Source organism: Macaca fascicularis, chromosome 18, assembly GCF_037993035.2.
Source record: "Macaca fascicularis isolate 582-1 chromosome 18, T2T-MFA8v1.1".
In the NCBI taxonomy this organism is placed as follows: domain Eukaryota; kingdom Metazoa; phylum Chordata; class Mammalia; order Primates; family Cercopithecidae; genus Macaca; species Macaca fascicularis.
In genome coordinates, this window is record NC_088392.1 from 73832845 (window position 1) to 74121202 (window position 288358).

A 288358-nucleotide genomic window follows, 5' to 3' on the forward strand; every position below is an offset into this window, starting at 1 on the left:
GTAGGAGGTGTTGGATCACTGGGGCAGATCCTTCATGAAAGACTTGGTGCCATCCTCACAATAATTGGTGAGTTCATGTGAGATCTGGTTGTTTAAAAGAGTGTGGCACCTCCTCCCTGCTTGCTCCCACTCTTGCCATGTGACACACCTGGTCCCCCTTCACCTTCCACCATGATGGTAAGTTTCCAAGGCCCTCACCAGAAGCAGATGCTCCACCACGCTTCCTGTACAGCCTGCAGAACCATGAGCTAATTAAATCTCTTTTCTTTATAAATTACCCAGCCTTAAGTATTCCTTTATAGTGATACAAATGGACTAACACATGCTGCTATAGAGAAGTTTAAATGAAATAAAAAAAGGGTACAGTCAATACCTCTCATAAATATCAATGTACAAATTCTAAACAAAAAAGTAGTAAATCAAATCCAATTACGTAAAAATGACAATGCTTCACAAACAAGTTGGATTTATTCCAAGAATACAAAGTTGTTTTAACATTCAATAAGCAATGATTAGAATTTATTTCATTATTGTGATAAAGAAGAAAACCCATATCATTATATGAAAAGATGTAGAAATATGCATTTGATAAAATTCAACATCCAAGATAGTTTTTTTTTGTACATGAGTAATAGAAGGGAACTTCCTTTCTAACAAAAAGTCCCTCTAGTAAACATCATCCTTTGTGGGTGAAAGAAAACTTTCTTCCTGAAACTGGGGATGAGACAAGGACGCCCACTCTCACCCTGTATACTCAATATTGTAATGTGTCCTAGCCAGTGCAGTAAAGCAAAAAAAAAAAAAAAAAAAAGCAAACAAACAAATAAAGAAAAAGTATAATCATTAGAATACAAAACAAAAATGCTATTTGTAGATGACATAATTATACATGTTGAAAATCCAAAATAATATACAGATAAACTATTAGAACTTAGCAAAATCACCAGGTACCCAAAAGCATTCCTTTATACCTGCAGTAAACAGTTAGAAAATTTTATTTTAAATGATTTAACTTAAAACATTAAGCATATCAAATATTTAGAAATAAGTCAAATGAAAGATGTGCAACACCATTTCATCTAAAATTTAAAAAAAGTTATTGAGACCTAAATGAATGGTAAGGACATAACATAAAAATGAATTAAAAACTTGAATTAATAAATTTAAGCCTTAGAATCCATATTAATGGGTTAAAGAAGTCAATTCTTACCAAATTGATCTATAGATTCAATCCAATTCCAATAAAAAATGCTAGCAGAGTTCTTTTCTATGAAAATGTAAGAGTAATTTTAAATTATTTGAAAATACAAAGGGTCAAGCTTTTTTCTTGAAAAAAAGAAAAAAAACCAGTATGACTTACTCTAGTGGTCAACATGATTTATTATAAAGCTATGGTAATGAAGAGAGTATTGTCTGCAAGCATAGCCAAATATACCAGAAGAACAGAACAGAGAATCTGCAGTCAGCCCTGTAATGATATGGATAATTGATTTATGAAAAAGATGACGCTGCTGACCAGTGAGGGAAGAAGGCTCTTCAATGAAAGATGTTGGGACAATTGGATATCCAAATTCACGAATTAATCTTAACTCCTATACCACACCATATACAAAAATCAATTCTAGATGAATCGTAGACTTCAATATGAAAGGAAAATATAATAAAAATTATAATGTGATGTAGGAAAAGGCTTCTTAAAGAGGACAATAAAAATACTTATAAAAGTTGGATAAATTGGACTACATTTAAATTAGGAAATTTATTCATAAACATGCTCCACTGTGAGTTTAAAAATAAGCCACAGAGTGTGGATGTGTGCATGTGTGTATCTGTATGGTATATGTGTAACAATGAGCTTGAATCAGGAATACATATGTATATATTTAGTTTTGATACATTGTGGAAAAACGTCCCAAAAGAAAAACAGGAAAAATTAGGGATGTGAATGAGTACAAACCCAAATGGCCACTAGACACATGAAAATATTGAACACCATTAATAATTGGAAATGCAACCTAAAACCATAATAACTTTTTTTTCAGTCAAAGTCTCTTTCTGCAAGCAACTTGGAAAACCATATTTGAAAACATATCATCCATGAAAATTTCCCCCGCCTTGCTAGAAAGGCCAACATTCAATTTCAGGAAATGCAGACAACCCCTGCAAGACACTATACAAGATGACCATCCTCAAGACACATAGTCATCAGATTGTTCAAAGTAGAAATGAAAACAAAAATCCAAAGGCAACTAGAGAGAAGGGGCAGGTCATCTACAACAGGAACTCCATCAGGAAACAGCAGAGCTTTCAGCAGAAATTTTACAAGCCAGAAGAGATTGGGGGCCTATAGTCAGCATTCATAAAGAAAAGGAATTCCAGCCAAGAATTTCGTATCCAGCCAAACTAAGCTGCATAAGTGAAGGAGAAATAAGATCTTTTCAGACAAGCAAATGCTAAGGGAATTCATTACCACAAGACCTGCCTTAAAAGAGGTCCTTAAGGGAGTGCTAAGTATGGAAATAAAAGACCATTACTGGCCACCACAAAGACACATTTAAGCACATAGACCACTGACACTATAAAGCAACTACACAATAAAGTTTGCATAGTAATCAGCTAACAACATAACAGTTTCAAATTCATAGATATCAATATTAAGTTTGAATGAAGATGGGCTATATGTTCCAATTAAAAGGCAGAGTGTGGGCCAGGCACGGTGGCTCATTCCTATAATCTCAGCACTTTGGGAGGCTGAGGCACATAGATCATGAGGTCAGGAGTTTGAGACCAGCCTGACCAACATGGTGAAACCCTGTGTCTACTAAAAATACAAAAATTAGCCAGGCATGATGGCACACCTGTAATCTCAGCTACTCAGGAGGCTGAGGCAGGAGAATCACTTGAACCTGGGAGGCAGAGGTTGCAGTGAGCCGTGATCGCACCACTACACTCCAGCCTGGGCAACAGAGTGAGACTCAGTCTCAAAAACAAAACAAACAAACAAAAAAAGGCAGAGAGTGGGCCAGGCATGGTGGCTCACACCTGTAATCCCAGCACTTTGGGAGACCAAGCTGGGGAGATATATTGAGCCTGGAAGTTTGAGACCAGATGGGGCAACATGGCAAAACCCTGTCTCTACAAAAAGTGCAAAAATTAGCTGGGTGTGGTGGCACACACTTGTGGTCTTAGCTACTTGAGAGGGTGAGGCAACAGTATCGCTTGAGCTGGGGAGACAGGTTGCAGTGAGCTGAGATAGTACCACTGTACTCCAGCCTGGGCAAAAGAGTGAGACTGTTTCAAAAAAGAAAAAAACAAAACAAAACAAAAGGCAAAGAGTGGCAAGTTGAATAAAGAAGCAAGACCCAACTGTGTGCTGTCCTCAAGAGACCCATCTCACATGCAATGACACACATGGGCTCAAAGTAAAGGGATGGAGAAAAATCTACCAAGCAATGGAAAACAGAAAAAATCAGGGGTTGCTATTCTAATTTCAGACAAAACAGACTTTAAACCAACAACAACAACAACAACAGAAAGGCAAATAAGGACATTACATAATGGTAAAGGGTTCAATTCAAGAAGAAGACCTATCTATCTTAAATATATATGCACCCAACACAGGAGCCAGATTAATAAAGAAAGTTCTTAGAGACCTATGAAGAGACTTAGATAATCACAGAATAATAGGAGAAGACTTCAACACCACATTGATAGTATTAGACAGATCATCAAGGCTGAAAACTAACAAAGACACTTGGAACCCAAACTCAACACTTGACCAAATGGATCTAACAGATATCTCCAAAACTCTCTGCCCAAAAGCAATAGAATATATATTCTCATATTAATAGAATATATATTCTCATATATTCTCAGTTATTATGTTTTTAGTCTGCATTTTCCTGATTATTAATGGTGTTCATACATCTATACAGAATATATATGCTTCACATCTACATTGATTTTAGAGCACACACTCTAAAATCAACCACACAATTGTCCATAAAACAATTTTTAGCAAATTCAGAAAAACTGAAATCATACCAACCATACTTTTGGACCATAGTGCAATAAAAATAGAAGTCAATACTAAGAAGACTGCACAAAACCATACAATTACATGGAAATTAACCTGTTCCTGAATGGTAAACAATGAAATTCAGACAGAAACCAAGAAATTCCTTCAAACTAATGAGAACAAAGGCACAGCATAACAGAATCTGTGGGACACAGCTAAACCAGTGTTCAGAGAAAAGTTTATAGTGCTAAATGGCCACATCAAAACAGTAGAAAGATCTCAAATTAAGAACCTAACATCACACATACAGGAACTAGAAAAACAAGAGTAAACCAACACCAAAGCTAGCAGAAGACAAACAAAAAACAAAATCTAAACTGAAGGAAATTGAGTAATGAAACACCACATAAAAGAGCAATGAATACAGATATTTGTTACATGAAAGAATAAATAAGATTGATAGACTGCTACGTAGACTAATAAAGAAAAAAAGAAGACCCAAATAAATAAACCAATAACAAATGACAAAGGGAACACTGCCACTGACTCCACACAAATACAAATAAATAAATAAATAAATAACCTCTCAGAGACTACTGTGAACACCTCTGTGCACACAAGCTAGAAAACCTACAATAAATAAATAAATTCCTGGAAACATGCAACCTCCCAAGGTTAAAACAGGAAGAAACTGAAACCTTCAACAGACCAATGATGAGTTCCAAAGCTGAATCAATAATAAAAAGCCTACTAATCAGAAAGAGTCCAAGACCAGATGGATTCACAGCTAAATTCTACCAGATGTACAAAAAGGAGCTGGTACCATTTCTAATGAAATATTCCAAAAAGATGAGGAGGAGGGACTCCTCCATAACTCATTGTATAAAGACAGTATCATTCTGATATCAAAACCTGGCAGAGATACAACAAAAAAATCAAAACTTTGGGCCAATATTCTTGATGAACATTGATGCATAATCTTTAACAAAATACTAGCAAACCAAATCCAGCAGCACATCAAAAAGATAATTCACCACAATCAAGTAGGCTTTACCCTGGAATGCAAGCTGGGTTCACAAACACAAATCAACAAATGTGATCTATCACATAAACAGAACTGAAAACAAAAAGCACATGATTATCTCAATAGACGTAGAAAAGGCCTTTGATAAAATTAAACATTGCTTCATGTTAAAAACCCTCAATGATCTAGGCGCTGAAGGAACATGCCTAAAAATAATAAGGGACATTTATGATAAATGCACAGCCAACAACAACATGCTCAATGGGCAAAAGTTGAAAACAATCCTTTTGAGAACCAGAATAAGACAAGGATGCCTTCTCTTACCACTTCTATTCCACATAAGTACTAGAAATCCAACCCAGAGAAATCAGGCAAGAGAAAGAAATAAAAGTCATCCACATAGGAGGAGAGGAATTTAACCTATTTCTGTTTGCAGATGATACTATTCTATACCTAGAAAACCCCATAGTCTCTACCCAAAAGCTCCTAGGTCTGATAAACAACTTCAGCAAAGATTCAGGATACAAAGCCAATGTACAAAAATCAGTAACATTTCTATACACCAAAAACATCCAAGCCAAGAGCCAAATCAAGAATGTGATCCCATTCACAATAGGTACAAAAAAATAATCAAATTCCTAGGAAAACAGCTAACCAGGGAGTTGGAAGATGTCTACAACAAGAATTACAAAACACTGCTGAAAGAAATCAGAGCTGACCCAAACAAATGGGAAAACATTCTATGCCTATGGATAGGAAGAATCGATGTTGTTAAAATGGCTATGTTGCCCAAAGCAATTTACAGATTCAATGCTACTCCTATAAAACTACCAATGACATTCCTCACAGAATCTTTTTAAAAACTATTCTAAAATTCATGTGAAAAAGAGCCCGAATAGCCAAAAAATCTAATAGCCATAAAAAGAAAAAGATCACGTCCTTTGTAGCAGCATGGATGAAGCTGGAGGCCATTATCCTAAGTGAACTAACACAGGAATGGAAAACCAAATACCACATGTTCTCACTTGTAAGTGGGAGCTAAATACCGGTACATGTGGACACAAACAAGGGAACAATAGATACTACATGAGGGTGCAGTGTGGAAGGAGGGTGAGGATTGAAAAACTATCTACTGGGTACTATGCTTTTTACCTGTGACAAAATAATCCATACACCAATCCCCTGTGACACACAATTTACCTATATATCAAACCTGCACATGTACCCCGAACCTAAAATAAGAGTTTATAAGTAAATAATGAAATAAGTCGGGGGAAACAAGTTTGCTCTGTCTCCCAGGCTGGAGTGCAGTGGCGCTATCATAGCTCAATGCAGCCTCAAACTCCTGGGTTCAACTGATACTTCCACCTCAGCCTGCTAGAACTACAAGCACATGCCACCATGCCTGGCTAATTTGAAAAATATATAAAATATTTTAGAAATGGATGCTATCTATGTTGCCTAGGCTTGTCTTTAACTCCTGGACTCAAGTGATCCATCCTCCTGTTTCAGCCTCCCAAGTTGCTAGGATTTCAGGCAGGAGCCACTTTGTCTGGTTTCATAATAACATTATATACAATACACATCACAAGGGCAAATTTTTTTAGATAGAAGAGAAAAAATACTAGCAGAAAGTGCTGGCAAAAATGTGGAGCAACTGGAAATCTCATTAACTGCTGGAAGTGTAAAATGATATAACTTTGGAAATCTGTTTAGCAATTTTCATTATATTTGGAAGTTCACATTCACTATGTCTTGCCAATTCTATTCCTAGGTATATACCATACAGAAATGCATATATATGTTCAGAAATATAAACAGCATATAAATAAGAATGTTCATAGCAATATTATATGTAATAGTCTCACATTGAAAACAATTGTATTGATATTTAAAAGTGGAATGAACAAATTCTGGTAAATTATGGCATATTCATGCAGTGATAAACCAAAATACCAATGAAAATGAAAGAACTGTTACATGCAATAACATGGATAAATCTCACAAACACATTTAGTGAGAAGACCATATGCAAAAGAGTATATTTATATTTATATTGATTTCAAAGACAGGCAAAAGTCAGCTATGATGACAGACAGAGTAAAGATGACCTTTGGAAAAGAGGAGGTGGTTAATAATTGGGGGTTTTTATATAAAGGGCTTCTGGGGTATTCTACTTTTAAATTGGTTTACAACCATGAGTTTACTTTGTGATATTTCATTTGTTGGGACGTGTGTTTGTCTATGCTCTTTTCTTTATGCATGTTATATTTCAATAAAATTACTTGAATATATTTATGGGTTCATTCCATAAATATTTATTAAGCATTGAGTCACTGTGTTAGGCACTGGCGATACAACAAGGAATGAGATAGGCCATCTTTACGGTGTAAGCATAACAAGAGAGTAAAACTGTTTAAACAGAGTATTGTGGGAACTCATTTGAGTGACAACTAAGTAGGGAGGAGAAGGTTGAGAAAGGTTCCTAGCAAAAAGTAATGACTGAGCTAAAACTAGGGAAATGAATAGTAGCTGGAAATATCAAAGTTGGTGGGAGAGGGTGTAATAATGTTTCAGGCAGAAGAACCAGCATGTAAGAGAGTCTATAGGTAATCTATCACAGGATGGTAGTCAAAAAGATCAGGAAGAAGCTGATGTGGTCATATAGGATTTTAGACAGCAATGACCTGTCCTGTAATAGCGGCAGTAAGAACGGAGAGAAAATAGATGGATTTTGGAGACAATTCATAGGTAGAATGAAGAGGACTTTGCAATTGATCAGATGTGGTTGCTAAGGCACAAAGATGAGTTAAGGATGATTTCCAGATATGTGGTAAAGAATGTGTTTTACCTCCATAAGAAAGAGAGGGAAAGGAACAAGTGTGAGCTAGACAGAGGTGGTGATAATAATTTTGAGGTTTTTCCTATGTTTAGTTGAGATACCTATGGAATATCAAAGAGGAGATCAAGTAGGTAGTCTAACATATAGAAAGAAGATTCTGAAGACAGATCTTTCCTGGGAATACATATTTTGAGGTCCCTGGCATGAACATGGATATTAGAGACATGGAAACGAATGGGATTGCATGTAAATACGTAAGTAGAGAAAGAGGCCTAGGATAAACCCGAAGGAATTAGGCAGAGAAAAATGAGCTAATAAAAAATCATAAATGGCCCCCAAATAAAAGGGAAAGAAACCAATAGAGTGTGGTGTCATGGCTGCTAAGGAGAGAAAATATTTCTAGCAGGGAGATTTTCATGGTGTCAGATGCTTCAGGGAGGCAGCAGATAGTGAGGATGGATACCTTGGCAGAGCAGTTGGGAGGGAAGGGAAGCAGAGGAGCAGCTGTGGACAGAGTGGAAAGCATGAAAGCCAAATCAAATTTCCTGAGTTAACTTTGTAGTTCTTCCTCCACCCACTGGTTTCCAACTCCTTCCCCCCGACTACACTCTTGAATTCCATTCAAAATATGATTGGTTGCAGTGGCCTCTTATATCCTGAAAATTGGTGATATACTTCCTTGATGTCTTTCATAATTTATCTTCTCAGTTCCACCCCACAAACAGGCCTCCTTATCACTGAAATGGGTCACTGTGGTTAGTCTCCCAGTTGTCCTCCCTAATGCTAGTTTTGCTTGTTTCCACTTCATCTTTCACACACCACACCACCATCAACTTTTAAAATGCAAATATGATCATCTTTTCCACCTGCTCAAAAGGCTTGAATGGCTCTCCATCACATGTAAGATAAAGTACAAATGCCTTGGCGCAGTCTGCCAGACTTTCCAATTCTGGTTGCTTCCCCTTATCCCCAGAGGGCCTCCCCTTCTCCCTTCTTGGACTATTAAGCTTACGCTCCAACAACACAGAATTCCTCAGACTTTTCCAAACATGCTGTGTTTCCTTGTGGCTCTTCTTTTTTCAGGTGTTTGGAAAAATCTCTACTCATCTTTCAAGATCTACATCAAGCATGTCTTCCTTTATAATGTTTTTCCTGATCCCCTGTGTACCCATCCATGATCACTGCTGCACTTTATTCTTATACACTTCAATCATTATTCTTCTACTTTTTATCCATATTGTATTCTATGTTTAACTATATTGTATTCTATGTTTACCCCCCTCAGGAGATATGACCTTCTGGAACACAAAGCTATTGTACTCATCTTTGTATTTCTAGTACTTACGGCAGCGTTGGGTATGGAGTGCAAACCTTAAATTGCTGTATCAGCTAAGAAAGCCTTTCTGCTCTTCCTGATATTGGCATTATTGCTTTACCAATATCAGAGATGGGGCTGCAATGTGGTAAAGGATGCATGTCTGTGTAATTACATTATGTCTGCAGGGTGTCCCTGGGCTCCAATGAGGGAAAGAACACCTTCCACATTAGGCTTGGGTCTTTTGTTTAAATGCACCTTGGATATCAAACACCTTTCTTCTCAAGGACTTCTGGGGATTTAGTATCCACCAAAATTTCCATGAGAAATGATCTACATTATTGGAAAGCAAGCTAGGCTATACTCCAGGGCTTTTTAGTCCTAACGGCTCATTGAGGATTCTGCCCCAGAGACTCAGCAGTGTGAGGAAATCCACGGGTTGTATATTAAGGAGATGCTGGACAATACCGCCTATCTTAACAGAATACCTGAGATCAAGTAATTTGCAAATAGCAGAGATTTATTTCCTACAGTTCTAGAGGCTGGGAAGTCCAAAGTTGAGGGGCTGCATCTGGCAAGGGCCTTCTGGCTGTGTCATCCCATGGTAGAGGATGGAAGGGTAAGAGAGCATGCGAGAGAGAGCAAGAGGAAAGGGAGCTGAACTCATCCTTTTACCAGGAATCCACTCCCGCAATAACTAACCCAATTCCCTGAAAATGGCATTGATCTATTCATGAGAGCAGAGCCCACAGAACCTAATCATCTCTTAAATGTCCCACTTCTCAGTAGTGTTGAAATGGAGATTAAGTTTCCAACACATGCTCTTTGGAAGACACATTCACACAATCTCACTGCCTTTTTCACTCAATGACTAAATGTAATTTTTGCCTCTGGAAAAAGCTGCTATAGCAGTAGTGAGGCCAGTCTAGGTAGAACTCAAAAACAAGAATTCTTCCAAATTCACCTATCTTTTACCCTTTTCCAAGTTTGACTAGATTTTTTCCCATCATTACCTTGTACACACATGCTTTGTACATTTCTGCAATTACGAATAATTTTTTTGCTGGTCACTACTTCAAGCAAATTTTTTGTCTGTGTTGCTTTAAAAGTTCCCTCATTACTCACTATTACAGTTTAATTCTTGAATTCTGATAGCCAAAAAGAAAATAACTTTATGCAAGGATCCTCCTTTTGATCAGGTAAATATGGCTGAGTACTAATTGACTAAATCAATCCCAATATGAGTCACTGAAGACTAGTCTTAATAGACCTGATTGTGGTAATTGTTCTTGCTATAAAGTGATCTCCACTTCATTTTATATAGTATTTATAATATTTATGGGTTTTAAGGAATAATTCGGCAGGCTCTAATTTGATAGTTTCTGTATAGAAATTATTTTGAAACACAATAGCTTGCCTTGTAAAATAACTGTGGTTATCTTTACCTCTAGGTGGGCTTCTCAAAATCGTACTTCTGAATGAACCAGGAATATCTTCACGTACATGGGTCACGTATTCCACATTCTTGTGCCTCTTCTCCTCCCTCAGATGAGGCATCAGAGGAAGAAGGTGAAAAAACCAAACAAACAAATGAAAACCCACAAGCAACCACCAGTGAGAATCAAAGAGAGGGGTCACTCATCCAAGGCCAGGCCCCTTTCCTGTTGATAGCCAAAATGGAGTATAATTCACTGTCCCACTCTATCTAGCAAAGCTTCTCCCTCCCGGTGTGTGCAAGGATCAGAGACTTGAGGGCAGGACCAAACTCTGAGAATGTAAAGGGTGTGGTAATCTACTCATGTGCCTGGCTGATGTCACGCACTGTGCGGTGCAGGGCTCAGGGAGTACATTGCTATTTACCTGCCCACAATGCTGCCTTGTCATTCCCTTGTTTCCTGCATTCTGATTCTGACAAGCCATGCTTCCAAATCAAATATGTCATTTACTGAATTATCCAGATAAATTCTGCTTGTCATGCTCCTTCCTCAGTGGTAGTGCTGAATCTTGAAATAAAAGGTGGACTTCTTAAAATATGGGCTTCTCGAGAAACACATAAGAGCCTTCACCAAGGCCACAGGACACAGGAGGTCTTAGAGACTGTGACACCCAACTCAGCCCTCTGCAGCTGTGGCCAAGTAGTCTGTTGGAGAATATTGCTGTGGGACCTTGAAGCTTTCAAGTTTACTTTGGAGAATTCTCACTTAAGCTCTCAGACCAAATGATTTGTGAGATTTGAGGAAAATGAAAGTAATATAGTGCAGATTTGCAAGGCGATCTAAAACAAGTCAACCGAGTATTTCCTTACATCAGAAAAAGTAATGGCCACTGTGTTCTTAGGAAATCTAATTTTTCAATAACAAATCAAGCCAGAAAAATGACAACTCATGCTCAAAATGTCACAAGATTAGCTGAGCGATATTCCTGCATTGAATCATTATTTTACTAATACTGACTGTCACCTAGAGGTTATAGTCCAAATAAAAATATCAAATTATGCAAGATTTTATCTGTAGTACATATGTCAAGATTAAAAGAAAATCATATTAAAGTGAAAAAAGAAAAATGTATTTGAGAGCCTCTCTGGACTCTTGAAAATGAAAATCACTTCACATATTCAGGTGAGCATTCCAAGATAATGCCTCTTAGCTTGATCCCACAGGCAGTGCCACAACCACGTCCTTCGAAGACTTGCCTAGTCTTGGGCTGGAAGAACAGCTTATAATTTCCAATGACAGGTGTAAGTGAAAAATGTCATCCCTTGTTAAAGTTTCCAGTTAGGTAGAAACTGCACCTCCCCATCTTGCCTTCCCCCCACCCTCCACTAAACGAGTAAGCAGAATGCTTTTGATAGATGAAGAATCAGACACAGGGAGTGGAAATGATTTACTGGAGCTTAAATTCATATAAGAAATACCACTAAATAGTCATTTGTGTGTAGCCCAAGGATGGAATTAGAAAGGATCAGAGGGCTGCAGTGAGCTGTGATCACACCACTGCATTCCAGTCTGGCAGACAAAGCCAGACCCTGTCTCTTCATCCACCCCAACCTCCCTTCCCCCGCCAAAAAAAAAAAAAAACAAAAAAAAAACCAGAAAGGAAGAAATAAAGAAAAAAAGAAAAGCTCAAACCTGTATTTGTATGGGGTCTTTGCACCTATTTCTTCCAATAGCACAAAAAAGCATAACAGGAAGTGGGGGTTGGTAAAGAAAATAATCTGTAAAATATGACATAATTACATTAGAAATCACTTTCATATGAAGAACTACCTCTTCAACTGTGTGCTGTCTTTACAACCCAGAAGGAGTGGAGACACGGGGTAGGAGGTGGGAAGGTGAACTAACCTGCTTAAGACAATTTCTTTAAAACTTGCAGGTAAATAAGCTGCATTTCTGTACAATAACACTGAATGATCTAAAAGGAAACCAACAAAACAATTCCACTTATAATAATATCAAAAAGGATAAAATATTTAGGAATAAATATAACTTAGGAGGCAGAAGACTCGTATACTGAAAACTACAAAATATTGCTGAAATAAATTGAAGACAAAAATAAATAGAAAGACATTCAGAATTCATGGATTGGAATACTTAATATTGTCAAAATGTCCACACTACTCAAAGTGATCTACAGATTCAATGCAATTCCTGTCAGAAGTCTAATAAACAGTTTTACAGAAACAAAAAAAATCCATCCTAAAATTTACAAGGAATAACAGGGACCGTGAATAGCCAAAACAATATTGAAAAGGAAGAACAAAGTTGGAGGTCTAACACTTCCTGATTTCAAAACTTACTATAAAGCTACAGTAATCATAATAGTGTGGCAGTGGCATAAAGACACACATACAGATAAGTGGAATAGAATAAAGAGCCCAGAAATTAACTTTCATATATACAGTTAAATGAAGGATGCTAAGACCATTCAATTGGGAAAAAGTCTTTGTATTTGCTAACCATTTGTTAATAGTTTTGAGAAATTCAGATATCAATTTGTAAAAGAATGAAGTCACACCCTTACTTTACACCATGTACAAAAATTAACTCAAAATGGATTAAAGGCATAAACGTAAGAGCTAAAACTATAAAACTCTGAGAGGAAAACATAGGAGGAAAGCTTTATGACGTTGCATTTGGCAACAGTTCCTTGAATATGATACCAAAAGCACAGGCAATTACAACAAAAGAATAGATAAATTGGACTATATCAAAATTAAAAATTTGGTGCCTCAAAAGTCACTATCGATAAAATGAAAAGGCAACTGACAGAAAGAGAAAATATTTGCAAATCATGTATCTCTTAATGGGTTAATATCTAGAGTCTGTGAAGATCTCCTACAACTCAAAACAAACACAAAACCTGATTTAAAAACGGGCAAAGGACTTAAATATACGTTTCTTCAAAAAAGATATACAAATGGCCAATAAGCACATGAAAAGATACGCAACATCACTAACCATTAGGAAAATACAAATTCAAACCATAATAAGATATCATTTCACACCCATTAGGATAACTATCGTTTTCAAAAAACAGAAAATAACAAGTATTGGCGAGGATGCACAGAAGCTAGAACCCTTATGCACTGGTGGTGGGAAGGTAAAATGGTGTGGCCATTATGGAAAACAGTACAATAGTTCCTCAACAAATAAAAATTACAATTTTCATCAAAAGAATTGAAAGCAGGGTCTTGAAAAGATACTTGTACACTCATCTTCATAAGAGCATTATTCATAAACAGTGAAAAGTAGAAGCAATCCAAGTGTCCACTGATGGATGAATGGATAAACAAAATGTGTATACATACAACGGAATATTAACCAGCTTTGAAAAGGAAAGGAATTCTAACACATGCTACAACATGGATGAACCTTGAAGACACTAAGCTGAATAAGATAAGCCAGTCACAAAAGGACAAATACTATTTGATTCCACTTACGTGAAGTATCTAGAGAAGCCAAACTCAGAACAGTGCTTGCCAAGAACTGTGGGTAGGAGGGAATGGGAAGTTAGTGTTTAATGGGTATTATGTTTCAATTTGGGATGATGAAGAAGTTGTGGAGATGGATGGAGGTGATGGTTGCAGAGAAAGGGAGTGCATTTAATGCCACTGAACTTAAAAATGGTCAAAATGGCAAAATTTATGTTATGTGTATTTTACCACAATAAAACAATTGCAGAGAATCCTCATAAGGAGGGTTTAGGAAATAGTCATTTAAAGACCATAAGTCACTGTGCATCCTCTCGGATAAAGTAACACAAAAAGACCTGTAAGTAAGACATGACTCACATTTGCCTTAATTATAAAGGTATTATATAATCTAGATATGTTCTGGTATCTAAGATGTAATGTAGAAGAATAAAAACTGTAAGTCGTAAGTTATCAGCTTCTTATTTGATTCCCATACTTATATTGTAAAACCATTAGAAGTATGTCTGCAAATCATCCAGAATTACACATCTTTGAGAGTAATCAGTGGCTAAAAGGAAACAGCAATGGTAGGAAGTAGATTTGTTTTTAGAGCAAATGTCCAGATTTCTGAGCTTCAGCTTGTACTGAAATATTTCCAGGAACATGGTCTTCAAAGATTTATCTAAAAATGCTCTGGGACATTGAGGAAATGTGTTCAGAGATAGGAAAGACAGAAAACAATTGATCAATAAAACTTTGTATTTTAAATTTTAATATAAATTTCCTTCATAACAACATTTTATTTCATTTTACTTTAAGTTCTGGAATATATGTGCAGAATATGCAGGTTTGTTACACGGGTATACATGTGCCATGGTGGTTTGCTGCACCTGTCAACCCATTATCTAGGTTTTAAGCCCTGCATGCATTAGGTATTTGTCCTAATGCTCTGCCTTCCCTTGCCCCCAAACCCCTACTAGGCCCTGGTGTGTGTGGTCTCCCTCCCTGTGTCCATGTGTTCTCATTGTTCAATTCCTACTTATGAGTGAGAACATGCAGTGTTTGATTTTCTGTTTTGTGTCAGTTTTTCTTTCTTAAATTTTCATAAGATCATTGTTCATCCCACAGTCGAGGGTATCTTAAGTAAAATACAATACGTATTCCTTGAGGCACCAGTAAGTCTTATTTTGCCATTATAAACTTCTCACTCTCGTGTATTTCTTTTTAAATACACAATCAAGTCAACAACTATGTATTGAGCACCAACCAGCAACTAGAAATTTTCATACAGCGCTAAGGCAAACATTTGTGCATAGCATGATGGGAATGAAATACACAATCAAATCAACAGCTATGTATTGAGCACCAACCATGCGTAAGGCACTGGGTTAGTTACTACTGGAGATAAAACATCATTTATTCGTTCATTCAGCAGGCAAATATTCAGTATTTATTATATGACAGGTTTCGTTTCATACACGAGGTGCATAGTGATTTAGACAGATAACATCTCTGTCTTCATGGAGCTTATGTTCCAGTAAAACAGAGAGTAAAAAGCTACAAAACAGAAGTCTAACAAGGATGGATTGCAAATGTTGTTATGCCCACTTTTTGATGGATTATTTGTTTTTTATGGTAAATTTGCTTAGGTTCCTTGTAGATTCTGGATATTAGACCTTTGTCAAATGGGTAGATTGCAAAAAAATTTTTCTCATTCTGTAGGTTGCCCGTTCATTCTGATGTTAGTTTCTTTTGCTGTGCAGAAACTCTTTAGTTTAATTAGATCCCATTTGTCAATTTTGGCTTTTGTTGCAGTTGCTTTTGGTGTTTTGGTCATGAGGTCTTTACCTATGCCTGTGTCCTGAATGGTATTGGCTAGGGTTTCTTCTAGGGTTTTTATGGTTTTGGGTTTTACATTTAAGTCTTTAATCCATCTTGAGTTAATTTTTTGTGTGAGGTATAAGGAAGGGGTCCAGTTTCAGTTTTTTGCATATGGCTAGCCAGTTTTCTCAGCACCATTTGTTAAATAGGGAATCCTTTATGAACAGACATTTCTCAAAAGAAGACATTTATGCGGCCAACAAACTTATAAAAAAAACCTATACATCAATGATCATCAGATAAATGCAAATCAAAACCATTTTTTGCATTTGACACATTGAGTCATTCTCAGAATGACTCATTATTAAATGAGTCAGAATGACAATCATTAAATTGTCAGTCAGAATGACAGAATGACAATTATTAAAAAGTCAAGAAACAATAGATGCTGGTGAGACTATGGAGAAATAGAAATGCTTTTACACTGTTGGGGGGAATATAAATTTGTTCAACCATTATGGAAGACAGTGTGGTGATTCCTCAAGGATCTAGAACCCAGAGATACCATTTGACCCAGCAATCCCATTACTGGGTAAATACCCAAAGGAATATAAAACATTCTACTATAAATATACATGCACACGTATGTTTATTGCAGCACTATTTACAATAGCAAATACATGGAACCAACTCAAATGCCCATCAATGACAGACTGGATAAAGAAAATGTGGCACATATACACCATGGAATACTATGCAGCCATAAAAAAGAATGAGATCACGTCTTTTGCAGGGACATGGATGAAGATGGAAGCCATCATTCTCAGCAAACTAACACAGAAACAGAAGACCAAACACCACATGATCTCACTCACAAGTGGGAGTTGAAGAATGAGAACACATGGACACAGGGAGGGGAACAACACCCACCAGGGCCTATCGGGGGTGGGGAGCAAGGGGAGGGAGAGCATTAGGACAAATACCTAGTGCATGCAGGGCTTAAAATGGAGATGACGGGTTGGTAGGTGCAGCAAGCCACCATGGCACATGTATACCTATGTAACAACCCTGCACACTCTGCACATGTATCCTGGAACTTAAAGTAAAATAAAAATACATATATAGTTTGCTTGTTTATTTTAGTTAGCCAAAATAATAAGGTTTGTATATTTCTGAGCATATTTTACATTTAACTAATTTTTTTTTTTTTAAATAATAGACTTCTTAATACTAGAATGAGTTTCAGTGCGCGACTGGAGTAGGATAAAGACTCTTAGAAGGGCCTTGCCTCAGGGTGCATGAGAAGTTAAGGGAGAAGCACATTTGCACTCTCGAATCTGTGGTCAGCGCCAAGTCGGAGAAACTTCTGTACTGATCCATGCAGCCGATGATCACTTTGCTAACTGCGAATTATACATCTGCCTTTTTGACACTTCCGAAAACACTAATGTGGAAGAAATAACATATAGTTCCATGTCTAGAGCTCCTTTACCTTACTATTATAAAAGGCAGATGGAGGTAGCATGGAAGAAGGTGCCTGCCAGTTTCACCTCCATCCCCAGCTGCGTCTGCCTTTGCTCCTCTCTTGAGCATCATATGCTCTCCTATTGCATTTTCACCTAGATTCTGAATGGATATAAAGATCAAGGGAAAACTGAATAAAGAATAAAATTACATTTGTGCATCTGTAATTTAAGGAAAGGACTTTAAAGGAGAAAGAAAATTACCAGCACAGTTCCTATTGAGTATAAAATAATGTAGCAAGTTAAAAACAAGGGCAAATGGATATTTCATATTAATGTGTATTATAGTACTTAAATAGGAAGTGGGTTAGAGGCCAGCCATTCTTCTTTTTAATTTATTTTATTATTTTATTTTTTGAAACAGAGTTTCACTCTTGTCACCCAGCCTGGAGTGTAATGGCATGATCTCAGCTCACTGTAACCTCAGCCTGCTGGGTTCAAGTGATTCTCCTGCCTCAGCCGCCCAAGTAGCTGGGATTACAGGCACCCACCATCATGCCCAGATAATTTTTTTGTATTTTTAATAGAGATGGAGTTTCACCATATTGTCCAGGCTGCTCTCGAACTCCTGACCTCAGGTGATCTGCCCACCTTGGCCTCCCAAAGTGCTGGGATTGCAGGTATGAGGCACTGCATTCAGTCCATTCTACTTTATTTCCATTGCCTGTAACTTCAGTGACATCTGATGAAGGGGTGAACCTTATTTTATTTTGTCTTATTTTATTTTACTTTATTTTTATTTTACTTTATTTTATTTTATTTTATTTTATTTTTAAGAGACAGGGTCTCCCTATGTTGCCCAGGCTGGTCTCGAACTCCTGGGCTCACAGTATCCTCCTGCCTCAGCCTCCCAAAGTGCTAGGATTATAGGCATGAGCACCACACCTGGCCAAGGGGTGAACTTTCAAAGACATGCTAGAACTGAGTCCTGTAACTGAAGGCTCAAGTTGTAGGTGGAGAAGAAAGTGCGCAGTGAGTCCTCCACCTTCAGCTGGAGGATCATTCCACAGGAGACTTTATTAGAGACCCATATCACTGGGACAGCCTACAGCGGATTCTTTACTTTCTTTTCCTTAATTCTACACTAAGAGATTCAGAGTAAACATCTCTGAAGTTTCTGGCTTCTACCTCATTCCACTTTAGTTTCTCTCACTTAGTTTTTAATCTGTACTTTTTAAAGACTTTAAATATATTGGAACATTAAATTCTATTTGGGCTGCAGAAAGATTTTGTTGAAGATGATCATGCTTTTTGCTTTGCAACCATCTGAGTTAGGTAGGCTTTATTCAAGGGGGGCTACTACAATGGGGTTTCAGGACAGGGAAGAAAAATTGGACTTAACTCTGAATATAATAAAGTGGGAATTTACACCCAAGGAGCAGTTTGGGAGTCAGTGGATAAAAAATTACCAAGAGGTAGGGCAATTCTTTGTTAAACTGACCTACCAACATTCTTGCTGAAGGAGACCAACATGATCAACCATCACCTGGGGACGGCGGGGGATGAGGCCTCTGATCAGATATTGAGGGTGATCAATGGGCGTCTCCAGCTAAACTGACTAAGCAGGATTCTTGCTAAAACTGGACAAATTCAGAGACGATCACAGAAATCCAAAAGCCAAGGCCTACTTGAGAAGACAGTTCAGGGGAGTCTGGCTAGAATCTGATCAAGGAGAGAATCCTGTCCTTCCCTTTTGGGGATGCCCAGTGCCTGTGGATGTGACTTTGGATAGGGCAGGTACAGATGAAATTAGTTAAGGTGAGGTCGTCTGTAATAGGATCGACCCTTAATCCCATACGACTGGTGTCCTCATAAGAAGGGAAGACACACACACACACACACACACACACACACACACACACACACGGAGAGAAAGCCAAGTGACAAGGGACACAGAGAGAGGCATTGCAGCTGCACACCGCGGAGTACCAAGGATTGCCGGCCACCACCAGAAGCCAGGAGGAGACAGGGGAGATTCTTCACTCCAGGTTTCAAAGGGTGCACGATCCTGCCAATGGCTTCATTTCAGATGTTTAGTCTCTGTTTTAAGCCGTACATTGTATGGCACCTGTTAAGGCAGCATTAGTAAACTAGTACCTTATCCATTCACCTCTCTCCCTGTGCCTATTCATTCATTCAGCCAAATGACGCTTGTTTAGCACATACTGTGTACTGTGCACCGTGTACAGTATCCCTGAGGAGGCAAAGATGAGAAAGATACCATCTCTGGTGCTAAGGAGATTGTCATCTCAGGAGACAAGGCACTGTGGGACACGGAGAAAGAGGACGTGTCTTGGCATATGAAGATGTGGGTGCGCGGTGGTCACGGAGGACTTAGTGGAGAATAAACTGAAACAAGAGGAGATGGCTATGGTGAAAACAAGTGCCTTTCAGATATGAGTATAAAATGCAGTATTAAAAGGGAATTTAGAATTTCCTTAAACTAACCTTTTAGCAAATAAAGAAATGGACGCCTTTACAGGTTGTGACTAACATGGCATCTCAGAGCTCGCAACAGAGCCAGGACAAGCATCACTGAGAAGAGAACACGCTGTGCACACTCGCCATGCAAGTGCTTCGCTGGCTACTCTCCCTGAACCCTCCCCATAGCCCTCAATTCACAAATAAGGTTACTTAAGGTTTAGAGAGGGGATATGATTTGCCCAAGTACAGTGAATTGTTTGTCGAAAGGCAGAGCCCAGATCAAAGCCGATTTGGGGCTGCAGAGCCCGGCCACGGCATAATGCTACTCACCACAGGGTTTAACAAATCCTGATTCAGTTTTCTTTCCACTCCCACCTTGCCTTACAGTTTATAACATACCAAATTAAAACCAGACGGTTCCCAGACAAGAGCTGCCTTGTCTCCGGAGATGACAAACTTGTAATGTAAATGAAAATTCCTTGAAAGAAATTAGAATTAAAATGTAATTGTGCCTTTAAGCTCCACATTCTTTTAACCCCAATAGAATATACTATTCATAAATCATGTGACTAATATAAGAATATTCATGTATCCCTATAAATACGGAATTTAAACTACCATTTCTACTGTTGTTGCAATCACAACAGATATGGATAAGATTTATTTCTCTTTCACATTTTAAGGAAAGAAAAATCTAATGAAAATTATTGTTACCTGTTGATGTTATTTCTGATAACTAAGCTTATTTATTACAGGAATATTTTCAAACAAATTTATTTCAAATACAGTTTGATGGTCTTAGAATTCAGTGTAGCTGACTATATCAGGTTAAAGAGTAGGACAATATAAAAGGCTAAAGATAAGGGGGTTGAGAATGAGGTGAGGAATACTATATTTAAAAAGCTTAAACTACAACCACAACAATGCACAATTCAATACGAAAATATTATGTTGCGGATATATATGTGCATACATACTTATGTATATATGTGTACATACACTTGTTTTATACAGATCAAAAAGAACTCACCAAATATTTATCCATTAAATTTTGTCATCCTAGGGTAAGGGAGTATCCCTTGAAGCTTGAAGAAGCAAACTAAGGACAAATAAATGTAATCCTGCTTTAAATAGAAATAGTAAAATTATGGGTGTGTTATCCTAGGACACAGAGACAGTAGAAATGGAAACTACAAATAGCTTTACCAATGGACTGGATAAATTAATGGATCACAGATATATAGGCAATTATTGGGATTTTTTCAGAGGGATAAAGCATTAGGCTCCAGGTTGTTATTGCAAATTAATGGATCACAGATATATAGGCAATTATTGGGATTTTTTCAGAGGGATAAAGCATTAGGCTCCAGGTTGTTATTGCAAAGTATTATGAGGAAATTGCCACTTCTTTTCAATAATGGATCATTCACGTTTGGCCACCAGGGCAGATGCTCATCACCACATCCAGGCGTTCTCAGGATATGGTTCATAGTGGCTTTACCCAGCGGGGACAAGGCAGATGTTTACCAAAGGTTTGCAAAACAAATGGAAAGAAGGTACAGAGACCTGTGACACTGAAATATCTGTCTTAGTAAAGCCTGGTAAATATAGCTTATGCATCTTCTGTTGGTGGTTTAGTATTTAAGACCCTTTCAGGTCTATGATGTGAGACCATCTTATTATCTACCAAACAAGGGTCACTTCAAAGACATGTACACTCATTGGTATCTATAATCAAGAGAAGGAAACCTCAACAAAAGAAGAAAGAGGGAAAAAAGGAAGGAAGAAAGGAAACAGAAAAGAAAAGAAAAGAAAAAGAAAGAAAGAAAGAAAAGAAAGCAAAGAAAATGAAAGAAAAAAAAAAAAGAAAGAGAGCCTTTCCTGACCTACTTGAGGCCTGCCTTTGTAGACTTAATTTCTTGAGGACTAACTTCTTTCATGTATCCCTGAAATGGAAAATGACCTCATCTTCCAGGGCAAGATAAGACTTTCCCACAGGGCTTTGAAATTTCTAGCAGGCATCCGCAAGCATTCATTCTCCTGGGATACAATATAATGCAGAAATCCCATTATACATAAAAGAGTTACAATGCCAGGTGTGCCTGTGGAGGGAGAGCATTTCACTGCAGGACAGTCATATTTTTCCCCAACTTTCTGGTGTTCAACAGAATTGACAAGTGAAGAAAGTCAACACGGCTTTCCTCACAGATCATTTAAGATTTCAGTCCATCCAATATATCCCTATATATGCATTTCTTCACTGAACCCGCGTGGAAAATATAAACAGTAGATGTCCTATTTGGCTGTAAAACACATAACTGATTTTCATTCCTGGCTCATAGAAATCAACCTCTTTGTTACGGCTGTACAATATTGTAAGCCAGTTCTCTAAATGCTTGAATGATTTTTAATCAGTTAATCAGTTAAATGATTTTCCTGATTTGTCCCTGGTCTCATGCCTTTGTTTATGGTATCTTTTCTCAAGTAAAGTTTTGAATATTCTACAGTCCTTTTTTAAAATAGGTTCTGGGTTTCCAGCCTTGAGTGATTTATGGTCTTTACTGCTGGATTACATAGACAGAATTTCATAGTTTTCTGTAAGGTTTTTGTATTTTATTAATTATAGTTAAGTGTTTGGTGCATCTGGCATAAATTTTTGTCTATGGTTAAGATGGAGATATCCACTTTTATTTTCTTCCAAAAAGACAGGCATTTATGCCAGCACTATTTATCAAATAAACCTTTTTCTCCATTGAATTAAACTTTTTTTTTTTTTTAAGTAATTCTCATTTACTGACGCTAAAGTCATTTATTTGTTTATTTATTTTTGGCTCCTTATTCTATCTCATGATCTTTTTTCTTTTCTTATTCCAATACCAGGCTGTTTTGAAGACAGTAGCTTTATTCTGTGTGCTACTGTACAGCCTGGGGCCTCAGCACTGATCAGAAAAACTGGCCTTTCAGCTGCATGGAGCCCAGTGAGCTGACAGCCCTGCACAGTTGTAGCTGGGCAGCCCCCAGCAAATGACTGGCATGGCAGAAGCACTGGGGCCCGGCCATTTCTACCCAGGACGGAACTCCTCCAAAGGCAAAGTTTTTGCTCCAGGGCTCCTGACTGGGTTGGTCAGGACTTCATCAGAGGTGCATGGCCCTCGGGGACCCTTCCTCCCTCTCCTTTCACACGTGTGAGGTGTGATCAGGACTGAAGCTCTCCCTGCCCAGCCTCGCTTGAACCCTTTCATATTTTACAGGCACCACCCACTCCCCATCAAAGGACTCAAACTGACGCCTACGGTAAACTACCCACCCCCCACTGTACTCGTTCATCCCCTTTTCTTGGCTAATCTTGGTCTTTTACTCTTCCATATATACATTATCAGCACATTACAGAATTATCTAAAAAAATTGGAATTATCAATTGAATTACATTAAATTTATGTATTAATTTTGAGGAAATCAACACAATTGGTAACTATATATTTAATGATGTATTTGCTTACTGTTTACATCTCCTATTAAACTAGAAGCTCCACAAGGACAGGTATTTATTTTGTTTATTCGGTTCACTACTCTGTACCCAGTGCATATCACAGTGGCTGGTATATGACAGATACTCTATCAACATTTGCTGGATAAATGAAATAACCAACATCCAAGGCTCATCACTTTAAAAGATGAATAAAGACATTTTGGGAGGCTGAGGCAGGAGAATGGCGTAAACCCGGGAGGCGGAGCTTGCAGTGAGCTGAGATCCGGCCACTGCACTCCAGCCCAGGCGACAGAGCGAGACTCCGTCTCAAAAAAAAAAAAAAAGACATTTCAAGGCAGACATTATATAGTCAGTAGAGCAGTTGTTACTAATTACCTGCTACGCTAATCAAGCAAAATATGCAATGCTGATCCTGTTCTCCACAGCCTATTATCCAATAAAAATTGATTTAACTTTTAAAACTTGTTTTTACACATATTATTCAAACTTGGAATACATGTACTGATTGAAACAATATTTTTCAGTAGAAGTTACATTCCTAGCCTATTCTACAGTATATGCCATCTTAATACTAGGTTTTGGATTAAACAGGCTTTTGTGGAACTAATCACTGTGTGTGAAAGTATTATAATAAGGATAAAACATTAACAAATTCAATTTGGAGGCCAGGACATATCAATCTGCTCCCTCCCACCATCCCCAGCACTTAGAACAAGAGGAAGGGAAGCACAGCATGGGGAAAGAGCACAGGTCACACTTCGTCTCCCTCACGTAGCAGGCAAGTGGCTTTACAAAATTTAGCATTCTCTCTCGGACTCATTTCTATACTATCTGTAGTAACAGTGACAGTGTATTTCAGCACTGCTTCTTAGCCAGTTAGCATGCATTCAAAGCACCTGGAGAGATCTTGCGTTTTATTTTGTTTTGAACCAAAAATACTGGTGCCCAGCTCCCGACCTGGGATGGACTCTGGATATGTGGATTTAACAATCTGCTCAGGTGATTCTGATGTGGAATCTTATTAGCCAGGAAGGTCTAGGTTAGGCTGCAGTAATAGAGGAACCCTGAATTTCCTGTGGCTTGCCACACAGAAGTTTATTTCTTACTCACATTCATGTCCAGTGTAGGTTATAATGGAGTGAGTGGCTCTGTTCTACACTCATTCTGGACCAAGGATCACAGAGGCTCCATGGTCTGGAACATTCTCATTACCATGGCAGAATGAAAAAGGAGTGTCAAGTACTGCAGTTAAATATTTGCCTGGAAGGGAGCTGCATCACATGATCATAGTCACATGACCCTGCCTCCAGGCAAGAGAGCTGGGAAGTGTCCTCCTCTGTGTGCCCAGGAAATGGAAAAGACGCCTGTGCTGAAGAGCAGTACCAACGTCTACACAGTGACATCATTAACGATGACTTCACTTGATTCTCAGATTAAAGGAGCTATTTCAAGTAGAGTCTATGACTTTGTTGTCCAATATGACACCCACATAGAGCTATTTAAATTTAAGTGAATTAAAACTAAATAAAATTTAAAATGCAGTTCCTCAGCTACAGTAGCCACATTTCAAGTACACGATAGCCACTTGTGACTCATGGCTGCTCTCCTTGACAGCTCAAATATAAAAGATTTCCATCATGCAGAAGGTTCCACTGGACAGGGCTTGTGCAGTACAGTTGGTCTCCTTGCCCCTTTATACTATAATTCTAGTGTAGCCACATGCACAGCCTCTATGTTAATAGCAATGCTCTGACAATAGTGCTGGCCTTTGCTCAGAAGCTCTCCAGAGGAAAGGGTATTTGGAAGTTAGACATTCACAGGGCAGAGAATGTAGGTATCAGCTGAAGGAAGGTGTACGATGCATCTCAGGTTAGCAAAGCTAATGATAGAGGAACACACCAGAAACAAAGATATATGAATAAAAAAGGGCCAGTGGAAGACTTGTGCAACAGAGCAAGACCCTGTACTCCACAAAAAAAAATTATTGGTAGATACAACTGAAACAAGATCCCTCTCTTTGGGTCCTCAATTATTTTAAGAATGTGGAAAGATTCTGAAAGCAAAGTGTTTGGCTTAGGACATATTCTGAATCTTGTAACAGAACACCATGGACAGCTCCAGTAGCTGCTATAACAGGGCTAGAAATACCTAAGATCTAGCACCATATTCAGAATTCCAGAATTCCATGTACTCACTCTTCAGATCCTAAATCATTCCAGGCCATGAAAAAAAAAAAAATCTCAGAGCATTTTAAAATAATATTTTAGAACTGAACTTAGGAACTATTTATTTCTATTGATCTGTTCCTTAGGAGTAGATTTAAATAAATGGTTACTTAAAATATTTTATTAAAATAATCTAAAATAAACTGCCAGAATGACATATAGTTTGCAGTAACATAAGAGATTATTCAGAAGTGTGACTAAAACTTTTGTTTAAAAAGTATATTAACTTGCCCAGCACAGTGGCTCATGCCTGTAATCCCCGCATTTTGGGAGGCCAAGGTGAAAGGCTTGCTTGAGTCCAGCAGTTCAAGACCAGCTTGGACAACAAAGTGAGACCATGTCTCTACAATAAATAGCCAGGCAGAATATGTCCTAAGTCAAACACCTTGTCCTAAGCCAAACACTTCGTTTTCAGGACCTTTCACGGTCTTAAAATAATTGAGGACACAAAGTGTCTTGTCTCAGTTGTGGCTACCAATAATTTTTTTGTGGAGGACAGTGTCTCTCTGTTGCCCAGGCTGGAGTGCAGTGGCACAATCATGGTGCCACACACCTGTGGTCTTGGCTACATGGGAGGGTAGGTAGGAGAATCATTTGAGTCCAGGAGGCAGAGGCTGCATTGAGCAGAGATCGTGCCACTGCACTCCAGTCTGGGCAACAGAGCAAGACACTGTCTAAGAAAAACAAAAACAAAAAAAGTATAGTTACTTGGAAGGATGGTTTTACAAAAATATGCTAGAATTATGAGTAAATGCAATGATTGCCCTTTAGCCACTATAAAAGTGTTTCCAGGGTAAGTTGTCTTGTTATAAAACTCTTCTAAAATTGTTATTTTTGAATTTTTCAAGTTCATGATACTTTGTTAAGTATGTAAAATGAAACATGTATAGAGATTTGACAGGGCAGTTGTTAAATATAAATTTAGATATAGTAATAAAGCATCTAAAAATAGCTTCCTAAATGAGTCTTGTTTCAAATTCTACTGGGTGCTAAGAGTTTGCAGTTATCTCTAGATTAGAAAATGTATTGTTATCATTCTGATTCTATTTTTAAAAAGCAACAATAGGCAGGGCGTGGTGGCTCACGCCTGTAATCCTAGCACTTTGGGAGGCTGAGGCAGGTGGATCACCTGAGGTCAGGAGTTCAAGACCAGCCTGGCCAACATGGTGAAATCCCATCTCTACTAAAAACACACAAAAAATTAGCTGGGTGTGGTAGCAGTCACCTGTAATCCCAGCTACTTGGGAGGCTGACACAGGAGAATCACTTGAACCTGGGAGAAGGAGGTTACAGTGAGTCCAGATCACGCCATTGCACCTCAGCCTAGGCAACAAGAGAAAACCTCCACCAAAAAAAAAAAAAAAAAAAGGCAACAATATTTCATAACAATGAAATGTACTAAATCACATTGTAAGCATTTCCCCCATACTATATCATTAGGCATATGTTATGGACTGAATATTTTTGTATCCCCAAATTCATATGTTGAAATGCTAACGCTAAAGGTGATGGTATTAGGGGGTAGGGCCTTTGGGGGGTGATTAAGTCATTTATGGGATTCTTGACCTCATGAAAGGGATTAAGTGCCTATAAAAGAGGCCACAGAGAGCTTCCTCACTCCTTCCACCCTGTGAGCTTATAGAAAAAAGATGGCTACCTATGACACAGGAATGTGCCAGCACCTTGATCTTGGACTTCTCTGTCTCCAAAACTGAGAAATAAAGTTCTGTTGTTTATGAACCTCCCATTCTATAGTATTTTGTTATTGCAGCTCAAGTGAACTAAGATAATGTATATGATAAATTTCCAAATGTTGTTAGACAAGAACACCTGAAAAATGGAAGCTATTTCTCCTCTTTGAATTACTCTGTAAATTGATCTTTGTGCCCAAAACAAGAAAAGCAAAAAATAAAATATGGATAACATTAATTATATTATATATGATGCTTTCATATATTAACATGGAACATGTAAATATCTAAAAATTGACTTTTATAGCAATTCCAGCATTGAAGCTTCAAAGATTCATAGCCTTTAGAAAACTGTGATCAAACATATTGATCGCATTTCCTTTGGGATTCACTCTATATTATCTTTGTGGATTTCTCTTTACTTGTTGTAAAGAACATGAATATGATATGAATATGACATTTAAGAATATGATATTTAAGACTACAAAATCTCATTGTGATGTAAATCATATTTCATCCAAATAATTCAAATGTAGTCTTGAATATTTACTAAATGATGTTCATAATCACTCTCTGAGGCAGAGAAGCTAGTTAACTTTCCTCATTTAGTAGAATGAAAGTTAAAGTAGAGTTTGTGAAACAATCTATAGTTTTTTGCATTTATAGTATTGCTTATTGCTATCCCAGATGTACTTGAAACATTATATATTGAAATGCATGACATAGTCCCAATGTGCATGAAACTTAGATCTATTTGAGCAGCAGATGAAAAACACACAGAATAATTCAAACATTAGAGAATACTTAAATTTTAAGTTATTTGGTTCAGGTTAGAATTCAGACAAGGAGAAAATCAGTTTGGACTATTTGAAGTTGTTGAATAAGCTTTACAAAGTAGAGGAGGCTGAGTTCTGCAAACATTTATTGAGCTAAGTGCAAGAGGACTTAGGAATTTAGTAATAAGATATCTCTGCCCACAAAACCTTCAATTCTGGTAGGAAAGACAGTAATACTTTGAATATAATGTTGGATGTCTAACAGTACAGGAATGCACAGGGACATTTTGCCTGGGGAGGTCAGCCATGGACACTTGGCCAAGATGCCTGGGCTAAGCCCTGAAGAATGAGTGAAAGTCAATCTGTTGAAGAAAATGGGACAGAGGGTCCAGGCAGAGGGAGCAGATGAATAAGGTCACGGAGTTGTGGCACATCAATAGGTAGATAGAGAACACCTCATTTACTATAGCATAAATGCAGGCAAAGGATTGGGCCAGGTCCCAACCTTGTTCTGTGGATAGGTAGGCACGGGTGGTGGGTCATAGGAACTGAGGTCAAGCTGGAGATGAATTTGGGTCAGGGTTGGGGGACCAAGGATTTGGAGAATAACAGTGGACTCTTGGTGCCCCCATCTCTTTTTGACCCAGTCACATAGTGCAGTCATATCTTGATCATATTCTATTTATCTTAGGCTCTGGGCTGACAAAAAGGTAGACTAAAGGTCTTGCTCGTATGAATAGGGAGGACCACACAGAGGAGGATGCAGAAACAATTTTTTTCCAGGTGGGACAAGTGCAAATGCAGGGAGGGCAGAGAGAATGGCCAAGTCTCTGCTTTCCCAGGAAAGCAGCTGCATTTGACACAGCTGCGCCTGTGTCAGAGCCTAATGTTGTCACTTGCCCTTGAGAACAATCTAAGGCCATGAGGAAAGATAATCAGCAAATTTCAGTGACACTGGGCTCAAGAGTTCTAGTTTGGGTACTGGAACTGGGACACTTTGATTCAGGATCCTTGAGATACACGTAAATTACTTATAGGGCCCTAGGTACCTACCTTTAGCTCAGTCTTTGGACTTTGCAGAGCAGAAGTTCGCCACCGGTGTGGCGAGGCACCTGTGTGCTCCAGGTGTGTTTTGGAATACTGACCCAATTAGTCTATTGTCTCCAGCTTAAATGATTGTAAGAGCCTCCCAAGGGTTCTCTCTCCTGCAGCACTCGCCACACAGCAGTCTGTCCTCAACACAGCACAGAAGGCATCCTTGAAAATGTAAAAGCGTATTGTGGTTTATCACTCCTCTGCTATCAACCCTGTGTCAGCTTCCCATCTTGTTTAGAAAGTTCTCGCAATGGCTTTCAAAGCTCTGCATCATCTGACCTCTGTGATTTCTCTCACTGCATATCACACTAGTGCCCACCGTGGTGTCCTTCTGTCTAATGTACAATGGCCATGATGTTTCTTCTTCTTTTTTTTTTCTTTTAGATGGAGTCTCACTCGCTCTGTCACCCAGGCTGGAGTGCAATGGCGTGATCTCTGCTCACTGCAACCTCTGCCTCCCGGGTTCAAGCGATTCTCCTGCCTCAGCCTCCCGAGTAGCTAGTATTACAGGTGCCCGCCACCATGCCCAGCAAATTTTTTTGTACTTTTAGTAGAGATGGGGTTTCACCATCTTGGCCAGGCTGTTCTTGAACTCACGACCTCGTGGTCCGCCCTCCTCAGCCTCCCAAAGTGCTGGGATTGCAGGCGTGATCACTGCGCCCGGCAGCCATGATGTTTCCTAACAAGTGGGACACACCCCTGCCTTGGGCTATGCATAGGCTTCATACTTCCGCTGGGAACGTTCTTCTTCCATGTATCTACTTGGCTCATTGCCTCTTCTTTTTTAGGTCTTTGTTCAAATATCACTTTGGTAAGGTCTTCCCTGACCACACTATTCAAAATTGGCCAGCACTGCTATTGCTCAGTATCTCCTATCATTACTTTATTTTTCTCCATATCACTTACTTTACCGAGTATATTAAGTATATTTAAATAGTACTTAACATATTATTTAGTATATTGATTACTAAATATTTACTTATTTTGTTTATCATTTGTCTCCCCTGACTAGGAGTAAACTCCATGGGGGCAGGGCTGTGGCATTGTTTTGTATCCATAGGTTCTGTAATTACCTAGAGTAGAACTCGACAAATAATAAAAGGTCAATAACATTTTTTGTACAAATGAATAAATAAATTTTGAAATAACTGACATAGAAAGTTCAATTAAATTTAAAAACCCATTAACATTATCTCAAGCATTTAAAAAATCTATTCATTTATATGAGAGCTATTAGAATATTTAAATATAATAATCAGCTACATTATACATTTCGAATGATCACAAAATCAATGGTTTTTAAATTTTTATTACCTAGTTGTTTAAAGAAAAAGTTTCTCATCAGTGGAGACTATCAGAGTTTTAAGAAATAATCATTAAAATTTATTGTTCAGGAATAATATGGAAGCATGTCAAGTATTGAAAACAGATATTTTAAAAATACAAGCAAAAAAGAACCATATCAAATTGATCATTAATATTTTTAAAGATTCTATTTAAAAATATTGTAAAAATCAGAATTATATTCCGTGATATACTGTCTTTATATTTTAGCATAATTATATAATTTTTCACAAAAACCCACAGATATCTTAAAATGCTTTCATTTTATCCCTTTTGCCATGCAAAATTGTCATAATTATATATTTGCAATGTATAACAATATAATGACAAGAAAAAAATGTCTCTACATGTTCAGTTACAGACACGACCATCATAGGCCTAACTACATTTTGATCCATGGTTGGTTGGATCTGTAGATACAGAACCTATGGATACAAAAGGACCACTTTCATGGGCTATTAATTGTAAAAGGTCGGGGAAGCTCCAACACAGAGGGCTCATCCTGAACACATGCCCTAAAGTGTGAATATGGGCTTTGAATTGAGGGATGATGGCCCAATAGTGTCTACACTCCAGGCTAGGTGTTGAGTTGGGAAGTCTCTGGAATTGAATTGGAAAGGTAGATTCGACTGTGAGTGGCTTTGAATGCCACAACGAAAAGTTGGGACTTCACGGGGGTAGAACAAGTTGTGGCAAATGCTGCTCATAAAATAATTGACCACATTGAAGGCATTTCAAAGGCCCAATAATATCAACATATTTTCAGGGGCCATTATTTGTATAGATGTGATTTTCTATTCGTGATCCTTTAGGATTCAAGCCCAGAGTCATTCCCTGGCCCCCAATCCATAGTGTCCCACCTCCCATGCTAAAATCCACTTGATAGAGACGGGCCAAGATGTGGATGGATTTGAGGCTTCTCTAGAGCGTGGTAGCCAGGGTGGTTCTTCATAGTTCAGGTCTTGGGCTACGAGGCTGAAGCAGCCCATCGTCTAAAGTCAAGTCCTGGTGATTAGAATTTTGCGATTTGCTGATTAATAGCTTCTTGCTATTAATTATCAGAGTTGAGCCCCACATCTGGAGCAGCGTTCATCCAGCAGTTGAGGCTAATTTAAAAAGTCACCGTAAGTCATGAGCAGGGGGAATTTGAAAGTCAGCTTTAGGAAAGAACAGGCTTGGGTTGGAATGTGGGCAGCACCTTTTCAGTTAGTCGGGAGGCAGCTAGCTCAGTGTCCTTCTGGTCCCAAAATGCCTTGTATCATTTGGCTGCTCAACATTCGAGGACAACTCCTCTGAAATCAACCTAGTAGCACATCCCCAGAAGAATTCAAGCCTCCTTAAAAAACTGTTGAAAGCAGAGCAAAATGATCTCTGGAATACAGCGATGTCTTGCAACATTGCTGCAAATACACTGAGAAGTGAGATGTTATACAAATCTGGCAGCGTTTAAATTTAGCATGCATGTGATATTCGAGTGGGCTAAACCTGGGTTAGACGAGAAGGAACCTGAAGAGGCTCTACAATCCAGGACTTGTATCTTCTCTTCTTTGAGTTAGAAAAAGAAAATGTCACCACTCTTTGGATTACCTTATATATGCAAAATGATATATCCTTTAAATAGTATGCTAAGTTAGAATTCAGGATATAGTTTGAAAATATGCACAAACTTTCTCAGTGTAAAAATGAATCAAAATGTTAAATACGCAATTATCCAACTGTGTATGCAAAGTGAAGTTGATGGAGGGGCAACTGAGTTAATTTTAGTAGACACACACAGAAAGCTACTTGAGTGAGTTGTTTTATTAGCTTCTCATTTGTAGAACCAGCCAAATAACCCTGATCTTCAGCCTGAATCATATTTGCTGTTCCTCTCCTCCTTTCACCTAACCCTAGATGGGGTGGGTGGGTTTATACCCCTTAGCAACGGTGCAGAAAACGTTTCCGCTTTAAATTAATTTGCTACATAAATTGGGTGCTTTTCTGGTTGCGAGTTAATTCCTAATGTATTTTGCTGATGTGATAGGGAAGCCACGCATTCTGCCATGATAGCAAGACTGTAAAGGATGTTTGTGGCATGCAAACAAAAGCCTGCATCGTGTCCATGTCTGGAAACTTTTTTCTTTTGGCAATAGACTCAGGAAAAGCAGAGAAAGGTGGGCCTCATTAATACTATTCTTTTGATCATAGCTCACTATAGCCTTGAACTGGGCTCAAGTGGTCATCTTGCCTCAGCCTCCCAAATAGCTAGGACTAAAGGCGGCATCATCATGCACAGCTAATTTTTTTGGGGGGGGCGGTAAGAGGGTATCACTACCAGTTTCAACTGATCTTCCTGCCTTGGCCTCCCAATGTGCTGGGATTACAGATGCGAGCCGCCACACCCAGCCTATTTATTTATTTAGAGATGGAGCCTCAGTCTGTCACCCAGGCTGCAGCGCAGTGGTACAATCTTGGCTCACTGCAACCTCCAACTCCCAGGTTCAAATGAGTCTCCTGCCTCAGCCTCCCGAGTAACTGGGACTACAGGCCTGCACTACCTAGCCTGGCTAATTTTTGTATTTTTAGTAGAGATGGGGTTTTGCCATGTTGGCCAGGCTGTTCTCAAACTCCTGACCTCAGGTGATCTGCCCACCTCAGCCTCCCAAAGTGCTGGGATCACAGGTGTGAGCCACTGTGCCTGGCCATTGGCCTCATTTTTTAAAAAATAGTGTAGTTTGGGCCGGGTGCGGTGGCTCATGGCTGTAATCCCAGCACGGTGGGAGGCTGAGGAGGGTGGAACACAAGGTCAGGAGATCGAGACCATCCTGGCTAACACAGTGAAACCCCATCTCTACTAAACATACAAAAAAATTAGATAGGCGTGGTGGTGTAGAGAGTTTGAAATCCAGAACACATGTTCCAAAAAAACAGAATTACACAAAGGTTCTTGAATCACCAGGGAAGTCCACAAAACCTCACTTAACCCAAAGGTAACTGCAGCACCACTAAGCATTAACAGCGACCTAAGACCTTACCACCATGTAGAACATTTCCATGAAAACAATTCCACGGAAAAATGCCAGGAGCACACAGTGCCTTACTGCAAGAGAGAGGAGAGACCCTTTTGATAGACTGGCTGGGCAAGGGCATGGAAATTTATTGAGACCAGAAGAGTAGGACGTGAGGTTGGGAGACGGGGCCCCTCATCCTCAAAGGGTGTCAACTGGCCTGCGGGCTCAGTGAGAAAGAGCCCTACAATGAAGGAATAGTGGCTTCTTGGGAATGGGCGGAGGTGGAGGCAGCACAGGTCACACATTTGCTATCCTTGGGCAAAGACATAATTCATAGAGTCTGAATGTCATCAGTAGAAATGCATAATAGCTTACAACATGTCAGGTGCTACCTGAATTGCTTTACATTTAATTCTCACAGCATAGGAGGCTGATATTTTTGTAGGTCAGAGCTGGTCATATACCATCATTTTACATGGTTTAGATGACCATGTTACAAATTCTCCCACCTTGTGGATTTGAAAGAAGATATTAAATAACTTGCCTCACATCACAAAGCTAATAAGTGGCTATATAGGTTGAGTGTTCTTGCAGGAACAAATGGAACACTTTTGTGTTGGGGATGGCTGACAACGCTGAAGGAAACACTTTACAAATAGGGTTAAGGGAAACCAGCAAGGATGGAGGAGCTCCCTGAAAAGCCGTCGTAGAGAGGGGTGATGGCACTGGGGATGGGGCTGGAGCTATAAACCAAGGGGTGAAATGAGCAAAATATGAGAGGTTGGGAGGGGGAGAGGTTAAAAGTCACCACTATTGGCTAGGCATGGTGGCTCACACGTGTGATTTCAGCACTTTGGAAGGCCGAGGCGGGTGGATCACTTGAGGTCAGGAGTTCGAGATCAGCTTGGCCAACATGGTGAAACCCCGTCTCTATTAAAAATACAAAAATCAGCCAGGCATGATGGCATGCACCTGTCATCCTAGCTACTCGGGAGGCTGAGGCAGGAGAATCGCTTGAACCCGGGAGGCGGAGGTTGCAGTGAGCTGAGATCACGTCACTGCACTCCAGCCTGGGTGACAGAGCAAGACTCTAAAAAAAAAAAGAAAAGAAAAGAAAAGAAAAAGAAGTCACCACTACTCATGCATGGCCTTATAAGAGGCAGCAGCATTTTTCTTTTTTCATATCTAAAAGAACTGAAGTCAGGTATTTATTCTTTTTAACACATAGTGCTTGTCAAAAATTTCTGTGGGAGTCATTCTGGGCACAGCAGGCATTTCATAGCCTATTGAAACTGAATGACAGCCAGATATTAGTCATGAGTTCTTAAATAACATTCATTTATCACCAATCCTTAATTAATGGGTACCCAACTGACCAGCATGCTCAGCTAGATTTCTGTCTCCCCTTCATCTCCCACTCACTACTAGTTTATCTTTAGGAGGACGGGGAATGACAAAAAAACAAGTGCATACCAGATTTTTAAAAAGTCACCTATATCCAAAGCTGCAAGTTCTCGGTAAGCTCCTGGACTTGGCCAGTCAAGCCTGACATTGCTCTCGACCCTCCTGCCTCATGCTTGTCTGTATGCAAGCCTTTGTGCTGCTCTGACCTGAACTATGTATATGCGCTCACCTGTGACTGCCACCTGGTGCCTGGCATACTCTAACCTCTGCAATTCCCTCCAGGGAGCTCCAGGTGCAGACCCTGACTGTGCTTCTTGGTGTCTCCTGCTCCAGTTGCCCCTAGATCCCAATGTGGCCACCTTTCTCCACTGTCTACTACCCCTAGCCCTGAGAGGTAGAAAACTCTTTCCTAGAATGACTAGAAGCAGCCTGGGAAATCATTCCTACACAGAGAAGCAACACTTGCCTTCACTCCTCCTGCCCTGTCTTAGGACACCTTTGAGGCTAAGGAAAGTCTCATCATTTTAAGATCTGAGTGACAACATCTCAATCCGTACCAGTGACATCCCAGGCTGGCCAGCTCCCCAAGATGCGCCTGATAATCTGGGGACACAAGGGAGGCAATGTCCTGCTCAATCGGTCAACCCTGTTTCTTTTTGCAGGAAACTTCCCTTTGCCTTAAATCCAAGTTCTTAAAAATTCAAAGTACTTAATGTTTGTACAGGAACTGCATTTTGTTTATTTATTTTTGAGACAGATTCTTGTTCTGTCACTCAGGCTGGAGTGCAGCAACACAATCACAGCTCACTGCAGCCTCAACTTCCTGGGCTCAAGGGATTCTCCCACCTCAGTTCCCCAAGTAGCTGGGACTACAGTCGTGCCCTATCATGCCTGGCTAGTTTTTATATTTTTTGTAGAGACAAAGTTTCACCATGTTGCCCAGGCTGGTTTTGAACTCGTGACCTCAAGTGATCCACTTGCCTCGGCCTTCCAAAATGGTGGGATTACAAGTGTGAGCCACTGCACCCAGCCTGAACTGCATTTTATATTCCACTTTTATGAGAATGTCATATGATGAACAGGCTACTATAAGAAATTTATTCTAAAAAGCAACTTTCAAGCTCTGTCCTGTGATCAGTACTCAGTACTCATCCAAACCCATTTCCTTCCCTTCTGTATCCACAACACTGTGTGGTAAGAAGAGACCCTACATGAAGGCTGCCATACATGGAAAGATCCTGGCTGTTCTGAATCATCAAAGAAGAAATTATTTATAGTGTTATTGCACTTAGAATATGACATGGTATTGCCAGTCTTTAAACATTTGTAACTCATGTAGGAAATAATATGGTTTAAACTAATCAAAATACTCTATCCCAACCACTTCTGCTAATGGAGAGTTTTAATTAAAAAAAAAAAATCCATTTAATTATTAGTTCTATCTTTTCACATCGTTTCACTTATTATTCTATTGTACTTGAAGAAACAGCTCTTCTATTTTAAAACTCTCCTTACCTGAAAACATTGCCACTAATACGATATAAATCTAGAATGACACAATGGGGGGGACTACTAGTTAAGAAATCCAGTCCTTCTCCCAACCTTCTTGCAGAGTATCCTAAGCTACTCCCCAAGGGTGATTTGTGTTCTATGATTTGTTTTTCTGTTACCATCACTAGAGATAAGATCCCCCACTACCCCAATCACCTGTGCCAAGTCACAGAAATCCTGCCTTTGCCTCCAAGTCAATCTTCTCATTCAAGTGTTGACTTCAGACCGAAGGCTTTGCTCCTTCTGGCAGCAGGAGTTACCACCACAAGCTGGTGGTACCCAGCCATGTGCACTCGCGTTCTGACTCTTGGGACACTTCCCTTGCAGCCCTGCTTCTCTTCTTTCAATGCTCACGTAGGTTAAGGTTCCCAGTTATCGGAGTAGGGGACAAAGCCGGCAGTAGATGGCTGTTTGGAAGGCATAGGGCACCTGACCTACGGAGGAGATGCTTCTATTTTCTGAGTGTCCTGATCCCCACCCCGCCACCTCCTTTGGTGTCTGGTGAGCACTATACATCCTTCAAGTATCACTTCCAATGTCACGTCTTCCATCCCACCTAGGAGAGGCTCTTTCTCCTCCAGGCTCCCGTTTTCCGCTCACCATTATTATACCTCCTAGTTCATTACATTGCATGTTGATTTTTTTGTTCTCCCACATTCTTCTTTACAAACATCTTTATAAGTGGCCATGATTCATTCTTTTGCACATTAGTTTATTTTAAGGCTTTATGAAGAGCCTACATTTAAGGCCTATTTAGGGTGATTACAACAAATGAACACTGAAGCCCTTTTTTTGGCATCATTACAATATTTCTGATTATTACTGGCGCCTCCTTGGAAAATTCCGACTTTTTGTTACTTCAGTTACTCTTATCAATGTTTTCAAGTTGATGCCTAGTGTCTCTGTGAGGCACCACTTCTCTTACTGGAGCCATTATTCCCATCATTACTGATGGTAGACCCGTTGCTGCTTTCATCATTTTGTCATCCATGTTCTCTTAGTGCTTCTGGGATTCACCCCATTTGATCTCAGACTCCTGGTACATGGAGAGATCACGGAATGCAAGCCTTTGGCACTTGAAACATTCCTTATGGTGACTCAGAATATTGCCTCAATAAATCTCTACAGTAACTTGTATGTGGATGAGTTAATGAGTTCATCTTCTTTCAAAGATGAAACTGAATCACAGTAGATCAAGAAACTTGTCACTAAGCTCCTCTGGATCCTAAATCAGTGCTCTTTCCACTAGGACAGTGGTTCTCAAAGTGTAGTCTCAGGACCAGTGGTATCAGTAGCACCTGAGATCTTGCTAGAAATGATAACTCTCAGCCCTTGCCCAAGAATTCCTGAATCAGGAATCTGGGGCAGGAGGCAGGGCAGGATTTTGCCAAGCCCTCCAGGTGATTCGAATGCATGGTCAGGTTTGAGAACAACCAGATTCTCCACCTTTGCTGCACATTAGATTCATATGTGGGGCTTTTAAAAATAGTAATGCCTGGGCCCCACTCCCAGACCAACTACTTCAGAACTTCCAGAATGAAGCTTAGGCTTCAGAATTTTGAAGGAAATCCTCAGGCAATTCTAACATGCAGCTAGGCTTAAGACCTGCAGCTCTGAAGGCTGCAGCTCCTATGCAGCCTGTGACTCCCTTCTGTTTCAGTCCTCAATAAGCATTCCCAGAAAAGGTATCTGACATGAATCCAGCCAAGTACACAAATGTTCTGCATATTTTGGAATGTGATCACTTGTCAACTCTCTGTATAGTTATACAAAATGTGTTAAGGTAATTATACACCCTTATATAGAAAATCATTATTTCTAATCCACAAATATATGCAATCCCCTATATATATGCATTTTAATATGCAATGCAATAATCATAGGATCTTGCATATTTAGGTTTTGGATTTATAAACAGTGCACATTTACTACCTGTTTAATATGGCCAGGCATTGTGCCAGCCAACTCAGATTCACCATTTCACTGACAATATTAAACTCTCACCATAAAAAAGCATGAACCTAAAAAAGCATGAACCACCTACATATAAGTAATCATACATTTCTTTTCTGTCCCTGTATAAAGTGAACATTGACCCTGCTACAGGGAAGGATCCTAGATACAGTCATATCACTTGAATTACACCCCAAGAAAAGGATTTTGCAGCTTCTGAACGGAACTTCCTCAAGCTTAGGGCTACTTTTTCTTAAACAGAGGCAACTGCTATTCTTGAGATAAACCAGTTTGAGTTCTCATATACAGATATGTGATGCACAGTGTTGAGGAGAGAGAAGGAAAAATACTGTTATTACATCAAACTAGCATTCCACATTTTACAAAGAATTTCCTACTTGCTCACATACTTTCTCATATAGCTGAAGGGTTTCATTACATCTACAACCACCTGCGTAGCTGGCTATGCTTCCCTTTATAACTGTGGGTAAACTGAGGCTCAGAGTGTCTAGATAATTGGCCTAAGGTATCAGAGCTAGTAAGTGACAAAGCACAGGATTGCTGCCTTCAGAGTCTATGGTTTTTGTTTGCTTTTTTAAGGTCATGTTTGATCAAACGGAAACAGGGCCAGTGATAGCTTTATATAGAGGGAGGTAAACATTCAGCAAATGTAGAGAATCTTCAATTGTACTGCGGTGACACAAAATTACTTAAACGGTATATGAAATAACACCCTTAAAAAGTAAATGCACAGACTAAACTGCTAATGTGCATCCAAGGAGAAGCTCTATATCTGTAAAGATCTAGCATCAAGCATTACTATAAATAACTTCATTGTCTGTAATAGAAACTAATCTATCACCATTCTAACTAGAAGGTGACTACGGAAGTAAGCATTTAACAAAAGCATTTGTAATATCTGCAGATTGTAATAATGACTTTGAAGTTCTGGAAAAAGTCAATTTTCCAATTTTCTTCTCATTTACATATCTCTCACTCTCCATTATTCTCAGTTCTTAGATAAAATTATTGACATTATTTCTTAAACTATTTAAAAAAATATAATAATGGTGATAGACATTTGAAGAAACTTTGCCTAGAACAAGAGTTTACAAAAACAGAACAGCACAAAGAAGAAAAAAAATCACTATACACTCTCTCCTCAGAGAAAAATCACTGTTACCATTTTGGTATACATTCTCCCAGGCATTTTCTGTGCAGAGATAAGCTTTTGTACCTAATTAACACCATCATGAATAAACTCATTTATTCACCTTTTCATTGAACATATTAAGATGATTTTCTCTATCAGGCTGGTATTCTATTTTTTTTTGAGACAGAGTCTCACTTTGTCACCCAGACTGGAGTGCAGTGGCATGATCTCGGCTCACTGTAACTTCTGTATCCCAGGTTCAAGTGATTCCCCTGCCTCAGCCTCCCAATTAACTGGGATTACAGGTGCCCACCACTACGCCCGGCTAATTTTTGTATTTTTAGTAGAGACGGGGTTTTGCCATGTTGACCAGGCTGGTCTTGAACTGGCCTCAAGTGATCCACCCACCTTGGCCTCCCAAAGTGCTGAGATAACAGTCATGAGCCACCGTGCCTGGCCTATTGTATAATTTTTGGTTGTACTGTATTCTATTTTATGTAATGCCATGATTTATTTACAGATTTCCATTTTGGTATTTAGACCACTTAAAACTTTTTGGTTTTTATGAGCAACATTGAGCTATTCATCCTTGCACATTAACTGCCGTATACCTCTGTGTCTTTAGGAAAAATACCAGGAGTTGGATTTGCTGGGCTGAGAACTTTGCACAATTTAAGACTCTATATCGGTATCAATCTTACTCCAAATCACCAGCGTAGACTCTCCCCAGCAGTGTGCTCACGTGGCTTCTGCCTGGCATCCTCAGCACAGCTTAGAATTAGAATCATATTGGCCAATTTGATTGTTGAAAGTTACACCACATGGACATTTGTATTTCTTTGTCATTGCTTGTGTTCAAGGATCATTTAGATTTCAGTATCATTCAAGGAAAATGAGTAAGACTGGAATTCAGCTGGAAAATATTCTGGCTCCTCCTTATGGTATGGGGTGCTCTAGAAATCCATGCATTCTTTTGGCAGATAAACTTTTCCTTAAACTTGTCATATGGAAACAATATTCCTAAACTTGCAATATAGGCCAGTCTCTAACAGATTACATTGATCTCCAAGAAACTTGAGAGGCTATACTGTGTGTGTGTGTCTGTATTCAGAAACCCATTTCCATTCCATTGTAGGACTGTAACTTAGAATATTTCCATGGGACAAAGGCAATGTTAAAGGACTGCTTTTGTGAGCTGCTTGAACTCCATGGTCCTAAAGGTTCTTTTGAGCTTGAATCTTCTCTGATTTTTGAGCATCACTAATAGCCTTGTGGTGAGAGGCCTGGGACAGAAAGGGCCTACTTCCTAGGCCATCATTTTCAGTTACAGCTTAGCTGGCATCATCAAACGTGAAACTCGATGGAACATTTGGGGATCAGCTAGTACAACTTCTTCATTATGAATAAGTGAACTGAGACTCAGAGAAATGAAGTCAATTATTTTTTTAAGATCTCAAATCTAATCATTGATGCATTCATGCTTTTAACCAGGACTTGTTTCTTAGTCCATGTTTCTTTAGTCCTGGGATGTATTTCCTCTCATAAAAGTAAAAGAAGGCCAAGTGTAGTGGTTCACACCTGTAAACCCAGCACTTTGGGAGACTGAGGCTGGAGGATCGCTTGAGCCAGGGGGTTGAGACCAGCCTGGGCAACATGGCAAAATCCTGTCTCCGTGAAAAATGCAAAAACTATCCAGGTGTGGTGGCATGTTCCTGCAGTTCCAGCTACTCAGGAGGCTGAGATGGGAGGGTCACTTGAGCCCAGGAAATTGAGGCTGTAGTGAGCCATAACTGCGCTACTGCACTCCAGCCTGGGCGACAGTGAGACCCTGTCTCAACAACAGAAGATAACGAGGGCTTAAAAATATGTATTTTTGAAGTTAAACACAGGACAGAGAAAAAGGTTTGCATAGAGGTGAGAGAACAGTAAGTAACCTAAGGAATACTCCTGCCTAACACCCTCAGAAAGCCCAGTGGGAACCTCCCTTATCACAACCCTCCTTCCCTGATTTAGAAGTAATGACCATTCTGACTTTTGCATTAGTCATTTCTTTGCCTTTTAGTTTTTACCACCTATGTAGCTTCCCCTGAACAAGTATCTTTTGGGCAGCCAGCATGAACTTAGCAGTGGAAAGAAAGGGTACGTTCTATTGCCACTTGAAAACCAACCCACGACTTCAAAGCTGGGAACTCTGATAATGGTGATGACCATTTCACTGTCTGGAACTCCAGCTATTTGTATGCTTCTTCTAGAATGCTTTGCCTTTATCTTTTCTTCCATCTTTTTCTCAATTTTTTTTTTCTGCTGCATTTTTAGATTTCCCCAAATTCCCAAGCATTCTACTGAATTTTTCATTTCTGCCAGTATGTTTCAATTTGTAAAAGCTCTTTGTTCTCTGAATGCTCCTCTGTAGCTCTCTGATCTTTTTTCATGGATGTGGTGTCCTCTCTGATCTGAGGCTATTCGTAAGAGTTTTTCCTTTTTTTAAAAAATTCCATCTTGCATAGTCTTTTTTCTCTTGGTCATACCTTCCACGAAAGAGGCTTTTCTCTGATGCTCATAAGAACATCAAGCTGGATGAGACCATGGAGCACATGGTGGGGCTGGCCAGCACTGATCTTGATAGTAAGAACTTTTGGAAGGCTCTTTGTTGAGACGACAAATGTACTTTTTTTATTATGGTAAAATATCACATGAGGTTTTTCACTTTAACCATTTTTAAGTGTATACTTCAGTGGCATTAAGTACATTCACAATGTTGTATAACCATCACTACTATTTCCTAAACTTTTCCATCATCCAAGAGTCTTTATGCCCATTAAACAGTAACTCCCCATTCTTCCCTCCTGGAAGCCCCTGGCAACCACAACCTTTCTCTTTGAATTTGACTACTCTAGGCACCTCATATAAGTGGAACCATACAGTCATATAAGTGGAACCATACAGCATTTGTCCTTTTGTGTCTGGCTTATTTCACTTGGTGTAAGTTTTCAAGGGCAATCCTTGTTGTAGCACATATAAGAACTTCATTCTGGGCCAGAAGTGGTGACTTACACCTGTAATCCCAGCACTTGGGAGGCTCCCAGCACTTTGGGAGGCCGAGGCAGGTGGATCACCTGAGGTCAGGAGTTCGAGACCTGCCTGGCCAACATGATAAAACCCCGTGTCTACTAAAAATACAAAAATTAGCTGGTGTGGTGGTGCGCACCTGTAATCCCAGGTACTCAGGAGGCTGTGGCAGGAGAATCACTTGAACTCAGGAGGTGGAGGTTGCAGTGAGCCGAGATCATGCCACTGCACTCCAGCCTGGACAACAGTGATACTCCGTCTCAAAACAAATAAACAAACAAAACAGAAAAACCTTCATTCTCCATTATGGTTGAATAAGATTCCATTGTGTGTTTGTTTAGCCATTCATCTGTTGGGCTGTTTTCACCACTGACTGTAAATAATGCTGCTGTGACTGTTGGTGTATCTGTCATGTTAGTAGAAGTATAAACTTCATCTTGTATAATGCAGCAGAAAGAAAGGTGGGATACAGGATGATACGTAGTTTTAACTCAAGTTTAGGAGTTCAGAATTGAGCCTTAGGGAATGAGTGGGGGATATCCCCCAAAGGATTTTTTAGTTGTGTTATGATGGCACCTTTAAGAATGACAAATGAGCAGCCTAAAGAACTTGGGGCGCGGGGGGCGGGGGTCGGGGTGGGGTGGTGGTAGTAGATGAACGGAACCTAGAGACCAGTTAGCAGCCGATCAACAGCCCAGGTGAGAGATATGAGGGCTTAAAGTAGGATGGTAAAGGAAGGTTACATGTAACGCATCTTTCACATTGCAAAGGAAATAAAGGGGTCAAAACTAACCCCAGGGTTTTAAGCCTGTATTACTTACTCTGTTACCTCTGCTATGCCCAGACTGAAGAATTAATGACCTTGAGAAAGAAAGATATTATGAAGTGGTTAAGACTTCCATTATTCACAAATGGTGTATCTAGTGAAATTTACAATTTGACTCTTTGAAATAGGGCAATTCCAGCTTCCAAGACCACTTTCAAATATACTTAAAGTTTAGAGCTCAATAATAACAGATCTCAACCGGATGTCAACTGAACGGAGGAGGCTGACATCAGTACACGTGAACTAATGTGTAACCCCTTCTAATCAGAGTTGAACCCAACCCGTCCTGTCTAATGCCAGATCTCTGGGAGAGACCATATTTACTGAGGGGGTGACTCCTAGAGACTGACTCAGTGACAATGGCATAATCATGAGAGCTGCTGAGGGACCCGAAATAGGAACTGTTTCCATGGGGAGCCACTCCCCCACACTTGCTGGGCTTCAGAGAAAACTCAGAAAAAAACTGTTGTTTCAAATTTATCTTAGCAAAGTAACCTTTATCAATTTGTTCATTCATTCATACAAATATTGAGCACCACTTATGGAGGCACTATGTTTGGATGTGGGCCATCTGTGAGACCCATGGCATGCAGAAGAGATTCATTCAAAGAATTGGGCGGATAAATAAAAATTACAATCATGAAATTTTCTACTAAAAATGTTGCTTTGAAAGTATCCAATAGGGAAAGCTGATCTGTAAAGCCAGAAAGGGAACATTTGAGCTCAGATCTACAAAATTTGGGGCCCAGTAAAACAGGAATGAGAATAGTTCTAGCACTTCACCAGTGCAGTGGAGGGGACAGGGATCCCAGAGTAAGCGGACACACTGTTGCATCTGTGGCTGGAGAAGTAGGTGGGGAGCAGCCAGTCCATGCAAGGCTTCAGGCCAGTTTAGAAGAATTGAGGCCTTTCTTGGCAAAGAATTTATGGCTAAGTCCTCAAAAGCAATTGCCACAAAAACAAAAATTGGCAAGTAGGACCTAATTAAACTAAAGAGCTTCTGCACAGCAAAAGAAACTACCAACAGAGTAAACAGGCAACCTACAGAATGGGGGAAGTATTCACAGACTGTGCATCTGACAAAGGTCTAATGTCCAGAATCTACAAGGAACTTAAATAAATCCACGAGCAAAAAATAACCCCACTAAGAAGTAGGCAAAGGACATGAACAGACAATTCTCAAAAGAAGACATACAAGTGGCCAATAAACATATGAAAAAATGCTTAACATCACTAGTCATCAGAGAAACGCAAATCAAAACCATAATGAGATACCATGTCACACCATTCAGAATGGCTATTAAAAAGTAAAAAAAAAAAAAAAAAAAAAAAAAAAAGGTCACGTGCAGTGGCTCACTCCTGTAATCTCAGCACTTTGGGAGGTCAAGGCAGGCAGGTCACCTGAGGTCAGGAGTTCGAGACCAGCCTGGCCAACGTGATGGAACCCCGTCTCTACTAAAAATACAAAAATCAGTCGGGCGTGAGTGGTACGCACCTGTAATCCCAGCTACTCAGGAGGCTGAGGCAGGAGACTCACTTGAACCCGGGAGGCAGATGTTGCAGTGAGCTGAGATAGTGCCACTGCACTCCAGTCTGGGTGACAGAGCAAGACTCCATCTCAAAAAACAAACAAAAACAAAAAGAATGTTGGTGGGCTGCGGAGAAAAGGGAACCCTTATACACTGTGGGTGGGAAGGTAAATTAGTTCAGTCACTGTAGAAAGCAGTTTGCAGATTTCTCAAAGAACTAAAAACAGAACCACCATTCAACCCAACAATCCCATTCCTGGGGATATACCCAAAGGAATATAAACGATTCTACCATAAAGACACATGCATGCATATGTTCATCACAGCACTATTCACAATAGTCAAGACATGGAATCAGCCCAGGTGTGTCTATCCATGGTGGACTGGATAGAAAATGTGCTGCATACATACCACGGAATACTACACAGCCATAAAAAATGAACAAAATCACATCTTGTGCAGCAACATGGATGCAGCTGGAGGCCATTATTGTAAGTGAGCTAATGCAGAATCAGAAAACCAAATGCTGCATATTCTCATGTCTAAGTGGGAACTAAACATTGGGCACACATGGACACAAAGATGGGAATAACAGACACTGCAGACTACGAGATGGGGGAGGGAGGCAAGGGTTGAAAAACTACTTATTGGGTACTATGCTCATTACCTAGGTGATGGGTTAAATCATACCCCAAACCTCAGCATCATGCAACATATCCATGCAACGAACTTGCCCATGTGCTCTCTCAATCTAAAAGTTGAAGGAAAAAAAAAAAAGAATTGAGGCCTTTGTACTACGAGCAATAGAAAGCCAAAAACACATTTCAAGCACAAGGGTGACAAGATTACACTTGTATTTCTTGAAAGATTGCAAGCTACAGTGTAAGGGACTGGGATGATGTGGGTAAGAATGTGGGAACACGAGTCAGTGAGCTACTGGAATAATCTAGGTATAGTGTCCTGGCTAGATTTAAGAGACAGTGAAGAAATGTCATTGGCAGGCTGGGAAAACGATGGGCGAGAAAGACACTGGTGCCCAAGTCTCCCAGGTTTCTGGCTCATGTAACAGGATGAACAGAACACCCATATGAATGTTGTTTTTATTCACAGCAACTTCTTTGTAAGGTTTGCTCTTAGAAATGACCTCTTGTTATCAAGTTAGATGTCTTTTAATGTCCCTGAAATTTTGCGGTATTAAACCAAGTGGAAGGTGTTCTGTACCAGCAACAGTGGAGTGATGTCGAGATAGTGCATGTCAAAGCCCCTCGGAGCCAGTCTTTCTGCTGTCCCATCCCCATTTCCTGAGCAGAGCATATGCGTGCATGCATGCGTGTGTTAATAGCCACACTCATGGGGGAGGATCAGATCCTTCTGTCACCCTCCTTCAGAGCTACAAAGCTCTGATAAGAACTATTTGTCAAAATAAATGTCATTTCTGAGAACACAATTTTACATGCACTGATGGCCTGCCACAAAAATTTTTCTTTTAATCGAACAGTCCAATTTTACTACATGAGTAAACGCCCATATCAGTTAATCTGAAGCAGTAAGAAAGACAAAAAAAAAAAAAACAAAAAAAAAAGCATGGAAGGAACGTGTAACACTCATTTGCAAGTTAGAAGCAATTTCGAATTCGCATTCCAGACTCCATGTTGATTTTTTAAAATAACTAGGGTGGACATTGACTTAACAAAGCAATAGATATGCTGGGAAGAGGTGGATATAATGAAGGAAATGGGTAACAGAGGCAGTGATTGTTAAAATAGGTCATGAGATTGTAGGCTGAGCAACCCAGCAGCCCTGTTTTATAGCAGAGCCTTGTTTCTTATTTAAAAAAAAAAAAACCTAAAACTTCGAGGATGCGATTCAATGATGTATCTTTTAAAGCCTTGTCAGGCAACCAAATCTTTAAATATATGTATATTTTCCCATCTTCAATCCCTCAAAGGGTACAGACACTGCACACTGCATATTCTGTGTGGTTTTTTTTTTTTTTAAATCTTGTAAAGACAGGGTATCTCTACAGTGCAGACGATGAGGCCTTTGATGTCATGCAAATATTACTTCTGGACTAAACACACACAACACTGAAATTATTAAACATACAAACTTAGAGCTTTCAGTGCATTTGCCATTTTTATTTCGCTATGCAGAAACATACATTCACCATGGGCTGTGATGCAGGTGACCGTTTAATGGAGAATCTCTCTTTGTGAAGGCTATTTATAACTAACACTAAATAGTTTTAATTACAGTGGAAATTCTGTACAGTTTAAGGCTTGGCTCTGAACTAGAATGTAAATATGGACCAGATTTGAAAATAAAACACTTTCTTTTCAAGTAAAAGAAGAAAAATTAATTAAAAAATACACGGAAAAAGAAACTAAGAAAACAAAGCCACAGGAAGCCCAGCAGGTTCTCCTGAAGTGACATTTCATAATATTGTGAACTAACAAAAATACAGGTTTTTCTTCCCAAAAGAATGACAATTTACATATTTAGGACTTGTTAGGGAACTCTGAAAAGCTCTCCGGATTGAACACAGACCAAAGCAAACAACAAGGAAGAAATGGCATTAATATGCTAAAATCAGTACTACCTTATAACACATTAAATGAGATACACAAAGCAAGATTGGAAGCGTTAAATATTTCCAGAGGGTCAGAGAGTCATTAATGTTTATGGGTGAGAGTAATAAAACCAGATGAAACAAGTACAAGTTGTTTACTGAATAAACTTGGTTATTGGCACATCTAACCTGGGGAAAATCTGACACACCGGACGGACCTAGACAGCTTCTAGCATTTGAGGGTAATCTTCGCTAATTGTAAACAAAAGGTTTGTTACCTAAGAAATTGCAATTTTGTTTAGACTTTAATAATAATAAACTATGAAAGGCATGAATTGTGTATGTGTTACATGAGATCACGGTATATTGTTGGTTATGAACGTGCAGGTATAGCTGAAAACTGAGACATATTGTGAAAATTAAAAATGCTGCTGTTTTGTAATTTTGTCGTTGCTTCATGCATTATCAGTTTAGTGATGCGGAATCAGATTGCTTTATTATGGGAAGATCTCTCTGCCAGTGTCTTTATTAATGGTCAAGGTCAATTCTTCTGGACTGAAATTTTCCATGGACAGATACAAGTCAGTTGGGTTAGAAGAGGGAATTCCATATAGGCTCTGGTTTTCCTAACGGTTTGCATGACTGCATTCATGTGCAAGCTAAGTTATTCCTGCAAGAAAGAGATGGGATTAGTTACTCATTTGAAAACAACGGAAAGATTTTCTCAGATCAAGGGCACAAAAAAAGTATCTTGGAGGTTCGAATGCTCATTTGGACAAGAGGCCACGACATTCCAGCGTTAAGTCACTGCCAATTATATGCTTTCTCTTAAGTAATTACAACAATGCCCACGTGGCTGAAGCTCATGGAAGAAATTTTTTTTTTTTTTGCTATCTTCCAAAATATATTATTCATTTGAGTAAAATGAGTGGTTTTTGTATTTCTCTTTTAAGAGATGCCACACATCAATTTGTTTCTTAAACCAATGTTAGAGAACTTACTGATACATTAAATCTCTTAAACGTTTTATCACATCACCAAGTTGTGCAAGTCGCTCGACTGCTTCATTCAGCATTCAAAGCCCGCTCAGAAACGCTGACGGCCCCATGAGATCTTGCATGGCAGGTTAGTATGCATGACAAGTCTGTGTTCACACAGACGATACAGTCTGCTCATGGCGCTGGCCAAGCAACCACAGGAAAGGCATGTGTTTTCTAAAGGACCACAAGACTGCATTTTTTGCTTCCTCCTGAGACAGTGCTACACTAGGGAGAAAAATCATCCCAAAGAATACAGAAAATGTAAGACATCCAAAAAGAAAGTGAGTGCTCAGCTTTCAAATTAAAAAACAAAACCAAAGACCAAAGCATAAACAGGCTATAATCAAACATAGTTGAAGAGAAAGCTTACGATGGGATAATGTTGCCCTCGGAAGGAGAAAAGGGTATGTATTATTCCCCTAGTATTTGGAACACACAAATTGAGCCTCTCAGAGCAAAACTGCCTTAGCTCCAATTAGGCCACATGGCAAGTAAAATCAAATTTGACATTACAAATTTGGATAATGAAAGAGTGCAGGTCATGGAATCAAAGGGAATGCCAGGAAGACCACACAAGCATAGACTCTGCTCTTCCTTTATCCTCTGACTGGCAGTGCATGCAAAAACTCCACCTGAATGGAAGCTCTAAATGTGAGAGAAACCCATAAACCAATTCTCCATCCTCTTGGTAACCAGCCCGACAAATGCCAGTGAGAGAACAGAGGAAAGGAGGGATCAGGTGAAGGATGAGAGGGAAGTACCCCATGCCTCATGCCAGCCTAGGCAAGCCTAGAGAATCGGCGTCACCTCTTACCTCTGGTCAATCCTCTCCATCTTCTGGTGTGATCTCTGTCTCTTTATGGACCACTACTTTGGTCACTGACATGTCAGGGTGCTGCTCTTTGGCCTCTTTAATTGCCTGAGCCAGCGCCTATCCCCGGGAAATCACAGAAGGGCAGAAACAAAAAGGAGGTGGAACATGCATGATCAGTGGCGAGGTGGAGACTTACGAGCTAGATCTATATCCACAATTTACAAATGAGGTACAAGGATTACAAAAGGAATCATAAATCACATATTGGAAAGTTAATTCGGGATTTTTTTCAGAATACATGCTGGACTAGAGGAAGAGCATTGAGACTGTAGGGCCAACAGGTTTTTCTTTGTTTCTCTGCCAGGGTATTGACCATCTCACACATACTACCTGGTCATGGTCAATGTCTGCATCCCCTGTGATGACTATTCGCTTCTCGATTCTTGTCTCTGAAATGCCCCCTTTCACAGTCTAGAAGACACAAAGAGAAGCTTTATGAATTTACTCAATGGGAGAAACCATCGTGGTTCAGTGGGGGGACATGGCAGAAGATGCTGACAGGGCATTAAGTGACATCATTCATTCTTTGAGAATTGAAATTAGAGTTCTATGGCAGTTATTTAACATTTTTAATTCCAGAGGTGAGGACAGAGTGGAGGCCTTTGGGTCTGGATGGCCTGTGTTTCTGGAACACCTACCACACGCCAAGGGCCGGAGTAAGCGTTAAGCTTAGGATATCAGAATGTATACTCCTAAAGGGGAACTCGGCCATGAGGACAAGTGCATCAGAAATCTAGGGGTTGTAAAAGCTGCCCTTGCAGCTATCCCGGCATCCTGAGCGTCAAGCCACCTTGTGCTTGTGCAGCCCAACCTGTGAGGAGCTCTGAACAAGCACCTTCCTCCAGCTCACTCTCAAGGAATCCTCTTCCGGGTTCTCACTCCACTTACTTTGGTGATGTGCGTAGTGGTGGTGGTACTGGTGGTTTCAGATGTGATCGTCTGTGCACTCATCAGCACGCCCGGCTCCAGATCTGTGCCTGGATCGACCTAAGGCAGCAGAGGAACAGACCCCTCATCCAGGTGCTCACACCTGCTCTTCAGAAGTTGGCTACGTTCGTTAAGTCATTACGACAATTTCACTATCTCCTATTACATAATCAATGTGGTCTTCAGAGTCTGAGAGCTGCTCCCAAGAACAAGAACTAAGGGCAACCAGAGATCACTGTCATTAAAAAAACTAAGGTTTCAGAAATGTGAGTGGTGGATGGGTGAGTGAATATTTTTCTTTCTCTGCAGCTAGGGAAACAGGTTTTTGAGGCTTTTTCTACACTTCGAGACACATAAAGACTTGGTCAAGTCACCTGCTGCTCCCTGATCACTAATAAAATGACCATTATTGCATCACTTTTAATAGAGATGGTCTGGTTGCTGGATCCTCTAAGTATCATGAATTAAATATCGTGCAATTCTATGTAAACACACTAGGCCACAGAGGGGTGAAATGAGGAGCCAGGGCTCTGTCTTCACAGAACATCTAACCTGTGATGATTCATACGTGATGGTTTTGGTTTCGGTGTGAACTACTGGCACTTCCTTAGTAGAAATTTCTAGCTTGACTCCTCCTGGTGAAACACTGCCAAAACTGATGGTTTCCGTCTTCACTGTTGAGGACTGTGCCAAAGGGAAGTAAGCAGAGTGGCTGTTAGTTTGCATGAACACACTGTTTTCTTCCTTTTCCTCTCTGGTAGTTATAAGCACAGGTTAGTATGCAATAAATGTTTATGTGGAGAGTAAGCTGGGGAACAAGGCATACAACATGCACATGTCCAACAGTCTCCTGGACTCTTACAGCATTTTTATATGAAATGCTCTAAGAAAAACATTTTAAAGCCAATAAGAAAAAAGTAAGTTCTCTGTTTAATAACTTCTTAGAAAGAAAAAACTAAAAATGAGACATTAACTCCCCCAAATACTTCAGGAATCTCAATAAAAGAAGATAAAGAATAAAGTTCTGGCATTTAGGACCTGGGCAAGCATGGTTTTGGTGCTTCTGGAAAAGTGCACTGATCAGAAATAAATGTATCACATTTTCTAGTATCTTGGCCAACTTTGCATTTCCCAACTTTACTGCCAATTATAATAATTTCAGTGAGAGTAGAAACCGTTTCCTGGAGATATACTATTAATAATTAAGAGATATGTTTGCATGTGACCCCAAAGTTGGAAATCAGCATGGAGACTCCTAATAGGTATGAAAGAAGGAAATGAGAGGAGAAACACACTGCACCTGGGAGAGGCCGAAAATTAAACTTAGCTCCACCTTTATGCTGGTCTAAATTTCCAGGCATCCTATCTCAGTTTTATTTTAGTGATAAAAGTAACATTAACTACTAGTTACCTCAAAATGAGGTTTTTGTTCCAAAGTTTCTGAAACGTGGATGGCTGCACTCTGCTCCTCTTGTTGCTCACGGGAAGCAGCGGCTGTCTCTTCCTGTTCCAGGACAGCTTTAGCGACCTCCTCTCCTCCTTCCTCTTTAGCCCCCTCGGTCAAGGCAGAGCCTTCTTTCCCTTTAATGCCCGTGAATGCGGGCTGTGCTGCAGCATCCCCGCTGTCTCCCACCGAGTAAGAAGCATCCCCACTCGCATGCACCACATGCCGCTCCTCCACCAACACGGTCTCCTGCACCACCTTCTCAGTGCTAAGCGGCAGGCGGTGCACGGTGGGCTCCGTCTCTATTCCGCTGGACTCCGTCTTGGTTTCCATTTTCTGCATGGGAAGAGATTGTGGCATCAGTGTGACCTTCCATCAGCCGCAGGTCAGAAAATAACAAAAGCCGCTACTCGCCAGGATGTCTAAAGCCAGCATCAAGTGCTTATAACCAGAAACACTGACAAAAAATATCAATGAGCTTTCATTCCTCCCACCGGAATCTCTGATGCCTGCCCCTGCCACTGCTGCATGCACTGGAACCTGTGCAGTGGCTTCAGGATATCGCAAAACAAACGGAAGGCAGGATCAAGTGCAATTAACAAAACAAAAACCAAAGCATTGCTGCGCATTCACGTTGGTTTTGGCTGCTTTCTTAGATTCAACTGGTGAGATATAATGCCTTTAGAAATTAAATGCCATTAAAAAGTCTCAATATGATCGCCTTTTGAATATCCGAAGTACATTCTTGAGATGCAACTAAAGGCATGTGACAGATATGCCAAGCAGGCACAAAGGACAGTAAAGTGAACACACCTTTGAGATGCTGAAGGCAAAAGCCAGTTGGATGCAACACACACACACACGCCCAAAAAAGGGGAAGGAAAGGCACGTGGGCACATTCAGAAACACCAAGGACGAAAACAAATGGCCACCTGAACCCAGCTTTGAGAAGTAGAAGTAACCCCTCCTATGAATTCTGTTGGTTTTCGCGCAGACTCTAATAAACTGAAGATTTCAGAGCCATCCATGAGCTTTTCCCCAGAAGACTGCTTAGTCTGAGTGAACAAAGAAAGGCAGAGTCAAGCACAAGAGAGAGACACAAACTCAGGCACATAAACATTCACAGCTTGTTAGACAAAATCGTAGGCAGAGACAGGAAGGAGGAAGAATGAAGGAATCTCAGAGAGTTTGGAAACAGAAAAGAATGGGAAATAAAACAGAAAACTGGGGTGACCAGCTGCTCTTGTTTGCTAAAGCAGAGAGAGTTATTAGGATCAGGGTGGCACCGATCTAAGCAGATAATTTTTTTTCCCCCTTCATTGCAAGCCACAGCAGCACTATCACATCTTGGGGACGGGGAGCTGGAAATAAAATGGAAAGTGTTTTAATGCTGACTTTGCACTGCAGTATTGATTTAACCATGAAAAAAAATTAAAAAGCTGGGTTGGCTGCTGTCAACATAAAGCCAGGCAGCAAGAGAAACGGAAAGGTTTGGGGTGGAAGGGGACTGCCTCAAAAACTGTCATGCTGGAATTGCAAACTGTGGCCCCAATGAGCGACACTGGTTACCACTACTCGGGAGGCGGACGACTCAGTAACGTAATGAGCAGTAGCAACGGTAAAGGCTGGTTCCTGGGAATATCTCCATTCGGACAGGCTCTTCCTTCGGGGACCAAAGAGGCCCACTTTTAAGACCTCACTCTCAGGCACTTGCTCTGTTTTGCTGAAGCGTCTGCCTTCCAGGCCAGGAAGGACAGCCACGTCCTTCCCCTGCTGTGGAGGCTTCTCGAGGTCATCTTCTTCAGGACTCTGCCGGCGAGACTCAGCCTCCTTGATGGGCGCCAGGGATTCGGACAATTTCCGCTTTGTCGTCTGCACTTCGGGTCCTCTCTTGGATTTCTCATCGGCGAGGGCTTCCAGGACCTCATACTCCAGGCCGGGAATGATCTTCACGGACTCTGACATTTCTTTCTCCATTTTCTGAAGTGCTTCCATAGTGGAGGGCTGCCCCACTTGCTCGCCCTCTTTAGCTTTCCCAGTCATAGTAACAATTCTGCCGGAGACAGTGTCATAGGATTTTCCTAGAGTGTATATTTTCTGTTTGCTGTCTTCTTTCAGTTGCATTTCTCGAGCCAAGTCTTCGAAGCTATGCATTTTAATAGTGCCAGATTTTAATATGTCGGCTGGGAGGTCACCAGTTCTACTGCTCACGGTCACCACCTTGTAAGTCACAATCTTTTTCGAATCACCATCAACTACCTCAGTTGGTATTTTGTCTACAATAACCCAATCCTCTGTGCCCTATATTTGAAATATAAAAGCTAAATTAGAAATTCTGATGGTATCTCATTTCTAAAATAAGAACCCTTTAAGAAAACCAGGGCAAGTGCTACATGCAGGTCTGTGATGGAACTGTACAGTGTTCATGTTATTATCTAATAATTATGGCTGCAATCTCTTCTCCTCTGAAATGATAAACTAGAAACTTCAGCTCAGAATACATTCGGTAGGTAGAGCTGCAACTTACTTAAACTGGAACATACTTTGCAGTACATTTTTTGAAGAACAGATTTGTTCTTATGATAAATTTTGGATCTTTTATATTTCAAGATTAAATAACATTATTGATGTTGTTCTACAAGTTACTTAGCTTTACGTGTGTGGGGAAAAAAACTTTTCCTCGTTAAATATAATCTATACTTCATATACTATTGTTCTTACAAAGAACTTCCCGACATTCTACAAATTTATGTAAGTATTTTCCATATTTGTAAATTGTGTTTCCTTATATAGAGAATAGAATCCATGATAGCACTTATTATTCAATAAATATTGAGTGTGACTGTGTTCAAGGCATTGTAATGAAATACTTCCCACAAAAGGGACACTATTAGAGCCTCTTGTAGTGATCTGTACATTGTTCAAGTCTTACTGTTTTTTAAAGAGATGGGGTCTCCTTATGTTGCCCAGGTCAGCCTCGAACCCTGGGGCTCAAGTGATCCTCCCATCTCAGCCTCCCCAGGAGCTGGGACTACAGGCACATGCCACTGTGCCTGCTCCAATCTTATTTACAAGTGAAGTTCATTGTCTCAGAAGTTTCTCTCTCACTTTCTCTAGTGTTAGTTCCAGTAAGGCAAAAGAAATGAAAGCTAAGAAACTTGTATTCAGGGAGGCAGAACACAATGTGACCAGGTAGGTTAATAGCTTCACAGATAACAGAGGGAAGAGATAGCAAACCAGGAGCAGGTGAGTGCCTTGGTTTACGTTTTAAACTAGGATGTTTTCTAGAAACTTTTGTGTTTATTACAGCCTGAAAACTTAAATCTAGAAATACGTGTGCCTTCAAAAAAATCACTACAGGTTGATCTACATGTTATTGCTAGATTAAATGAAATGAATGGAAAGAATAACCTCTAGGGTTGACGGGACAGTTTTCTGGAAAATTATTTGACGAGAAGTAACCACAGAGTCAGCAGAGTCTCCTTCCTGCATTTTCTTTATCACACTTGGCTAGTGGGGAAACCAGTAAGAATTCAGAACTTTCACAATCAATCAACATCATCTAAATTAGCACCACTCTACAGGTAAAAACAGGCAAGAAAACAACATTTCAGCAAGATTATTATTCAAAAGTCAGTCAATGACAACACAAAGAGGAAAATCAGCTTGGATTAGAAGCCATAAAGAAATGATGCATAACTGCTAACTAAAATATTAAGAAAATTCAATTTTCCCTTCCCCAGAATCTAACCCAAAATTATGTACCTACCTTGATTTTAAACAAGATAAATTTAAAAGGGAAAATAAAAACTAAAAACATTTTAACGACACTGAAGTCTGAAGACCAATTTCTTCTGGAAAATCCTTTATGTTTGGTTTTTACCTGAGACTCAAGGAATGGAGCGCTTCCTTGCTGCAAAAATATAACTGTTTCAGAAATCTCTGTTTCTTCTTGGGTCTGTTTGAATAAAGGGGGTTGGGTTGGAGAAGAGGAAGTAGACAGTTTCCAAAAAGGCAAGTTAGGAAGGGAGTTCTTTCATTGTATTCTATCTATCTATCATCTCATATATCCTCATAATATTCATTCATTTTCTTCCCGAAGGAGTAAATTATTGTTTATGCATTTGAAAAATGATCTGAAACTACCTCAAAATTTAGTTTTTTCCAAAGAGTTCAGATTTTCTGAAACTTTGGGGTTAACTTCGGGGTTTATATAACTCAAATGTTCTTCATTTCTACAAACACAGAACATATAAGAATAATCATTTATTCTTGGCATTTAAACCATGTTTATGTTGGTATTAAAAAGTGAGTATTTAAAATAAAACATTAAGAAATTTTAAAAAAATTTAAGTTAGGAATTAAGCCTGACTTCTATTTCCGACAAGCATCTTACTGTATTCCCTATTTAGGTGCTGCCTGTTACAGAGTAGTGAAATGCACACAATGTCACCACATTAGCTGCTAATTTAAATAAACCCAGTTATACTTACATGGATTGATTTATTGTCCCACAAGAAAACAAAAAATACTCAATGGCTTTATTTGAACTTTTATAACATGGTTAATAATTTTTTAAAGTGAATTTCAAAATATCTTGCTGGAAAATTAAGTATATCAATTCATATTTTAACATAAAAAATTAAGAAATATTAAGTATTTCATGTTAGGAATTAGGTTTTTGCTTTTTAACTACTTTTTGTTTTTTTCTCTAGTATTAAATAGGCACAATTCAGGTGGCAACACATTAGCTACCAAGCGTTCAACTTCACAGAGCAAGGACAGAAAGGATATTTTGGAAGATTAACTTAAAAATAACGATGGAAAGCTCAAAGTTTCCAGACAAATGAAACTTTTAAAATACATCTTATCATTACAAACAATGTAATTTTATGAGAACTATTTAAAATTTCTTTTTGTCTAAATATCTACCAGTACTACATTTAATCATTTGTTTGCAAGAGATTGTAGGGGAACATCGGAATATTCTGCAGGACCTACTGACAGATTTTGATAGTATCATTCTCAAATGGCTCTTTCTAATGAGAAACAAATAAGCCATTTTCAGAGGAGGAAAACAAAAACAAAAAGAAAAACAAAAAAATCTCTGTCCCGCTGCATTTTGGAGGATGGTATTGGAAAAGATAAAATGTACCATGTGGAACCATTAAATGTGGATTTTGTTTCTTTTCTTTTCTTTTTTTTTTTTTTTTCTTTTAATCATAGCCTCTTTTGCAAACAGAAATGAGAAACAGCAAGGAAAGGTCAAAATTATAGGTAGTTTTCAGAATAACAGTGCTAGGTCTCTAATTATCATCACTGAGCTAAATATTATTCCTAAGATAAAAGCTTCACAAAACCCCCAGCAAAACAGTGGTTTTCAGCATATCCTGGTGTCTGAAACCAACTAATTTAAAAATGCCTATGTCTTATAATTGAAAATATTAACAGTGTCTACATTCCAAACTGTGTATGTCCAATAACATAAACAGGTAACATAGGGAGTAGATTTTAAAATGTAATTCTATATATGGTCAACCTCCCAATATAGTTAGTCTAGTTAAATAGAGAAGTGAAGAGGTACTGATAAAGAAAAGGTGATCTAAAGATTCACTTTTATTAGGGGTTAGGATATAGTCAGATATATAGCCCAACCATTTCATTTAGTTACTTAACCATTATAAGTTATTAATCTTAATATCATAATTGGAAAACAAGGCCCTATACTGGCACACAAAATTCATAACGGTGTCATTTCCTGTCGGGTGATTAAAGGTTTCTACAAATAAATTTTAGGGAATGGTCAAATTTGCAAATACAGAATTTGCAAATCATGGGAACTGACTATAGTAATCGTCTTGCTTAAGGAATTACTGTACAGTGAACACATCTGTAAAACTAGCACTCACATAAAAGAGAGGACAATATTGGCGCAGCATACATACCAGTAGGTACTGCTTTTTTATTGTGTTTTGGAAATTTTTGGTATTCAAGTAACCACTAAGGCATATAACTCTAACATGGACAAGGCTTAGATGCATCATGAAAGCCTGTCATGGGAAGGGTTTGTGGACAGAGGATGTACCTGGGCATGCTGCACATACCACATGCCTACCCTTCTACCCTTCCTATGTTTGGTGGGCCCTGTGTGTGGGTTTATTTGCCTATTTTCTAAAGCAAATGAGAATTAGATATTATTTGCTGCTTTGGGGCATCCTTGCTACTTGTCTGCTATTAACTCAAATATCTGAAACTTGAAACAATCGGCAATCAAATTTCCATTTTATATACGAAACAAACATAAAATTCTCAGGACATAATCATCATTATTAGCTTGCTGTATATAATTCTAACTATAATTTTCTTTGAATTGTTCATAAATTGGTAGCATTTTGTAGAAATAATTATTATAACAATTCAACTACTATAGATACAACAAAACAAAGAAAAAAGATGGTCACATTAAAACTCAAAAGATCTTTAGGTTTTTTTCTTCAAAATACCATTTTGTCACTGAGACAAAAAAAAACAAAAACACAACCAACTAAGCTTTGGGACGTCATAAGTTTGGGGTCACCAAATCTAAGTTTCTTTCTGATTCTGACACAAAATAACCACTACTTTATTAGAGATGTCAATTTTAAAAATTAAATATTTCCATTTAGAAGTAACTGGATTTCCTTCTAAACTGGTTGATCATTGTTTAATTGAAGTGGGCTTTATTACAAAATAGAGTAATATCAAATTAGTAACTTACTTTAAAAAATATCCCCTCCAAAATAAAAATCTTTTGGTTATATATTTATAAACCAGTATGTTTTCTACGTGCATAACATACAAAGGACTAAAAGAAGGATAAAATTATCTTTTGTGCTTTTCACACACAAAAATAACAGAAACTATGGTTTTAATATAGAAATTGGCAATAATTTAGAGCAAAAGAACTTTCTGGTTTGCTCTGAAGGCTATCTACAGGGCCCTCGATTGGAGTATAAACTCGGTATCATCGATGACTATGAGGTCCTGGAGAAGAGTAGAAGAGAGGACAGGTCACTCTGCCTGGCCCTGCTGCCACAGGGAGCACAGCACCCTGACACCTAAAGAGATCCCTTTTCCCCTGGGACTTGAAGCTCCTTTGAGATGCTTTTCTCAGGGCTCCTTTGATAAGCAGGGTTAATCAGCCCTGCTTCTAACGAGTTCTTTATATCTAGTCAAGCTCTTTCTGCTATGTCTCCATTCACAGTGTGACAGAGCACTGAGGGACTGCAAAACAACCCTGCGGACGCTGAAGGCAGTGAGGACACCAGCCTTTGCTCTTCTCCAGTTTAAATAACCAAACTACTTTGCCATTCTGCAGAGGGCATGTTTTTCTTCCTTAATGATGTTGAAAAAATCCTTTCTTGGCCTTCTCCAGTTTTTCTGCCTAACATAGAAAAAGCATTAATATCCAGGGAAAGTTCAATATATTCAAAACACTCCTTAAATTATTAACATCCTTGGGCTTATCAAATGTTAATTCTCTCACGTTTAGGGTTTTACAGATGTAAAAAAATTATCTTACTAGTCTAACGACCTAGACTTATGAAGTTCCCTTGTTTATTGGCACCACCCTTTAAATTCTCTAAGTTGTTCCCTAAACTTTCATTCAAAGTGGCCATTACTTAGCATTTAGCTTTGCTTTGCTTTGTTTTGTTTGGGGTGGCTAGTTTGTGTTTTTGTAATTTAATCCAGTATCTGATATCTTTACAGCCAGTAAATTATTTCCAAAAGATAGTAGAAATAGGGTAAGCCAAACTTAACCAATTATAATAAAATTTATGAGAGCATAACTTAATATTGTAAGGACTATTATTTAAATCAATCTGAATGTGAAATTTGTCCCTTGAAATGCAGTAGTTTGAATGGAACTGAAGTTTAATGGTACAAGAATATGTTGGTAATTGTACTTTTCATTTATTCTGCATAAAAGGGTCCTTTTTGAGTAATTCAAATGGATATAGACCTATTTTTTATTAGCTAGGTTTGGGATTGTCATGAACATAGTGAGAGTGAGTTCTTGATTACTTTTGATAAACAGCTTTAAAAGGTTTAGAACATGATCAACAATAAGTGTAATTTAATTCTTTTTATTGCAAGGACTTAAGCACTGCATATAGAACACTGTTTAAAGAATTTTTCTCTCACCAAAGCCTACGTTTTAATGTTCTACTCTGTGTCCGTTTCCTGAACAAATATTTCCCGATAAAGTGGTCTTACAGAAAAGGAGGTTAACCAATACAATGCTAAAAAAGATGCAGTTTTCAAAAACTACTTTTTTTGAAACAGATAAAGCAACATGGTGCCTAACAGTAGACAGTCAAATTAGCACTACAGTAACTTTTGGTTCCCACACAATGGGAGCCCTGAAGTAACACCAGCTGAATCCTCAGAGTCTTTGGCTGTACATTTAAAAAGAGCTTCCTTGGGAGGCTGAGGTGGCAGATCATTTGAGGTCAGGAGTTTGAGATCAGCCTGACCAACATGTTGAAATCTCACTTCTATTAAAAATACAAAAAAATTAGCCAGGCATGGTGGTGCATGCCTGTAGTCCCAGCTACTCTGGAGGCTGAGGCAGGAGAATCACTGAAACCCAGGGGGTGGAGGTCATGCCACCGCACTTCAGCATGGGCGACAGAGTGAAACTCCATCTCAAGAACAAACAAACAAACAAACACACACACACACACAAAAACTCTGTCTCAAAAAAAAATCTCTTTAAATGTACAGCCAAAGTGTGTGAAATAACCCTACTTAAAAAAAAAAAATTCTGGCCACTACTTTCCCCATAAAACATCTACTAGAAACTGATTATAAATTTGGCCAGATGCGATGGCTCATGCCTGTAATCCCAGCAGTTTGGGAGGTCAAGGTGGGTGGATCACTTAAGGCCTGGAGTTTGGTACCAGCCTGGCCAACATGGCGAAACCCCGTCTCTATTAAAAATACAAAAATTAGCCGAGTGTGGTGAAGGGCAGCTGTAGTCCCAGCTACTTGGGAGGCCAAGGCAGGAGAATCACTTGAACCTGGGAGGTGGAGGCTACAGTGAGATAAGATCGCCCCACTGCACTCCAGCCTGGGTGACAGAGCAAGATACCATCTCGAAAACAAAAAACAAAAAACTTAATATAAATCAATTAAAATCAGTTATAAATAAAAATCAAACAAAACTCTTACTATATCAATAAAATCCTGGTGTAATATCTCAGAGTAAAATTGTCCTGAAATGCTATCAACTTCATGTTATCATTTAGTCAAACGATCTCAATGGGCCTCATCTTAGAACTGATGAGAATAAGTATTCAGAGTGTTTGTCAATGCAAAAGTAGAAAGCATATGCGGAAAAAGTATCAATCATGAAGAGAATACCCTGATTTCTCTCAGTTATAAAATCTAGGTTTATGGTCAGAATCAGCTGATTTTTCATGATAGTCTCCCTGTGGCTTCCTGCCCTAAGAACCATCTGACGCTATTACTCACTCCTCAGCCACTTTAATCATTTTACTTTGCAGTTTTCTTTTGGAGCACCAAGCATCTCAGCTCAGGTTAAACATAGGTAGGAAAAGAGATTTTCTACCCAGAAGCTTGTCAAGTGCAATTCCACACCCTGTAGAGAAGGAAGGCAGGTAAACAGAATGTGAATCTGACCACAAGCCTGACTACTGACCTCTTCAGGGACAAGTGGTTCGATCATGGGGGCATCCTCCTGCCTGGCGGCCAGTCGCACCGGGGAGGTGGAAAGCCTCTTCTCCCATTCATTCGTTATGGCAGTGTCTGTTGAGGTTTCTAAGAAGGTTCTTTTTAGCTCGCTAATGTTGGTTTGATGTTTCATCAGGTCATCTTGAGTTTTTTCTAGCTCCTATATTCAGAACACAAAGTATTCAACAGTCAACGTTTCACATGTGTGTTCCTTTCAGCTCTTTTGTTTGCTTTTAAAGTAATGTCAATCTTATTAGTAGTCAAAATAAAACAAAATTTTGATCAAGGCTCATGGCACTACCACAAACACTCTGGTGAAAATGTGATTTTCCCATGGAAAGGAAACAGAAAAAAAAAAAAAAAAATCTAGTTCACACAAACATGAATACCAAAAGAATTTTGGAAGGTAAACTATAAAGAGTACCATTCACATGTATCCTGAGAGAATTAAAATAAATATACATACAGGAAAAGGGATCTATATCTAGGAGAGAGTAAGGAATCAGAAGCTGAGAAGTCATTCCCACTTATTAACAGATGAGCACACAGTTCATGCATCACAGTACAAGCCCAGAGGTATTACACTAAAAGAAAAACACCACACACAAACATGCACTGGTATATACCAATACCAACCTCTAACATAAGATTACTATGTTTGACATACACATTTTCACCCTTTATTCGTTTAATCAGACTATTCTGAAAAAAGTGGAGAAGAAAGGGAAAAGTAAGGGATACAGTCGTCAAGGGAACAAATGCCAACCTACACACTGCACCAACAACATGGTAACCAGCTACAGAGCATGCTGAAAGTTCTGAACGCTGTAGACAAACAACGACTTAACACACACTGGTTTTTTTTTTTTTTATTGTTGTTGTTGTTTTGTTTTTAATGTTCTACCTGTGCCTTGAGCTCTGCATCTTCCTCCTGGTCCGACTGCCAGCATCAAGAAAGAGCGGGAAATAAAGTCTTACATGCAATTTACTCTAAGATTGAAGAACTATGGTCTACACAGACTTGCTAAATGTGGGCACTCGTATGCTCTTGCATATGGATGCCACTCCTTTCTTATACACAAACCACAACATTCTCACACACAATTAGGAAGCTTAATAAGAATATAGGAACATAGGAGTGAAAGAGTTCTTGCCTGGTGGGTCTTTGGCATTTTGACCACCAGACACACATGGTTGAGAGGGTGACAGCAAGGGTGTGGCAGGTTTTCCTTGATGAACGTTAGAAATAGTTCAGGAAGCGAGGGGAGCCAGATTAAAATTAAAATTTGTAAGAATAGCTATGATGATACAATAATGAGAGCTCAAAATAGTGTATGAATCCCGTCCTATGAGGTTAGTGATTATGATTCCCAATTGGTAGACCAGAGAACCCATGCTCAAAGAATATGAAGAATTTTGCATGGACGTTCCCACAATTTAAAGTTTCTTGAGACCGTGATTTTCTTTTTTCTTTTTTTTTGTTTTTTGACAGAGTCTCGCTTTGTTGCCCAGGCTGGAGTGCAATGGTGCGATCTCGGCTCACTGCAACCCCCACCTCCTGGGTTCAAGCAATTCTCCTGCCTCGGCCTCCTGGGTAGCTGGGATTACAGGGGCCCGCCACCACGCCTGGCTAATTTTTTGTATGTTTAGTAGACACGGGGTTTCACCATGTTCACCAGGCTAGTCTTGAACTCCTAACCTCAAGTGATCCCAAAGTGCTGGGATTATAGGCGTGAGCCACCATGCCTGGCCAATTTTCTTGAATGTATATAGTTAAGAACAAACTTGGGAGGGGAGAAGACAAATATGGGGCAAGTAAGAAAGTTTTTTTTAAAAAGAGAAATCAACTACTATCAACAACAGCATGATTTCTTTTACAGGTTTTAGACGGGACAATTTTTGAGATTTGAAAAAATACAGTTATCCCAAAGCCACCTCATTCTCCTGGTTTTTCTAATTTCAAGGAGCAGTCTAATCCCTGGACTGCTGTCTGAGTATCAGTAATTAGTAAGCAGGCCAAGCCACATGTGTATGCAGCAGCAAAGCTGTGTCTCTCACTATGGCTCTTGGACTCAGGACTGGGTATTATGCCCTTGTGCTAGGAGAGGAGACCCAGAATGAAATTCGAGGGAGAAAAGGATCACACCAAGTCAGGGGCCTTAAGAAAATCATTTAGTCTACCTAGGTCTCCCTCTTCTTATTTGCCAATGGGGACAAGACTGCTTACTCTTCATATTCTATACTGACCACTGTTGTGTTGGCCACCTATAGAAGGGGAAGAGTTTCATCAGTATCACGGGGCAAACAGGAAATTGAAACACAGTGCTAATGTGCTGGTGACACGCCCATTCTTCAGTGCAGGGGGTTCACAGCTCTTCATTTTATTTTCAAACTTCATAATCTACCTATGTTACAGGTATTCCCTTGCATGCTTTAAATGTTATATAACAAATTTTAAAACTACTGTAGAAGTTTAAGGTATTATTATTAACATATTTTTCCTTTTAGCGCACTTGAAGATTCCAATGAAATTTACCGGATGTACTACCCTGTGGCTACATGTAACTAACTCTTACAAAATCAAGGTACAGCTTTGTGATAGTTGGCAAAGAAAATTACCAGCTTGTAATAGATTTATATACGATTGCTTAAAAGAATCTGCGTAATAGTTTTAACAATATCATCTTTAACATTAAATTATGATTTTCAAGTTTTGGATTGAACTCTGGCATTTTTAAAGAAAGAAACCTAATAAAATGCCATCATGAAAGATTTTTTCTGAAGATATTTTCAATTAAGTGATATACAGATACCACTTACAACATTTTTAGTTTTTTTCTAAATACTCAACTAGAAAACATTATTATAGTAGGATGATGCAAAAAATAACATAAAAGCAACCTAAAATAAACATTATTACAAAGTAAAAACTAAATTCTGCTAGTAAAAAGTAGCCGAATTAACATCGATAAACGTCTTCACTTCCATTAGTTCCCAGACATTATTTTTAAAGATATTTTAACTACTTAATGGTAGAGAAGATTTGAAAAACAATATAAGCCACACACACACACAGACACACACACATTTAATGTACCCTAAAGAAAAAAGGAGAAATAACAGTGTATCTTCTATCACTGTTTAATGTGATTACGTTTTTCAAAAATAAAGTACTAACAATAATTTGAAAATTCATTTCTTATGAGTGACCGAGGCTATGGTCAAAGGCTACAAAAATGAGTAAGTCTTATTTTAACAAGAATTATTTCACCATTGGGGAATTAAAAATATATCTGCATCAAGCCAAAATACTAGCTAATTGTGACCTTCTTCCCATTCATTCTATCATATATCTATAGCCTCTCATTTGAGATAGAATTTTTTCTTAAAAAAAATGTATTATCAGTCTAGGCAAGTAGTTCTCAAAATACATCCTAAGATATGCAGAGTCAGTATCGCCTGGGAACTTGTTAGACATATAAATTCTCAAGTCCACCCCCAGCCCTTCTGAATGAGAAATATGAGGCTGGAATCCTCCAGGTAATTGTGATGTAGGCCAGAGTTTAAGAACCACTGGTCTAGATGACAAAATACATATTTAACTCCTCCTGTTAAAAGTTAGAACTGATTTCCATTACAACAGCTCATATGTGGAGTTCTTAAACGCAGAGCCACCCCACAAGGCAATTTCGGTACGCCACTACCAGCCACTCTCAGCCACGATACCAACCTCAGTGGCGGTGGTCTCCCCGTCGGCTGCAGTGTCCGTGCGCTCACTGTCGGTCTGTTGACCACAGAAGGGATCAGGTTCCAGGAGGAAGGCAGGGACAGAAAGTAAACCATCTGGTCAAACACGGTCTGGCACAGGTCGGACAGATCATTTTCTTTCTCTGTGATTTCTCTGTGTCATACTACCTTCCCACAAGAACACACGTTCAAGCAAAGCAAGAGAAGGGCCAGAGCTAGGTGTCATCAGCAGAGCCAACTCATAGGAAGACCTGAGGCGCACTCAGCTGCAGGAGCTGGGGAGCCACGCTGACCTGTCCGGTTCTATGTCTCAGGGAAACCAATTTGTCTTCCCCACACCCCTCCTCCAACTTTTAACTAAAAACCTCAAGCAAGATCTCCTTAAAATGTATAATGCAAATAAAATGGATGTTTATATATATTTTATTCTAGTAATATTTCATATCTCAAAGGTAAATGAAAATGTCAATTTACAGAAAAAGCTACTGTAACAGTCACTGGACTTTCAGCCCCTCATTTATACCATTATGATAATTTACATCCATCTAAGGCCTTCGGGCTGTCCGCATTACCTGTCAATTATAAAAGGCACAATGCCAGTGACTCACAGGTATATATTTTTTATGGGAAAAAAATAACTCAATTTTCAAGGAGCGTTGCTAACTCGATATTTTTTAAGACTGCATGTTATTTTGCCCCACCCTCCAATATAAAGAAGTATACTGAAGTATGTATTTAAACAACTTGCTCCAAAAATACCATTCAAATGAAGCAAATGATAAGAAGAATTGTTGAAACAATAGACAGAGAGAGAGAAAGAGAGAAAAATCTACTTGGAAACAAATAAAACAAAGCACAGCATTTGACAGAGCCTAGGTTTTGAGGAGAATGAGAACAGTAATTTCAGGACTGGTTTTTAATCTGTTTCACAAGAGTTTATGGCTTACGAGCTGTTTTCTCTTGAGTAGAGGAGAGCCATGGACATCTAAATGTCCTAATATGAACTGACTTTCCCTACACAGATATCAACTAATCATTAATAAAGTTCCCTTCATCAAATATTTGTGATTAATATTTTGAAAACAAAAATCAAAATGGGAGGGGAGTCTATGGTGCTGAATCTGGTTCTGAAAATAACCTCCCACGACAAAGAACAAGCAATGTCAAGAAGGGACAACTGGGACAGTGCTGTTTCCACTGACAAAACTAAACTCCGGCTAGGCTGATTTCTTGGCACTAGCTGCATGTTTCATGTTGCATACTCCTAAAAGAAAGGGAGGCTCAACACACACTCAGCACATGTACCTCGGGACACCATTCTGGCACCTTTGCTACCAAGTCTAAGTGGAAAATAATTTTCCGGAGGTTGGTAAGGAAAGCATGTTGACACATTTTCGTGACCTGACCAGCTTGGTTAACAACTGGGGGCAGGAGGTGGCTGTTAAGTTTCTTATAAGGGTGATTGTTGCTATGGGATTAGTATGGCTGTACCGAGCGACAGCCCTGGGAAAGACCAGTTTGAATTAGTAAGAGAGACTGGTTATTTGTTTAGGTGTACAGAATAACTCAAAGATCTTAGGCTTTCAAGAATAAATAAGAATGCCTTGCACTTAGTGTTTTATTTTTTTAGACAGGGTCTCGCTTTGTCACCGAAGCTGGAGTGCAGTAGTGCAATCTTGGCTCACTGCAACCTCTGCCTCCTGGGTTCAAGCGATTCTCGTGCCTCAGCCTCCCTAGTAGCTGGGACTATAGGTGCATGCCACCATGCCTGGCTAATTTTTGTACTTTTAGTAGAGACAGGGTTTCACCATGTTGGCCAGGCTGGTCTCAAACTCCTGACCTCAAGTGATCCACCTGCCTTGGCCTCCCAAAGTGTTGGGATTACAGGGGTAAGCCACTGCACGCCCAGCTGGAATGACTTGCATTTAGTGTTCTAATTAGTTGTGTCAAATACTTATAAAACTCTTGAAAGTGTTTCTCCTCCAGTCTAGCTTATTTCCCTTATGGTTTTAAAATTTACTTCAGTAACTTGCAAGCATTTTAGCATCAGGGGGCAGTGGTCGTTAAGAGGGAAAGGTTTAATGTCAGATGAACATGAGCTCAAATCCTTTCTGTTCAAACCTGTGGCACATTGGGTACTTTTTATATTTTAGTCCCAGTTTCCTTCCCATAAAATGGGGAAAATAACAGCCGTAACTGTATTGGATAATGGATAGTAAATGCTTTATATAATGCCTGACACACCCAGAGCTAAAAAAATGCCTATAATAATTATATTATATAGTTATTCCTATTTTTCTTAGCCATATACAAATAGCATAGTCCATATACAAAATTTCTTGAATTCCTACTTAGCATCTAGTCAGTCCGTAGTATAGTGCCTTAGCATCTAGTCAGTCCGTAGTATAGTGCCTATCAATAGTAAATAAATGAATAAGGCTGAACAAAGCAGTTTTTATATCAACTGGTATTTCTATAATGTATGATGCCTACATAAAACTGCAAATGTATAGCATATCGTAAACTATTATATAATACTATGTTTATGTAATTTAAAATGTTATAAATCAGTTAATCAATTTTTCTTCCTCTTGATTTGAACTCATCTCTATTTTTCTTTGTATTATCAAAAAATTACTCAGAAATACACATGTAATAGCATTTTATGGTTTGGGGAGGTAAGTTCATCTCATGTTTCTTGATAGGATATTTTGATATCCTGCCCCTTCTTATTTTACCATTCTGAAAGTACAAAAGAAAACTCATGACTGGTCAATAGCTTTATAATGTGAAATGATGAAGCCTTTTTATACTGGATTTCACTCTTGAGAAAGGCTGGAAATAAGCCACTATAACATGTTAAAAATGTAAGCAATGATGATACAATATTTAAAAAGAATTAATTGCTAGTGACTTGGCAAAACGAAAGTGACAAGGCTGAATTGTATGTTAAGAAGTCACCCAGTGTAGCTGCCACAGTGCTTGAGGCCTAGAGATGAAATCAGGCCATGTAAGCAAATGGCAATTTAAATAAAACAATCCAGGATGACCTCAATATGAGTTCTCTAGCTCAGCCTGAACTAGAATGCACAGCTCTTAACACTTCAAGAGACAACACTGAACAGATGGCTAGTTACAGAGTCTGATGGCAGGAGAGCTATCATATGGGCTGACTAGGGCTGCGGAGAAGGGTGATGAAGACTCCAGTGGTCAGTGCTAATTCATGGTTTCGGAGGTTTGCAGTAACAAGGACAGTTATGACCGGGAAGCTCCAATCACATGTTCGCTAGCTTGTAACAAGTAACTGCTGTGATTTGTTTTGCCAATGTAATGCAGACATGCCCAAGTTTAACATTAATTCTCATGCACTGATTACAACAAGATGTATACCCTGGATTAGGCACAAGATCTGTGTGGTTTGCTATACAAAAGTTCAAACATTTATTTTGAATTTAGAAAAGCATAAAACAGCAATCTTTTTGCCTTATGTTAGCTTGATGACTAACTCCACTGTTAAAGGAAAAATATATCTCCATGTTAGAAATCAGCTAATAAATAATAAAATTGTCTTTGTAGACAATATTGTGTTCTTAACTGTAATATGTTCTAGTCCAACACTATTTGATAATATTACCAATATGAGAAATAGTGATATTAAAGCCTAGGATTTCAAGTAGTTCTCAAAATATTTTCCATGTGTAAAAAGTTATTTATATATCAGTTGGAGCAAATCGTTATATATAACTCAAGAACCTTGAAAATGTCTCTTATGCAAAATCTATTCAGTGTAGACTTTTACTTAAAACACCTGTGAGACCATTCACATTTTTTTTCCTTCCGCTGCAAAGAAATGGTCATAATTCCACTAACTAGAGATACTCGCACACCCTCAACATATAATACTACATACTCACAGGTGCTGCGGCTCAAATTATGACTTTCTAGCTGAGCACAGAATCAGACTTTCTTTCCTTTTTTAGCATTGCCTTGACTTTGTGACTTTTGAAAAAAATGGTAAGGTATTTTCCTTTTCTCCTGTCACAACAGCTCTTGTTCTGTGGGAACAGGAGGGCTGCAGGGAGCCTGCGGAGAGGTGTGGGCAGGGGCGTGCATGAGAGCAACCGGGGCTTCTGGTGGCAGCTTCTATTATTCTTCCCCGCACTCTGTTTGAAGCCTGGAGAAAGAGAAACTGCTGGGCTGTTCAAAGGGCTGTGGGGTGGTGGGAAAGGAGAGCAATTAACAGGAAAAACTACCGGCTACCATGTCAGCTTGCCCAATTGCTCCAGTGGGGGACAGTAGCCTGCCCTGCAGCAGCATGCCTTCAAGGACGGAGGCTGATAGTTCAGGGTCTTTCCCCCACTATGTCCATGTCCGGCTGGCAGCCACAGAGGCCCAGCCTTACCACACTGTGAAAACGGGGGGATTTTGAGGCTCATACTGCAGTTGAAAGAATTGCTGCCGTATTATCTGCATTGGCATGGCTAGCACTGGTGAAATTTCAGCCTGTCTTTGCATTGTTTGAAAACGTCAATTCAGTCCTTTTCTGATTGTGTTTGAACACTGCTGCACTGCATGCCGTTGCTTCTGGGCCTGTTTCTGCCCTTACCAATGGCTGATGTCATGTGGGTGCTTTCAACTGCTCTGACACAACACAATGCGGGATCTGACTGACAGACCTCTCTGTGAGTAACAGTGACTGTCCGTCGATGATGAGCAGAGGGCGGTGGGGACATTTCAGGATCTTCAGGGAGGAGATACCTTTGCAATTTTAGAAAGCTACCCAGGTGACAATGATACATCCCCTTTGGGGATGCGTTCTTCCACCTCTCCTTGACTATCATTTGAGTTGAAACAACTCATCATCGGTCTTATATGTGATTTACCTTACTAAACAATAACTGATCAGAACTTTCAGCTTAGCCCTGATCTTTTACATGGCTAATGGGTTACATAAAATTGACTTCTGGCTGAGTCTTTCATCCCACGTAGAACTCAGTGGGTAGCAGAACGATTCCGGGTTGGGCTCAGACTGCTACATCCACATGGTGTTGTGCCTAACCCTGGGGCCCAGGTTGGACTCCCCAACACACAGAAACCTCAACATATTGGCACAGACAATAAATGAGGCTCTGAAAGTAGGACCACTATGGCAGCAGCCGGCTAACACTGTTTCGGACTCAAGCACGGAACACGAAGGGGAAGCGTGTTCTATGCCGAGGTACACACCTCTTCCTCTGAACTGTCACTCGGGTCATTGTCTAGGGAGGCGCTCAAGGAGGCCGCCTTGGGCTCCAGGTAGCAGAGGCACAGAGCCAGAGGGAAGGAGAGAGTGAGAGCGTATGGCACTGAGAAGGAGGCAGACAGCAGAAAGAAAAAGATGAAGAGGAAACAGGGCACGAGGGACGGTGAGCGGATCGGGAGGTAATGCTGCAAGCTCTGGGGCAGGAGGTTGGTTTCAGAAAGGTTGGGGAAAGAGAGGTACCCATCGTCATCTAGGAGGGAGGGGAATGACTCGGGGAGCTGCAAGGAGAAGGAGAACAGGGTGGTCCCCTTGCCAGTTTGCTGTCTGTAGCTAAAAGCCACATCTTGATCCCCTAGGTAAGGCCTCCCTGGGCCATCAGAGTCCAAGGCGGGCTCTCCGGGCGTGTGCTCAGCTCTGGATGGCTCGTAACCTGGCAGTTTGCAGTCATTCTCCTTACACCTCCTACGGAGCTCTGTGGGAGATGTGGGGGCACAATGGGCGGATGGGGGTGACAAGGGACATGAGTCAGTGCCAAGCCCAGGTGACTGATGTGAAAGAGACAGAGAGAGACAGAAAGCAGCAAACAGAGGTGCAAAAGGACAAAAAGAAAACTGCAATTAGTTAATTTTCTTATGGGTATCAATATAAAATTGTAAAACAAAAATTTTAGCACTAGGGTTGCTCATGAATGTTAAAAGTATTCAAGCTGCATGCCAATGTTGCCACAAATGGCTACATTTCTCCCATTAGACCATCATATACAGGTGGAATTCTTTAAAAACTCAGAACAGAAGGTATTCGTGGGTAATCCCAAAGTCTACACATTTCACATGATCAAAAAATTTCATTTTAGACCAACACTCTAGAAAGTTTCAGGTTTTGGGGAACAAACATAAGTAAATCTGATAACTTAAAATCAAGACTTTCAATAACCTTCTTCTGATTTTCAGGTAGCAGAGCTGTTACTATAGTTCAGCTAGATTAAAAATAAAGATGAAATCCAATCCAGATTTTGATTTAAAAAAAAATCTCTAACATTAGTCCTTTCCTTGGTTATTCAGTTACATCCGAAACAGAGAGTTTACGTTCTAAATCAAGAAGTTTCTGGCCCCACTCCTATCTGATAAGTAGTTACAATCAGGGATTCGACACTTAGCACTTCTGAATATCTCACTCCTCAAAAAGAATTAAAGTTCCCTTGAAAACTCCATTTTGGCTCCTTTACTTAGGACATTAGTGGAACTTCAACTCAAGTGATTTCAACAAGCTAACTAGAAACAACAATGTGTTTTCTTGCAACACGCTTTGCCAGTATTTACTTTCTATTATTTATGATGCATAATAACAGAAAGATATAATTTCCCAGCCTTCTGATTTTTCTTAGCAGATAAAGGGCATGTTTAGATCTTTGGTTTGAGGCCTTAATATAATGATAACAGCAGGGTTTTCCACAAGTGCTCCCCTGGTGAGCGCAAACTTTAATGGGGTAGGTGAATCTACTTCCCCCTCTCTGGGTCCTGGAAGTCTCCACCACCAGTGCGTTTCCTCTGCAGGTGGTGGAGGGGTTGCTGGACAAGAAGGGGAGGAAGGAAAGCACACAAGTCCCAAGCCGGGAGGTACCTTCCTGTACCTGCCCCAAGCCCCTGGGCAGGTACCGGAGCTGCTGCAGGCCGGGAAGTCTAAGTTTGAAGGTAATGAGACTCCTGCTGATGTCTGTGTCACTGCATGTGTGTATGTGTGTGTTTTGTCCAGTGGCCTGACAGCATGGAAATTACCCAGCCTGCCTTGTGTGGTTATCCAATCCTGACTTGGGGAGAAGTGGTAAATATAGCGAAAGAAAGAAAATGCACAAATAAAGTTACATCTGAGGCATGAGGGAAAGAAAATGCACAAATAAAATCATAGCCCTTCGGCATTGGAAGGGTCTCTTTCTACTATGAGACAAGTATGTCTTTTCCCACACACTCGCATTTGACATTGAAGACGGCACTTTAAACAGGAACCTGCACAAATCTCATTCAACTAAAATAATGTAGGTGCTACACTCTAACTTCTGCATGAAGACAACTGTCCTCTAGCATGGAGGTGAGGCGGCCCCATGATCTGGGGGATCCCAGCCTGGGAAACGTGCCTCCTTGCCAGGCAACCTAGTGGACCAGCCTTTCAAGAACTATTTTCAGTAATACACTTTCATTTTGGTTGAAAAATAAGTACCCTCTCGGTTACTTTTTGAAGATGGAGTAAGATAAAATTAAGGTTTATTTTACCTTCCATGCTGATTATTGAAGTCATTTCTAAGACAGCTTTGCACTGGGGAAACCAAGCCAGCCCACACCTATACAAGCACCAGATTTCAGCTACAGGCTTCCTGAAGATGTTCTGCCCACAGTGCTGGCTTCTCAGAGACTCAGGCTATGAGGCTGGCAGTGTCCTTTGTCTTTCTATTTTCCCACATCACAAATGGCACCGAGTGAGGACAGCTTAGTGCTATGATTTACACAAACAAACTTGTGGTCTTCTAAAATCAAATAAAGCAAAAATGTCTGGCCTTATCTTGGGAGCAAAACTAAAAATCATTTACATTGATGTGTCACTTCTTCATACTTATACATCCACGGGAATCTTATGTTGGCATGGCGATTTTACAAAATGTTAGAATAAGAAGAAGAACCACGTATTGTTTTTTTGGGTGGATTATCTTTTTTTCTGTCCCCTTTAAAGCCTTCCTTGACTGAACAGACAGGAAGAGTGTAAAAACGAAATTTAGAACAAAGCACATTTTAACAGCAAAAGTTATTGAAACATCCCTGCCATTATTTCCTACTCTGTGCCTAATTTTGTGTTTGCCAAATAAATGATCTTATCCTAAAAAATCAAAGATGATGGATCGGGTCATTTGTAATATTTTAATATAACTACAAAAATGATTTGTCTATGTTAAGATGTCGCTGCTAAATTCTTGCCAAAAGGAACACTTTCCATAGAATCCGGGGTAGTGATTCTCCATCTCTATCTGAAGAGCCCATGTACAAAAGAGCACTCATGAATCAAATTTACTCAAATTTTAGGATAACCCATGAGTTATTACGAGCATTTTCATTCTGCTGTTTCCTCTTACTCTATGCTCTGTACAGGCCAGGAGGCACTCTGTTTTTCCATTATTATTAGGTATAAACCTCCTGAAGTGTATTTTGACTTTTAAAGTATTTTTCTGAAAAGTTGCTTTGTAGTGCTGATCACCAGAAAAAAACATACTGTTTAAAAATTATGTTAAAAAAGATACCTAATTTGGGGTGAAACGATGTCACAAAGTTGAATGAATTAAACACTGAAAGAAGAAACTGCTGCCAAACTCACTTTTTATCTTCTATTGCAACCTTCTGCCTTAACATCCCTTTTCAAAACACGGCCAGTCACTACTCTGCTGATTAGATTGTAAGTAAAAACACACAGGCTATGGTCACTCCATGTATTTATAGCCAGAAGAATGGTAATATGATAATTGCATATCTAGAAAAATATGCTGTACTTAGGTAGGAGAATGGGGCCAGAAACAAAGAAAACAGCTTTAGTGACAGTTCTGAAATGTGAGCCCAAACAGAAAAGTGTAATATGCCACCAAAAGTATTTTTAAGATACACATACAGGACAGCTATTGAAAGTCTTACATAGCACACAAGTTATTAAAATACAAATTTTCAAAGAGCTATGAATGAATCTTTCAGAGGAAAAATGTTGAAACAGGAATAATCTAAAAATTGTCATATGAATGTGACCAGTGCTGACACATGATTTACCCTAAATCTCAGCACATTCCTGGTTTACAGCCTCAGCATCATTTAGTCATTCTTAAAAGCTGCAGCAAGCTCTAGCAGGCAGTCTGGGAGCTATACCTTTCCCTCGTGCCGGATGGCCGAGACAGGTGTGACTTCCTCCCCCTTCCTCCGTCTTTCCTCTTCCTCGTCCCGCTCCTCCTCGGCCTTCTTCTCCGGAGTCACAGTGGTGATCAAGTTGGTCTGAGAGATGCCTTTTGTTGTGGCGTACTGGCCAGTACCAACCTCTGCAGCAGACACAGAATCCTTCATGTATATTTCATGGTTTTCATTCACTGACGCTAAAAGCAAATACAATTGAAGAAATAAAATCCAAAATAGTTAGGTCAGAAGACAGATGAACACCACCAATTATATCTTTACTGAAAATAAAGAATACCATCACAAAATACCAGGTTTGTCTTGAGAAAACAAATCAGTGCTGCAGGGACCTTCCTGTAAGCACGAGCTTCCTGTATTTCCTATACCAGCGCTTTAACATTCTTGAAATGCTCATGTCTTGGAATGTCCTCTCTCCTCAGGCTCTCTGGTGAGGATGTGTGTTAAGTGTGGACATGAGTGGAGGGCCACGAGACGAGGCTGCCGCTGGGCCTGTTATCACCTGGAGTCACCGGCTGGCACTGGCACCAGTCTCGTAGTGGCCAATTCCACACCTAACGGCAGTCTTTACAGTACACAATTGCTCTAACACACTTGGCTCTTTGGAAGTGCCATTCACCAAGAAGCACTGAACTGGTTTTCTTCTTATTATTAATGTTGAAAAGTCTGTCACTCTTACAATATAAAAGCTCCACGGGTAATAACAAAAATTAACCATCTTGGTGGAGATTATAAAATACAGATGGCAATTCTATTCGTCTAAAGCACAGAAATGTTTTCATTTCTACTGCATTTTAAATGGGCTACCATAATATGCATATACATTTACTCATCTCTAATATTTTGGGAAAACACAATGAATGTTGCTAAATGAAATTCATGCAAATACAAAACATGCAAACGCAAGAGAATAAGACATAGCCTTTCATCCCAGCTAAAACGTCTTAGTGAAAAGATGCTTAATTGAGTTAAATCTTAAAATTTGGTACTCATTATTTTAGGTTTCAGACATAAAATTTATTAAAACTTATAAATGTGGCTTTTCAAATACACAGTAACTAATCCCAGACAAAATATAATCTACATTATGATGTTAGGAATTTTAAAATGTAAATAAAAGGATTCTGAAATGAAATCCTCTCTGAAATCCTTTTGATAGTTAAACTATGCCACTAAAATATCTTCACTAAGACATTTTATATCTCTTTATACTATTGAAAAAGCTCATATGAGACAAAGCTTCCTAATAGACCAGTTAGGCCACCCTCTGTAAGATGCAACCTTGCAAAACAGCGGTTTGTGTTGCAACATGCAGCTGTGCCACCCAGCTCAACAGCAGCAGCAAACACACTAGAGCCGGCAGGACTGCGAAGAGCGAGAGCCTGCACATACTAACATCACTTTTGGGCAGGGAGAAAGAGACAGCATGACGTTAGTACACTGATTTCACAACTGTCTTCTGTCTTCTCAGCAGTCATTATCACACTAAAGGTCATAAGGAAAACAATATTCACAACCAATGTGTTCCCTGGGGTGCACACCACTGAACAAAGTGGATATTCAGGAAAAAAAGTGCAATTCTACAAAGTTCCTCAAATACTAATAACATACAGAAATAGGTAATAGAGACAACCTAAAGGAGAAAGAAGAGTCAATAGGATAAACCAAAAAGAAAAGCTTCAATGTTAACATGGATATTTCAATATCTTAATTCAGCTAGAAACAGTCCTGATAACTATGTTATTCAAAAGGGCTGGCTCTAAGTTTGGTATTCCGGAAACTCTTAGAAAACACACAACGGTAATGAACTTCCTAGGCTAGCTCACAAAAGCCTGTAGAAATAATTATCGATATAAAATGTGGTATATATATATACACCATGGAATACTACTCAGTCATAAACATGAATGAAATCATGTATTTTGCAGTGACTTGGATGGAGCTGAAGGTCATTATTCTACCTGAAGTAACTGAGGAATGAAAAACCAAATACCATACGTTCTCATGTATAAGTGGCAGCTAAGCTATGGGTATGCAAAGGCATGTAGAGTAATACAACGGACACTGGAGACTCAGAAGGCAGACAGTGGTGGGCGGAGGGTGAGGGATAAAAAACTACATATTGGGTACAATGTGCACTACTCAGGTGACAGGTGCACTAAAAGCTCAGACTACTATACAATTCATCCACGTAGCCAAAAACCGATTGCTTGTATACCAAAAGCTACTGAAATTTTTAAAAAAATGTGAAAAAGAGTAATTATCAATATGATGATTGAGATAATTGCCTATGTAACAAGAGTGCTTTCACATATATCTTGCTTTTCACAACAGCCCCATCAAAGTCTGAATATAACATTCCTATTATAACAGATGACTACAACAGACCTGAAGAACTGAAATCATTTGTCAACCACCGCAGAGACAGAGGGCAGCAGAGCCTGGACTTCAATCTGGATTTACCGATGCCACATGAGTACAGTTCCCACCTCATTAGTAACATACATAATACAGCACTAATAATGCCATTTTGATTTCTTCTGTAAACTGTTCACAAAGTATTCCATTAGAAAAAGACAGTTGTTTTTAGTTGGGAGATTCGGGGAGCACCTCTCCCCATCAATCACCCAGCTGGTGAAGTGGGGAAGGCAGAGCTGAAACTCTCAGGGGAACAGTGGCAAAAAAGGTAGGGAAGGAGATGGTCTCAGGCACTTGTAACTTTTGTTTATTTTTATTTATGTTTTTCCTTATTATTTAAACCACGACCTGCATACCAGAAACTCCTAATTCTTTTTACTTGCACAGGATAAGATCTTCTATTAAAAACAAACCTCCAGGTGCTCCAAATTAGAAGACAGAGACCCAGACATGATTCAGTTCCAGAGCATTGTTAAGCAGGCATGCCTTGCAGCAGAAAGCGTACCTCCATATTACTCCAGAGAGCAATCATGAAACTGTTCGATAAAACAAAACCCTACTAAAAATTCACTGTTGTGTTATCCCCTAAAAAGGTTGTTTGAGTGATCATCTCTCCATTTGACTAATTTGACTTGGCAGTACAGAACCCCTACACAGCCTGTTCTCCCAGTCCATCTGGGGTAGTAATTAGCACAACTAGGAGAATTTAACTTACAGCCCTTTGCTCCGTTATTTGCATGTCATCCTTTCTACCAGCTATTATCAACTAACTGATAAAGGCCACACTTCATTCATGAAGATTTTTTAGAAACAGAAATAAATGTAACTTACAGATTTATAAAACAAATAGTCTTAAACCTACCAATCCTTTAAGACTTGTTGGCAAGAGAATCAAATCACAGAGTATGTGACTACTATATTTAGAATGAGAGCATCTTTCTCCAAATTCGGGGTGTCAGTTTAAGAAAGCTATTTTCTTCATTCCCTGATGCCATTCTTTCATGTAATTTTACATAAACCTGCAGATGTTAGACTGACAAAGGGACTTTCATTTCACTGGGGGAGACTTAAAAATGTGCCATTCAGTCAATGAGCAACAAATGCTTTTCAACGTACAATATCCAGGAATATCTATGCTTACTGAAAGCTCATGACACTTTCATACTCTTTTTGGGGTAGGTACTAGGTTACTAAGGGCCAGTAAGTGACGCCTACCTCCATCCAAGCTGCGAGACATGGTATAACGTTTGCTGGAGGAGCGTTCAAAGTAAGGTGCCGGGCGATCTATCAACGCACTGGCTCTTCTCGTTTGCGCTTGTGTCCTGCCACTGTAACGAAACTTGGAACCCAAGGTTAAGAATTTCTTGGGAGGTGCTTCTGGTAACAACAGTCTAAAGAGAATAAAGAAAAACAGCAGAAAGACTATTAAGTACAATATTGAGAGTGCTTTTTAAACTTTTTACTCTGAGAGGTCGTGTGTGTTGCGTGCTAAACGTTTAACACACAAATTGCAGTTAAATAAATCTGATTTCATAAAAAAATGCACATAGTATATATCAACTAGGGATGTTGTAGAGAGGAGATATGCAAATGAGGGTTGTACTGAACTAGATGAACTTTTAACATTCCATGCAAAGTAGATAGTCTATGGTTCTATAAGCCCAAACAGCAACTAAATAGATTGATATTAGTTAAGAAGAAGAGTGATAATTTGTTGTTGGGTGCCTAATTTGATGGGTCTCATACCATGCATAGGTAGGTAAAGGGATTCAGGGATTAAGAAATCACTGAAATAGTAAGGAATAGATTGGATATTTGAAGTGGACACCTTAAAAATAATGTAAAGACACTAAATATACTAAAGAGGAGGAGGTTGGGACACGTAAGTACATGACAAATTACGGAAAATCCTTCAAATTTACTCTTTTCCTAGTTCTTTTAGGATTTCTTATCAAGAAATATGGTGACAATGAACTTGAAGGAATAGAAATAATAAAATTCCATATTTTTCTTATTGACAATCTTTTTCAGTATCAGTGATGATAATTATTCCTTAGAGAAAAAACAAAATAATCTCTTCCTACCTGAAAAATGTATGATGCTCAACACATACTTTCCATAAACGCTTGGCAGCTCGATGGTTTGGCAGCTTAAACCCAATGGTGCTTTCAAATTGTTCAAACTAAATAAAAAAAAAAAATACATTGAAGAGTAAAGTTTAAAATTATAAATAACAGAAGCCCTGTAAATAATTTATAAAATCATACTGCCACCAGAATTTAAAAACTTTACTTACTAGATCAATTGCTACATGCATAATTCATGCTATACACATTCATTTGTTAATTTCGAAAATGTGTCTTTAAAATGCTGCAGGTACAAGTAGCCACATTATGCATACAGTAAAATGTCTTCTGAATAAGTGTGTATCTTATGATACTACTGAAAACTAAACACAAAAGGGTTTTTTTTTAATTTATTCCAGAAATCAATTTGTCCTGATACCACTTTTAAATTTTATTTTCATGGTTTCTCAATGACACAATGACTTCAACTGCAAGGTACAGAAATGAACCAAATGTTTACAGATATAGTCTACAGCATTCTTAGAAATGACATTTTTCTCCTAATATCTGGTCAGGAAATATGTATATTTCTTAGGTAGTTGACAACTTGGTGTCGAGACTGCCGATTTTATTTGTGTGTTCCACTATGGATTATCGTGTTAAATGCTAATGTCTCTCTATATCATACATAAGATCAGAGATTGGGGGAACATATTTTCATATCTTTTAGCATGTACATTTCAGATGATGCTTTATCAGCCATTTGATTTTTCGAGGTGAAATACTCATCTCATTTCCTGCATAATATACTTTATTACTGCAGATGCACAGGTTTTCACATTGTGAAGAAAGTACACATCAGACCACCAGAGGGCAATCATCTTAAACAGTAAAGGCTTCCCCAAAGAGCAAACAACCAGTGCTACTGCTATAATCAATAGCAAAAATAATTTATGTGGCAAAGAACCGAGGTGAGGGGTCATATGCATGGCATGTGAGATACAATCATGTTTGACCTCTATTTCTTGCTTGCTGAGGATGATTAGGGGAAGTGGGAAATACATCACAATTGCTTCAACCGCAATTGCCTTTCCCAACTTCTTATTCACTCTGGATGTTCATGCGCAGTGGTGTTTGTAAAAATCACTGCTGTCCAAGGGACCCAGTCAAGACAGATACAGTGTAGCTGTGACTAAACCATCATCCATTTATTCATCCTGCAACTAATATGCACATACTATGCCAATGCCGGGGTTATATGGAAGAGTCAGCTTGCACTCTGCCGCAAGAAGCTGGGAAGAGTCTCTGCCAACCTCTGTAGGCAAGGAGGATGCAGGCTCCTAGACTACCTGAATAGGTATTAATAGTTTATTAGTATCTATTTCTCAGTGTTTTATATCAATTTCTTTCAACTTCTTCAGAGCCTGTGTGTTCCCAATAATTTCTTCTCACTCCTCTCAGGCTGTAAATAAGATTGTAAAAACAGAGAGAAGAGGAGTGAAACAACAGCTTTTTCTGAGCCTGTTTCTGCCAGCACCACAACCCCATCTCACGCCTCACTGCTAAACTTCAGGAAGCAGAAGCCACTACTTGCTGCCTCTGCTCCTCACTCCTGACCTCAACACGCCCTGGCAGGTGCTCCCCACACCTTTCTGAACTCTGAAATGTCATCATGGGGCCTGACTGTCAAGTTCAACATGCTTTTGTTAGTCCACACCCTGCGTGCCCCTTCTGTAACATATGGTACTACTAGCTAACCACTTTCCTCTGAAACTCATCTCCTGGTCATCCAGCAGCCTATGTTTCTTCTTTTATCTCTCTGGCTGTCATTTCTTCATCTCCTTGACCCTTTCTCAAATAGTAGTATTATCCAGAGTTCTAGTTTTAGGGCCTTTTCTTTCTCTAACTTGTCTTGCTCTTTGAGTAATTTATTCCATGTCTAAGGCCTTGAATAAAATATATAGTTGACAACTCTGTTCAACTCCTTCTTATGCAAGAATTACTCCCTGAAAATCTGTTCCAAAGGAATTTCAATTGTTTTTCTGAAAATTTTCCCCTTTTCCCTCCTGCCTAATGTCATCTCCATTGGCTTCAATCATGCAAACTGAAAACCTTTGATTATCCTGGACTCTTCCCTCTTTTAATTCCTTCCTCCACCCTGTCTCTAAGATCTGCTGCTTCTGCCTCTCAAACCTCTCTCTTGAATTTGTTCCCTCCAGTCTATTCCCAGAGCCTCTGCCCTAGTTTAGGTCTTATCACATCATATTTCTAAGTAGTTGAATTTCATTAAGAAATCTATCATTCCAAAATATTCACCTAGTTGTGTCACATCCTGATTTAAAACCTCCCATGACTCACTAGTGTCTGCTGATTCATTTCTCCAGCTCTCCCCTCTGGCCTCTTACAATACTATGCTCACCCCATGCCTACAGAATATCATCTCATTTGCATCATGCTGTTCCAATCAAAGTATATGAATCAATTTTTCTGCTAAACAGAAAATTCCTTAATAAGGAACAAGCTCATATTTCTCTTTCTATTTCTAATACCTGACAATAAATAGGTGCTCACTTAACAAATGTTCAATGAAGTCAAATGACTATCTATTGGCTATAAGTTAAACACATAATCTTTAGGAAATATTTTTAAAACACTATAATTTTAAGTATTTACATGAAAAGCTTACAGATTATTTCAGTCACCATAGATGGGTATGATGTTATACTCATATTAAACATCATTACATGCTTTATATTTCAATTTTTTGTTGTTTTTGAGACAGGGTCTTCGCTCAGTCACCCAGGCTGGGGTACAGTGGTACAATCATGCTCACTGCAGTCTTCAACCCTTGGGCCCAGGTGATTCTCCCACCCTTGGTCTCCCAAAGGGCTGGGATTACAGGCATGAGCCACCATGCCCAGCCGATATTCTAATTTTAAAAATTGCATTTTCCATCAAGAAACTCCAGTGGAGAAATAGATTTTGAAGATAAGAGGTAACTCTATATTATATCAGAAAACATTCAGAGATATAAGTATGCTAGAATCTTTGAGCTTTGACTGCCTCAATTATACTAACCACACCAATTAGAAATTCAAGGTATTTATTAACTATCTCTTAAGTAAATAAGAGTAGATATGTGTTACTATTATGTACAAACCACTAAGCAAAATATAAACACAAGTTGATCATGGAGGCTGTTGTCCAAGGAGTAAGGACTAGTTAACACTTTTGATTCTCTCATTAGCTTCTCTGACTCATTAAAAAAAGCATATATTGAGCTATAGAACATTGACATAATTCACACTCACTGTCCTTTGTTCTAATATTCCCTGTACCTTGAAGTACATGACCTCTAAGCTTTTCACTTTAAAGTACAACCCGATTTGTAGGACAAGTAGAAAGAGCATGAAGAAATAACAACAGGATATGGAGGAAGAGATTTATCCATTACTGTTTGAAATATACACAAAATTATTCATGAAACTGGATTTTATATTAAAATATGTTTTTAAAAACCCTTCAATTAATGTATGCAGTAGGAAATATTGGAACAATATAAAAAAGAAGAGAATATTTTCTTTATTACTGTTTATTGGGCAAATCTACAATAAATTTTCTCAGGCACTTAGATGTAATTCACTGTGTCCCAAAATGCTCAGAACTAATAAGCAGATAATTTAAATGTTTGCTTGCTATCAGGGATTTTCCTCCTAACACACATGCAAATGTGGGTATACTTACCTCTCCTGGCCGGATCTTAATGTAAAAGTTGTTCCGTTTGTATGAAATCTTTAGAACCTTGGGCCAGGCAAATCTGTTTATTCGCAGCCGGTCGCGATATATCAACAGACCACTTGCACAAACTCCTAACATAATTTCTACCCCTTCTGAGTCCTGGAAAAAACAGCAAGAAACAACATATCAGTATCTAACTTATTTCCATTTTCTGCTGGGTATAATATTTAAGCATCCACAACAGAAATATAAATGGCTGGTTTACATATGCAAAATGATGCAGCCATTTTTAAAATATTACTATTAAACACTAGCCTTTTGGTGAAGATGTTCATCACTATGGAGAGGTTTGTTAGAGTAAAATCTGCTCTCCCAGGTGTCTCAGACTTATAAAGTAAATACTGCACACCAAGAGGGCCCAGCCCATGAAGGTATGTTAATAACAGTCGTAATAGTAGCCATAGTTCTCACTTGTCAATTGCCAGGCACTGCTCTGCTTTACATATATTCCTTTAATCTTCACTGTGATTGAAATGGTTGCTATTATTATTCCCATTTTACAGATGAGAAAATAGGTACAGAGTCCCAGTTGAACACAGCCTGGTTCCAGAGGCGGCACCCTTAACCAGCAAATATGCCAACAAGATGGACCCTGACTTTTCCTATGAGGGTTTTGGTTGCTGTTCCTTTAAAAAGAGCCCAAATATTTTTTATATACCATTATTGTCAGAGTAAAATTTAAATATGAAATAGGTTTTTTTTAAGTATGAATGAATAAAAAAATATAAGAATGTATTTTCCCCAGCAACCACCATTCCCTCCACACAAACACACTGCCCAGTGGTAATCACACTTAGCAATATGGCTCACATATATAAATAATAAATATTTTTTAAATATGTGTATAGTTTTTTTAAGAAACAAATGTGAGATCATACTAGAACTACAACTTCCTTTTGCTACTTGCACATTTCATGTTCAGGTAATTTCCTAGGGATGTGTGATGTCCAGCAGTCATTAGAGATGTTGTGTCAAGCTTAGGAGATATACCACATACAGTCTTTCCCAATGTTGTATTCCATTTAAGTCAGGGTAAAATGAACATCTGTGGTGGCCATGAATGAAGGAAAAAGATAGGATGCAGGCAGGATTATATGTGAGGTCAGAGTCCATCCCTGGTCCCACTGATTGTTGGAATCAGGGGACAGAAAGGGTCATGAGCTGACCACCCATCGGAAGCGATGCCCAGATCTGCTGTCAATGCAAGGCAGAAGATGGAAATGTCCAGAATCAGAAATACATATACTGGTCCATCTCTGGGAAATGTAAGTTTGCCAACAAAGCATAATTGGTTTAAAATGAAATATTTTACTTTGGAAACGTAACATTCCATGACATACTGAATTACTCTGCAGGAGTGGAAATATTTGATGGCAGGATATTACAATATAATAAAATTTGAGGAGAACTCAAAGACCGGAAACTGCCCACCATTTATCTAGGACTTTAATTTGAAAGAGTGATTTAAAGAGCTATAACCTGATGCTGACACGCAGCTGGTATTACTGATCCTTTAGAACCAGTCAATCTGTCTGCACCACCACTCAGAGGTGACCACCTTACTCCATTGGCAGAGTGTAGGAATGAGGAAGGACTGCCAGAATCACTTCTCTTTGACTCACTTTCTTTTTGGTAACTATAGAACAGGACTTTAGAAAGTGTACCTTCAACCTACCAAGGGAAAGGACATTTGAAACCTTTTCCATTATTAGGTAACAATAAAACTTTTAATAAAAACCTTAATCACCTGTTACTTCTTTGAATTTTAAGAAAACAGTAGCTCCCTTCTTGAGGAAGATGAAGAAGGCTCTGATGCCTCCTCTTCCTGTCTCCTCCAAAAAACACCTCTCTGTGTCCCAAAATCAATCTGTTATCTCTAGTACACCCTTAGCAAATGGCACTGAAATAAACTATCACTTGTCTTCCTTATCCTGGAGACAAAAGCTGGTTGAGAGCAGGAGCTCTGTTTATCTTTGTAATCTCACGGCCAGCGCACTGCCTACCTTGCATGCACGAAGCCATTACATGTTTGTTGAAAGAAAAGTGAATGAAAAATGAAAATGACAGAAATGAGTGCAATTTTTAATTGGATGCAAGTCTCGATTTCATTAATTGCATGGCAAGAAAAATGATACTTTTCATCTCAAATTTTCTGCCACAGGCCACAGTACTGAGGTTAGTTTGAGAAATCTTTTTTTTTTTTTCTTTTTTTTTGAGAGGGTCTACCTCTGTTGCCCAGGATGGAGCGCAGTGGTGCCATCTTGGCTTACTGCACCCTCCACCTCTAGGGGCTCAAGCAATTCTCGTCCCTCAGCCTCCTGAGTAGCTGGAACCACGGGCAGGTGCCACCGCACTCGACTCATTTTTCTGTTTTTGTAGAGATGGGGTTGTGCTACATTTATTCAATCGGGTCTTGAACTCCTCACCTCAAGCAATCCGCCCGTCTCAGAGTGCTAGGATTACAGGTGTGAGCTACCTTGCTGGGCCTGAGAAATCTTTGGTTTTAAAAGTCATGACAACAGTATTTGTTGAGGACATGTGCATTTCACTATCAATAAATACATGTGCACTCCCTTTAGCAAGGAGCACTGGGGTGGACCTGAATAGTCTCAGTCATCATGAAAATAAAGGGGCATACGATTTCTTTAATTCGACATCAGTGTTCAAACTTTGCCATCCTTCAGCATCTACTGCTCTGCGGGATATCCTATATGGACTTATATCTACATTTCAGAATCTTACATAAAATAAATGACTCTGACAAAGCCCATCAAGATGCACATTAAATGACAAACAACCAGAGTCAGATGTACAAAGAAAAAACAAAACATTTAGAATAGGTTTTTCCAAAACATAGGACCTTTGTGTAATATGCGTGTTTATTCTTCATACAGGATTCCAGCTCAGAAGTTTTAAATGGATTGTAACGCTCAGGGTCTTTCATACCATCAACAGAAGCAAGGCATCTCGCTCATAACAGGAAATTAGCTCCAATTTGTTTCAGTAAATTTCCTTCTTCAAATGATGGAGTGTGGTGGCATGGGAAAATTGAATCTATAACTGAATTATCTGTTATACTTAATATTCAGAAAAATTTCTGTAACGCTACATTTGTACTTCCTTAATTTTCTTTTTAACTGGCATAATTTCAAATCACATTATTAAATGAAAAAGGCAGCCATCTATTTTAATTCTGTAGCGATAGCAATGTTAAGTGATTTTATATTTACTGATAGAAACACTGATACATCCTGAGGTGTACTTCCTGAAATGTACACCCTAATCTTTTATTTATTTATTTATTTCCGGGCAGTAAGAGAATCAAAGTGTGTGATGTAACTCAAAAATAGCTTCAGATTCACTCAAATTCTCAGGCTCCCTTCATTTCCTTCTTGTTTCCTTATCTTTTAGCCTCTTCGGGGGAAACACTAAGAGAAATTTAAAAATCTTAATGTCTGCTCTTATTTTCATTTTGAAATTCTCACTCTACCTTGTACCTAATATACAATAGAAACATCTTTGTTATCTGAGTGCAAAATAAGTGAAAAAGTGTAATAATGAACTGGCAAGTAAACAGAGCTACACCTGCTGTCATAATTATACGCAAATGTCAAAGAGCTTGGCATTCAACGTAACAGCACATCCCTGGTGTGAGCCTCCGCCAAGTCACAGAGATTTTGCTAGCACTCAGGCCTTGGAGAGCTCATCCTACGTGACGTGCAGAGTGATCCACAGCAAAACCAATCAAACCTGCAGAGATTCCAGGGCCCCCATTCTCCTCCCAAAATCCCTGGGGATTAGTCTGCTCTCCAAACGCTAACCAAAGCGCAGCCCAACTTCCAGTATCGACAGAACCTACAGACCACAGAGCTCCCTGCAATGGGTCCGCAGGGTTGCTGAGGCGTTTGCTTGAACAGAGCCAGCTGAAATTCTCTTCATTTCCAGGCCCCAAACCCGACTGTGTAAGACACTTGTTGGCCTGGAAACCTGTAACTGCACGTTCTGTGTGAGTCTCAGACCATGAAATTAATGACTAACCCTGTCCATCAAAGTCAAACACACATCCCTAAACAGGAACAATGTCATCCTGTTGGACCCAATCAGAAGAAACAACCTCTGACCTTTAACATTGACCTTTTAACCCTGCTAATGCCTCTGAATCCAAACCTAGGATCCTAACAAATTTTATATGTTTTGCTAATAAAAGTTTTCATAAAAATTTTCTTGTATTTCCACAGGACTTTTATTCTGGGCTGTTTAAAAAGACTAGTAGTCCTACATTCATTCTACCACTACTGAAAAGTACAGAGATTCCAGAAAAAGCATGACACGGAGTCAAAGCTGCTTTGTGTATCCTCACAATTGTAACCCTGCTACAGTCTCAACCCAAATTCTTTCTTCCCAAGACTCTGTTCCCAAGATACACCTTTAACATTTCATCGATCACCAGTCAACGAAGCAAACCTTAGCCTAGGTGAACTTTAAAACAATCTTATTTCAGAGTTCTGATTATTTGTCAGAGTACCTAAACTTTGGAGGTAGACTTCTTAAATTCAGTATGAATTTACTGACTGCCTGGTATGTATCCAGGTAGGGCCACAGACAGTGTCTGGCACTTAACAAGTGTGACGCTTGAGTCTTGGACAATTGGCTAAGTTTGGACAAACAGACAGGAAAGAGGAGGACAGTCCAGAGATGGACATAGTCAGGGAAAGCGTAGAAGCAGAGTCTGATGGGAGCAAAGGTCATGTGACAGCACAGAGTGGGAAATAAGACTGTGATGGAGAAGCAGGGTGAACTAAGAGCTTGTTAAGGGTCAAGGTAGGTTTCTAACTGCATCAAAAGGCCATCAGAGGCTTTGCCTATCATGGGCTTTCAGAAGGCCATGCCCAGGAGTAATACAAGTTTGAGACACAAAGAGCAAACCCCTCATTAAATATCAGAAAGCTACATTTGTTGTACCGTGGAGTAAGGCTTAAAAGACAAACAGAGATTTGAATTCTCAAAGGTTTCATTTACATGAACTGAAGTAAAAGTCACCAGTTTACAGTGATAACAACATCGAGTTAAATAACAATATATAGAAAGTTTGGGGTTTAAAAAAATGCATACCTTAGCATGATGTAAATCTACCCCGTACATGGACAATTTTTTGGCATTTTCCAAGAAATGCATCTCTGCCTCTGCTGGCGTCATTCCTCTGATGAGAAGAAAAATACGTTACAATGATGCTTTTCCCTTCCCTGGTAGGCTGCAATACTTCCCCCTTAGCTCCATGCTATCTCATAAGAAGAAGTCCTATGGAGGCACCAGCAGACACATGAGAAAAGAAGAAGAAGAAAAAGGGCTTTGCAAGAAAGCACTACAAATGAACACCTGGATGCTCCGAGTGAGAGCTTACCCATCTCAGAATTCTACCGCGCATGGACCCACACTACGCTCAACTCTCGCCGTTAATGGACGAAATCAGTACTGTGAAGAGGTGGGTTGTATGCGGGACACTCCCCCAACAAGGCACAACTTAAATGAATGCGCTCAGGGCTTCTGCCTCTAACCTGTGGCTCTTGTGCAGCTCGATCACTTTGTCTTCCAGTTCTTTAGTGTGGTTTGGTGCAAAGCGGAACTCACTAATGTAATCGCTCCCACATTCATCCGGGTCATAGTCTCCGAGCTCTGACTGGACAGTGTAGGAGCCCAGCAAGGCCAGAGTAACGAAGGAGCAGGGCAGCCTTCCGGACACGATGTCATCTCGCAACTGCAAGCAGAGGTAGTACCTTCCAGGAACCAAAAGCACAAGACAACGAAGGCCAGCATGAGGATACAGGAAAAGGAGGTCACTTGGTAAAAATTGTGGGTAAATAATTTCTCCCTGTAGAACAACCTCTCTAGGATAAATTTTCTAGCATCTATATATTTTGATATTTCCTTCATACATATTTGTTCTAGATAGAAGGGAAAGATACTTCGTTACAAAAGACAGTATTTAAAGGCATTTAGAAGCAAGTCAACGTTCATAATAGGGTTTTATTAATAAAGCACAGTCTAAAAGAAACTTAAAGACATATTCTTCTAACATCTTTTAAAATAACTTTTAAAGTCAAATGAACAGTCCCCAACACATTTTCTGAAATCCTTGGGTGGGGGAATTATAATGTAAAAATGCTCTTAAATACAGTTATGTGCCACAAAATGATGCTGCAGTCAATGATGGATCACATATATGATGGTGGTCTTATGAGACAAAAATGGAGCTAAAAAATTCCTATTGCTTAGTGATGTCATAGCTATCTTAATGTCATAGCATAACACAGTACTCACGCATTTGTGGTGGTGCTGGTGTAAACAAACGTACTCATATAAAAGACGAGCACATACAATCACGTGCAGAACTTAATACTTGATAAGGATAACAAGTGACTATGTTACTAGTTTATGTATTCACTATGCTATACTTTTTATCATTATTTTACAGTGTACTCTTTCTACCTGTAAAAATACAAAGTTAACCGTAAAACAGCCTCTGGCAGGTGCTTCAGGAGGTATCAGAAGAAGGCACTGTTATCCTAGGAGATGACAGCTTCATGTGTGTTATTGTCCCTGAAGACCTTCCAGTGGGACAGGATGTGTAGGTGGAGACACTGATACTGATGATCTTGACCCTGTGTAGGCCTAGGCTAATCATATATGTGTTTATGTCTTAAGTTTTTAACAAAAGAGTTTTAAAAGTAAAAACAAATTATAAATTTTAAAAATAGAAAACAACTCACAGAATAAGGATATAAAGAAAGAAAGTATTTTTGTGTAGCTGTACAATGTGTGTTTGAAGCTAAGTACTACTACAAAAGTCAATTAAAAAGTTTAAAAAGTAAAAACAATACAGTAAGCTAAGGTTAATTTATTATTGAAGAACGAAATTTTTAACAATAAATTTAACGTGGCCTAAGTATACAGTGTTTATAAAAGCCACAGTAGTGTACATAATGTCCTGGACCTTCCCATTCACTCATCACTCATCACTCACTCACTCAGAGCAACTTCCAGTCCTGCACGCTCCATTCATGGTAAGCGGCCTATACAGGTGTACCATTAAAAAAAATCTTTTATATTGTATTTTTCTTGTATCTTTTCCATGTTTAGATATACACATACTTGCCATTGTGTTATGATTTCCCACAGTATTCAGTACAGACACATGCTGTACAGGTTTCTAGACTAGGAGCAATGGGCTTTATCATAGAGCCCAGATGAATAGTAGGCTCCACCAGTTAGCTTTGTGCAAGTCCACTCTAGGATGTTCACACAACAACAAAATCATCTAAAGATGCCTTTCTCAGTACGTGTCCCCCATTGTTAAGTGATATGATTGTGTGATTATTAGGCCCCAATTAGCCTTATGGAAGTATTTTGATATTAAGGTGACCGGTCTTACTATATGAACAAAACAGATTGCAGGTAACTCAACAGCTATCTCATTATAAACTTCACTCTCAATTTCCTGCATTCTTAATGAGGTAGTCTCTTTATAATAACACAATTTCTCCTGTTTTCAGTTCTCATTTTTAAAATTTAGATAGCTTCTTAAAATCTATCTAAGATATAAAGATTTCCTACCTTAAAATTCGAGAATCTTGTCACCATAAGCAGTTTTAAACTGGAGAAATTAACATTTTCCATATAATTTTGCCATATCATAAAAATATGACCTACATAAAAACATGTTGATTTGTCTTCTCTGTTATTTTGCTTTTAAGACTTACAGATAAATTACTAACTGCCAAAGACCTCAAGGTAAGTGTTAACGTTGATGAGTTTTAATAATATCAAGCACAGCCTCACATATGGACAGAACAAAACACACCTGGTACCTTGTATATAAGAATGAACTGTTCATCTATGGAAGCAGAGGACTATGATAAGGTCTTAAGGTCCCCTCTAAATATGATTTTAGGCTGGTGACATAAATCCATGTAATTATGACAGAAAAAATCCTTAAACATTTAACAGGCTCTACAAGTATTACATGAGTCAACAGAAAGAAACCACGCACTATTTTCTCTCTCTCTTTTTTTTTTGTTTTGGAGATGGAGTCTCACCCTGTCACCCAGGCTGGAGTGCAGTGGCACAATCTCAGCTGACTGCAAGCTCCGCCTCCCAGGTTCACGCCATTCTCCTGCCTCAGCCTCCCAAGTAGCTGAGAATTCAGGCACCCATCACCACGCCCGGCTAATTTTTTTTGTATTTTTAGTGGAGATGGGGTTTCACCGTCTTAGCCAGGATGGTGCTGGGATTACAGGCGTGAGCCACCACACCCGGCCCACCATGCACTACGTTTTCAAATCCAGGTATATATGGGATCTATAACCACAAATTAGCCAAAATAAAACAGTTCTTCAACAGCAACTAAAAAGTATCTTTAAGTAAGAAATTATAAATTTTCTCTGATTTATTGCAAATATAAGAAATCCTCTGGAACTAATTTTTACCCTTCTCTTAATATGTCTGGTGAAATTATTTTTAACTGTAGCAAGTGATTGAAGTTGTTTTGAGTAATTTCCCTTTTCTGTAAAGCCCTCCAAAAAGAATGCAAAGCTTACACAGAAAATTCTGCACACACTGCACAAAATTGCTTTGACTGGTCATAAACTTACTACTGAGCTGAGCAAGAGAGTAGGAGTTCTAAGGTGAATGCAGAGAAGCCTAGAAGGTCAGAGCACACGAGGAACAATGAACTGAGTGTCCGTGTGCCCTCCCCTCCAAATCCATACGTTCGAATCCTACCCTCAAGATGATGGGATCATAAGGTGGGGGTCTCTGCGAAGTGATTAGGGTGGAGCCTTCATGAATGGGATTAGTGCTTTTATAAAAAAGACTGGAGAGAGACCCCCCTCACCCTTTCAATACATGAGGACACAGTAAGAAGTCAGCATCCTGCAATCCAGAAGCGGATCCTCACCAGGACCTCACCTGCGGGCACCCTGATCTCAAACCTCCAGTCTCCAGAATGGTGAGAAATAAGTTTCTATTGTTTATCAACCACCCACTTTATAGTATTTTGTTATAGCAGCCCAGATTAAGACATCCAGTACAGCTTTATAATGAGATCCCCTTTCACACTCAAAGCTGTTACTGAAATATTTTTGTTTTGATTTCTTTCTTAATATCTTCTTTCTAGAAAACAAATTAATCATTTTCCTTGTATAGGCAGGACACAGAAAGTAAACACTTAAATTTATGTGTGTGTGTATGTGTTGGTTATATAAAAAGCACAAGCATCCAAGGACATTTTTACTCTACGTATTAAAGCAGAAAAACTAAGAGCTGCTATATCATATAAGGCTGAATCCCATCCAATTTGACTATGGTGGGTGGATGACAGTATCTCAATTCTGCATGTTTTCCCACCAGGGTCAAGCAGAGGGAATATCATCCTGGCACCAAAGATTCAACTGTGAAAAGATAGGATTTGGCAAATCTTCTCATCAGATGTTTGCTCTTGTTCATTTGCCTTTTGTTTGCCATTTGAGCGTGGACGATTGTAAGGCTACCAGATGTAAGCACACTCCTTTCCGGAGCATTGAAGAGAAGCACAACTCTCCCAGGACGCTTGTCTTTTGAATAGCCTTTCAAATACCTGGTGATATCTTCAGATAGCTGGGCAGGGTCTGGTGGGTAAAATTTCACATTAAATGAAAAGTGCCAAGCACCACCTGCAACGATGGAAAAAAATTAGAGTAAAACCTCGAGAAAAACCTTATGACTCTAATTGATGGCCAGAACAGTCTTAACTCCAAGCATTAACACCCAGGCAACTATTGATCATTAATGGAAAACTGGGAAACCTCGGTGATATGAAATCTACAGATAAGTCTGAAACCTCGTCTAATTTCTAAACTTCTCCCCAATCAAATCCTTTATTGGTACTTTTAACTAGTAAGGAAACTGATCAAACTTCCTACCTTTTTCAGAATCAAAGGTAAGCACTTGGAAGAAGGAAAAAACATGAATGATACGAATAATCTTCAATCAGATAAGTCTGGGAGTGGCTGGATTTATTGCTGCGAATGTCTGGATAGCTCACAGACCAACATTACAAACATAATTCCCATTTTCTTTGTCCTTTCTGCTTTGTTATTACAGGTCAAATCCAATTATAATAAATGTCAAGGGACTATTCAACATACGTTTGTTTTATGGGAAAGGTTTGTTGCAGTGAACAGTGTTCTAGTAAGTGGGCTGCTCTGTGGGCTGTTGAAAATTATTTTCTTGCTCAGGGAAATTTTTGATGCAATAGGTACTTGAATGTATTTTCTGCACATTGCCAAATTTTGCACCTGCACCTCCATAGCCTGACACTTAGCCAGATCCTTTTTATGTTTTGTGATCTTTATCCTGTGGCCTCTACTCAAGGCCTCTCCAGCACTGAAAAGGGTCAACCAGGAGTCAGCTCACAAGCGTCTACTCTCTGTATTGTCAACACATATCCTTAAAACATTACGAAGCCTTAACGAAGCTCCACATCTCATTAATACTATCTCTAATTGTGTATGGTTTATCAATATAAACATGGAAAATACCCTTTTCTTTTTTTCTACATTTACTATGTGATCATTACTTTAACTTGTAGTCACTCTGTTCTTCTGGCCTGTAAATGCAGTAACTTACCAAAGTCTGGGTATCCCTTCTCTGTGGTGCTGTTTATATTTGTTCCCTCTACCCAAGAAGTACACTAAAAGTGTCATAGCCTAGGTCTTGCTTGTATTTTGAATGGTTTACTGAAAAACTCCTCCCAATCCCCCAGGCTTCCACCCTGGAGGCCTTTCATCCATGCTTCACCCAGTGGCCACTGACCTGCCCTTACTCTAGGATTCTACGACTTCACATTCCACCCCTTATGCTTCCAGTACTCTCCTAAGACTTCCGAATCTCCCTGTCTCTCCATTAAATGACTTCTGGAAACTTCATTGCTCCATGAGCCCTTCCCAAACATTCAAAAGAAGGTACAGTACTGTATTTCCTAGATCCTTTCTCTGCATTGTTCTCTTGCATCTGAGGCAATATTTAGCTTCATCAGTTTCTTACATTCTGTCATAAATGGCATAGATCCATGTATTACTTATAGTTAATTCTTAACACTACCATTGACATCACATGTAGGATTCTACATGGCAGGAACTCTACCGGATGCCCTATAGAGGTGCCCTATAAAGGATTTAGCATAGGACCAAGCATTATTGGGAACTTAATATCATTTTTAAACCATTCAAATACATCTGTCAGTCGAAAACATTTTAGTGATTGTTTTTCCCACTGTTCTCAAAAAAGTCCTTTTGTTTTTCCAAAAACAGTCGGATTTGGTTGTATTTTCTTATTGATTCCTACTCACTTCCTATTAAAATAGATCCCTTCAATACTTGCCAGTGGCAAGGTTCATCATGAGAGCTGGCTTTCCCCCAAGCAAGTAGAATTAAAACTAATGGATTAGTTATGGCAAATGCATTTATTGCTCTTTTATAATTTTTATTCACTTCAGCGCAGGCCCTGAATCCAATGATTAGTTTAGCAATGTAATTACACAATCTTAGAATAAATATCCAAGTTAGGCACTAATAAGTAACAAAATATACAGAAAAGACATTGAGTGCCAAAATCCTCATTCTAGGAAAGCAAGTTTCAACCTACAGTGAGCCAAAGAAATACCTGAGGTACCCATTAAAAATGCCAATTCCCCGGCTTCCTCCCAGGAATTTTTATTTCAGAGATTTGGAATATGGCCTAGGAATTTATGGCTTCAGTAAGCTCCCTTACGGTTCTAATAATAAAAATGGTCTTTGGAAACACATTTTGAAAATCACTGCTACTACTAAGGAATCCACTTCCCTAAGGTTATAACACACAAAAAATACACCTTTCAGGACAGTATTTTGAAACAATGGGAAAGTGTACAGAAACTATAATACAATCTACACCTCAATCAAGAAAAAAAAAGTCCAGTTAAATGGGGCATAAAACTGGAAATTAATGAGAGAGGCAGATTAAAGCTCAAATACATATCCCCATAAAGAATGTGACAGAAACAAATCCACTGAGAAGGAAGTGCTTATGCAATAAATAAGTTTGCAACTCTATATCTGCTCAAATGAGGGCCCTAGTTAGAAAGAGGAAATGAAACAGCTTGAACACATTAAAATGAATATTTCTATAATGCTGATGTGGAATTTTAAGTTACCAATGTATGATAAATAGAAAATTGTAACACTGATGATAGTTCATTCTTAAGAAAAATTTCTAATGTTAGTCTTTTATGTCAGACAAATCTTAAAATTTCTAACATACTGTATTTTTGTCATAAAAGTATGATATATGCTCTATGTTATAAAATTACTGTATCATAAAACATACTTAAAGATCACAAAATATAGTCTATTTAGACATTTTAAGATCCATCATGCATAAAAGATGACTGGAATAAGAATTTTTTTTCATAAGAACTCTTCAGTTTCAAAATTTTCTGTTTCTTAGAAGCAGGGTCTCACTCTGACACCCAGAATGGAGTGCAGGGGCACAATCACAGCTCACTGTAGCCTTGAACTCCTGGGCTCAAGTAATCCAACCCCCTCAACCTCCCCAGTAGCCAGGACTAACTAATTACAGGCATGTGTCTCTGCACTCAGCTAATTAAAACAATTTTTTAAAAAACATAGAGACAGGGTCTCACTATGTTGCCCAGGCTTGTCTTGAACTTCTGGCCTCAAGTGATCCTCCCGTCTTGGCCTCCCAAAGAACTGGGATTATAGGCATGAAGTTTTAGAATTTTCTATTTATCATAAATTTGGACTTAAGATATTTGTTAGCTTTGTTTCCATTTTCTTAGAGATCTCATTCTAAAGGAATACTGTAAGCCCACAGCATAAAAAGCATGGGAACATCCTTTTATCATTTATATTTTAGAAGTAGAGATGATGGTACAATAATAACATTAGATAAGGTAATACTTCTCTGCTTTCGTTGAATGTAAAATTTTGTGGCAAGAGGGCATTTTAGTGGATGGGAAACAACAAAGAATACAGGTAAAAATACGGAATTCTATTTTTAAAGAAATTCCAATTTTCCTTGTCTTTTTTATCTGCAAGACTGTCAGTTTTCTTTATGGCAAAGTCATATACACTGCCTAATCTGCACGGTAAAAAAAAATCCGTTAAAACTCTTATTTTGATTATCTTGTCCCTTTAGCTTTCTTCTCTTTGAAAGGATGGTAGAAGACAGTATAAATGGGAAGTTAAAGAAAAAATGAATCCTATTAATAATAAAAAAGAAAATTAGTTTATACAGCCTTTCTCCTGTCATGATATTATGACTTATCCTTGAACATTTTATATATTGTCAAAGTGCTTTGCAATTATTAATCAGCTTAGTCCATTAATTAGATGAATAAGAGAACTTCATGCACACAAAATGTTATGATATATATTCAGCATGTCTACTTGAATAACTCTTTAATACTCCTTAGAAAAATATTTACCTTAATTTTTTTCTTAGGATTCCTCAGAACAAAAAATAAGTAGTGTTTTCATTTATTTATCACAACTACAGCTATCTCTGGTTTCCATCTCAATTAACTGTTTCTATTAACCTAATTTGTTATCAAGTTTCTGGTTAGTGGATACATCAAATTTCCCTCAAACATACGGAAAAGAGGTCTTAATTGTATAAATAATCAGTGGACTTTCTTATATCTGGAAGTATGGTTATACTTTTGTCTTTCTCGGATATTATCTAGTATTGAACCATTTCCAAACTGTTCACTACTAATTATGTTTTATTAGTAGTTGGGGTATTATTTCGATAGCTCAGGACTTTCAAAGGCACTAAGAAGTATTTGCTTGCTCTTTTAATAGTAAACTGTTGAAAACTTTTACTTATTGGAATGGGAATGATGCTCTCATTAATAAACTGCTCTTAAATGTATTCTTTAACTAGAATTAGTTGTTTGGAAGAATTTAGACTTTACTGACAAAAATATGAATAAAAATATAGTTATTTTAAGTTAGTATCCATGTTTGCGGCAAAAGTAAGAGCTATAGCAAAGGGTAAAAAATTTTAAAAACTCCTCCTCCTCAACCCCTACATTGGATGATATACTTCTGGAGTAATTACCAATAAAATCTTCCTGCCTTCCAAAAGTTTTCCATGCATCTATACAGATATAATTTTTTAAAAACAAATGTGATTGTGCGATAGAAAATATTCTGCAAACTGATTTTCACTAAGGAGAGCTAATATGTATTTATATGGCTATTCCATGATTGACTTAATAATTTCTTTATACATGGATAATTAAGGTGCTTTTAGTTTTCTCCTACCGTAAATAGTAAGATAGTGAACCTTCATTTGCTATACAAATGCACATTTTCCTCATTAATACATATGCTGAATAAATTTCCACAAGTGAAATTAAGGATCAAAGAGTAAGTACAGCTTAAATTTTAATAAATATTGACAAACTGCCCTCTGAAATGATTGAACCAACTTATTCTACCAATTGAGTAAATAAGTGCTATAGTTTATTATTAAACCCTAATTCTTTGGTCATCTGAATAGGTGAAAAATGATGTGTCATTTTAATTTGCATTTAATTATTAGTAAAATTTAGCAACTTGTTTAATACTTATTAGCTACTTGTATTTTGAATTTGTCACTTGCTCATGCAATTGTTTGGTCCATTAAAATATGTATTTTTCAAATTGCCTTCAGGGGACTAGGAAAAGAGGCTGTTACCAGACAGTAACCTTCAGTTTGACTTGTTATTCCTTTTCAAAGCTATGAAATGATTATGACTTTTATCTGGCCTTTCATACTTCTGTGACTGTGGGAACATTAATAATGCAGTTTGGAACTTTTAAATGGTTAATTGCCAATTCTAACATCAGTTGATTAAATCATATACTTGACATCTATTCACAGGCAGAGAAACAGGCCAAGCATCGCAGTCCCTTTGACTCCCAAGTTGTGACAACTACAAAATGAATACTATCGGAATTGCCAGATCAAATTTGACACAAGAAAAGTTGGTATTCACACTAGCCACTTAGGTATGGGCTACAAATTCCGACAACTTGCTCTCTGAAAACCTTCACATTTCCAAAAAAATAATCCAAAGGAACTTACTTCGAACCTGTTTTTTTATTTCCTTAGCAGGGTCCAACCAATTCTGAAAAGGAAATGACATTTTGAATTTGAATCAGAGGAGAATAAAAATGACTTAATGTTGATTAGGTACAGACTCTCCCTAAACGCAATGAGAAGTCAGTGGTTGTTGGAAGGCTTCCCTCACTGTGGTCCTTGGCCCACATCTGGTGCCCCTCTGCCAAGCCCTCCAAAGGCCCAGGCACTGGTCTAATGAGAAAATGCACACGTATGAAGTTTGGGCCCGACAAAAGTCTTTTTCTTTTATAACCATTGCCTTCAGGGATTCAAGCTAGCACAGTAACGGAGGGGAAAAGGCAGAAGATTCTATGTTCAAACAAGTTACTAGGATAAATTTAAAAATATACTGGATATACTGACGTCCTAGCTATTCAGTTCCACATCAGAGACTTCTGTAATAAAAGATCCTCAGGCATCCACCTAGGAAGCTTCCCTAACAAATCAACAGTTGCTTGTGATTTCTGATTTTCCTCATTGGTAAAATCAGATGTTTAATAATGAAGTTAGGCATTGTCTGGAGAATTCGGGAGGTATTAAGGATGATTTATGGCACAACACCAAAACTAGTAACAACTATGAGCAAAATTTCTGACTCAGCTTCCAGTGTGAATGCAATGGAAATGATTTACTTTTCTGTATTTCTCAGGTAGTTATGTGGATTAAGGAGATACAGCCCTGAACAAAGTCTGCAGAGATACTGCATTAAACATAAAACATGTACTAAACACATTAGATAAGTGTCAGGTAAGCACACAATCCCCCTCATATTCTGATTTAAGAAACAATATGAAAGCATAAAAAGATGAATGAAAAATAGGGCAGCAGCAATAGTGGACTGCCCTGACAATTTATGGGTTACAATCATAATATCTTCATAGAATTTTGGGGTATGAGCATGATTTTTACATAAATATCAATTTATTTGCATTAGTTCAAATAATCTACTGAAATATATTACCCGCCACCCGCCGCAAAACGTACCACATAAAATGCCTTCCAGGAACCACAAATAACTCAAGCATGAAAAACAAGGGTTCATTTACTGTTACCAGAATATTCCAGATTAAAGGAAGCTGTCAGTGATTTCCTTCATCAAGGAATAGATGATTAACAACATTTACAGACTCAAAGTAGAAAGTGTGGGAGTATGAAGGGAGGCGGAGAAAGTGATCCACCCATTCAGTCTCAGTTCACTTTCTGGCAGTAATGAGCAGTTCAAGCCATCTTATTTTGCATTGCTTTTGATCACTCACCTTCTGGTTTTCAGCATCTCGATACGTAAGCCCAAAGTAGTCTTTCTCTAGCAAGTTCAAGTGTTCACACACTTTATCAAACAGCACTTGTCCTCTGGAGCGTTTCTACAGGAAACAGAAAAGCAAAGCAAGTCAATAGAACACAAAGAAAGTTCTCCCAAAAGTCAGAGATAAAACCAGGTAATATTTAAAACATTGCTTGGTGTAACTTTAGGGAGTGACCAACAAGTGTGGTCACTTCGCCATTTCCTGTTAAGTGCAAAAAAGGCTAAAAAATGGGGGTTGGGGGTAGGGGGGAGGCTTCAATCTACAAAAGTCCACCCCTACTAATAAACAAACAAAAGCAAAGTATCAACAGTGCTACTTAGTACGTACAGGTGACCAGTGGCTGATTTCTAAATAGAAGCAACTGGGGAAAATAATGTGATGCTTGGAAGCCTAAATATGTGAAATATAAAAATCCTGATAGTGAAAGAGTATCTAACAAACCAACAAAAGCCATATTGCAGAGTGCCCTAACTCAATTATCTAGATCAGGAGTCCTCAACCCCTGGGCCGTGGATGGGTACTGGTCCACGCTCTGTTAGGAACAGGGCTGCACAGCAAGAGGTGGGTGGTGGGCGAGCAAGCATTACCACCTGAGCCCTGCCTCCTGTCAGATCAGTGGCAGAATTTGATTCTCATAGGAGTGCGAACCCTATTGTGAACTGTGCATGCAAGGGATCTAGGTTGCGTGCTCCTTACGAGAATCTAATGCCTGATGATCTGAGGTGGATCAGTTTCATCCCAAAATCATCCTCCACCCCAGTCCATGGGAAAAAATGGTCTTCCATGAAACTGGTCCCTGGTGCCAAAAAGGTGGGGGACCGCAGCTCTACGAGATAAACTTCTGAGCCTGAGAAGAATTAACCCTGCTCCTTGTCTTAGGCAGACTCTCACTTAAAACTTTCTATCCCAAATCCTTACTTAGAAATTCTAAGGACCACTTTCTAAAATCCATTAAACAAATTTCATTATTTTTGTTTTTTCTTTTGTCACCAATTTCAGTTTGTACAGTTTTTCTCAACGTTTTTAGAGCAAATCCTTATTAAACATAACAAAATATTAAGTTTAAAGAATACTTGAGTTATCATATATAAATACAAAATAGAGATATATGAGTTATATTTCTGACCATCAAGCAGGCATCTGGAGAAAAAGGTAGTCATTTGGAAAAAAAATTCATCAGCTTAATTTATTGTGACATATCATTTTTTCATCTAATCATTCAAAGGCCTTTAAACATAGTCATGAAGTCTGTGATGAATTAACTGGCAACAAATAAACTAAACCAGTTTTTTATTAGTGCACTACTAACATTTTACATCTAATACATTAAGCATATTTGTCTTTAAGATTTAATGTAATACCAATGAGAAATATGAAAATTGATCAACTATGTCTATGCCAAAATAATAAGCATTCAAAAGACCTGTGAGTCGTGTGTTGTGTTACTGTGCAGCTGTAATTATGCTGAAAGCAATTACTCAGTCCCCTCAAGCATGACTATTTAGGAGAAAAGGCAAATGTATGATAGAAAAGTAGGCCTAAATCATAGCTAGCTAAATAATCAGTGATGTATTTGGAAAAAACAGTTCCATAAAGTGTTATGAAAATAAATTACTTGTTAGCAAAACTATATAATAACATTGCTCATCGGCTATGAATAAATATTACAACAATGAAGCCCCTGCTTGCTGGTTTAAATCATTTATTTATAAATAAAAGCATATTATTTCTGAATAATCCTTCACAAATTATGAAGTTTTCACAAAAATTGGTTCTTCTGATGCTTCTATTGGTATGATCTGCTGTTCACAGATAAGCACAGAGGTTCAAAGCTGTTGGATGAGACAGACAGTCTTATGTGATGACCTGGGAAGTGATTTTAGAATCAGGTAAACCCGGGCTTGAATCTTCAGGATGTCCCTCGCAGCTATGTAAAATGGGTATGACACTACTTGCTTCTTTGGGATGGATGACATTAAAATCAAATAATGTATTCAAACGTGGTCTAGTGGTGGCATATTTATTAAGCATTCCATAGATGTCAGCCATTATTATAGCCTGGTGGCTGACAGTAGAATAACTAAAGTAGAGCAGATTATTATGTATGCACATTTTCTATAGGAGCACATACCCAACTCCTGGTGGCGCCAATAAGCAGCTTTATAATTAACATGTCCCACTCTTTAGATATCAAATGCCTACTTACTACCTAATCGCTTTAGCTTGACCTTTTTTTTTTAACCTACATACACACAACACAGAAAAATATATATCAGTGTCTGGCCAAATACTTTCTCAATGAGTAAACAAAACCCAAAACAAATGCAAACACAAAAACTTTTCTCTACAAGGCTTCACAGGACCCTATGTCTCCTATATTCTCTGACTCAAGAGACTGCAGCCAGTTCTCAACGGAGGAATCATTTCTGAATATGCTGCAGGCTGCCCTGGTCATAGTTACAATTCGCCACTTTCTGGCTGCTGTGTTCTTTCCTTTGCCTAACAAGAGACATGGGTTAGCTCAAGCACAGACTGTTAATGCTACCTGGCTCTCACTTGTCTAGTTCCTTGTAATTTGATTTCTATTAATGAGTCCCACCTTTCTCCTAAATAGACCAGACCTTTTCTTACTGAATATTTTAAACACATTTTAAACACTAGTTTTAAAGACAATGACATACTAGTCCACACTGGAGATTTTTTTTTTTCCTAGCCCTTAGAGCTGAGACCAGTTGTCTGATATCAACTGTAGATGGTTATATCATGGGATGGAAGCAATGAAATTCTGACCTGCTAAACATAAGCATGGCCACCAGCCAGCTGGGTGACTCTGGAAAAGGCTTTTAAGTTATTTGTGTCTCCATTTTCTCATCCTTGAGTGGGAATGTAAGATTCTACTGGGCAAGACGTTTATAGGCTTGAGGATCTTACTGGGCTTCCTTTTGCAAACCACTAATGGATTGAGGCACTCTCTCCCATAGCACCCAGATCGGGCATCAGCATCCTTCTACACATCATGATGAGAAAGATGCTGCCCATGGATGGAGGTGGGACATGACATGAAACTTATTTTCCAGCCCTGGACTGGATCCCTTCTCTCCCAACTCTAAAAGTTTCTTGATTCTTCTAACCAGATGATTTTTTTTCTAGCATATTATTCAACTTTCCAAGTCAACTAATTCTACTTGTTGATATCTGCATGTACCTGCAGGTAATAATGTTTATCACATGACTAAATCTCAACCATCAATCAGACTGGAAATTTTGGAGAAATTATGTTTGTTATGGTTCCAAAGACATGTTGTTCATTAAGTAATCAAATCTAGGTATCTTACTATCATTGGGTGTGGTTACATGCTACCCTATGAGTCAAGAACGGAGTAATTTTTTTTTTAAAAAAAAAGATAGAGGTATTCTAAACTAATGGATAATTTACCTAATCAGAAAAGACAGAGATTTTAGTCTTACAGTTCTTTGTGAGTGGTTAAATCATCTCTGACTCAAAAGCATTCAGTCTGTGTATAGTATTCAGTATGATATCATCCCCAAAATGTGATTTTACTTTCCTAGAGTAACAAACCAATGGTAGCTTGCCCTCTTCTTAAAATTTCCCCTGACAAACTGCATTTCTGTTTCTGATAAGGTAAACGGACATACTGCAGTCCAACAATCAGGAAAGCTTTAAATGAAATATCCTAAAAATGGCATATCTCCAAATAACAAGTTTCATAACTTTTTATACTTTTTCTTTAATTAAAAAATTTTCCAAATTGATTCTTGCAATTGTTGGGTGTTAGGAGATGTTTGTCAAAAGAGAACTTAAAGAGAATGAAAAGGTAAGCCAGAGACTGGCTGAAAATATTTGCAAAACACATATCTGATAAAGAACTGGTACCCAAGATATACAAAGAACTCTTAAAACACAATACGAAAACAACCCAATTTAAAAATGGGCAAAATATCTGAACTGACACCTTACCAAAAATATACAGAGAGCACATAAGCATATGAAAAGATGTTCCACATCCAATGTCATTAGAGAACTGCAAATTCAGACAGCAGTGAGATAGCTCCACACGTATGTTAGAATGTCTAAAATCCAGAACAATAAAAATACCAAGCGCTGGTGAGGATGTGGAGCCACAGGAACTCTTCCTCATTGCTGACAAGAGTGCGAAACGGTAGAGCTGCTCTGGAAGACAGTTTGGCAGTTTCTTACAAAACTAAACCTATCCTTGCAGTATTCAACAATCATGCTCCTTGGTATCTACCCAAATGAGTTGAAAACTCATGTCCATTCAAAAACTTGCACACGAATGCTTATAACAGCTTTATTCATAATTGCCAAAACTTGGAAGCAACCGAGAAGTCCTTCTTTATGTGAATGAAGACACAAACTGTGGTGCATCCAGATAATGGAATAATGTTCACTGATAAAACAATGAGCTATCAAGATATTAAAGAACCTTAAATGCATACTGCTAGGTGAAAGAAGTTCATCTGAAATGAATGCATACTGTATGATTCCAACTACAGTAGTCTCCCGTTATCTATGGGATTTTATGTTCCAAGGCCCCGAGTGGATGCCTAAAACCGCAGGTAGTAGTGAATGCTACATATTCTGTTTCTTCCTATACATATATACTTTTGATAAAGTTTAATTTATAAAATAGGCACAGTAAAAGATTAATAACTGATAGTAAGATAGAGTAATTACAAAATAAACTGTAATAAAAGTTATGCGAGTGTGGTCTCTATCTCTCCTTCAAAATATCTTATTGTACTGAACTCACCTGCTTTCAGACAGTGACTGTGGGTAAGTGAAACTGTGGAAAACGGTATGGGGAAGTGAGATGCAGATAATGGGTCGGGGGGACTATTGTACATATCATCCTGGAAAAGGCAAAACTAAGGGAAAAAGGCAAAACTAAAGGCAAAAAGACCAATGGTTGCCAAGGGTTTGGGGGTAGGGAGGGATGAATAGGTGGCTAACAGGGGATGTGGGGGACAGTGAAATGGTCCATTATCTGTATGATCATGAAATGGTGAAAGCATGACATTGTATATTTGTCAAAAGCCACAGGATGAATAGCACAAAGAATAAACTGTAATGTAAACTATGGACTTCAGTCAACAATAATGTGTCAATATTGGCTTATCAGTTGTTAACAAATGTGCCACACTAATGCAAAATGTTAAAAATAGGGGATCCTTCCTGTAAGAAATAGCAAAAACTAAAAACAGGGAAACTGGGGGGTGAGGGAAAAGTGTGAAGGGGTATATAGGAACTCTGTGCTTTCTGCTCAAGTTTTTCTATAAACCTAAAACTGCTCCAGAAAAATACATCTACTAATTAAAAAGAGAAAGACTGACAAAAAGTACATTCTTAGTTTAAATTGTTAATAAAATAATTACTTAAGAAGCTTAGTTAAAAAAAAAAAAAAAGGTTAAGCTCCAAATGATGGTACTTTTATCATGAGTAAATACAAACTTAAAATTTTCATTGAATCAACATTTCAGAAAATTTAAACCTTAACCTGATAATTCCCCACTTATCTTGGTTTTCCCCTTGAAATTAACTTGCCTAAGAAACTAGGTCATTTGCTTGTGGAGTTCTTTCAGTGTAGATTCTGCTGTTTGCATCTTTATGGTGTAATTTACCAGCTCTCCCAGTCTCCTGAATGGCCCCTAAACTGGGAGTGACATCTAGAAGCTTCGTCAGGTTCTGGTTTGTTTTTCATAAATGATACTTCATAAGGAGGCATTACATGACTGCTTGATGTTTTTTTACATGTGTGATATTAGCAGTCACTGATGATCATTGTCCTATATCATTCATTCCAGACTGCAAAGTGGTGATATTCTAATCTGAATCATTCCTTCTCCATTTATTAACTGGAGCATGTTTATAAAGAGGTATTTCTTTTAGTCAAAACTATTTGTTTACCCAGTGACACAGTTTAATTATGAAAATGAAGATAAATGCTTGTTTCTCTCCCTTTATCCATTTTCAAGATAATGAGTTGGCTCCCGAGCATCACCCAACGTCACCAATTAGATCTTTTGGCTTCATACTATCATGATGAACTCACTGAGTTAAACAGTTCTGATGTGTTTCAATCCATCTCAGGCATTGCCCATAATGATGCTCTCAATGTCCCACATGTTCTGCTTTGCCTGTTAGGTCCTCTCGTCCTTCAAGAGGTTTCTCCAGTGCCAACTTTCTGAAGCATTTCCTGTCTTCCCAGACAAATGTGATTTCTCTCTCCTTTGGACTTTGTAGCTCTTTATGGCTGCACTCTCTATATCCTGCCTTACATCCCAGCTGTGTCTCACTTCATATCCCTGACCGTAAAGACATCTGCAATGGCATTGGGCCTCCTGCATGTCATCTTTCACAGGGTCTCTCCTTTTTGTCAAATTCCATTAAGAGATTAAAACAATAACCTGATGTAACTTTACAAAAATATTTTTCTTACTAGCAAGCCATAAGCAATGACACAGAAGCAATGTTTTAAACTAGTGGTTTTCAACAGTGGATCCTGGGGGCACTTAAAACATGTCAGTGTCCAGGCCCCTACCTCAGGTCAATTAAATTGGAATTTCTGAAGTTGGGCCAAGGCATGTGCTTTTTGTTTTGCTTTGATGGAGTCTCACTCTGTTGCCCAGGCTGGAGTGCGGTGACGTGATCTCAGCTCACTGCAACCTCTGCCTTCCGGGTTCAAGTGATTCTCCTGCTTCAGCCTCCTGAGTACCTGGGATTACAGCTGCCCGCCACCACGTCTAGCTAATTTTTGTATTTTTAGTAGAGACGTGGTTTCGGCACTTTTAGTTGAGACGTGGTCACTCAAACTCCCTGACCTCAAGTGATCCATCCACCCTGGGCTCCCATAGTGCTGAGATACAGGCATGAACCACCATGCCTGGCTGACATCTGCATTTTTAAAAGATTCCCAGGTAATGCATGCTGGTATGCTGGTATGGCTGAACAGTCACTTTATATTAAAATATGTTTGCAACTTATAAATTTTTAAACATGAGGACTCTAAAGACATTTGACGTTTTTGGGAGGAAGTATGTAGCTTTTTCAGATTTAGTCTAGGCTAAATTTACTCTAATTCATAGTTGCATTATAGTAAAATTGGTTTACACAGACACATGTGCCTAAAATCCTTTTTTTTTTTTTTCAGAGGCAGGGTCTCACTCTGTCACCCTGGAGTACAGTGGTGCAATCATAGCTTACTGCAGCCTCGACCTCCTGGGCTCAAGTAATCCTCCCACCCCAGTTAGCATACAGGAATGTAGCATCACTTCCGGCAAATCTTATAAAAATTCTTTTGTAGAGATGGGGTCTTTCTATGTTGCCCCAGGCTTAAAAATCTGAAGACATTCATTTCAACATATTTTCCTGAAAAAATAAAAGTTCTCAGGAAACGATAAACCAGTCAAATGCTAAAATAAAATGATACAAATCAGAAATAATAAACCACTAAACTGTGGAAAGAAACACAAACACACTAACTTTGATTTAAAACTATGAATACAACATAAGAAAAATAGAAATGTTTAGAAATTTCTTGTGTTGTGTGTTTTTTCTTAAGAAACAGGGAGACACTTTCCCTTTGTATAGCTAAAATATACTTTGACTCAAGATCCTGTTACATTACTAAAGAATGACCCTTAGTAGGTGAATAAATGTCTTGATCTCCTCTTTAGAGCCAGGAGCATTCACATCTACCCTAGCAGGTAACTGGGGTGACTGACAGGTACAAACACCTGCCACTGAACCCAGGGAGGACAACTCTCCTTAGCAGAGCTTTCTGCAAAATGGGCATTGCTTCCATTCCTGAATCCTTATCAATCATCTCTTAATCTGCGCCCAAGACAATGAGTGCAAGAGCAGGAAGACACAAATTGCACCAAGTTTCAGCACCGGACTACAATACAATGGGTTTTTTCCTTCAGTCTTACAAAGCTATGAATCAGCCTGAGTGAAGTCCGCTTCTGGCACAGCTGAAATTAGAGAAATCTGTCAAGTCAAAAACTGTCTTTTAGCCTTAGAAGACAGGGTACAGTTATCTATCTGAAGCTGTCTAATCATGAAGAGAAGGGGGAGAGCAAGTTGTTTGGCTTGAGAACTGGAGCTAAGCAGCAGTCCCCGCCGCTCAGGAAGGAATGGGGCTCCTGCATCAGAAGGCGTGTGTGTCGGCAACGCTCTTCAGGATGCACACATGCGTTTCTTTAGACAATAACGTTGAAAAATGAAAATAAAAAAGCCTCCTGCCTATGCTGGCTTAGGCTCAAATCCACTTGTGTTACTACAAGAAAATATGGAGGGCTACGATATTGAAAACTTCCAGCAAAACGGATGCTTCTGTATCCCTATTTGAGGGGCTGTCTACATCCCAAGTACTTCATTCTCTCCATCACCTATCTTCCTCACACAGACCCCTGATTTTCTTTTGGAAGTTATATTCCTTCATGAGTGTAGTAGTTTGTGAAGTCCTATTTCTGCTCCCTGAGGACAGAAGACTGCTTGCCGTTTTTACCGCCTGGGTACGGTGTCCTGAACACAGCAGGCATTCGATCTGTGTGTCTAAGAAGTGCTACTGACAGGAATTTCAAGAAAGAATTTTTTCTCACATTATTTTGGACGAATCTAACAAAATGTCATCTTTTCCCCCCATGCTTCCTGCCCTAATTGCATTTTTTCCTCACTGAATGCCTTTTCATTTTCCTCACATTTAAAGGTCACTCGGACTTGTCTTTATTTCTAAACGACTGCACTACCATTGACCTCAAGGATGGAGCCTCTGAAGGGCTCACCAAACTCTCTGGGCCACAGCTCAAATCAGACACTTGGACTCTGCGTAAGTCACCTTTCCTGGGCTTCCTTTTTTCCTAATGCATTCTTGATAGAAAAATACTCTATAACATTGCCTTGAAATTTAAGTGGAGAGTGGTTTTTTTTGTTTTGTTTTTTCTTTTTAATCCATACTTGGAAAATGCCAAAGGGCCATGGTCAAACCCAGGAACAAAAGATGGTGGTGTCTAGTCTGGGACAACAGAGTCCATAAAGCTGGAGAAAGGGCTGGAGCTGGGAAGCCCTAAGAAGAAAGATAAGGCATCAGCTATCCTATGTGCATCTCCTGCCTTTTTGGGCTTTTTGTCTCAAGTGTACGTGCAATGCCATGTTTAATAAGCATGGAAAGTCCATTATCCACGTCACTACTGCCAGAATCCATTCTCAAGAGGCAGGACTTAATGGGATCTTTCAGCCTATGTACTAATCCCAAATGTGATCCAGGCAGCATATTCACAGAGGGCTGATGTGAGAGGCAGAGATCACATTTCTTCTCTCTAGATGGCACATATATTGTCAGTCCTGTCTTTAAATTCATGAGCAATCAGCTCTTCAGAAAACTATGAGGGTAACTTCTTTCAAACATTCGTCAATCAATAATTGTTCTGTCACATTCTCATTTAATCAAGTTAGCAATAATGATCTGCAGCCTTCTGTTAAACACAGGAATATGAAACTATTTCCTGGTCTTGGTAAGTTTATAAACAAAATAGTGAACATGTGTGTTTAATTTCCAGGTCTAAATTATCTAGAGATGAGAATTCATCTGGCATTATTTAAACACCTTTAAGATGGATATTCCTACCCACTGAAAGTTTGTCTTCCCATTATTCAAGGGCAGTATTATTAGACAGTCCCAAGGCTGGACTCTGGTTCTACAACTAATCAGCTCTGTGATGTTAGACAAGTTATTTAAACCTCTCTGTGCTTCATTGTTTTCATTATAAAATGGAAATAATATGGGTACTTATGCATAGGATTGTTGCATTAAGATAAAACACTGGAAAGTACATTGCCTACCTCATGGGAAGCGCGAATAATAAATGTGGGTGATTATTATTAGACCTTTTTGATAAGGAGCCTGATAAATTTAAGGTTTCCAATGCTGAATCTGGAAGAGACTGATGTACTATTAAAATCCTATTTATTCTACAATGAAATCATAGAAAACAATTCATACCATTACTCTTACGAAAAACAAATCCCTTCTCTTTATATAGGTGAAACTGGGAAATTATTCAAAAATAGTATTGATATTAGTAAACTGAGTCTACATTCAATTTTTCTTTATAAACACACACTCACAGAACAGTTTTAAATACAGATTGCGTATACTGGCACATTTTGGTATTATACATTGTAAGCCAAAACATAAGATACTGAAATAGCATCATATATATGGCATACAGCAATGCCCAAACTAGATTGAGCTGTTCACATGCAGTAGAGTTGACCTATGTTTTGACTTAGATTCAGTGCACAAACACTTCAAACACATACATGACAAAAGTACCTTCCTACATATTAAGCCCATCTACCTTTCTTTAAAGGCACTTTTTTTTTTGGATCAGCTACGATTGGTTCCTGCCATCATTTGTTGTTGTAATTTCAGTCTCTGTTTGAATCCAGACTTTTGCACTCAGAGATGTGCACCGTGGTAGATGATGGCTTTCCAGTGAAGCGTGCTTCTTCTTGGCTAGCAAAAACATCGGGCTTGATTTTTTTGCAAAGAGTTTCACATCACACATATGAGATGTTGGCAGCAAACTGTCAGACAACATTTCCTGCTGTTAATCTGCTAAGGATTCAGGTCACTAAGCCAATGCGTGCAAAATGAATGGAGAAAAAGAAGTCTAAGAAGGAGGAACGTTGGAAACAGACACATACTTAAACTTGAATCACATAAAATAATCATATTAGCTAATTCTGAATGATGTGAAACTTTGAGAATTTTCCTGTGAGAGGAAGTACTTAATGTCTTTTGTAAGAATTCTCAAAAAAAAAAAAACAAAACAAAAACCCCAAACAAACAAAACTTGAATTGTGATTTATAATCCACTTGGTCAAATGAAGAGCTATATGCAATTCAAATATTGACAATAAAAAATAAAAATACTACTTTCAATAATATGAATTTAATGAGTATGAATTTGTAGCACTGTCACTTTTCAATTCTATAAGGCACTGATAATCAAAACAACGTAAGAATAATATTGTCACTGCTTTATAAAAGTATGTACTAAGTGAATCTGTGTCCTTTTCTGTCCATCAACTGTTTAAGCCTATATTAGTAGGGCAAAGCTGAGAATAAATAGAAAGAGAAAGAATGTCAAGGTTATTATATAAACTACCAGCATGTTTAAAAATGTAACAATGTATCATTTTACCAGTTAAATATAAATGTTTAAATTAAAATGATATTGTAATCTATGTAAGACCTGTAATGAAATGTAAATAAGTGGTTAAAAAAACAGGACATGCTCACACTGTAAATGATGCTTAGTTCAGTCCTGTCTGCACTTGAGCATATCTTATTTTAGATGAGTATTTAAAGTCCAGTAGACAGGGGAAGAAAAAACCTTTTCAATCATTAAGTATTTTGATTCTGTATACTTTTTGTTTTTCGTTTCTGATACATGTAATACCCTGTTTGAGCCACTGAGGGGTATAGTTGGGTCTACACATCAAAGGTTAGTATTGTTTTCTAACACTCCTCTGTCAGGGCATCCTGGCTTAATACTGCGTGAACCGACAATCCCGGAAAGCCAGTGCTAATCCTCTTTGCCCAGTCGTTCCCACTCCTGTAACAGGGGTAGGGAGGAAGCTGCTGAACCCTGCTAAGAAGATGGGAGGCCTGGTCTAATTGGAGAACCAGACCAGGCAGGCCCTGTCTTCTGGGCTCAGCAGAGTAAGAAGCTGGAGCAGCAGGGAGGCGCGCTCACTGCAGCGATCCCATGGCTCAGCAACCTCCAAGGAATGGTAGTCACTGCTCCTTCCCCAATCTCAGATGACTATTTCTTTAAGTTTTGTGGTTACAATCTGTAAAACATATGAGTAGCATTTGCAAATGGTAGTAAATAACCACCACATAAAAACTGAAACCATAAGGGAAACTAAACTCTCAAAATGGCTTCAAGATAGGTACGCCTTTTCCCCTGAGGAATAACTCTAATGTTCTTTTATCTATAGGAAAACAGCAAACATTCTATTCAAGCAAAAGTAAAAGATTACATATGCTTTTAGACTGCACTGCTTTTTCTCTGCTTGTGATAAGGCAATTGTCTTTCCTGGAGCTTATCTGCCCTCAGGGCTGAACTTGAGTAAGGTTAAGGACTGAGGGGCTTTTTTGGAAGTCTTGCTGATCCTATAAACCAGCTCTCCTTGCTTTCATCAGGTGGAACGAGTGGTCTCGGATGGCACAGTGGGCAGTGAAGTGAAAATTTAGGGAGGTTATCCCTGAGACTGTATTATTTATTTTAACTTCTGTTTTTACCATTGAAAAAGGAAAAAAAAAAAAAAAAACCACAGATCTCAGGGAGAAGAAAGCTGTATGACAAGATCATGGTTTAGCTATCAGATTCAGTCGTGAGAGATGCTTCTGGGACACAGACAGCAAAAGCCTAACTGTGGGAAGTCCCTGCAGGGGCCTCCCAGGCTTGCCTGCCTCTGTGGCTTCCCTGCTACCTCACCTCTCCCCTTCCCAGGCTTTCTCCTGCAAACAGGAGACTGCACACACACCTCCACGCCCTGAAGCCTTCTACACACTCATCCTTCTCTCCACCGCTCAAGCACCCTTTCTTCAGGATTCCACCCCTGAACGGCAGGACTAGGTTAAATCTCAGGGAAGATGTTTTCATAGCTCCTGCATTGCCACTGTCAGGGGGCACTTTTATTTTTGTATTAGAACTTGAGTCGTGGTCGCGGTAGCCTACCCGTAAGCCATTTCCACTCACCACTGTATTCTTACAGTGCCAGGCATTGAGCAGAAACATTTTTTTGAAAATATCAAAGAAAATCAAGCTAACTAAATGCATCTGGGGTTCATTTCCTGCTTTAAAACTCTTCAACAACTGCTCTAATCTTTGAAATTTGTTCATGACCAATTTGTTTATATTTCTCTACCATGCGGGTATAATCTTCTCTGGCTAGAACTACAGTGTTGAATTTTTACCCCCATTTTTGTAAAAAGAGAATACTTTATTACCACAAATGAAAAACCTGTTAGTTTTTTAATGTTCCACCTCAAATGTCATATAAAGGTTAACTTCCTGATAAACTTCTCAAGTTTCCCCCAAGGAGTAACTGGTCTGAAACTGTGGTTTGACTCTATTACTTTGATTTGATACACATTTTATCCTTCACAAAATAGAAAAATACATGATGGATCATGGTTTCTAAGGAGAGGTCTTGGCTAAACTGTATTAGGCCACACGAATTGCCCAGTTATCAACACACCTGGATCTGGACACCATCTGATTAGTGGGTGTGGTCATCTGATGAATGCAGATGGCAGTTCCGGGCATGGTATGCGGATGTGTCTCGGATTCTCTTCTCAAAACTTTAAACTCCTGGATAACTAGGAAAAATATTCTCTCCCCCTATCTAACTATAGAAACAAACATGTGAATAACAGTTTGGGGCATTAACTATTAAATCTGTCATTGGTCTTGTACCTAAAAACTGTTCTAAAACTGACAGTGACATTTTTGTAGCAGTCAGCATATTTAGTGGACTAAAATGGACTAACAGTTAATAATCCTATAAATGAAATGAAGTAATTGACATATGTGGGCACATATTGTGCTTTGAGGTTATCTTGAAGACTACAGAAAAAATCACATTGCTCAAGCTTAAATGTCCTATGAGTGCTTTAAAGTTTTTATGGGTTAAAATTATTGAAGTCATGTTCTATAAAGTACAGTTTTGGGATCCTGAGTATCCCTTTGTCTCTAAAATGGCCTAGATCCAAATTTTTGAGGTATATTTTAACCTCAGGCACTTCCGTGAACCACGTCCTTGCAGAAGGAGGGTGATACTCTCTTTGTGAATATGTTCTAGTCAAGTCCTCACCTCTCATGAGAAGATGCCCATCATCTCTAGCTCTGATATTTTAAAATACAGCTCTGAGTCCAGGCGTGGCAGAGCATGTCTTTAGTCCCAATGAGGAAAAAAGGCTGAGGAAAGAGGATTGCCTGGTCCCAGGAATTGGAGTACAGCCTGGGCAACAAAGTAAGACCACATTTCGAAAATAAGCAAACAAATATATAGCTCTGAAATATTGCCTAGATATTGTAACTATCTCGATCTCATTCATTGGCTTCTAGTAGGAAGCCAATTAATTTGTGTATTGACAGCCTAATGTCTACTGGTCTCTTTTTTTTTTTTTTTGAAGGCCTTATCAGATTTATTATGAATTATTAATTTTTGACTTTTGCTTCTTAAGTTTTCTAACTTAGTGTTGGGCACATCCATAACTTAACTATAACCTTGGTGGCTGTTTTAGATCTTTTTGAAGATAAAAAGATAAAATAAATGTATTTTTAAATCTCTCATTAATTAAAATTAAAATTTCTGGTTTTATAAAGGAAGTTCTTCATCTGTATCTATTGAATGAAAATGTAAATTTTAAGCTGCAATCCTTTTACAGAAATAAATTCAGAAATTATGTATTCCTGGGGATATTCTGATTTCTCTTCTGCTAATAATATCAGTGTGTAACAGACATACATACGCATTTGATTATACATGACGCACACACCAAATGAATGCAATCAAAATGTATCCTTTTTTTCTAAAATAAACTACCGATTATCATAGAATCATAAGGAAGGAAAGACTGAGGACTATACAAAATTATCTCTAGAAGATGATTTTAAATTTCTTTTTTATTTTTAAACTTTTATTTTAGAGTTGGGGTACATGTGCAGATGTGTTATATTGGGATACTGCATGATGCTGAGATTTGGGGTACAGTTCATCTTGTTGCCCAGGTAGTGAGCACAGTACCCAATAGGTCATTTTCAGTGCTTTCCCTGACCCTCTCTCCCTCATTTTGGAGTTCCCAGTGTCTATTGTCCCTATTTTTGTGTGCATGTATATACCCAATGTTTAGCTCCCACTTATAAATGAGATTGTGCAGCATTTGGTTTTCTGTTCTTCATTAGTTTGCTGAGGATAATCACTGGCTGCTTTTCTCTGCTGACTGGCTCAGCAGGTTCATGGCTGCTACACATGAGTGTCCTCTCACTTGGGTTCTCTCTGTAATGGTCCTTCAGGGAGATGGCTGGGAAACGACACACTGCAGGCCCAACCCATGTTCTGTGACAGGCCCACCATCTAAACTTGTTAGTGAAGGAACTAGAAAGCCCATTTTGGCCCCATGTCCATGCCACATTCTCTAGTTTTATCCATACCAAAATTCCTGTGTCTAAAAAATGCGACATATATACACATAGATATGTGTATGCACATATTTGTACATATGTGTGGATGTGGTATGTGAACTAAACATCATAACAAGTTGCATCTCACATACATAACGAGGAGCATAATCTCAAACTGATGAATCATTACTTAATGCTTATTAAAGGTTTGCTTGAGAGGAAGAACAATCACTGAGATGTTTCTGACGGCTGTTCACAGTCCACTCCTTGAATAAGCTTTCAGAGAGCTGCAGCTCAGAGTTTCTCTTAAACTGGCTCTGGAATAAACTTGCTCCTTGTCACCTACCAAGTAGTTTTTGTGGCATGGACACTGGGTCGAGGCTTTCTCCTCTGTGGTTGTTAGAAATCTCAGAACATGCCTTTTGTGGACTAACCTCAAGCCTGGCTTCTTACTCTCATTTTCTCTTGGTCTGCTTTCTACATATTTATTTTCTCTTCCTTATGTTGGGTGCATTTAGGTAAAACAGCCTAAGTCCTTGCTAGAACATGGGGTTTAAATAACAGAAATCCTAAGTTAAAGTAAAATTCAGTTTTGAAATATTACATTTCCAATTTTGGTGGTGATGTTTCATTGTTTTTCCCCTATCATGAGGAATTCACAATCATCATACTATTAAAGAAAGCTCTGTAAGTCGTGACGTCTGGGCAGTCTTTTTTCTAAAGGAATAACTGGAGACATTAACCGAGCATTTTGCTTGGGGTAATCATTTAAAACCATTCATATGTTTTACAAGCTCAGTCTAATGGCATTTCCCTAAAGAACGTGGTGCCTTTCTAGTGACTTTATTTGCTGTCACCATGGCATTCCACAAAAAATAACAAGTCTCTGTATTCCTTCCAGTTTTCCAAACACCACAACAAGAACCAATTCCTTACACTGCCTGTGCATCTGCACACCATCACTCATGTCTATAAGCACCAGCAGGGAAAATGAGGTGCATTCCTAAGTGCGAATAGGACTTAGAATTTTCTCATGTGCTTATTAGAAAAGGATTCCAGATGGGGCGGAGCAAGATGGCCGAATAGGAACAGCTCCAGTCTCCAACTCACAGCGCGAGCCACACAGAAGACCGGTGATTTCTGCATTTTCAACTGAGGTACTGGGTTCATCTCACTGGGGAGTGCCGGACGATCGGTGCTGGTCAGCTGCTGCAGCCCGACCAGCGACCAGCGAGAGCTGAAGCAGGGCGAGGCATCGCCTCACCTGGGAAGCGCAAGGGGGAAGGGAATCCCTTTTCCTAGCCAGGGGAACTGAGACACACAACACCTGGAAAAGCGGGTAACTCCCACCCCAATACAGCACGTTAAGCAAACAGGCACACCAGGAGATCATATCCCACACCTGGCCGGGAGGGTCCCACGCCCACGGAGCCGCCCTCATTGCTAGCACAGCAGTCTGTGATCTACCGGCAAGGCAGCAGCGAGGCTGGGGGAGGGGCGCCCGCCATTGCTGAGGCTTAAGTAGGTAAACAAAGCCGCTGGGAAGCTCGAACTGGGTGGAGCTCACAGCAGCTCAAGGAAACCTGCCTGTCTCTGTAGACTCCACCTCTGGGGACAGGGCACAGTAAACAATAACAAACACAGCAGAGGCCTCTGCAGACGCAAACGACTCTGTCTGACAGCTTTGAAGAGAGCAGTGGATCTCCCAACACGGAGGTTGAGATCTGAGAAGGGACAGACTCCCTGCTCAAGTGGGTCTCTGACCCCTGAGTAGCCTAACTGGGAGACATCCCCCACTAGGGGCAGTCTGACACCCCACACCTCACAGGGTGGAGTACACCCCTGAGAGGAAGCTTCCAAAGCAAGAATCAGACAGGTACACTCGCTGTTCAGAAATATTCTATCTTCTGCAGCCTCTGCTGCTGATACCCAGGCAAACAGGGTCTGGAGTGGACCTCAAGCAATCTCCAGCAGACCTACAGCTGAGGGTCCTGACTGTTAGAAGGAAAACTATCAAACAGGAAGGACACCTATACCAAAACCCCATCAGTACATCACCATCATCAAAGACCAGAGGCAGATAAAACCACAAAGATGGGGAAAAAGCAGGGCAGAAAAGCTGGAAATTCAAAAAATAAGAGTGCATCTCCCCCGGCAAAGGAGCGCAGCTCATCACCAGCAACGGATCAAAGCTGGACGGAGAATGACTTTGACGAGATGAGAGAAGAAGGCTTCAGTCCATCAAATTTCTCAGAGCTAAAGGAGGAATTACGTACCCAGAGTAAAGAAACTAAAAATCTTGAAAAAAAAGTGGAAGAATTGATGGCTAGAGTAATTAATGCAGAGAAGGTCCTAAACGAAATGAAAGAGATGAAAACCATGACACGAGAAATACGTGACAAATGCACAAGCTTCAGTAACCGACTCGATCAACTGGAAGAAAGAGTATCAGCGATTGAGGATCAAATGAATGAAATGAAGCGAGAAGAGAAACCAAAAGAAAGAAGAAGAAAAAGAAATGAACAAGCCTGCAAGAAGTATGGGATTATGTAAAAAGACCAAATCTACGTCTGATTGGGGTGCCTGAAAGTGAGGGGGAAAATGGAACCAAGTTGGAAAACACTCTTCAGGATATCATCCAGGAGAACTTCCCGAACCTAGTAGGCCAGGCCAACATTCAAATCCAGGAAATACAGAGAACGCCACAAAGATACTCCTCGAGAAGAGCAACTCCAAGACACATAATTGCCAGATTCACCAAAGTTGAAATGAAGGAAAAAATCTTAAGGGCAGCCAGAGAGAAATGTCGGATTACCCACAAAGGGAAGCCCATCAGACTAACAGCAGATCTCTCAGCAGAAACTCTACAAGCCAGAAGAGAGTGGGGGCCAATATTCAACATTCTTAAAGAAAAGAATTTCAAACCCAGAATTTCATATCCAGCCAAACTAAGTTTCATAAGTGAAGGAGAAATACAATCCTTTACAGATAAGCAAATGCTTAGAGATTTTGTCACCACTAGGCCTGCCTTACAAGAGACCCTGAAGGAAGCACTAAACATGGAAAGGAACAACTGTTACCAGCCATTGCAAAAACATGCCAAAATGTAAAGACCATCGAGGCTAGGAAGAAACTGCATCAACTAACGAGCAAAATAACCAGATAATATCATAATGGCAGGATCAAGTTCACACATAACAATCTTAACCTTAAATGTAAATGGACTAAATGCTCCAATTAAAAGACACAGACTGGCAAACTGGATAAAGAGTCAAGACCCATCAGTCTGCTGTATTCAGGAGACCCATCTCACACGCAGAGACATACATAGGCTCAAAATAAAGGGATGGAGGAAGATTTACCAAGCAAATGGAGAACAAAAAAAAGCGGGGGTTGCAATACTAGTCTCTGATAAAACAGACTTTAAACCATCAAAGATCAAAAGAGACAAAGAAGGCCATTACATAATGGTAAAGGGATCAATTCAACAGGAAGAGCTAACTATCCTAAATATATATGCACCCAATACAGGAGCACCCAGATTCATCAAGCAAGTCCTTAGAGACTTACAAAGAGACTTAGACTCCCATACAATAATAATGGGAGACTTCAACACTCCACTGTCAACATTAGACAGATCAACGAGACAGAAAGTTAACAAGGATATCCAGGAATTGAACTCATCTCTGCAGCAAGCAGACCTAATAGACATCTATAGAACTCTCCACCCCAAATCAACAGAATATACATTCTTCTCAGCACCACATCGTACTTACTCCAAAATTGACCACGTAATTGGAAGTAAAGCACTCCTCAGCAAATGTACAAGAACAGAAATTATAACAAACTGTCTCTCAGACCACAGTGCAATCAAACTAGAACTCAGGACTAAGAAACTCAATCAAAACCGCTCAACTACATGGAAACTGAACACCCTGCTCCTGAATGACTACTGGGTACATAACGAAATGAAGGCAGAAATAAAGATGTTCTTTGAAACCAATGAGAACAAAGATACAACATACCAGAATCTCTGGGACACATTTAAAGCAGTGTGTAGAGGGAAATTTATAGCACTAAACGCCCACAAGAGAAAGCAGGAAAGATCTAAAATTGACACTCTAACATCGCAATTAAAAGAACTAGAGAAGCAAGAGCAAACACATTCGAAAGCTAGCAGAAGGCAAGAAATAACCAAGATCAGAGCAGAACTGAAGGAGATAGAGACCCAAAAAACCCTCCAAAAAATCAATGAATCCAGGAGTTGGTTTTTTGAAAAGATCAACAAAATTGACAGACCACTAGCAAGACTAATAAAGAAGAAAAGAGAGAAGAATCAAATCGATGCAATTAAAAATGATAAAGGGGATATCACCACCAACCCCACAGAAATACAAACTACCATCAGAGAATACTATAAACACCTCTACGCAAATAAACTGGAAAATCTAGAAGAAATGGATAATTTCCCGGACACTTACACTCTTCCAAGACTAAACCAGGAAGAAGTTGAATCCCTGAATAGACCAATAGCAGGCTCTGAAATTGAGGCAATAATTAATAGCCTACCAACCAAAAAAAGTCCAGGACCAGATGGATTCACAGCTGAATTCTACCAGAGGTACAAGGAGGAGTTGGTACCATTCCTTCTGAAACTATTCCAATCAATAGAAAAAGAGGGAATCCTCCCTAACTCATTTTATGAGGCCAACATCATCCTGATACCAAAGCCTGGCAGAGACACAACAAAAAAAGAGAATTTTAGACCAATATCCCTGATGAACATCGATGCAAAAATCCTCAATAAAATACTGGCAAACCGGATTCAGCAACACATCAAAAAGCTTATCCACCATGATCAAGTGGGCTTCATCCCTGGGATGCAAGGCTGGTTCAACATTCGCAAATCAATAAACATAATCCAGCATATAAACAGAACCAAAGACAAGAACCACATGATTATCTCAATAGATGCAGAAAAGGCTTTTGACAAAATTCAACAGCCCTTCATGCTAAAAACCCTCAATAAATTCGGTATTGATGGAACGTACCTCAAAATCATAAGAGCTATTTATGACAAACCCACAGCCAATATCATACTGAATGGGCAAAAACTGGAAACATTTCCTTTGAAAACTGGCACAAGACAGGGATGCCCTCTCTCACCACTCCTATTCAACATAGTGTTGGAAGTTCTGGCTAGGGCAATTAGGCAAGAGAAAGAAATCAAGGGTATTCAGTTAGGAAAAGAAGAAGTCAAATTGTCCCTGTTTGCAGATGACATGATTGTATATTTAGAAAACCCCATTGTCTCAGCCCAAAATCTCCTTAAGCTGATAAGCAACTTCAGCAAAGTCTCAGGATACAAAATTAATGTGCAAAAATCACAAGCATTCTTATACACCAGTAACAGACAAACAGAGAGCCAAATCAGGAATGAACTTCCATTCACAATAGCTTCAAAGAGAATAAAATACCTAGGAATCCAACTTACAAGGGATGTAAAGGACCTCTTCAAGGAGAACTACAAACCACTGCTCAGTGAAATAAAAGAGGACACAAACAAATGGAAGAACATACCATGCTCATGGATAGGAAGAATCAATATCGTGAAAATGGCCATACTGCCCAAGGTAATTTATAGATTCAATGCCATCCCCATCAAGCTACCAATGAGTTTCTTCACAGAATTGGAAAAAACTGCTTTAAAGTTCATATGGACCCAAAATAGAGCCCGCATCTCCAAGACAATCCTAAGTCAAAAGAACAAAGCTGGAGGCATCATGCTACCTGACTTCAAACTATACTACAAGGCTACAGTAACCAAAACAGCATGGTACTGGTACCAAAACAGAGATATAGACCAATGGAACAGAACAGAGTCCTCAGAAATAATACCACACATCTACAGCCATCTGATCTTTGACAAACCTGAGAGAAACAAGAAATGGGGAAAGGATTCCCTATTTAATAAATGGTGCTGGGAAAATTGGCTAGCCATAAGTAGAAAGCTGAAACTGGATCCTTTCCTTACTCCTTATACAAAAATTAATTCAAGATGGATTAGAGACTTAAATGTTAGACCTAATACCATAAAAATCCTAGAGGAAAACCTAGGTAGTACCATTCAGGACATAGGCATGGGCAAAGACTTCATGTCTAAAACACCAAAAGCAACAGCAGCAAAAGCCAAAATTGACAAATGGGATCTCATTAAACTAAAGAGCTTCTGCACAGCAAAAGAAACTACCATCAGAGTGAACAGGCAACCTACAGAATGGGAGAAAATTTTTGCAATCTACACATCTGACAAAGGGCTAATATCCAGAACCTACAAAGAACTCAAACAAATTTACAAGAAAAAAACAAACAACCCCATCAAAAAGTGGGCAAAGGATATGAACAGACATTTCTCAAAAGAAGACATTCAGACAGCCAACAGACACATGAAAAAATGCTCATCATCACTGGCCATCAGAGAAATGCAAATCAAAACCACAATGAGATACCATCTCACACCAGTTAGAATGGCGATCATTAAAAAGTCAGGAAACAACAGGTGCTGGAGAGGATGTGGAGAAATAGGAACACTTTTACACTGTTGGTGGGATTGTAAACTAGTTCAACCATTATGGCAAACAGTATGGCGATTCCTCAAGGATCTAGAACTAGATGTACCATATGACCCAGCCATCCCATTACTGGGTATATACCCAAAGGATTATAAATTATGCTGCTATAAAGACACATGCACACGTATGTTTATTGCGGCACTATTCACAATAGCAAAGACTTGGAATCAACCCAAATGTCCATCAGTGACAGATTGGATTAAGAAAATGTGGCACATATACACCATGGAATACTATGCAGCCATCAAAAAGGATGAGTTTGTGTCCTTTGTAGGGACATGGATGCAGCTGGAAACCATCATTCTTAGCAAACTATCACAAGAACAGAAAACCAAACACCGCGTGTTCTCACTCATAGGTGGGAACTGAACAATGAGATCACTTGGACTCAGGAAGGTGAACATCATACACCGGGGCCTATCATGGGGAGGGGGGAGGGGGGAGGGATTGCATTGGGAGTTATACCTGATGTAAATGACGAGTTGATGGGTGCAGCACACCAACATGGCACAAGTATACATATGTAAGAAACCTGCACGTTATGCACATGTACCCTACAACTTAAAGTATAATAATAATAAATAAATTTAAAAAAAAAAAAAAGAAAGAAAAAAGAAAAGGACTCCAAATGTACATACAAGTTAAACACAGCTGTCTGTCACGCTGAACAGATACACTCTTATACAACAAAGGTATCTTGTTTATTGACAAGAAGAAATCTGCACCAATCAAAGCATTTCGTGAATTAATATCTAATCTGGTCATTTTGGTTTGCCTATGGTAGACTCATCCTCGACCCAGATTATAGGAAACAGTCACTAGGCAGTGTTAACAAAATAGGTCAGTCTTGCAAGAGAAGCAACAGGAAGATCCTAAATTCCATTGATCTGAAAAGAAAATATCCACAATAGTCATCTGACAAGGGAAATCATGACAGCAAGTTCTAGGAAGCTAACTTTATTGATGGAAATGCTATTTGTTCCAACAAAAACTCCCACAACTGGAAGTCTGTGACCCCTTAGAGAACAAATAAACAAAAAGCTTCAGGTGCATTGGCTGGTCAATACAAGCCACAAAATGGAAGAGAAAAAAAGCATCTCTGCTGTGCAGAGAGTGAGTGAGACCAACAGTTCAGCACCCGATGCCTCCTGCCAGGGCCAGAAGGTAAGAGCAGGGTATTATCACAGTCCCAAACTGGAAAAATGCTGGAGGCTACACTTAAAGGGTCTATTTTTTTTTCTAATTTCAGATAAACATTTAAGAGAACTTTCTGAATCACACCACTCTTCACATTTTTTAATGATGGTACCTTAAAAATCACAATTACGCAGTATGCTGATGTAAAGCTACTTGTAATATTCATCTTAAGTTGTCCAAAGAAGAATCAAGCATCAGTCATTCCTCACAAGCAACGTAATGTTATGGTTCTTACCACTTTGTATAGCTGAAATTCTAATGTATGAAACACAGCAAAAAGCCGAATTAAAGAAATAAAAGGAGAACTGGTAATGAACTGAAAGAAGGCACAGGAATCAATCAACGAGCATGACAACACTCAATTATTTCTTCACGATGGTACCTTAACGCAACCTTCCACTTCCTGTTTTCTAGTCCTTGCATGGCACTTAGAAAATTATATCAGGATGCTTTTCTATGCACTCTCTCTTTTTGAACTGTCTGATGGACACTACTGCAATTTCCCCACGGGATCAGGTACTCCCAATTCATAAGCTGGAACACGGCAAAAATGGACAACAGGTTGTGTGTGGGGAAGAACCCGAAGTTGGGGGATTTGTCAAAGCTCTCCCCACTCCCTACTTCAAAGGTTAGTATCTCCCAGAGCTCAGTTATTAAGGCTCTTTTCTTCTTACTCATTTACTCACTACCTGCACAACCTCATTCACCACCAGGTTTGAATTTGTATAAAAGATAATGGCTCTCCTGTAGTCCCAGCTACTAGGGAGGCTGAGGCAGGAGAATGGTGTGAACCCAGGAGGCGGAGCTTGCACTGAGTGGAGATCACGCCATTGCACTCCAGCCTCCGCGACAGAGCAAGACTCTGTCTCAAAAAAAAAAAAGAAAAAAGAAAAAAGAAAAGATAATGGCTCCCACAAAGTCTACCCACTTGACCTCTCTTGCGAATGCCAAACAATATATCCAGTTGCAATAGCAGATTGCTACTTTCATATGCCAGGCACTTTAAATTCAATAGGCCTAAGTGAAATTCACTGTCTTCCCCCATAAACTTTTTGTCTTGTATTCTACATCCATTAGTAGTACAATTCTCTATGCAATCACTTAGTCCACAAATCTCAAAGTCATTATCAGTTACTGGATCTTACCACTACGCGTATCTCCCTCCTATATCCAATTGATCAGGCCTGCCCCTTCTCAGGATAGTTCTTTCAAATCTACTCTCTTCTCTCTACCCCATTGCCAACTGCCTCACCCCGGTTCTGGTTCTCAGCATCTACTGCCTGGTTCTTTACAACAGAGCTGACTGGTGTCCCTGTTCTATTCCCTTAGCCTCCAAGTGCTACTTAGCCAATAGAAGAACGTTTTTTTTTTTTTTTTTTTGAGACGGAGTCTGGCTCTGTCGCCCGGGCTGGAGTGCAGTGGCCGGATCTCAGTTCACTGCAAGCTCCGCCCCTGGGTTTTACGCCATTCTCCTGCCTCAGCCTCCCGAGTAGCTGGGACTACAGGCGCCCGCCGCCTCGCCCGGCTAGTTTTTTGTATTTTTTAGTAGAGACAGGGTTTCACCGTGTTAGCCAGGATGGTCTCGATCTCCTGACCTCGTGATCCGCCCGTCTCAGCCTCCCAAAGTAGAAGAACGTTTTAAAAACATGAATGAGCCAAATAACTCCCCTACATAAAGTTCCTCAGAAGCACCCATCCCCTATTGTGACAAGCAGAATTCTATGATGGCTCAAGCTTTCCTGCCTCCCTGGCACATATGCCTGCACCATCCCTGAAACTGTGAATAAAGCAGATCCTACTCCTGTGATTAGGCGATGTTGGAGGGTACCATTGACCTTAAGACCGGGACATTATCCATTTGGGTTTGATCTAATCACGTAAGCCCTTTCAAACAGAGCGTTTTCTCTGACTGGTTGCCGATGGCGAGGTCAGAGATTCCTGAGAAGACAAATCATGGTGAGGGAGGTTCTATGTGGCTGTGCTACAGGAGCCTTATGGCAAGGATTCGAGAGTGGACTCTCTCTAGCTGAGAGCAGTTCCTGGACAACAGGCAGCAAGACAGCGAGGACTTCAGTTGTACAACCACAGGGAAATGAATTATTCCAACAACCCTAAGGAGTATGAAGCTGATCTGTTCCTAACCCAATGTCTCCATGAGGATGCAGTCAGTGAACCACCTGATTTCTGGTTTCTGGCACGCTGAACACAGGACCAACTGACACACGCTGGACTCCTGGCCTATGCAAAACGTGAGAGGATACACACGTGCGGTTTTAAGCCACTACGTGTATCGGGTGTTGTTTTCGGCCACTATGTTTATGCGATGTTGTTTTGCCACAAGGGAAAACCAATACACCAATAGAACAATATCCAACCTTGTGAGCACACTAAACCAATCCTTCCGGATGGGTCCCAGGGCTTCCACTCCAGCTCATTTCCTGTCTTGGCTGCCCATGGTGTTTCAAACATACTCAACACTTGCTCTCACATCTCTTCATCTGCCCCAACAATGAAAGTGCTAAGCAATGTTACATAAATATCTCGCATATAGTTAGAATTATTCTGGAAATTTAAACAATTACATTATTAAAATATGTGAATGCTACTTGATTTTATATTGCCTTAAATACCTCTACAGGGATAGTCAACTAACATTTTCTAATAATTAATGTCGACCTGCCACAAGGTGACTGGAGACCTGCTTACCATTTTGCACAATCTGAACCACCATTGAGGAATCTTTACTCCTAAGAAGGTACTTATAGCCAGCCAAAGATCTGTGGTCAGGCTTTCTACACATTAGCCCTGTTTCAAAACCTGGCCCCTAAAAAAGAAAGAAGAACCCAGGAAACGTGCCTCAAACAGCTACTCCCAATTTCTTCAGGGCAAAAGAGAAAGTTCTCTATGACAGTAGAGGATCTGTCCCAACACGAAAATTAGTGAGCTGGGTCACTTTCCATCTCTTTCCTTTCTCCCAGCTGCTACTATTGAGTCCCTAGTTATTTTTTTAAAACCCAGACTAACATAGAACTCCAAATACGATAGGGGGCAAAAAAGAATCCTATCCTATACTTGCTATGGAAGGGCAAATATAGAATAACTTGTAATTTTAAAGGTACCAAATTCAATATGAAGTCTCTTCAAATGCAGCACTCAGAGTTACTGAGTAAGAAATCAGAAGACACAGCAGAACTAGAAAGAATGTCCTCTGCCAACTTCCGGAGGGACTAGAGATGAAGAAAAAGAGGGTTGACTTCCTCAGATCCTTTCTTTAATGGACTTTCTCTCAATATTTGAGCGAGTTCATTACTGAAGCCAAGGAACACTATACCTACTTGCTCACTATAAAATGTGGGTCCATTTAGGATAAGAGACAAGTGCTGAAAGCCACAAGCGGTGTGTGTGTAATTACTTTCAGAACATATTCAGGCTTGTTAAACACCTACTGATTTCTGACACAACAGCAACAGAACCTTAGCTGCATCTTCTGTCTAATCTCAGCAGGTTCAAACAGGGCAGTGTGAGAAAAAGCAAACTTCCTACATTTTCCAGCTCAGCTTCTCAATCCTACCAGTTTCTAGGTAGGTGGGTTTTAAAAAAATCTTAAGCACAATTGTTGCTTCCTATTCTTATTTAATAAAATTGTTCAGCACTTCCGGAACTGCTAAATTAATGAGTAGCTGATGGGAAAATACAGATACTATTCTTTCCAGGTTAAACAACAAATAAACAAACAAAAATGAGAAATTGAGAGTAACATTTACATAGAAATTTACATTCTCAGATTTAAGAAATTTTTTTGGTGTCTTATATATTATTAGGTAATAAAAGTAAATCTCTAAATAGTATGAAGGTTTTGATCCTATTTTCATGTCAAAAGCCCGCCAATCTGTATGGTACTTTATATTTATATTCCTAAAGACAAAGGCCTAGAAGGGAATGTATGTTTTATGGGGTGGAAATTCCATAACTTTAGAGAACCTTTCAAATTTGCCAGCCACTGCAGACCCAAAAAGGTCCCTGGCACCTACCTGCAGACATAACATGCACTCTCTCTAGCACTCACAACAACCCTGTGAGCTCCACTTCACAGATAAGAAAACTGAGGACTTCTGGGGATGAATAGTTTACGTGCTGCCTCCCAAAATTTAATATTCTTAAGTTCAAAAATCAATTCTTTATGGAGTGGAATGGGAGAACTTTTCTACTATATTAACAATCCTCCAGTCTCATTCGATTCATGAAATTCCCATAGACATTCAGATATTCAACTGTTAGGGTATCTGCATTCGGAGTTTCAAGCACACATTTTTAAAAGTCTGGGGGCGAGTGATCCATGTGTATTACCACCACCAACAAAAAAAAAGTAGGAAAAAAAAACTATTAAACTTCACTATGCAACCTTTTGGCGGAGCATTTTCCTCTCTGTATTTCATTATCATTTTTCTCCATTTCCCATTGAATTTAATTGCCATTTCCAAACAGCAAACAACATTGGAATGAAATACAACAATGCCAGATTTTCCCTTACTCCTCTGCTGCAAAAAATTAACAATATCGTAAAAATAGTAAAACCACAAAACATATTTCACGTGCATTTTAATATCTCCTTTTTTTTTTTTTTTTTGAGACGGAGTCTTGCTCTGTCACCCAGGCTGGAGTGCAGTGGCTGGATCTCAGCTCACTGCAAGCTCCGCCTCCCGGGTTCACACCATTCTCCTGCCTCAGCCTCCCAAGTAGCTGGGACTACAGGCGCCCGCCACCTCGCCCGGCTAGTTTTTTGTATTTTTTAGTAGAGACGGTGTTTCACCGTGTTAGCCAGGATGGTCTCGATCTCCTGACCTCGTGATCCGCCCGTCTCGGCCTCCCAAAGTGCTGGGATTACAGGCTTGAGCCACCGCGCCCGGCCAATATCTCCTTTTAACTTAAAAAACGTTTGTCCAACTGATAGCACCATATTCCTTTTGTGATAAAAGCTAAAAAAGTGATACCTCTCTCCACATGCCAACTGGACACTGGACTGTTAGCCAAATCCTGAAACTAATTATTGCCAGTGTATGTCTCCTGTTCAGACTGCATCAGCCAGCGTGCATGTGTCAGTAGTTGTATGAATGCTGGTTCTTGGTAAACATTTCATCATGTCCCTATGACAGGGCCTTCAACAGCATACTATCCTTCATTCTTCCCTGAACCTACTTCCACATTTTGTTGGAAATCATGCACGCAACATGCCACACACATCACATACACATTTTACAGGGCTGAACTAAACTTTGTGTTCTCCTCCAACTCTTACAAACTCGTGTTTTCATCAGACCTCAACTCTGTAGTCAGAAAGAGGTCATAGGTGCTGTTGATAAGCCTCAGAATATGGAGACAAAGTTAAAAGACATCCTCCTTTGAAATGGAAGTTAACCAAAATAAAAAAAAAATTACCAAAAACTCAAGTGACTATCCACCATATAGAAACTTTCCTAGGATATTATCCACCTATGGAAAGATTTCTAATCTTGTGGCTGATGACAGCAGCCTGCTTCCTAAACTTCCTGAAGGGCCAACAGTACTTCCACAAAAAGAAAGGCATAAATTGAAATGCTAACTGAGGGGAGATAAGCTATAATCCTGAAAATTATAACCTGCCTTTCATGGGGGAAATGCTGTAATTATGAAACAAACTGGCAATTGATCAGGAAAATTGAAAAAGAATCACTTGATGATGCAACTTGTTTCTCTCCAGAAGGGAAGGTTAGGGTCCCCAGGTTTGACTCACTTTTCCACTTTGAGCTAGATGACGTGATAACTACAGAACTTGCTTATAATCATTCCATAAGAAGGCAAAGAGCTGTGGCGAGCCTTGAAACTTGTTCCATACACCACTCTGAAGTTCCTATGCTATATCTCTCCAGCTACTTTCCTCTTCTCACTCAAAATGCATTGCTTCTAAGCTTTATTCTTCACATAGTAGCTTTTTTCATGGGACAGTATAATCATGACAGTATAAACCAGAGCTTCAGCAGTCATTTTTAGAAATGAGGTTTAAGAAAACTTAAGGGGATGATATTCTGCCCACTGACTAAACCTACTTCTCTTCAATAGGATCTGAGCCCCTTTTCTCCTAATTAATCCACTGCAGGCCTAGAACCAAGCTGCCCTGTTTATTAAAAGGGGATACCCACTACAGTGTCCACTGCAGATGCACTTCAAGATGTCAAAGCCTTCCAGCCACAAGAAGAGAGCAAGTGAAGAAAACAGGAGAAAGTGAATAGTAGGTCAAGACTTTGGTAGCCTCTCTTCCATACATCTACCCAAAAACAACACATATAATTTAAAAATATATAGAAAAACTGATCAATTTTGAGTCGAAAGCATACAGAATTACAAATGCAGGAGGTAATCAGGAACTTAATTTTTTCAGTTTCATAAACTATTTGTAAAGTAGTTCTCCTTCTATTTCCTTTTTCTTCCTACTGATGGCAGCAGTGGCCTGACTGGAGTGGCCGCTGCCATGATGCCAGCTATAGCAGGGGTGGCAGGGCCAAGGCTTCACGCTCCATGGAGCCGGCAGGAGCCGGGAACAGGCGGGAGCCTCCCCTTCCTGCCCAGCTGCAGCTGCGGATTCGGGCATCCCTGCACTCTCAGGGACACAGGAATCCTCCCTGCCCCTGCAGGCTCGGAAGCGCCTGATCCCACTGACTGGCCTCTCCTCACTCCGGGCACCCACTCCAATTTCAGAGCCAAGCTGTGGCTGAGCCTGGGCTGTCATGACCCAGGAAGGTGTACCTGCACTTGAGGTGGTGCTGACACTCAAGTCCCTGCCGCCTTGGCCCTCTCCAGCCTTTGGGCACCAACAAGTGTGGGAAGGAGGCCGAGGGGGACACTGAGGGCAGCTTGGCACAGGCCTGCAGATGCCCCTCAGCACAAACAGCCTGGGCACCCTGGATGACATGTAGATGGTGGCAGGAGGCCAGCAGGCTCCTGGCAGAAAAGGGTGGGTACCCAGCGAAGTCCCACCCTCAAGCCAGGGATGGTCTGAAACATGGGGGCCAGGCTGTCCATTCCGGGTGGACTCCGTGGTCCCCTGAGTGGTAACTTACGGTGCTTTTTCCAGGCCTGTCCACAGCTGCCGGTGGGCCAATCAGCATGCACTTCCTCCCTGCTGAAGCCCATAAACACTGGACTCAGTCAGACCCACAGACTTTGGGATGACCTGCTAGGGACAGGAGCTGCCCATGGCAGTCTCCTCTCCTCTAAGGGCTGCACACTCGACAGGATGACCTGCCTATGGATAGGAGCTACCCACTCCAGGACTCCTCTCCGCTGACAGCTACACCCATTGGGATAATCTGCCTGTGAGAAAGAGCTACCTGCAGAGGCAGGTGGATCATCTGAGGTCAGGGGTTCGAGATCAGCCTGGCCAACACGGCAAAACCCCATCTCTACTAAAAATACAAAAAAAAAAAAAAAAAAAAAATTAGCCAGGCATGGTGGCAGGCACCTGTAATCCGAGCTACTTGTGAAGCTGAGGCAGGAGGATTGCTTGAACCTGGGAGGTGGAGGTTGCAGTGAGCTGAGATCATGCCACTGCACTCCAGCCTGGGCGACAGAGAGACTCCATCTCAAAAAGAAAAAAAAAGGAAAAAGAGCTACCCACTTCAGGTCTCCTGAGAGCTGTACTGTCACTCAAAAAAGCACCTCTTTGCCCTGCTCCCCATCCAGCTGTCCTCGTACCTCATTATTCCTGCACGTGGAACAAGAACTCAGGAACTGCTGAAAAGCATAACTGACTATTAACACACACAGGGCTGAAACACACCATCCCTCTTCCTTGCCATGTTGGGGGTGACAAAAAGGAGAGAAGGGTTGCAGCCCTTCCAGGAGCCCAGACCTAGAGCCTCCCTGAGCCAGGGCTGTGACATCCTCTTTGGGGGTCTGTGGTTTCTGGCATCTCCAAGCTTCCGGGTGTCCCTGCGTTCCCCTTGTCCAGATGTGGGTATCCACAGCAGAAGTTGTTTGCTGTGCATCCGATCCAGCTGCAGGCTTGCCCAGAGCCGGTGCCTGTGCCAGTGCCTAGAGCCGTCTGCCCTGCCACAGCAGCCAGCGTGTCTGGCTGTGCATAGTGGCTGGACCCCGCACATGCTCGCTCATGCACCCCTCATCACTCCGCACCTGGCTTGCCCTTGACAGGCATGGGATCTGGGCTGGTAGCACTAGCCAAGTGCAGCCTGCCAGGTCGAGTGGGTGGAACAAGCCCAGTGGGCCTGAGCAAAAATCAGGCACAGGCGCCACCCACCCCAGAGGTTTCCAGCTGGAAAAGGAACGCCCGAAAGATCCTGTGACGCTACTAAATCACAAGTCCATACTGGAGACAAATATTATCCTTTGGATCATTCCTTCTGCTGCTGGAGAATGCATATTTTTACTTTTTTTTTTCGAGAGATGGAGTCTTGCTCTGTAACCCAGGCTGCAGTGCAGCGGTGCAATCTTAGCTCACTGCAACCTCTGCCTCCCGGGTCCCGGTTCAAGCAATTCTCCTGCTTCAGCCTCCCAAGTAGCTGGGATTACATGAACGTGCCACCATGCCCAGCTAATTTTTGTATTTTTAATAGATACAGGGTTTCACCATGTTGGGCAGGCTGGTCTTGAACTCCTGACCATGTGATCCTCCCACCTCGGTCTCCCAAAGTGCTGGGATTACAGGCGTGAGCCACCATGTCTAACTGACTCTGCAGGTTTTAATTCCGTAGCGCCGAGACCTCTGGAACAGAGAGCAGGAGATCTTGGTTCTAGCCTTCTTCTGTGTGTCCTCAGACACACTGTTAGCTTCCCTGTGCCTATTTCCTCACCAGTGAAACAACGCAGGAGAAAAGGTTATTTCCAATATCCCTTCCAGATATAAAATTGTTTGACTTTATGGTGAAGACAATCTCACACGTCAGCTCAAGTCTTTGGCTCATTTGGTCTTCAGTGTCTGGAATGTAACAAGCGCCCAAGCAAATCTTTTAATTAAAGTCCCTGCAAAATGAGTACAGCTCTTTGGTACCTTTTGTACACAATGTGGTAACATGTTTTATGGATTAAAATTGTAAACAAGAAAAACCAACATGCATTAAGATAAACAATTAAAACCCAAATGATTCACTCTTGTTAAAAGAATATGTCAGTGCTTATAATGTACAAATTGCTCAATGCATTCCAGAAAATGCAGAGATTTTAATGAAGACCAAAGGAGGCAAAGACTTAGGCTTAGACGTGAGATTGTCTCTGCCACATGGCCAAACAGACTTACGTCTGGAACGGACAATGAACAGAACCTTGTCTCCTACACCTCATTTAACTGGTGACGAAGTAGGCTCAGAGAAGACAAAGGTGTACCTGATAGAGACTATACCTTAAGGGATTTTTGGAAATTATAAGTATAGGTGCACTTCTAGAAAGAAGTCTGGTAAAGTGCACTGGGAGCAGGCAGTCCTGTACCGGGGTCACGGGGCACCAGATAAACCTGTGCAGACTGGAGGCCACTGGAGCCACCCAAGGAGTTGGCTGAAGTCTATCATGCTGGAAAGATTCTTTTCCTGAGGAAGTAAATAAGGAATGCCTTGGACTAAAGTGGGACGCTTCCTTTTCTCCCTGAGGTTAGAGCTGACTGGGGGCCTGGACTCTGAGGAGCAGAAAGGGTACCATCCTACAGTAGGTGTGAGCTGGTACCTGCCATGCAGGAGCAGAGTGGGCATCAGGCAGGAAGACACTGACCAGGAGCTCTACAGCTCCTAGGAATGCCACCTGATGTAGCCGGTGTGCTGTTACACTGTCTTTCCTTAAAGCCTGAACTCCAGCGTGCTATGGGGAATTAGGGAAAGCTGCTTTATTTATGAAGCAGCAGCTGAAAGGGCAGCACCGCCATCTGAGCCCAGGGAAAGGTGTCAGTGGCAATTCTGAGTGGGCCAAGTCACCATTTCACAGGGCTCTGTGGCACTCAAGCCACACACAGAGTAAGGAAATTTAAAGGACTTCTTCCACAGCACATGGGAAAACTGTCGGGAATCATGCTAGGGAAAATTCTGACAGAGGTGAACTTCATGCAAGTCAACTAGAGATAAAAAAAGGAAGTATCACCTGAAATCTTAGCCACAGGATGGTGAAAACTAGAAAACTGGGAATATTTTCATACTTGGAAGACTGCTTTCTGTATTAAAGCAGTAAGTCATGTGTATCTCCTGTGTGAAAAATTAACCACGGTGTTGTACAAAATCCAGAGATGAGACACTGTCCTCTGAAACAGGCAAGACGATGGAGCAGAGCGTTTACCTGTGAGTCCCTCTGCCTGGGCACAGGGAGGGAAAGTTCATTTCATGACATCAGCAACACAAAGTGGCCATCAAACACACTGGAAGCCTGAAGACTTAAAGGAGTTAGGTTTGCACGAAAAGGTAAACCTAGGGCTTCAGCATCATGACATCAGAATACTAACATTTGAGAAATGAATCCTATTAGGCCTTCACACAACGTGACAACTGGGAGAAACTGGGAGTAAGCAAAAAGAACGCCTGAGTGGATTTTTATCTCACGTAGAGCATCGACCGTTGAACGCACACAGGCCCTCAAGTTCCCAAAGCCACTCAGCTTCCAAAACACAGCCTACAGTACAGTGAAATAGCAGGACTCTTATTGTTTATATTTCTTGAAATATACGCTCACATTTTTAATATTTATATTGTTTAGAATATTTATTAGGCCTTGTCTACACTCATGATGGACTATTAAAGTTTATTACCTTTTAAAAATGAAAACCAGGAAAATGGAGTTAACAGTTTTAGTAAACAGAGTCTGTTTTAATGAAAGCTTATTGAGACAAATGTCAATACCGTAAGAAGATTTAATGGTAACTATGTAAATGAGACACTGCATGTTAAGAGTCCCTGTGTGTAACTGTTCCTATGGTTGCACCAAAGAGCCATCGCACTAGGAAACAAGGTTAATTAAAGTCCTTTCATCCTCCAGAGTCCTAGTGGCGTCATTCTTCAAGCAGGAAATTACTGCTGCTGCTGGATGGGGCCATTTGGTTACAGCACGTGATGGATGGTTTGATGTAAGTTCTTCAGCTGAGCAGAGATCCATGGAGGAGGGTGGCATGTTATAGGTTAAACTGGAAACTTACAGAGCTACATGGAATCAAAAGCTCTGTGATTTATGTGTTTGGTGAATGAACAATACTTGTATTGGTTTAAAACACTCCTTATTTGTATGGTTTACAATGATTATTTCTTGTAATTCAAGAAAAGGAAAAGGTACTCTAACTTTCTAGATGATGGCAATTCTATTTGCTGTCTGGTCCAGCACTTCTAAAGGGGCTGGAAAAGATTTAATCATGTAACCTATAAGAGTTGGAAAGCTAAGATGCTGAATCCCAATAAGTAGGGTTCATAAAACAGGGCAAGATTTGCACAATTAATTGAATCACAGGCAAGACAGAATATTAGGCAAGTTTTTAATAGTCCCTTACTGAGCAATAGTTAGAAGGTAACAAAAGCATCTTAGAAACACAGTTCCATAAATTTCCTTATCCTCTCTGGTCCCTTACAAGCATCTCTGGATGGTCTCAAACAATGTTTATTGGAGTCAACTTGACCATTTCTGTACTTATTCCAGATTCCAGGCCTATCCTGAAGGGATCTAAATTGTCCTCAGTCACCGAGCCCATTCCACCACAGGCCTCTAGACAAGCTCTAGGGGCCAGCTTTTCATGTGCTATGGCTGCATTTAAATCGCTCTCACTGATTTGCCCCAATCTGGTGGCAAATCTCTCTCCAGTGTGGCCCATTCATTGGCATGTTTCCCTGGAATACTAGCCCAGCATGGATGTACCTGGGTCCTATAAGCTGTAAATTGCCCTCATTATTAAGTTGGCAATATTTAGGGGCTGACTTTCACATGGGGAGAGAAACATGGCAGGACCCTTTGAGTAACACCTACCGCTCTTACAGCAATGCTCCGGACAACTCCACCAACAGGGCTTCTCATGGCAAACAAACCAAACCGCACTACACAATGGTTGAAACTTTTAATAGATGCAGCAGCAAACCTATCTGATGAAACATGGACTGAGATGTGAGATCAAGCTTGACTTATTTTCCCAAAACAAAATCAGACTAGATTAGAATGGTGCCCAAATAGAGAAAGCAAAGTCCTAATTGGATAGTCACTAGGAATACATTGTACACTAATCAGTAGACTCCAATCAGTCACCAAACATGGAAGCAACAAAATGAAAATAAATGGGATGAGTGGGAGGACTGTTACCTCCATTGCATGGGACTGAGGTATTTTTATTTATTTTCTCTTTTAACATTTATGTCTGAGAAATAAACATCAACAACAGTAACCAACTTGCTGAAGGACACTGATTGCATTCTCTAACAGTACAAGAGGAAGAGAATCACATAGTGATTTTGTTGGCATACATGAAAATCTGGCAGAGTGTAAATATTTCTCAAACATATGTATCAGGCTTGCTATAAGAAGATCTTTTCTTATATTTTAAATAATCAAGACTGAGTTTGAAAAAAAAATTAGCGAGGAAAAAGTCTCTCAGCCAGGTGCGGTGGCTCATGCCTGTAATCCCAGAACTTTGGGAGGCCAAGGCAGGTAGATCACGAGGTCAGGAGATTGAGACCATCCTGGCTAACACAGTGAAACCCTGTCTCTACTAAAAATACAAAAAAATTAGCCAGGCGTGGTGGCGGATGCCTGTAGTCCCAGTTACTTGGGAGGCTGAGGCAAGAGAATGACGTGAACCCGGGAGGCGGAGCTTGCAGTGAGCCGAGATTGCGCCACCGCACTCCAGCCTGGGCGACAGAGCAGACTCCGTCTCAAAAAAAAAAAAAAAAATTATCTCAAATGGAAAAGCACTGAATGCTACAATGATCTAAGCTGACTGCTAGAAGGAAGTTAGAGAAAGTACGATCTGAAAAGGCTAGCATCGAAACATGGGTGGGGAAATGGTGGGGATCAAACAGGCAGTAAGTGTTCAGTCATTGCTCTCAGATAACTACTCCTTCTATCTTGCTTTCTGGGTCGATGAGTCTCTCCCACTGTAGCCGCGTGTGTGTGTGTGTGTGTGTGTGTGTGTGTGGTGTGTGGGGTGTGTGTGTGTGTGTGTGTGTGTGTGGTGTGTGGGGTGTGTGTGTGTGTGTGGTGTGTGTGTGTGGTGTGTGGGGTGTGTGTGTGTGTGTGTGTGTGTGTGTGGTGTGTGGGGTGTGTGTGTGTGTGTGGTGTGTGTGGGATGTGTGTGTGTGTGGTGTGTGGGGGGTGTGTGTGTGTGTGGTGTGTGTGTGTGTGGTGTGTGTGGGATGTGTGTGTGTGTGGTGTGTGGGGGCTGTGTGTGTGTGTGGTGTGTGTGTGTGGGGGGGGTGTGTGTGTGTGTGTGTGTGGGGTGTGGGGGTGTGTGTGTGTGTTTGGTGTGTGTGTGTGTGTGTGTGTGTGTGTGTGGTGTGTGTGGTGTGTGTGTGTGGTGTGTGTGTGTGTGGTGTGTGTGTGGGGGGTGTGTGTGTGGTGTGTGTGTGGTGTGTGTGTGTGGTGTGTGTGTGTGGTGTGTGTGTGTGGTGTGTGTGTGTGTGGTGTGTGTGTGTGGTGTGTGTGTGGGGGGTGTGTGTGTGTGTGGTGTGCGTGTGCGCGTGTGGTGTGTGTGTGTGTGGTGTGTGGTGTGTGGTGTGTGGTGTGTGTGTGGTGTGTGTGTGTGGTTGTGTGTGGTGTGTGGTGTGTGTGTGTGTGGTGTGTGGTGTGTGTGTGGTGTGTGTGTGTGGTTGTGTGTGTGTGGTGTGTGGTGTGTGTGTGTGGTGTGTGTGGTGTGTGTGTGTGGGGTGTGTGTGTGTGTGGGGTGTGTGTGTGGGGTGTGTGTGGGGTGTGTGTGTGTGGGGTGTGTGTGGGGTGTGTGTGGTGTGTGTGTGTGGGGTGTGTGTGTGGTGTGTGTGTGTGGTGTGTGGTTGTGTGTGTGGTGTGTGTGTGGGGGGGGTGTGTGTGTGTGGTGTGTGTGTGGTGTGTGTGTGTGGTGTGTGTGTGTGGGGTTGGGTGTGTGGTGTGTGGGGTGTGTGTGTGTGGTTGTGTGTGTGTGTGGTGTGTGTGCGTGTGGTTGTGGTGTGTGTGGTGTGTGTGTGTGGTGTGTGGTGTGTGGGGGGTGTGTGTGTGTGGTGTGTGTGTGTGGTGTGTGTGTGGTGTGTGTGTGGTGTGTGTGGTGTGTGGTGTGTGGGGTGGTGTGTGTGTGTGGTGTGTGTGTGTGTGGTGTGTGTGTGGTGTGTGTGTGTGTGGTGTGTGTGGTGTGTGGTGTGTGGGGGGTGTGTGTGTGTGGTGTGTGTGTGTGTGGTGTGTGTGTGGTGTGTGTGTGGTGTGTGTGGTGTGTGGTGGGGGGTGTGTGTGTGTGGTGTGTGTGTGTGTGGTGTGTGTGTGGTGTGTGTGGTGTGTGGTGTGTGGGGTGGTGTGTGTGTGTGGTGTGTGGTGTGTGTGGTGTGTGGTGGGGGGTGTGTGTGTGTGGTGTGTGTGTGGTGTGTGTGTGGTGTGTGTGTGTGGTGTGTGTGTGGTGTGTGTGTGTGGAGTGTGGGGTGTGTGGTGTGTGTGGTGTGTGTGTGGTGTGTGTGTGTGTGGTGTGTGGTGTGTGGTGTGTGGTGTGTGGGGGGTGTGTGTGTGTGGTGTGTGTGTGGTGTGTGTGTGTGGGGTGTGTGGTGTGTGGTGTGTGTGGTGTGTGTGGTGTGTGGTGTGTGGGGGGTGTGTGTGTGTGGTGTGTGTGTGGTGTGTGTGTGTGGGGTGTGTGGTGTGTGTGGTGTGTGTGTGTGTGGTGTGTGTGTGGTGTGTGGTGTGTGGGGGGTGTGTGTGTGTGGTGTGTGTGTGGTGTGTGTGTGTGGGGTGTGTGGTGTGTGTGGTGTGTGTGGTGTGTGTGTGTGTGTGTGTGTGTGTGTGTGTGCTGCCAGGGAGTCTTTTACAGGTGCCTATAAATTCTCATGTTACCGTCATGGCAGAGTTGAGCCTTAATGATTTTAAGTTGATGTGATGAAGGCATTCAATATGCCATGGAGAAAAACATCACAATTTTATGAAAATAAAATGCTCTTTTTGATGCCTTATTAAATGCAAAAAAAAGTTTCATCTGTTATCATCGCCTTCATTCTTAATTCATCTATAACTCCACATATTGGAGAGAGGGATTAGGGAAACAATTCCGCCTCTTTCAGTCTGGTTTTTTTGCGTCCGTATGCCTCTTCTGTCCATCAGTGGCAGTAGGAAGGGGCACTGGATGTGGTATGGTCTGAGGCAGCATCTGAGGAACCAGTGGCTTCCACAATCGCACCTACAGTTTCTACAGGAGCCCTCCCATGGTAGTGCATCTGTCATCACAAGGTTGACAGCGATCGTTAAAGACATTATTTTCCTGTTAACTTACAATCTGACTTTCTGTAACTTCTACCTTAGTTTTGCTTTTTATACATAAAAGTTACAATAACCCTTCAGTCTCCACCTTTCCAAGTAACTGAGAATAGCTTTCCTGTCCTCCACACCAATCTTTTTTTTCCCATATTTAACACACCCTATTTCTCTAACTATTCCTCATATGAAAGTTTCCAGATCATTCACCATCCTATAATTCTTGCTGAATAAGCTCAAGTCAAAGTCCATTGTTCGTATTATCATTACCAAACACAGACCATTACGAATATGCTACATCCCAGAAAGTGTTCAAATAAATTATTTGCTTTAATCTTCTCAATGATGCCTTTCAAGGCAAGTATTTTCACCCTCATCTTTCTGTTGAGGAAACCTAGGTTCAGAAACTTTAAGGAAGTTCCTTGAAACCACACGGGTTACCAACAGCCCTCCCCAGTCTGGTGGCTTCAGAGCATTTATCGCATGTGATTGAAACACAGCCCTGCAGGCAGGATCTGTGCAACGCAGGGAACAGGATGGCTCGCTGCCTTCCGCAAACCGAACACTACGCTTCCACGGAACAGCCTGTGATTACAAAATGCTTTTGACAACTGTAACACACTGTTGGTTCACGATGAGTTTGTAATGAACTCAAAGCTAAAGATGAGTTTTACTCAAACTGTTACCAAGTCTGACTGCCCCTGTCGCAAACACATTTCCATTTTGTACTTGATCCCTTTTATCAGAGTAAAGTTTTACCTCCACTCCTGCTAAATGTCAGCTTTCCTGCTTTGCTTCAGTGTCCCACACTGTCCATTTCATAATAAAACTGGATTCTGACACTTGAGGCATCAACCTCTTTAAATAAGCCATGTAGGCTTTAAAGCTCTATATTGCTTAAAAAATAATTGTTCAGCTGTGTTTCTGTGCTTTCATCAAGTCTTTGATACAGACTCAGTTTCAAGGAGAGCCAACACCGAAGCACACCTTCCCTGGACAGTGCTTTCCCTTCTCTGTTTACCTAGTATGCCCCGTGTGTAGCTCACCAGCCAAACTTTACTTTCCATTGTTTCTATCAAAACACAAGAGCCATTGTAACATGTTTCTTTCTTTTTTTTTTTTTTTAACTAGCACCTCATTGCCTCCTTGAGAATCACTCTGCTTGATTTACAATTCATTTTTCTTATTCAACCAATCGGTTACAAATTAATCCATGAACTTTACTGTGTCCAAATTTCTCCATCTTCTTCACAAAGATGTCAGTCGTGAACACGTATTTCCTGATATCAATGTCTGTGGTGAAACTGAAAAAATTCTACCAGCAAAAGTTTTTATATCCCAGAAAAAAAGTTACTCTTAAGAATCTGTCAAATGTATAAAAATAATATATTATAGAGGAAAATTACTGGCCAAGTTTGCTGTGCCACTCAAAATGTTCACAGTGACATTAAAAGAAAGGTAAATATAAAATAAAAAAATTGTAACCACAGTGATTATCTATAATGAATCTGAAGCACAGACATAAATTAAATTTGACAAAATGTTCGATACTACTTGTGCCTCGGTCAACCCGAAGGCATTATCCTCTCTATGTGAAACACTATAAACGTTCTTCTAGACTCTTGGAAGACTCTGATAGCCAGGACTCGAAGATGGCCAGTTTAGTCTATTTATTCCATTATATATATGCAATCAATAGAAAAACTCTCCTCAAAGTTAAGAGGAAAAGTTTCTCTTGACTTGGATCAATTTTTCCAGAAAATGCATCTACACTGAAAAAATACAGTATCTCTCAAGGTTATAAAAGTCCTGTAAGTTTCATAGTAAAACTCAGTTAGAAGTATATTACTGGAGCTGCCTGTTTCCAGGGTACACATCTGGATGAGGAATTGGACACGTTGGTCTAAGAAATTAAACAAAATCAAAGCCAGAAAAAGGCAAGAAATACTTTTGTGCACGGTCCTTGGGGATTCCTGCAGCGGCCCATCAATGTTTATAAGGATACAGGATGACTAAATTTTCTATAAATTGGTATACAACAGACTAAATAATTTTTGACTAAGACTTTATTTTCAAAAACCATATAGATTTTTTTCTACGTTCCTGCAATCTGTAACAATTTAGTAACCCACCTCTCATCCCCATCCTAAATGAATTCAGCGTGAAATGGATTTGAATCTTCTGTTCCAAGAAAAACACTGGGTGCATGAGTGCATTATACAAAACATAACAGGAATTATATGGGGGTTGGGAGACAGAGGAAGCAGAGTAAATGGGAACATGGGAAATAAGATGGGCTTGGTATTAGCTGTCATGAGGGACGAGGAAGAGAAATATGTGAGGACACACACGTGTGCACTGACTGTGCTGCCTGGGACAGAGTCTCAGCACAAGCCTGAGGAAAGGGTAGACTTTGAAAGCATGGTGGAATGAGAGGGTAGAGGGGCTGGCTTGGAGATGTGTGTGATACCCTCCCCTCTTTATGACAAGGGCAGGAGCTGGAGGCAGGAAGAATGAGCTCTTTGAATGAAGACATCACATCTGAAATGGAATCACCTTGCTAAAAGTGCAAGCCACTCCATCTTGGTGCACACACAGACCTGCTCCTAGAGCCTGAATTCATGCCCTGTGTGAATTCTCCCTCATACTCAGAGAGCTCAACAATCAGCTGTCTCTGCAGCTCCAGACAGGTTGTGTTCTCATCTGCTAATTTGGTCTTGACAAACATCTCTGACAAAAGGCATTCAACTGCCGTTTCTCTGAGAGGAATCTGTTTTCCTTACAAAGAAGAACAAAGAGTATACCCTTTTACACTGAAACTTCAATGCCCACCACAATGTGCATTTTAAAAATTACTCATTCTCCAAGCAAGAGAAGGTCATGGACGTTTTCAAATTATCCCACCACCCCTATGTACAGAATTTGTAAGCTTTCCACCAAGTAACAAATGACGTGGCCATAAATTATGCAAAAAAAGGATAAAATTCATGCAAATAATAGCTCACAGCCGGGATATTAAAGTCTGTTTTTAAAGCTTTCAAATGTTTCTTTTTTGTTGTTCCTACCATATTGTTGGAGATTTTATCTTTTAAAAAATATACGATCACATTTTACTTTTGGTTGTAACATTTTGGGACATTATACATATTTTTAATCTGATCCCGTTAGAGACTAGGAAATAATTTTATATTTAGAGACTGGGTTTGAGTAATTTCCCAGAGTCCTAGAGAAATAAAGAGGCATCTTGTATATTTTATACCAACATTCCCCAGCTCTCAATATCTAGGACAAAAAAAGTCTTAAGACACACACTTACCTCTACATCACACGTATATTCTGATCCATCTAGAAGTATCACTTTGCACTGCATGCTTTTAGGCTTTTTGGCAATCTTTAATGGAGACCGAGAGAGTTTACTGCTAGATGATTTCTGAGAAAGTTTATCGTCTTCTAATTGCTGATATTCGAGCTGTTTCGCAGCCCTGGCAGCAAACTCCTGTTCCTTGTCAGTGACCTGTGAAGAGCAAACAATCAACAGTTTTCATTGCAAGATGGGAAATAAATATTGCATTGCTCATGCAATAGCACAAAACTGCTTTCTATTTCATAGAGGAGAGATACTGAATTAGGATATTAGGACTAGATATAAATATACAGATATTTATAATATTTGCCTAAATACTGTTTGCCATTTAAATGTATTAATAAGGCCTTATTTCATTTTAACTCCAGGATTTACTTTAGAACCACTGAGTTAGCAAATGCTATCAAGATTTCAATAAGCAAACAATGAATACTTGACTCTTGACTTTTTAAAAAGGATAGGATAGTACAGGCCTCTAAAATGTACTGTTTAGATTTCATCTTATATGTTCTATTTTTTCAATTCACCAGATCCTTCTATACTCCACAACTTGTTATATAACTGCCTCATCCCTACATATACTAGATATCTGATAAACTCTAAGGCTTGGAGAGCTTCAAGTATTAATCTTTTCAGTATTAACTTTTACAACTGTTAAAATGTTTAATTTAGCTCTCAATCAATTCAATGAAGTCAGCAGAACTGAAATTCATCACAAAGTAATCCCCTATGTCTGCTTCCCTTCACTGTAATGAGCCAGTGTAAGAACATATCACATCTGTCCAATAGCTTTAATCTGCTTTCAAACCATAACAGACTAGTCCAGGCTAGATACAAAACTGCAGAGGACATCTTAAGTAACAGTAACATTCTCCCGTAAACCAATCTCTTTGGAAATGTGCACACAGATCTCCAACTATTCTCTCTGTACATCCATCTTCTACCTATTAAATGGCCACCAATGGTAGTACTGCAAATTCAATCCTTGGGCCATGCCACCACTGTCACTAGTCTGCAAATATATGCTGACAGTCCAAACGAAGATATGTACCAAAATTCTGTTTAGGGCTTTGAAATAAGCGTGGAATTTCCCCTCCCATGAACATACTATCAGCCTGGTGCTAAAAATTCATGGGCTCAAAAGGTAAAGACAGTATTGATGGTTTATCATCTTAACTTTTCTATTAGACTTTACATTTTTATAACACTAATATAATTACAAAGGTATTTGGGTATATTTATTTTGGGTTTTAGGTACAGATTTCTGCTTTATCGTCATTTTCTATCTTGTTTTCCATCCAAAAGATTGCTAATATACTCCTCTCCTCCACTTCTATCTTGCCCAGGATTTCAAGGCAAAGTCTTGAGAACTCCTTAAGAATTGAAAGAGACCAATCTGCTGAGCTTATGAAAAGAAAGCAACAAAAAACTGAATAACCAATTCTAAAGGCCAAAATAGTTCAGAAGGCAAGTTTTAGCTAAAAAAAAAAAAAAAAAAAAAAAGTAAACTAAAGAAAATCTGCTCTGGCAACCCAGTCCTACTTATTTAACCACTGTTTTTCTATAGCAAAGCATTAAAATAGTAAGTGCAAGAAAATCATAAAATTGTCATTAATTTTAGCCTTGAGGTAATTTACAGAGTTTGATTACTATGGTATTGTATTATCAACAACAATAACACATTCGTTAAGTGCTTTATAACTTACACAAATTTTGTACATTTAAGTTTTATTTTTGTCTCTTCATAGGCAAAGGTCATTAGAAGCTATTAATACATTTTTATTTAGATTTTACCTGAAATCAACATTTTCTATGTAACAGGGAAGACAAAATTTCACTTTTCCTTTACTAAAATAAAAATACCTGTATGAGAATAAGCTTCTGGGTTACTTTAAATGTCAATTCCAGAGGCATCTTAAGGCATCAACATTCAAAGGATAGGCATTGTTTCTGGGAACACCGGAAACATGAACCCGTGACTGAGGCCTTTACATATTTTTTTAAAAACTTTAGGAACTTAAAAATAGCAGACTAAGTACCTCAAATGAAATGTCAATCATAGTCACATGATGTGTTCTAATTTTAAATATCGGATTTTAGCAAATCCTCAACCTCTTTTAATCCTCACAGTAGCTCTATGGTATGGGTACTATTACCCTCATTTGCATATAAGGAAAGCGAGACATGGGGAGTCTAAGAAATTTTCTTGAGGCATAAATTCAATGGATTTGAATGGAATTCAAAATCCAGCCAAACCCATGTTCTAATCATCACTATGTACCAAAATCGGCTTCCTTTTACCTTCAACAGTTAGCTTCCTAGTCTGAATAAAAGCATTTTGTGGAAGAATCTCAGAAATTATCTTTTCTGAACTCTTCATTTTGTAGATGAAGCTGAGGCTTGGGGACTTGCATGAGTTCTCTGAAGATGGTGAAACAATGACTAGAAGAGACAAGACTCCAAAGTCTGTGCCTTTTGCGGCCAGTCATCTCTCCCTGTTAGTGTCATTTCTCTTGTTTTGTATCGGACTATAGAAGATAAAGAAAGTATATTTAATCATGTCTAGGTATAGATATTCATACTTTTCTATAACTATCTGCCATTTTCATGTTATTTCATTTCAGAGTAAAAAGGAAAGAATGAAGAAAAGGCAAACATTTACTTTAGTAATTTTAAATGTTTGAAGATTAAAAAAACAAAATAAACAAAAAGAAAGCCAAACACTACCATCATCATTCCTCCACAAAAAGAAAAGGTAAAAGAAAACCATGATGGCTACAACAGTTTCTAAGGTTTGTCTACTAAGCTGGGATGGGATCTCCCTGCTCTCCATCACAAAGCATCTGAGATCAGACAAAGCAGCTATTTATAAAGTGAAAATAATTGTTATTATTAATATTGTTTAAAGCAGAACTTGCGACATTCATTTTAAAATGGTGGCACAGAAGCGCGCTGGTTTCCCTCCTCCCATTCCTCCGCAGAAAACCTAAAACAAATATACAGCACAAGATTTTCACCAGCAACAACCCAGAACTCAAACATGAGGACAAGACAGATCCTGAGGCCACGGAGAAGTGGAAAAATTCCACGCAGATGGAAGAAGAATTGGACTTCCATAGTCATGATGCCCCTCCCCCTGATTCTGCCCGGCAATAAAAGTGCAGAAAATCCTCCCCCAACTCGTGGAAAAGTGATACTGGAAAAGTGAGACTGAGGTGGTCGACCAGCTTTCTCACCTTCCTGGGATTCCTTGCAGGAGACCTGTCCTTGCCTTAACCCATGGGAAGGAAGTGATGTGACTGCCTGAAGAGAGAAATATCCCCGAGAACACGCAGAGAAAAAGTTGGGAGATGGGACCACCAGCCCTAGTCCTGGACACTCTGCTCTGTAACTTGGCCAAAGAAGACACCGAATCACAGTGGCTGTTCAGCAGCATCACGCTGGAGAAGGCACATTCCACAGATCCCTTGGGCACAAACTCCTAGTCAGCCATCTCACACTGCCAGGAGAATCCCTTTGGGACTTCCCTCATTCAGAACAAGCAGCACTCCCATCGCTTACTAGAGCCAAGGCAAACCTGGGTTTAAAGGTCACCTAGGGCCAAAGCGGTGGCAGAGGCTGAGCGGTAAAAAATTGCTAAGCAAACATATCCAATAAAAAACAAAACAAGACAGACAGAGAAAACTGGAATTAAAAACTAATCCTTCCATACAAAGACACAGACACCCACCCACAAGAAACAACAGCAAACAGGAAACTATGACCTCCCCCAAAAGACAAGGGAAAATCCAACCCTACAAGATGGCGATTTATGAGCTAAGAATTCAAAATACCAATTTTAAGGAAACTCATGAGCTCAAGATAAAAATGAAAAGCAATTCACAAATGTATCAGATATATTTGATAAAGAGATTGAAATACTTTTAAGAAATCAAACAGAAATATCAGAACTGAGAAATACATTTGGTAAACTGAAGAACTCATTAGAGGCTCTTAGCAGACTGAACAAAGCAGAGGAGAGATTCAGTGAGCTCAAAGACCAGCTATTTGAAAAGACACAGAGAAGAAAGAAAAAAGAACAAAAAAGAACAAAGACTGCATACAAGATACAGAAAATTACCTCAAAAGACCAAACCTAAGAATTATTGGTATTCAAGATGCAGCTGAGCAAGAGCAAAGGGTAGAAAACATATTCAAAGAAATAATCACAGAAAACTTTCCAAACCTCGCGAAAGATATAAATATTCAAGTACAGGAAAGTGTGAGAACATCACACAGATTCAACCTAAATAAGAATACCACAAAGCAATAGACTCTCAAAGCTCAAGAACAAAGACAGAATCCTAAAAGCAGCAAGAGAAAAAGAAACAACATGTAAAGGAGCTCCAAATTGCCTGGTAACAGAGTTCTCAACAGAAAACCCACACAGGCCAGGAAAGAGTTGAATGACCTCTTTAAACTGCTCAAAGAAAAAAACTGCCATCTAAGAATACAGAATCCAGCAAAATTATCATTCAAATACAAAGGAGAGATCAAATCTTTCCCAAAAGAACAAAAGTAGAGAGAATTCACCACCAGCAGACCCATCTTAAAAGAAATGCTAAAGAGAATTCTTCAATCTGAAATAAAAAACCACTGATGCGCAAAAAATAAAAATAAAAAACAACCTTTCAGTGTCTCAAACTCAGTGGTAAAATCAAGTACATAGATAAACCCAGAATACTCTTACTGTAATTACTGTACCTGCAGTGTGCAATGTAGTACTACTACTACCACAATCATAACTCTAGTATGAAGCCCAAAAGACAACCTATCAAAAACAGTAATATCTACAGCAATCTGTGAAGAGATATGTAATATTAAAATATGCAAATTAGGACAACTAAGTCAAAATGTAATGGGGATGGAGTTAAAGTGTAGAACTGGTGTGTGTGTGTTGGTGGGTGGGTGTGTGCGCGCGTGCATGTGTGTATGTGCGGGTTTTTTTGGCCTTTGTTTCTGTTTTTAAATTTGTGATCTAAGATAAGCTGTCATCTGTTTAAAATAACTTGCTATGTCTATAATATGTTTTTGGTAAGCCTCATGGTAACCACAACACAAAAACCTATAATAGATCCACTAAAAATAAAAAGCAACATATTAAAACACACTACCAGAGAAAATCACTTAACCACAAAGGAAAATCATGTAAAAAAGAACAAGAGGAGTCTCAACCAGAAACAGGCAGCAAAACAGCCGTAATAAGTCCTTATCAATAACACTGAATGTAAATGGCCTCAATTCTCCAATTAAAAGGCCTAAAGTAAGTAAATGGATATAAAAACAAGAACCAACTATGTTACCTTCAAGAAATTCACTTCACCCACAAGGCTGAAAGTAAAAAGGTGGAAAAAACATTCTATACAACTAGAAGCCAAAAAAAGAGCAGATGTAGCTATACTTACACTAGAGAGACTACAAATCTAAGACGAAAATGAGAAAAAGCAGGTCACTAACATAATGATAAAGGGGACAATTCAGCAAGAGGATACAACAATTGTAAATGTCTATGCACCTAACACCAGAGTTCCCAAGTATATAAAACATTCACAAATCTAAAGGGAGAAACAGACTGCAGTACAATAATGGCAGGGGGCTTCAATACTCCACTCTCAGTAGTGGACAGAACATCCAGACAGAAAATCAACAAAGAAACAGTGGAGTTAAACTATGCACTACATCTAACAGGCCTAACCAACATTTACACAACATTTCACCCAACTGCTGCAGAATACATTCTTTTCATCAGAATACGGAACATTGTCCAGAACAGACCATGTCTTAGGCTATAAAACAAGTCCAAACAAACTAAAAAAAAAAAAAAAAAAGCCAGAAAAAAAAATCATATCAAGTATCTTTCCTGACCACAATGGAGTAAAACTAGAAATCAGTAAGAGGAACCTCAGAAAATACACAAACACATGGAAATTAAACAACATGCCCTGAATGACCAATAAGTCAGTGAAGAAACTAAGAAGTAAATTAAAAAATTCTTGAAACACAAGTGAAAATGTAAATACAAGACAAAAAATCTGTGTGATGTAACAAAAACAGTACTAAGAGGGAAGTGGAGAGCAATAAATGTCTACATCAAAAAAGTAAAAAGCCTTCAAATAACTAACTCAATGATGCACCTCAAGGAACTAGAAAAGCAGGAATGAACCAAACCCAAAATCAGAAGAAAAAGAAACGATGATCATCAGAGCAGAAATAAATGAAACTGAGACCAAAAAAAATACAGAAGATCAACAAAACAATGAGGTGGTTTTTTGAACAGATAAACAAAATCGACAAACCTTTAGCTAGACTAAGAAAAAGAGAGAAGATCCAAATAAATAGAATCAGACATGAAAAAGAAGACATAGCAACTGGGACCTAAGAAATATGAAGACTCATTAGCGACTATTATGAACAACTATATGGCAACAGATTGGAAAACCCAGAAGAAATGGATAAATTTCTAGACACATACAACCCACCAAGAACGAAATATGAAGAAATAGAAAACCTCAACAAAATAGTCATGAGTAATGAGATCAAAGCTATAATAAAAAGTCTTCTACCAAAAAAAGTCCAGGACCTGAAGGCTTCACTTGAATTCTGTCAAACATGTAAAGAAAACTAATACTGATCCTACTCAAAGTCTTTAAAAAAAAAAAAATTGAAGAGGAGGGAATACTTCCAAACTCATGCTACAAGGCCAATATTACTCTGATACCAAAAGCAGACAAAGTGACAACAGAAACAAAAACTACACGCCAATATCACTGATGAACATTGATGCAAAAATCCTCAGTGAAATACGAGCAAACCGAATTCAACAACACATTAAAAAGGGGACTGAAAAGATCGTTCACCATGATTAAATGTGATTCATCCTAGGGATGCAGATGGTTCAACATACGCAAATCAATCAACATGATATATCACATGAACCAAATCAAGAACAAAAACCATGATTATTTCAACAGACTCCAAAAAGCATCTGATATTCAACATGCCTTTATGATTAAAAATCCTCATCAAAATCAGTATAGAAGGAACATACCCCGAAATAATACATGCCATATATGAAAAACTCACATTAGCATTGTGCTGAATTGTGAAAAACTGAAGGCCTTTCCTCTAAGGACCAGAACAAGTAAAGGATGCCCACTTTCAGTATTATACAACATAATACTGCAAGTCCTGGCTGGGGCAATTGGGTAAAAGAAAGAAAGAGCATCTAAATTGAAAAGGAAGAAGTCAACTTAGCCTTGTTCACAGATGACATAATCTTACACCTAGGAAAACCTAGACTCCACCAAAAAACTGTGAGAACTGATAGATGAATTCAGTGAAATTGCAGAATTTATCAACATACAAAAATCAGCAGTGTTTAAACTTGCCAATGGTGAACTATCTGAAAAAGAAATCAAGAAGCAATCCTATTTACAACAGCTACAAAACATAAAATACCTAGGAAGCAATCTAACCAAAGAAGTGAAAGATTGATGTAAGGAAAACTATAAAACTCTGATGAAAAAAATTGAAGACAATACAAAAAATGGAAGGATATTCCATGCTCATGGATTAGAAGACTTAATACTGTTAAAATGGCAATACTACCCAAAGCAATTTACAAATTCAATGGAATCCCTAACAAAATACCTATGACACTCTTCACAGAATTAGAAAAAATGTCCTCAAATTTACATGGAACTACAAAAGACCCCGAATAGCCAAACTCATCCTGACTAAAAAGAACAGAGCTGGAGGCATCACACTACCTGACTTCAAAATTTACTACAAAGCTATAATAATCAAAACAGCATGGTACTGGCATAAAAGTAGACACATAAACAATGGAACAGAATAGAGGATCCAGATATAAATCCACATATACAGCCAACTCATCTTTGACAAAGGTGCCAAGAACATTCAATGGGGAACAGTCTTTTCAGTAAAGGGTGTATGGAAAACTGGATAACTATATGAGACCAATGAAATTAGACCCGTATTTCTCACCATCCACAGAAATCAAATCAAAATGGATTAAAGACTTAAAAATGTAAGACATGTAACTATGAAACCACCAGAAGAAAACACTGGGGAAATGCTCCAGGAGATTGGTCTGAGCAAAGTTTTTTTGTGTATAAGACCTCAAAAGCATCAATCAAAACCAAAATAGACAAATGGGATTACATCCAGCCAAAAAAACTTCTGCACAGCAAAGGAAAAAATTAACAAAGAGCCTACAGGATAGGAGAAAAAAATTGCAAAGTGTCTACCTGACAAGGTATTATTAACCGCAATATCTAAGGAACTCGAACAACTCAATAGTTAGAGAAAATAAAAATGGACAAAAGATCTGCACAGATATTTCTCAAAAGACGACATACAAATGGCCAATAGGTATATGAAAAAAATGCTCACTGTCACTAACTAATCACAAATTAATCACAAATCAAGACCACAACTGAGATATCATCTCACCCCAGTTAAAACAGCATATGTCAAAGAGACAGGCAGTAATAGATGCTGGCAAGGATGTGGAGAAAGGACAATCCTCATAAATGTAAATTAGTACAGCCACTGTGAAAAACAGAATGGAGGTTCCTCAAAAACTAAAAATAGAACTATCATATGATCCAGCAATTCCATTACTGGATATACGTCCGAAAGAAAGGAAATTGATATATAGAAAAGCCATCTGCACTCCAGTGTTTACTGCAGCACCATGCACAGCAGCCAAAATATGAAATCAACCTAAATGCCCATCAACAGGAGAATGAATTTTTTAGAAAGTGGTATATATACACAATGGAATATTATTCAGCCAGAAAAAAGGAATGAAATCTTGTCATCTGCACCCACACGGATGGAACTAGAGGCTGTTATGTTAAGTGAAACAAGCCAAGCACCAAAAGACAAATACTGCATCTTCTCACTCATATGTGGGGACTAAAACGGGATCTCATGAAGATGGGGAGTAGCAGTGACTATCTGAGGCTGGGAAGGATAGGGAGAAGGGTAGGGAGGAGGAGTGATGAAAGGAATTTTAAAAAAATATAAATATATATAATATAAAATGCATATTTTATATAAATATATAAATGTACTTATTATCACTAAACTGTACACTTAAAAAAGATGGTAAGTTTTATATGTATATTTTACCGCAAAAAAAAATTTTTTTTTTGAGACAGAGTCTTGCTCTGTCGCCCAGTCTGGAGTGCAGTGGTGTAATGTCAGCTCACTGAAACCTCTATCTCCCGGGTTCAAGTGATTCTCGTGCCTCAGCCTCCCAAATAGCTGGGATTACAGACGTGCACCACCACTCAGCTAACTTTTGTATTTTTAGTAGAGACAGGGTTTCACCATGTTGGTCAGGCTGTCCCAAACTCCTGATCTCAGGTGATCCGCCCTCCTCGGCCTCCCAAAAGTCCTGGGATTACAGGCGTGAGCCACTGTGCCCGGCCTCAAATTTTTAGTAAGCATAAAATTGAAAAAAAAAAAAAAAGGCAAATCTGCAAACACTCTAGGTAAAGAAATAAAATAATCAGGTTGCAAATATATAGTTTAATGTTGTGACTTCCAAAGATTTTCACTAATACGCTGATTATATCTCTTCTCTCAACATCTTAGGATTTCTAGTGTGAAACACTTCTGACATATAAGAGGCCAATCACTTGTGGGGACACCAGATTGCTTTACTACATACAAATTGGCATTCTAAAACATTTTGATTCCAGGTTTGAAGTTTTAAGACAAAAGACATTTATATATGGACTTATTCAAGGCCTGCAGGTAAACCATCCTTTAAAGCTTTTAAAAGAAATGCATTATTCCTGACTATTCAAACATGTACAGGGAAAAGAGTTGAAAATATAGATGTGTATAGGGAGGGAAAGACCTACCTGAAGATCTGCTAAAAAACCATGGAATACTATGCAGCTATAAAAAAGGATGAGTTCATGTCCTTTGCAGGGACATGGATGGAAACCATCATTCTCAGCAAACTAACACAGGAACAGAAAACCAAACACCGCATGTTCTCACTCATAAGTGGGAGTCGAACAATGAGAACACACGGACATAGGGAGAGGAACATCACACACTTGGGCCTGTCAGGGGCTGGGGGACTAGGGGAGGGACAGCATTAGGAGAAATACTTAATGTAGGTGATGGGTTAATGGGTGCAGCAAACCACCATGGCACGTGTATACCTATGTAACAAACCTGCACGTTCTGCACATGTATCCCAGAGCTTAAAGTATAATAATGATGATGATGATGATAATAATAATAAAAGCAGATCTGCAACATTAGGCTCAGGGCGATGCCTGGGGAAATGCAAACTCACTCTAGGCCTTAGGCTTGAAAGAGAAAACAACCACAAGCATAATTAAAGCTGTCAGTTTGGTGTCTATCTTTCCTCTAAATCCAGATAGGACCCATAATCTCCAGCCTGGACTTCAGTGCGTTTCAGTGTTTTAATTAAAAGAAGGAGTTACCAGGCAAGGTTGTGGAATGTCATTCACTGAAAGCCTTAAAATAGCATGCATTTTCATCTGCCTGGGGCTAGAATGGGAACAAGGGATGACCCCTCATAGCAGCCTCTAGGGCTGAGAGACCAAGGTTAAAGATGATCCTGGAGCAGCTCAGCAAACACGGAGTCATTAGTTTTCTGGCCTGGGCTCACCTCCCTCCGCACCGGGGTGCTGTGCGCTGCAGCAGAGGCGAACTGCTCCAGGGCCTGCTGCTGCTCCTCGCTGGGCGGCTCCGGCACGGGCGCCCCCGCGCGCCCTTGCGCCCCCGCCGCCTCCTGGGGCTCGGCCTCCTGGTCCGGCTTGGATTCCGAGTCTGATCCAGATTCGGTCGTCATGGTTGATTGTTCTGCAAGCAGAAAAAAAAGGGAAGATCAGGTCACTCCGTGCAGCTACCTTCCCTCTGCAAGAAAACTAGGATGCTCACTGTGAACAGCTCAAGAGAACCACAAAGAGAGAGGGAGATGCTACCAAACCCTATCCTATTCCACACACCCGACAAATGACTTGTCAACTTCACCACTGAGATGGGTGCCCACCAGGGGCTCAAAACTAACATTTATCTAGGAGGAAAAGTTGATTTGTAATGATCACAGGCTTTATTCCTATTAGATTTTTGCCACAACATTTAATGTGAAATGACATCAAAGAAATGTCATAATAATGAAGTATCTTATATTCAATTTAAAAAATTTGCTGTATCACCTGCATATATATTTCAATCGCTTGAATGGTTTAATAATGGAAGCACACATTCTTTCTCATTTCCCTCCCCCTCCCTATCTCTACACAGGGGCCCTCCCAACCCCCCGAATCTACAGACACTTCAAGGAACAAATGCCTTTCCCATGTGCTTTCTCCTAATCCAGTTATCCCTCTTTGAGTTAGCAACCGAGCTACAACAGCAGCTTCTTCAGGGACTCAGGATCTGTTCCACTGGCCATAGCTGGAGGGGCATAGGCAGGATCACCTCTCCCTCCCTCCCTCCCAAGTTAATTCTCATCTTCTTCCTGGCTTCCCCCTATTTCCCTTGAGTGTTGAAGGGTAAGTTTATCTCATATCTCATAAGGAACTCAAACAACAGATCTTAATATATAATAATCTGCTGATACATCCTTTAAAAAGACCTTCTAAAATATGACCATCTTCCCAAAGATTGCAAGTCAAGATGTTTCAGGATTTCGTGCCTCGGTTTCCACACGTGCCAAATGAGGACACTGAACATGATAATACCTAAATAACTTATTTCTTGCTATTACATTTTTCTCCTACTAATAAGATATGCCACTATGTTTTAAAAGCAGATTTTTGCTCTAAGTAGCAAGAGAGCTGCTATTATGCCAAATAGATACCATGTCATTTTAAGCAATTTCTTATCTTAGGTATATGGAATAAGTATCTCAAGTACAAATATTTCATTATTGTCATATAATTTCCTTTCCTAATTCTAATTTTATAGTAAAAATATAAGCAAAGGACTAGTGTAGTGCTTTAAGCAAATTATATAATTGGTATAATATAGAATTGTGCAAAAATAAAGCTAGTAACTTCTTAGTTCCTAGCTTCACTATATATATATAAATATATTTAATAATTTGAAGAAAAAGGGAACATCACAAATACCAATCTAGGTTATAAACTAAATGCTATATCTGTGTTTTCTATTTAGGATTACTTTCACAATCACCAGATATTCGTTCTGTTGAATAAAAGAGATGTATCAATTTGGCATGTGCTTAGTTGCCCGAAGCATATGTAAATATCAAGTCCAAATACAGAGAAAGGTAGTGATGCAAATAAAATGAACAGACTTTCTTTTTTCCTGTTATAATACATTTTAGATTTTCAAGCAAATCTTAAAAGTAAATATTATATTCTCTTTTGTATGCTTATCCCGGAAAATGGCCTAAATATATAGAGAAAACAGTGGAGGAGGAGGAAAGGTCGTGGGGCGCTGCAGAATTTGGAGCCTTTGATCAAATTCCATCTTTTGGAAGGGAAAGAATTAGCTTTAATAGTCAATTCAACGCACCAAACACTTACTGAGTACCAAATATAAGCCAAGCACTGCTTGTGGTTTAGAAAAGAGATGCCATCTGTTGTAACCACTACCCCCCATCTCAAGGAGCTCCTAGTCTGTGCTGGAAATATGCTCTCTGGAATCCATGTTCTCCATCTTCTTTTGGTAACTAAGCTTTCAGATTTAGCAGGTGCCCTTCACCCAGCTTGAGACTACAATGAGCTGTGGCTGTGGATTAAGACTGGACCAAGGAGACAACAGAAAAAAAAAAAAAAAATGCACTCAATGTTTAGGTCATCTTCAGAAAGACAAAGCCACTTGCCCTAGATTTCCCTTTCCCACTGGCTGGATATGCAGGTCTTAAACCCAATCCTGGACATGTCACATTCAGGGGAATGACAGAGCCACCCGCTCCAGCATGGGTCTCTGGATGACCTCCTGGACCACGACCCACCTACTCTGGACTGTGACGTGAGGCAGAAATCAACAACTTTAGCTTGCATTCATTTGCTCAGGAAATTGCTCATTCTATTTCCTGAGAAAATGAATATCCCATGATTTTAGTGTTATCATCCTAGTCGGGAAACCATTTTGCATCTGCTTTTGTCTTAAATCCAGGACCATCTCCAAAGCAGAGAGCCAGCAGTACACACGCTAAATAAAAATGTAAAATGGATAGAGTCCAACAACCACCTACCAACTATCTAAAGAACAAAATAATGTACCATTATCATCTATGACTATACCATATAATACCTTATCTGCTGTATATCACACAAATCACAGCAGCTCATATCTCAAAATAATCTACTATGCCTTTGTCACGTATTTCCTAGGTATATTAATTTTCCAGCACTAAAGGCATAATATAATAAATGCAAATCATTGCCGTTTTGGCCAATTTTAATAAAATAAAACTGTCAAGGCTACTGACAGATAAAGTAATAAAACTTTGAAATGAACAGTTTTTTAATGCTGGAATCTCACTAGAATCAATATCTAATTCCACATTTCTCAAAGGACATAAGCTCTTATTATTCCTACAAATAAACCAGTATGGATGGCCTATATCAGCAAATTCTATTTCAAAACTTGTTTCCTCTTCCCTACCCATATACCAGTGTAAGCAAGCAATAACCTGATTTGTAATGGGAAACTATTATAAACATCTAAATACAATATGTCTGGCTGGGCGCAGTGGCTCACGCCTGTAATCCCAGCACTTTGGGAGGCCCAGGCGGGCGGATCACTTGAGGTAAGGAGTTCAGGACCAGCCTGAACAACATGGTGAAACCCTGTCTCTACTAAAAATACAAAAATTAACCAGGCGTGGTGGTGCTTGCCTGTAATCCCAGCTACTTGGGAGACTGAGGCACAAGAATTTCTTGAACCTAGGAGGCAGAAGTTGCAGTGAGCCGAGATCGCACCACTGTGCTCCAGCCTGGGTGACACAGAGAGACTCTGTCTCAAAAAAGTAAATACAAGACAAGACAAGACAATAAAATACGACTAACTTCAACTCATTATTTTAGTAAGTTTATAGTGTGCTCCTTCACTCTTAAACCCAAATGCCAAAACATTTATTTTAAACTAGATTTTCAAGATATTTACACTGCTTTGGTTCTTCTTTTTCTTATACTTATTCCTTGCTTTCTAGGATGGTGCTTGCCATTTAAAATCACAGCCTTCCCTTTCCAACTAACTAAAGACTATTGTTTTCCAAAGTTCCCGTCTCTTCTGATAGGTTCACTTTGCACCAAACTATCTGCCAATTATTTGGGTTACTGGAAGCAAATATCATCACTTGAAATCCCAAATAGAAAGTGATACAAAATGTATTTATGCTTAGTTTTTACTGAAACTGTCCTTTCTTTATACTAAATTTACCTTACAATTGTGTTTTGCTCAGGCTTTAAAGGTTTGGATTCCTAGAAACTCTAAATCCTAAAAGTTGGGGTAAGGACATTCATAAGTATGCTAGGCAGATGGCAAGAGGAGTCCTTAATTTTTTTTAAAGAAACGTAAATCATACTTCAATATGCCTCTCTCAGGAATATATTTATTAAATGAACACCAAAAGAAAAAGTAATGAGCTTCAAAGGATGCCTGTGCAGGTGTGAATGAAATCATCTTCACAATCTCCAATCTAATTCACCTATAAAAAGACGGCCATTGTCATGCATTTTGGGCTTTGATCCTTTTCAGCTCTAATTTTTTATTCTGCAGAAGTAAGAAAAAAAAGTCAGTTAATCCTCATCTTTTCCACTTTTAGAAGTGGCAGCTCTAAAATCTCCATCTCCTAACTAAATGACTGCTAAATTAGTTTCTGTATTCAAATTTACCTACCTCTCTTGCTGACATGAAAATTCAGTGGCATTTTATTAAAAGACACAAACTAAAGATTTAGTGAAGGAAAATGCTTAATATAAATTGCTGTCATTTATGTGTAAGACAGGATTCCTACAGAATAACAAAGCACTTCATAAAAGAAAACCTCTCCATACCATTTACCTGTCTAACGAGGATATAGGACTCAAATGAACAAACTTTTTAACACCAACCTTTTTTTCTTTTATATTCCAAATGTAAATTTATAAGAGAAGTGGGTCCTACTTAGCGTAAGTATTTGTGACTACTGAGTACTATCCACCAGTCTGCTAAAAACCATCAGTTGCTAGCAAGCTAGAAGACAGTAATATTCTTTGGCCCTTCTACTGAATTTTTTCTAATTGCATGAAAAAAAAAAATGCCCTAGTATCATCCATCCAAAAAGAAAATTCCCAAAAGAAACCAAACGACCAAATGGTCTCACATTCCACCCTCCTACTCCCTCTAGTAGGGCCCTACCTCTCTACTTTTCTGCGGTGCCAAGCTTCTGGAAGGAATTTTCTTCTCCTGCTGTCACCACATTCTCCCACTCACTCACCCTTCAGTATATTTCTCATAATTCTAGTAACCTTGCTAAGGTGACCATGACCTCCCTACAAGCCAATTAAGCCTAGGTGGCATCGCTTCTCATCTTTCAGTTCTCCAGGTTTGACACCCTCTTGGTTTCCTTCTATCTTTTCTGGCTACTCTTCCTTATTTCCGCTTGTCTCTGCATATCCCATTTCTCATATTCTATTTCTAAACGTCGCAATTCTTTATGAATCCGTCTCACTCTTCAAATCCTCTTTCTTGGAGAGCTCATCCACTTCATTTCAAATATGATGACAATTCCAAATTTTGTGACCTCTCGCTGAGCTTCAGATCCAAAAATACATCTCTTCTTCTCACTTTTTTACCTGGCTATCTCAGAAGCACCTAAACTGAACATTTTTCCATCCAAACCTGTGATCTCTGCACCACCCCCTGCCTGCTGCCAACCCCCCGATCTGCTTGACTCCTGTCCTCCCCATTGCAGCAGGTGGCCTCCATCTGTCCAGAGGCTCATGCTGGGATTGGGACAGCACTTCCCTCTCTATGCCTAACTCCAATCCACCTCACTCTTGGCAATTTCACCTCCTGAGTTGTGTGTAAAGAAATAGTAGAAGAGGCTGGGTGCAGTGGCTCATGCCTATAATCCCAACACTTTAGCAGGCCAAGTTGGGTGGATCCTCTGAGGTCAGAAGTTCGAGACCAGCCTGGCCAACATGGTGAAACCCCGTCTCTGCTAAAAATACAAAATTAGCCATGTATGTGGTGGGCACCTGTAATCCCACCTACTCGGGAGGCTGAGGCAGGAGAATCTCTTGAACCTGGGAGGCAGAGGTTGCAGTGAGCCGAGATTATGCCATTGCACTCCAGCCTGGGTGACAAGACTGAAACTCCATCCCCGCTCCAAAAAAAAAAAAAAAAAAAAAAAAAAGAGAGAGAAAGAGTAAAAGAAAGAATGGAAGAAGTTCTAGGCAGAGGATTCCGATCAAGCAAAAGCAGAACAGCATGGAGGATCACATGCACTTACTTGCGTGAGGTTACATGGTCTGCTGTGGCAGGAAGGAAGGGGTGCGTGAGAGTGATGAGAGGTGGAGAAGGGACTGAGAGTGAGCCAGACACTGGCAGGTCCCGCAAGGCCGCCTGACCCTCGCTAAGGAGACGTCATCTCATCATCTCGTTGCTCGGTTCATCTGGCAGCCATGGGAATCTCAGAAAGCATTAGCTGGGCTCCTCCATTGTTTCAGCTCAAAGCTAGGCCAAACTCAGAGACCACACAGGCCCTGAAGGGGCAGCAGGGACAAGTTACTCCTCAAAGTACAAAATGGTTAAATTCAGGACTGGTCATTATTAAATATCTTCAAAAAGTTGACAATAAAGGGTTGAGATGCGGGGACAATTCTGACGGTTTGTGAAAAACAAGCTTTTTGGCCATGCTAAGTTCAAATCTTGAAGGCCAATACACCAACTCCTATGGAGCTGACTGACTTTTTAAGATTAGGTAAGAGGCAGAAAGTCAGAATTTTTGTGAAGACATAATAATTCAAAAGTTACTTTCACAACGGCCACTATAAATCTACAAAGAATTACCAACATTCACCAATATGGAGACAAAGATTTCATAACAGCATTGCACATTTACAAATCAGCATTGGAAACTTAAAACAAAAACCAAATGAGACAATAGTAAGGCCACGGGCCCCAGTCCCCTGCTTCAAGGAATGCACATTCAGACAGGTTACCTCAAGAAGCCAGCCAAGCGCCACGCCCAGGGTGTGCGAACACAGCCCAGAGAGGGGCTTTAACCAAGTCTGTGGGGACAGAAAGGATTTTTACAGGAAAGAACCCTTGTCTGATTAAAAAAAAAATCACTAACTTTCAATCTTAAGTTAAATAACTAGTTTTAAACTTTAGACACAAACATCACAGGCTACTTCGGAAAGATAGAAGGGCAATCGGGGATAAGTAAGAGTGCAGGGAGGTACTGTGACAGGGCAGGAAAAATGGGTTCTGGGCCCAACTCCACCGTTTGCTCTGTGACCTCAACAGAATGTGGCTTCCCTTTCTGTTGTAAAATTCCAAAATTCTAGGATTCCTGAGAACCACAGACACTGTTATATTCACAGCAAGAAATCTCAAGAAATGTTGCTAAGTGAAGGACAGATACTACCTGAACCTACTGACAAGGCCCAAGGGCATCCAGCTCCGCGGGCGGGCAGCCGCCAGCACTCTAGCGAGCAGCCGACCTCTCCCCACCACGGTGTGGGTCAGGCTGAAGCCTTCATTAACTACTGGAGTCTATTCAAGTTTTATTTAGTTCACTGAAGCAATACTGTACCCAGATAACCTGAAAAAGTTGAAAAAAACGCTTACTTAGTAGATTGGGAAAATCTGGTTTATCTGCAGTAAGCTTTTAGCTTTTAAGTTCAAAAATGTTTAGATCTTCTACGTGTGAGCAGAAAAATCAACAAATATAGTTTAGAATATATATCTAGATATGGTGACTACGGAAGCATCCACCTTACCACTATATGTTCATATTTCCAAATCCAACTGGTACCAAATGCCAGCGTATAAAACTGCCTATGCTTCTGAAATACCAAGAATCTTTGGTTGATCCCACACGTACCCAAATACCTTTTAATACGCAGAGGAGGCAGCTGATGCCCCTACTCCAGGAAGGGGACCTATGTTAGCAGAGAACTCCAATAGAGTTCAGTGACAGTATTAATAGGAGAGGCAGGGTTCCCCTGGGGGCAAAACTACTTGCAAATTAAGTCTATTGAGGGAGTGGCAGAAGAACCAATTCAAATTCTGTTCTAAGATCTCTGCACTGTGAACACTTTGTCAAAAGCAAGGAAGTTCCCAGACTAGGATTCCTGAACTTCAGAGGTTCAGAAAAGAGGTTCAAACTCTGAGGATCTGAGAGTTTGTTTTGCTGTTTTAAAGGAAAGTGTACATTCAGCAGTGACATGGCTGTACATACTGACAAGGCTTTTTTGCTTTATGTTGGAAACTTATGAATTAACTTAGAAATACTGGCTATATCATTGCTTCATTCATTAATACATTCCTTTAACGAACATTTCCTGAACAGCTGTTCTGAGGCCTAGGGATACATCAAATAAAGATGAACAAGGTCCCTGCTCTAGTGGAGACGACATTCTATTTGGAGGAAAACAAGAAATAAAAAGTGTCAGTTAGAGACAGACATTTTTAAATAACCCAATTAAAGGAAATGGCTGGCTGCTCCAGACTGGATGGTTAGGGAAGGCTTCTCCAAGAAGGAAACATTTAACCAGTGTTGAAATACCAAGAAGAATCTGCCCTATGCAGATACACACAGTGGCGATAAAGCCTGTGACACAGAAGATGACTGCCCAGGCTTGGGCAAGGAATGAAAAGAAGGCTAGGGTAGCTGGAATGCAGGGGTGTGAGGAAGAGGGGTACAAGATAAGGCAGATGTGAGGAGGCGTCAGATCCCATGGGTTTACAGAGCTGGATTTTATTTTAAATGCAGTGGAACATTCTGAGGTGAGGAATGACAGGGTCTTACGGATGCTTTTAAAAGGTCATTCTGGCTTCTGAGTGCAGGTGCAAGGTAGGAGCAGGGGACCCAGTGACGAGGCGATGGCAACAGTCCAGGTGAGGGAAAACGCCAGAGCAAGGCAGCAGGTGAGGGAAGGCAGGCAGGTGGTGGCTGTCCAGCACCCATCAGAAGCTCTGACCGCAGCTTTGGTGAGAGATGAGAAATGCACCAAGCTGGTTAGGAAAAAGCTCCCACAAATGTTAGGTGTCTTAAAACACAGGGATCCCTTGTGGCAAAAATATTGTTTCCAACAGGCCCTAAGGCAGGGAGACTACCAACAAACAAGTGTCAAGTTTCGACAATTATTCTTCTAGGCTGAATGCTCCATAACCTTTAACGTGGGAAATCATTCGTGAACCCGGTATCATCAGCAATACTTCTAAAAATCATCCAGTTCAGGCGAAAAGTAATACCAGCCTTCATTTATAACGGATATATTCCTGTGGTTTAAGTGACAGCTCCAGTCTTCCGAAAAAGCAAATTTAAAACAGATTAACATGTAGAAGTTTGGCCTCTTGAGTAGAGAATATGCTTCTAGACTTCATCTGAGAACCCAACTAATGGATAAATGAAAACTGCACTTACACGTTTGTTTCGACATAATCTGGCAGAGAATTTTAGTCTCCATGACATTTTTACATGACTATCACCGATGCCATCGTTATCAGAAACTTGCTTTTAAAGTTTCTATGTGGTCTACACAAGAATTCTGTTAGTGCTATTAGTCTACAAGTGAATCCTGCCTTGCCCTGGGTTGGACTTAGAAAGAACCACCTCACAAAGCACAGGGCAGTGTTTCCCACGACATACACTTTTTCACTTGACAAGCATTTTCACATATTGTTCTAAACATGGCAGAAATACTTTAAAGAGTTGTTCACAAGATACGAAACTGCTAAAAAAAATTTTTTCCAGGAGTTAACACAAATATTTCAATTGAGCTTCCTGATAGCTGTGCTTAAAATAGTTCATCAGTGCTCTCTATCATTAAAATGGAGCTGAGATGGCCAGGCGCGGTGGCTCACGCCTGTAATCCCGGCACTTTGGGAGGCCCAGGTGGGTGGATCACCTGAGGTAAGGAGTTCAAGACTAGCCTGGTCAACATGGTGAAACCCCATCTCTACTAAAAATACAAATATCACCCAGGTGTGGTCGCGGACACCTCTAATCCCAGCTACTTGGGAGGCTAAGTAATGAGAATCGCTTGAACCCGGGAGGTGGAGGTTGCAGTGAGCTGAGAATGCCCCTCTGTACTCCTGCCTGGGCAACAAGAGAGAAACTCCATCTCAAAAAAAAAAAGAAAAGGAAAAAAAGAAATGGACTTCAGAATTGATGACATCATTTCCCTTAGCAAAGGCATCCCCACAACAGCATCTTTGAGGTTTTAAGCAAAAAAATTAAATCAAAATGGACATTTCAGAGCATCAATGATATACATAAGAACAAAAGTATTCAGCACTTATGGTAAACTGAATCCTGGAGTGAGTGAATAAACTAAATATAGCAACTATTTTCTCCATTTTCTGTTAACCATAAATCACCCTTTGTAAGGGAGAAACCGCATTGTGCCCTCAATGTACCAGGCATAATTTAAATACTGCATATTTGCTTCTTAACTAAACTTTAAACAAATCTGATCATATCCTCCCTAATGGTTCCCTAAAAGAAAAGCTGTGTGTCCAAAATGCACAGGATCTTCATGAGTTTGACAGAAATAATTCTCTGTAAGCCATGTGTGATGGTGTGATTACTTTTTAGTTAAATGGGGATGACGCCTGAGAACATAAAGGAAGCTGGTCACTCGGAAGACACAGGTGGGGGTGTTAAACACCTCCCTTCTGCTCTCTGCACGCTCAGCTCACCTCAACAGGACAGGGGTTAAGCCAGGTTAGTGAACAACTCGTCTAAGTCACAGGATAAGGTACACAGCATCAAGAACTAAATCTGAGTTCTGCCACCAATAACAGAGCTGTTTCTCCCACACAAGTCATGTACGTTGGTATGCTATAAAACCTACTCCTCCCCTCTATTCCTCTTTCAGAAATGGGCAATCTATCAAAGGTATTGCTTTATGGGATCATCTGCAATTGCATGTTGCCAATATGCCATCTTATCCTTTTACTTACTGTAAGTCAAATATTAATTCAAATTTTTAAAAAGTTATACTTTGTTTTGGCCGGGCGCAGTGGCTCATGCCTGTAATCCCAGCACTTTGGGAGGCCAAGGCAGGTGGATCACGAGGTCAGGAGATCAAGACCATCCTGGCTAACACAGTGAAACCCTGGTTCTACTAAAAAAATACAAAAAAATTAGCCGGGCGAGGTGGCGGGCACCTGTAGTCCCAGTTACTTGGGAGGCTGAGGTAGGAGAATGATGTGAACCCGGGAGGTGGAGCTTGCAGTGAGCTGAGATCGTGCCAGTGCACTACAGCCTGGGTGATAGAGTGAGAGTCCGCCTCAAAAAAAAAATTATATTTTGTTTTACAGACTATCTTCCCTGCTAAATACTTACTGTGTGTATATATATAACATTACAACACCAGTGTCTTCCGTTGCTAAAAAACGTAAATCTAGTGTGAATGTTTAAGATTCTGTCATTCTGTCACAGGTTGACATTTATTCCCGGGAAACAAAAAATAAACGCTCACTGTTGTTTCTAGAGAAAACATGAATGGCACTGAGTCTGCTTTTCGAGACCCAACAACTCGTAACTTTCCACTATGGTGGCTTCAAGCTTTAAAACAGACTGAGCCTACATTGTAATCAGCTACAATTTTGAAGCTGTTACTAGTGGGAAACCTCAAATTGATGAGAAATCAGTACCTTTCAAGACATAAATGTCCAACCCTGTTGAAAATTTCCAAGCATTCCTTTGCTAAAATCAAAAGAGGAGAGAAAAGAAGGTAGCATATTTTCTCTATATTCTTCGCCAATTCTATTCAGAGAAGAAGTTATTAGCAAAAAGATATCTTTGGCACCTTAATTCAGGAGCATATTTTTCTATTACCCAACATCTGACTCTGCATCTGTGAGAAAGGAGGTGTGAACCACAGAGAGTGCATAAATTAAAACAGAGTCAGACTCTCTGTACAGTCATCCACCACCAAAGAAGAGCTCTCCAACTCCTTCTGAAATGGGTCCCTCTTTCACAGAACCACTCATTTTAAAAATAGGGAAAAGGTTATGCCAAAAATTCCAACTTCATACCTTAGTGAGGGGGCAGTATACCTTCTACTATCTGGGGATATTTGACGAAGAATCCACGGTTCAGGTTTTTCTTTGTAGGTGCCAATACCACAGGGCAAAGGACAGAGAGAACAACAAAAATGGCTGTCTCAAAATGACCTGGGCACAAATAATCTGTGCTTCTAATTCCCTGTCTGTCCAGGAGAATTCTGCATACAAATAGACCCTAAACAAATAATGAATGAATGAACAGCCTGTGTTTCTGCATCTCATGAATGTAACAGTACAGTACAGTACTTATTTCTAGGAGCCCTGTAAATTCATACGAACAGCAGAACAAGGAGTTGCCCTGGACATTTTCTGTAACTGCACACGTCTCAAGGCTTTTATCTCTGTGGTTAGCTCCTAATGATAAGCTTCATGCAGGTCCCCAAAACTAGTCACTGTAAGCACGTGTGGTGAGAATGAGAAAGAAAACAAAGGAGGGGGAGTAGGACGTTCTGGGGACCCAGGAAGGCAAGCAGCCTGTAAATATTTGTATCTTACCTTTGAAAGGAGTCCCAGGCGGTGAGTACCAAAGACTCACACAGCATGAATAATGTTTGATCAAATCAATAAAGAAACAGGGGAAAAAATCACTTCTATCACTACAGAAAATAAAATAGAAAAATTCCAGGTATTCTATTATTGTTTCTATTTAATACTTATAAAATCATACAAAGTAAAAATTAGCAGCCTGGGGGTCATTAAATATTTAAATGAATGAATGACTGAATGTATCAGTTTCATTTAAACTAAATGTGTCCTAAGTCACAAGTCTACAAATGATGTCTTGGGAAATGGGATCCAATTCAATCTGACCCCTGAAGCCCCTTGGCTGTTTTGTGGTACACGGCACTGAACAGAAATGAACACCAATTAATAGCTTTCAACTCTCCCTCGTATAGAATATGCTAAATTTGATCAGTTACCCACTCCTTTCGATCTCAACGTTTTCTAGGCCATTTCTGTAGCCCAAAGCCAAATTAATGGAATTTGGTTTTCCCTACAGTTCTATATCATTGACTTTGTTGCCCCACAATTAATTAAGCATTCACAACAGAATTTATCACAATTCTTACGGAGGGAGGAAATGGAGGACTCTTTTGGCATTCTTGGAGAGTCTGACAGACTGTTGGCTTTTTTTTTTTTTTTCATCCTTCAATACAAATGTGAGGCCAAGTGTTTAATAATTCTGTTTTTACTGTAATGCATCCACTTTTATCTCTTCACCAGCAATGGATGGAGACTACAAAGAATGTTCTTTCAAAGGTCTCCCTGGCACACAAATGAGTCGCCTGAAAGCAGTGCCTCATCAAGTTCTCTGAAGGTGCTGATAAGAGGATTCCTTACTCCAGGGCTGTTCACTGTGGGCCTGTAGCACTGAAAGGGCTCCCCATTTGTGCGTTGAATACTCTGTTATGGAAGCTGTAAGAGACAGCTGGCTCAGCCACCATCTTCCCTCCTGCCTCTTGCCTCTGAGGTGGCTCAGTAGATAAAAGGACCACCTTGTGGTTGGGGCTGCCTTCTGATACGCTAACTACGGGAGTTGAATGTCCCACACAATAGTCAAAAACGACAGAACAGCTACAGGTGTGATGTTCCATTTTAAATTCTTTGTCTCCAATGGGCAACTAAGCCAATAAATAGCTCTTTCAATTTTTGAATCCACATATTTCCAGTTCAAAGGGGATTAACTCAGAAATAAATTTGAAAAAACTGAAAGGCTGAAATGCAGTTCCTCTTTTAAATTTTTTTATAGGTTCTTTGTGTCTAGGTATTTTTTTAAGGTTTAATCACAGCAAACCCTGCTTCACTTTGTATACTGATAACTTTTTTAATTACTGTAGTTTTCACAATGAAATTAGTTTTAAATCCTTTAGCTCATCTATTTAAAATGAACACAAAGTAAATCTGTCTAAGTGGAAGCTTTATATGTGGTAAGAAGCTACACTAATTCCTTATTTTAAACTCTTCTGTTTGGAGGGTTCCTCAAACATGCATGGAAAGGGGTGTTTGCTCCTCTAAAGTAGACCGTGGCAAAGAACTGGGTCCAGAAGAGAAGAAGCTGAAAAGGAGGGGTGCTGCTCGAAGCAAAACAGAGACTGAGAAGAGTGGACAACACTGGTCCCAACACATTTTCCCAGGGAGCTATGTCTGTTCTGGAAAGCGCCACAAGTTTGGGGCTAGATGAGAGCTTCCTGGGCCCCTACTTGAGTTTCTGACCTAAAGTAGGAAAAAGGAGGATACAGAGGAAGACAGATCAAACTATTGCCTGAGACAGGAAGGTAGTTCTGTAGGAGGGAAAAGGTGAGCTACCATCAGAGGCCAGACAGCTGGAGAGGGTAGCACTAGCCACCGACCCTGGAGAGGCTGCAGATTAAGCCCACGGTTTTCAACATCCAGACCCACCAGGAAAGACAGACTTCAGTGATAAGTCAAAATGTCAAAGAGTGATCATCTCTGGACAGTTGACTCCCTTGTTTAGATTTTCTACAAAAGTACTATTTTTGTGATTAGGAGAAAACAAACCAAGAAAGTATGTCTTCTTAGAGACGAATGGTAGTCAAAGTTGTATCTATTACTTTTTTAAATACTCTTTGGGCTAAGTGGTCATTCTACTGTTTTAACTTAGTTTTTTATAGAAAAAAATAATTCTAATACAATTTAATACATCTGAAATACACCTAAGTATTCATCCTACTTTAACGTAACTGGATGCCACTATTCAGCAAATGGACCAAAACCAGTTAAGATTTAAGGTTTGCAGAGGATGAAACTCAGACCACTTGGAGCAAAAGCATCTGGACCGCCCGAGAAAAAACACATTCTGAAGTTCAGGTGTACAGAATCTCCAGGGCACACACGCCTGGGTTCCACTCCCACCAGTTCAGACAGTGTCTCTGATGGAAGGCTCCAGGCACAGGTAATTTTTACAAGCTACAGTAGGATTCTAAAATGCAGCCCGGAATGACAGTGGTAAGCTCTCATTATCTGCACTTTTAATAAGCACACAGGTGTTCTTCCACAAACTAAAGTTTGCCAACCACTGGCCCGTCTCCACCCCAAAGCTACTGAATAACTGCATTTGAAGACGGAAATGACAAGGAGAAAACAAAAGACCATTGGCGCTAGTCAAGGCTCTCAATTTGTGCATATTTTGATTACTATGACAACATGGTGCAGCAATCTTAATGCTTTTTTGCGTTCCATAGATGGATACGTCATTTTGTTTTTCTGGTTTATTTGGAAGGCGTATGCTGACTACATTCTTGAATTTTAAGATCTTAAATTTAATAAGATGCAGTACTCATATCAAGCTGTATTTCACAACGGAGATATTTTTCCATCTCAGTCATGCTCAGTCTCTCCTGAGAAGAATATGAAGTAATCATATGTGGTAAGGATATTCTCCACATATATTAGTAACGATTATTGCGGAAAACATCTTATTTCCTCTTCTTTCCAAAGAAGTGCCTCCCTTTAATTGGAATAAGCTTGCCATTGAGGAGAACAGGAGAGAAAGAGAGAGAAGCCTGCACAGGAAATGGGGAATCATAGAACTCTGCTAATGATAATTCCCAGCTACCTTCAGTTTCAGCCTTAGTGACAACTCCAATCTGGACACCTATCCAGACCATACCCAGGGCTTTCAATTCAACTGCACAAATACTTGCTGAACACTCAACCCTGAGCTGGGGACTTGGTCATCTAACAGATTTTTTTAAAATTTCTTTTCCCCAGGTAACTTCTAGAACCTAAGAAATTTTATTTTAGAAAGCCCTCACAATCCAATCTCTTATTTACTCAATCCTGAATGTCAAGAAAATCTGTTCAATTATCTTCTCATAGTATCTTCACTGTATTCTTTTCACCCAGGCAGCCCTGTTGAGCTTTTCAGAGTCACACAGGAGTGGGACCGGCAGTGAGTCCAAAGAGATTTCAAGGGCCATTCACCAAATTCAGTCTATGATATACTTTACCACAACTAGGGACTAGGAACCCAGCGTTTTTACAGCTTGAGAAACACTGGTTGGAAAAAGAGTATAAAAGAGTAACCAAACAGGGCCGCAGATGAGCATCTGCTCTATTGTTTTCTACTGGCATTCCTCTCCAGCTGGGTCCCAGCAGCTGTGGAATCGACAAGCTATTTCTTCCTAAGAAATGAAGTATTTTCAGTTGTCCCCCATCACTGACTTCTCCTCCATACAACAGTAAAGGCAACCACAGGTGTCCTCAGCTATTCCTGATTCCCAAGCCTCATCACACGAGCTTCAACAGTCATGAATGACCCAATGAGCTGCAGTGTTCCAGGTGCTGCGTGAGCTTCTAAGTCTCCAATGCCCTTGAACGTGCTATGCTGCTTCTGTGTTTAGAAGCCCCCAGTCCGCCCATTTCCCCAAGCACTCTTTCACCCTATACTTCAAAGCTCGCTCCAACACCACCTTCACTCAGAAGTCTTGCCCAAGTTCCCTCTGCCCCATAAAATGGTCTCCTCCATCCACCACAGGCATATGTATCCCTATGACCATGCATCTGTCATTCTGCCACCAGACCTAAGAGTCTGAAGGACAAGTGCAGGATTTTCTTTTCTGTTGACTAAAAGTCTACATCAAACCTATGATGTCCAAAAGTGAACACCTGAAGTTCTCCCCAAATCAGGGCATCCCTGAGTCTTCCAGAATAGTCAATCAATCCATCCTCCCAGAGTCTGAAGCCAAAGAAAATACAAATCAACAAAAACATCAAAAAGTAACTTTTTCTCATGCACCACGTGATTCTTCAGCAAATTCTGTGGCTCTACCTGCAGAATATCTCCAGAATGTGATCATCTCATCACCTCTGCACCTTCGCCTCTGCCCCTCCTCACCACACTTCCACCTAAACCCCTGCCTCCCACACCTACATCTCCTCTCTGCCCTCCACACCTTCACCTCTTATCCTCCCCACCATACCTTCACCTCCACCCCTTCCCTCCACACCTTCACCTTCACCCCTACCCTCCACACCTTCACCTCCATCCCTACCCTCCACACCTTCAGCTCTTATCCTCCCCACCATACCTTCACCTCCAGCCCTACCCTCCACCCCTTCACCTCCACCCCTACCCTCTACACCTTCAGCTCTTACCCTCCCCCCACCATACCTTCACCTCCAGCCCTACCCTCCACACCTTCATCTCCATCCCTTCCCTCCACACCTTCACCTCCACCCCTACCCTTCACACCTTCAGCTCTTACCCTCCCTACCCTCCACACCTTCACCTCCACCCCTACCCTCTACACCTTCAGCTCTTACCCTGCCCACCATACCTTCACCTCCAGACCTACCCTCCACCCCTACCCTCCACACACCTTCACCTCCATCCCTACCCTCCACACCTTTAGCTCTTACCCTACCCATCATACCTTCACCTCCAGACCTACCCTCGACACCTTCACCTCCACTCCTACCCTCCACACCTTCACCTCCACCCCTACCCTCCACACCTTCAGCTCTTACCCTCCCCACCATACCTTCACCTCCACCCTTTCCCTCCACACCTTCACCTCCACCCCTACCCTCCACACCTTCAGCTCTTACCCTCCCCACCATACCTTCACCTCCAGACCCACCCTCCATACCTTCACCTCCACACCTTCAGCTCTTACCCTCCCCACCATACCTTCACCTCCACCCCTTCCCTCCACACCTTCACCTTCACCCCTACCCTCCACAACTCACCTCCATCCCTACGCTCCACACCTTCAGCTCTTACCCTCCCCACCATACCTTCACCTCCAGCCCTAACCTCCACACCTTCACCTCCACCCCACCCTCCACACCTTCAGCTCTTACCTTCCCCACCATACCTTCACCTCCAGCCCTACCCTCCACCCCTTTACCTCCACCCCTACCCTCCACACCTTCAGCTCTTACCCTCCCCACCATACCTTCATCTCCACCCCTTGTCTCCACACCTTCACTTCCAACACTACCAGCCATAACTTCACCTCCTCCCCTCCCTGCCACACCCTCACCTCTGCCCCAGCCTACCCCGCCACATTACTTCCACCACTAGCCATCACGCCTTCTCCTCGCCTACCACCTCGCTATCCAGTAACTGCTTGCCCAGTTACTCCAGTGTACCTCCCAACTGGTCTCCCTACCTCTGCACTCTCTGCACTGTGTTTTTCACACAACAGTCAGGTTGATCCTTTTATAATATGAATAAAAACATGTTACGTCTCGGCTCGAAATCTTCCAATGACTCTGCGTTTCCCTTAGAGTACGCTCCACTGTCTGGATACGCTGGCCTGAAAGAGCGCTACTCCAACGCCCTCCTCATCTACTTCTGTTCCCTTCTCAGCGTCCTCTCCACCACTCCTCCCACCCAAGGCCTCTACATTTGCTATTCCTGCCTGGAACATATGTCTTCCTTGGCTTACTCACCGACACTGTGTTCATGTCTTTGCTCAGATTCTCCTTCTCAGCGAGGCCTTCCCTGTCTACCCCTCCTGGCTCTGTCCCCCTTTCCTGCCCCTTTTCTCCCTAATACCCATCACTAGTCCAATATACTACATACTTCAGTTGCTGACTTTGGTTTTTACTGTTTCCTCCCATCAGAGGCTCTAAGCCCCAGGAGGCGGGGGATTTTTATGTATCATATCCCCTCTACTGCATCCCCGGCGTCTAGAATAGTGTGTGGCAGGTAGTGGGTGCTCAAGGAGTATCTGCTGAATGTAGGAACTCAGCTTTGGGATTCCAAGCCCTTCAATCCTAAGTGTCAGGCACTTGGCAGGTCCTCATTAGATTATGTTTGCTGAATGAGGGCACCCAACGGCTATATCCTTAAAAAGATAGTTTTAAGTTGTGCTTTGTATTACAGGTAATTTCTGGACAAAATAACATGATAATAAACAAATATACTAAAATTATTAGAATCATTTTTTTATAAGGACAGTCCAACCTAGTGAAAAGTGCATAGTCACTGATGTCAGACAGACATGGGCAAGAATTCTAGCCCTACTACCTATTAATTGTGCATTTAAAATGAAACAGGCAAACATGTCTTTATTATTGAGAAAAGCACTTGGAGAATGACCCATCCATTCTAAATCCTGACCCTGATGTTCCTTATTTTATCTTCCTCATGAATGAGGCTCTGCTATAGGCATACTACTGCTTGTCTTAAAACTAAAGAGAGCACATTAAAACACACACACCCCACACACACACTCCACACACTCACACACACAGACACACAGAGCAACCAATCGATATTTAAAACACGGATGTTATATCCAGGAAGCATAATATAAACTACCTAGCGTATAATTAGCAGTAAGCAACTTGATATGAGCCTTGTCTTTTTCAAAGAGGATTAACAGTAAAAGCCAAAAGCACATTATTTAAGATATTGAGACATTAATAAATGCCATTTATCACTGTTGCCAATTGGTATCAGTTACCAATCTCCTACAAAGTGATGACATCTAACAGATTATGTTCAGAGTTAGCTGTGTCCCTTACCAACTGTGTGAATTTAAATTATGTATACTCTCTAAAAATCAATTTGTTTCCGTTGAAAACTGTAGATAAAATACCCAATCTTATCACTGTTGAGTACATAGCATTAATATAGTACAACACACATTGGAGGCATTCAATAAATGGGCCATCATTATTTTTAAACCAGTAGAGCTATTCTTTTTGTTACTATCTCCTGGCTAGAATTTATTCCAGTATTAAAAACAGAAAATGAACAGCTTGTTAAAATTGAATGATGATTTGGACCAAGTTCCTTACAACTTATGAAATATTACCTTCTCTTTTAGAGCTTTCTAGGCCTTAAGATCACGAATGCTAATAAAATCATAACGAATAAACCAAATTAAGGAACAGGTTGAACTCTCTCCTTGCCACTCTGTCAGAAGAATAACAGTAGCATCTATCACTTTTGTGCACTTGTCATTTCCAGTAACGTGCTTACACGAACTCCACTGAAAATCTGAGCTTGGGAGATAATTATCTTACCCCAGGACTTTCTCACGAGGGGGATAAGGGAAAGGGAATTCAGACAAAGGTTATGGGGGACAGTGATGCCCTTGGTTAGCCAGAAAGACAATGAAAATAAATTTTCTTGGCATAAAGGAACCACAAGTATAAAATAATAATTACCAGAGCTATTTCTTATCTGATACTATAAATACTTTGTCTTCTTCATTTAGCTTCTAAAAGACATGATAAAACAACAACAAAAAAAAATCTTTACTTTCCAAGCTGTGTTTTTCCCCTGGTGATGGGGACAAAAGGGAATGATTTACTATTAGTATAATTTATATATTAACACTGTCCAACCAAAAAGAAGACACATTTTCCACGGAACTATCTCTGTTTAATGCCAAAACTTTTGCAAAGTATTCCTTTCCTATTTTCCAAACACATTTGCTCATTCCTTATTACCATGTATCTGCTTCTTATGTGTAAGAATCTAACAAGAGGCCGGGCGCAGTGGCTCACGCCTGTAATCCCAGTGCTTTTGGAGGCTGAGGCAGGTAGATTACGAAGTCAGGAGTTTGAGACCAGCCTAGCCAACGTGGTGAAACCCTGTCTCTACTAAAAATACAAAAAATTAGCTGGGCATGGTGGCACGCGCCTGTAATCCCAGCTACTCAGGAGGCTGAGGCAGGAGAATCACTTGAACCTGGGAGGCAGAGGTTGCAGTGAGCCAAGACTGTGCCACTGCACTCTAGCCTGGACAAGAGAGCGAGACTCTGTCTCAAAATAATAATAATATTAATAATAATAATAATAAAAGAATCTACTAAGAGTACCAGCTATTTGATGTGTCCATTATTTAAGTCTGGTAGCAACACCCAGACCAGTTAAGCACAGATTACACATAAACATTTTAAAAGGCAGCAAACTTTGCTTAATTGTGAGAACAAAGACAATCTTTAGGGATTTGTAATCAGTGCCATCTGCCTGGGAGTGCTGAGCAGTCTCTCATGAAAGTGTTACAAGCCCAATGCAGCAGAGGCCAGTCGGGAAAACACCCTTGAAGGTAATAAAGCCAACAGTTTCCATCATCAGACACTGGCATAATGCTGAGAAACTGTTCATAAACATTCAAACTGGTTTTGTTCTTGCCAAAGAAAATGTTTTTAACAGAAAAGAGTTCCTTTCAGGATTTCCAAGAAGAGAAAATAAACCAAAGAACACAAGGTGGCCAGCCCCCATGGCAGAGGAGGGCTCGGGACCTCACCTGGCCCAAACAACACCCTTTCAACCTCGGAGGTGGGTATTCACTTTCTTGAGTTGGAGAACTGCATCTTAAAGAACCACACTAAGACGTCCATTCCTGGTGAACACCAACTAGCTCATCAGAGGTGTCAGCAGCTGCCTGTGGGTAGCAAGGTCCTGGGAGAATAGAGTTAAACGTGGTAGGAAGAATAAAAGGTTTGAAATTTAAATGAGAGTAAAAACATTAATCTTCCTATTTCACGGTTTGGTACTTTAGAATCACACTAATCTAAAAGGAATCGAAGGAGATCAAAAGGTAAGTCGGCTAGCCCCAAACTGCATCTGCTCAAACCAAAAGCACAGGCTTCACACAAAGAAACCATGAAACCAGAGTCAAATTGCTCTGCTTACTTTTGCCAAAGCACCTTAAGTAAATTCCTGCCGATAGGGTTTATGTTGCTTTTGCTATCATTCTGCTGTGTTTGGGTGTATAATTTTCTTTATAATCATTCACTCATTTAATCTATCATACAGTAGCATGCATATGCTACGTGCTAGGTCCCAAGGATAGGAAAATAGGAGACTCTGTTATCTCGTTTGCAATTTTACTACTTTTGATCTTTATCACTGAACAAGTTACACACGACGATCATTAAAATAGCTAAACACAAGCAAACGAGTGATTTACAACTAACCATCAAATTACAGCCAGGTTGGGAAGAACCTATACTCCTAGAACACACACTGACACCATATTACAGATGCAGTAATTTAATATGGAAACCAGGGAAAGCTGGTATTGCAGAATCAGTTTAACACTTGAGGGCTTGTACCTCTGAGAAAGAGCTTTTTATGTGAAGAAAGATGTTAATGGGATATCACTTTGTAGATACTGTGATTTTGTTACTAAACTAGTATCAATGACCCAGGGAACATCTGCATCTGAAGGCATTCTGGTCTGCTAACAGGCCCATGACTATACTTAGTAATGGGAAGTCTGCATGATGAGTGGGCCAGAAAGTCCCAACTTTCTTCCCTAAGGACCCAAGTATAGCATCATTCCTTACATGAAACCAAGCTGCATCCCCAGGCAGCTGTAGATCCTCAATCTTGGCTGGAGTATGGTAGGTGGAACCACATAACATTTACCTAATAGCCCTATGATCTCAGCTGAGGTGAAAAAATAAATATGTAGGAGACTGACAGGCAGGGCTGGGTAATGTTTTCAAAATCACTTAGCATCCTGAATGCACAATCTGAAAAATCAGAGCAAACCAGTAGTTCAGTAGTGAAGGCCAGTGGGGTATGTATGGGGAACATAAATGTGTGGCTTTATTTCTGGACTATCAATGCTATGCCAGTGGTCTATATTATCCTGTGCCTCATTCTTGGAACGTCTGCGGCACTGTGTAGACCCTGCCCAGCCTGACCATGGGCTCTTCCTCAGCAGAGAGCAACAGTTTTTATGTTATTCTATCCTAATGCCTAGCACATAGTTCGCATATTTCTTCCGTATATATTCAATGAATAATCTAGTTGTTTTATTTTAAAGTATACCCCATCACTCTCAAATTTTATCTGGTAAAATTATTAAATCTACATCAATATTTTTTATCTTAAAAGCCAGCTCTATCTGCCTACTTATTTAGGAGAGGAATAAAGGAGGAATAAAAATTTGTTGTAGGCAATCAGTTAAAAAAACAAAAGGGGAAACTTTGAAATAATTAGACAGTACTTGTGTACTGTCCCTTTATTCAAGTGGGAAATAACTGAGCTCCTCAACCAGTGAGAATTCCAAAAACTCCGGAATACCTGTTATGCAGTGAAAGTGCAAAGAACAAAGTCATTTGTTTGACCAAAGACCTTCATTCCCAATTAACCAGACGCAGACAACAGATTATCATCCACAGGCCTCCCACTTCTTCCTGCCTGCAGTGAACTTCTGGTGAGTTTGATCTGCCTGAAGACTTCTAGCACCAGGAGAGGAGGACAAAACAAAGTACATGAAATTTAAGTGAATTAATTTGACTTCTCTCCAATATCTCCCTTGAAAAACTGACTCGAAGAAGCAAGCAGAAATGGTTAAAGGGCCTAAGTCTCACCCTTTCTTTAATAGCTATGGAGTTTTGTGTGTTTTTTTTGTTTTTTGTTTTTTTTTTTTTTTGGTATGTAGACCCAACTTTCCCTTACGGGCAAAGGATCAAAACTTGGGTCCTCCCTTCTTTGGCCCAGATTGGTTTTTTTCATAACGAGTCTAACAAAATCAAGATGATTTTTGGTGAAATATTGAATCCATATTTCATAATACCAAACTGAAGGTTTTTAGGGTCTCTTACTTTTACATTTACCATATAAAATGTTAATTTAAGACTAATTTTCAAAGAGGTGACCTCCAGTTCTTAGTTCATCAATACTGCAACTTTCCAGATGCATACAATACAGAGATGTGTGCCAGAGACAGGGATGAAAACAAAAATCAGAGAACCACCTGGATGGAGATTAAAAATGCACAAAAATTAAGCTGGTACAGATTCACAGTTTCAAAAGGTTTCCAGAGTAAAGTAATATTTGAGAATAGCTACTTCAAAATAACTTTCAATAAGACAAGGAGATCAGGTAGCATTAGAATTTTCTTTCTGGTCAAATTCAGCAATGCAAGAAAATAGGTATGGATTTAGAAGAAGAATTAGAGGACAATTAGATTGGATTAGACACCCAGCTGCTTGTCCCTGTAATGAACACAGCACCGTATGCTAATGCTGGGAACATAATGATGAACAAAAAAGACATGGATGTAAATTCCCATCCTCAAACACCTTATAGTTGAGAGAAAACACAGCCAAGTAAACAGTTCTAAGACAGCTGAGAAATGCCACTGAAAAGTCCTGGATGCTACAAGACATAGAGAACGGGCACTCAACCTTGGCTAGGGAGATCAGGGTTTCCTTTCAAGAGAAAGTGAAATCTGATATCCAAAGAATACAGCAAGGTGAAGAAAGAGTGTCTTTGTTTGGGTAGGTGCTGGTGATGGTAAGACAGGAGGATCAAGAGGTCATGAGGGATCTGACCACAAAGGGAACTCATCAATGCACATTAGGAGCAATGGAGAACAAGTTCAAGATTTTAAGGTGAGCACAATAAAGTTAGATTGGTGTTTCAGACCCACCGCACTGGCTAGAGAATGGAGAATGGATTAGGGAACAGCAAATAAAGGAGGACCACTGCAAATAAAGGAGGACCACTGAGGAATGCATTTTGATGACCCAGCGGAAAGAAGATGAGGGCTTATATATAATTACAATATCCTAGAAATGAAGAAGAGCTTTGGAAGGCAGGGAGAATGGGGAGCTTTAGCCCTCACCATTAGCTCCATTAGTTCCAGTTCCTACCATAAGGCACCCTAAAATCATCATCATCATCATCATCATCGTCAAAATTTAAAGTGGCTGCCTCTGCAAACGTAGACTTAGGGTAAGTCTTCTAGTTCCCTACTTCCCAACAGCCTACCTAGCTAAGCCCTGCCTATATGTAAATGCTAGATCCACCACTAAAGAAGCATCAGTAAGGAGTTTCTGCAGACATTAGAATCCACAGAATACAGCAGGATGAGGAAAACAGCATGCATGAGGGTGCCTAGGCATCTGGTGGATAGTATGTTTGATCCTTGTGGTTAGGGAATGCAGCTGCGGTAGTTTGTCATTCTCTCTCCCAAGTTTTTCCGATTCTCCTCTTTCCAGGCACATACTAGGATCACACTTCCTCATCAGCCTGGGTCCCTCCATTATTACTATGAGAAAAGACTTCTTGCCAAAAAACAGTGCACACACAGCTCATACAAGAAGTGAATTTGCTCTTTGAAGCCTCAGAGATTTGCGTGTTGCTACAGCAGCATAACCTAACCTGCCCTAATCAACTGAGTTGGAGAGGACCGCAAAGCTGGTATGCAGAGAATAGAGAAAGCCAGTTACGTCTGTGCCAAATCTGAAGTACCTAGAAAAAACGAAAGGGTAGGATAGCAAGGTTAAAGAGAAGGTGACAGTGCAGAAAATGGAAAGACTTTTCTCTCATTTACACACTCATGGGGTATCTCCTCCGGGACTATGCCAGGAAACTGTGTACACTTGTTCACTGGTCTTCGCCTATTCTAGAGACACAGTAAAAACTAGAGGGTAAGAGTCTATCTCCTACAGTCACACTGCTTGGGCTCAACTGACTCCACAGTGAATTAGCTGTGTCACTTTGGGTAAGTCACTTAACTCTTCTGAGCCTTGGCTTAGTAAGTGTGATATTAATCATATCAGCAAAATGGGGATAGTTAATATTCCTTTCTCACCAGCTTATGAGGTTTTAGTAAGAAAATTCACAAAATTTATACAGTATCTGGCACATCTTAAGTGCTCAGACATTAGCCCCTACTTATTTATATTTCAGATTATGAAACCCAGGATATATAGAATATTGTCTCTTATAGTCATTATCGCTTATCCAGGACAGAAAAATCAAGATAATTTTAATGTACGTACTACCAGAAATCTGATGATAAAATACGACATAGCAAAGCTAAAGTTGCATTCTAAAACTTAAAGTCCATGTCAATTAAAAAAGTAATAATGACTTTGGTCATGTTACTAAAGAGGCCAAAGCATAATTATAAGGTTACAAAAGTGGAAGAAAATAAGTATTTTCCCCAGTATGTCTTGTGTATTAAATTACAACTCTAAACAGCAACATAGCTGACATCAACCCTTATGCAGTGATTATTTCAGTATGAAACACTTCTTCCTCCTTCCTGCCCTAACTTAATTGAAACAGAACACTAGAGCAGCTGTTAATATAGTATAGTCCTCACCACTGATTATAGTGCAAAGTGCATCCTCCCTTCACAGGATAAAGCAACGCAAAACGTTAAGTTCATGTATGTTTGTATATGTGATGCCAATCACAAATGGCATAAAATGTGCTTCAACATTTTATATGTAATTTAAAACCATAACCAAAAGAAGACATCATGTTGCATAAGTGGTAAAAACACAGGTTATATGACTGGATTGCTCTTGGAATACACTTCCTTCCTCTATTTATACATAAATATTATAATCTACCAGCAAATAATTATTTCCAAAGTAGTTTTCTTCTTTTTACAAGACAAGTCCACAAACACCACTTTATGTGCATTGGATACTATTATTGTATGTATCTGCTTTATTTTTATCAAGAACTGTAAAAACATTAATGAAAGTTACAGAGAAACAATATATTTTCAAATGAACCTCTTATGAAAAATGCTAAGTCTCAGAAACGTATTCACTTAGAGGAATCATTATCGCTTCCTTGGTATTACTTAGATGCCGGAGGTTTAAAAAAAATAGACGGAATGTTTCTCACTCCATATGTTTCTGACAAGAAGGTGGGATTTCCTTGGCCCTAGAATCCATTAGTGCTGACAGGGTACAGCTGCACCCATAATAGTCTCTTATTCCAAATTACAGGTATATTACGTTTATTTCCCAAGCTATCTTTAAATCCACATACAATGAACAGTCAAATATTTTTAAAACACAATTCTGACCTATAAAATAAATGCGTGTTCTCCCTTGCAGAGCTTTTTGAGCCAACACTGTTTCAGCGACTGGCCATCTATCTATTATCACCAACAGTAAGTAGCGTGATTTTCACAAGTGTCCAAAACCAACATATGCTGGAGAGGACATTTTATTTTTATTCTATATGCACTTTGGCTCCTTGGTGCCCACACCAAACAGCTGTCACTTACCGCAAGCCTTTCCTAACGCTTTCTGTAATTCCTAAGGGGCTTCCCAGTCTATAATTAGAGTCTCCAGCTGCCGCCATCTACACTGCGGGGTGCTACTGAGAGCTTTTTGCTTTGTAGCATTCCCTAAAAAGTCTTCTTCAAGTTGGTATTGCTGGAATAACATTGTTTGGTATTCAGCTTGGATAGCAAATATGAATTCTTCAACCATTTGCTATGAACAATTCTGTTCCACAAGTAAGGAAGGTATGCTTTGAAATGAACTCTGCATCAGTCATATGAGAAAGGAGTTGAGTCTAAGCATAGAAAAACAGGGAAGCAGAAAGCAATACTAGAAACTTCCTGATTCAGAATTGCACAGAACATCAGTATTGAATCAGTTACAACAACTCTCTTGGTCTTTTACATAATTCTCCTTCCCAGGCACCATCACCAGGATGAACTGAAATAGCACAGCAAGAAGGAAGTAAGAAAGAACAGGCAAAAATCTCCCCCTCCTGTTTCAAAATCCTTAAGGTCAACAATGCCAGAAAAGATAGCGTGAAAGTGAAACATGGTTGTAAGTCAAAAAATAAGAGGAAGCAGCAAGCTTTAAGTTGGAGTAACCCTTCAAAACAAAATGAAGTCTGATTTTCAGAAAATGAAAACATTTTCAAAACACAGAGCACTACCCACCACCCCTCTCATTCCAGCCTAGGCGTTCACAGGAAGCAAATGCATACAAATAGGCTTTTCTCAATAGAGAAGGACCTGCTGCAATGGGAGAGGGAAGCCTGTGCACACAGATCCTCCTCAACCTCAGGAGTCATCGTTTCCCTGACTACAAAAGCTAATATAATGAACCAAATGCAAGTGTCCATAGAAAGTTAGACATGCTAAGACCTGATAGCTGATGTGGAGTCCTTCGATATTTTTACCAACAAAAAGCCCAAGTGCCGCAGATGCCCTTGACCCAAGCACCACACCCAGAGCCCCAAGTCCAGCGGTAGATACTCCCAAAACTCGCACCTCATTTCTACTACGGATGTGCTCCTCCTGGGTGGTTGACACCTGGCCATTACTAGGAACTTTCCAAGGGCTCGTCTACTTGGCAGGATTTTTAAATGCCCAGCTTAGACAAAAGCAAGTGGACGCTTGTTATTTATCTCGATTATAGGGATTCTTGTTCTCCTCATGTGCTATTTCCCAGTGAGATAATTTCTCAACCCAGAAACCAAATGGTTAAGAAGAGAGTAGTATACCCATACTGGTTCCTGACATTATCAGTTGTTCTCCAAGTGAATTTCCCAGTAAGCTGAAGTCTGTTCCTTCCAGTACAAAAAGGGGCTTTAAAACCATCTTTAGCAGACAATGTTTCTAACACTACCATGTCCCCTGAAGGCCAAAATGTTAAACACTGTGAACTTCCAGCAGTTCCTTTTTCCACAGCCACAGCTATATGACTGTCATGGATATCAGCTGGTATGAATTCAGGGAATGTAAATTCATTGCAGGATTAGCCTAAGCAAAATAATGAACCAGACAGACTTAGTTTTTTCAACCCAGCAGTTAACATACACACATTTAGCCCACTATATATTTCTATTAGCAGAGATAACTAACAGTTGATAACTGCACACGAAATCTGCTGATCAGAACAGTTAAAACCAGAATATGGAAAGGCCTCAATTTACCAGTTAATTATATTCCAACACATTACTTGTAAAATGGTTGTTGCGTGCCAAAAATTCCATTCTCCACAGAAATTGTATTATAAATCATAGTTAAGCTTCAAAGATTGTCTATGAAGTCTTAAGCCAGAATGCATGTCAACAATATCTTAGTCGAGTCTCACAGATGCATGTGAATGTTCTTCTTAAACCCAGCAGGGATTAGCTGTGGGGGAGGAGGGCTGGGTGCTGCTCTGAGGACAGAACAACATCATCTTGTTGGTTCTGTTCATGGCTCTATCACCAAACGTTTCAAGCAGTCTCTAGCACATAGGAGACACTCAGTATGTGTCAGTGGATGAATGAACAAATCAGAGGATGCAGCAACTACAACTCTGAGACAGTGACAGGGTGAGGGATCAGAAGGGTCCTATTAAAGGATTGTTAGACTGATTGTTAGATTGAAAAGGTTTCCCACTTACCTTTCTGGAGCCTGCCCCAAGACACCTCCACAGAAGAAACAATGTCAAGTTTTCTGGGTATCTCCCCAGAAATGTTCTAATCATATTCCAGCGCATATATTTAGACAACCCCTACCCTTAAAAAAAGAAATAGAAATTAAAAGGAAGTTTATTTTTATTTTTTTTTTCCTTTTGAGATGGAGCCTCAATCTGTTACCAAGGCTGGAATGCAGTAGCATGATCTCGGCTCACGGCAACCTCTGCCTTCCAGGTTCAAGCAATTCTCCACCTCAGCTTTCCAAGTACCTGGGACTACAGGCATGCACCAGCACACCCAGCTAACATTTTTCTATTTATAGTAGAGACAGGGTTTCACCATGTTGGCCAGGCTGGTCTCGAACTCCTGACCTCAAGCAATCTTCCCCCCTTGACCTCCCAAAGTGCTGGGATTACAGGTGTGAGCCACTGCACCTGGCCAGGAAGCATCCACAGAGTTGCACTTGATGTTTTCCCAACAGCAGCATGTGGCCGGGTCATCCCTCCCTTCCCGCCACCACCAGACGCTTTTCTCCCTTAGGACTCCAGCACCAGCTCCTGGCTTTCTTCCTACCCCACTGACCACCACTCTGGTCTGTGGACACTGGAGGACCGCAGGGGTTGGTTCTTGGAACTCTTCCATATCTGCACTCAGTATTTGAAGAGCTTAACTGTTGCCCTGGCTCTAGATATTGTCACCAGCATCCCTTAGCTAGATGACGTAATGGGCTCCTAAGGGGTCTCCCTGCTCCACCTCCTCTCTCCATTCCCACAGGGTCTGGTTATTCCTTATTCATCCTATAGAGCTCCTCTCTTAATTTAAGGTCAGGTCAGGGGATGCACACATCAAGGCCCCTCAGGTCCCCTCAGGGAGACCACGGCCTTTCAAGGGTCCACAGGGCCCCTGCCAACTGTGGCCCCATTTCTTCTGGATCCTCGCCGCCTCCAGCCCTCGCTCTCTGCTCCAAACACACTGGCTTCCCTGCCACTCTCACCCTAGAGCCTCACACTGGAATGTTCTTCCTCAGACCACCGCCCACCCCCAACCCCGTGCACTCTCTCACGCGCCCTTCAGGACAGTGTTCAAATGCACCTCTCTTCAAAGCCTGCCCTAACTACTCCCTAAAATCCCCTCTCCCTTCCTGGTCCTTGCCCCACTTCGTTCTGCCCCATAGCTCCTGTCCGACCTCCCCTGTGCTATATTCGTGTCTTTATCATTTTCTGTTTCTCGCCTCTACAATAGAAGCTCCAGGACAACAAGGGTTTGTATCTGTTTGCTTCTCTTCCACCTTCAGTCCTAGAAGAATGCCTGGGACTTAACCACAGGCAATCAGAAAGTCTTTGTTGTGAACGAATAATGTATTTTATACTATTTCTTAACAGTTTACTAGATGGCTAAAATGACCTACTTGTATTCAGCACAGGACTGGGTGTCCACCGTGGGATGTAGAGATTGATGAGGTCAGTCCCCTCCTGACAGGCACATAGGGCTCCCAGACTCTCGCTGCTCAAAAACGGGACTGCAGTGAACATCCTTTTACATGGACAAGTATTTGCAGATAAAAAGGAGTATGCAAATTAAAAGACTTGGGCTTTCTCTTTGGATACAAATCACTCAAATGTAACAGGAGTAAGCAGGAGCTCACTAAAAAGTGTCTGAATCCGTCTGTTTGGCAAATTAACAGGCAATCTGCTCGGCAAAGACGTCAGCTCAGATTGTGTGTCAAGTGACATCCCAGGGTGAATTACGATGATGAAATTATAGGACTGATAAGAGAGAAAAACTGCAGAGAAAATGACTCAGCCTAAGCTTTCAGGAGAAGAAAGCAACGAGTGAAACAACAACAAATCTTCAATAGCTGTTTTTTGTGAAGGCGTGCATCACACTTCTAGCAAAAACCATCCTTGCTGCCGGGTACTGCACGTGTCCCTGTTCATGCGTACAGAGGAGACGCCCCTGCGTGTGCTCAGGAAGGCTGCCAAACCGCTAATCTTACAGGAGAGTATGGAACCCCACCGCGACTATACTCCTTGCTCTTCAGTGCTGTCCCTCTACACATCCTGGACCTCAGTTACTCCCCAGTCTATCCAGATTCCTATTTTTCTCCTTGTCCAAAACTCTCAGAGAAAATAGTCACTCAGTTTTCACCAAGACCCAAGAATCACTCTACCATAACCAGTCAAGTGCCAAATATGTGTTTAGAAGCAGAAGTTGGTTCCTTTCAAACTGCTGAACTCCTTTTTCAAAAGAAGATGCTAATCCGTCGGCTGTGTTCCCCAACCCAGTAGTCCCTAAGGGGCACTGCAGAGCTACATGTGGAGAGATGCCTATTCCGGCATTTCCTCACCCAATGACTACAGAGCCTCTGCCAGAGGGGACGGGGACAAACCTCGCTTTCAACCGCTCCACAATCACTGACCCACCCAGCGCGCAGGACAATCTTTGTTTCTCCTTAGAAAGGATATACTTCTTTCTCCTACATTTGCAGATTTAGCTGAGTAGTTACTGATAACTTTTCCTCCAGTAGTTATCCCACGGATTTACACTGTTCAGTTTTCAAGGAAATCACTAGAATGACGAATATCCTTATCTGCATAGCGCTGTACAAATGTTGGCTGGGACAACTCAAACCTAAAACTTCTGCAGGCATTAAAGCAGCAACTGATTCTCAGGAATGGAACTGTTTTGCTTTCTGAGGCAACCCAAGGAGCTTATCCATGGTTCTCTGCTACATTTCCAGGGACTTCATAATAAAAGCAATATACAGTAATCGACAACAATTTCGAGTTTCAAAGATGTCGAATGAGAGATGCCCCCAAAAGAAATATGCTTCAAATCAAGGAGAAAATAATCAAGGCCAAATAAACTAGGTCACCAGATTTATTTCTGAGCTGTATAAGTTGGACACGTTTCTGAGTCATAGAGTATTAATCTAGAAGAGACAATCAAGCTGCCTGCCTCATTTTAGAGAAGGGGCCAGAGCTAGGGTAGTTAAGCACCTCCCCTGTGATTTAAAATGTTCTGGCTAGAAAATGCCAAAGTATAATAATATATTTTCCATATGATGATCTAATAATAAGTAGCAAAACGTTGAACCAGCTTTTCACTATGTTACACAGAGTAACACTCTCAGTAACAATCTATTATTTTGGGAGAACACAAATAGAAAATGCTGCACTAATTAATATTGGTCTTTTTCCTTCCAAGTTGTATCCCCATGCTTGCCTCCCCTACATCCCAAAGTAAAAAGAAAAAAAAAAAAAAAAACTAGGATGAGGCTAGGGCTTCTATTCAGGACTTACAAAAGGCAGACAATGAAAACACAACATAAAAAGGGGCCACCACAAAAAAATTAAAACATGTCATAAACTCCTGCTGTCATGAGGGGATCATTAAATCAGGCGAACAGAGACACTGCCGGGGAGGCCTCAACTCCCACCCGCAAGGCCCGTGGCCTTGGGCAGGCCTCTGGTCACCCTGCATTTCCATTTTATTCCTTGTAAATGGAAGCACTGAATAAGATAACTTCCAAGGGCCTTTCAGTTTTAATACAAGAAACCTTTAAGAATGCATAATTTGTCTTCTGAGTAAATATTTGCCAAAACATAAACTCAGTAATAGGTGGCATAAAAAGCAAATGCAGAAAGAGCTGTGCTCCATAACCCACACACCACTCCCGAGGCAGAAGATAAAATATTATGAATAATTATCAATATTAACTTAAATCCTTGCCCCTGGTGAAAACAACACATAAAATGGTTCCTAAATGTTTCAGGATTTGAACCATACACAGAGAACCATCTGTAAGCCACAGTCCCATTTTATTATTCAAAGAGAAGCATTTTCACTAACTAGTCTGCTATAGAAACTACATGGCAACGATTTGCTTTGTAAGCATTTTATCTAGATTGTTAGCTAACTCTGAATATACATCATTAAGGCACTCACCTGAGCACACACAAAAAAGGATCCTATCTAGGATTCACTTCAGTTTTTCTTGGGTGAATGGCGCATGCCTAGTAATGTACACTTGAAGATTCCAGTTCAGGTCTATAGTAGCCTAACATTCAGCTCATCTAGTTAACCCCCAACATTATCTAGCTTAGTACTAAATGCCAGGAATTTGTCAGGGTCACGTGTGTCACTGACACTCAATCATTTATTAAAGAAACACGACCATGATGAGCATGGCTGGCTAAAGAGTGAGGATATCATAAGAAACGCTTGAAATTTAGAATGAGTACAGAATTTGTAATGACAAAATGGCTTTGGAATGAGACAGTCTTAGGTTCAAATTCCAACCTGCATTTACTCTCCATATGTTGCTGGACAAATCATTTAACTCCTCAAGCTTTAGTTCCCTCCTCTATAAACCAAGGAGACCATATCTACCTAACACAGATGTTACAGGCTTAGAGATAACAAGAGATCCCACTAGAATATAAGTTCTACATAGGCAGGGATTTTCTGGAATTTTTGCTCACTGCTAGGTAGAAAAGTGCCTGGCATACAATAGGTGTTTGAGAAATATTTGATGAATAAGTGAATAAATGTAAAATGACTAACACAGTGGTCACCTGAAATATTATTAACTTAGTCATAAGTTAATATTTGAAATTAACTTAGTCATAAAATATTGATAATCTCGACATTTGCCATAATAAAAACCTTAATTACAACACAGTCAAAATTTTAACTCGTAGCAATGATGCAATTAAAAACTATCAACACACTTCAAAACGATGTTTACAACAAGCAAAAGGGTTACCTTTAGAACTGAAACATGTATTTTCTTCCAACGCCAAATTTTTTTCTTTTTCTTTTTTTTTTTTTTTTTTTTGGAGCTGGAGTCTCACTCTGTTGCCCAGGCTGGAGTGCAGTAGAGTGGTGCAATCTCAGCTCACTGCAACCTCCACCTCACTGGTTCAAGCGATTCTTATGCCTCAGCCTCCCGAGTAGCTGGGATTACAGGCGCCCGCCACCATGCCTGGCTAAATTTGTGTGTGTGTGTGTAATTTTAGTAGAGACGGGGTTTCACCACATTGGCCAGGCTGGTCTCAAGCTCCTGACCTCAAGTCAAGTGATCTGCCTGTCTCGGCCTCTCAAAGTGGTGGGATTACAGGAATGAGCCACTAAGCCTGGCCTCCAAATCTATTTTTAAAGTTCCACAATACTCATAATAATAAAGTCAATGTGCATCTGTAGAATAAATTGTGATCTAAATGAAAAATGTTATTTGTCACATAAGGCATCTCAATAGAGTATCTCTTAGAGCCTGCATAAATTTCATCTTTGTCTACTCAGCTTAAAAGTATACAAGTGCAGGCATTAGTCTTCATGCCATAAAATTTCATGAGAGTTGAAAGCCTTCAGAGCACACACTGAATGTTTTTGACCAATGTCTACATTTAAGGAGTTGAAAAAAATGAATAAAGTAGCTCTTAGAAGCCATTCTGGTTGAGGGCAAATCTTAAACAATGAAAAATGATAAAGCAAAGCAACAGATACAAAATAACAGACAAGTTTTTAATGGTACTACAATGCAGCTTACTGCTAGGTAGAAAAGTGCCTGGCATATAATAGGTACTCAAGAAATATTTGATGAATAAGTGAATAAACGGAAAATGGTATTACTTTCATTGCTAAATTTTTTTTTTTTTTTTTTTTTTTGCAACATGGCTGCGATACTAGTTAAAAGTGACTTAGCTGGGATTACATGTAGAGATTATATAAAAAGTATTTTAGCAATGAAAGTAATTCAAGGACCTAGTATCATAAGGCATCACAAGTTTAGCAAACAGGGATATACAAAATGAGGAATTCCCATTAAAAGCTTCCATTAGAACAGACATATATGCAGTAAGCATCACACAAGGGCCACAAAGTCCCTGAAAACAGTGATTTCCAGATTTCACAGATTGGCAGGACAGCATTATTGAACATCAAATGATGCTAGACATGGCTACTCAAATCATCCATAATGGTTTCTGAATAGAAGCTTTTCAAGAGTGGGCCCCTTCCAATTCTTTGTTTCCCCAAGTCTTCCCTTTATTTCTTTTCTTCTTCAAACTAGCTTAAACTGGACTTCTGTCAATTGAAACAATAAACCAACACTCCAAATCAGAAACATTAATACTATAAATCTGATATAAAAAATTTATGTACAATCTTGTTGAAAAACAAAATGTAACTTTTCCTCATTTGAAGTTTTAAAATATACCCAACTTAAAAAATTTTAATATCTATTGGTCTGGCACGGTGGCTCACGCCTGTAATCCCAGCACTTTGAGAAGCCAAAGCGGGTGGATCACCTGAGGTCAGGAGTTCGAGACCAGCCTGACCAACATGGAGAAACCCCATCTCTACTAAAAATACAAAATTAGCCAGGCATGGTGGCACACGCCTGTAATCCCAGCTACTTGGGAGGCTGAGGCAGGAGAATCGCTTGAATCCTAGAGACAGAGGTTGTGGTGAACCAAGATTGCACCACTGTACTCCAGCCTGGACAATAAGAGTAAAACTCTGTTTAAAAAAAAAAAAATTAACATCTATTGGTATACACTTGTTTTTGAGAACTGTCCAAGATCATGTCCTTCCTACTTGTTTTAAAAACTTATTATTATTATTATTATTATTATGTTTTGAGATGGAGTCTTGCTCTGTCGCCCAGGCTGGAGTGCAATGGCACGATCTCAGCTCACTGCAAGCTCCGCCTCCCAAGTTCATGCCATTCTCCTGCCTCAGCCTCCCGAGGAGCTGGGACTACAGGCGCCCGCCACCACACCTGGCTAATTTTTTTGTATTTTTAGTAGAGACGGGGTTTCACCGTGTTAGCCAGGATGGTCTTGATCTCCTGACCTCGTGATCCACCTGCCTTGGCCTCCCAAAGTGCTGGGATTACATGCGTGAGCCACCGCACCTGGCCTAAAAACCTTTAAAAAAAAAAATCCAAAATGAATATATCTCTATATATAATGCCTACAAATAGATATTTAAATGACTATATGATTTCTATGAATATTTGTATGTATGTGTTTATATATACATATATATGTGGGTACATAGATGCATGTTGGGGGGTGCCCTACAAATATTAATTCATTTAATTCTCACAACAAATCTATGAAGTGGGTACTATTATTACTCCCAACTGAATAAATGGAAGCACAGAGATGTTATTTAACTTTCCTCTGGTCATACAGCATAACCAGCCGGGCTCTTTTCATTTTTCATTTTGTTTTGTTTTGTTTTGTTTCTGAGAATGAGTTTCACTCTGTTGTCCAGGCTGGAGTGCAGTGGCGCAACCTCGGCTCCCTGCAACCTCCGCCACCCAGGTTTAACCAACTCTCCTGCCTCAGCCTCCCGAGTAGCTGGGATTACAGGCACCTGCCACCATGCCCGGCTAATTGCTTGTATTTTCAGTAGAGCCAGGGTTTCACCATGTTGGCCAGGCTGGTCTCGAACTCCTGACCTCAAACGATCCACCCGTCTCGGCCTCCCAAAGTGCTGGGTTTACAGGCATGAGCCACTGCGCCTGGTCTGGACTCTTAACTACTATACTGTACACTTAACAGCTGCTTTCCCACTATAATACAAACAGAAAATACTTTTGGCTATTTCCATTGGTCTCCTGCAGGAAATAAGGCTGTGCCAGAGATCTCAAGGATTCCACTTCGCTAAAACATAATTTAATCTCTCTTCTTGGCATCATGCTCTCTGAGCCAAGCAAGGAGGCCAAATTCTTCTGTCTTAACCACTCAAAAAGTTAGGGCCACCTTTCCTCCATCCATGGGGAATAATCCCAGGAGAGGATGTGTGGAGCTAGTGTGGATCACATGCAGAAGAGAATGCAGCAGTGCACTGGCCACATCTGGGTCACCTGCCTATCATTTAGCCAGGGAGCAGGTGGCTCCCTATGTGGACAAGTCATCCCCACAAAGGAGTGAGGAGCAGTTCTCCAAAGCAAGTGGGGGAGGTGCTGGTCTGAAATGAAAGCTGCACACAATAGAAGTTTCCACTGTGAGTTCAAACCAATGAAGAACTTATTTCAGTTCCTCATTTCTAATCATTCATTCATGGTAGAAAACCCAGGTTTAACACAGACACACCATATTTCATTTTATTCAATCTAAAGCAACAGGCAAAAGTGACAGAAGCTAAGTGACAAAAATCCCCTCTACCCCGATCCGTGATGACCTTTCTTACATTTGCTCCAAGCTGGACCCAAGTAGAGCAGTCCCCTGACGGACCAGCAGCCGCCTGCTCTGAGCTGGTCAGTATGGGGCCCAGACAGCCAAAGCAACCAGGAGTTATCCAAGAGGCATGCCATGGCCCTAGGAAAGCACTCGCAGGGGCCAGCACTGGGATTTTGAAACAAACTCTACAAAGAATAGTAATATTAACAACACACAGTAACACAATGAGGCCAGCTTTCCTACAATTCCCATTTTATATATGCACTAACATGCACATAAGCATCACATAAATCCAATGAGGCTAGTATTACTATGCACACTTTATAGGGGATGACACTGACATTAAGTGATACTAAAGAACTTGCCTATGGCTGCAGTATTAGTAGGTTACTGAGCTGGGATTATATGTAGAGATTATATAAATTTATAATGATAACACTGCATATCACAAATCTGATCTAAAACTTCCACAATGATTATAACACATATATTATAGACACATTATAATTATAATACATATGCATAGTTATTATGTAATATATGAAATAAGAATTAACAAATATCTTCTTATAACCTAGAGTTATGAAGAAAATAATATTAGAGAATGCATTTTCTTTCCATTGTTAGTGAAAATCTAAATTGATATCGAGATATTCTTCTCCACCATTCAAACAACTTGTTTTATCAGGGAGATGCATAAAAATAATTGCAGGGACCCTTGTACTTCCATCTGAGAAGATGTCTTCTACTGGAGAAACCACCAATGCAAATTTAGTGCTTATGAGGACAGTAATGATGCTGGTATTTCTACTGAGAAATCTGCCACCTCAGTCTCTTTGCAGTATCAGATAAAAGGCCACCAAGAAACGAGATGGCTCTATCAGGCAATTCCATTTTACAGAAAATCATAAAAACAATTATCTATGTCATTAGAGACTCTTTAAAAAGAGCTTCAAAACATCTAATTTGCTGATCCAGGCCTGAGACATAATCCTGACTGTCCATGCTAAAGAGTAATAACATCCAATTGAGTAAAAATTATTCAGACATCCTAAAATCAGTGAAATCAAATACAGATGGAGCCAAAGAGGCAAAGCACCTGTATTTCTTGGTCAAACTTAATTCATGTGGATCATCATTGATGTAGTTCACAATAAATGATTATGGAGGGTCCAGGTGTCCCCACACCTTCACTTATTAGAAAATATCAAAGTTGACATATTCTTTACCACTCAATCAACTTCCCTTTATCAACGAGACACATTCAAATCATTGCACTGATCCGAGTGCCTCCTCCAAGAACAACTTTCCACTGGCATCAGGAAGAAAGGACTATAACTGAATATAAATTTAACAATGAAGAGAGACCATTCAATTTCACCAACACTTATTGAGTACCTGGAGCTACAGAAAAATCTCTGCCCTCCTAAAATGTAGACAGATTCTCCCCAGATCTCTGCCCTCGTAAAATGCATACACATTCTCTGACTGGAGAAAAATTCAACTTTCAATCAAAAAAATAGAAATAAGCCAGCAACAGAAACTTTCTTATGAATGAGAAATTCTTCAAAACCAAGTTATAAATGATGTTGCCAATAGGAAACCACCAATATCTATCTTTATACTTCAGAATAATTTCCTACAGTAGTCCAAATGAAAAATTACCATTCATGTTTCTTTAATTAGAATGCACACCTAATCAAACTCTCGCCTATCTACTTGGTACTTAACTGAAGAGCTCAGAATTAAAAACCAACCACACTTTGATTTTCCCAGCACTGAACAGAGACAGTGAAAACGAGCGGAGTACGAATTATTTTCCAAATTACAAAACAGCAGAATATTCATTGGTTAAAAACAAACAAACAAACAAAAAACACTGTTTACCTTAGACTGTGCTAAAACTGGAAGGGAACAAAGGGGCAGGCCAGATGGTATATCAGGGAAAGTATTAACAACGTGGAAGTGTTAATTCTTAAGGGGGAGAAATTATCCCGAAAAGCATAAAGAATCCCAAGCCCAGGTTAATTGAAAATGACCAACACACAACCGTCACCCTAAGCAGCATGATTCTCACTGCTCAGTGGGGTAAGGTCTCGGTCCAGCACACACTGATTCTCGTATCCCAAGAAGCTCCTGCAGGCAGTAGAGGCCAGCTCTTCTCGCCAGGGAGTCTCACATTTTGACGTTATATTTACAATTTAAAGTTAAACCACTCTTAACAAAACCATACCTGCTAAATAAAATGTTAAAGACTGAGCTGGAATTTTCCCTCATACATTCGTGGGATTTTTTCACATTACATTTTAAATGACTCTTTCATTTGAGGATTTACTGAGCACTTACGAAGTGCCGAGCAGTGTCCTAAAAGTTGGGCCTACGACAGTGAACAAAACGGATAAAAATCCTGTTGCCAAGAAGCTGATATTCTGGTTGAGGGAGAAACATGAAAACATAAAATGTGTAGGGATATGAAGAAAAGTAACCCGGGAAGAGGAGCAGGTTGTGTAGGATGTTGTTGGGGCTGGGAGGAGGTACGTGCAAGACTACACTAAGCAGCAAAGGATCAAGAAAGGCATGGGAGCCAGATATGAATATGCAGAGGAAGAATGTTCCAGGTGAGAGCTCGGCAAGTCCAATGCCTATGAGGGAGAAGGGAGAAGCATGACCCAGTTCAAGGTTCAGTGAGGAAGCCACAAACCTTGCAAAAGCGTCCAGTCTTCAACAAGAAACACACCACAGAATTCTACAGATATCAACATGCATGGATCTCAATCTCACTGTTAGACAACGACAAACAACAAGCTACAGAAGGAGATGCACAATATACTATTTTAAAAATATAAACAGTAAAAACAATACCACAAATAATCGAGTAATGCTAGAAATAGTGATGTGGAAAGAAAGAAAGACACGCATGGTTATGAGAAACACAAAGCCAGAAGAGTGGCCACTTCTAAGAGGGAGAGAGGTGCACATTCAGAGAATGCAGGAGATTTGGCAATTTGGGGTTGCTTTATTTTATTTTATATTTGAGACAGGATCTTGCTCTGTCACCCAAGCTTAGAGTGCAGTGGTGCAATCATAGCTCACTGCAGCCTTGACTTCCCAGGCTCAAGCGATCCTCCCACCTCAGCCTTCCAAGTAGTAGCTGGAACCACAGACACACACCACCATGTCTGGTTAATTTTTTTAAAAAATTTTTGTACAGATGGGGTCTCACTATTTTGCTCAAGCTAGTTTCAAACTCCTGAGCTCAAGTGATCCTCCTGCCTTGGTCTCCCAAAGTGTTGGGATTACAGATCTTCAGCACCTGAGTCCAGCTGGGGTCACATTTTGTGCAGGCTGTGCATATAGGTCATCATCTTTTCAATCAACCCTTGTGTGTATCAGAAATATTTCACAATATTTTTGTAAAATAATTTTCAACCCCATTCCTGCATCCGCTAGCCTTTTTTCTTTGTTTTTGGTTTTGAGACAGTCTCACTCTGTCACCCAGGCTGCAGTAGAGTGGTGTGATCTCGGCCCACTGCAGCCTCAGCCTCCCAGGTTCAGGTGATTCTCACACCTCAGCCTCCCAAGTAGCTGGGATTACCGGTACCCACCATCATGTCTGGCTAATTTTTGTATTTTTAGTAGAGACGAGGTTTCACCATGTTGGCCAGGCTGGTCTGGAACTTGATGGCCTCAAGTGATCCACCCGCCTTGGCTTCCCAAAGTGCTGAGATTACAGGCATGAGCCACCACACCCGGCCCATCCTCTAGTTTCTTAATTAACCATCCTTGGGTTGAACTGAAGCTTACTGCTAACCTTCAGGTAATGGTCAAGACAGCCACAATATTTCTGCTCAGCTGTGACCAAGAATACTCTACCATTGGTGGAATCATTTCCATGGTCATGGGAAGAAAGAGAGCATATCAACAGAATGAAACAGCTGTCATCACTGCCCTGGCACTGCTCTGAAACTACACATTAGAGCCTTTTATGATCTACAGAAAAGGGCTGCATAAAAGAAAATACTGGAAATCTATGTTTAGTGCTTTAAGCTGAGCTGCCTGTCACAATTTTAAATACAGCCCCTTAGCTACATAGGAAGTAAATATTTCCAACAATGTCACCTTTGCCTCTCAATATACTTCTTTAAAAAATAAAACACGGTGGATAAAAATTACATCAAATATATATATATATATATATATATATCTTACCTCAGCTACAGTGGCAAATACATCTGTGCTTTGGTTTCTTCCTGAGCACCAGGTGCCCCTGCTGTGTGCACTGCCCTCCTCTCAGCCCTAGCCCACTGCAGCCTGGCTTCTACCCTCAGAATGCAGGAGGTTGAAGATGAAAGGCAAGCAAAGGCGAAAGAATTGGTGCACAAACTTGGAAAACTGGTATTGCTCCTCTAAGCTCCTCATGGCGAACTCACCAACATCAGTGTGGCTAAGTGCAAAGGGAGCATTGCAGCTCTCACGTCATTTAAATGTTCAAGAACCCCAGTGAACACTTCTTCTTTCTAAATCACATTTCCCCAGCTTCTAGACCTTTTCCTCTTCTACTTTTTTCCCTTGCACATTCTCTTTACTCTGCCCTCTCTCTAGTGACCTCAGCTTGTATGGCTTTAATTACCTTCCTACCTGGAGGATTCTGAGTCTTGATCTTTGAGCTGGACCTCTCTGGCTTGCCGGCTGAGGCATGAAGGCTACTAGACATGGGTTCTGAAATGTCCCACAGGAACTTCGAGACAAACTCCTGACCTGCACACGCCATCACTAACCCTGCCATCAACTCAAATATATGTGTGTGTGTGTGTGTGTGTGTGTCTCAGGGAACAGCAAGATATATATGTCTCTCTCTCTCAAGGAACAGCAAGTGGGGCCATTCTCCTCTCCCTCACATCCCACCATACCCAACATGTCACTAAGTCTCACAATTCTACCTCCTAAACATTTTTCAAAATATTCATTTTTCTCCATCTCTTCTACCACTTCCTTAGTTCAGATTATCCTCAATTCTTCCCTGGATATCAACATTAGTACCATTTATCAGGTACGTATGTACAAAGTACTTATATTTGGGGTTGCTGTATAGATTGATATATTGTGATATTAACTGTGACTTTTATGGAAAAAAAAGTGAAGTTTCTAAGTTTAAACATGTGTCCTATAAGCATAAAGCTAGACTGCTGTGGTGCCAGAAACTGTTAAGGAGTTCACTGAGTCATTCATGCATTCCTTCAAAAAACACTCATTTTTACCATAATGATATATTGTCCTTCAAAAAAGTAAACTCCCTAGATTACTACAAAAGCCATATTAAAGGTACATCTGACCATGTCTTCCAACAAGGTAACACCCCTCAATGGCTCTGCCTCACCCTCAGGATGACATGGTTCACAGGGCCCTGAACTCTGACCCCAGCTGCCCCTAAGGCTCATCTCCCCCACTGCCCTTGGAGCCCATCTTACTTGTCAGCCACACGAATGTCTCCCTCTTTCCTCCCGGCCTCCGTACATACTGGTCAGTCACCTCTGACCCTCTCCTGTCCAGCCAAGTCCAGACTCCATCCAGCTCTCCCCACTTCTCCACCGCATGGCTCCTGGTCATCTTCAGGTCTCAGGTTGGACACCACTCCCTCTCCTTCCAGAGCCACACCCCCACAGCTGGTAGGTGAGCTTCCTTTGTGCGCCTTTCATGCCCCAATTCCCCCATCACAGCACTTGGGAGGCAGCAATTAATTATATCTGTGCTCAGGGTGACAGGAAGCCCCGTGAGAGTGGGCAGTGACAATCACTTTGCTGGGTGCCTGGGTAGGGCTGTAAACGTGTAAGTACTCAGGATATACTCCACTGTTAGGCAGATGGACGGAGGCACAGGCTGCAGAGCAAAGCATTAAGGAAATCAGACGTTCCTTCCCCTGAATGCCTTCCAGCTCTACTCCCTGACAACACTATCCATTATTTTTTTATGCATCTTACAGTTTGAAAAGTGCTTTCACATCAATTACACCATTTGATCTTCGTAATAGTTCTGAAAAAACAAGAAACGGCTGTTCTGCACATTTGTAGATGAGCGTATGTTTCTGAGAGGTTCAGTGATGTGTTTTAGTCAAGTCACAAATTCAAGCCTTTGGATGTGTTTCTCATGTGTGGCCATGAGATACTTCAAAAGAAGAGGAGTTGTTACAGCCAAATTCTGGATTTTGGTTAGCCAGAATTGCAGTCAAAATTCAGAAAAGGGGCAGTTTAATATGGGTTAGGATCAGAGATAGATCCAGGTTTTTTAAGTGACAAAGCTCTTGCAATTGGGAAATCTTCTTTAAGAAAAAAGACTACAGGTCGGGCACAGTGGTTCATGCCTGGGATCCCAGCATTTGGGGAGGATGAGGTGGGCAGATCACTTGAGGCCAGGAGTTCAAGACCAGCCTGGCCAACATGGTAAAACTCCGTCTAGACTAAAAATACAAAAAGTAGCCATGTGTGGTGGCGCATGCCTATAATCCCAGCTACTCGGGAGGCTGAGGCACGAGAATCACCTGAACCTGGGAGGTAGAGGTTGCAATGAGCCAAGATCGTGCCACTACTACACTCCAGCCTGTACGACAGAACAGGACCATGTCTCAAAAAAAAAAAAAAAAAATACTGAGCTTACACAAGAAAGAAGAGAATGTATATTTTAAGTCAAAACACTGTTACAAGGAAAGGCAAGGTACGAGAAAAAAGAGTGGTAAGAGTAAGAGCTATCTGTTTAGCAGTTAACAAGGCCTGCTGTGTATGAGGCACTGTATCAGGCTCAAAGACACAAAGATTAGACATGGTCCCTGCCTGGTTCCACTTATAATCTAGAATTGACACCACACTTGCAGAGAAGGGGTGCAAACAAAAAGAAAGACTTGGTAAAATGTTAAACATCCCCTAAAGGATAGTATCTACAGGAGCGCTCCACACGCAGTCTCTGGGCTTTGATTTTGCTCAGTGTTCACTGGTATTTGAAATCTTATTTGTTTACTACTCATCCCCTTGTTTAAAATACAGTTTCCAGGAGAGTACAATCTGATTTGTTCATCACTGTAACCCCAGCACTGAGTACGGTGCCAGATTCATAACAAGCATTCCATAAGTATTTGTGGAATAAACAAACAGATAGAAGAACAGAGAAAGGAACAAAATTTGACAAAGGCTCAAAGAGTTACATTTTGGCACAGCCATCAGTCCGGTCTTTTCACTTTCAGTGTGTATCTCAGTACTTTGATGAGTCTTTAAACTATCATTGGTGCCAAATGAGTATCCTGCCTGGACAAATCTTAATTTCAAAGACATGTGTCTGACAACCAAGCAGCTGGGAAGTTGACAATAAGCTTAAGGAGGAAACTGGGTCAAAAGATGGGTTGGTTTAATTTTGCTTGGTTTCTTTATTCTAGGAGATGCTTGAACTAGGATATTTGGAGAAGAGATCATTCAGAAGCTGCTCTGAGTAGCGAAGACCTGGATTCATCTTGGGGGTCAATAAACCATTCACTGAGATAAGGCGCCTGGGGGATTGTCCTTGATCTGAGCAGCACAAAGGCCCTTACACACTCTAATATGACCGAATAAGATGCTTTACAATTCTAGCCAGGAGAAGCCTCAGGCAATGATATCAAGTTGGAATCCAACTCTTAAATACGAGTATGGAGAAATAAGAGGTATTTAAAATAAAACCAGTAAATGTTTGAGAGGAACATTTTACTGGACACTGAGTGGGCAAAAAAAGAAATGAAATTTTTAATTTATTCATATACGTATATTCTACCCTTTGTCAAAGATCTTTTCACGTGTCTTGCCTTAATGTGAAAACCCTCTTAGATGTAACTCCAAAATCGCAATTTTGATGACAACTGGAGAAGGTTCAAGGAGGGGGAAAAAGGCCAATGTCTGAAAATGGTTACATAATTTATCGGGCTTGCTGCCTCTTTGCACCAAGACATGGCCATGCTGTCAGAAAAGCTGAAGACCCTGAGGGTGAATGGCAACTACAGCTCCAAAGACTGAAGTTTCTTCTTGAATTTATCTTCGGAGTCTAAGAAACTGATGCAATTTAAATGTGATATACAGTGAGACTTTGGTTTTGTTGTCCCCGTACGTGGATTATGTGAATGTGTGTGTCCTTCTCGGATATGAGCTTAGGAAAAAAATGCTAATAAATTATAATGTAGTCTGACCATTTACCACTGATATGAATGTCACTAAACACAGCAACATTTGTAAAGAAAGCTTTTAATCATCTTAAGTTTCACATATATAAGTGAAGAACTTCATAATATCTTAAAAGTATCTGCTGTAATCCCAGCACTTTGGGAGGCCGAGATGGGCGGATCATGAGGTCAGGAGATCAAGACCATCCTGGCTAACACGGTGAAACCCCGTCTCTACTAAAAATACAAACAACGAGCCGGGCGAGGTGGCGGGCGCCTGTAGTCCCAGCTACTCGGGAAGCTGAGGCAGGAGAATGGCGTGAACCTGGCAGGCGGAGCTTGCAGTGAGCTGAGATCCAGCCACTGCACTCCAGCCTGGGCGACAGAGCGAGACTCCGTCTCAAAAAAAAAAAGGTATCTGTAGGACCCACATAGCTCAGTATGATTTTGACCAGCAGGATCACATTTACTCATAGAAGCATCTCTTCTTCAAGGCCATTTTAATCTATTACCAATCACAAAGCAAGAAAATTAACCCCAACTGAAGACATATTAAGAGCTATGTACGTACTTTCACTTAAGATTCTTACTCAACCATTCTGACCATTCTGCTACATAATTATCATTATCCCTATTTAACAGATAAGAAAACTAACCTTTTATCCTACTTCCTTAACCTTTTAAATGTTATGTAATTTCCTAGGGCCACAGAAGTTACAAGTGATGGACCAGCCATAAAGAAGCCCAAGCATTCTGAGTCCAAGGCCAGGTTTCTTTGCTCTATGCTAAACATTCTCTCCAACACTAGTACTGTTTATTTATATTGTAACTGCTCTCCAGGTTAAACGCTTATTTGACAATAATGAAGAAGCTGGAGAGTTATTAAGACAAAAGTCCTTAAAACAGTGTGTCTCAAAATGTGGTCCAGGGACCACTTGGATCAGATTTCACCAAAGTCCTTGTCAGGACATAAAGAGGTCTGGATCCAACTCCAGATCTATTAGATGATAATCCGTGGATTGGTCCCCAAAAATTCCTTTTTAACAAACTCATCAGGTAATTCTGTTGTATGTGAAAATTTGAAAACCACTGTGTCTCATTCTTTGCAAACCTCTACTGTTATCTGGAATTTCACACTCAAAAAATCCTGCATTCTCATTGAGGGCCATCTTTTGGATTACGGGTTTTGTAGTGGAACGTCACAAAATTCTATACTCATCTTCAGGATCTTACAATTCCTAACACATGTCCCTAAAAACAAGCAAAGAGGACAACAGCATATACTACTGAAATGAGAAAACATGTACTATGTGTACATTCTCATTAGACTGGTTCTAGATGTCTTCAAACACAGATCTCATTTCAACCTTGAGGTAGGCAGCATCCTCATCTGTTCACTCTGGGGAACCTTGCCTAGAGAAATAGAGAACCCCACCGACAGTTACCTAGCTCAAGGTTAGCAGACGTTTCCATCTGTATCTTCCGTAACTCCTCGTATTTTCTTTATTCTGCAACAAGGATCCCCCACTGCTGGGCCAAGGACAGAGCCGCACAACTAGAGGTGAGCGGTGGGCGAGTGAGCACTACCACCTGATCTTTGCCTCCTGTCAGATCAGAAGTGGCATTTGATTCTCATCAGAGTGCGAACCCCATTGTGAACTGCACATGCGAGCGATCTAGGTTGCGCAGTCCTTATGAGAATCGAATGCCTGACGAGCTGAAGTGGAACAGTTTCTTCCTGAAACCATCCCTCACAATCCCCGTCCATGGAAAAATTGTCTTCCATGAAACCCCAGCCTCTGCACCAAGGACAGGGTCACACAGCAGGAGGCGAGCAAAATGGAGGTCCTTGGTGCCAAAATGGTTGGGGGCCCCTGTTCTACAATATAACTTTCCCCAATGAATTACTGCTCTCATTTCAAGAATTCAAAGGAAAAGCTTTCCAGATGTCTTGAGCAGACAAATTAACCTCTATTTTCCAAGTCTTATACTTAGCCAGTAAGCATATTCCTTCTAAAGTTAATAAAAGTTGTCACTGAACCACACAAAATGGTATAAAACACACCAAAATTCATTAAGAGTAATTCTCTGTAATGAAATTACCAAAAACTCCCTGCATCTCTGGGACGTTAGTAACTCTAGATACAAATCATGTAGAAGGATGCAACTGTCAGGGACAGCCCGAGACCTCTAGATGCCCTGATGGCATCATCTCACAGAAGCCTGGGTACACCGTTCCAGCTAGCACCACCTTCGGGATCATAAAGCTATTCTCCTCAAATGGGTGAATGAAGACTGGATTCCAGGTAAATCGAAGATTCGTCAAAATAATGGGATTGTGAATAACATAACAGAGCAGCCCACATCCCTGGAGAAGTGAATGGAATATGACATTTGTTACCACTCTATTGCTGAGGACGAAGGAAGGGTTGGGAACTCAGAGAGACACCAAAGGGAGCTTAATATTTTCCATCTCTGGAAGCCCAATGACCCCCTATACCTACTAAACTATGCCAGACCCTGGATGGTTTGACTCTGGAGAGCCTAGTTCAGGTCCAGGCTGCTGCATCTGCTGTCCCTCGAGGCATGCCGAGAGGCACATGGGAGAATGGTGAGTACCTAGCAATTCAGGTTAGGCTTAGCTGGGTGAGCTCGGCCCTCCATGAAGAGATGACATTAAAATCTGAATTTTAAAAAATCAGGAAATATATGGTGAAAGTTTGCTTTAGTTTGTTAGAACTAAATATTCACATACAACATTGAGATATACGTAATCATCAGAGATTTTAATTTTTTAAAATATCCTGTTTTACCGCAAGCCTCTTTATATGTATATCAGAAGAGAGTCATGAAGCGTAGGCAGCAAGTGGCAGGAGGTAGGGGGGCTGGACGACGAAGCGTCACATCATCACCATTATTAAGGTAATGATCCTTTACCAGTATTGCACAAGACCAAAAGAAAATATTTATTTACCATTAAAAATAATGATGTGGATATAGATTTGCATGCATGAAAAAGCTTCCGCCAGACATACTGTTACATTAAAAAAAAAAAAAGAAGAAAAAAAAAGTGTGGCGGGGCTACAGTGGCTCACGCCTGTAATCCCAGCACTTTGGGAGGCTGAGGCGGACAGATCACTTGAGGTCAGGAGTTCGAAACCAGCCTGGCCAACCCGGTGAAACCCCATTTCTACTAACAATTAAAAAAAGAAATAGCCAGGCGGGATGGTGGGCGCCTATAATCCCAGCTGCTTGGCAGGCTGAAGCAGGAGAATCGCTTGAATCTGGGAGGCTCATTAGAACCCAGGAGGTGGAGGTGGCAGTGAGCTGATATTGCGCTACTGCACTCCAGCCTGGGCAACAGAGTGAAACTCTGTTCTCAAACAAATAAACAAACAAACAAAAAACAGTTACATAGAAGTATTAAAGATAGAAGTCTACTCATGTAAAATATTATGTAACCTATGTGTAAGTCTGTATATGTGCAAAATGATGCTACTGCTACTTACAAAGCACTTGTGATATACCAGACACCGTGTTCAGTGTTTGCATGTATTACATCATTTAATCGTTATATCCATGAGACATAAGCATTATGCCCATTTTATAAATGAACAAACAGGCTCTAGGAAGTTAAAAGAACCATGCCGCGCAGTTATTAAATAGCAAGGCCGAGAGCCTAACCCAGGTCTGTCCTATTCCACTCTGATACGTAATACATTCAGAAAGGTAGATAATGAGATTTCTTTCTTTGGTTTTTCAGTATTGTTAGAATATATTTTAAAGTGAGAATGTATAATTTTTAATATTTCAAATAACTGAGATATATTCATTGAAAGGATAAATAAGAAGAAAAATCTTTCCATATTTCGTATATCTCATTTTCCACCTTAAACAATCCAAAAGTAGTATTTAATCCTCAGTTAAATACTCCCACAAAAACATGGAATGAATTGCCAAAATATCAATCATTGAGAGAAAAAAACATTATATTCAATTTCTGCAAAATTTTGGACAACTCCATTAACTAAAGACCATCTGTCTCCAGATTCCTATTCTTCCAACTCATCCTACACTTATCACGAGAAAAAAATATTCTTCTTCCCTACTCAACCACTTTCAATGACTCCCCACTACCTAGCAAAGTCCAAAATATCCCTTACTCTCATATCCAAAAATCTTCCACAATCAGACCTCACACTCCCTCCTTAGGCGCATCTCCCATTACTCCCCAGCGAACAGGCTATATTCCAGCTAAAGGTAGGTCTCTTGACTTCCGGAATGTCCTGTCTGGAATGTCTGCTCAATGACTAATTGAGATTCTCTATCAAAATCCAGTCATCTTCCCAAGGCCAAAATGGAAAGTCAAAATGGGAAATGAAGAATTTTCAATAGATTTTTTCCTATAAAAGGATGCACATATCCTTTTATAGGAAACAATCAATAATACATAGAAAAACAATCACTGATACATGGATAGTGTAAAATAAGCACTACATATTATAAAATACATTTCAAAAAAATTGCACAGCCAAACAATAAAGCATATTTCATAAGATTCATGACACTGATTATGAGATAACATTATATTATATAGCACTCTGCCAATTAAGCTATGACTCATACATTTTTAGAAACTGGAATTTTCATTTTCTTCTTATCTAAAGAACTCAAATTGATTTAGTTATTCAACGCATAAAGAAAATATAAACAAAATAGATAGGCCAAGGTGTTCCCAAAAATTCTTACATATTCAGAATTCAACTCTTCCAAATTGTACATCAACTAAGAGTTACTGCTATCTATGCTTTTCCACACAATATCATCTTGAGTCACCACAAGCACTAGAAATGCATCACTTAAGAGTGCTCCATTACTGTCTCCAGGATTTTCTCCAATAGACTAACATCCAATGTCCAATTTTTGATGCATATTCACAATCAATGAATTAAGTTGCCAGCTTTTTCTCTGTCACATGGCTGAGAGCCATGTAAGACATATCCCAATTTCAGAGATGTTAAATGTGAAAAAATAACTTTCTTTTAGAAATGATGAAATTTGGGGCTTGAATCAAATACAAAGAAACTCGCTATTTGAGGATGTAAACACAGGCATGTACGAAAATGACCGAAGAAGAGAGAGCTAAAACAGCAAATAGTTTTCCTCTCTTTAGTTCAATGCTAGGAGATCAGTATCATCTCCCAGCACTAATCCTTTTCAGCTTTTGTCACCCTCCCATTTGATCCCTCCCCTCTTCAGAGGACACCCTCCACACTGATGTCCTCCATGACACCAATTAGAGCTGGCAGGAAAGGAAGCCGACTCCCTGCAGTTCTTCCCTCAAAGAAACCATTCTTCTTTTCTCTTGGTACCTGCAGAATTCTCTTCCCTGATACGGCAAAACCTCTAGGACCTACCCAATTTGAGCTATTGACAGAGGTAACAATCTTGTTATGAAGAGGACCATGCCATTAAAAATAATGACTACATACATGAGTCCGGTAATTCTCCGTTTTAAATAAAGCAGCAATGCTTTTTAAACCTTCTCCAAGTTTTTTTTTTTTTTTTGGTAGTAAAGCATAAGTTACAAATGGCCCCACTTTTTAGACAATTCTGTAAGTACTTACTGAATGCTTTAAATGTCTAGACCTCTATTCGGTTTGGGAAAGAAACCTCAAAAGAAATAACTCCCTATCCTCATCAAGCACCCACCCAATATAACTGGAGAGAAAAATATATACTCAAGGCAGGTTAAATATTGCATTTGTTTTCTAGGTCTAATATAGACCTTTCTGCGTTCTTTCTCTCTCTCTCTCTCTCTCTCTCTCTGTTTTTAGTTTGTAAGGCAGCGTTATAAGAACAACGTATCAAAATGTCAGCAATCTAAAAATTAAGTTGTCAGCTTTTTCTCTGTACTGCAAATTACAAAAGAATTAGGGGTTTGGTGCTAATAGAAGCTTACAATTCCAAAGCATGCAAATTAACCAATCATCGCAAGGACTAAAAATGCAATACCAAAGACATTTCAACCAAGTAATCTGCAGTTCTGGCATCTAATTTCAACTTCTCTACTTGTGCCATTCTTCCCAATTTGTTTCTTCTTTATGCTTTGAAACTCTGCTCTGGAATTGCTATACAGTTAAGAAAGAACTGCCCAGAGCTCCTACATACATAATACACTCACATGAAAATTGCCAGTCATCTTAGCAAGGAGGTATGGAAAAGACAAGGATCATCTGCAGCCATTCTGTGGTTCTTCATTTTTTATGCTGATATTACTATAAATTCAGAAAGGAAAACATGAAATGTACTTTATTGTTTCTGAATTTCAGTCTTATCATTTATTCAACACTAATTTGGGTGAAACATGTCTCTGATCATCTCTGTACTAGAATTCTAAATTAGGATTAAAATGCTAAATTATAAAATAATTAGTACATAAAACAAAAATGGAAATGGAAATCAATTACTCCAAATCACCACAGATATCTTCTACACTTATGAAATACCTTTTTCCATTTTTTCCAATTGCCAACAGCAATCACATCATTTAAAAATAAATGAGAACATTGCCTACCCAGTAAGTAAACTGCATCTTCAGAGAGACCACATACTTTTTAAAAATTACTAATAACCTAAATCAAGAATTTAAAAAGAATGCTCTTTTAGTACAAAGAACAGTAAGAAATATGTTGACTCAATATATAAATACAAATATACTCATTTTTCTTGTTCTTTAATTTTGTAAATGGCCCTTCTAAAAAATTACAGTATTTTTCTCTACAAAAGGAATATTCAATGCTTTCTACTATTTCACACACACAAAACACACACACACACACACACACACACACCTCTCCTTCCTTCCTCTTGGAGATACATTTTCCCATGTAGTCTTACATTCATTTATATCCTCTAATTCTCCAAACAATACCTCGCAATGCAGTTCAACTTGAGAAAGGAGAGTCTCAGTCATTGATCAGGCAAAGTTTTAAAGCCAGCGAGATGCTTCAGATGGTCTGGTTTTGCCTGCCCCACCCTTGTTTCCTTTGAGCCATAGTGATGTCACAACACCAGGCAGGACAATGACTTCACTGCTCCAGTCCTTGCTTCTGAGCACAGAATTCCTCACAGCCAAGGCAAACCAAATAACTGCAGAACCCTCCCCCGCCTGAGTGCCTGATGAATTCCCAACAAATCAGCAGCCAGCTAGCCTTTTGAAAGAAATACACGCAGCGATCGCACGATTAAGGATCTCTCTAAATGAAGTGGTGCTAAAGATAAATTTGATTCATGGGTTTCAATGGTGAGTCTATATTCCACAGAAAACTGATGGGGTACTTAGAGGAGACTATGGGAATTAAAGATGGCCAGGGTAGATTACTCAAGCACCCTGTCTCGGCCGGGCTCGGTGGCTCACGCCTGTAATCCCAGCACTTCGGGAGGCTGAAGCAGGCGCATAACCTGAGGTCAGGAGTTCCAGACCAGCCTGGCCAACGTAGTGAAACACTGTATCTCTTAATTAAAAACAAACAAACAAACAAACAAAAAAACAAAAACTAGCCAGGCGTGGTGGTGATCGCCTGTAATCCCAGCTACTCGGGAGGCCGAGGCAAGAGAATTGCTTGAACCCACCAGGAGTCAGAGGTTGCAGTGAGCCGAGACTGCACCATTGCACTCCAGCCTGGGCGACACAGTGGGACTCCATCTCAAAAAAAAAAAAAAAAAAGTCCCTCTCTTCATTATATATAGTCAAATTCTCACAGAAAGAAAACATTTATTCCTCAGTCTACTCTTGGAGTTCTACTTTACTGCAGAGGACATGAATTCTAGTTTGTGAATTTTAGGGAAAGCACTAACTTAAAAGATGAATGCACATCATACAACATGGAAGAAAATACTTTTACAGTATTTTACAGAAAACACTTTTTACAGCAAGTTCCTGCCACACTTAATCTAATATACCATGTAAGTCCAGAAAAGATTCACAAGTAACAGCAACACATCTCTCAGTGCATGGATAGTGGCATCTCTTCTACCTAGGTGGCCCCTTAATGCATCTGACCAACCAGTTCTTAAAAAACAATTATAAATAAAATTGCATCCGATCAAGTTTAAAAATATCCTGATCTTTTTATTTCAACACAAAGTTGGCCAAAGTCCAAGCACTGTATAAGAATTGATGAAAAATTGCTTTTAACCTAAATCACATTCAAGCAGAAGAAATGTCTTAAAAATTAAATGTAAATATCTCACTGAGACACTGACATTTGATCTATAGCTCCCAAATCCTTCACCTAAAAGGGGTTTACAAATTAAAGTGGCTACTCTTCTTGTTATGGATGAATTATTCACAAAACATGATCTGTTTTGAAAAACTTATTTTGGCTAAAGTGTATTAACTAAATAAACTTGATGCAGTGTTGTGCATCTAATAGTTTACTTTTCTAAACTACCAGAAAACCATAATGCAAATGAGATAGTATTAAGCATTCAGCTATCAATGCCTTGCAAATTAACAAATTGAAGTCACGCTTCTCCAATTTAGTATTTATTCCCTCTCACATTAATTTTGTTACTCCAACTAAAGTTTTTAAAGTTTGATACCAAAATTAACATGCATTTTTTAAACACTCTCTCTGAGCCAAGACAGAAATCACCTCTCAGTCCCCAGAGTTCACTGGAGCTTGATGTGCTGCTCTCTTTTCTTAATAGGGCTTTTCTGCTTAATTTGCTGTAATTGGGACTACGTCCATGGCTCACAGACATCAAGTGGAATTTTACCATTTTTGTTTCCTTGAGACTTTAAAAATCAGGGTGAATTTCAAAAATAATGTTTTTAAGCACTTCGTGTGACGCTTCCTGTACTACAGAAGTTAATGCTATCAAAAGAAACTCCAGCACACCTGGCCACCTCAGAGAGCTTAAAATTCCCATTGCAACCCCCGCCCCCCAACAAAAAGGACAGGCAGGATATCTGCAAAAGCAATTCCGCAAGACTAATGTAAAAAAGCTGAAACAACTTAAACACGCAATGGAAGCACTGCATTAGCAGGACTGCCGGGCCCTCGCAGGACCTCCCAGCCCAACCTCCACAAGTAATTAATACCACATGTTTCCTTTATCATTCTATTTGTTCTGTTCCGCAATAATCTCTACCAACTTTAACCCTGGGCTGCAACTAAAGGAAAAACCCTAGGAAACTTCAGATCCGTAATATAGAAAGAAAATTGAGAAGAATACTCTCATTGCAAGGGACCACAGTTACAATTTACTAGGTAACCACACCCACCGCATTGCAGAAGCCATGAACTTCGCGGGCGTGGGGGGGGTGGGGGAGAAGGGGAAGAAGTCGGGCGAGATTAGAGGCGAAACCCGAAAAAGCAAGCCCCTGCGGCAGCAACCAGGAAACACCCGCCAGGAACTGGCTGACACCCCAGCTCCAGCGGTCCGAAGCCCCAGCCTCCCCACCCCCACCGCTGCAGAGCCGCCTTCGCAGACACCTCCCAAGGCGAATCGCAGCCCGGAGGGCGCCAGGTGAGTCGCGCCGCCCCAAGCCCCCGGGCCACGACAGGCCGACCCAGGCGCCCCCGGCCCGCCCCCGGGTGCCAGAGGCGAGGGGCCCCTGCAGGTGCCCAGGCCCAGGGCAACCCCGCTTGGACGCTCCCTCCTCCTCCCCCACCGGCCGGGGGCCGCTGCCCCAGTTCGGGGAACGAGGCAAGTTATATAAAAGCGGCCGGCCCCGCTGCCCAGCGGGGATGCTTTGTGCGGAGCGCACCTTACCGGCCCCGCGCCGCGCCCGCCCGCGCCTGCACCCGGGACGAGCCCGCAGCCGCCGCGCACTGAGCGCACGGCCCCTCCCGCGGCCCGCCAGCCGCCAGCCGCCACCCGCCCGGGCGGCGCCGCAGTGTCGCCCCCTGTCCCTCGCACCTCCCCGGGGGAGGGGCCGGCCCGCGCTCGCCCCCAGTCCGAGGGGCAACTTAAAACATGGCGCCCCGGGCGGGGGATTTGCGAAAATTGGCGGAGAAGGGACGCGGGGACCGAGTTGCCCCATCGGCCAGGGATCCCAGGGAGGCCCCCAGGCCGGAGGCCGGGACTCAGGCTCTGCGCGCCGGCCCAGCCACTGCTGCAGCGCGGCGGGTGGAGCGGGCGGGGGGCGCGGCGCACAGGCTCGGCCCGCCGAGGGTCCCGGCGAGCGGGAGGGCGGTTGGGGACCCCAGGCGCGGGGCTCGGGATTCGGGAGACCGCGCGGCGCCGGAGCCACGCGTCAGCCCCACAGCCCGTGCGCCTCGCCCCAGGCCTCGGGCTCTTCCTCCGCACCTCGTAAAGCCGAGACCCCCTCGCAGTCCCCCACTCCGGGAGGCGGAAAAGTTACCTGGGATCAGCGGATAGCCCAGGCGCGCCGCGGCGTGGGGACCAGGCTCGGGCGCGCGTCCTCGGCGGCGGTGCGCAGGAGACTCGGGCGTGGGGAGGAAGCCGCAGCCCAGGGCTGCTCGCCGCGGCTCCCCCCGCCCCCTGTTGCAGGAGACACCGAGGCTCCGCGGAGCTGCGGCGGGGGCCCACGCCCAGAGACCGCGCAAGGAAAGCCAACCTCGTCCTGCCTGCCCTCCCAGCCGCGGGGGAGGGGGCCAGCGCAGTACTTCAGGACAGTTACATGGGCACAACCTCCTCCTTCCTGGCGCAGGGTCAGGCTCCGCGGACGACGCCTGGAGACAGCTGCCAATGCCAATAGCTTTAGCCCTTGATTTCCACTTAGATGATGGCCTGGCCTCTCCAGCCCCCTCTCCCCTCCCAGACATCCCCTGTGAGAAAGGAGGGAGGGGGTGTTCCTGACCTTCAGGTGAGTTATTTATTGGCTAGGGACTGCAGTATTTTTTTTTTTTCTTTTTGGAAAGAAAATAAAAATCAAGTTGGTGGTGTTTTGAAGTCATGTTAATAGAGAAGATCTGAATTAATGGTTGATAAGAGAAGTCGCCCATCTTTCAGCAACTCAGCTACTCCGTCCTCTCCAGTACCTATAAAGCTTTCCACTGAAATGGAGCGGAGGGGGCTCCCTGATTTGTAAGTGAAATAAGTAACTCCTGGTCGTCTCACAATATCTTAAGATCTGACCGAGTAACTAAGACATTTAAGAAATGTTTTTATGGGCACAAAAAGAATAGAGTGAATAAGACATAGTATTTAATAGCACAACAGGGTGACTATAGTCAAAATAATTTGCACATTTTAAAATAAAGTATAATTGAATTGTAACACAAAGGATAAATGAAGGATGGATTTCCTGTTTTCCATGATGTGATTATTACACATTGCATGCCAGTAGCAAAACATCAAATGTACCCCCATAAATATATATACATACTATGTACCCACAAAAATTAAAAATAAAAATATTAAATATTAATTTTTAAAATTTTATGTATAAGTCATACAACATAAGATACATATATAGTAAAATGGTTATTATAGTAGATCAAATTAGCATATCTATCATCTCACATAGTTATGCATTTCTCCCAACACCCCTCTACTTGTGGCAAGTGTAGCTATAATATACTCATTTAGCAAAATCCTGAATACAAGACACTTCTTAGCTCTAGTCCTCATGTTGTACATCAGATCCTTTTCATGTTGTACATTATTTTTTTTTAAATAGAGCCTTCTCCAGATCATCCGGTTGCCCCTCCAGGAGCTCAGGGACTCATTAAAAGAGGGGAAAAAAATGGATTAACAAAAATACTGGATTTGCTACTGGGTGCCAAAGACAGGATACAGAACACGTGCCTCTGGGAGGGATTAGTGGGCCTGATCTGTCAGTGAGGCCTGGAGAGGTGGGGAGACTTGGTGCAGGTTTCTAGAGGAAAACTTTAGTAGGAAAGGGGGATGGCATTTGATTTCCTTGGCTGGAGTGGAAGGGATTTTTCATGTTGAAGAGGGAGAAGGTTGGAAAATTATAGTTACTATGTTGCTATGGAGTTTATGGGACTATATTCTTTTTTTTTTTTTTTTTTTGAGACGGAGTCTCGCGCTGTCACCCAGGCTGGAGTGCAGTGGCCGGATCTCGGCTCACTGCAAGCTCCGCCTCCCGGGTTCACGCCATTCTCCTGCCTCAGCCTCCCGAGTAGCTGGGACTACAGGCTCCCGCCACCTCGCCCGGCTAGTTTTTTGTATTTTTTAGTAGAGACGGGGTTTCACCGTGTTAACCAGGATGGTCTCGATCTCCCGACCTCGTGATCCGCCCGTCTCGGCCTCCCAAAGTGCTGGGATTACAGGCTTGAGCCACCGCGCCCGGCCTGGGACTATATTCTATAGGTGTACAACTTCGGGAAATTTTGAGCAAGAAAGTGTGACTTAAGTAATGTTTTAGGAAAACTAATCTTACGGCTCTGCAAAGACTAGAACAGATGGGCAAATACCAGGTTGGTGATAGGAGGAGACTATGGCATTAAAACACTTACCAGAGGTAACAAGGGCCTGAACTGCCTTTCAGGTGACAGATAAAGGTGACATTTCCAATAGTGGATGTTTGGGAATTAACTGCATTTCCTGTCAGGAAGTGTTGCATATGAGTATTAGAGATATATATGCACATATCACATATGCACCTGTATGACTCTGTGTGTGTGTGTGTGTGTGTGTAGCATATAAGGTATGTGAATGAAGAAAGAATTCATTTTCCTTTTTTGCATGTACACTAAAGCACTCTCTATTGAAAGTGGACTTGAATAAATTGTATTGTTTACAATAAACACTCATTTGGCATTATCATTCAAGACACAGATGGCTCCATATTTTCATTCATTTTATTGCAGTATTTTTGCTATTTTTTTAAATTGAAAGCAAACTTTTTCTTATGACTCATGAATCTTAATCTTTGTGGTGATGAAAATCAGCAATAGTGTCTGAATGGCAATTTTCTTAGGAGAACAATGTTAGACAACTAAGTAATTTTTTTAATTAGAAATACCTATCTAGGCCCAGGCGCGGTGGCTCATGCCTGTAATCCCAGCACTTTGGGAGGCTGAGGTAGGTGGATCACGAGGTCAGGAGTTCAAGACCAGCCTGGCCAAGATGGTGAAACCCCGTCTCTACTAAAAATACAAAAATTAGCTGGGCGTGGTGGTGGGTGCCTGTAATCCCAGCTACTCAGGAGGCTGAGGCAGAGAATTGCTTGAACCTGAGAGGTAGAGGTTGCAGTAAGCTGAGGTCTCACCACTGCACTCTCGCCTGGGCAACAGAGGGAGACTCCGTCTCAAAAAACAACAACAACAAACAAGCAAACAAAACCCCATCTAATTATGGTAATATTCCATGAATTGAAAATTTGGAGTAAAAATCACACTGCTGTATAGTTTGATAGGAAATCTCAGAAGCAATTACTTTGGAATCCTCTGGATTTGACCAAGGCTCTCCTCTATTATTTTTTTCCCCCTAGCACAGACAGGGAGAAAAAGAAACATCAAATTCATGAGTGGTGCATAGCTGCATAGCTCCCTCAGCAACTTGCCTGCATCTTGGTAATAGCAATCTCTTCATTCTTTCTTGTGAATCCCATGAAGGATCCTGTCTGAGTCCTCTCCGTCTCCGCACAGTGCCTCACTGGGCACATTGCAAGCCAAGCACTTAACGTTTTTGCTAAATGAATGAATGGACATTGAATAATGAACTAAGCTGTCACTTTTCTTCAGGGATTCAGCTTCCTCATGTATAAAATTAGGGACCGATTCTAAAATTCTGTATGGTTCAATAATATTAGGGTTCTATAAAACTAGAAGATGTATCACCGCTTACTACTTAGTAAAAGCAATAATGAAAACCCTACTATTTAACTCTCATCAGGAAATAATGAGCTCTTCCACATAGAAAGGAGAAGGAACATAAAGTAGAAAGCAAGATGAAGATACAATTACAATTGAATTTGCTTGCTTTCTTAGAATACTAACTTCTCTCCTTTTCCCTCTCACTACCAAAAATAAAGCCCCTATCGCCCCAGAGAATTCTTTATTCTTCTCAATGTAACCCCCCTCATGGTGCTGTTTCAATAAGTTGTAGAAAAGTAGTTCTTGGGTCCAGTAAATGCCTTTTACACAGTCCTAGAATTAGTGCCAATTTGGCATGAGAGCTCAGTTCTTCAGATTCTTAATTTACTATGTCCACACAGTGCTAAAGGGAGTGTTATGCAAATACTGAAATAATCCATGGAAAGTCAGAAAGATTCCGTGACTCTAGCCTAGGTTCTTAGGATGCCCATTCTGGTCTCCACTACCTTAACTTGGGCTTCCTCTACGCTAATCTTATTTATGGACTTCCTGAAATTACTCTACTGTATGTAAGTTATATCACTGAAGGCCACCAGCTATCAAGAATTCTAGCCACAGTGCAGAGAAAAGGGTGCAACTTACTTCAGGTAAGATATGTGTGTAAATTCATCCCAAGCTGAAGAGATTGGATCCCCCCGAACCTCTATTCCACCTCAAATGTCAACAGAGTACTGACTCCTTGAGCGAATGAGTAACTGGTATTCTGCTACCAGTTACTGGTAGCAATGATAACTCCAACCTGCTAGCCAAGACAAAGACAGAATTTGCAGTTGTATTCACAGCCATGTTGTCAGCGTTATGGACGAGACTCCAGAAAGAAATAATAGAGAATCAGTCTGGTTAAACTCATCTGAACTTTGCTCTCAAACATGAAAATTGAAGGAATATTGACGCTTGAGCAAACCCTACAAATGCCACCCTAATAAACATGCACACTCATTTGGCCTCATTTATTCAACTTGATCTGCTGCCTTCGTGAAATGTTAACAACACTGGCAATAACTAGTTGAGGCTTATTTTATGCTCAGAATAATGTCGGGCACCTGAATTGCATATCAAGTTCTTGAAATCAGGATGTGAAGTCTTCAGCCACAGCATTACTGGGGACCATAAATAAGAGAAATACAGGGATGAATGCATAATTCAAAAGCAACAAGCTTATTCTTCTGAAATAAAAATTCATTGAAGAGTTTCTAGGTTCTAAGAATAGCTTTAAGTTTACAGCTCATTAAGGCTTCCAGATGCTCTCTTCCTATTGAGTTTGTATACACCATTTCAGGGGTCTGTCTACATGCAAGGCACAGATGCAAAATGAAATAAAGTATTGATAAGTATAAATGTAGCACAAAATGTACAAAAATGCATACATGAGAGGGAGCAAGTTTAGGCATGCTAACACCATTTAAAATCATTCCTATTCATCAGAATTCCATATTCGCCTTTTTTCTCTTTGTATTCTTATATAAAGAATAGCCTTAAAGGTGGACCAGTACATAGTATGTAAGTTTTATTGTATTAAAACATATCCTTATTGATATTTGTACTTTCTCCATTTCTAGTAAATTTTAGAAATAAGTCTCAGCACTTTTAAACAGAATAATTTTAATAAAATTGTAAGGGTTATTCTAGTGCTCAATTCTTTATTAAATGTAAATGCTCGATGATTCTATTCTTCTCAAGTAAAAATAAAAAATCCATTGAGAATGTTTTCTATTTAAGGAGTTTATGTATTATAAATATGGAATGGTAAAATATGAATGCTAAAATACAAAGAATGGACGTTGTTAATCTGTAATATTAAATTCAACTCTCAACCACGTGACCACTATTGAATTATATGCCAAGACACTTAACATTTTAATCACTTTGCCCCCAAAAGACAAAATAAATGCCAGCAAGCCTCTGCATCCCCTGTAAAGCTATAAGTAATCCTAATCAGCTATTATGCTTCACCCCAGAAGCTATCAACAAAAATTAATTGAGGAAGAAATAATAGATAGTAAGACACATTCAGAAGTCGGGCGTATTGACTTGTTAATGCTATCTTCTCTTTAGGCAAATGTGTGATGGTTAACTTTATAAACTAATAAACATACAGCAATAGCTACTTTAAGGAAAAACATTAGCTTTGTTTCCTAATTTAATTCCTGTTTTCCAGCGTGTTTTTTTCCCCCTTTCCAACTGTCTCACTGGTTGCAGATTTCAACAGTGAGGGTACAACCTGAAAATGTCATTCCACTATAGTCCACAGCTTCCAGAATGCTCTGGGAATCATTAAGAACATCATCTAGAATATCCTGTCCCTCAAAATAAATTTATTTAATAGGTCAAAGCCATTTGAAAGAAAGCCTTGGCTACTAACACTCTCCTATGCAAGATGTTTATTAGGGATTTGTCTGATATCCAAGGCTTACTCATTTGTAAATGATACAAATCTGAGGATACCAGAGTTTCTCAAACTGGCTTATTCGTGAACAGTTTTCTGAGTTTTACATTTCTGTGTCAGTAAAAATCTTAAAAAGAATAAAACTACCAGATGCACACCATTGATATCAGAATCATTCAAAGTGCTTGTAAATAATGCAAATTTTGGGGTCCAGCCTTAACTAAGTGAGTCAAGCTCTGGGGTGGGGTCCAGGGAGCAGGCGTTTTTAACAAGTTCCCCAGGTGATTATAAATCACACTAAATCTTGAGAACCATTGATCTAGGCGACCGGTCCATACCAACAATCCCACAGGTGACAAAGTGTGTTCAGACATGTTTCATAGAAGTTGGAACAGAAAGGGGGTGGAAGAACAGCCTCACTCAGACATATACGAGAGCTGAACTGAAGATAATCTACGCTACACATTTCACAGTTTGCAAGAGTTATCGCTTGGATCCTGTGATTGCATGCATCAGTCTGTAGCAGCAGTTCATTAGCAGTAAGTATAGTAATAAATAACAATGAAGGATTGTCCTGTTCCCAATTCCAGCAATAATTGGATTAGATGCCTATTTATTAAAGATTTCAGTAACACTGCAACTCTGACCTTAATTTCCAAGTTTTTACAAAGTTGCCAAGGGATGTCTCATTAAAATGGGAAATTGAGGACTAATTGCTGGCAGTTTTAGTTAAGTTTGAGATCTGACTATCTTAAACCCTGCAAATAGAGAATTTCAGTACATTTTGGTACACTATACTCAGGCAAATAGCATTCCTTGGGCTGCTTAGTAAAACTTAGTGAACCAAATTAAATAAGGAAATTGACCAGAGGCTCCATCCTTCCAAAGCACAACATGAAGAATTTTGTTTCAGAAAAAACAATATCATTTATCGTTTTAAATTAGCATGTTTTGTTGATTTTATTTTACAGGCCTTGCATTTCTCCTATCAATTTATATGGTTATTTTGGTTTTATATGTGATGAACCCTATAAACTTAAATCTGGTTTTACATCTGTATATGTTTAGAAATATTTTCCTTCATCAAAGGATGAAATTTCAGCTCAATAAAAGAGGACCATCATTCTAATATGGGCCCCGCTGTTTCATGAGCAGTGAGTTTCCACTTACAATGTTTAAGGAGATACCAGATGACATCTGTCAGTAATGCCCCAGAAGGCTGCTTCTTTCAGGAGGGCACTTGGGCAAAATCAGCTATAAAGTCCTGTCCAACTGGGAGATGAAATTGTGTTCCAAATGTTTGCCACTCAGGAACCAGGGCTTGCCTACCCTGTTTGAGGCAGCAACTCAAGCACTGACTTCATGAAGGAACATTCATGTACATATGTACATGGTCTTTGAATCCCTAATAACTTCTCAATTATAGGTTGAGATTAATTTGTCATTGGTTCCAAGCTTTTTCTCCATAAATCTCACGACAGTTTCCACCACCTCTTCCCCTCCCACGTCTTCTCGGATCCATCAACTCTAATCTGCTTAGATTTACACAAGTTCTCAACCTCTCTAATGAAACCTTTCTTTATCTCTGAGCCAAGCTTTGGTGAATTAACATAAGTAGCTGGGCATGGTATTGTTTTTGGAGTCAAGGTATAAATATTCTGAATGGGAAACCATGAAGCCTATTTTGGAATTCTTCCTGGGTGTCTCAATGCCAATTCCCAAATTATCCCACTGTTTAACAAAATCAAACGGGCATGCAGTGAGCACATACCATCCTCCTGAATGCCATTATAGCTTGATGAACAGAGCACCAAGTAATATCTGAAAATCGTTGTATAACCTTCAGCAAATTTCCACTTCTCTTGATGTGATATCAATATTCATTGAAATATTCCCTCCATTTTCTCTTTTACTAGCACAGATGGGTGGTTCTCAACCACAGCTGCACATTAGCAGAATCACGTGGGGGGATTTTTAAAAAAAACAGCCACTGAAGGCTGGACATGGTGGCTCACTGCTGTAATCCCAGCACGTTGGGAGGCCGAGGCGGGTGGATCACTTGAGCCCAGGAGTTTGAGACCAGCTTGGGCAATATATTGAGACCCCAACAAAAAATTTTAAAATTAGCCTGGTGTAGTGGAGCATGCCTGTGGTCCCAGGTACTCAGGAGGCTAAGGTGGGAGGATACTTGAGCCTGGCGGGGTGAGGCTGCAGTGAGTTGTGATAGTACCACTGCACTCCAGCCTGGGCAACACAGCAAGACCCTATCTCAACAAAACAAATTTTTTAAGGCACTGAAGTGAATTCCCACAGCTGGGTGATAGGTACATGTGAACTTACACAATTCCCTCTATTTTGTGTACATTTGAAAGGTTTCATAATTGAAAGTTTAAATTTAAAAAGTTTAAATATTGGTGCTTAAACTGTATCCCAAACCAATTAGATAAGAACCTCTGGAGAGTGGGACCCAGGCAGCAGTATCTTTCAGCATTCCCCAAGTGACTTTTAGGAGTAAATGGAGTTGAGAAACAGGTAAAAGAAGACTAAAGCACATACTTACATTGAATGTTAAGAATTCCTCAAAAGAGAGAGGCTATAAAAATACACATTGATAACAAGCACTTATTTATATCTTTAAAAAATCACCTGAAGTCCTTATAGAAACCACTGGATGACACGTGCATGTGCCCATTCTCTATGAAGTGAGTTAACTTTGAACAGGCTGGGTTTGCTTGGCAGTACCTGCCATCAGATTTGTTCATTCTCACACTCTAGGGGAAACCTATTACTGTAGATGGCTACCCAGTTCATAGTAATGTGTCAATAAAATGCTGGCATATTTCACATCAGGTGTAAAGAACTCATCACACGTTAAATATCGTGACTAGAATTTCAGCAACTCTTCAAACACCCAAAAGAAAAAAATATCATTTGTGGTTTTATTCCAACTTTCCGTGTAATGTGTAGAAGTCACACACACGAGCACTTGTGGTTATCTCAGATGATGAATAATAGAAGGTTCCAGCAGGTACTTTTTGATGAAACATAAAAATATTTGAAAAACTAGAGGAGCCTGTCGGAAATTGTGTCTAAGTGAATATAACCTGACATTTTATGAATTGGATCTAGCGATTTTCCCCAGGTGTGTTCAGGCATTGGGATACTGCTACATCATGATACCCGGCCCAGGGATCTCTGTTTTCACTAAGAGCTAAAATTTATTGAGCATTTACCTTATATGAGGAACTGTTTTACAAGCTATTGTTCCAGATGAATAGCTTTCACCATCACCAGAACCCTCCAAGTTGGAATCTATTATCACCCTTATTTTCAAAAGAGGTCAGTGAGGCAGAAGCTGTTTCAACAAGGTGCCCGAGGTTACACAGATTTGGCTATCAGAGCCAGCATGCAAGCTCAGGTAGTCTGACTTCTGAGCTAGTCCTCTAAAGCCTCTAACTAGACAGTCAAATGAATATATACACACAGATATTCAGTTAAATCATATGAAATTGCCAATATTCAACTGTTTTGACTTTCAGAGCAGTAACTTTCTAGCACAATAATATACTCCAATGAGAACACATTGCATTGGCTACAAAGAAGAGAAACAGAGTTAAGGAAAGACTATTTCTACTGCTATGGACACATTAGAGAACAGAAAAAGTCTTCCAAAAAGTCACTAATTTAGAAAGAATATGCAAGTTGTTCATAGTCTAAGAAGCTACTAAAAGAACGTAAGGCAACTGCTAATAAAATTATAATTATTAACGTTAACTTTTATTTACCTCTGCTGTGTGCCACACAGTGTTTTAAGGGATTTCTGTGCACCTTATCTCTTTGTTCCTCACAATTCTATGAGGTAGGAACTACAATTATCCATAATTTACAGGTGATTAAAAAAACTGACGCAAATGAGAGGTTGAGTAGCTTGTCTCAGGGCTCATATTTGGTGAGTAGTAGAACCAGGCAATTTTATTGTGGAGTCCATGCTCTTAACCATGATGCTAAACTGCCCCTACACAATTACATAGGTTCCCTTGGAATTTCCTCTACAGAAAAGGGATATTAATTTCAAAAACCTGTGCCCAAAATGGGATCCTTGTATAAACATGTATCCATTTGACCAAGAAGAGCATTCTACAAGTTAAGAGTTTGAGAAAAAGGCCAAAGGAGAATGCTCTCATCCATCAGTGGATCCTGCTGACTCTACCTTCAGGACATACCCAGAATCAGCCATTTCTCACTATACCTGCCTCTGGCACCCTGGTGCAAACCATCACCATCTCCTGTCTGGGTTAGTGCAACATCTCAGCACATTTGTCTCTGCTGCCGCCCTGAGACCCCTATAGTCATTATTCAAACAGAAGATACTGTCAGCCTGGTAAAACAAGCCAGATCACATCACTCTTGTTCAAAGCCTCTGGGGGCCGTGTTATCTGCCCTCACCCCATCCAGCCCCACCATTCTGAACATATCTGCCAGCCATACTCCCCATCTCACTCCAGGCACTCTGTCCTTGCCGTTCCTCACACAAGCCAGGTGCACTCTCACCATCAGCTTTGGAATCATCTCTTCTCTAGGAAATACTAATGCTCTCGCCTACTTCAAGTCTTTGCTCCCATCACCTCTCAGAGAGGCCTGCCCTGCACACCTTAAATATACACAGTAGAAACAAAACTGTGATGGGGCTACCCCAGCACCTGTTCCCTTATCCCACTCTCCTTTTTTCCCATGACCTAACATGGCATATCATTTCCTTATTATGTTTATTGTCTGTCTTCTGCCATTCCAGACATATATCCCACAAAAACAGGGGTCCAGTCATCTAGAACAGTGCCTGGCATTGAGAAGGCATTCAATCTATGTGTGTTGAATGAAAGAATTTTTAAAAGCACAGAGATGATAAAATATGGAACTCTTTTGGAAGGATTATTAGAAGGATTCAAGTATAAAATTGAAGCGTTAGCTTGCCCAGTATTGGGATTAGACACAGGAAGGAGATTTGTAAGGAAGAAACTAAATCTAAGGGAATGGTGGATATATGATAAAAATGTGACATAGTTATATGCAACATACATTGCTTCCCTCCAACCATGGAGCTGATTTAGGCAGCGCCTCCCCATCACCCTAAGAAAAACCCCATTCCTCACACCTGAGCCAACCCTGGTGACACCAGTAGGGTTCCTCTTCCATCACACACCCAGAGATGAGAGGGAAGAATGGTAAAGCCACCCCTCCCCAAATGCCACTGGGCCATTGTTAACACCAGGGGCAATTTAATGAGCATTTATATTCTGAGGACAAAAGAAAATGTGACAGGATTCAAGCAGGGCCCTCTTTGCTCATGTGCACAAACAATGGCAATGACCACTGCAGTGGAAAATGTCAGATCATCTGAAGCAGAAGTGTCCAGGCTAACATTATTTTTCATATCAATGGTTGCCATGGTGATATTTATAAAGATTTAGCCACCATCAAGCAGTGAACAATTTTAAGGGGCTGTTGGAGGAGAAGACGTCGCAATCCACCCTTTGTCCTCACAAATCACTGTCATCCCACTTGCTCCCATGACATGGCTCACTTCTTTTGATTGCGCTTGGCGTGCCCACTAAAGATGAGTTTTAGATTCTGTCATTTCAGGCTTGAAGCCTGTGCTGTGTTTTTCCATTTGGTCTGCTTTAAGGTTTCTTCAGTGATTCACAGTGCCCTTTCAAACATCGCCAGGTTATTTCTCCACCGATCTCCTCATCCCCAGCCTCTGCCTCCACCAGGGCACCCAAGTTCCAGGGCCTCCCATCCCCTAGTCACCCTCTGGAGGGGGCATTCGTGTGTGTTGACCATTGCCAAATTTATGCAACCTCCATACTTCGAGAAAACATCAGGAGATAGTGAGTCGGTAGAGGTATATCTTAACCACTCCCCCCGTACTGACCCACTAGATTGTAAGCTCTGTGAGGGCAGTGGGTCTGTTTTACTCATATTTGTATTTTTCAGAATAAGTAGCATGGCACGTTAGCCCTCAAAGGAGCTGAAAAACATCCTAGCACAAGGTAGTAGAGACCTTAGTGAATGAAACCACAAATTCCCACGCAAATTAGAAACCCAGGCATCTCCTGGACCTTACTCTCCCTAAACCCCTTGTCAGATCTATCACCAAGTCCTTTGTACTTCACCTTAAATAATCTCTGGGCTCTGTCCACATCTCCCCAACCCCAGCCCAACATCCTATCCTGAAATAGTCTCTTCTCAGGTTTCTAAACCAGCTTCCCAGGACATGAGTGAGCACTCAGAGATACAAAACTGATGCTGTCACCCCTGCCTAGAACTTTCCAATCCCAGTGTTCTCCGGTGAGGACAGCACTCTCAAATGCAGCCTCAGTGCTGTAAGTGTTCCCTTCCTCCACTCCCCTCGGCCCAGCCATCTTTCCCTTCCTCTTTTTCAGCTTCCTTAACTAGGTCACACATCCTCAGGAAGGGTTCTGGTAGCATCAGTCCCTCTGCTTCAAACATCACACCTATGCGTTTGCGTGGATGACGATTCCACAAACCACTATCTCCCTTCACTAGGTGCAAGTCCCAATAGGGAACCCAGGTTGCTTCCACTCAACACTGTGTCCCCAACCTGCACACCACCTGGCATGTAAGAGACACTCAGTGAATATTTACAATAAATAAGTGTTGATGGACTGTCATTACTGGAATCAGGACAGTACATAATGGTTAGGTTTCAGCCTGCACAGTTGGTAGCCAGGGGCTCACTGCTTCTGCTAGATACAAAGGAAAAAGCAAACAGACAAAATATCAACAGGGCTTTTAGGATCTTGGACATTTAAGTGAAGCTTGCGATGGACACTCAAATATTTATCAATATCTTTTGCAAACATAAATTGAGCAGCTACTCTGGGTAGGGGACAAGACAGAGCTGCTGACGACACTTTATCTTCCAGGAACCAAAACCTTAATTTTCCCTAGCGGTGCTGCTGGAGTAGGAACATTTGGTGTTGAAATGCTGCCACAAGAGGCGGGAGGATGACTCAACTATTCTTCAGCTCAGAGGATCAGGCTTTAAACTTTGATACTGATTCACATTTGCTCCCTGGATGCCAGTGATTAATCTCATTAGGAAAGTTAGAGGGCAGAAAAATAAGCGACATTTGTACAGTGATCTGTGATGGACTGAGGGAAACCCCGAGAGACAATGAGTTTCTCTGTCTGCCCATGGACCAGTGTGGGGAACAGAGCAGGAAACATGGAGTCCCCAGACCTGCCCTCTGCCCCTCCCCTCCCTCCCAGCTCTCTGACCTTGGCTGGGGTTGCATTGCCTCATCTCTTTTTATCTCCTCTCTCATTTATAAACTGAGTGACTAAACCTGCTTCAAGGATCATTGAGAGGATTAAATGAAATAATTCATGAAAAAAGCACTCAGTAAGCTCTCAATGCCATTTAATGGTGTGTCACAGTGATGATGGGGGCTCACAATAATACCACATGGCCACTCTCTCTCTGCCAGCACAGCTGGGGGGCCCCTGGGGTCTCCCTCCTTCCTCTCACCTCTGTGGACATATAGCTGCAAAAGCTGAGCAGGAAGGCCCTTGGAGAACCAGCCCATTTGACAAAGTAAAGAAGATGGCTCTCGACTGTTGGGAGGTGTGCTGAGCTTATAGATCCATTTCCCAGAAATGCTGGGACGAAGCAGCCAGGAGTTCTGATTAGCAGGTCTGCGGGTCTGCAGACTTGATAACGCTGCCTGATGGAAAGTGCTAAGTGCAGGAAATGGCATCTGCTCTGAGGTAACAGGCCTCAGATATTTTAAAAAGCATATAAAAATAGATATCAATATGTGGGCTTTTCCTAACATGTTTTTTTTCTAGTCTTGTAGCACATACAATTCAAAAAAGTTTAAAAACGGCTCCAAACCCTTGTCTGTTTTGTTTTTGTTTTTTGAGACACGGTCTCACTCTCTTGCTGAGACTGGAGTGCAGTGGCACAATCTCGGCCCACCCCAACCCTCCGCCTCCCAGGCTCAAGCAGTTTTCCCACCTCAGCCTTCCAAGTAGCTAGAATTACAGGCGTGTACCACTACCACCTAGCTAATTTTTGTATTTTTAGTAGAGATGGGGTTTCACCAGGTTGGCCAGGCTGGTCTTGAACTCCTGACCTCAAATGATCCACCAGTGTCGGCCTCCCAAAGTTCTGAGATTACAGGCATGAGCCACTGTGCCCAGGCACTCAAAACATTTTTATAGCATTTACTTGAGAAGTTCTCTCAAGAATACAGGCCTCATTTGGAATCACTTTAAAAATTGCAAATACTCATGATGTTGGAGATGGACTGGTTTTTGGAAGAAGCCAAAATGATTTAGCACTGAGCTAATAAATAAGGGGGTCAATGGGGTCAGATCCACTGAGCATCAAAATAAACAAAACAAAACCCTGAGTTTTAACTATAAACAAACTCAACTAACTTCTTTAGAATAGCTTAATGTACTAGTTTGGAAGGGACTTCAAAAAGTAGTTCCAAGAAGATTTTGAACAACAGAACCATCTTCACCCACAATAGCAACTAATTTATTGAGCGCTTAGTATGTGCCAGGCACTTGGCAAGCATTTGACATACATTCTGTCACTTACATTTCAGGAAACCTGCCAATCTCTTATACCCCTCTTACAGAAGATAAGGTAAGTGACTTCTCTGAGCTCACAACCAGGTAAATGATAGAACTGCACTTATCTGCATGGATTTTTACTTGCAAGAAGACAACATGCCTTTGAATGAATGCACTCTGATACGTTTGTTTAAAAAAAAAATCATCATTTAATGGTTGAGCTTCTTTTCACCAATGCAGAAACAGAACACTGTGACAGATATGAGGACTCATTGGAGTCTGGACCCAAACCACTAAGACCAGGGATTTGCAAATGTATCCCAATTCCTAGAGGAACAATTATGAGACCCTTTTAAATGGGAAGCAGAAATGAGCCTAATGAACACTTGGAAATGGGTGACAGATTAGGACATTGGTATCCAGACACCATTATACTTTTGTGGAGAGTGTACGCCTATAGTATGCAGAATGGTGATATATTTATTTAGGTATGTAGAAGCTGCATGGTCTGGGTGTTAAGAGATGAGCCTGGTTAGTCAGAGTTGAGTTTAAACCTGGTTCTGGAAGTTGCTGGCTGTGAAGTAAGTTTCTTAACCTTCAAGCCCTCAGTGTCTTCACTGCAAAATGGAAATGACCACATTACCCATTTCATGGGGTTCTTTCAGCATCAAATATATTAAGCTCCTCCAATTGTGCCTAACACATAGTTGGCACATACCAGTTAGCTACTATCATTAACACTTAAGTAAAAATACATTCATTTTCCTAAGATTCATTCTCTAGAAGAGGGCATAACAGGACAAACATTCATATTCTACAAGTGTACTTAGTCTTTAACAGCAGTGTTGTAATTCAATTAGACTACATCAAGTATGAGTTTTTTGAATATTATGAGTATTTTCCTTGCCAACATGACATAGTGTCTGGAATTAATTAAGTGATTGTTGCTAAAGTGAAGTGTCCAGGACCATTTCTGTATAAGCTCTCAAAAAAAGAATAATTTGGCATGTGCTCCTCATGAAGATGAATAAACAATTTTTTTCTGTAGAGGACATTTTGATCTTCAAAATATTTGGCTACAGTTTTACTTTTATACAGTTGAACAGTTACTCCAAAGTTGCAGACCAAGAACACAGATGATCAAGGTTTCGACAATGAAATGTTCTTACATCATTAAGTCTTGACTTATTAAAAGACTTATTTACAAATAAATGGAGAAGGGAAATTTCTCAGATTTCTTAATTTGGAACACAGACTTTTTGCAGAGAGAAAGACAAAGGGAGTGTCTATCTTAACTGTAGGAAGTCCTTACTTCTCCACTTGCCTTGCAAGGACAGAGAAATCTTATACTGGAGATGTGAACACCTAGCTAACTCAATAGCCACTAGAGATAGGATGCTAAAGGCAGAGCATCATAGCAGCAATACAAAAAATGGCAATTTGTTGTAATGGAAACACTACAGTTTGTCCATACTTTAAGCATGTTATGGATTAATTAGGCTCTTATCCAATCACCTGGGACACCAAGAAGTGAAACAGTGTTTCTAAACGAAAGTATCTTCTGAGTTCCGAATAATCATTCCACAAATAAACTTATGGATGTTTTTTATAAACTCATGATTATTTGATGTAATTTGAAACCCTCTTGCAGTTCATATCAATCATACAACATTTATTTGGTTACCTCCTTAGAAAAAATCCTACGAAGGCTAAACAAAATTATGGATGTTTTAATTACTATCTCAGATTCTCAGTACATAATCCAAATACAATCTTTTTCATCTACCACATAATTGACAGTTTTGCTAGTAAGACCAGAAAAAAAGTTGTTATACTATACCTATACTATGACCTTGGTTACTATATTTAAATTTTTGCCTTTATGCACTCTGTAGAATGAGCATGTTATTTAGCCTTCCTTTATATGATTTTTCTTTTCATTGTATTTTGATCTTTGGCTCAGTTACTATGACACCATCCAGATGTGAAAATATGCCTCTATTGACCTTACACAATACCACCATTCCCAATATGATTTCCTTTTCTTACAAGTCCTCTCAAAATTCGTTTGCTGGATTAGGTTTTTCTGCAACTATGACTTAGAAAAATGCTGAAAGTAATCTAAGGTGTTTGTATAAAACGATGATATAAAAATGGAAATAGCACAAGAGCTGATTAAAGCTAAACCTAAAATTAGATGGGTTCCCTTGATTAATGGCATAGCAACAGCCTGATGAGTGATGGGTGAAGAACAGCCATAATTGACACTAATCTAGATTCAGTAACTTTAAGAGTGAAGAACTCTCATCCCTACCATACAGTTTATTTTTAAGAACAAGCTCCCTCAGAGATACATAGAGAAAGTCTAAACTATTTTGGCAGTGCAATCAGCTTGATAAGAGCAACTTTTTAATTTTAACTTTTTCAAACTTAACTCACTCTGCAGGAAGAGACGACTGGTTACGAACTAAGTCAAAGCCTCAGGTAAAGTACAAGTTCTTCTAGATAGGGGAATTAAGCATGCAGATCCTAAAATTCCTAGAGAACACCGCAGGATGCCTGCTGTACCATTCGCCGCACCATTCTGAAAATCGACATTTGTTCAGGTACATTGATCAGGAAGGGGAACATTTGCACATTTGTTGAAAGGAAATTAAATGGCAAGTATTGTTATGTGACTGGAATGTAACATTCCATACTCTACGTGGTAATTTCCAAGGCTTTATATGGGGGGGTGGGGAGAAGAACGAAGGACTCATTACCTTCTGTGGTTTCCTTATGGTCACATAAGGCAAATCTTTTATGAGAAGCACCAAGCTTCTAAAAGGCTAGTGATCAACTGCATGACATGTCCAATGAGAAATTTTAATTTTCTCATATGATACAGAGTTGTAATTAATTTTTAAAATTTGCTTCATTTCTCAGTCTGGAGCATCCTTTTGGGGCCAGAAAGTAAGGAAACGCTTTAAAAGGGGACAGGGGGCTATAGAAAGGACACAGGAGCCAGCCTGAAAGAGCTCCTAATGGCCAAGGCTGAACAATATGAACAAAAATATAAAATGAAGGTAGTGTTGGATTATAACACAAGGAATCCAGTAAATACCCATGAGTCCATACTCCTAAAAATAAATGAAAAAAAAATAAAATAAAAGGAGGAAAAGAAACAACTCTTCCTTATAGACTAATTCCAGCTAATAGTTGTAGTGTGAATGAAGAAAATAGAAAAATCACCATTAGAAAACCACAGTAACAATCGCTACAGGGAAGACCCACTGATGAATGCCAACGTTAACGGTTGTAAATTTAAACTGCATAGTTTCAAAGTATCTCCCCCCCAAATACTTATTATCGCAAAGGGAAACATGTTAACGGTACAGTGGAGAAAGCCAGCAGAAGCCACCTTAACCAAGTGATCAAAGTTATCATCAGCAACAAGACACATAGACAGCATGTGCCCCCGATATGACAGAGGGTATAGATTCTTTCCCAAGATGCATACCCTCAATCTAACCATGGGGAAACATGAGACAAACCTAAATGGAGGGACATTCTACAAAATGATGAGTTACTCTTCAAAAGTGTCAAAGTCATGAAAGACAGGTGAAAACTGAAGAACCGCCATGGGTTGGAGATCAGGGAGATCCTAATGAGTCAACTACTATGCAAAGTGGGATCCCAGATTGGGTCCTGGAACAGGAAAAGAACATCAGTGGAAAAATTGTGAGGTCTAAACAAAATCTGCCTTTTGTTAACAGTGTGGTACCAATGTCAGTTTGTTAGTTTTGGTCATTGTACTGTGTATTTATAAGATGCTAACGTTAGGGATAGCTGAATGTAGTATATATAGGAACTCTCTGTACTGAGTTTATAACTCCTCTGTACGTCTAAAACTATTTCAAAATAAAAAGTTTAAAAGTTAAAAAAAGATTAAAAAATATAACTTGCTTTGTTGCTCTGTATGCACATTGAGTGGTAACTTGAAGGATGATCAGGAGTTAAACAAGGAAAGTAGGGATCATAAGTAGCTTAGAAAAGAGAAGCATTATTCACATGACTTGGTTCCATTTCTCCCTCTACCAATTATGTGCTGTGTGACCTAGAGCAAGCTAAAGTTACTTTTCTCTAAGTTTTTTGATATTTAGAAAGGGGATGGGACAGGGTACCAACCTCATAGAGCTAGAAATGAAGGTTAAATAAAATCAGCTATCTAAAGAATGTAATAATGCCTTGCCCATCGTCAGAACCCAATCAATGTTAGCCATGTTGGTAGTGATGATATGGAAGTATTGACAATGATGACAGTGAACCTGAACAACCTGTATGTGACAGCCACTAGCTCAGACCCTCTCTCTCCACGAAACCCCTGAGGATGTCTCATCTTCCCACACTGCTGCAGATCCCATCAGAACCCTCTGATACTTGATACTTTCTCTGTATTCCCATCCAGCCTTCTTCGGATGTTTATTGAGCACTTACTGCATGACTTAGTACTCTACAGTATTAAGTAGCAGGAACACAGAGATGAAATAAAAGTGTGGGTCTCTGCTTTGGCGGGAGAAATGGACATGTTTCTTGTCTAGTTGGACAACTGCTATGTGAACCAATTCTTTCTTTTAATGCAGGGAACGCTTTGCTGGAAATAAGCTTAGGTGGTGTGAGAGCACCTAACCTAGGCTGAGCTGAGTCTTACCAGATGGATGGGCAGAGGATGAGGGGAAGGGATTCCAGACAGAAGGGTCAAATGGATTAGAAAAGCCACAGGATCCTTGAAATAGGCATTAATATGGGGAATCCGTAAGACGAGAGGACAGGACCATTTTGAAGAGAAGCAGGTAAGGCCCAAGTGATTGACAGTTATGCATATTGAGGTAAGTCCTTGAGTTTTACCCTGTGGGCAATGGATTGTAGTCAAGGGAGCAACACAGTTCAATTTGTATTTTGGAGCTACCACTTTGACAGCATGCCAGAGAAAAGGCTGGAGAAATGTCAGACTGGTTAGTGGCAGGAAGACCAAGTGGGAGAGTTTTGCTATTCTTTAAGCAAGAAATAATAATATTAATAGTAACAAAGAAGTTATTATCATTATTATAGGAATAAATTATTCTTAGGGCAATAATAGTAGAGGTGGGAAAAAGCAAGATGGATTGAGGAATATGCAGGAGAAAAAACTGACAGGACCTGACGTCCCATTACTTGACACACAGTCTCCACTCAATGCACTAGTGTTGACCGCACCAACTGTCCGACTAGGAAAGGAGGGGTCTGCCCTGAATCCTGCTTTCTAGCTTAGGTATATGCTGGCATTGGCACCCAGCAGGGTAGTGGTGCCATTTTTGATAAAGGAGAAGGGACTGGGGAGAAATATGTTGTTGGAAAGACTGAAAGAGTGAAAGATAAGTGATACATTCTATTGTGTACAGCTTAAGGCTGAATTGCCCATGAGGCATCTAATTCATATTTCTAACAATCTGTAAAGTATTTGCTTGCAGCTCAGGAGAGGTTGAGACTAGGGAGAAGTTAAGACTCATCCCAAAGCAGTATGGAGAAAAATAACAACTTGGGTCAAAGATGAAGCCCTGGGAAACACAACAGGTAATGGTTGAACAAGTGCTGTCTTGAGGAAGACCAAGAAGGAACTATTGAAAAGAGAGACAGCAGATCTAACTAGGTCTACAAAAAGAAAGGCTCAGAAGAGTCCACTAGATTTAGAATGCAGTCACAAGTGGCCTCACCAGGACAATTTCAATTGAGTTTTGGGGATAAATATTAATAATTCTGTGTATCCAGGAGTGAATGAGAGTTTTAAAGAAATGGAGACATTTAAACATAAATATAGATACTACTACTACTAATAACAATAATTGTTATTTTTTACTGATGTCTTACAGGTAAAGATAGGGCTTTGTATGTTTCGCAGGTGTTATTTCATTTAATTCTCTCAATAACTCTATGATGCCACTACTATTATCTCTGCCATGTTAGAGACAAGGAAATAGGAAAGGGAAGGAGAGAGATAGGATGCTAGCAAGAAATTAATCAAGGAAAAGGGGTGTTTATGTTCGCTTTTGTTTCTGAACGATAAGACAGACTCGAGCATAATCATAACTATGGGGAAAGGAATCACAGAGAAGGAAAGGTTGGGATTATGCAGCCGATGGTGGGTCACAGGGCAGAGTTCTAGAGGAGAAGGGATCAAGGCACACGTGGAGCTAATGCCCTTGAACTGAGGGCTTCTCCTCAGAAATCAGAAGGAAGATGAGCTCATTTATCAATAAACACCTACAAAATGGGTCAGGAAGTTGAGATAGGTCAACTGTATCACATCAGCTTTTCATCTCAGTGCCCAAGGAAATCAAACTTCTCACTTCCTTCCTCAACTCCCTCCACTCCTACTGGACTCCCTGCCACAAACAGGACCCCAATTCCCTGCAGCTACCCACAAGCTCAATGAAGGCTTGTGTATTGAATGGGCTGGGGGAGATACTGGACAAGGCAAGATGGCACACAGATACCAGAACTCTACCTAATTAGGCTTTTTAAATATAATGGTAGCATCTGTAGGGCAACTAAATTCATAATAAGAACTTGTCCCTCAAAACAAATGGTCATATAGCAAAATATTTGTTATTTACAATAATGATATTCAGACTGGAGCATGCATGCCCCTGGGAGCACACAGCTTCTCTCAAAGGCATATTGCTGGCAATTGGTCTAGTTTTAAGAGACTCAGGGTTTTCAGGCTGGCCACGGTGGTTCACACCTGTAATCCCAGCACTTTGGGAGGCCAAGGCAGGTGGAGTTCGAGACCAGCCTGGCGAACATGGCAAAACCCCGTCTCTACTAAAAAAAAACACACACACACACAAAATTTAGCTGGGCATGGTGGTGTGTGCCTGTAATCCCAGACACTCGTGAGACTGAGGCAGGAGAATCGATTGAACCTGGGGGACGGAGATTGCAGTGAGCCGAGATCGTGCCATTGCACTCCAGTCTGGGCGACAGAGCAAGACTCTGTCTCCAAAAAAAAAAAAAAAGAGAGAGAGACTCAAGTTTTTTTTCTTTTTCTTTTCTCTTTTTTATTTTTATATTTAATTAATTAATTAATTTGGAGATGGAGTCTCGCTCTCACGCCCAGGCTTGAGAGAGCAGTGGCGCCATCTCGGCTCACTGCAACCTCCGCCTCCCAGGTTCAAGCGATTCTCCTGCCTCAGCCTCCCAAGTAGCTGGGATTATGGGCACACACTACCACTTACAGTTAATATTTGTATTTTTAGTAGACACGGGGTTTCGCCATGTTGGCCAGACTGGCCTTGAACTCCTGACATCAAGTGATCTGCTGGCCTTGGCCCCCAAAAGTGCTGGGATTCCAGGAGTGAGCCTCCTCACCTGGTGGAGACTCAGTTTTTAGAGCCTCAGCTTCTGGATCCTCACACAGCTCTGCCGGAGAAAGTGGCTGCTATCTGCAGGCTTTCTTTTCTCACAAGCCTCTTCCTCCTACTTGGCAATACAAAGGCAAACTGGCCCCATCCCCAAGGCAGACAGTACACTGTCCCAGGACACAACACCTCTAGTGGGCAGAAAGAAGAAACTGTCTAAGAGATTGGTGCTGACTTTGAGAAAACAATTTTTTTCAATAATTAGAATAACTTCAATGACTGATTAACAAATCCTTAGCCACTAAGGTAAATACATTTTCAGTTTTTCCTTTCAATCAAATTGAAGAAGGAGAAAATGAAGGAACTAATAAATTAATTCAAATTGGAGGCTCTATGCTGTCATATGGTTCTCCTTCCATTTATATCCATCCAGGTTTGTAGGTTTGTACCTCAACGAGTTTATTTGTGCTTATCTCAGACAGTGAGAAAGAGAAAGAATAAAAGAGAAAGAAAGAAGGAGAAGAGACAGGCAAGGAAGGAAGGAAGGAAAGAAGGAAATAAGGAAAGAAGGAAGGAAGGGTTGCTAAATCCTGTTCCATTTTAGCAATATGTAATATTTATCAACAGATACATGAGCTAGTGGGGAAAAACGCTCTGCCTGTATTACGAAGAGATTATTTTCCAGTAACACTTTACTTTTTATGTGTAATACTTATTTATCATAGTTTGTAATATGTTTGTGTCATTTATATCTAAGTGTGTACTACTAATCATTGTAATAATCACTTAACCCAGAAAATATTTTTTTAAAATTGAGAATATTATAGTCAAATAGAATTAAAAATTAAGTTTAAATTTCAATTTATATACTCACTTTGTTGCAGATGGTAACCAATAAAATATTTTCAAGCATAAAAATATTACATTAGGGTAATATTTTGAGAAGGAAGTAGAATGGGAACAGAAGTTTATGTAGGAAAAGAAATGATGCAAAATATCTGTAAAACAAAAGTTTGTTCTTGTACTTGTGAAATGTATGATGATGGGTAGAAAACTGCTATAGTATTTAAAAGATAACATAAAAGTGGTGTTTGGTTGGTCATAAAAAGTATAACTGATGCATAATATCTGAAATTACATACTGTATAATCATTTAAATTTAAGATAAAAATTTTAGATGTGAACTTAAAAATGTGCGTGTAGTACGTAGGTTTTCAGTGTTCTTTAGGTGGCGCATAAGTGAAAAGTGAAGACCATTAGTCCTCAAGAGAGTACCATCTCCATCCAATCCCCAAAACTTCCCTTCTCTCTCCACTGTGGTTTCTACCAATTCCTCTGGATGGTGTGGGGAAAAAAAAGTATGAGAGGAAGCAAAGGCTTTGTTGACACATCAAAGAATCCTTTTGAAACACTAAATGTGAAATAAGGATCTCCATTTCCCAGAGGTATATCCACATTTCTAGAGGCCCCACAGGGTACATGCAAGCCCTAATTAAATGCAACACGTCTGTGGGTGATACTGATTATTTGTCAACATGAGGAGAAACTAAGGAAGTTCCAGTAACTTTCCCCAAGGCATCTTCCTAGCAATAGATATTCAAAACATTCACTGGCTCTGGAATGGAGGAAGCAGGTTAAATATTTTGCTCCTAAGGTCCATAGTTTCAGACCCCTAACCTTCCGAAGTTAGAAGTTGTTACAGGATATGTTTTGTTGTGTGCTAATCACTTCTCATCAGATACTGGAAGAGCCCTCCCGTGGCCCTAATGTGTTCTGAACTCAAGAAATTCTATAAAAAGCTCAAGTTGAATAATCAGGGAAGAAAACCCAAAAGTTTCAATTATTAAAACTTAAGAAACTATTTGAAGATTGATTTAATGCTGGTTATGCAATCTCCCAAGGAACATTTCCATCAATATAATCTTACAAAATTCCTCTTGATTACAATCTGTAGGTTTGATTGGACAATGTTTCCTTCAACAGGACTGCCTCGCATTTTAGAACAATTTTCAGTCATCTAAACAGGAGCACTCAAAATTAGTCCTTCAGATACAGAGGTAATCTAAAGGAAGAAATAACAAAACAAAACAATAACAATAAACTCCCTTTTGGTAAACAGAACATTTTTAGTTAGATGGCTGCATCTTAAAGAGGTGGTCAGCTGGCTCCAGTATATTTTAGCAAGTATTGGTATTTATTATACAAAGTTAATCCAATGCTTAATACCAACCACTTACGTTTTAATTTGGAATTACTGTCGCTGCTGTGTACATGACTAAAACAGTAATTAAGAGTCAGCAGGGCTCATGAACAATTAGATTAAAATGTTGCTGAGGTGTAATATATAAAGTAGTCCCCCTAATTAGAGATACCCCCATTGTGAATGAGCAGCCACATGAGTGATCACCTCAGGTATGAGAGAGGGATGAGAGGAAGGATGAGAAAGGTGCAAATTCATGGCCTCCTTAAGGCCAAATGTCTTTTACTGCACTGTTGGTAACATGCTGGTGATGACCTAGAGGCATGAATCTCTTACATGGAAAACATGTCTTTTTCTATGCCTCTTTGCTAAGGGCAGACAGCTTTCTACAGCTACTTCTCCATGCCTTTAGGTGGGGAGTGGTTTTTCTGGCATTCCTAATTGGAATTCATAATATATTTTTCCATGGCAACATCGCATAAAGTATAGGTGTAATTAGTTTGTATTTTAATAGTAAACTTCAGCTTTGCAGAATGCTCGGATTTTTGTTACTCTAGCTGGATGAACTTTGCTTGGAGCTGAATGCATACTCCTTTCAAATGCGTAGTCAATGCTATTTTCTTTAAAATGTTAGCAATTTAGGTATCAAGTTTTCTAAAATGCACAATTGTGAGTTGTTTTAAAAAGCACGATTTTGTCGGCTGTGGGATGGTTATTGTAATTCTTACAAGGAGATATAACACAGTGATGCTCTCAGGAAGTCTACAGGTAAGCAGCACTGCCTACCTTATTGGAAAAGGTGATAGACAACTGTGCTTTGATTTGTCTGCCTTCTCTGTCCTATCCTGCCTTCAGGCTGTCAGCAATCACATCTTGATTTTTTTCTGCAGGCCTCCTTTTACCATCCTTCGTCACCCTTCAAATCCAATCGGTAAGTTTGAAAATTATATTTAGAATGAGAATACATGGTCTGTGGCTTCATCTAACTGTCCCTCTGAGTAAGAAGGACATGTTGTAATACAAGGACTTTATAACATCTATTTTGGCTGTTCGGTGGCATTTTCTTACTGCCTGGAATATGGCATTTTGGACAAGAGAATCAAGTTATACTGAAGAGGCAAGGTGCTGCTTTTCATTACTTAAAGGGAATTATGAGTTAACTAGGCTTGCAATCGCTGTCTTGGGTACTATACTACCATTTATAATATTTTTAATATAAAAATCATGTTTAAATTTCTAAATAACTGGCTCACCAGCTTCTAGAATACATCCCATTCTTTTTCTTTTACTTTTCTTTTACTTATTTTTTTATTATACTTTAAGTTCTAGGGTACATGTGCACAAAGTGCAGGTTTGTTATAGATGTATACATGTGCCACGTTGGTGTGCTGCACCCATTAACTGGTCATTTACATCAGGTGTATCTCCTAATGCTATCCCTTCCCCCTCCCCATTCTTATGTTGGGAACTTCCTTTACTCACACAGGTTTTATTTCTCTGCTGTTGCCTGGCAACAGAGATATGGCAAGAGATGTCAGAGGTTAAGGAGCAGACTAAAGTCATTATGGAAAGCAAGCTCTTATCAGCATTTTCCATCTAACTTTGTAATCTTTGAAATACAATAGTTTTCATTGTATTAAATGTCTGTAACTTTTTTCTTATCAAATGCCAAGTATTTAGAGGCATTTTTTTCTTTCTGAATATAAGTCCACTACACATGGAGAATTCTAATTATGTGTATTGCTTTGAAATTTTGAAATGGGCTTCTCTATTACACTAGCATATTTTGAAGGTTAAAGTGAAAAACTGGCATTCTGAAGCCATGTACTATGCCAGAAGTAGTTGTGAACACATTTGAAAGCATTCCAAGAAGTATCAGAAACAAATATTGGCTCTAAATAATATCCTCACTTTGAACCATTAGTTAATGTTGAATTAAATTCTATTTTCAAATACATCGGCCTGCCTATTAGAAAATTATTCTTTAGAGAAAGGAACCCAAAATATTCTATAGGTTCTCTTGTCTCTATTTTGAAATGGGAAGGAATGTGACCAAGATTTAAGCATCATCTCTAGAGTTTATTTTTTTCAGCTATTCTGTACCAAATGCGAGGTTCCTAAGGATTTGTTGCTCATGGGTGATTAATTGCACTCAGCATGACACAGTTTAAGATTTCTCCAGTGGGGATAGCACAATAGGCTTTCATGGCATTTCATTTCTAGGCAATGGGATGGTTTCATGAGTCCTAGCCCAAATTTGAAACGTTTACAAATAACTGCTCTAAAGGTTAAGTGACCTGAGTTAGAATCGTATCCCACATTGGTTTAAAGTGGATCCAGAGTTATTTTTGGAGAAAGATTTTTATCCCTGCTGGTTGATCCTCCTTCATTTCATCTCTGAGAGAAACCACAGCGGCTATCCATTTAGGAATGTGTCCTTAAATTTCATCAGGGCAAAATAACTCCACCCTGCCTCCATTCCCATATATGTTGGCAACACTGCACTCCAAGTTTCAGTCAGAGACTATAAGCCAAGACTCCGGGTTGGATAATTCTTATCAAAAGCCCAGTTGGGAAAAATATATCCATGAAAGTAATTGCCTGAAGGATATAAGGACTGCCTGTTCCTCACAATTTCCTGCATTTCACTCTCAGTAGACTTGTGTACTTGGGATCATTGGCCCTTTCAGAACTGCTTGTCCTCACTTAGGTTTGTGTACTACATAAATAACCATATATTGATGATGTCAGAGTCAGACGACAGTCTCACCAGTAGGCTCGGGAGTCTCCCACTCTACATCTGAAAAGGATGCTGTCTAAGTTACTGAGTTTTACATTACTGGTTAAGAAGATCCATGGAAGAAACTTGCCTTAGGTTTTAGTATTAGGAAAACTTGGGGTTTTATCTTACGGATATTTTGTATCTTTACATTCACGTTTTCCTCTTCACTTTCACTGCTAGGAATCTAAGAGCCAAATTCCCAACCCACCTTTGTCAACTGTAAAAGACATTAAAATATACATTTATCCTACTTATTTTTCCTTGGCTTTGATTTTGCTTCCCATATCTTCTTTGCATCCTGACATCATCAACTATTGATGCTACTGGAATAATTGGGATGCCTACCTAGAGTGCCTTTGTTTTAGAATAAAGTGGGATGTGAATTTAAACAACTAACAACAAACAAAACAGTCACATGGAAGAGAGAGAAGTTCATTTTCTTATTTGAACTTCTAAGTTTGTTTTGTTTTTGTTGTTGTTTTGGTTTGGGTTTTGTTTTTTAGAGACAGGGTCTCACTCTATTGCCTAGGCTGCAGTGCAATGGTGTGATCATGGCTCACTGCAGCCTTGAACTCCCGGGCTCAAGCAATTCTCCTGCCTCAGTATCCCAAGTAGCTGGGAATACAGGTGCACACCACCACACTCGGGTAATTTTTTAATCTGTTGTAAAGACAAGGTCTTGCTATGTTGCCCAGGCTCATCTCAAACTCCTGGCCTCAAGCAATCCTCCCACCTTGGCCTCTCAAAGTGCTGGGATTACAGGCATGAGCCACTGTATCTGTCAGGTCTTCTGTTTTGTGAAGCCAGGTGGAAAGAAGGACACCCATGCCTTCTCCCCACTTCTTGCTGCTGTGAGAGCCCTGCTATTTAGAGAGATGCTGAGAGCTGGGCATAAAAGGAATAAGGGGGAGCCAAGAGGGCACAGAAGAGGGAAATAAAGGATGTCTCACTCTTTGGCAGCAAGGAAGAAAGTAAGTTTCTATGGTCATGTCTAAGGAAAGTCAAGAAAGTTATAGTCAGGAACTTCTTGCATTAAATGCAAGGGTGACATTTAAAATCCTGACACATCCAATTTGTATAACATAAGAATGTCATCTCCAGAATGCATATTTATGAAGCAGTTTTCTTCATATAACTACAATACTACTGCATCACCACTTGGCCCACACACATATGCAATTCAAAGTCATCCCAAACCTGTTACTATATTTTCTACCCACACAAGTAAGAGAACAGCTTCATTAGAAAATAAAACACATGAGGAATTTTTAAAAATTGCCTTGGCTAAGTAAAATGGTAATATTGCCAATCAAAAGCAATCATACACCTCCAATAAATAGGACTTGAATAAGTTAGTAGCTATACAGAGGAAATGTCACTATAAATATGGACTCTTAGAAGCCACTACGGCTAGAGATAGGGAATGGATACCCCTAGGTAGCTGACATTTACTCATATATGTAGATCATCAGTGAGGAAGAGGTTTTATGTTAGAATGTTCGGAAGTCTAGGTACACACATGAGTTCATTGGGTTGGTTCAAAGACTAGAAGGCACCTCAGCACTTCCGCAGACACCATTTCATATGTTCCTTTCCTACATCTATACCCATCAGGACCCTCATCCCATGTAGAAAACAAACCTCTAGAGATTTTTTATTATAAATATTATTATAGTCACATTATGCTTACACACAAATAAGAAAAAATTAGCTACTTATGTTTTTTAAAAGTCAAAAAGTCAAGACTAGGTTAGAGAGCTCAGGTGAAGAATTACCTAATTTCAATGAGCAGTTGTGAATTCAGGTACTTTAAAAAATTTACCTAATACATATACCTTTTTTTTTTTTTTTGAGATGGAATCTGGCTCTGTTGCCCAGGCTGGAGCGCAATGGCGCGATCTCGGCTCACTGCAACCTCCGTGTCCTGGGTTCAAGCGATTCTCCTGCGTCAGCCTCCTGAGCAGCATGAACTACAGACGTGTGCCACCTTTTAATAACAATAATATTTTCATGTTAAGATTATCTCTTAACAGTGTGTCCTTCACAACGAATACAAAGTCAAAATTCCATCTCTATTCTGTTTCTCTAATTATATGATTTACTTTAATTCTCTAGTGATTACACTACAGATGTACCATGGATATGAACTTTATATTAGAGTCAGAGTTTTTTCTTGTTTAGAAATAGGGTCTTGCAACATTGCCCAGACTGGCCTTGAACTCCTGGACTCAAATGATCCTCCAACCTCAGCCTCTAGAGTAAATGAGACTATCAGCACATGCTATCTGAGCCTGGCTAGAATCAGTTTTATTTTTTTCTATTTTTTTTCAACCTTATTAGACTTACTTCAACCTGATTTTATTATTTATTTATTTATTTATTTATTATTTTTCTATTTTAGTAGAATCAGTTTTTAAAAAATGTAATCTTCCTAATTTGATTCCCTCTGTCATCTCAGAGTCCATATATCCAGAACTTAGAATGTTTCCCCTCTTCATCCTAAACACTGTGGTTCATGCTGCACTCCTGCTTTTCTTCTTGGAGTCTGAAATTTTGATACATACCAGTCAGAGGCTCTGCCTACGTGACCTGCTCCCAGTGAAAGTCCTGGGCCCTGAGTCTCTAATGAGCTTCCCAACATATCACGTGTTATCAGTTTGTTGCTGGAGAATTAAGCATATCCCTTATGACTATTCTGGGAGAGGACCTTGGCAGCTTGTGCCTGGTTTCCCCAAGACTTTGCCCGTGTGCACCTTTTCCCTTAGCTTTGCATCATTTCCCTGTAATAGAACTTGGCTGTGAGTATGATCACATGCTGAGTCCTATAAGAGCTCTCCAAGCCAATCAGCAAACCTGGGATCCTGACACAGCTCGACAGCTATTACATCATTTCTAGCCTCTTCTGCCTAACTTGAGGAGCCCTTCATCACTGCCTGTACCATCACTTCTGTAAGCTTTTACCGCTGGATATGAGCATGTGCCCACTACTAGGGTTACATCATGGTTTATGAAGTAAGGAATGGCAGTTCTTGGGAGGGTGGTTCTCAGCCATGAAAACTGGTTTCTTCTGTTCTTAGTTCTCTGTTTGTTCTGTCACTTGCTGTTTAACTGTGAGTAATTCGCAATCTTTCTCGGTCTTAATAGCCTTACCTATAAAATATCCTCAATATCTGATATAGCTTGGATGTGTGTGCCCTCCAGATCTCAGGTTGAAATGTGATCACCAGTGTTGGAGGTGGGGCCTAGTGGGAGGTGTTTGGGTCATGAGGGTGGATCCCTCATGAATGGCTTGGTGCTGTCCTCATGGTAATGAGTTCTCCCCCCATTTGTTACCTTGAGATCTGATTGTTAAAAAGAGCTGGTACTTCCTTTCTTTTTCTCTTGCTCCTTCTCTTGCCATGTGACACCCTCCACCCTCTTCGACTTCCTCCATCATTGTAAGCTTCCTGAGGCCTCACCAGAAGAAAATACATCTAGTCGGCCTGGCGCTGTGGCTCATGCCTATAATCCCAGCACTTTGCGAGGCGGAGGTGGGTGGATGACCTGAGGTCAGGAGTTTGAGACCAGCCTGGCCAACATGGTGAAACCCCGTCTCTACTAAAAATATAAAAACTAGCTGGGCGTGGTGGTGGGTACCTGTAATTCCAGCTATGTGGGAGGCTGAGCCAGGAGAATTGCTTGAACCTAGGAGACGGAGGTTGCAGTGAGCTGACACAGTACCACTGCTCTCCAGCCTCGGTGACAGAGTGAGACTCCATCTCAAAAAAAAAAAGCATCTAATACAGCCTGCAGAGCTGTGAGTCAAATAAGCCTCTCTTCTTTATAAATTATCCAGCCTCCGGTATTCCTTTATTGCAGCACAAAACAAACTAAACAATATCTTTACACTTAAGTTCTGAATAAAACTACAAATATGAATAACATCCATATGTATAATTTTGATTTTCAGTAATTTCTTACCAGCTTGCTACTAAAAGGCATATTCTATCAAAGTTTATTGTAAAGTCAAACAGCTCTGTTAAGGGAGGCTCATCTTACCTGTAACTTCCATTATAGAAAGTAATTTTTCTATAGTTTTGTAAAAGTTTCTAGAATTATTGAAAAATTAGACATTTAAAGGAAAATTAGACACTTAAAGAAAATATAATATGCTACAAAATAGGAATAATACTCAAAATATCTTACCACAAGTTACTTTTCCCAAAGAGTAGGATTGTTTTTGAAAGCTAATGTCAGAAAAAATAAATAAATAAAAGATATCAGCCACTTAGTAGTTGGCAGGAAAGGAGTTGGGTTCCTGTCCAGACATTGACCCTCGTCCCTCAGGATGAGGCAGGTGACGCGGATAAGAAACATTCCCTTCTGAAACATTAAGAACCCCCTTAGCTAAATACATATCAAGATCAAAAGACTTCAACAAAAGAGCCTAATGAAATACCTCTCTGAGTTTACTACTGCTTATGTTTACAAACCTTGCTAATTAGGCACTTCTAATACCACTTATTGTTGAAATATATTTTCCCAAGGATCAAGAGAGGACAGACAAACCCACTGAGGGACCCACATGTAAGACTCTGAAGCCTTAAACAGTTCCTGAGCTGGCCTTTTGGGCACCCCATGCCTCTGAGGTTTAGGTAATATCCATGTTTCAATGAAGTTGGGTGGCCATTTGTTTTTACAATTACTTACAAAATAAACTTAAATTATATTTCACTGTACTTCCGTGTAATTGTTGGCACAAAGGGAAGTGAATTACAACTTGTGGATTGCAAAGCCTAAGCATAAGTACACAGCATTCTTGTCTTTGGAGAGCATTCAAACTTTTAACCACCTCCTAAATTGAAGTAGCCATCACAACTGAAAGCTGTTTCCAAACTCCCCAAGTGAGTGTCCCCAGAGCAAAGCCTTTCTGAGGAATTGGTCAGGCTGGCATGTACTAAGAAAGAAGGACAAAGGGAAAGGTGAGATACACTGTAGCTAGACTTCATCCATTTTCATTTCTGGATTTTTCTACTAAAAACCGAAAAGCAGAGCTTTCAAATCAGAGAAAGACTAGAGAACAATTAGCATAGCAAAGCCATGAATAACAAACATTTTAAGAGGCTTCACGCACTAAAGAAGAATTCCACATTTCCCTCGTTGAATTTACACGTGGATTTTGTTTAAATATGTATCCAATGCCGAGTTATAATCACTAACAATGGCCACTTCTCACAAGCATACATTAATGTTAGCAATCCAAAAATTTTACCTCCAAATCCTAGGAGAGACTTTGAGCACAGATAGAGACAGATGAAAGATGGCATGCTGCAGTGCAGCAATTTCAAAGTTACTGTAGCATTGACTCTCCGGCTTCTATTCCTCCAGGAATATCCTCCGTGAAACACAGAAAGATCCCGGAAAGGTAAAAGCAATTGCTTTCTATCACATCCAGATTCTGTCCTTAAATTCAACACTCCAAAAATCAAGCTGGGGCAGGAAGCAATAACTGCACAGTATTTTATGGTGTCCTTCAGATTCTTCTTCTAATATTTTCCCTGGGTTCCCAGTGTAGCTTCTCCGCATGACTGTGCAGCACTCTCCAAAATGCTGTGGAAGTAGATCCCAGCAGCAGAGAAACAGAAAACCTAAAGTGTCATGGGGCCACCTATGACCACTAGCTTCTGAGCATCATCATTCGGCTTGATATTGAATTTTCAGTTTAGTTATGTATATATTATTATCCTTATCTTTCACAATTGTCATATTAATACATGCTTCAAACATCTACAGATAGGGCTACTGAGATCAACAGAATAATTATACTGTTTTTTCCTTTTAATTTTGCTAAGGACCGCATTAAAATTCTTCCCTTCTACTTTCTTTCCCCATCTTTCCTTCAAAGGAGTCTGAGCTCAGTTAACTTGCTTTATTCTCTGAAGTTCAGCAATACTAGTAGGACTACACTGGCCACACCAATAAGCTGTACTCTCTACTAAGCAAACAGGGTCAATTCCAACCAAGCCAGTCCACTGATAGGAGGCTCCAGGGTTGCGGGAGCAGGGGTGGGGGGGCAGGGCCCAGAGAGAGCAAAAAACAACATGTTTTGGTTGTCTATTATGCTGTATGCCAGCACTTACAGTTCCATTTGTAAACATTAATCCTAAGTCAACTCAGTGAGCATTGTATTATCCACATCCCCATTTTTACAGATACAAAAATGATCTCGAAATGATCAAGAAATTTGCCCCACATCTCCTATGAACCACTAAGAAGATAACAATCTTATAGAAAAATGATCAAAGGATAAGAATAGACATTTCATGGCAGGGAAAGCACATCATGCCCGTAAGCATGAGAAGTGGTGGTCAGCACCATCAGTAGTCAGAGCAATGTAAATTAAACCCCAGTGAGGGATGACATCATGCAATAAAGAGCCTCTATTTTATACCCATTCACTTAGCAAAACATGAAAAAGTCTCACAATTCCAGGTGTTGGAAGGAATGTGAATCCACATTCTAATGAGAGTGAAAAAGTGGGCAATCGCTTTGGAAAACAATTTGGTACTGTCTCCTGATGTTGAACATTCATACACCCTACAAGCCAGCAATTCTATTCCCACCCAAGAGAAACTCTGGCACACGTGCATAGGAGTTACAGTTACCTTCAACGGTGCTGAAACAGCTCCCTCTGCAACAGCAAAATCATGAAGACACCCACATACCCATCAAGAAGACATTGTAAAAATAAACTACAGTACATTTTACACACTGGAATATTAAACAATAGAACAAAACAAATGTTACTACAGCATATCACAATGTAGATGAAACTTCACAATAAAAAATCTCAAAGGATTATATACAACAAGATGTCATTTTTAAAAACTTAAAAACAGTTAAAATTTAAAACTATCTCTGTTAGGTGGAGAGAGAGGATAAGACAAGGAAACCGCCAAATGGTGAGATGAAGGTGAGATGAAGGTTATCATCGAAATCCTAACGGTTGTTTTGGCAGGTGGTTCATAGGTGCTTCTTATTTAAGATGTCTAATTAATAAGTAAAGAGGAAACACCGATGAGTATGTATCATTAACCATAGATTATTAGTAATCTAGTTTTGTACCTCTGAGGTCCTACAAACACCCAAAGGACCAAGATAACAACAACAAATAAACATAAATCAGGCCGAAGTCATCCCGTGGTGCTTCAGGAGCTCAAATTCAGGCCTGCCAGCCTCCAAAGCCCAAGCTCTTCCTTTCTGAACTAGAGATCCAAAGCCAGTACAAGTTACTCCCATTCACTCATGATGATGAGTGACCTTGTCTATGGGTCATAGCCAGAGCTGATCAACTTATTTTTTCCAGAAGTGTAGAAAGACAAGAAAGACGTTACCAGTCTGACTGAGACTTCTGGGCAACAGAAAGTCTGAGCTAAGGCTAGAATCCTGGACCTACCACATACTGTAACCAATGGCTGGAGAGGGGAATGTTTCACTGTCTTAGCCTCTATTACCTTATGATGTGAGGATTAGAGATGACGACGAAGATGATGATCATGAAGACTTACACTTTCGGTTGCTTATTAGCCAGAGTTTTAAAATATTCAACATTTTAAAATATGACCCTCAGTGCAACCTATAAGGCATTAATTACTATTAGTCCCAATTTAAGTGTAAGATGATTGAGAGAAAAAGAGCTTAAGAAATTTCCACAAGGTCATACAATTATGATGAAAGACGGCTGGCTCTCTGCTGGCTCCACTGCCCATGCTCTAAACCTCTAAGATAAGTACACACATATGTATAGAAACAGACACTCATTTATGGATAAATACATATGTGTACATACACTTTCACATATAGATACACAAAAGTGGGTTAGATACACTCACACCCACCTATGTATAGACACATGTATAGATACACTTATACATACAGATATACACTCAAACACATAGACACACCGCCATACAAACATATATAGACAAACATGTATAGATACGTACTCATACACACATGTATAGGTACACATGCATAGACACATACGTGTGCACATGTGTATACACAGATATATAGATACATATACATACATGTGTATAGACACATGTATAGATGCACTCACACAAACTGATACAAACTCATATTCACATATAGGCACACATGTATGTATACATATTCACATGCAAATATGTACAGATATATATACATATATAGATATGTATATGTATATATGCACGCACACACATATATAATAATATATCCATTAGTATCACCACATATTCATACACATATATATAGATACATGCTCATGCAGACATATGTATAGACACACATATGCATAAATGCCCACACTTATGCATGTATATGCACAAATACACACACAATGCTGCCTAGGTTTTCCGGCATTGCTCAAGAGATTCATGAACTGTTGTTAAAACTTCCTGCTTCGTCTCCCTCCAGCACATATCACATAGAGTAGTCCACGCAAGAAGCAACTCGCCCAAAAATAAATGTAAGCCCCTTGCAGAACCTGGTCTCGTAACGTACATTCTGGGGCTGCTACTCATACCAGAATTTGTGTTTGCAGCATATCCTTCTTAGCATGGCCTGTCCTTCCACATCAGTGGCCAGAGCAGCCTCTTATTGTACCTCGGTTTCTGCCTCTCTGGAGAGTAAGTGACTCTCTGAGGCTCTGTGATTGGCCACAAAATGTGAATTTGGAGGAAGCTGAACAGCCAATACTTGAAATCAGATTTTTCTAAGTTTCAAAACATCCATCAAGTCTTTGTGTTGTGACACAACCAAATGAAGAAAAATGTAGCATTATTTACATAAACATGTAGTGGATGAAGTCTAAAATGTAGCCAGTGTTTAATGAATGATAGCAATATAATTAAGAAAAATAATAAGAGTATTATTATTACTTTTGGAGAATCTTGTTTTGCTAAATTTAGCTTTCCATCTTATTTTTGAGCTTTTTAGTTTGGAGTGTTTACTCTTATGGTGTCTAATATAAGGTACCCCAGTGAGTTTAATTTCAGTTACAAAAACAGTCTCTTAAACTAAATTTTAAGACACTAGGGACTCTAGAGAATAACGTGAAGGTAAATAGGTTATCATTTTCAATATTTCTGTTGATGTAAGTAAGTAGGATGGGTAAGAGTTAGAAATAAAATAAAGAAATGCAAAACAAACAAACTCAAACCTCTCTAAACCCTTAATATCCCAACATATAAGAACCAAATACAGTAACTCCAAGGGGAAAAGGTGAACGTAAGCCTTCTCCAACAGCTACACCCACTCCACAGTTTAGTTCTGCCTTATTCCATCAAACATAGTTTAGTTACACAGAAATGTAACTTTTTAATGATTAAGGCCAGGCATGGTGGTTCACACTTGTAATCTCAACACTTTAGGAGGCTGAGGTGGGTGGATTGCTTGAGCCCAGGAGTTCAAGACCAACATAGGCAACGTAGCGAGACTCTATCTCTACAAAAAGATGAAAAAATTAGCTCAGTGTGGTAGCATGCACTGTAGTCCCAGTTACTTGGGAGGCTGAGACAGGAGGATGGCTTGAGCCCAGGAGTTTGAGGCTGCAGTGAGCTACGGCTGTACCACTGAACTCCAGCCTGGGTATCAGAGGGAGACCCTGTCTTAAAAACAAACAAGCAAAAATTAAGATGTTGTAGTTTCACACAAAAGGATGAAAAGGAACATAAATAAAGGTTTGGGATGTTCCGTTTTACATCGAACTAGAAACATTTGTTTTGTGGTATCTTAGTAGAAAGTCCCAGTAGATTTAGAATTCAAAGACCACAGAGGCTTTTTCTCACACTGAATCCCAAGGCAGTGGGGCTCCATGGTCACTGCGTGTAGCTGGTACATCTTGGGAAATGCAGTGAGGAGGCTGTAATGTGACACCGGACTAGAAAGCTGCCCAAAACAGGAGAGGAGAAGCCCACAGAGCAGCTGGGCCTGCTTCACACAATCCTCATCTTATAAAGAGGAGAAAACAGGTAAAGGAAAGAAGATGGGGTGGGCGGCAGGCGGGGGGGAAGTAAGAACTTGGCAGCTGCCTCAAGGCTGCTTAGAGATCTGTGATTTAAATATATATCTCCACAGAGAATTGAACCACATCTGGAGCCTACAATTTAATTTCTCCCAACATTAAACAGATGTTTACTTTTTAAACACTAAACAGTATATGTTTAAGGATATTCTAAAACTAATGTTTTCTAAATATTACAAATGAAACTTGGTATTTTTTACAAGGTCCATGATGATTTTCACACAGAGAACACGAGTGCTAGAAAAGACTCATGCAATGAGCTACTCTAGCCCCCACTTTGGAAAGGAAGAAACTGAGTCCCAGATGGCTAAGTGACTTATCGATCCTACACAAATCGTTTATGACTGAGCTAGAAGTAGAATCTAAGTGGTCATTTTCACTGTAAATATTTTAACCTCTCATAAAAATTTAAATAGCCCATGGAATGACAGGGGCTGTCATATAGTGTCAGTGCAAAGTTACGATGCTGGAGTGTCAGCAGAGGCAGTGAGGAATGCCGGGAGTGGGGGCGGCCACTTCCAGGAGCCACGGCAGACATCACATCACAGCAGGTGCTGGGGAAGCAGCTACCATAGGGTAACTGAGGGGACCCTGTGGATGAAGCGGGCCTCATCATTGTGGGGGAAAAGTTGGCAAAGCTAGGTGGGAGAACCTTGGAAAGATTCTGAAATTTCTGAGATGCAGGGGAAGAGATGAGTCAGGAAAATAATATGCTGTGACTATTTTTACTATACTATTTTAACTGTCAGGTAGGGTGGTTGAGACAGTCAGACAACTGTCACAGGACACAATAACTGCCCCTACCGCCTGCCAGATACTAGGCCAGGTACTCGACAGATGGTAGGTTTCAAAACTTCACAATGGCCTCGTGAAATAGGCATTCCGCTACTCACTGCATAAAGGAAGTCTGGAGAAGTTCAGTGACCCCATGGCTGACTCCTACTTTTAATCCATGTCTACCTGATTCAAGAGCTCTTCCCTGTCCAGAGAGCCCACAGCCCCAGTCATGACCCTTTAGCCGGAACCACAGTCTCTACAAGTCATTAAGAGTAGCACGATTCAAAATCAACAGGCTTTGATTGTTTTCCTTCCTTTTTGTTTTCAGAACATCATCTGGATTCAACTGACCGCAAGGGGAAAAGTTTACTTCCAGAAAATTATGCCAGGAGCAACTTCTTATTTCCTCATTTCTAGCATGTACTTTTCTGCAAATACGTCAACATGTCTGAAATCAGGATGTGAAAATGATTCATACATTTAATGCAATAGTCTTTTTCCCCTTAAATGCTGTTATTAAATTGATGGGGTAATCATACAGCATCTTAAAATTGAAAAGCTATATTATTTTTTTTTCAGATGATAAATGCTTTCAAAACTTTCAAGTTAACCATTTTAAGCGTCTAGAAAATAATTCTTTTTTTTTTTTTTTTTTTTGAGATGGAGTTTCACTCTTGTTGCCCAGGCTGGAGTGCAATGGTGTGATCTCGGCTCACCACAACCTCCGCCTCCCAGGTTCAAGTGATTCTCCTGCCTCAGCCTCCCAAGTAGCTGGGATTACAGGCATGCACCAGCACACCAAGCTAATTTTTTATTTTTGATAGAGACAGGGTTTCTCCATGTTGGTCAGGCTGGTCTCAAACTCTCAACCTCAGGTGATCCACCCGCCTTGGCCTCCCAAAGTGCTGGGATTACAGGCGTGAGCCACCGCGCCTGGCCTAGAAAATAATTCTTAAATTCTTCTCCAACATGTTTCTGACCTGGGCTCCATCTTTGATGGATCGATTCTCCACCCATGATGCCACTGGAAATAAGAGCACAGCCGAGACAGCCAATAGCTGGGTCCTTTACTTCTGAGATTAAATCCCTAAGGATCAGCTAGGGTCTATGCCACAGATCCAACATTCCTTGCATGGATTTGCTGCAGTAGAACATAACCCATTTGAAGCAAGTGTAATCTGAAAACATTCAATATGTGGTGAAAGTCATATTTTGTTGTTTTCATGGTTTCAGTTTAACATTAGCAGATCATCTAGTTTTTATTAATGAGACAGTAAACTTTAACATAAATGGATGGGTCATTTCATAGTTTTATAAAGGTACTTAAATTTTCCCAACCTTTTCCTCATCTGTAATGTGAAATTAGTAGTACCTACAGTATATAGGTGCTCTAAAGTTTGTTACCCATTGAAAAAAATTGTCCCCAAATTCTTTGTAGAATAAAATGAGGTATGAAGAAAAGAATAAACAAAAAGACAAAAGGATTGTGCCGTGTAATAGATGTTCAATAAATGTTAGTTACCTTCTCTGAGTAAAACTGATGCTTCTTTTTATTGCAAAGGGAAGGATTTTACCACTGTAATCAACAAATACATGAAAATAACTTAACAACCATCAATGGTGAGACATCCCGAAGTATCAAATTATTTCATCTGATTCAAAGTGAAAATCTACATTAAATTAAAACCAAAGGCATACAGCTTCAAAGAGAAGACTGTCTTGAATAAAAAAAATGAATATACAGCATGAGACGATGACTCAGAAAATTGGATTGCAGGACTGTGTGACTCTTACTGTCTCAGTCAATGGTTGCCTTGTGTAGAGGAGGTACAGTTTCCCAAAAATTAACATAATGATCTTTTTAATCCCTTCAGGAATTGTCTCATACTTTTCAAGAAAGAAGACTCAGAAACTGAAATTTAAAAGAAAAAGGAAAATAAACATGCCTAGGTTCTGTAGTTAAATTTCAGCTTTTGCTCTCTTTGAGTTCTTCCAATTTTGCTGATTGGAGTCTGTGTTTCTAAGCTACAAGAAGTGGATGTTGAGTTTTAACTGTGCTAAAACAATTGTCAATGTGTAATCGTGTCTCTACTTGTTACTGCTACTCGAATAAGACATAAGGATCTTAAGATCTTAAATATTTATTTTGTTGTTGTTGTTGTTGTTTGTTTTTGGGTGACCCATGCAGGAGTGCCATAGTGCAATCTGGGCTCACTAGAAACTCTGACTCCCGGGTTCAAGCAATTCTCCTGTCCCAGACTCCGGAGTAGCTGAGACTACAGGCATGCACCATCATGCCTGGCTAATTTTTGTATTTTTAGTAGAGATGGGGTTTTGCCATGTTGGCCACGCTGGCCAACAAGGAATTTAAAACAAGCAACGCCAAGTCCAGATCTATTTAAAAGATTCTATTGAATACTGCTCTTTTGAACATGTTAACCAAGAGATTTCCTCAAAGAGAACCTAAAAATTCTATTATGCTTATTTTTCGCCATTAGGTCCCCAGATCTATCTCCCACCTTTCTTTGCTGGGCGCTGTGCTAGGGAGTTAGGAGGATGGTCCGCTTCATGAACTGCATCACTCAGGCTCTCTGACCCTCTGGTGTGGGTTGGCTTTGGCCAATGGGAGACACTCTGAAGGTTAAAGAACCAGGCTGAGAAGCTGCGGTATTTCCCCCAGGCTTCCTCCCTGCTTAGGTGTCATGTTTCTGCCAGTGGCCTCATCCCTCTGCAAGGGCAGCTCTTGTTAAATGGCTTTCTAGGAAGTCGGCTCTTAGTGGGCTCAGATAAGACTGTTACCTCCCCTTACCATTTCAGCCCTAGGGGCAGTAACAATTTCCCACCATTACTAGTCCCTGGGGCTCAACACCAATGTCAGTTTCTTTTTTCATACCCCTCTATAAAATTCCCTGCATTCCATTCTCCAAAACTCACAGCTAAATGTGCCCCCTGCTTCCTATGATGTGATGGTCCTAATTGATACATCTAGAAATTAAGCCAATAGATAGTAAAATTTGTTCCTTACTTCAATAATTCAGTTACAGCAAAATTCTATATTTTGGCATATGCCAGACTTTTAAAAAGGGCATTTATTTGACCAAGCCACACTAGACAGTAGACAAGAGAAACTGAAAGATTCAAGAGGCAGATGTTATTAGTAAATAGTTTAAATGATTTCTTTTAAAGCAATGTATTACACTGTGATTTTCTTTTTCTTTTCTTTTTTTTTGAAATAGGGTCTTGCTCTGTCATGCAGGCTGGAGTGTAGTGGCATAATCATGGCTCACTGCAGCCTTGACTTTCTGGACTCAAGTGATCCTCCTACCTCAGCCTCCTGAGTAGCTGGGACCACAGGTGTGTACCACCATACCTGACTAATTTTTTAATTTTCTGTAGAGATGAGATCCCACTATGTTGCCCAGGCTGGTCTCAAACTCCTGGGTTCAAGTGATCCTCCTGCCCCAGCCTCCTGAATTGCTGGGACTACAGGCATGAGCTACAGTGCCAAACTTATATTGTGATTTTCTGTGTGTGGTATTATTTAAGATAAATAGGAGTTCATGTATTGTAATTTAAGTTATTTCCAAAGATAACTATTTGGCAGCTTGATTATTCAGTTTGCTCTATGAAGCCTGACAACACAACACATTTACAGGCAAGTGTTGGAAAAACAGGATCAGTATTTGAGCCCTAAGGGTCCCAGGTAATTATAATCATCAGTTTTTAATCTGTTCAGAAACCTCACAATTCTTTCACCCTGTACCTGTGCATGAATAAGCAGTAAGACCCTAACATATTAAAAGATCCTAAGTAATTATGAATAAATTACATATTTTAGTTTGCAACGTTTATAAAATTTACTAAAATAAGTGCAAATGTATATCTTGGGCATGGAAATTAACTCATATAAGTTACTTTATCTGCTAAAAATCAATTTGTAAGGAGAAAAATCTTAGGCAGATTTGTGGAAATAGGAATATTTAGGAAGAAGCAGGGAAAGGCAGAAGTTAATCAAATGACCGTGGGCGTTAGACAGCAGTCCCCTCTTAACTTTTAGCTTTTGTTAAAAGTTTAGCTTTTGCATGTTCAGTTGCCCATGGTCAACTGTGCTCTGAAAATATTATTTTGAGAGACAGAGACCATGTTCACATAACTCTTATTAGAATTTATTGTTATAATTGTTCTGATTATTAGTTACTATTAATCTCTTACTGTGCCTAATTCATAAACTAAACTTTATCATAGGTGTGTATATATAGTAAAAAAAAAAAAAAAACAAAAAGAAACAGTATATACAGGGTTCAGTACTATCTGAAGTTTCAGGTATCCACTAGGGGTCTTGGAATGCATCCCCCAAGGATAACGGGGGACTTCTGTATTTGGAAGACTATCCCAGGGAAGGCACACTGGTAGCATAGACCACAAATAGCCATAAAATTCCTTCTTGCCCTTCATGCTTCTGTTACTTACATGACATTCACAGTAATTTCCAAATAGTGTCAAGACAACCAACAAAGTGTTAAAAGAATAAGAGAATTTTAATTCCAGAGAGGAGCTAGAGTTTGTTTGATTCATCTATTATACGGCTCTAATTTAATGAAATGAAATAATTTGGTATGACATGAAAATGAGAACTAAGATGATAAAAACAGATACAATTATGACAATAATGTTTCTCATATTATGAATGTAAACCTTTTAGAAATAACTGCTTAAATCCCTTAAGAAAATACGTAACCTCAACTTAGACAAGAGTAAAATGCAGTTCATGCAAAAGAACGCTAACATGGCACACTTTAAAACAATATTCAGCATCGCATACAATGAAGGCAGCACACATTTAAATAAATACAAGGTACTATCTCATACCTACTGAGCTAGGAAACACAAATTAAAATAATAAATCTCATGTTGGCAGGAGTTGCAGGGAGTCATATAAATTCCTGTAAATAAGTGCGATAAACTTGGAAAACAACCATGCAATAGTCAGTAAGAGCCAGAATATTGATTCCAGCCTGGGACTTGGGAATTCCAATTTCAGAACCAGTATCCTGAAGATAAAACTCAAAACAACAAAATTATATGAACAGGAATTTTTTAAACATGCCTTTAATAGTGTGGAAATGGCCTTTTCCTAGTTATAAATGAGTAACCTAAAACTGGTATATTATTGTAACACTAAAACAATGTTTTAATACACAAACTACATATATTTAAATATATATTAAACACTTAGTATATATTTAAAATATTTTAAATGTCATATATACACATAAATTTTGAGAGGAAAAGTAGAAGGAAACAGTACATCCATCCATTCATTTATTCAACAAAGTATTAGTCCCATGTTCATTTTTCAAATGAGAAAAATACGATGTGAGAGGTGAAGTACATTGCCCAAGGTCACAAAGGCTTTAGTGGTGAGCCAACACCAGGAGTCCATTACCTGGACTGTGCCTCCAAGAACTAAAGGTTATCTCTCCACTGTAATTAAAGCAAGTTTCCTGTTTCTCTAGGTTTTATGATGAGTTGAAAAAAGTATGTAGCTAAGTAAAATCTTCAGACTTGCAAAGTGAAATCCATTAATAAATATGATGTTTCTATTTTTGAAGACAATAAAGAGCAGGGCCAGTTATTACACATGTATTTCCAGGCACATTTATTTATGACTTATCAGTTCAATTAAAAAAACGATTACTCTGTAGATGAGAAAGTGTATTTAATTTGAAAGTGTATTTCAATACTTGTACTACATTGCACTTAGAGGGATGTAGGCACACTATGTTCACACAAATAATTAAATGAGCAGGCAGATGATACTAGGGATTTATTACAGCTAAAGACATAAAAAGAGTTTACCATAATTTCCTCTTTCCATCAAGAAGAATTCAAAGCTAATTTTATGGTGTCAACTCATTACACAGTGTATTCTTATAAATGCTAATGATGACAGGAAACCATGAAAATATTCAGCAAACCGTATCAGACTTCTTTCTCTGTCAAAGCTCCCCAGTTAACACTCCCCACCATCCCTCCCTAAAAAATTACTAAACTACTTGAATCTCTTATAAAAGATTATTAAGGATGGTATTTGGTTTACAATAATATGCAGTTATTGATCTCTTAACTCAAGGTGATTATGACTTGACAATGGAAAATACAGCAATAAAGCAAGTCATTTAGTGTATCTTTTTTGATCGTGTGGCTATAAAACATACGAAGATACGGTGCTCCATTAGGCACACTTCATTGTGTTTGGATGAGTCTTTATCTCTGTGTAGTCTTATCCAAATCTGTTATAAAAAGAAAATGTTTGAAAAGAATAGAAGCCTTTCCATAGTTTATATAGACCTCAGTCTTCCCATACCTGTGCTTTAATTATCAATTTTCTAAATTCTAAATTTTGCCAATTTTTTTCCCAACATTTTGTAAAAGAAAAAGTTATGCCAGTCCTCATAATTTTATACACACTTTTTGGGGGCCTGCTGCTGTATTAAATGAGGACTCCTGGCAGGAGAGTCACTCTCTGATGCTTCAAGGACATTAATCAGATTCACAGCTGGTGGCACAGTGATCTAGACAAACACACAGAGATCCTTTGATTATTTCAACTTCTTCTTGCTAGAACTTTTTCCTTCCATCACTGTTCAGTGGAGTAAAATTGTGTTTTGTCCTTTCTGGGATATATAGTAATTTAAATTAAAAGGAGCAATTTCCACGTTTGAATTGGAATTAAAATTAAAATTGGAATTGGAATTAAAGGGAGAACCATCCATTTATTTTCCACTGAGGGCGAAGGAGGAAGGAAAAAATGTGAGAAAGAAGAAGGACGATACACACTGCTCCATTCTTTTGAAGCTGCCTCTGATCCTGTTCCTCTCTTTCCCCATCCCCTTCGCCTTGGGCTTTCGAAGCTTGGCCGGGACAGGGACCTCTGAGCTGCCTATACCAGAGTTTCCCAAGGAGAGCAGTTCTGTTTAAGGTCTCAGTGCCCCTCTGACTCTGCAGAGTAATCAATAGCTCAGATAGTACCAAGGGTCTGTTCCTTTCCTCCTTTAAAATCCAAGCTTGGGCCACTGTATGTGTATTAGAATGACTAAAGAGAAAGTTTGGACAATACCAAGCAGTGGCGAGGATGCAGAGCACCTGGGACTCTCATACACTGCTGTGGAGGACGCAAAATGGTACAGCTACTCTGCAAATTTGGCAGTTTCTTGCAAGGTTCTCACCGTAAGACTCGGCAATCCTATACTCCTGGGCATTTACCCTAGAGAAGTGAACGCTATGTTCAAACACACACACACACACACACACACACACACACACACACACATATACACACACGCTGCACATGAATGTTTATAGCAGGTCTATTAATAATTGCCAAAACTTGGAAACAATCTAAATGTCTTTCACTGAGGAATGGGTAAATACACTTCAATATATGAGTATAATGAAACAATACTCAGCAATAAAAAGAAACATACTTGATACACGCAACAACTTGCATGAATTTCAAAGGTGCTAGCAGAATGAAAGAAGCCGGTCTCATAAGGTTGCATATACTGTCATGTAAGTAATTCCATTCGTTTGACACCCTAGAAAACATAAAACCCTAGTGATGGAGAAGAGATCAGTGGCTGCCAGAGGCTGGGGTCGGGGATAGGTGTGACTACAAAGGGGTAGCACATGGGAGTTTTTGATGGTGATGGAACCGGTCTGTATCCTGATTGTGCTGGTGATTTCACAAATCTGTACATACAGAAGTACAGACATGAAGGTCAAATTTGCTGTACTATATTTTAAAAATAAAAGTAAAAGTAAAAAGATGTCTAAAGAGAGACAGAGGAAGAAAAGAATCAATAAAATATCCAAAATGAAAACACTATCTATATATCATCTTCTCTCCACTCTTTTCCATTCGTAAATATTCATAGAATCTGCACACTCTAATGCCTCACTTTTCAAGCTTAAGAGAAATGTCTCAGTCTGTTTGGGCTGCTATAACAAAATGCCACAAACTGGATAACTTACAAACAACAGAAATGTATTTCTCACAGTTTTGGAGGATGGGAAGTCCAAGAGCAAGTGCCACCAGATTTGGTGTCTGGTGAGGACTCATTTCCTAGTTCACAGGTGGTGCCTTCTCACTGTGTCCACATATAGTGCAAGGGGTGAGGGGGCTCCCTTGGGCCTACTTTATAAGGGCACTAATCTCATTCATGGGGGCTCCACCCTCATGACCTAATTACCTCGTAAAAGGTCCCATCTTCTTTTTTTTTTTTTTTTTTTTTTTTGAGACAGAGTCTCGCTTAGTCGCCCAGGCTGGAGTGCAATGGCGCGATCTCGGCTCACTGCAAGCTCCGCCTCCCGGGTTCACGCCATTCTCCTGCCTCAGCCTCCCGAGTAGCTGGGACTACAGGCGCCCGCCACCGCGCCCGGCTAATTTTTTGTATTTTTAGTAGAGACGGGGTTTCACCGTGTTAGCCAGGATGGTCTCGATCTCCTGACCTCGTGATCCGCCCGCCTCGGCCTAAAGGTCCCATCTTCTAATAGTATAACTGTAGGTGTTAGAATTTCAACATATGACATTTGGGGAAATACAAACATTCAGATTCTAGCAAGGGAACATATTTGCTTGCAGGAAAAAAGTGGAAGAAATATTAGAATATAAAATTTCAAATAGCACAGCAACAATTGCTAAAATTTTGGATGTGTCATTTTTCTTTTGTAAAACATATGAGAATCTCACTTTATTCTGACCCCTCAGTAAAGGATAAACAAGAAATGTCAAGAGTAAAAGTAAAGTGAAATCAACAAAAAAACTTTCAAAATATTTCAATCTACCATTTTCAGGAAAGAGAACACTATTAAATAGATATGTGATGTAACCCTTTATAGTCACTCCCCTTTCCAGAAAAATGAAATAATTGCCAAGTAACTGCTGGGTCAACTGTTGCCTGAGGAACATTCTAGATTTCTTTCCTATAAAGGAATGCTAAGTTAAGCATGGTTTGGACGTACACACAAATGCTTTAGATCACGGTGAATTTCTTCAGTATCTCAACTCTTAGAAACAGAAAAAACCAATGAGCTAATCAACTATTAAGTAAGTAATTTACCTAAAAAGTTATGCTACAAAAACTTGCAATTAGAAAAGTCATTCGAGTCTTTATTATTTTTTAAATTTTTTAATTTTTATTTTTTTGAGACAGAGTCTTGCTCTGTTGTCCAGGCTGGAGTGCAGTGGCATGATCTTGGCTCACTGCAACCTCCACCTCCCGGGTTCAGGTGATTCTCCTGCCTCTGCCTCCTGAGTAGCTGGGATTACAGATGCACACCACCATGCCTGGCTAATTTTTGTACTTTTAGGAGAGACGGGGTTTCACCATGTGGGTCAGGCTGGTCTCGAACTCCTGACTTTGTGATCCACCTGCCTTGGCCTCCCAAAGTGCTGGGATTACAGGCGTGAGCCACCAAGAAACAGAAGTCAGACAAATTGCTAACTGACTGTGGCAGGAATAGACCATACATGCTGAGAATCCTGGCTAGGCTGGCTGAGGGATTCTCCTAGGAGTTCTTTTGCAGTCTTGCGGCACATACCCAGGACTGTGCAGAGAAGGGAGGGTTGTGCCAGCTACTTACACCATGTGAGCAGCAAACATGGAGCCAGGCTTCCCATAACAGAGGCAGAGGGGTTGGGACATCTGGTGGTGAGAAAGAAGTTTGGACAGCTCAGGCCAGAATGGCCAGTGATTCTACCTGCACCTGGAGGTCCTCACTTCACATGGGTGTTACCAACCATAGTTGTGCGTCATCTTAGGGACCTGTGGGGGCTTGGAAAGTCAGATCTCTGGGCACATGCTCTGTTATCTCTTGCTTTATTGTCATAGTCTCTGGATGTCTTCAAATCAATTGCAATTAAAAAAGAAAACAACTTTGTATCTTCCGGCTGTATCTGTCAGCATCTTTCCATCAGTCACATCGCTGCCCGAACATGACAGCTATGCAGTTATCATGTAGGGCAGTGCTACGCTTGAGAGTCATTTGAGAGGCTTTAAAAACCAGTGTCAGGGCCCAAACTGCAGAGATACTAGCTTAATCAATGGGGCCCAGTTGATTGTAATGATCAGAACCACTGACAAAACCATACACCTTTTACTGTTTTACTGTTCTTTTTTAGCATTGTGCAGACACGGTTCCAATGCATAATTCCCACCCACCTCACCCCCACCCCCATGCCCCCGCAAAATTTTAAATATCTGTTACCCACCATTGGTACATTACCCATCTGGTAAACCTCTCAATTACATTTAATGCACACAAAGTAAGGTTATCGAATATTTTATCCTGTGTGACCTAGTTTTAAGAGGTACATAAGAAAATACTTTTTCTCTGAAGGCCTTGCATTGTAATAAAATATATGGAAAAAATAACATGTAGTTTTCATAAAAATTGATTTAATTGGTAATTTTAAGAAGGATAATTTAACTTTTAATTATGTCACCCTAAATTCCTAAGATTGTGTATCTTCCAGCTTCAGACTAGGCAATATCACTTTTCCTTCACCAACCTTTTAGAAGGCAGACTAAAAAGCCGGCTTTTTAAATTGTTTGCTCCTCTCACTGTGAATTTAAGCAGCCTTTGGCACTACTGAAGCCTTAATCTAGTACAGCAGTGAATACTAAGGATGAAGATTTGATCAAGTTGGAAAACCACTTTCACGCAGCCCTGTTTCTTCTGAAATTAAACAACCAGGAAATGATGTTGAGTTACATAAGATTATCAAGACAAAACTATTGAAATTGTAATAGGAAACATCCGGAAAATAAGGAAAAAATTATCTTTCTTGCAAGAATTAGTAAAAATCTTGTTAAGAGACTATAAGGCAATGCCTTATGAGCAACTACTAGGTATACAGAATTAATCAATCCACACTGGGCACATTGCGAATATGCAATTTATTAGTTGTTATATCTCTAAAGCTGACTCAGCTTTTGGTTTCTCTAATGTTGAAGTAAAAACACAGCTCAAAATTCTGGGCAATGACTTCTGGGCAAATGGTTATAACTTGCCCTGTAAAGAGAACCAGCCTAATTGTTTAAGATCCAATACTCTCCATTGAAAGAAATGCTTTGTTTCCAAGAGAATCCTTGGAGCTAAAGCAGAGAATTGACAACTGTCCATGTAAAAATAAGTGCAGAAGGAAAGATTCCACTTCGTCTCCTTCAAGAGATTTATATGTAGCCCTGGAAGAAAGCTTAGCAGGAGAAACAGATTCCACACTGACTGCTCCTCCATCAGTCTGGGCTGTGCACACCCTCCCCAGAAGCCAGGAATAAACTGTCTCCTGGAGAGCCTTCCATTTTCCAGTCCTTTCTCGTGCCATCCTCTCAGCAGGCAGGGGCTCCTGCACACCCTCTCCACCTTGAGGTCTATTCTGGGGACCATCTCATGTGCCATGTCTTTTGGGAATATTTCCTGGCAAAAGGAATCTGTTGTTTATTTGGTATCTGATGTGTCCACTTCTGCAATAACTGTGTGAAAGCTCAGAGAGTAGGATGCTTCCCACCCCAGCACCTCAAGCAGTGCCTTCCCCATCAGTGTTTGATACATACTACATACTTGATTTTTTTAAAAGGCAACTGTAGTACATTTACTGACTGATTCTCCATTTCAGAATTCCTGGACATGTGCTTATTTTCCTTAATGTTCACCAAAAAATGTCTAAATCAGTGCTTCTCAAGCAGGTCCATGGGGATCATGGAATACTACCGGGGGGGCGGGGGGATCTGTAATCCTCCAAAAATTGTATATAAATTTAATGTATATTCTAGTATGTGGCTCCCATCCTCCACTCTATCCCCACATTCTCTGGGGAATCTTTACAACTGTTTTTAAGTCTATAAGGTCACTGTAATCCAAAAAGCAATCTAAAATTCACTGCTCTAAATTTATTTGTGTATAAACAATGAGGTATGAGAGCTTCCGGAGATGGTTAAACAATGGAATGAGCCACCTCACATAGTGTTCATCCTCTGAATATTTCAAAAGAACAATTCTCTGTTTGGATTGGTCCAGACAACCACTTACCTGAAGGCCAGAATGAGCCATATGATTTCTTAGAATCTTAGATTATTGAAGGTAGAAGTGTTCTTAGCAATCACACCAGAGGGCATGGCAGAACACTGATTTCTGGGTCCCACCCCTACAGTCTATGCTTCTGTAGGTCCTGGGGCCCAGGAATGGATTTCTAACAAATCCCAGGTAAGGCTGATGTGCTGGTCAGTGGACCATGCTTTGAGAACCACTTATCTAACCTTATTTCCTATATTGCAAAACTAGACTGAGGCCTTCAGAAGCTGGGTGTGACCCACCCAAAGTAACAGCTAAGTAGGATGCCCAGGGTCTAACCACATTATGATTAGCAAGGTCACTTTAAGCAGGTCTCCTATGAGTTTCTGAAACTTGCAGATAACCACCCAGACACAAAAATGTGTCTCAGCCTCAGACACTCATACTTGTTGGCAATACTAGTTTACCTGATATCGCTGAGGTTATGAAGAGAAGAGAATCCTCCCTTATGGCTGCTTATCCCCAGCAAAGTTGAGAAACATTTTTTGTTGTTTTTCTTTTTCTTCCTCTAAATGATAAATATCTTGTGGCAGTTTTATTCCTGTGGCTAAAATGTTCTTTTAAAATAAAAACATTACATCATCCTTCTGACAATGCAATAAGAAGATTCTTTTCGTGAGGTCATTTTCATTGTGTTTTAATAATGAGGTATTTTTCCGTAAGCCTTTTAAATATATTTTTTAAATTATTTTTAAGGAGTTACTTTCCAGCATTTTGAAATCTCCTCTCCCAGCTCTCCACATAACTAATCAAGATGATAGATAAAAGCATAGTCTATCCTAGCTACTCAGGAGGCTGAGGCAGGAGGATTGCTTTGAGTCTAGGAGTTCAAGGCCAGCCCGGGCAACTCTGTGAGACCCCCATCTCTGAAAAGAAGGAAAAGGAAGAAAAGGAATAGTCTACAAGATTTGGCTTGGACCAAATTGTTTTACAATCCTGCCTCACCTCAATCCAGGTCTAGCTTCAATCTACCATTTGTTCCTTATCTCCCCTTCATGCCACCAGACCCTCCTCAAGTGCCTTTTGGTTTTTGCATATTAGTCATTCTGCTTCTGAGATCAGTGACCCTTATTCTGGATCTGTCTCATAACCTCAGATTTTTCCAACCCGGAATATCCAAATTCATCTCTCTATGCTATGACTTGGCTTCAGGATCCTTCCTTAGGTACAGCCTCCAGTGTCCTGCTCAGATCTGACTATATCCCTTTAGTGCATTACATTACAATGTATTCATCTGAAAATTCTGAGGTTTTACAATGTATTTGTAAAACCTTCTCAGAATTTCTGGATTTTTATTTTCTCCCAATCCCATGGTACCTGTACTGTACTGTTTATTTTAGGAAAATGTGCAATTATTCATTATACATTAAACAATGAACTCTGTAAGACATGAATATACAATATAAAACCCACCTTTGTTCTATTTTGTTATAATAACCACTATAAATGGTTCTCTAAGTGTAGTGAATTCAGAATTTAGAAAGTGTGCAAATCCTACAAATGAGCCTCATTCTGGAAGGAAAGGACAGAAGTCATATAACCTAGGAAAGAGATGGATCCTATCTTGTTAATTTATAGTATCACTGTCTTCCACACAGTCTTACTCCTACACACCCCCAAGTGGAGTGTGACTTCATTTTCCAAATCTGGAAGCTGCTCAAGACCAGGAGAGTAGCACCAGCCATGGAAACCACAGCAGCAGCAGCAGCAGCTCATCACCATGGGCATCTCTACCACTTGTTTAAGTGCCCTCTCTGTGTCAGATCCTGCATGTACAATGTTTCTAATTCCTGTCACAGTTCTGTCAAAGATGAAGTCACTTCCCAGGGCTTCAAATCTGGGAAATAAAAGAGCTGAGACTTGAAAGTAGGCCTCATCTTACTTAGCCCAGCAGTTCTCAAACTGAGGCCCAGGAACCCCTGGGGGTTCCTTGAAACCCTTACCTGAACCAGCAAGGTCAAAGAGTTGCCCAAAAAGACTAATAAAGATACTCTTTTCCAGCAACATTTCTGAGTAAAGTTGGATTTTCTGTGCATTTTCTTACTATACTACAAAACAGTGTATCGTAACAGATTGAATGCAGAAGTAGATGAGAATACACTTGTCTTCATCAAGTCAGACATTAAAGAGACCTATAAAAATGTAAAACAATGCCATTCTACTCATTAAATTGTCCTATTTTGGAAAATATAATTACTTTTCATAAAAGTATGTCATTCATTTATCTTAACATGTAATGGTTTACTCATGTTATTTTTAAATGAATTAATAAATATTTAAAAATATTATTAGTTTTCATGTTCAAAATGGTAAATATCAATAGGTATAGTCTACCTAAGCAATATTTGTGGATCCTCAGTAGTGAAAAAGGGTGTCAACCCTCAAAACTTAGAGAACCTCCATATTAGATAATACAGTATTAGAATTCAACATTAGATAATACTCCGTTGACTCATTGTATCACCTGCATTCCAGAAGGAAGGCTCTCATTGCTGGAGAAGAAGAGGCAGAAAAGCAGATGTCCTTGCTTTTAGAATTCTGCCTTGTCAATTAACACTGTCACTGCCTTGTTGCAGCCATTCTCACTAGGAGTATACCATGTATGTGGCCTTAACTAAATGCACCAGGGAATATAGGATCATTAAAAATACACTTGTGCTCATTCTCTTAGTTAAACTGAAAGTTTCTTGAGGACACAGACAGCATCAACTCCATTGGAATCTAGCGCATTCTGAATCTTGAAGAACAGTGATTAACGGGAGAAGGAAAGAAGAGTTCATGCCATGAGGATTTTGGAAGTTTGACATGCAGAATATGATGCAGAAGAACAAAGATGTATTATGGAGAACAAACAAACACGTATTATGGAGAACACAGAGATCTGAGTTCAAATCCCGACACAACCTAGATAAATCATTTGATTTTTCCAAGTGTCAATTTCCTAATCTATAAAATAGATCTCAGGAGTTCCTAATTCACTTGTTGGGAGAATTAAATGCATCATGTATGCACAACACCTGTCCTGAGGTAGGCACACAGGAAATACTATTCCCATTGTAATGGCAATGGGCCAAAGTGAGAGCAAACTCTTCACATCAGAAAATCGAAATATTTGAGGGGACACATTTGTTAAGGAAACGTCTCAATTCTCTGTATCCCTTGGCTGTTGATGTCATCATCAAGGTACAGCATTTTCCTATTTATGCACCTCAGAGTAGTATTTAGTCCCTGATATGGTTTAGATCTGTGTCCCCACCCAAATCTCATGTCGAATTGTAATCCCCAACGTTGGAGGTGGGGCCTGGTAGGAGGTGACTGGATCATGCATTTGTTTCTCATGAGTGGTTTAGCATCATCCCCTTGGTGCTGTTCTTGTGACAGTGAATGAGCTCTCACAAGCCCTGGTTGTTTGAAAGTATGTTCATTCGCCCTTGCTCTATCTCTTGCTCCTGCTTTTGCCATGTGACTGTACCTGCTCCTGCTTTGCCTTCCACCATGATTGTAAGTTTCCTGAGGCTCCCGAGAAGCCTAGCAGAAGCCACTATGCTTCCTGTACAGCCTGTAGAATGATGAGCCAATTAAATCCCTTTTCTTTACAATTTACCTAGTCTCAGGTATTTCTTTATAGCACTGCATGGATTGATACAGTCCCTTAAAGACATATTTATATTCTCTTCTTGGAACTCACTGGCAACAGATATAAGCACCAGAAACTCTCCTCTATAAGAAAAAAATATTTAAAAATTGAATACCATGATACAGTGATATTTTCAAAGTTATAAAAAGTTATACCATCAACTGTAGTACAACTCCACTTAGTGGCTGCTAAGTAAACAATTCTGCATCTTAAGGCTGAATTCAATATAACAGTTTTCAAAAGGTAGTTAGATGATGTTCTTAAAATTACTAAATAAAATTATTAATCTAAAATTTAAGCACCTATTTACAAAAAGACAGAAAAAAAATTCAGGCAGTAACTTTCTTAAGTTTACCAAGGGTTGAGGCATTGCAAACTGTGTCATTTAAGATTCTTCTCTTGTTATACCACTAGAAAATTGGATCTAAATTCATTTGCCACAGGAAAACATTTTATGTTTACAACCTAAAATTATATTTGTACACATAAGAGGTATAATTTTGCCTTTTTAAAAAGTAGATAAAAGTAAGAATCTGTAGAGAAATGAGGGAATCAGAAGGGAAGTCTGTATGTCTCCGAATCACATGAATGATCTGAACCATAAAAGCACTTTATAAAATATCAATGTATTTTGCTTTACAGTCTCATCATAAAAAAGGAGTATATTCAGCTAATTTCTGCCCCATCTATATTACTTACATCCATATTATTTTTTAACCTAAAACTTACACTAGGTGGAGCCCCTTGTCCAAGATTGGGAGAGATTTAAAAAAGCAAAGGGAAGAAAAAAACATTACAATTACAATCAAAACCAAAAAAGGCACTCATTCTTTCGTTTTAAAAATATATCCTTAAAATCTACAGTACCACCAAAACCAATGTTCTTTCTAAGCATTAAAACCATTAAAATGAATGCAGAGTACCATTAACGTTTACTACAGAGAAGAACTAGTTGCCAAGCTGCCGCTGCAGAGTCAAGAGCTAGAAGGCTCTGAATTCCAATGCAAACATTAAATTTCACTTGGGGTGGAGGTGTAAAAGGGATGGAAGATACAATCTTCTCTGGATACTTCTAAAAATGTTTTAACCATGTTAATGCTCTCCTACTCTAAAGGGCACATGGTACTCAGATAATTCACGGCATTCCAATTAGAGATACATTGTTTAAAACAAAACAAAACAAAACAAACAAATAAAAAAAAACCTCTTAAAAAGCACCAGAGCACTAACAAAGGGCAAAATATCCAAAATACATGGATACATGGATATTTTACTCTTTGCTTTCCATGATTCAGATATATAGGAATATGCAGGCATTTGAAGACATTGTGGGGGTAAGGGCTTCTGAACTGAACAAACCACATGTTCAATTATGGTTAAGCAGGACTTGCAGTTAAAAATAGATTCTAACTCTTGAGACTCTTAATGGAGTGTAACTAGAGAAGGAGATAAGGCTTCAGAGATAACACCATCAAACTTAGGTGATCAGTCATTGCTACAGGATAAAACCACCACTACCTCCCTCCAATGCTGCTAAGTTGGCTCCCCCTGTGCTATCTCAGGTCTGGCTTTCCAACCCAACCTGCTGGAAATGCGAAGTTCAGACCAGGAACAAGAACTCTTGCCCCATGCTTCTGCTGACATAGCCTGCAGGGATCTGTCAGTTCACTGTGTAATAAAACCTTGTAGTGTGTGGTGGTGTTTTTTTTCCTTCACATTTCCACAAAATCTTGGGCCAGGCAAGACAAAGTTCTGCTGACAGCTGAATTGCGCAGCAGAGTAACCTTTGAACAAGTACGAATCATTGACCTCACATAAATTTCCCCCAGAAAGTCCAAGAAACTGGTTGTATCAGGGGTGAGATAAGCATGAAGGCAGTTGGAACTATCCCAGAAATCTAGTTCCATTCTTAAGTAGATATTTACATCTGTTACACGATAACGATGATGAAAAACCAATTTCCTTTGATGTTTTCCTCATCCTTTCGATATGCAAGCTGAATGTTTTTCCTTTGCAAACTAATTACTAAATCAAATTGTAACTCCGTTATCATAAATGATTTATAAAAGCAAAACTAACAGGGACAAAGAAGAATAGCACTTTGGAGTGGTTGATCTTCTTTGATGACAGAGGTGATTTTTTGAAAAGAAATGAAGCTAGTATAGAGGACCTGTGGCTTCAGGTTCTCCAGCCATTTATTGCCTAAAATAAAGATCGGACGAATTAAACACATTATGTTAAGTAGGATTTTTCAATGCCTGACGGCAGCCTTCATATAAAATTGGTCCTTAAACTCTGTATATTTTCAAACCAAGTTCTCATTTTGATGGTAAAACAGTTTGAACTTCTGCTACAATAACATCAAGTGTTTCAATTAGTTTTTCAAATGGGGTGTGGGGGAACTAGCAGTGCATCCTATAGAATACACACTAACACATTTTCCCCTAAATGCTGCACGTTTGCCATCCCTCCTGCCAGTATTAATCATAGCAAAGCTTATATTCAAATTGTTCCCCTAAAAGATGAAGCTGAGCACCTTGCACCTACTTATGGCACAACACGGAGGTGATGCTAATCCACTTAGAAGGATCAATAGGGACTCAACAGATTTACAGTCCTTCTGTCTTCTTCTCTCTCTCACACATTGATTGATTGACTGAGACAGGTTTCACTCTGTTGCCCAGGCTGGTATGCATCATAGCTCACTGTAGCCTCAAAATCCTGGGCTCAAGCAATCTTCCCATCTCAGCCTCCGTAGCTGGGACTATAGGCATGTGCCACCATGCCCGGCTAATTTTTTCTTTCCCCTGTAAAGACAAGGACTCACTATGTTGCCTAGGCAGGTCTTGAACTCATGGCCTCAAGCAATCCTCCTGCCTCAGCCTCTCAAAGTGCTGGGATTACAGGCATAAGCCACTGTACCTCACCTCACCTCCTCTCTTGATCCCTAGGGTAACAAGTTCAGAAGAGGAGGACAGGTAACTGATGTTTAAAGATTTTGAAATATAGGGCTTTAGGACTGACAGAAAAATGGTTGATAAGGAAAGCTACAGACTAAAATAGATTTCATAATAAACTTCTCTAGCTAATAATCTCATTCTCTATATGCCAGGGAAGAAAGAACTTCATGAATCAATTGTTTTTCATTTTGCTGACACTCAGTATTGGTCCTAAGAACAATTTCTTTCTAAGCAAAGTAATGTTTAACTACTTCCCTATCATCAACACTGCCTCATAAGCATAATTTAGAACCTTGCTATTGTAATTCAGTATGCTTCAGGTTTTTTTCCTTTTCATTAAACCTTTGAAAGGGAGACATAATGTCTTATTCATCAGGACTGTTATCATCTGAGCAATAATTGAAGATAAGGTAGAAAAAACAAAGGACGTGCATATACATAGGAGTCATTTAAAGGAAGGGGAGCCTCTCTAAGTGAAAGGAAAATGAGCAAAGGCACTTTCTTTTGGACAGGGTGGAAATGAGCTAAGGCCCACCTCCAACCCAAATCATGGGAGGTTCTTAGAGGACAAGGTCAGAAGGCAAGACTTGGATAAGACGGCAGGCCCAGCCCTGGAACGGAAGCATGTTCCTGTGTTTTGGAACCTTGCTCTCCTGTAGGAACCAAACCTGCAAGTCTTGATGGTCATTGTACTTTTAGAGTCTGGGAGTGGAATAAAAAGGAAAAGTGATAATTCTGATTTTGTTGGCAACTACAGGTTTTGCCAGGAGTGCCTCTCCTTTCAATGCATATAAGTCAGCAGTTGCAGGAGCTATAAAATTTGAAGAAGGCTGGGCATGGTGGCTCACACCTGATCTCAGTACTTTGGGAGGTCAAGGCAGGAGGATTACTTGACCCTAGGAGTTTGAGACCAGCCTGGGCAACATAGTGAGACCCCATATCTATAAAAAGAAAAAAATAGCCTGGCGTGATGGTACGTGCTTGTAGTCCTAGCTACTTGGGAGGCTGAGATGGGAGGATGGATTGAGCCCAGGAGGCTGAGGCTGCAGTGAACTATGATCAATGAGGCCACTGCATTCCAGCCTGGGTAACAAAGTGAGGCCTTGTCTCAAAAAAAAAAAAAAAAAAAAAAAAAAAAAGTTGAACGAGATATTATTTGGGGCAGAAAAGTAAAAGTTAACATTTCCTGGAAGGGTCAAACTCAAATCTCTGGAGGTTCAAAGCTTAGCTCATTTGACATCTCCTTCCAGAAGAGTGTCCACACACACACACACACACGTGCACACACAAATACACAGACATACACGTATATATACATGCATACACATGCTCACACACACACATAAATACACATGTACCTTCCACTCAGCCAAGTTTGATTTAATATATCTTTTCTCTAGTGTACTCTGCTTGTAATAGTATTAGAATCATTCTTTCATTCTGCTTTGTATTATGATCACTAGTTTAAATGTCCTTATCCAACAATGGCTTGAAATCTCCTGGGTATTTGACTTACTCTTTTTTTTAATGATCCCATACCAGCTACCATGGTGCTGTGCACATTTTGGGTACTCAATAAATGTTTACAGAATAAGTAGCAGAAATTTAAACATTTGGCATTTGCCGCTTTTAGAGTTGGAAGACTTCATTAAAATTTCAGGGGTCTTTAAAAGTCATACTTTTTTATTCATAGAGAAATCTATTTTATTAAAAACCATTTTTTTCTCTCTTTTTTTTTTTTTTTTTTTTGACAGAGTCTTGCTCTGTCGCCCAGGCTGGAGTGCAGTGGCACAGTCTTGGCTCACTGCAACCTCCGCCTTCCAAGTTCAAGTGATTCTTGTGTCTCAGCCACCCAAGCAGCTGGGATTACAGGTGTGCACCACCACGCCCGGCTAATTTTTGTATTTTTAGTAGAGAAGGGGTTTCACCATGTTGGCCAGGCTGGTCTCGAACTTCTGGCCTCAAGTGATCGCCCACCTTGGCCTCCCAAAGTACTGGGATTACAGTCATGAGTTACTGTGCCCAGCCTTAAAAACCATTTCTATTAATAGAGCAGATTAAAATGGCCCATGTTTCATTTCCTCTCCATATCCCCTAATTTCCCAAAGTCACAGGCATTTTGCTTTTTTCAGTTAATTTCACAAAAACAGTTACGCCCTATGGCGGACACTATGATATACCTCCCAGATCCCCTTACAGGAATAAAGGATTGATAATCCTGAAGCTGCTAAAAGTGCTGCCAGCAGGTGGCCCTTAGCTGTCAACCATCTATGGGGATTGCCTCTGCAGAAGACAACTGCTTACCCCAGGTCACACCCCCTCCCGGGGAAGGCCAACATCCAAAATGACCAATCTCTGTGGGGGAAGAAATGCTCCGGCCCTTACTCTAATTAGAAACAGCCTGGAAGTAATCCCCACTCTGGTGCTCCCCAGGTAGGGGAGGTTGAGGCCTCTGCTGGGACTACAACCAGCCCAACTTCTCCCTCTGCCCAGTACTGCTATCTTCCTTAGTGATGAGCTTAATCAACACTTTGGCCACCCATGTTCATCTTACAGTGGACATCTTAAGAAACACAATCCATGAGAGCCTACCAAATGTCAAGTGTTAGGTACACAGACATCACTAAGAGATGAGGTCCCAGTTCTTTCTGATTTTATTTTACTTTATTTTTTTTTAGATGGAGTCTGCTGCCCAGGCTGGAGTGCAGTAGTGCAATCATGGCTCACTGCAGCCTAAATCTCCCAGGTTCAAGCAATACTACTGCCCCAGCCTCCCAAGCAGCTGGGACTAAAAGCACACACCACCACACCTGGCTAATGTTTATTTTATTTTATGTTTAGTAGTTATTTTTAATTTTTAGTATTTTCATTTTTATTTTTTATTTTCAGGTCTCACTATGTTGCCCAGGCTGGTCTCAAACCCCTGGACTCAAGTGATCTCCCACCTTGGCCTTCCAAAGTGCTAGGATTACAAGGTGTGAGACACTATGTCCAGCCTCTTTCTGATTTTAGAAAACAATGAAGGCAGGTAATACCAGTAAATTCATCACTCTCATATAATATGCAAAATTGTGGGAGAAAGGCACACGCTGGATGCTGTAAGAGTCCCAGGAGGGGCTGGGGGGTAGGAGGTTATCAGGACCGACTTCTTGTAGGAGCTGTGTGTAAAAGACAAGCTAGGTAAAGACAAAGTAAGGAGTTGGAGGCAGAAGAAAGAGGATGAGAAAAATCACAGATGCTTGAGGCTTCCAGTGCCGCTAACGGCAGGACACACCAATGGGCATGTGGGAGTGACAAGGAGAGGATGAAAGTGACAGCAAAAGTGCAAATGACAGATGCCTCCGGTAGGCAGTAATAGCATCAGGGAATAACTTGCACTTCATCCTATGGAGCTTGGTTCTTGGCCAATTTTTTTTAACACTGAGACATAAGGCCAATGACTTTTCCATGCAACATATACTTCCAGATTTTTCCAAATCCTCACCTCCACAAAAATAATTTGGGAAAATAAAGCAAAGAGCAGCAACACAGACATTTTGGGAGGGCAGGTGGGATACACTGATAACATCTTTATATAAGCATGTGAGTAATGATATCTATTAAACATGAAATCATCTGTTTTAGAAGAAAAATTATCAGCACATAAAATTTTTGAACATCTCATTCTATTTTGAAAACAAGAATCATTCTTTTTGTTTAGGTCTCCATTACATAGATAATATTAAAAGGCAAACAACTATGTACTATTGATGAGTATACATGTTACTTATTATTATTGAAATAAATGAAATGTACAGACTTTAACCCTTTATTCGTATGACTTATCTTCTTGCACATTTTAATTTTAGTATGATTTTTCTATTTATTTGGTTGTCATAATTATTTGTCATCATAAGAATGTTCATAGCATCATTAATACAATATAAATACTTGAGCTTTCTTCATCTATCCTTGCCTTCCTTCTTATCTAGAAATGGTCCGTCGGTAAAATTACATAGACAAAATTAATAACTATAAAAATCTTAACTCACAAGTACTAGAGAAGCTCTTCTCAGTTATTAGCTGTGTACCAGAAACCATTAGGAAATGGGATAAATAAGCAAGGCTGATGAATTTACACAGTCCCCAGCACCTGCCCAGCCATGGCATCATTCTCTCTCTCTCTTTCTTTCTTTCTCTCTCTCTCTTCCTCTCTCTCTCTCTCTCTCCCTCAACCCCCTACACAGAAATAATACAGAAATAAAAGTGTGAATAACATTGCTATCATGGTAAACTTGAATCCAGTCTATTTTGCTTAAAAAATAATTTTTACACTATAGTACCAGATTTATTATTAGTAATACATTACTTGTGACACCCACACGTGATCAATATTCACCAGGTTGTTCAATACTACAGTGGAGAGGCACTACTAGAAGTCACATGGAGCTACTGGCATGTTGAAAGCAAGAGCAAGGCATGGTCAGAGTTATAGCTTGGACCTGTCTCTCTGGAGTCAGAGTATGGGATAAAGATGTTTTGGGAGAAGTCTTTAGCAAGCTGTCACAAAACTCAGGAAAGACATGATGAGGATCTGCCCAGTGTCGGGTGATGGAAAACAGCCTCATTCTGGCTGAGCCCTTCCATGGCGAGGCTCTATGAATGCCTACACTTGACAGTCGAGTTCCTTGAAAGAGGCAAGCAAGACGAGCTGACCTCTGCTTTTCACGTCCCTCTGCTTTTGAGAAAGGCCTTATTACCCTGACTAATAAAGCAGGAAATTACCTATTAGAGAAGGACTCACAATTAGATTTTGAAGCCCTAACAAGAACTGAAAATCTAAATAAAATTTGTAGGTACAAGGGTTTGTCTGAATTTAGAAAACAGTTAGATTCTGTTTGATTTTTACTCCTAGGTTACCATCCGTTCCATCAAAATATGTTTATACCATCAGGTGCAAAGTTCTTCACTTATCTGGAGACAGAAATATCATGTATTTCTTCAATATAATCCCTCCTGTTTCCCAACCTTGCCACCATGGGACTGTCAGTTTGGACTCATGAAAGAACTTTATGTAACTGCCAGATAAAAGACAAACTCAGATGCATGGCAAAACATTATCTGGGATGCACCAAAATTCTACCTTTGAAGGTCCAGGAGAGTCCAAAAGTATGTTAAACCAGCTAAAAGAAAATACGTCTGGTGAAAACATTTCAATGGATATGACTCTAGAATCAGACTCCTGAATGAAAAACAGACCCCTTCTTCTACTGCTCAGTGGCCTCTGGCAGGGTTAGCTGTGCTGCAGTCTGTTCATCCACAATATTACACAATGAAAGGTTCCTGTATCATCAGGTTGTATGAAAATTAGATGAGACTCCTGGAAAGTCCATAATTGAGGGCCTGATGGAGACAAAGGGGGATGGTGGTGGAAGGAAGGTGGTGATGATGCAGCAATTCTATGCATCCCAGAAAGTAAGCCATGGCAATGTGACAGGCACACCAGATGTGTTGTTGTTGTTGTTAAGAAAGCAATCCCTTATTGACCAAACCAGTAGGCGTTAGGCCACACAGCCAGCAACCTATACATGCAACAAAAACAAATAAGAAAACCAAACAACCCCCAAATCAGAAGACCCCTCAACAAAAAGAGGCTGGAAAAAGAGAGGGAGAGGCAGATGAGCACGCACATCATACACTGCAACAGAGTTGGGGAGGAGAAAATAATCAAGTAAAACCCTGTTGTTCTTGCACTTCACTATTTTTAGGATGAGAGATTTCTGAGGATTAAGTCTCACAAATAAAGTGTTATCTTCAGAAGGCTTTCAAGGTCTCAGGAGAATTCACAAGACCTGGCTCATGATCAATTTAAAGGGGGTGGGCTCTGGCTACCAATTATTACTGGAAGAGAAAATCAGATTTTTTTTTAGGGTGAATGTCCAGGTAGTTATTGTTTCCTAAGAGAAGGGAGATGAAAAGATCCGAAAGTGCACATAGAAGAAAACACACCATGTGAATCCCAAAGGGAGATTTTTAGACGTGGAACTAAAGAATTATAACATAACTCAATAAGCAAAACAGCTGATTAGGTGATAATTGTGTCAAATCAACAGCTCACGGCTCAACAGATTAAACTCAAATGACACATATTCCTAAGGATATTTATGGGTAACTAAATCATCTAAGATAAAGATTCCCAAATTACTTACACCAGAATAGAAAATGTTACAAACACCAATGCCAAGTTTCATGCTAACATTCAATACATTTTTAGAAATTTCAGAAATAACAGATTGCAACAACAAATGTGTTTGCTCCAAGCAAGTGAAATCCTGCTACCTCCACCAGCTAAGACAGTGACATGGCAGTTTCAAATCTATTGAGACAGAGACTCAGGATGAAAGTGTAATTGATAATCAAGACAGTAACTTTTCTATGGAGGTATGCCTCAACTTATTTCCTTGTTTTAATCAGCCATGCTAAACCCTTTAAGGAAAGTATAGAAGATCATCCTGGACCAGCCTCTTCTATAATATCACACCAATCAAAGACTTTACGTAGACTCTTTCTTACCACATCCTTGAGAACTAGAAAAATATGTATTGAAAAACATTTTTTTTTTGTATTCAAAATCTTCCTGTTGTCTATTCTGCATCCCATAGGAAGAGATCTACCAGCAGATCACAACCCTCCTTCCCAGGCCTGGCCCCGCATGCAAAACCATGGAGGCTCCAGTACATCATTATTGCTCAGCTTTGGAAGAGCAAAGTTAGAATTTAGTATTTAACAGTTTTGCTATTTTGAGTTTTGAAATCACCTACTAAGGACTAATTGAGCACGGAAGTCATGTCAAGATGCATGACTCATTTTATATCAACACATCAACAACGTACCATTTCCAATGGACTTATATTAGAAACAATTTCAGTATCACAAAAATACATACATGTGCATGTGCCATAAATGGTAAATATGAAGATGAGAGGTGCGTGATTTATAGAAACAACTGAACAAGAGTCTTAGAAAACACAATGTCAAGACATGTGGGATATTTTCAAGTTGCTTTGTCATAAAGAAGCATTATTAAATGTGGTATAAACCCAAAAGAAAAACAACAGCTAAAGTCTAAATAGCAACTTCTGCCATTGAATATGATTCATCTTCGTTTCATTTGAGTTTGGGTGTTGCTGAAAGAACACCTCAGGAGTTTTCCCTCTCTGATGCAGGAGGACTGAGTCTAACTGGAGGTGCCTGGGCTGCGTGCTCACAAGTGCTGGGATGCTGAAGATAATTTCCCATCAAACAATTCATCTGACAGTTTTCTTCTCCCCCAAACAAAGAGAGAAATCAACAGCTTAAACACAGATTTCAGGACTCACCCACATTATCCATGTCCCAACATGCAAAGGTAACATATTTCCAGATGATTGGCAGGTCCATATTCCATGTTCCAAGTGAGACAGGAAGGGTGAGCAAAAAAGAGAAAAAAAAAAGTACTTTAGACATAGTTCAACAACTTGTGCTACCTTATCCCATTCTGAGCATGATAATGACACTTCCCTCCTTTCTAGAAGCCACCCCACTACCATTACAATGGGAGTTAAGGAGAAAGTTTCTGTAGAAAAACAAGGTGCATAATTCAAGAGACATCCAAAGTGATCTCTCATTAACAGTTGCAAATAAGAGATATACACCAAACCACATTTGAATATGCAATAGATGTTTCCAGAAAGATAATATGAAAGATTTGTATAAACACATAGGATCATGAAAATAAAGCAAGTCTGGACTAGAATGGGGATGGGGGGACTTCTGCAAGGTACAGACTTAGGCTAACTCAAAATAATAATCAGAAAATCTAGTAGAGTGATCTACACATTCCAACAAGCATTTGACTGAAACAATTCTAATTACACACTCACAAAGAATACAAATTATAACCCAGTTTAGTTGTGCTACCAGTCAGAACCACAGAATAGAATTTGCATTCTCCGAAGAAGAGACCAAAAAGTAATAAGTTATTATTATCTTTTTATAGAGTCCCAGGAAAAATAATTAACATGTCATTAAATTTCTAGGATGCATTGTTTTTTAATCTTACAAGCCATGATAATTGCTCTATCAGGGAAGAAATTTTGCAGCATAAAATCACATAAAACATATTTTCAAGTAGATGGAACTCCCAAACTGAGCTTTCATGTAAAATAGCTCATCTGTCATAAGCTTTCCATATGAGCAATCACCTTGGAAAACCAGGCTTTGTCAAGGTCATGCTAGAGGAATTCTGTGATCCTCAGCTCTACTCAGGCCTCCTGGGCCTCTGTCTTGCAGATGTACACTACTAATCAGTTCTATCAAATGCTACTGTCAACTCAAAAGAACTGAAAGCAGGGTCTCAAAGAAATATGTGCATGCGCATGTACACAGTAGAATTATTTGCAATAGTCAAAAGGCAGAAACTACACGTGTCCACTGATGGATGAATGGACAAACAAAATGTGATAAGTACATACAATGGAGTATTACTCAGCCTTCAAAAGGAAGGACATACTGACACATGTAACAAAATGGATGAAGCTTGAAGACACTATGCTAAGTGAAACAAGTCAGACACAAAAGGACAAACACCGCATGATACCACTTATGTGAGGTGTACAGAGTAGTAAAATTCATACAGACAAAAAGTGGAATGGTGGTTGCCAGAGGCTGTGGGGAAGGAAAGTGGAGAGTTGTTGGTTAATGTGTAGAGTTTCAGTTTCACAAGATGAAGTAAGTTCTGGAGATTAGCTGTAAAACAACATAAACTAATGAGCCAAGACTATTTATTTTGAACTTTTATGACATGCAAACCAAGAAAAGCTTCATTAGAGAGTAGTACAATAAATAAAATTTGGCCTGGTGTAGTGGCTCATGCCTGCAATCCCAACATTTTAGGAGGCTCAGGTGGGAGGATCACATGAGCCCAGGAGTTTGAGACCAGCCCGAGCAACATGGCGAGACCCTGTCTCTGTGAAAAATTTTTAAAAATTAGCCAGGCGTGGTGGTGTGCACCTGTAGTACACCTGTACTTTAGTAGAGACAGGGTACTTCCTGTACTCGGGAAGCTGAGGTGGGAGGATCACTTGAGCCCAGGGTTTCGAGGCTACAGTGAGCCACGATCACACCACAGTACTCCAGCCTGGGTGACAGAGCAAAAGCCTGTGTCTAAAATAAATAAATAAATTGTTAAGTTCTCAATCCATAAAAATATATACACATGTAACTCTACTGAACTATACAATTAAAATAGTTAAGGTGGTAAATTTTAAGACACGTGTATTTTGCCACAATCAGGGCAAAAAAAAAAAAGCACTACTATCAGACTATCAGAATGGTTTTAGAACTATTTGGCCACCCTGTGTAGACCCAATCTTGAAAGGAAAGAATGAATGGAAGTCAACAGTTGGCATAAAGTGTTAAAAGACTGCAATTTGTAATAGAATAAAAAGCCTAGCATTAATTCAAGAAATTTGGTCTTATTCTCAGCAGATAGTAGAAAGAGAGTAGTTGCCTAAAAGACACTGGAAGAAATCATGACAGAAATGCCTACCAAGACCAAGAGATGGGTGGGGCTGTCCCTACTCACTCCACAGCCCTCAGGGCAAATGTCCTTGCCTGTGGCATCCCCATTCTATCCTAATCCTGGAAAAGCGTCCATGCAAGGTGTTCCTGATGTCCTTTGAATATTTTTAAAGTTTAGCAACTTGAGCTTCGGATAGCAATTTGCTTCTTAATCTACTCTCCTTAGTCCTGGTAATGAAAGGTGAATGTTTGTCTCACTGCAGATATGCAGACTGTATTTTTATTGGCCAAAGAGCATGCAGGAAGACACACAGTTGATCCTCTCTCATAAGTAACTATTTTTACTTGCCAAAGATGCAGAAAAAAGGGAATATATTGGTGCATAAATGAGTTACTGTCATGGAGGTAAGCACAAATATCTGTTTTCAAACACATTTTTGTTTTGTTTTGTTTTTTTGAGACGGAGTCTCATTCTGTTGCCCAGACTAGAGTGCAGTGGCACAATCTTGGCTCACTGTAATCTCCGCCTCCAGGGTTCAAGCAATTCTCGTGCCTCAGTCTCCTGAGCAGCTGGGACTACGGGTGTGCACCACCACACCCAGCTAATTTTTGTATTTTTAGTAGAGACGAGATTTCACCATGTTGACCAGGCTGATCTCAAACTCATGACCTCAAGTGATCATCCGCCTCAGCCTCCCAAAGTACTAGGATTACAGGCATGAGCCACCGTGCCCGGCATATTTCCAAACAATTTCTGCTTGCACATTTCATCACCAGTCTCTGGCATCCATGGGTCTCTTTTACAGTAAGTTGATCTTTGAGTGAGAGGACACACCTGCAGAGAGGAAGGACTTAGGGAGTATGAAGCAGGAGTTCAGTCATCTCTTAAGGAAGTGGGTGACCTTGACCAAGCCACTAGACATTTGTTTTCTTGAGGGAAGAAAGAAAATAATAAATGTCCTGGCTTTTTTATAGAGTTACAGTAACAAAAATGACGCCTGTAAAAGACCTTTGAGAAACACAAAGCCGTGTCAATTCAGAGTGAACTTTTGGATGTCTCCAACTATTGCCGGCCTCTTGGCAGTAATGCTCAGTTCCTTCTTAGGAGATGAGGAATGTCCAAATGCGACAAGGTATGCTATAGTCTCAACCTAAATTCCTAGCCCTATTTCCCATAATCCCCATCAGTCACCCTACTGACCCCTCCAACCAAACAAAGACCCATGGGTTTAGGGTAGATGATTCTTGAAGTAGGAGCCAGGGACTGGGAAGTCCCCAAGATCCTTTCAGGGACCCCTGAGGTCAAAGCCACTTTCCTGGTTGTACTAAGACCTTATTTGCCTTTTCACTTTCATTCTCCCAGGAGCTTAGAGCAGAAATTTCTAGAAGCTACATGATGTGTGATATCTCACCCTCAGTTTCTAATGCAGGAGTAGGCATGAGAATCCACTCTCTTCTACTAAGCCAGGCATTAAATAGATTTGCAATGACAGTCTTTACCCGAAGCTGTTTTTGTTTTGGGAAACACAGTTAACCTTCATAAAAATATTTATGGTAACATGAAATGGCTTTATTATTGTTATTTTTAAGTGAATTAAAAATAAGTATCAAAAATGTTCTCAGCTGTCATTTCAGAGGCAGTAAATATCAATAGATAACATGTATAAAAAGTTCTTTGCAGTCTTCAGTCATCTGTGAGGATGTATAGAGGTCATGAGACCAAAACAGTTGAGAACTATTAATCTAGAACACACAGCAGAAGGGCAAATGATACAAGATGAGGCTGCAGAAATGGATGGGAGCAAACCATGTGGCCAAGTGAAGAATTCTGGTCTTTACCCAAGAGCAATGTTGGAATAGTCCACAGGTGTAGGAGGCTGGAATTATAGTCCCTTTCTCTGTATGCAATAGTTGTACAGAATTATTAATTGTTCACCTTATTTTCCATCACTTTGATTCATAAATCTTCATCACCCTATAATGAACCTCAGAGTTTTCAAAATGAATAACTTCCCTTACATGGTCAGATGCACATCTGAATTGTACTTGCCTTTAAAACCCAAGTTTCTGCTTGATTCATGGAAAATGTTCATAGATGAGCTTCTTTTGTCTCCCAATACCTCCCACATTCAGGTAGAACGAGAATCAGGGTCTCGCTCCTGCTCTGGAGCCTCTTCACAAAGCAGGAGGAAATGGAGCCGTGCTGATGGCCACTTCTACAAGAGATGGGTTTTTTTAACCTCATGAAGGCCTTCTCTGCTGCTTTAGAAATCCTCTTTGCACTCCCTCATTGGCTCTTTTGTACCTCTGCCCTCTGAAGTTGTTGCAAACTTTATCCATTCTTAAACCCTTTCTGTACTCCCCTAATTCTTAGGAAAAAACCCCACTTCCCGCTTTACTGAGAAGCCAGAGGCAGGAAACTATGGAGTTAACATTAATGCGCTATGATTACAAAATGTAGGAGTTGTAACTTTAGTGTTAGCAAGATAAAAATAATTATTTTAATATGCAATTTCCAGGAATAAATAGCAACTAAAAGCATGATTATGATTTTAATAAAAAGAAAATAATTATACCTTAGTAAAATCAGTGAGAAAAGACAAATCTGTAGCTAGGTCAGGGTCAGGTTATGTGTGTGAGGAGAGTATGAACGTGGCCAGGGGACAAGGCTAGTTACAGCAAAAATTTTATCTAAGTTCATTCTCCAGAGACACCTGCTAGAACATAGCTAACTGAGTGAACAGCCTGTACCCTAAAAGGAAGAGACTGATAAGGTGTTAGAACCTCCCATCAAGACTAAGATGGTTCAATATCAAGAGAAAAGAACTGAGCTTTAAAAATGCTAAAGATATCAGAGCAAAAAAAGCACAAAATCGAACTTCTCAGTGTATCTAATTCAGACTTTTTCTTAAAACTGCTTATGTTTTCCTTTTTCTTATTTTTTATTTTTTTTTTTTTAAGAAGCATGGAGCGTGAAACCCCGTCTCTACTAAAAATGCAAAAAATTAGCCGGGCGAGGCGGCGGGCGCCTGTAGTCCCAGCTACTCGGGAGGCTGAGGCAGGAGAATGGCGTGAACCCGGGAGGCGGAGCTTGCAGTGAGCCGAGATCGCGCCATTGCACTCCAGCCTGGGCGACTAAGCGAGACTCTGTCTCAAAAAAAAAAAAAAAAAAAAAAAAAAAAAAGAAGCATGGAGCAAGGAGAGAAACTGATTTCACAGAGGTAGTCTGTCTTCTTGAATCGACTTTGGCTTGGGTGAGTGACTCACCCTCTGTAAACCTTGGTTTTATCTCTTTATTTTAATTTTTAATTTTTGTGGATACATAGAAGATGTATATATGTACTGTGTGTATGAGATGTTTTGATACATGGGGGAGGTGGGGATGGCTAATGGGTACAAAAAACTACTTAGAATAAGTAAGACCTACTATTTGAGAACACTAGAGGGTGAGTATACAAAAATAACGTGACTGTACACGTTGAAAATAAAGAGTGTGATTGGTTTTATCTCTTAACATTAGATACTCTAGAAGTTGTGGGAAAGGCCAGAAATAAAGATATTTCCAGCCCTCAGGGCAGAATACTGGCACATAGTAGACTCTCAGTAAATGATAGTTCTTTTTCTGTCTCCTCTTCTTTTTCTTCTGTCACAATAAGTCACCCAAAAGCTGTTTTACTTTTAGGTAACTGTGATCTATGTGCATACAAAAAGAAAATTTTTAAGAGAGAGAGAGAGAAATAGAAAGACAGCATGGTTTCTTAGTACTCCTTTTTCTTGAAGGACAACCCCTATCTGTATTATGAAATCCCACCTTCCACGGGGCTGAAATCCCCTCCAACTGGGACGTCCTAGTTCTGTGCCCTCAGGTTCTTCTCCAGCACCTCAACCCTTCCTTCTGGTGGTCTTCCAGAAGGAAGGTCTTCTGTTCTCTTCTGGTTTCCCTGGATTTCTCCAGGCACCACTCCTTTCATTCTCAGCAATCTCCCTGGGTAATCTCACAGGTTTTGCAGGAGGATTATAGTTGCCTTCCATAGAAATATAGAGCAATGACAACACCACCCTTCTGTCACCTCTCGCAAATACAGCTGTTACCCCCGCTCCTGCACAGCCCACCCGTGAATCACTCCAACTGTTCTACATCTCAAGCCCACTATGTGTATGCCTGCTTCACTCTTTCTCCACTTTCCAGCGCTCAACATTGCCTGACCCCCACAACCCTACTTTTCCTTCAAGTCCAGGATGAACTCAGCCTCCCCTGTGAATCCTTCCCAGTCTGCCAGTCAAAATCAACTGCTTCCTCTTTGATGATTCCCCAGAACTGGAGCAATCACTAAAAAAATGCACCTAAAGTGTTTTTATTATGCAGTATAAGTGTTTTAATTATGCAATAATATATATATTATATCCATATGCATACATATTTTATATATATAATATTGCATCATAAAAACACTTTAGGTTTTTATTTTATTCAAAATTCCAAATAACTTCCTACAATACATATACATATGTAAGAGATGAAGCATAAAAACAAAATGAACACCTGTGAACTCTCACTTAATAATGAGAAGGTCACCAATGTGGTTGCCTCTACTCTGCAGTCCTCCTGCCTCCCTACACATTTTCCTAAACAATATTGTTACGTTTTTCAGTTTCTGAGCCTTATAAAAATGCTATTACATCATGTAATATTCTGTAATGTAAAAAAGTCAACAATATTAAAGATTCATCCATGTGGTTGGTTGATAGCTATGGTTCATTTTTGTGGTTGCATGGTATCTCATTTGGTGAACATGCCATACTTTAGTTATCTACTCTCTTGTCCATAGATATTTGTGTTGTTTCCAATTTCTTGCTATTATGGATAATTTTGAAACATTTCTTGATGTATACATGGAAGAGTTTATCTATAACATATAATGAAATGCAAAATTCCTGTGTTGGAGAGTATGCATATCTTTAAAAGATAATGCCTAATTGTTTTTCAATATTATTATATCAATTTACCTTCTTCCCTCCAGTGATGTATAAGATTTGATATTTTCATAAAATTCTTTTTTGCCATTCATCATTATCACACTTTATATTGTTTTTATATACTGACCTCCCTATAAGATGATAGCATCATATTTTATTCACGTTTCAATTCTCATAGTCTAACAGTACCTTGCTTATAAAAGATGATCAAACTGAATGAATGAATGAATGAATGAATATCAAACTGAAGAAAATACAACAACCTGTATTTGATTTGAGTTACAAGTCATTCTATTTTTTAAATGCAAATAACAAGGAAGGACTATAGGGTCATCATTCTTTCTGCAAATATAATTAATTCAATCACACTACTTTCCTATTTATTACTTGATCACAAGAACAAAAAATGGTAGTTTTTGAGGAAGAGAATGTAATAAATTTGGAGCTAGGAGTATGTTTTGGAAAGTAAGAAAGCCTAACTATGAGCAAAAAAGTTTGACTTAGGATAGTATGCCCAAAGAAATGGGCACTAGAAGACAGATGAGGGATTCAGGAAGGGAGTTGCGAAGCACTATATACTTATCCAAAAATTTGCACCGCAGGCTATCCATCTAGGGAGGAACCATTTGACTTCCTGTTCCAAGGTCTCATAAGTGATATTAATACTGCAGTTCCAAAATGTTCATAACATAGGTTTAATATAGTTGTCTGGACTAGCCTGGAAACCTAAACACAATTTTTAGTATCTTCTCTCCGGGCAAATAATTCAAAATTCCAAACAACTACTTATAAATGCACTTTTCAAAAAATGACTCAGCTGTAAAATGGGGAATGCCTATATTCAGAAAGTAGGTCTCTGCCTTTTATCACTCTAGTCTTTTCACCCTAAGGCTAAAAAGTCAGAGACTGAAGAAAAGAAGCATTCCTATGCTCTTAGAAACAAAATCTACAACATTCATAAACTACCCTTTGATCATTGCTTGTCTTCTGCTTTGAAAAATATTCAGAAAGAGAGTGCCAATACCTCCCAAAATATGAGATAAACATGCATTCCTTATGCAGGAAATGTAAAAAGGTTAAGGTAAGACCATGGACTAAAGAAGGAGAATAGTTCAGCAACATTGCTCAACCTACGTCTAAAGAGCACACAGAACTGAGACCAAGTTTCTACCCCATGGGATTTCAGTGGAAAAATAAAAGGCTTCTAAACATTTGGAGGTCATTGACCTTGGCTTCCCCACATCTTTGATGCTCCTTCTCATATCATGCGCAAACTGATACTTTAGTAGGTCAATGGTGAAAAACAAATTTCTGAATTCAATGTGTGTCTTTGTGAAGAGACAAGGGTCAACAAAAACTGGTAAAAAACTACACCATAAATCTCCAACAAGCAACCCCATACAGACGAATCCATCTTGTCTCTACAACAGCAAAATCATCCCACCATTAAAAAAATAATGTGTTTAGAAGAGACCTTGGTATTTTCACCCCCGGTAGAAGGCATGTGCTCACAAACATCCTGTTCGGTGTTAAAGGTGTAATAGGTTCTTATTGAACCTCTCCCTGTAACTTCGGTATACAGTTTGATTACACCTTTAACACCAAACACGGTGTTTGCTGTTAAATATGTTTAAAATATTACTCTAGTTAACTCAGCCACTAACACTTTTTTGAAAATACAATTATTATGTGTTCTAATTTCTATTTTATAACAGCACACTGTAATGATTTGTATCTACTGAATGCCTACTATGTGATGTATGTATAATACAAGGACAACTCCACAAGAACGGGGATGTTGACTATTAAGAGAGGTTTGAGTGGGGGTGGGGAAGGTGGGGGTTAGGATGAAGTTCAGGAGCAACGGGCAGAAAAGAAGAGCACGTTTCGCTCTGATTCGATTTTTGTGAACACAGTGCAACTTGTGCCGTTGAATCCCTGGTATGGTGCACTCACTTCCATCCATATGCAGCCCAGCAAAGTCTCATGTATGAAAATGGCTCTTTTCTTTTTTATGTTTTTTCTATTATCAATCCTTTTCCTTAGTCCTACTAACATTATATTTTTAGTCAGAGAAATAATTTTGTGGGTCAGACACTTTTTCCCATATCAACTCATTTCCAGACACAAAGTTAACTGCACCTTCCACAGAAAGCCATTCAGCCATTCATGATTCAGGTCAGCTGTTCCTTGAAGCATTATATAAGCAGGTCAGAGGCAGGAATGTGCCACTTGCTACATTCCAGCCAGGTCTAGTGGACTTTTATCTTTCTCTAGACTAACAGCTAATCAAATGTAACAAACAACCCCCTTTCCTTATGCCAAATTGAGGCCAGGAGAAAGTGTTTTTAAGAGATGCACTATACTTTAGCCATGTATTATCATTTTTCTTTATTTTAATGGGAGCCATCTAGATAAATCCTCTTGCTATGCTTTGAAAAGATTACCCAGAACCTCTTTGAATTCATCCAAATCCATGATGATGCATAAAAGGAAAGGAAAATAATAAAATGAGATTCTAGGTAACAAGGTAAACAGTGAAAGTACTGAGTTAATTCAGAAAAGTAATTGATTAATTGTTAACAGATCAATGTGATCAATTATCCAGAGATGAAAAACTATATTACCTGAGCTAACAATAACAATATTGTTATTAAAGAATTCTTTAGTATTTTTTCCATAGCAAAACCTGTGTAAAGTGATATTTTCATTTTTTCATGTCGAAATTGTGTTTTAACACCCCTGAGCTATGAAAACAATCACAAAGTGTATGCTATGTTATCAAGTTTAAAAAAAAACAAAAGGTTTTTAATCTATGACAATGCTTCAGGATTGTAGATTTGAAAGCGGAAGCAGCTGTAACTCTATCACAAAGATGAATAAACTATCATCCAGGGAAATTAAGTGACGATGAACCCACAATCTGGAAAATGACATTGCTGCTTACTTTTCCTGAAACACACTCAGTTATGTTCTAAGTGTATACTACAGAGACCAATGCTACACTTAAAGGAAAATACATGTGGAGTAACCTGAAAGGAAAGAGTATATTCATCTATTAAAGTACCAGACACAAAACAAAACATCATGATACTTTTCACTTAGTGAAAAGGTTTGGCAACTGGGTCACACGTACACTTCAGCCACATTACTCACTGTTGCATTACCTAATTCTCTTCTATCTATAATATGTTTTCAAAGGAAGCAAATAATAGCTAAGAATAGTACAAATTACACATCCTTTATAATAATGTAGATGATGTTGTAACATGACAATATTCCCCAGTACTCATAAATTTTGTGAGAGAAAAGTATCTACCCCATCCGATCTTTTAAAAATATGCCATCTGAACTTTTTAAAAATACGGTCTATATATTTTTAGCTTTTGATATTCCAATATCTAACTATTAGAGAAAACGAAAGGAGTCTTTTGGGAAAGAACCCAGGTAAAGAGAAAAGGAAATCAAAGTACAAACCTTGGCGCCAAGGTTTTCTGCACTCTTAGGCCACCAAACTTTCCCCACTCATAGTCACAGTAACCTTTCCATATCTAATCTCCCCATATGACTCCTTTGCATATGATCCTTCAATGGTTCCCCATTGCTTATTTGATAAATTTTAAAACTTCTTGAGCTTACAAGTTGGTAACCCTTATCTAAACATTTACATATGCCAGGTGGACCTCATGAGGCCACAGGTGTCAATGGTCCAGAACCCCTATCTCCTCCAGACCTCAGGGAAGCAGAAGAACACATCACTCACTTTCTGGCAGTCCTGGTGACTCTCTGCTGGGTGCTGGCCACAATGGGTTTAGTAGCATCCTTTGAGATATTTGACGTTAAGTGTCACTATAGTGGCCAAAATTGGAGCAAGTAAAAATTGCCTGGTCTAAGTGGCTCAGAGAGGATTCGGTTTTGCAAGCAGGGGAGAGATCTCCAGGGATCCCTAAACCCAGCTGGGAGAAATCTGACTATGGTTAGAATGACTATTTTGTGAGTGGTGACAGAGTCAAAGAAATACAGTTTTATTATAGGTATTAAGTTGTGTAGTTACTATAATTCAGGAAATATGGGCTATATTTGTATCCACTATGAATTAAAATACTCTTTTAAAAACCAGACCAAAGCAGGTTCATGCCTGTAAACCCAGCACTTTGGGAGGCCAAGGCTGGAGGATTGCTTGAGCCCAGGAGTTCCAGACCAGCCTGGGAAATATAGCAAGACCTCATCTCTACAAAAGTAAGAAAAAAAAAAAAAACAAACAGCGGGATATGGTGGCATGTGCCAGTGGTCTCAGCTATTCAGGAGGCTGAGGCAGGAGAATCACTTGGGCCTGGAAAGTCGAGGCTGTAGTGAGCTGTGATTGTGCCACTGCACTCCAGCCTGGGTGACAGAGCAAGACCCTGTCTCATAAAGGAAAGAAAGAAAGAAAAAAAATCATCCCTGTCCATTTGAAAACATGAAAGTGTGACAGTTTTTCCTAATCATTTTGTAATTAAATGACCAATGGAGATCACTTCAAGATTAAAAAGTATAAATTAATTTGTCATGGATTACTTTAGAATAAGCAAGGCTAAATCTTTATGATATTCATTACTTTTTCTGCTTGAATGATACAGATATAAAGGAGGCAGATCAACACAATATTAATTTCTATTTGATTTCAAAATGCAGAAACATTTTGCAGTAGGATTATCAGGGTTATCTTCCTAACTGCATTTTGCTTTGGTTATTTTTTTTTTTTTTAACATGAAAAAGGGCAAAAGGAAAATTACGTTTAAATATACTCAGGACTAAAATTTATTTTTTTAAATCATCAAAAAGTAAATAAACATAGGGCCAAGAAGAGCTTGAAACATAAACGTTGAGAGTAAAACGTGATCTGTTAAATATGGACTTTCAGACTGAATTATATGTTAATAAGGTATGCATTAAATGACAAAAAGATATTGGTACATTTGTTTGGGCACTTACTATATGCTAGCCATTTTCTAAGTATTACTTCTTGTTCTTAACAACAACTCTGCTAGATGTGCATTACTAAAGTAGTTTTGCAGAAGAAATGAAGACTCAACAAACTTAGGTGACTTGTCGCCAGATAGTCAACTCTACCTACTGGTACGGAAACTGCGGCAAGGTGAGTCTAGCAGTTGCTATGCGTCCCAGTATGCAGTGAGCTTAATAGTAAGGACATCTTGCTCGTTGTACATTGTATCACCGTGTTTCTTCTACTCTTTAGGGTTTGCAGGCTACGTTTTTTTAACATTTTCATTTTGTGTATATTATTCACAAAGCAACCTGAAAAAGGCACCCAACATTCAAAGAGACAACTATTCGAGGCAGAATGCAAATATGTTTTAATCTGTGACAGCAACTGCTTTTAAATCGGACCTCTAGCTTCGCAAAACGATCTTTGCTCCCACAGACTCCTGGTCTCCTTTAGCGCTGCAGAATGCTGTCACTATTGGGGGAAAGAAATATGTTTTTCACTTAGAGGTGAATATGAGTCTCTGATTAAACATTTGTTTGTATTTGAATTTGTCCCTGTGAATTTTCCATGTTTGTTTTTATACTGAAGGAGTTACAGAGATGGAGAGATTTGTATGATGCTGATTTTTTTTAACTATCAGACCAGTAACTAAAATATTGGGTCTCACTTTTTCACTCATAAACTACTGTCACATAGTTGACATCATTACATTTTTTTCATCCTGTATGTGATGCAGGGAATTCTGTTATTTCTTTTTGCCAGTGGGAAAGCTGAGGCCGAGAGAGGCTTAGTAAGCTGCAGATGAGCTGGGTTTGGAACAGCATCTTGATATGAATCACACACGTGTGACCAAATGTTTGCACATAGTGGATAGCCAACATCTTTTCCATTTTATAACATATTTGTGTAAACTTTATAAATACCATGTGTCAAAATCCATACAACATAGATACAGCAGCCCTTGATCACTCACAGCCATTCAATTCCTCATAATCCAGGAGGTTTCAGTACATAATTCTAACACTATGTGAAACTACCTAATTCCTAACTATTCAAAACCTCAGTGCTTGATCATGCCTGTGTATTTTTCTTTTTGCTCATTCCTAGTGAGCAATAGACTATTTACAACTATTTGATGAGGATGAATTTATCCTCTCAATTTGAAGGCTATTGTATATTCAATAGTTTAGAAGCATTTTTCTTCCTGAAAGTTGGGAGCTGGTCATCTTCTTATTTCTTCACCTGACCCCAAACATATAGTATACACATGAGAAATGGCATGGCTTTATCTTTTAATTTTTTTAAATTTTTTAATTTTTTTTTAGACAGTCTTACTCTGCTACCCAGGCTGGACTGCAGTGGTGCAATCTCGTCTCACTGGAACCTCTGCTTCCCAGGTTCAAGTAATTCTCGTGCCTCAGCCTCCCAAATAACTGGGATCATAGGCATGAGCCACCACACCAGGCTAATTTTTGTATTTTTTAGTAGAGTCGGGGAGTCAGGGTTTCACCATGTTGGCGAGGCTGGTTTCTAACTCCTGACCTCTAGTGATTCACCCATCTCAGCCTCCCAAAGTGCTGGGATTACAGGCAATCTTTTCATTTTTAATAAAAAAGTATGAGACCATAAGAAATTTAATCATCTAAAAGTATGAATAAACTTTTTTTTAGAAAGGGTCTTGCTCTGTCACCCAGGCTGGAATGCAGTGGCACACAATCATAGCTCACTGCAACCTCCAGCTCCTGGGTTCAACTGATCCTCCTGCCTCAACCTCTCAAGAAGCTAGGACTACAGTCATGTGCCACCATGCCTGGCTAATTTTTAATTTTCTGCAGAGACAGGGTCTCAATTTGTTGCCCAGGCTGGTCTTTGGCCTCAAATGATCATCCTACCTCGGCCTCTGAAATTGCTGGGATTACAGGTGTGAGCCACGGTGTCTGGCCTCGCTCATGTACTTAGGAATGCATTCGGTACTTTATGGGCATCTTGCCCAGCATATCTCATTTTCCCTTCAGTCCAATCACTATCAGCTAGACTCTCCACATTCTATTCTACTTTTGAAAGCTCTGTCTAGCTCACATGGCTATAATGTCATCACAATAATGACAAATGTCAATTTTACAGATTCTTCCAGCTACCAAAGCATAAATTATCCATGAAATTAGGCCAATGTGGGTAGAGAGTGGTTTTTGAAGTTTCCAGATAATTGCCTGTTTTTCCACTTTATCTTTAAAGACCTCATCAAGGCCTGGCTACTTCTTCCTCATACTGACTTGACATGGGATTGGAACAACATTCTTCTCTTCTTCTGTCATAAACTCTCCTCATATGTCTCTAGACAATCATCCTCTCAGTGACAAGTTACGGTGGAGCCCCCACTCTGGATAAAACTTACTGGAGAATACAAAGGTGAATAGGATGAAGTCATAGCTCATCCTATGAGTAATGGATGTAAACACACGAAAGAATGAATATGTGATAAGTGCCACAAGAGAAGAAGGAGCAAAGAGCTACAAAAGGAAATGAGAGAGAGAGAGATCTTCTGAATTATCGAGAAAAACATCACAAGGGAGGTGGTGTTTGAGTGCAGGATTTCAAGGTGAAGAAAGAGGAGGAAGGGCATTTCAGTAGAAACAAATGGGGTGAGCGAAGGACAGAGAAATCAAACCTAAAGGCATGCATAGGAATTGGGGAGATTGTCATGGGTTTCCTGTTCGGGCCTTGGGAGATCTGAACACTTATATACAGGACAGCAAACATAGGGCTTTGAATACAAATCAAAAGGAGTTTGCACTCATACTTTAGGAAACAGAAGTGGCTTGAGGTTTGGAGCAGGGAGTGATAAAACCAAAGCAGCACTGTGAAAGAACTGAACCGGAAGAAGTTAGGAAGACAGAATGAGAGTGAGCTGGGATAATTACCGCAACAATCCAAGCAGGAGGTGGCAAGAACCAGAGCTAGGACTGGTGGGGATCTGATAGAAAGGAAGTGGCAGTGGAAGTTACCACCACGGGGACCCTGACATTTCTGTGGTGTGTGTCTGTCAGGGAGCAATGTGAGAAGAGAAAGGCATAAAAACATGTCAGGTCTCCCATGCAGGTGACTTGGGACATGGTAGGTCCTAGGGAAAGGGAGGAAAGTATGAAACTGATGAATGAAATTTTTAGACGTGTTCAGTTTGAGATGACTGGGGAACAACTGGGTAAAATATCCCCTTGCCAATTTCAAATGTGAGACTGTATTTCTAATGAAGGCTAAGAGTTAAAATAAAGATGTGGCAATAATGCATCCAGCCAACTGACACTCCTGGTTCTAGAAAACCAGTAGCTTGTTGCCAAAGCAGCTCACCTAAAAGCCAGGCCACGTTCTAGGTGTTTTATATGTTCTTCTGTTGACTTCTCACCATAAAGCATTCCTATCCCCATTCTACTGATGAGGATTTGGCGGTTCAGAGATCTTACACAATGAGCTGATTTCAGAAGGGAGGTGTCCAAGTTCTTATTCACCCTTGTTTTCCCACCACACAAAGAAATGGTAGCTTTCTCTCTCTTTTTATTTCAAAGTCGCCATTGTAAGTTCTACATGCATTTTTTTTGTCCATTCATGTCTTTTCTCCATTCTGATCTTCATTTATGCTGCTTGACTGAAATTGCACCCAATCGGCCCCAATTATATTCAGTGCCTTTCCCCTGTCTTGTCGCTGCTTTTAACTTAGCTGCTCACTCTCTCATTATTTAGGATTCCAAGACAGTGTCCTTTCAGCTCCCACATCTGGAATTCTTACCACAATCTCACGAGAACATTGGCCCTTGCATTAGTTTTGGGCTAGGAGACCCTTAGCACTTCAGAATGCACACTACACATCAATCAGCCCTGCTTTTTTACAAGACATCATCATGACACCAAATCCTCCCAAATAAAAGCCCCACATACTACTGAACTAGCATGAAAACAAAACAAATTATTTTCATCTCTTCAGTGATCTGGTGACTACTGGAGTATTACATTCCAGTTTTCTCTACTCCCTGACAAAATGACGAATTATAAACATTTTCTAATAGCTATATTTATTTTTTTAGTCTTTATTATAAATAGCGGGTTTCAATACCTTTTAAAATCTCTAGCCTCTTTAGCAGTTCTCCAATGAAAGTCATATTTCCTTACTAATAGTGCTTCTTGCTATTCTTGATTAACCAGCTCTGACCTGGAAAATTTTATGTTCCCATGTGCTAGGTCTCACACTTTGCTTTCAAGTAACTCAGATAACTCTGAAGTCACAAATTAATTCTCACAGTGTGGTAGGTGAAAATTATTATTCTCCTTACAGATAAGGAAATAGTTGCCCACAGTGGACTGTGACTCATCCCACTCCCTGGACCTTTTTTAATAAACCTTTCACAGCCAACTTGCCCTCAGTTAAAATCCTACAAAAATCATGCCCTGCTTGAGATTTTGTTTCTCCCTCACTAACTCCTCAAGAGGAAGCATGCCAATGTTCAGTGTATTGTGAGAATGGGTAATCTGGGATTGGAGGTAGCATGAAGAATCTGTGGCTCTCTGGCCTGGAGAAAAGAAGAAATAGAGAGACACGGAAACTGCTCTTAAATAGAATAATGGTGGGTGTGTAGAAGAGAGAGAAGGCGGGGTGTTATAGCTCAGGAGGTGGAACTGGAAGGGAGGAAGAGCTATGCAGGCTGACTTTCCGCGGACTTCTCAGTAGTCTGTTTATGCAGTGCTCCAGGAGAACTTCTCTTCAAATTCAAACCACAAGACCCATCCTCCGTGAAGTTCCCTTGCTGTTTCTGTTCAAAGTGTGAGGTCACTTTGCTGAGATCCCTTAACTTTCTCATGGATCTACACAATAGCATCAAAATCATAATGCTTCCCTCCTTTTTGGCTTAGCAACTAGAATGTGAGTTTCATGTGGGCAGACGTGAACCATGGCATGTTCATCCCTGTGTTCCTTACATTTAAATACAAAATTTCTCTAAAATGGAATCAAACACTTCTGAAAGTACTGAGATCCCAGTTTCTATAGGTATTCAACCAGAGGCTGTTAAAAAGGGACTTTAACCATACAACTCTACCACTCTATAACTTCTAAACTTCCAATATCTTAAGTGCCTTCTTATCTGAAGTGATTTCACCAATCCCAAAGAGTTTAAAAACATAACTCATGA

General features: G+C 39.9%; 1 protein-coding gene and 1 long non-coding RNA gene across 51 annotated transcripts; both read right to left on the bottom strand.

Moving 5' to 3' along the window:
* Positions 1–42023: 42023 nt before the first annotated feature.
* LOC141409057 (uncharacterized) lies at positions 42024–46237 on the bottom strand. The gene is made up of 2 exons (XR_012427313.1): positions 44942–46237; positions 42024–43481 (listed from the first exon to the last, which is right to left on the bottom strand). It is a non-coding gene; the product is annotated as an uncharacterized lncRNA (long non-coding RNA).
* An 855-nt stretch (positions 46238–47092) lies between these two features.
* Positions 47093–207403, bottom strand: EPB41L3 (erythrocyte membrane protein band 4.1 like 3). 50 transcript variants are annotated; one of them, XM_074022793.1, is made up of 24 exons: positions 207319–207403; positions 151843–152036; positions 141072–141269; positions 99225–99329; positions 97933–97975; positions 92399–92474; positions 88323–88541; positions 87880–87967; positions 82714–82866; positions 78988–79085; positions 78119–78294; positions 74447–74613; positions 70538–71098; positions 65295–65348; positions 62469–62504; positions 62201–62266; positions 61533–61724; positions 52762–52884; positions 51797–52165; positions 50938–51069; positions 50347–50445; positions 49789–49869; positions 49399–49515; positions 47093–48214 (listed from the first exon to the last, which is right to left on the bottom strand). In XM_074022793.1, exons 2-23 carry the CDS (start codon positions 152023–152025, stop codon positions 49405–49407), a joined length of 3330 nt encoding a protein of 1109 aa, XP_073878894.1. In that variant the 5' UTR covers positions 152026–152036; positions 207319–207403; the 3' UTR covers positions 47093–48214; positions 49399–49404. The 50 variants fall into 50 exon arrangements, with proteins under 50 accessions (XP_073878894.1, XP_073878892.1, XP_073878912.1 ...); XM_074022791.1 differs by having other exon boundaries at positions 74447–74667; XM_074022811.1 differs by lacking the exon at positions 70538–71098.
* Between the last annotated feature and the right edge of the window lie 80955 nt (positions 207404–288358).

Coding starts and splice junctions, on each gene's coding strand:
- EPB41L3 (XM_074022791.1), bottom strand. CDS start 152,025: ATGACGACCGAATCTGGATCAGACTCGGAATCCAAGCCGGACCAGGAG. Junction 92,475..97,932: donor AATAAAAAAACAGGTTCGAA/GTAAGTTCCTTT, acceptor CCATCGTTGCAG/GTGGTGCTTGGCACTTTTCA. Junction 71,099..74,446: donor CCATCCGGCACGAGGGAAAG/GTATAGCTCCCA, acceptor CTTTCACATCAG/TCACCTGGGCTTGGCACTGA.